This window comes from Rhopalosiphum padi, chromosome 2 (genome assembly GCF_020882245.1).
Source record: "Rhopalosiphum padi isolate XX-2018 chromosome 2, ASM2088224v1, whole genome shotgun sequence".
Classification (NCBI taxonomy): Eukaryota; Metazoa; Arthropoda; class Insecta; order Hemiptera; family Aphididae; genus Rhopalosiphum; species Rhopalosiphum padi.
The window spans coordinates 56,874,067-57,162,424 of record NC_083598.1 but is presented as its reverse complement, the minus strand read 5'-3'; the positions used below and the strand labels follow the sequence as shown (position 1 = coordinate 57,162,424).

General features: G+C 26.7%; 30 protein-coding genes, 3 long non-coding RNA genes and 1 pseudogene across 58 annotated transcripts; 16 read left to right on the top strand and 18 right to left on the bottom strand.

Moving 5' to 3' along the window:
- The window catches only part of LOC132922970 (histone H1A, sperm-like), a 1,383-nt pseudogene extending 176 nt beyond the window's left edge, over window positions 1-1,207 (bottom strand).
- Window positions 1,208-5,666: 4,459 nt separating this feature from the next.
- Window positions 5,667-6,174, bottom strand: LOC132922972 (histone H3). Its single transcript, XM_060986735.1, has one exon. It carries the CDS (start codon window positions 6,129-6,131, stop codon window positions 5,721-5,723), a length of 411 nt encoding a protein of 136 aa, XP_060842718.1. The 5' UTR covers window positions 6,132-6,174; the 3' UTR covers window positions 5,667-5,720.
- A 167-nt stretch (window positions 6,175-6,341) lies between these two features.
- Window positions 6,342-6,856, top strand: LOC132922981 (histone H4). The gene has a single exon (XM_060986743.1). It carries the CDS (start codon window positions 6,408-6,410, stop codon window positions 6,717-6,719), a length of 312 nt encoding a protein of 103 aa, XP_060842726.1. The 5' UTR covers window positions 6,342-6,407; the 3' UTR covers window positions 6,720-6,856.
- A 1,055-nt stretch (window positions 6,857-7,911) lies between these two features.
- Window positions 7,912-8,406, bottom strand: LOC132922977 (histone H2A). Its single transcript, XM_060986740.1, has one exon. It carries the CDS (start codon window positions 8,332-8,334, stop codon window positions 7,957-7,959), a length of 378 nt encoding a protein of 125 aa, XP_060842723.1. The 5' UTR covers window positions 8,335-8,406; the 3' UTR covers window positions 7,912-7,956.
- A 273-nt stretch (window positions 8,407-8,679) lies between these two features.
- Window positions 8,680-9,242, top strand: LOC132922974 (histone H2B-like). Its single transcript, XM_060986737.1, has one exon. The coding sequence runs from the start codon at window positions 8,748-8,750 to the stop codon at window positions 9,126-9,128; it is 381 nt and encodes a 126-aa protein (XP_060842720.1). The 5' UTR covers window positions 8,680-8,747; the 3' UTR covers window positions 9,129-9,242.
- A 98-nt stretch (window positions 9,243-9,340) lies between these two features.
- On the top strand, window positions 9,341-9,763 carry LOC132922983 (histone H4-like). Its single transcript, XM_060986746.1, has one exon. The coding sequence runs from the start codon at window positions 9,348-9,350 to the stop codon at window positions 9,636-9,638; it is 291 nt and encodes a 96-aa protein (XP_060842729.1). The 5' UTR covers window positions 9,341-9,347; the 3' UTR covers window positions 9,639-9,763.
- Window positions 9,764-11,130: 1,367 nt separating this feature from the next.
- Window positions 11,131-15,294, bottom strand: LOC132922969 (post-GPI attachment to proteins factor 2-like). Its single transcript, XM_060986732.1, has 5 exons — window positions 14,962-15,294; window positions 14,625-14,884; window positions 13,194-13,452; window positions 12,905-13,117; window positions 11,131-12,835 (listed from the first exon to the last, which is right to left on the bottom strand). The coding sequence occupies exons 2-5, from the start codon at window positions 14,817-14,819 to the stop codon at window positions 12,702-12,704; spliced, it is 801 nt and encodes a 266-aa protein (XP_060842715.1). The 5' UTR covers window positions 14,820-14,884; window positions 14,962-15,294; the 3' UTR covers window positions 11,131-12,701.
- Window positions 15,295-20,146: 4,852 nt separating this feature from the next.
- On the bottom strand, window positions 20,147-39,188 carry LOC132922968 (proton-coupled zinc antiporter SLC30A1). The gene is made up of 9 exons (XM_060986730.1): window positions 38,957-39,188; window positions 26,264-26,451; window positions 25,594-25,718; window positions 25,435-25,532; window positions 25,127-25,371; window positions 21,249-21,508; window positions 21,065-21,173; window positions 20,877-20,987; window positions 20,147-20,813 (listed from the first exon to the last, which is right to left on the bottom strand). The coding sequence occupies exons 2-9, from the start codon at window positions 26,438-26,440 to the stop codon at window positions 20,619-20,621; spliced, it is 1,320 nt and encodes a 439-aa protein (XP_060842713.1). The 5' UTR covers window positions 26,441-26,451; window positions 38,957-39,188; the 3' UTR covers window positions 20,147-20,618.
- A 4,976-nt stretch (window positions 39,189-44,164) lies between these two features.
- Window positions 44,165-72,509, bottom strand: LOC132922966 (phosphatidylinositol-binding clathrin assembly protein LAP). 8 transcript variants are annotated; one of them, XM_060986720.1, is made up of 17 exons: window positions 71,911-72,509; window positions 56,977-57,119; window positions 56,840-56,915; window positions 56,683-56,703; window positions 56,401-56,503; window positions 56,066-56,274; window positions 55,197-55,345; window positions 55,034-55,125; window positions 49,605-49,755; window positions 49,412-49,522; window positions 49,113-49,356; window positions 48,752-49,030; window positions 48,240-48,345; window positions 48,062-48,173; window positions 47,718-47,771; window positions 46,074-46,194; window positions 44,165-45,972 (listed from the first exon to the last, which is right to left on the bottom strand). In XM_060986720.1, exons 1-16 carry the CDS (start codon window positions 72,038-72,040, stop codon window positions 46,075-46,077), a joined length of 2,100 nt encoding a protein of 699 aa, XP_060842703.1. In that variant the 5' UTR covers window positions 72,041-72,509; the 3' UTR covers window positions 44,165-45,972; window position 46,074. The 8 variants fall into 8 exon arrangements, with proteins under 8 accessions (XP_060842703.1, XP_060842705.1, XP_060842707.1 ...); XM_060986722.1 differs by having other exon boundaries at window positions 49,605-49,704; XM_060986724.1 differs by having other exon boundaries at window positions 49,605-49,701.
- Window positions 72,510-72,815: 306 nt separating this feature from the next.
- Window positions 72,816-76,225, top strand: LOC132922967 (probable arginine--tRNA ligase, mitochondrial). Its single transcript, XM_060986729.1, has 6 exons — window positions 72,816-73,187; window positions 73,357-73,673; window positions 73,772-74,601; window positions 74,969-75,096; window positions 75,293-75,444; window positions 75,880-76,225. The coding sequence occupies exons 1-6, from the start codon at window positions 73,122-73,124 to the stop codon at window positions 76,103-76,105; spliced, it is 1,719 nt and encodes a 572-aa protein (XP_060842712.1). The 5' UTR covers window positions 72,816-73,121; the 3' UTR covers window positions 76,106-76,225.
- Window positions 76,226-81,913: 5,688 nt separating this feature from the next.
- LOC132922976 (histone H2B-like) lies at window positions 81,914-82,294 on the bottom strand. The gene has a single exon (XM_060986739.1). It carries the CDS (start codon window positions 82,292-82,294, stop codon window positions 81,914-81,916), a length of 381 nt encoding a protein of 126 aa, XP_060842722.1.
- Window positions 82,295-92,704: 10,410 nt separating this feature from the next.
- Window positions 92,705-93,278, bottom strand: LOC132922593 (histone H2A). The gene has a single exon (XM_060986174.1). The coding sequence runs from the start codon at window positions 93,220-93,222 to the stop codon at window positions 92,845-92,847; it is 378 nt and encodes a 125-aa protein (XP_060842157.1). The 5' UTR covers window positions 93,223-93,278; the 3' UTR covers window positions 92,705-92,844.
- Window positions 93,279-93,596: 318 nt separating this feature from the next.
- On the top strand, window positions 93,597-94,170 carry LOC132922592 (histone H2B-like). The gene has a single exon (XM_060986173.1). The coding sequence runs from the start codon at window positions 93,636-93,638 to the stop codon at window positions 94,017-94,019; it is 384 nt and encodes a 127-aa protein (XP_060842156.1). The 5' UTR covers window positions 93,597-93,635; the 3' UTR covers window positions 94,020-94,170.
- A 7,311-nt stretch (window positions 94,171-101,481) lies between these two features.
- Window positions 101,482-102,072, top strand: LOC132923140 (histone H2B-like). Its single transcript, XM_060986972.1, has one exon. It carries the CDS (start codon window positions 101,659-101,661, stop codon window positions 102,037-102,039), a length of 381 nt encoding a protein of 126 aa, XP_060842955.1. The 5' UTR covers window positions 101,482-101,658; the 3' UTR covers window positions 102,040-102,072.
- Window positions 102,073-106,102: 4,030 nt separating this feature from the next.
- LOC132922629 (uncharacterized) lies at window positions 106,103-108,902 on the bottom strand. 2 transcript variants are annotated; one of them, XM_060986240.1, is made up of 3 exons: window positions 108,816-108,902; window positions 107,498-107,920; window positions 106,103-107,260 (listed from the first exon to the last, which is right to left on the bottom strand). In XM_060986240.1, exons 2-3 carry the CDS (start codon window positions 107,878-107,880, stop codon window positions 106,375-106,377), a joined length of 1,269 nt encoding a protein of 422 aa, XP_060842223.1. In that variant the 5' UTR covers window positions 107,881-107,920; window positions 108,816-108,902; the 3' UTR covers window positions 106,103-106,374. The 2 variants fall into 2 exon arrangements, with proteins under 2 accessions (XP_060842223.1, XP_060842222.1); XM_060986239.1 differs by lacking the exon at window positions 108,816-108,902 and adding an exon at window positions 108,491-108,781.
- A 5,085-nt stretch (window positions 108,903-113,987) lies between these two features.
- Window positions 113,988-123,747, bottom strand: LOC132919353 (serine/threonine-protein phosphatase alpha-2 isoform). 2 transcript variants are annotated; one of them, XM_060980914.1, is made up of 7 exons: window positions 123,378-123,747; window positions 123,124-123,255; window positions 117,955-118,185; window positions 117,687-117,901; window positions 117,507-117,620; window positions 117,304-117,447; window positions 113,988-115,001 (listed from the first exon to the last, which is right to left on the bottom strand). In XM_060980914.1, the coding sequence occupies exons 1-7, from the start codon at window positions 123,430-123,432 to the stop codon at window positions 114,903-114,905; spliced, it is 990 nt and encodes a 329-aa protein (XP_060836897.1). In that variant the 5' UTR covers window positions 123,433-123,747; the 3' UTR covers window positions 113,988-114,902. The 2 variants fall into 2 exon arrangements, with proteins under 2 accessions (XP_060836897.1, XP_060836898.1); XM_060980915.1 differs by having other exon boundaries at window positions 114,903-116,842.
- A 684-nt stretch (window positions 123,748-124,431) lies between these two features.
- On the top strand, window positions 124,432-127,116 carry LOC132919354 (uncharacterized). The gene is made up of 4 exons (XR_009660623.1): window positions 124,432-125,213; window positions 125,293-125,326; window positions 125,895-125,967; window positions 126,054-127,116. It is a non-coding gene; the product is annotated as an uncharacterized LOC132919354 (long non-coding RNA).
- Window positions 127,117-127,272: 156 nt separating this feature from the next.
- On the bottom strand, window positions 127,273-133,768 carry LOC132919352 (probable ATP-dependent RNA helicase DDX55 homolog). Of its 2 annotated transcripts, XM_060980913.1 has the most exons (11): window positions 133,021-133,548; window positions 132,840-132,950; window positions 132,490-132,768; window positions 132,221-132,429; window positions 131,986-132,165; window positions 131,815-131,906; window positions 131,143-131,348; window positions 130,897-131,071; window positions 129,453-129,579; window positions 129,077-129,374; window positions 127,273-127,417 (listed from the first exon to the last, which is right to left on the bottom strand). In XM_060980913.1, exons 1-11 carry the CDS (start codon window positions 133,123-133,125, stop codon window positions 127,373-127,375), a joined length of 1,827 nt encoding a protein of 608 aa, XP_060836896.1. In that variant the 5' UTR covers window positions 133,126-133,548; the 3' UTR covers window positions 127,273-127,372. The 2 variants fall into 2 exon arrangements, 1 of the variants encoding a protein (XP_060836896.1); XR_009660622.1 differs by lacking the exons at window positions 127,273-127,417; window positions 129,077-129,374 and adding an exon at window positions 129,842-130,074 and having other exon boundaries at window positions 133,021-133,768.
- Window positions 133,769-134,997: 1,229 nt separating this feature from the next.
- Window positions 134,998-140,829, top strand: LOC132922436 (E3 ubiquitin ligase RNF121). Its single transcript, XM_060985951.1, has 9 exons — window positions 134,998-135,332; window positions 135,461-135,609; window positions 135,689-135,741; window positions 136,465-136,606; window positions 136,667-136,821; window positions 138,136-138,364; window positions 139,220-139,353; window positions 139,434-139,535; window positions 140,675-140,829. The coding sequence occupies exons 2-9, from the start codon at window positions 135,580-135,582 to the stop codon at window positions 140,793-140,795; spliced, it is 966 nt and encodes a 321-aa protein (XP_060841934.1). The 5' UTR covers window positions 134,998-135,332; window positions 135,461-135,579; the 3' UTR covers window positions 140,796-140,829.
- A 21,215-nt stretch (window positions 140,830-162,044) lies between these two features.
- On the bottom strand, window positions 162,045-176,930 carry LOC132922386 (T-box transcription factor TBX10-like). The gene is made up of 9 exons (XM_060985871.1): window positions 176,394-176,930; window positions 172,457-172,670; window positions 171,378-171,494; window positions 171,048-171,204; window positions 170,750-170,905; window positions 170,180-170,247; window positions 169,518-169,648; window positions 164,088-164,316; window positions 162,045-162,596 (listed from the first exon to the last, which is right to left on the bottom strand). Exons 1-9 carry the CDS (start codon window positions 176,497-176,499, stop codon window positions 162,452-162,454), a joined length of 1,323 nt encoding a protein of 440 aa, XP_060841854.1. The 5' UTR covers window positions 176,500-176,930; the 3' UTR covers window positions 162,045-162,451.
- A 178-nt stretch (window positions 176,931-177,108) lies between these two features.
- Window positions 177,109-201,134, top strand: LOC132922387 (uncharacterized). Of its 4 annotated transcripts, none has more exons than XR_009661013.1 (5): window positions 177,109-177,344; window positions 198,572-198,686; window positions 199,111-199,889; window positions 199,960-200,081; window positions 200,156-201,134. It is a non-coding gene; the product is annotated as an uncharacterized LOC132922387 (long non-coding RNA). The 4 variants fall into 4 exon arrangements; XR_009661010.1 differs by having other exon boundaries at window positions 177,113-177,344; window positions 199,111-199,885; XR_009661011.1 differs by having other exon boundaries at window positions 177,113-178,052; window positions 199,111-199,885.
- LOC132922286 (large ribosomal subunit protein mL44) lies at window positions 190,020-191,978 on the bottom strand. Its single transcript, XM_060985721.1, has 6 exons — window positions 191,808-191,978; window positions 191,310-191,421; window positions 190,967-191,224; window positions 190,802-190,886; window positions 190,413-190,722; window positions 190,020-190,328 (listed from the first exon to the last, which is right to left on the bottom strand). The coding sequence occupies exons 1-6, from the start codon at window positions 191,860-191,862 to the stop codon at window positions 190,102-190,104; spliced, it is 1,047 nt and encodes a 348-aa protein (XP_060841704.1). The 5' UTR covers window positions 191,863-191,978; the 3' UTR covers window positions 190,020-190,101.
- A 920-nt stretch (window positions 201,135-202,054) lies between the features above and the next one.
- Window positions 202,055-229,414, top strand: LOC132919994 (uncharacterized). Of its 3 annotated transcripts, none has more exons than XM_060981977.1 (8): window positions 202,055-202,207; window positions 202,283-202,449; window positions 202,579-202,746; window positions 202,819-203,083; window positions 203,251-203,559; window positions 203,637-203,787; window positions 204,562-204,698; window positions 228,516-229,414. In XM_060981977.1, exons 2-7 carry the CDS (start codon window positions 202,295-202,297, stop codon window positions 204,648-204,650), a joined length of 1,137 nt encoding a protein of 378 aa, XP_060837960.1. In that variant the 5' UTR covers window positions 202,055-202,207; window positions 202,283-202,294; the 3' UTR covers window positions 204,651-204,698; window positions 228,516-229,414. The 3 variants fall into 3 exon arrangements, with proteins under 3 accessions (XP_060837960.1, XP_060837958.1, XP_060837957.1); XM_060981975.1 differs by lacking the exon at window positions 228,516-229,414 and adding an exon at window positions 215,950-216,171; XM_060981974.1 differs by lacking the exon at window positions 228,516-229,414 and adding an exon at window positions 206,010-206,830.
- On the bottom strand, window positions 207,243-213,144 carry LOC132919998 (acidic phospholipase A2 PA4-like). 2 transcript variants are annotated; one of them, XM_060981983.1, is made up of 6 exons: window positions 212,968-213,144; window positions 211,520-211,659; window positions 208,237-208,376; window positions 208,006-208,165; window positions 207,512-207,643; window positions 207,243-207,436 (listed from the first exon to the last, which is right to left on the bottom strand). In XM_060981983.1, exons 2-6 carry the CDS (start codon window positions 211,621-211,623, stop codon window positions 207,301-207,303), a joined length of 672 nt encoding a protein of 223 aa, XP_060837966.1. In that variant the 5' UTR covers window positions 211,624-211,659; window positions 212,968-213,144; the 3' UTR covers window positions 207,243-207,300. The 2 variants fall into 2 exon arrangements, with proteins under 2 accessions (XP_060837966.1, XP_060837965.1); XM_060981982.1 differs by lacking the exon at window positions 212,968-213,144 and adding an exon at window positions 212,359-212,688.
- Window positions 219,560-225,553, bottom strand: LOC132919996 (apolipoprotein D-like). 2 transcript variants are annotated; one of them, XM_060981979.1, is made up of 5 exons: window positions 225,400-225,553; window positions 224,365-224,512; window positions 221,723-221,939; window positions 220,871-221,022; window positions 219,560-220,114 (listed from the first exon to the last, which is right to left on the bottom strand). In XM_060981979.1, the coding sequence occupies exons 2-5, from the start codon at window positions 224,491-224,493 to the stop codon at window positions 219,839-219,841; spliced, it is 774 nt and encodes a 257-aa protein (XP_060837962.1). In that variant the 5' UTR covers window positions 224,494-224,512; window positions 225,400-225,553; the 3' UTR covers window positions 219,560-219,838. The 2 variants fall into 2 exon arrangements, with proteins under 2 accessions (XP_060837962.1, XP_060837963.1); XM_060981980.1 differs by lacking the exon at window positions 225,400-225,553 and adding an exon at window positions 225,343-225,361.
- On the top strand, window positions 229,143-232,392 carry LOC132920000 (ubiquitin-conjugating enzyme E2 L3). Its single transcript, XM_060981987.1, has 4 exons — window positions 229,143-229,456; window positions 231,592-231,687; window positions 231,771-231,957; window positions 232,038-232,392. Exons 1-4 carry the CDS (start codon window positions 229,430-229,432, stop codon window positions 232,190-232,192), a joined length of 465 nt encoding a protein of 154 aa, XP_060837970.1. The 5' UTR covers window positions 229,143-229,429; the 3' UTR covers window positions 232,193-232,392.
- A 1,971-nt stretch (window positions 232,393-234,363) lies between these two features.
- On the bottom strand, window positions 234,364-236,372 carry LOC132919995 (POC1 centriolar protein homolog B-like). Its single transcript, XM_060981978.1, has 7 exons — window positions 235,782-236,372; window positions 235,542-235,719; window positions 235,371-235,479; window positions 235,020-235,314; window positions 234,762-234,958; window positions 234,573-234,695; window positions 234,364-234,516 (listed from the first exon to the last, which is right to left on the bottom strand). The coding sequence occupies exons 1-7, from the start codon at window positions 235,837-235,839 to the stop codon at window positions 234,481-234,483; spliced, it is 996 nt and encodes a 331-aa protein (XP_060837961.1). The 5' UTR covers window positions 235,840-236,372; the 3' UTR covers window positions 234,364-234,480.
- Window positions 236,373-236,522: 150 nt separating this feature from the next.
- LOC132919992 (vacuolar protein sorting-associated protein 53 homolog) lies at window positions 236,523-241,517 on the top strand. The gene is made up of 16 exons (XM_060981971.1): window positions 236,523-236,819; window positions 236,898-237,083; window positions 237,154-237,368; window positions 237,695-237,815; window positions 237,877-238,022; window positions 238,516-238,731; window positions 238,795-238,957; window positions 239,018-239,214; window positions 239,293-239,535; window positions 239,631-239,780; window positions 239,847-239,972; window positions 240,033-240,111; window positions 240,210-240,358; window positions 240,571-240,726; window positions 240,792-240,951; window positions 241,045-241,517. The coding sequence occupies exons 1-16, from the start codon at window positions 236,733-236,735 to the stop codon at window positions 241,198-241,200; spliced, it is 2,550 nt and encodes an 849-aa protein (XP_060837954.1). The 5' UTR covers window positions 236,523-236,732; the 3' UTR covers window positions 241,201-241,517.
- Window positions 241,518-242,200: 683 nt separating this feature from the next.
- LOC132919997 (electron transfer flavoprotein subunit beta) lies at window positions 242,201-243,492 on the bottom strand. Its single transcript, XM_060981981.1, has one exon. The coding sequence runs from the start codon at window positions 243,218-243,220 to the stop codon at window positions 242,459-242,461; it is 762 nt and encodes a 253-aa protein (XP_060837964.1). The 5' UTR covers window positions 243,221-243,492; the 3' UTR covers window positions 242,201-242,458.
- Window positions 243,493-243,606: 114 nt separating this feature from the next.
- LOC132919993 (vacuolar protein sorting-associated protein 33A) lies at window positions 243,607-250,876 on the top strand. 2 transcript variants are annotated; one of them, XM_060981973.1, is made up of 13 exons: window positions 243,607-243,742; window positions 245,800-245,910; window positions 245,979-246,178; window positions 246,388-246,472; window positions 246,667-246,771; window positions 247,557-247,857; window positions 247,919-248,030; window positions 248,483-248,643; window positions 248,741-248,895; window positions 248,962-249,114; window positions 249,174-249,399; window positions 250,428-250,541; window positions 250,606-250,876. In XM_060981973.1, exons 2-13 carry the CDS (start codon window positions 245,809-245,811, stop codon window positions 250,704-250,706), a joined length of 1,815 nt encoding a protein of 604 aa, XP_060837956.1. In that variant the 5' UTR covers window positions 243,607-243,742; window positions 245,800-245,808; the 3' UTR covers window positions 250,707-250,876. The 2 variants fall into 2 exon arrangements, with proteins under 2 accessions (XP_060837956.1, XP_060837955.1); XM_060981972.1 differs by lacking the exon at window positions 243,607-243,742 and adding an exon at window positions 245,551-245,703.
- Window positions 250,700-251,705, bottom strand: LOC132919999 (low molecular weight phosphotyrosine protein phosphatase-like). Of its 2 annotated transcripts, XM_060981986.1 has the most exons (2): window positions 251,449-251,705; window positions 250,700-251,302 (listed from the first exon to the last, which is right to left on the bottom strand). In XM_060981986.1, exon 2 carries the CDS (start codon window positions 251,293-251,295, stop codon window positions 250,870-250,872), a length of 426 nt encoding a protein of 141 aa, XP_060837969.1. In that variant the 5' UTR covers window positions 251,296-251,302; window positions 251,449-251,705; the 3' UTR covers window positions 250,700-250,869. The 2 variants fall into 2 exon arrangements, with proteins under 2 accessions (XP_060837969.1, XP_060837967.1); XM_060981984.1 differs by having other exon boundaries at window positions 250,700-251,703.
- Window positions 251,706-259,821: 8,116 nt separating this feature from the next.
- LOC132921709 (uncharacterized) lies at window positions 259,822-262,209 on the top strand. 2 transcript variants are annotated; one of them, XR_009660929.1, is made up of 5 exons: window positions 259,822-259,948; window positions 260,011-260,125; window positions 260,550-261,324; window positions 261,399-261,520; window positions 261,595-262,209. It is a non-coding gene; the product is annotated as an uncharacterized LOC132921709 (long non-coding RNA). The 2 variants fall into 2 exon arrangements; XR_009660930.1 differs by having other exon boundaries at window positions 260,550-261,328.
- A 993-nt stretch (window positions 262,210-263,202) lies between these two features.
- On the top strand, window positions 263,203-269,028 carry LOC132921061 (D-aminoacyl-tRNA deacylase). 3 transcript variants are annotated; one of them, XR_009660825.1, is made up of 6 exons: window positions 263,203-263,431; window positions 263,576-263,666; window positions 264,007-264,239; window positions 266,964-267,105; window positions 268,596-268,649; window positions 268,899-269,028. XR_009660825.1 is itself a non-coding variant. In XM_060983887.1 (5 exons), the coding sequence occupies exons 1-4, from the start codon at window positions 263,389-263,391 to the stop codon at window positions 267,095-267,097; spliced, it is 501 nt and encodes a 166-aa protein (XP_060839870.1). In that variant the 5' UTR covers window positions 263,203-263,388; the 3' UTR covers window positions 267,098-267,105; window positions 268,596-269,028. The 3 variants fall into 3 exon arrangements, 1 of the variants encoding a protein (XP_060839870.1); XR_009660824.1 differs by having other exon boundaries at window positions 268,596-268,677; XM_060983887.1 differs by having other exon boundaries at window positions 268,596-269,028.
- Window positions 269,029-270,049: 1,021 nt separating this feature from the next.
- LOC132921060 (cyclin-dependent kinase 8) lies at window positions 270,050-277,308 on the top strand. 4 transcript variants are annotated; one of them, XM_060983885.1, is made up of 13 exons: window positions 270,050-270,275; window positions 270,393-270,591; window positions 271,176-271,242; window positions 271,310-271,420; window positions 272,176-272,316; window positions 272,372-272,561; window positions 272,881-272,995; window positions 273,419-273,517; window positions 273,617-273,689; window positions 273,766-273,863; window positions 273,923-274,016; window positions 275,538-275,726; window positions 276,580-277,308. In XM_060983885.1, exons 2-13 carry the CDS (start codon window positions 270,464-270,466, stop codon window positions 277,090-277,092), a joined length of 1,818 nt encoding a protein of 605 aa, XP_060839868.1. In that variant the 5' UTR covers window positions 270,050-270,275; window positions 270,393-270,463; the 3' UTR covers window positions 277,093-277,308. The 4 variants fall into 4 exon arrangements, with proteins under 4 accessions (XP_060839868.1, XP_060839867.1, XP_060839866.1 ...); XM_060983884.1 differs by having other exon boundaries at window positions 270,050-270,331; window positions 271,167-271,242; XM_060983883.1 differs by having other exon boundaries at window positions 270,051-270,275; window positions 271,167-271,242.
- Window positions 277,309-288,358: the final 11,050 nt, after the last annotated feature.

Here is a 288,358-nt window from a genome sequence, read left to right as displayed (position 1 = left end):
TTATAATAATATAATATATTATATTATAGTATTATCTTAATATATTCCTTATTTTAATGTATTTTATAGTAATTTCAAGAGAAATCACGCTAAATTTAGGCTTTAAAAAAATAAACATGCAAAAGCAACAACTTCTGAGCACTAGTTGATATATAAGAATGTAGGTTAAAATAAATTACATTTTTATACACTTAGCATACTAAGTTTGGTACAAAATATAATTGGGACCTAATTTTATATTGCACAGCAAGTCGGCAACTACTGTCGATAAAAAATATGATAGGGCTACTAAGAAAGGTTTAAATTGATGTTATTATTCACAAATACTATCCTTGTATTGACCTGTAAGTAATTATTAATAATACGTTTAAAGTAAAACATTACCAACCACATTGTTGTTGAATATTATTATAATTATATCGTATTGACTAGAATCATAAATAAATAAATATTGGATTCAAAATTTCAAAGTAAGTTTAGAAAAAATTGGTGGTCCTGAAAAGGACCGTTTTAAGGGTTGAGGATGATTCAATCGATCAATTTACTTTTTTTTGGGAGCTGCTGTTTTCTTGGTTGGAGTCTTCTTAGCTTTGGGTTTGACAGCGACAGCAGGTTTTTTTTGCCTTGGCCGGAGATTTTTTTGGTTTGTCAGCCTTAGGCTTAGCGGTGACAGTCTTTTTGACCTTTTTAGCTGCCGGTTCACCGGACGCGGGCTTCACTTTCTTGGCAGACGTCGACTTCCTCTTTACGGCACCAGGGGCTTTGACTTTTTTGACGACTGGTTTCTTCTTCTTGACTACAGCTGCCTTTTTCGGTTTAACTTCGGCAACCGGTAATTTGAAGTGACCAGAAGCGCCAGTGCCCTTGGTCTGTACGACGGTTCCGTTGGCGACGGCGGCTTTTAAAAATTTCCTGATGAACGGCGCCATCTTGGCGGGATCGACTTTGTAGTTGGCAGCCAAGTATTTCTTGATAGCTGGCAAAGACGAACCTTTTTTCTCCTTGAGTTCTTTGATGGCTGATGTGACCATCACGGAAGTGGTCGGGTGAGACGCAGCTGGCTTCTTTGGCTTAGCAGCACCGGACTTCTTCTTGGCTGGAGACCTCTTCGCAGCAGGCGATGCGACGACTGGTGCCGGAGCGGCAAGAACGACGGTTTCTGTCATGGTAGAGTTGATGTCGAATGTAGTAGACTAACTCGAAGTAATGCAGTCGAATGTAATGCTGAGCAACGAAACGGTTGGTAAATATATACACCATACCGTACCGACTAGTAAACCGTCGTAATTCGCGTCATCGACACGGCTGCGGTTGTGCAAACATTTTCCGCGATTTCTCGACAATAAATAATCTTAAGAGCCTGGTTTTAAATTTAACAAAAAGCCAACTAAATTTCAAATGATCCCATATAGTTTTGCTGACGTTGTCTGGTAAGATAAAACCACCATGGATCGTTATTCTCACGCTTCCAACCTGGTTTTCGTAGACCACGTTTAATGGTCTACCGTATGATGGAAAATAATTTTAAAGTTACAAAAACTTCTCAAAAAACATTCTATACGAGTTTCCAAAGACCTGAATGTTTGCAGATTGCAAATCGAACGATATGGCGACGAACAGTGGCTTTTTAAAATTGACGATTTTAGGTTACTGTTATGGCACGGCGTCATTAACGTTTTTACCATTGAAATGTTTACACGACGGACTTTACCTCTAAATCTAATCTTAATCGTATTCACCTTAAATATTTTTTAAAAATAATCACATTATTACATCATTAAGGGATTTTGGTCATAATTCAAGTTTAAATAAACAAAATTTAACTTAGTTTTACATCATCGGTTGTCTCGTATCGGATATATATCATAAAGTTTGTACGCGTAGTAAACCGACGTCGCAGTTTACACTGTACACTATTATTTATTTCTACGATTTTTTAGCATTTAACGTGTTATTGCAGGTACCTTGATGATGTCATACTGTTTTTATATAAATAGAGTATTTTATTCTTCATTATCTAAGACACGAATTGACAGCACAGAACGTTGCCGAAACCATCGGGGAACCGGATTTTATTTTACTATTTTAATACTAATATAATCAATCATACGCTAAATTTTATTCTGCAATCAGGCCTCCGAATTTAAGAGTGTGAGCTTTACTAACTTATATTTATTTCAGATTCATGTACATAATTGTCGAGATAAAATCTCATTAATAAAAAAACCTAGGTCACCATCTAAAGCGGGCAAATATCAAATAACGTAACATTTGAATAGTTGTACCATTAATAATAATATAAGAACTAAAGGGTTTTCTACAACGACAGATTTTCGTATTCTCTTGATGCACCGCATAAAATCTCTACCGTGTATCAGTCCAGCCGAGACTGTATGTATTTATAATATAGGTCTAGATATGCTGTACGAGCAGAATATTAGGCTAATATCCCAAATTACATCATCAATCATCTTGTAGCTGATACATTATAATGGTTGTACACTTGTACGTAATTAATTTATAAAATATATTTCTTTCTGTTGTAGACAAATTAATTATAGCTTGATGAAATTCAGCTAAAGCCTATACTATTACGTTAATAAACAGTATTAATTAAAATGTTATATTAATTTTAGTCCACTATTTGGCAATGTAATTCGTGACTGTCCTAATTTAATGATTTTAAACACATTTTGGAAGTGTTCATACTTCATTGTTGTGGGATTGGACACGAATAATGATTATTAGGTATGGGGTTAGGGGTCTGATGCGCCTTGCTTTCTGGATCGTTTTGATGACTTCCTGGTTGAAGTGTAGCTTCGTTTTTGTACAATCAGCGTTGACAATGTTTAATAACAAACGTAAGTATTATGTAAATTCTAAAGACAATTCAACTCATAAAATTGTATTCTAATACTTTTGATATTATATTTATTATAATATCACAATGAAATAGGTAAATATACAAATATTTTTTGATACACTGCAATGCCACATAGAGCATTTTATTCAAACGGGACATTTTCGCGGAGAATAACTTATGTATACCAAACATTGTAAACGGAATAAAAACCTGTAAGAAAATAATCACCGAAATAAAATAATACGTGTTCTTAATATTTTGACGATAGGTAATTTAAGAACTACAAATGTTATTGATGTGAACGGTTTTAAATTTTAAATCGACCAATTGAAATATTATACTATATATTTGCATTTTTTCTAACTAATCGATGAAGTAGGTAGGTAATTAATCTTTTGTATAACGTAGGAACAAAGTAAATACTCTACAGGGTAAAACTTTTACAAATAGGTACATTTTAATAATTATATTTTTAACAGCCGATAAAAAATAACAAAAAGACTACCTTTATACTTATAAATTATAATGTATTTGTAATTAAATATTGTTAACGGTACTGTAAGCATTTTTATTTAAATACATTTTCACAATATGGTTGTGTACAAGTGTAATATTGTATTCTTTTTTTTTTTTTTTTACAAGAAAATATACAATCTATATCATGACGTGGACATAATAAGTATATGTGCTATAAGATAGAAAGAGAAAAAAAAAATAATAGAGCATGAAGTACCTACATAATTTGGGGAAAGAAGCCACCCATTGATGACACTTTCAGTTTGAATTAAATCCTAAGGGATTTATTTAGTTTAATAATTGTTTTATTTTTATTTTATTTTTAATTTTATTTTTTATTGTAATAAATCTCTGCACCAATTACGTTTAAGTCGCCTTGGAGAGCTACCTGTGATTGTGAGGGATGATAAATTCTTGATGAGAGGATTTGAATGAGTAGAAAGACGGTGATGAAATTTTCTATAGAAACGTTTGGCTTCGTCATGAATGGTTATTAGGTTACAGTCTTTGTGTAGAGTAAGGTTTGATATATATGCAGGAGCATTTACTATTTTTGTTAATGTCATGTTTTGAAAAGCTTGTATCTTATTTAGATTGGACTTTTTAGCATTTCCCCATAGCTGGAGCCCGTATGTCCATTATGGGTTTTATTAAAGATTTGTAGATTAGTAGTTTAATATTGACAGGAGTGACCTCATTACCAATTAAATGTTTAAGCATACGTAGCCTATTGTTTAGGGATAGTCTTTTTTCACGTATGTGTTGAGCCCAAGTTAAACGTTTATCAAGCGTTAGACCAAGTTATTTCACTGTGGGTAATGAAGGGATAGTATTGTATACTGTGGTTTTTTTCCAAAATTCATCAATAAGTTACATACCTACATTTTCATACTTTTTTTTATTATTATTATTATTATCATCGCCATGAACATTCTTATTAAAAAAAAAAAAAAGATGTAAATTATTTATTTATAAGAATTTATTGTTTAAAATAATGTTGACGATTTTTTAAATAGTAAATAATAATTTTTGAAATTATTTATTTTTGTTAATACATATATAATTATACAATACAAGATTTTTAAATTTAATTCAATTTAAGTTAGTACGCCTACCTATTAAAAAAAAAAAAAAAAAAAATAGAAATTGTGGTCTGGCGGGCGATTGATGTAAGCGAATAAAATTATTTTTACCTATATGTGAGGTAAAAACCTGATGACAGATGGGGGATGATATTGTTGCTAATCTCATTATTAATCACTATTATCGAAAATTTAAATATCTAATTAATTGTTGAGTGGAGTGTATGTTATACGCATTTTCATACCGACCAAACAGGCCATAATATTTTGGATCTACGCCCCTATGGATGTAACCACCAGAAAAGTTAACTTTTGAATACTTATGTCTACTGACTAATAAGATTATAAACAACTTTAAATTGATAATATTAAACGACAAAGGTCCTTATTTACTTGATAAAAACACATAGCATTAATAGCATATGTCATTTTCTATATAATATTCTTAACTTTAAATTTGATAATGTATAAATTTACTCTAATAATAATCCTAACATTACAAAATGTGTTCTGCTGAATGAACATTACTACATTAGCTATGATCTAAATTAGTCAGAAAGAGACAACAAATGCGGGTATACATGCGTACGTTTGCCGATGGTCCAATCAAGGGAAGAGTGTGTTGTAACTTGTAATCACGATTTAAGATATCTTTAATCGTGGTGTAATTGAATATTCGCGATCACCGAGCTGGGTAATTCCCGTATATTTTGTGTAAGCAACTAATTACTAAATATTAATAATAATAACAGCCTTGTTCCTAGAACGAGTCTAGAATCTAGATAATAATAATAAACGCTGATAAGTCATAAGTGTTATTTTGAGAAAAAATTATTATTAACATTACAGTACAATATACATAAATGTAATTGTTATGAATATTGAAGAAAAAAAGTCATAGGGGTGTCCTACATTTCCAACTAAATATCAACGTAAGATTGTAGCGTAACAAAAGTGTAACAGAAATTTTTTTCGATAAATTCTAATTATAATCCATACTGTTTCGATTTAATTTTTGAGAATTCAAACGAAAATATTCATAATCAGCAAGAATATAAAATATTATTCTATTTTACTTATCACTATTCCAAAAAATAAGTATCACTTTTAAGTTAACTGACGCAATAAACCACACACCTAGATATAAAGCAAATTGTCTTGAGATTCTACCTAATTGGTACAGGTCTTGAACACATTGTTGGCCCTGAAAAGGGCCTTTTTAAGGTAATAATAATAATAATAATAATCATGATAAACCGTTAGGCACGTTCTCCGCGGATACGACGAGCCAGTTGGATGTCCTTGGGCATGATTGTGACACGCTTGGCGTGGATGGCGCACAAATTGGTGTCTTCAAACAAACCGACTAAATACGCCTCGCTAGCCTCTTGCAATGCCATAACAGCAGAGCTCTGGAAACGCAAGTCGGTTTTGAAGTCTTGGGCGATTTCACGTACAAGACGTTGGAACGGCAATTTGCGGATCAATAGTTCCGTACTCTTTTGGTAACGACGGATCTCACGAAGAGCGACGGTTCCCGGACGGTAACGATGAGGTTTTTTCACTCCACCGGTGGCTGGTGCGCTCTTGCGGGCGGCTTTGGTTGCAAGCTGCTTCCTGGGAGCCTTTCCTCCGGTAGATTTACGTGCGGTCTGCTTGGTACGGGCCATTTTGGAATTAGTTGTGTATAAGACGAACTGTAAAATACTGATAGTTTACTGTAACGAAACACGCTAGTATTTATATACAAAACGGATTCGTATCTGTCGTCCCCATTGGTCGATGGCGTTGTTGATAATCGGTAAGTGGGAGAAATCAAATTGAGCATTTCGATTGGCCGCGCGTGCTCCGTGAAACGCATAAATACATTGGCATTTGTTACCCGTGACATCAGTTAACGTTCAGCGTTTGAAGCAGTAACCAGCTAGAAACTACATAAAATCAACATGACCGGACGCGGTAAAGGAGGTAAAGGTCTTGGAAAAGGAGGAGCCAAACGTCATCGTAAAGTACTGCGTGATAACATCCAGGGAATAACCAAGCCTGCCATTCGTCGGTTAGCTCGCCGTGGTGGAGTGAAACGTATCTCCGGTTTGATTTACGAAGAGACCCGCGGTGTGTTGAAAGTGTTCCTGGAGAATGTAATCCGTGATGCAGTCACCTACACCGAGCACGCCAAGAGGAAAACCGTTACCGCCATGGACGTCGTCTATGCCCTGAAACGTCAAGGACGCACCTTGTACGGTTTCGGAGGTTAATGTACATGAGTGCATACCCCCACATACATACATCTTTTAAAAAGGCCCTTTTCAGGGCCGCCAATTAATTGTGCTGTGTGTGTATAGTAGGTATATTGTATTTTATAATTAATTGTTTATACTAATAAATATGAATATCATCATCATCATTATTTGCGTAAACCATCGGATTTCACTTATTTTTTTCGACAGAAAATTATTTACGGAAAGGTGTATTTGACCCTCAGTCAAAGGAAGATACGATAAATAATGTTTGATAAAATCGAATTTTATTTCAACAAATAATATAATGTGGACATATTTTATACTAATTACACAAATTTTTCGATTGAATCCATAAACTTTTTTTTTATTTCTACTGACGGAACAACATATTATTTATTCTTGTGTAAAATATCGATTTTAAATTAATTAGCAAACAATTTGTGTACTTCTGTACTGTTCGTGTACGAAAAATTTCGTTGTTATACAACTCGTTAACAGCGTCGGATTGTCAAGGTAGATGTTACTGAGTTTTAGAACATCTAACATTTGAATACAGCTACATCAACTGTTTGGTTTATTAGATATTAATAATATCATTATGATTTAATTATTTATTAATTTTGTTTTTTATATAGTAATGATAAGTTAGTACAAATATTAGCAGACAATATAATTGTGTTGAATTATAAAACAGTACAGTTGCTGTAGCTGTAATCTCTAGTAATTCGCTACTAATGTTTGTACTAATATTTAATATTACTGATATAAATAATATTCTATATTATATAATAGTATTCTATTGTATAATAATATATATTCTATTATAAATTTTATAATAGGAAAAAATTACAACCAAACACTCAAAACCGGCCCAATCCGGTTTGCTCATATATGATTATTGATTATTATAATATGAAACAAAATATTATAACTAGCAGTACTTCATATATAATTACAAGTCATACTATGTACGATGTACAATCCGTTAAATGAACAATGGACGTTTACTGTGAATCAATACAATGTGTTATAGGAATGGTTATTAAAAATAAAATTTCATTCTGTTATAAATTTTGAAAATCACATTATTATAAAATATCAAATCATCGGTGTCAGGTTAAAAAATGAAAAAACCACAATGTACATGTTACAGAGCGCACGTTACTACTACTAATAAGGGACCCGTGTATGAATGAATGATAGTGGCCCTGAAAAGGGCCTTTTTAGTAGAACATTATGTTGAGTAGTTGAATTAGACTTTCTTTTCGGTTTTTTTGGGCAAAAGAACAGCCTGGATGTTGGGTAACACACCGCCTTGAGCGATTGTAACACCGGACAACAATTTGTTTAATTCTTCGTCGTTCCTGATTGCCAATTGCAAATGTCTGGGAATGATACGAGATTTCTTGTTGTCACGGGCAGCGTTACCAGCTAATTCTAAAACTTCAGCTGCCAAGTATTCCATGACAGCGGCCAGGTACACCGGTGCTCCGGCTCCGACACGTTCGGCGTAGTTTCCTTTCCTCAACAGACGATGAATACGACCGACCGGGAACTGGAGTCCGGCACGGGACGACCTGGTCTTGGATTTGCCTCCCTTCGATTTTCCTGCTTTGCCTCTTCCGCTCATGATTGTGATTTTAGTAGACGACTGCTTTGAACTATATCAAACACTGAATGGTCTGAGGTCTGTGAAATATGCACCTTTATAGTCAAAAACAGAGAGAGACAATCCTGTGATTGAACAGATTGAAACGTTATGACGATATTATATCACACCGTTGGCAATGTAACTGCTACTAAACGATGTCGTTTTCAATAAGCATAATAGCAATTTTTATTCATGAAGAAACTATTATTTTTATCAGACATGTACCGCTGGTAAATCCTTTTTGTTCCGTCATACCTAATAGAATTTAGCAAATAACCGTATGACGTGCCATCCTTGAGTTAGTAATATATACGGTCGTTTTATGTCATTGAACATCATTCGTGTTTGAAGTATTTCGACGTAAACAACTATCGTTTTAACAAATATCTACCATGGCTCCAGGAGGTAAATCTGCAGGAAAGGCGATGAAGAAATCGTCCGGCAAGGCCCAAAAGAACATCGCCAAGTCCGACAAGAAACGCAAGCCAAAGAGGAAGGAATCCTATGCCATCTACATCTACAAAGTACTGAAGCAAGTACATCCCGACACCGGTGTCTCCTCTAAGGCAATGAGCATTATGAACAGTTTCGTCAACGATTTATTCGAGCGTATCGCCGCCGAGTCCAGTCGTCTGGCACACTACAACAAGCGATCGACCATCACCAGTCGGGAGATCCAAACCGCCGTTCGACTTTTGTTGCCCGGTGAATTGGCCAAGCACGCTGTCAGTGAAGGAACCAAAGCCGTCACAAAGTACACCAGCTCTAAATAATTGAACTTGTTGTTGCTTCTGCACTTTTTAAAAAGGCCCTTTTTAGGGCCACTACAAATTTTAAATTTTATATTTTACAACAGATGAAAATTATTATATTTGAGCATATTCAGATTTAATCTACGAATTTTCACCGATTTTGAAAGTAGTTAATGACGATTTTTAATGATTTTTCACAAACTGTTCAAAGTTTTCAGCTAGAAACTACATAAAATCAACATGACCGGACGCGGTAAAGGAGGAGCCAAACGTCATCGTAAGGTACTCCGTGACAACATCCAGGGAATCACCAAGCCTGCCATTCGTCGGTTAGCTCGTCGTGGTGGAGTAAAACGTATCTCCGGTTTGATCTACGAAGATACCCGCGGTGTGTTGAAAGTATTTCTGGAAAATGTGATTCGTGATGCAGTCACTTATACCGAACACGCTAAACGAAAAACCGTTACCGCCATGGACGTTGTTTACGCTTTGAAAAGACAAGGCCGTACACTTTACGGATTTGGTGGATAAAACTAGTATATTAATTATGAAACATTAAATTCTTACCTAAAAGGCCCTTTTCAGGGCCACTAAATTTTCTATTTTAATGAAATAAGTAATAACAATTAAACTTCATTTTAAATAAATACTGCTATAACCAATATCGTTATGCCTTTAAAGTTATTTCTTTATTCATATTAAAATATGATGTGGTTCACAACAAAACTAACATTTATACAATTATACATACAAAAATAATAATATGATTTAACATAAAATAAATTTTATATCTATGATAAGCCTATCAAGTACATATGGTTGTAACCATTCTGTGGTTGTAATTTCCTGTCAAACTTAATGATAGAAACCTTTTTCTTTTCAAATTGTATTTTAATTGTCTTGATCGTTTGCAATGGAAAATCACTACTGCTGAAAAAAGTTTGGAAATAATATGTTTTACATAAAAACACATATTATAGTATTATCACATATAATATTTTTAAACAAACAATAGTATTTTATAAATTAGAGAATTATTAATATTATAAATCTTTTATACAAATCGTATACATAAAATATTAACTAATTTATCAAATAATTGTTGTAAGTATATACTGTATACTTCACATCATGTCATCATAATCTTGTTTTACCGACTAACCTTCGAAATATTTTGTAGTAGAATAACATAAAACAGTCTCAATTAATGTAATTTTTAAGGAGAGACAGAAGTCACTAGAAAGTTGGCATAATGAAATAACAGATGTTATACTTTTTAATAATTGCACAATGGGGTACATCAATATAGTTAGATAAATGCAAAATATACAGCATCAATTTGGGTTTTCTATATAACATAAATACACTTATGTTACAGTATTTTTTTGGTTTTAAATTGTAAATCTTAATTTATCATTCAAGTGATATTGTTCTAAATTATAAAAATATGTACACAATTTATTTTAGATACATAGGTATCAGCATCATTATCTACTACTTTTTAAACAATTAACTTTTTAGGCTTTGTTTTGAATTTTAATTTATAAACACAAATTTAGAATTTTATTTTAATATATTATTTATTAATATTATACAGTATACATTATTATTATTTATTTTTATTTTTAGTATATTCTAACTAAATATATACTAATAATTTTTACCTATTCATTATAATGATATTTTTCTAAATTAAAAAAATGTTAAAATTCTAAATACTTCTTAACTCAATAATCTGTTAATATATTTATTAGCATCACATGTGGAAGACATGTTATTATTTACTTTTTTCACAATTACAAATTATAATAATTAACATTTGTTAAGAAAATAAAAATGAAAATATATTTTTTTTTATCACGTTTTATTGAAATTATAACTTGTAGATACAATTAATTTCATAATTCACACAAATCATATTAAAATAAAGTATAAGTTATAACATTTATCCATTTCCACTAAAAAGTAGTGCAATAATTTATAACAAAATGTCCATGTTTATGACATAATAATTACCCTAATAGTTATATGTTAATGTATTTATTAAAATTTAAAACAACAAAACAAAAACAAATACCTTTTAAAATAAAAACATCAATAAAATTGTACATTTAAATAAATTAAGACTAGAAAACAAAGTGATTTACAAAACTAGCTAGTATGGGCCATAGGAGTACAATGGGTAGGATTCTTCTTAAAAACTATTATTATTATAGCTGGTTACGAGAAGTAACCAATTGACTAGAAACTGTGTGAATTATCTGACTAGGTAATATACTTGTAATAATAATAACACTGTTTTGTAATGTAAATGCATTGTTGAAAATCATAAAATTTGGTAAGTTCAATTCTGGAAGCAATAATGAATAAATAATGATATAGGAAGCTTAATTTATAAACCACTGGAAGAATCGTAATTATCATATTATAATGTGTTATAAAATTCCGAACAAATGAAGCAACTGAGCACCTCGAAAAACAAATAATTACTTCTAATAACAATATTTCTTTTAACGTCATAATTACCACAAACTTAAAGAAGTACTACTTAGTTCTACATGTGTCATATAGCTAAAAATTAATCTTATTTTTAGTAGAAACACTGGAAATACATACGTACAGTAAAATGACGCTCTTAGGATTCAGCAAATAATAATAAAAATAATTATTAACAAAATAGAGTTTTAAATAAATTTGACTTAATATAAACAAAAAAATATATTCAAGCTTTAAAGAAGTCTAATTCAGGTGCAGTATAAAAGAAGTCTTTTCCTTTACAAATAATATATCAATTAATCACGCACTTTGGCGTATATTACGATAGAAATAGTGGTTAAAAAACATTTAAGCAGCCATAATTGACTTTTAAATAATATGCCTTCTTAATTTTAAGCCTTTAAGGCATAAGAAACTTTCTTTAAATTCCGTTTACTAATTTTTTGAAATTATAATAATGATTGGTTTTTTATTTGAAAGTCCTGAAAAACACGCTGCCTATTTATATATTGGTCAAGAAAAATATTTTTTGTTGCACTCAGATATAATAAATTATAAGTCACATAATATAACATGTAGAATAACTAAATGTTCAGTTGATTGCAATAAAAACGCTTGCCAAAGGACAACGGTAAATATATGACCTAAATTTGTTTGCTATAAAATGTATAGATTACCTATATCGTAAACAAACTTAAAAACATATTATTATCCTTGGCAGTGAAATTACAACAATTTGAAACATTAGTTATTGTGCGTGTTTGTGTTGGAAACTATATTATACTTGCAAAATATATAATTATATGTGTATATAAAATAATTATATATTTGAACTTAATATTAGATAAAGACAAATTGCAATAACACAGGAAGTTAAATATGGAATCAAAAACTATTCAAACTTAAAATCAACAAGAATAAAAAATAATATAGTTTCCAGACTAAACACATATTACATGAGCATTTGCCTAAGAGCTGTCAAAGGTATATATATATATAAATATGTACTTTATATATACATAAAATGTAGATTAATTAGAAGGTGTATGGAAGTAAGATGTTTGAGTCATAAGTCTTCGATTTAATATTGAGAACACATCAGTCTGTTTTGAGTGTTGGAAAATTTTTAGCAACTATCAACTGTTCGTGTGGGAAGTCCAGTGTAATGGTAAAGTGGAAAGCCATGTTTGATACTGCAAGGACATACTCGCTGAGTGCAAACCATGTGAATGCTGAAACCAAGACGACAAATTTAAATAAACAAACACTAATGAGTATTTTGATATTATGTTGAACATTACCCAAATCATGGCAGTAGAACCGATGTTTGATAAAGTAAATTATCAATGTGAACGTCGATGTTATACAAATAGCGAATAGTATTTTCTTAATTGTATACGATAAACGCTGATGTTCCGTCATAGTTTTGTGCACCATATTGAACGTCTTAATCATGACAATCATGTACAACAATGAGCTGAGCATGAACAAAATGAAAATTTTCTCGTGCACGGCTAAAAACGATAAAACGTAATTGTAGATGGTTGTTAAAATGCAGTAGATAATAATATGATAAACTAGGAAACGCACGATAATTTTCTCTGTTGGATATGTAAGTTACGCCACAGATAGCGGCTATTTCGATGAGATTGAGCCAGTAACAAAGGTTGATAAGTATGTAACTGGTGGACTTGTCGGCAACTTTGGACATCTGGCTGATAAAATAGTTATAGTACACCTGGGCGATGACCATGCGTGGTCCAACGTGAAAAGCGACAGCTATCCGCCACATATACGTCTGGGGTGTCACACCAGTGATGGCGCTAATCGATGGTATTACATTGTAGACCTGACAGGATAAAAATAAATATTATATAAAATCAATCACATCACTGTAACAGTATAGTAAAGCCCAAAAACGCAGCATGCGACTAAGGAACATCCGTGAAACGGTGGAACATGATTGTGTGGTGAAGGGCAAGTTTTTCTATTTTAAAAGATATGTACATTCGAATATATAATACACTAATTTATAAAAATTATATTGTTTGCAATAGTATGTAATATTATTAAAATTCAAAACATGTTTTATAAACTTAAAATAATAAAACATAAATTCATTTAATTTATCAATATTTAAGGATTAATATTAAAATTAATACAATTTGACTATGTAAAAAAACTAGTTAGTAAAATTCATCACGTGCCTAATAAATCTAGATTAATTTTGTTTATTTGTATTAGTTATAAAATATTTTTTAAATTACTGGATTTAATGAAATTCATGAATATAAATCAATTAAGATATTATAATTGTTATTTGATATACTTATAAATGATACGATAAGTTGAAATCCAAAATTGCTGCCACCAGAAAGCAAAATAAGAATTCGGTTCGGAAACCCTTTTCAACATTAACAATGTAAAATTTATCAAAAATGTTCATATCACCAAAAATTGATTGATGATAAAAAGGTACATAGGTAATAAATTTATACTTGATAATTTGTTAATTATATATTTAAAATGATTTGTGAATAATGTAGTAAAATTAATACCTACTGGGTACTAACCTACTTGTTTGAATTAAAATCAATAATTAATTATTTTACACTAATAACGTATTATACCTATAACTAATAGATGTTCTTGACCTATTTGTGTGAAGTAACAATATGGTTCATCAGTGTAAAAATTTTAAAAATATTGTTTTACTGTTGTGATTGTAGCGACTATAATAATTGTTTAAATAGTATCTAATAAATTACTTATAATATATGAGTTCAATATAATATTAAACAATTATTTATTTATTATTTAAATGATATAGGTAAAAATTATAAAACTACGACCGTTATTTATAAGTAATTAAAATTGAAATGAAAAGGATTGAAAGAATCCGCCAACTAAAAACAGTATCTACAGATGGCGTGTCTCAGGGCAATTGATCTTAATTCGGGGTTGATCAATATCCTCTAATCATTTTGACCTACTGCAATATCTATAATAATATGCACTCACTCGACAGTGCGTTTCGTGTACGTCATCGTATTGGAAGACGTACGCGGTGGCCAAGCATGTCAGCAGAGTGATGAGCGGCAAAGACACGCCGACGAACGCCAGTTTGCGTATGCTCAGGTTGAAGAACAACAGCATGTGCTCAAGTGGGTCGTCCACCGGTTCGTTGGCGGACTTGACGACAGTCTTGGCTGTCATGTCGCGCGCGCGTGTGTACAACACCTATACCTATACCTATACCTAACCGAGGTCGAGCACAACACCTGTCGACAGAAACACACGTAATACAGTAACGAACGATAATAATTATGACGACGTTAGACAAACAAAAACGCGTTACTTTTTCAATGTCCACCGGGTAATTTTAAACGGTGCGCAGGCCGGCCGGTGTCACCTGCCGACAAGTCGGGACGTGGTCATCGCCATGTCTGTTACGGGGACTGGCACGATCGTCTTTTGCTATATTATAAAGTGTTGTTGTTGCGACGTCCCCGTTTAACGACAACGACACAGAGCTGCTCACCGCGTAACGACGATTACTGCTGACGAGCGATCGCGGCTACTTTACGGCGGCGATCGTGTCGAAAACGGAAGACTTTTGCGCGTTTTATCGCGTACCATCGATTTATGTGTAATATTATTTTATCAAGGCGGTCGGCGACGTGTGCGCGCGCGCGCGGCGACGTGAGACCGAGAGCGAGAGAGACGGTGACGGCGCGAACCGTTGGCGAGCGTGCCGCGCGCGCGCGGGAGACGGGAACGGTGCAAAAAGTTAGAGCGCGCGCGCACGCCACCGGCGAGCGAGCGTTTCGCCGTCGTACACGTTTTTAGCACACAGGTCGGTGGCCGCGTATTATTTTTATCCTTCGCCGCGCACATTAATAATTGTCGCATTTCCCGTTGTGCGTGGGGCGTGTGTCCACGATACGTGGGTACAGGGGACCGGGTGTAGGCAGGTACTGTAGTTGTACTATCGTATAACGATCGCGTGCGCTTGGTTTTGTTTTGGATTTTGTGAGCGAAACCGCAGGGAAATAGTTGCGCGCGCGGAGTATTGACGTAGTATTTTATACGTTGTTGTTATATTGTTATTGTTATTATTTATACAAAAACATAAATTGACAACGTCGTCGCAGCCGCCAACCTCGAGCGCTGCGCACACACGTACACCATATTATACTAATGTCTAATATAGCAGCTGGTGCTGGTGGTTTTGTTATTATTTCGTTTGTTATTGTAATAAACGCGATCTATAAACGTTTTTTTTTACGATACGACTGTGTGCCCCGGAATTCGACGAGTTTGTTTCGGTTTCACGGCGATACGGACAACACTGACATTCTATATATAGAATAGGACGAGGTTGGACGACCTCTTCCGCGTTCGGTTTCTACCGTTAATTTTTGTTTTAATTCTAGCCAAGCCTGTAGGCTCTACGTTGTTTCGACCGCAAGTTTGTAGCCAAGATTCGTTTTACGTTTATATCGGAAACCGACAAAAGAAAAAAATTTTAATTATATTTTTAGGGCCCCAAGTCGTACTATGCAGATGTGGATACACTCGGAAACGCTTTGCTCTGATTGGTCTAATTTGAATTGCTGCTTTTTAAATTTACATTCCACAGATATTAAATACATGGCTAAATATTATCGCTTTGACGTTATTATATACTTAATACCTACAGTTTTTCTTTCAAACGACGTTAATAAATTGTTGACACCGCTATGTATTGAGTGAAAATGAAAACTAAAAAACGCAAACCAATGAACGAATAATTAATAGTGAAATAATGATTAAAATTTTAACAATCTACTCGTCTATAAGGTTGATAGCATTGAAATTTGATACTGGTAAAATTGCGGGATTTAAGTCGCAACCAATATGCGACGCCGTATGGTATAAATGTATGGACATATAACAATACAAATATACAATACCAGTACGTATCGAAATGCCGATAGATATATTACAATATACCATAAAATACGATCATATCTTATTATATCGGCATTGTTGATACAATGATACCATAGTTATATCAGATACCTACTGAAATAAAATTAAAAAAATATACGTACAAATATCTATAATATAATTTTTTATAGGTTATAAAATATAAGAAATATGAAAATATCCTATTTAAATGTATCTTTTAAGTAATGTGCACGTGGTGCAAGACAAGTGCTCTTTTAAGAAACAAATATTTAACGTCTTTTAATTTATTTAAAACCAAAATCCATATGGTAATAATTAAAAATTATTTAAAACATACTATGTTTGGTACCTACTTCATTTTTATACTGTGGTACATTATTCAAGTAGTATTTTAGCAATCACCAATTATTACTAAACACCATTAACCCTACTGGCTATAGGTAGATACTTTTCTAATACCAAATTACACACGTCTTGTCTTACTTTATACTTTTTGATCTACTAAATTTTCTACTGAATTCATTTGGAAACGTATAAGCTTCTCCAGTCCTTCATTCTTGGAGCATATCTCTAAAATGTCTGTATATTAGCAGATGTCTGTTTCAGCTTACAGGCAACGAGTGATAAAAAAAATCCATGCCACTTCACACACTGCATTCGACGCTTTTAGATCCTATTTAAGTACTTTATTATTAATTTATAAAACTAAAAACCCGTCACGGTCTCGTTTAATACACCTTAATACCTTACACAAGGGCCCCAATTAGCTACTACTACAAGTTGCAACCCTTTGAACTGTTGAACTTGTAATAATTTTGGATCGCGGTGAATTGTTGGCGACTAATTCACCGGTTACTAATAATTTTATACCAAAATCGATGTCATCATATTATTCTCGGTTTTCTTTAATATGGTCCACTGTTCCAAGTTTTTATCTTACAAAGTAGTCAGTATAGATACCTATTGTATAACATCATACCAAAGATTTTATATAATAAGCTTATATTAATAAATTTTTATAAAAAAATTACATATTTACTAACTTGGTAACTTTTCTACTCAAAATATAAATATTACAAAAAAAAGGTGAGCAAGTGATGGGTATCGCTCTGCTGTATAGTAGAGATGGAGAGTAGGTCACTATATAATATGGATGTGTTAAATTTAAATGCAATGACAGGTATCATCATTGTATACGAAAAACGATTCTAAACGGAAATTATTAGTCAGTCTAGGACAATTAGTAGGATATATTATATTATTACCTATATTTAAATTGTAATATATCGTTATTTTACGCCATTCCGTAAAAATTAAATTTCATATGCTCATAAAATTTGTCCTATATTGACGCTTGAATTTTTTTTTACAGTTATTTGAAGAAAAAGTTATGGAGAATCTAATTGCATTTGGTTTTAACCTTAGGTATAAATAGCAGAAATGTTATGAATTGTCATTTGTCAACTACAAAATTCCTTGCAAATTTTCGTGATTTTGACATATTTTGTAACATTGTGACTAACGATTTTTTATTTTGTTTTACTACGATAAGTAGAACTCATAATAAACCTTGTGTTACATTTTAAAGATTTTTTTGGTAAGCCAACTTTTTTTTTAGTCATTTCAAAAAAAAAACTTAGAAAAATCGAAAATTTCAATTGTCTATAAATAGCTTAAAAAAGGTCAAAATATTTTGAAAATGTAATAGTAAATATATAACACTGATATAAACATTTAGGGAAAATTTAAAGTATTTACAATGATTCGTTTTTGAGTTAGAGCAAAATAAAAAAATCGATTTTGTCAAAAACTGGTTATGCGTAAAAATTCCCGTTTTTTCGTTACTTTTTTAGGGTTTATCTGGACGCTTTTGAAAACTACTGGATATTTTTTGAGTAAAAGTACCAATTAAATTAATTTTCCTTTACAAAGAGGGTCTGATGTCAAAAATCAAAGCACTATTACTACTCCAAAACGTGACACAAAAATAAAAAATTTAATTTAAAAAAAAAACCACATCATTGTAAAATCAATACATTTATCACTGTTCAGATTCTAAAATATATAATTGATTACCTATGGATATTTTATTTACACTATTTAAAATTAGTATAAAGCATGATTTTTAATCATAATGTACAGGCCATGAAATAGTTAATGTTAAATTTTCTTTTTAAATCAAATCATTAAGTACAATTGTACTTACCAAATTATATGTCTATTGAATACTTCATAAAAAAAATATACCAACAATCTTTGACAGATGATTTATTTTAACCAAATAAATAACAATATTGTCTCCTTTCTTTGTTATTGCCAAAACTGCAGACAGCATATTATTGTCTACCAAGAAATAACAAACTGTAAAAAACCATATAATTTTAATCAAATTTACAACACATTTATTGTATAAATAATATAATATAGGTAATCGATAATTATATGACTATACATGCAAATACTTTGATGTCAGACATCAACATTATAATTATAATTTATTAAGTTTTTATATCAAAAAGCTAAATATTTAATTGTTAGGCAAATATTATAATTTATAATTCTAAATATAGTACACTTGAAATTTGAATCTTATGGTCAAAAAATAAGACTATAAAAATTTAACCTAATTAATATAACATATGAACCTACACAATTGTATATAATATAATGTCCTTTGTTATCCTTCAGACAATTTTTAAAACCAGTAATAAAAATATATCAACGTAGATTTGATAAATGTATGTAATAAAATTATCAGTGGCGGATACAGTGGAGCCACCTAGGAGCCACAACCTCCTCCCAAAGATCTTCAACAGTATCTTTTTACTCACAAAAAAATAAGTGCAGATTAGATTTTATATTATAGGTACCTAACATAGACAATTTCTAATCCAACCATAATAAGATTAATAACATTCCTTTCATACTTTTAGGAACACATGCATTAGAACATTATAATGTATATATAGCTTAGAAGTAATTTTTTTAGGAGCCCCCCCCCCAAAAAAAAAAAAAATTCAACCATAGATCCTCCAATGAAAATTGTATAGACATAATATTATGTATATGTGTACCCATAATTATGCAGACAAGAAATTTAACTTTCCAGGATCTTATTGCTACAACACATCACTGTGAACAGGTACATTAAATAATTATTACAAAATTTGAATAAAAAAATAATGTGTATTTAAACATATTATAATACTCAATTATGTTTTACTACATTATGGAAATTATAATATGAACTTATTGTTTATTATTGTTATAATCAAAAACATACATACATACATACATATACATATATATATATATATTATTTATCCTATATTAATATTATATAAAACATCATATTAACTATTCCAAAAATTGTGTTTAAACTTAAAATTATAATTATTATTATATCTAATAGTATACATATCAATATACATTTATATATTTGATATTAAAAGTAGATAATTAAAACGGTCTTAATTGATAGGCAATAAAATAAAATATGGGTTACAAGCTAAAAAAATTATTTGTTTCAAATTACAACTAGTTGACAGTCAAAAATATTTTAAATAAATAATCAATTTAATTGAAAAAAATCAATTGTAAAATTTTTAATGTTTATAAAATTTTGGTTTTATTTACAACGCTCATCCAATATTACATCATCAAACAAATACAGATCTATAGTAAATGTCAACAATTGAGCATTAATAAGTCATTACAATTGTTTAAAAATATAATAAACTTAAAATTATTTTGTTGATGTTTACATAAACGTATGTGTAGAGCACATATAATTTTGATCTTCTAATTGCGCACTCCAAAGAGTGATACAAATCTCACTAAATATATTATTATTTTTTATTTTGTTTTGTTTTTGTTTTTTTTTTTTACATGGTAGGTCTTGTTGATGTAATAGGTACAATTGTAACCATGTGCTTAGTTATTTATCATCATCATAATAACAATGATAATGATAATAATAATAAGAATAATAATAATAATAATAATAATAAAATAATATATATATAAAAAAAAAAACAAAATTGTTATAGTTTAGAAAAAATACTATCCACCAGTAATAAATCCTCCTGCAGAAGTACGACAATTGTTAATTCTATCACCCAATAGTGCACCACTTTCCATTTCGCTCTCCTGAGTATTGGCAGTCTGTAAGTTGTTAGTAGCATCAATAGTAACAGAAGTAGTATTACGTTGTCGACATAAATATGGCGTATCAACTGGGGACGGTGTGTCGCGACCCTAAAACAATTAAAACATATAAGAATATTTATTTCATGATTTTACTACTTTAAATGCTTATACCTGTTTTGACGGGCCACAACATGTTTGCAATTGACACGGTATGTCAGTTTTTGGACAATCCAATACACAATCTTCAGTAGGAGTCTGGTTTTCGTTCCTATTTTCGGTTACCTATGTTTAGATATTGCATAAAACCAAAATCTATTAATACTAAATAAGAAAATGATTAATAATATGTTATAACATACCTCAACTTCCACAAATTCAGGTTGAATGGTAGTTGAATGAATACCTTCATTATGGAAAAATTCTTTAACTTTTTCTGCTAACTTCATATATTCTGGTAAATTTCTACACCTAGTAATAATTACATAATAATACAATTATATTAGGTATTTCTCTAATTAAAATTAAACTCAAAAATATTAATACCTTATATGTGCAGATGCTATAATTCTATCTCCAGCCAATTGCCACACATGGAATTCGTGTACAGCTAAAACTCCATCAACTCTGTCTAAAAGTCTTTTTTGTATGGCATCTACTTGAATATGAGTAGGAACAGTCTGAAGTAGAATAAGTGCAGACTCTTGCAACAATGGCCATACTGAGTGCAAAATGATTATAACCATCAACAAACTCAAAGCAGGATCAATGTAATCGCGGTATTTCCAATCAGTCAACCACACAATCTAAAAACAAGCACAATTTAATAATAATCTACATAAATGAATAAAAATCAGAAAGTCAATACTATTGTTTATTTAATGGATACCTAATATAAACAAAAATTGTCTAGCTTCTAAACTTCAATTAAACCAACAGTCCATATGAAAAATTATCAAATCAATTATAACAATAATTAATTACTAAGAACAACTTAATCTATTATCCTTGTTCTACTTGTTTCAAAAATTAAAATTTATAAGAAAATTATAGCTATGTATTGAAGAATTTCCCCAGCACTACTGGTAATCAATATTAGTATCAACTCATAATAACACTATCGGTTCATAGGACATCAAACATATCAATAAACAATATATTATTGTATGTACTATTTAGCAAAAAATAAGAGTAATGTAACTCCTTACATAATATCTGTTTTTACTACTTTTATGAACAAATAACAATGTAACAATATGCTTTTTAACAGTAGTTTGTATTATTTGTTTTATTTATTATTGGTTTATAGATTTAGAACTCAATACAGCAGGTTAGCAAGGTTGGGTATTAACGAGTTAAAAAGTTATTTTTAACTAAATTATTTAATAAATTGCATTTTAGTAATAATTACTAATTTAAAAAGTTAATTGTTTTTTGTAAATATGCATTAACTTCAGTAAATTATTTTTAGTGTCACATTAAGTTAATTTTTTCTTAATATAAATTATAAACCTTAAGAATTTAAAATATATTATTTTTTTTTATTTAAACAAAAAAAAAATGTCGGAAATATCAAATATTTGTAAATAATTATGTTATATGAATTATGAATAAAGCCCTACCAAATTGTACTATCAAAGAATATCACTATTAATGGATTCTATAATTGTGATCAAAATAACTTACATAAATACAAATGTACACAAAATATATGAAAATAAGTAAATAATTATTAAGTTTATAATAATATATACTGTATAGTATTATGTACCACATTTAAGTAATACATAACATATTATATAATAAAAAATTAATAATATAATTGTAATTCTATACAATTTAATATAAATAGATAATGGATATTTAACAGAAAAGAAGTTATATAGAGTAAGTGGGTAACCATTGTTGAGAAAATAAAAATAAAACTAATGTATCCAATATCCCATACATATTTTAAGGATTGTATACTTATTAGTCATTATTAATTAATAATTAATAGTTATTTTTATATCTATCTAATAATAAAAAATATTTAAAAAAAATTAATTAATTTTTGTGTAGGCAATAAGTATAACTATAAAATATTAACACTTAAGTTTTAACAACGTTGGGTAAATAATTATGAAGTAGGTGTTTAGCTGAAATTTAAGTATGGATGCAGAATACCTTAGTCCTTAGTTATAATAATGATTATATTACTTTAATTGTAATAATATCATATACAAACCCTATACCAGTGGTTCACAATATTTTTTTTTTTTTTGGGAGCTTTATAAAAATCACACACTATAATAATATAATATATGATGCTTTATATTTTTCACAGAACACTAGTGCCGCACAATACTAGTTGAGAATCATTAAAATTTACAATCAAATAATATGGTAAAATAAAATAATAGTTTAATTAAATATTTTATTTTTAATATTAATTATTACATATTGCATAATTAATTACATTCTAATAACAGATTTGATTATAATAATTAAAAATAGTTATAGATTATTAAATAGAGAAATACATTAATATAATTTAATTATTTTATGCAATTTCATCATTGATTTAAGTATTAAAATATCGAAGTACCTACAGCAATTAAATTAAATATAAATATTTTTAATAAACGAATGCAAGAAGGTATTTCTCTGCTGTACATTAGGTGTCAGTCGATAACTATTATGGCCTATGGGTGTATTACATTTGAATTCAATAATATATCATTATTATTTATACATGAAAAAAAAATTTGAAAAGAAACGATTTGACAGTCTATATTATTAAGGATATTTTGTGATTAACTTATTCAACTCAAAATATAAAAACATCTTTCTGTAAATACCATAAAACAGTGAAAATAGATTCATGGTATAAATAGATAATAAGATACCTAATATATGTAAAATATTTACCCACATATTTTTTTAAATTATAACAAAATATTTAACACTATTATTTATTGTGTAAATAAGTTATTTCGTCATCATTTAAATATAAAATGTTTATAAAAATAATTGTTTTAAAATATTTTTTAGACTATGGATCCAATATGAATTACTTATGGGAATAGCTCAACATGAGTTGAATGTGTTTTTACATTTCATCATATAATTAAAATGATATAATATAAGCATAAAAATTTCAAGTATCCACAGTTATTGGTTTTGAAATTAGACCAAAAAAACAAAAATTGTTTAGAAAGAAATAGTTATTATACGGGTAAATATCCAATGTTGTAAAATTCAGAACTTCAAATGCACATAAAAAAATGTATTTGGCTCTGGTAGAATTTTTTTTTTTTTCAAAACGGTTGAAAAACTTATAAAAATCTTGTATTTATTTTCAAATCTTAGGTCTAAACAGAAAATCATTTATGTATTTCTAATTACAAAATTGTACTTTTCAAAATTTGCAGGAATTTTATTAAAATTAAATATTGTGATTAAACATTTTTAAATAAAATTTTTAACTTTTCATACATTTTTATCAACACTTATAAAAAAAAACCTTAAGTTCAAAATATTTTGAAATTAATTATACCCTATACACAAAATGATAATATAAATACTTGTTGAAAATTTTCAGTTTCTGCGGCAATTTATTTTTGATTTATTACAAAAGTCAAAATCTGGTTAGGCATAAAAATTCAAGTTTTCTTTAATTTTTTATGTTTTCTGATTATAAAAAAGTACTGAGAATGTTTAATTTTAAGCTCCCAAAGTACAAACTAAACTTAATTGTCTATCCAAAACAACCCTCAAATTGTGATGAAAAATTTTATTCAATACTTATAAAAAGAATAAAAAACATCATTGTAAAATCAATACATTCATTGCTCTGCTTAGAATCTAAAAAGTAACTATTTTTTAATCAAGTTACTTTTGCTTTCTGATTGTGTTTAAAAGTTTAAAAAAAGAAAATTAACTTAAATTCATAAACTAAATAAATTTAATTAATTAAAAAATGAGTAGGCTTGCCCAGAACTGCAGATAAATTATTGGTGTTAAAATGGTTACAATTCGCAGCGTTTGTAAACTAATTAAGCAACTATCTTGATAATAATATATGAAAAAAAAACCTAGAAAATTTTTTTTTTAGTGGAGTTTACATAGGTCAATAAACAATGAATTTTTGAGTTGCTATTACAAAAAGGATGGGAAACACTGGTTTATAGTATTCTTCATTAAGTCATAATTATAAATTAGTTGCTTTTGAATAATTTTAAATGAAAAATGTACAAAAATATTTAATGAATATTCTTATGAACAATTTTCTCATAAAATATATGAAATAGTTGACCAACATATTATATTATAAACAATATCAATCAGAAAAATAAGCTTTTCTGTCTCATTTTTACACTATGAAAAAAAAAACAAATATGAAAAATTTGATTAAAATAAAAAAGCTAAATTTCTATACATACCAAAGCTGATACAATTACAATGACTGAACCTAATGCATCAGCTAGAAGATGTAAAAATACACCTCGCATATTCATATGACCAGCAGAAGATTCATGAGTGTGATTGAGTGGTACATTGAATCGATGATCGTTATCGTTGTCATCAGTAGCATTAGCACTTGCTCCAGCGCTTACTAATTGAGTTAATCGTGTGTGGCTACGTGATATACCACCATGTGAATGACCATGTCCTCCTCCACCATGAGCTAAAATATATTAAAATATAAAAATATAAACTGAAAATCTTAAGGAAAAAATGAATATATTACCATGGAACAAAAATAAACCCAAAATATTGACAAATAATCCCAAAACTCCAACCACGACAATGAATTTTGGATTGTGGATAGTCTCTACTTCAATAAATCTTAAACAAAATAAATTATAGATACAATTTTTACATATTATTTAGATAGATATATACACACCTCTTACAAGCTTCAACAGTAATTGAAAAACACAAAGCTACTAAAAACACAGCATTTACTAGTGCTCCAAGTACTTCAGCTCTGGCCCATCCAAATGTATTTTTTGACCATTTTTTTGGTGACATCTAAGAATAAATTATTTGTTAACTGTAATCGAAATATTCATAAATTTAAAAACATAGGAATCTAGAATGGTTTTTTTTTATAACCAGATACTTGTCAAATAGAACTTTAAGTTATCATTCTATCAATGAAAGAACGATTTAATATTATGTTAGCACTACGACGTTTGCATAACAAAATTATGTGTATTCAAGTCTCAAGAACGCGTATGATCATTGACTGGATCAAGTGTATTTAATTACATTTATATTAATTTTTAACGACTCTTAATGGACTGCGGTATAAAACTCGAACAAACTACAATAACGTGTATTTCGATTCTATTCACTAGTGAAATAGGTATGCGTGCTCATTAATATTAAAATAGCTAAAATTTATTTAAAAGTTAAAAAGATGCATATATGTATATATATGTATCTATATATATTATACATATATAATTATGGATAATATACGCCTATTTTTTAAGACCAGATTTTAAATACACGATTTCAATTTTCGACAATAATATTAGATATCATATTTCTACTACTATATTGATTCTTACTTTAACAGATAAATATGCGACCACCAACGCGGCGACGTCACTAAGCATATGAAAGCTATCCGCGACAAGGGCCATGGAGTTGGTAATATAGCCGACGATGATCTCTACTAAAAAGAAAAATGTCGTCAGCCAAAACATGGTGATGAGGCGGCATTTTTTTCCGCTGTATCGACCCATTATGAATTAATCTGTAAAAATATAAATAAATAACAATAATATCAAAAACAGTAAATGGCTGCAATATATAACATATAATTTATATAACACACTGACACTATATAATATTATAATATGTCCTTATTATTTCTATATTCTATTTATATACGTAAAACAGCGAAATCCTACAACAGAGCGTGAAATACACAACTATAAATATTATATAATACGTGCATGTCATTACAACTAAACAATAGAAACAGCTGCAGATATACTTTACATTACACGCATGAATCAAATTAATAAAATAATGATAATTTCCATTGCTTGATAGTTTGCAAAAGATAAAGAAAAAGGATATTCTTACAAAAGTATATTTAATCATCTCGAAATGTATTAATATTTTAAGTTATTTACAATTTTGATTAGAAAAATAAATAGTAACCAAGACTTTACGGGGTACCATCAACACCGATTACTAACGTTTACTACTAACGTTCATCTGAACTTCAAATACTTATTAGTTATAAGTACCTAATTAACCATTTGTTCGATAGTCATTCAGAATGTAAAAAAATTAAGATAACGATTAAAAATTGAAAAAATATAATTTTGTTTAGTTGCAATTTATATTCAAAAATATTTTCAAAAACTTTAAATTAATGCTGTTAAAGAATTTCAAATAATAAATGTTTACTGTTAAAATAATCATCCTGTATAATATGAGACTACATCAAGCTGCGCGCGCGCTGTTTAATTTAATTACAACTAGAGAAACGACGCGCGATGACGCTCGTATCATAGTTATAACAGCCAATTTTTAAAACTACTCAAAACAAAACAAGATATGGTAGTCGAACAAAGATGTTATTTAAATTAAGTACACGTTTTATTTCAAACACTCAAAATTGTAATTATTTTTCATTAGACGACAAGTGTTCTTCCTGACTTGTTTTTTTTTTTAAGATCACGAATATTTGTATTTTTTTAATTACTTTACTTTCAAAAAATTTTTTTTTATTAAAATCGATGCAATACCAATCTGAAACAACACTTATTTATAGAAGCACAAAATCGTACTGTACTCCTGTACAATAATTTAAGCTATACATATTATTATGTAGGTAACTGGTATTACATAAGTCATAATTGTTTAGCGTAAACCTCTAAAAATGAATAATGAAATCAACTTTAAAGGATGTGGGTATGTTATAGTAAAAATATAAATTGCAAAATAATGTTATTATTAAAACGATTTTTTTTTTGTTATTCGATTTAAACTATATTTTATTACCTAAATTAATATGGTTTTATTATTTGGCGACGTAATTATATTTCACGAAAATATTCTCATAATATAATTTATTATGAAACACCCGAACTAATAATAAAATCCATGTGGGTTTGACTGTTTGAGCATACCGATGTTACATAGTTTTGCAAATTTAACATCAGCAGAATAATATCTATTTCTAAAAGATAACAATTTGTTTAATTTACAGTTACCATTACTATAAACAAAATACTATGCTGCTTATAATGCTTTGAAAACAAAATGAATACATTCATCAGTTAATAAATATTTTACGAGTAGGTACCATAATATGTAATATGACTTAAACATATTAAAGCTTATTCTTCGAGTTTTGTATACCACAAACATATCAAAATACTTATTTTGAAATATTATATATTTTATAAAAAATACAAACAACTAAATTATCATCCAACTCCCACGTTATAAAAAAAAATCAATATACAATAATGGCATCATATAATATAAATGGAACGATTACAGTTACTGTTACCTATTTTAATGAATTACATTTGAGTGCCAAGAAGATTAGTGTACTTAAGTTTAATAAGTATAGTTAATTTATAAAGTAAACAGATAGACACTATAAATCAAATATAATAGTTTTAATATTATTAACAAAAGTATTTATATTAATTATTATTATGATTTATAATAAAGAATAATATTAATTTAATTAAACTATAACTCTTTAGGTGTCTTTATAATTTATAGAAAGATATTTCATGAAATGATATTCATTTTTTCTAAAAATTATGAAACCACGATTTAAATTGGTTTACTGGTTTAAAAAAAATTATCATTGAGTAAATTAATAGTATTAGTTTAATATCATAAAATATGTAAAATATTATTCACCATTATCGACAAAATAATAAAAACAATTGATAATTTAATCTTTAAGAATTGCAAATGTGTAATTAAGTCGAATATAGATATGTAAAAAGTATTAGAATATCTTTATTCTAACTAACGGGAAAACTTTTATCTTTGCAGACACTTCAATAAGTACTTAAAATTGATACCTAAGGAAGGTTACGGAGTAATAAAATTATTGAATTAAAAGAAATATTTTTATCATAGGTCAGTCAATGCAAGTACCTACTTTAGAGTTTAGTTTTACTTGTACTTAACTAAGTACTTTTCTTTTCTTCGAGACTAACAATTAAGTAGGTTAGGTCACCAAAAACTATTATTTACTCAATTATAATTTCAACGGTTTCGAGGAATTTTCACAACAAAAACTGAATATAAAATGTATTAAACAATCAGTATTAAAAAAATTAATAAATACTCGTCTTAATATGAATTTTATTAAATATAAATAAATGTATAATATAAAATATACAAACACGCACATCAAATATAATTATTTTTCTATACTACAAAAAAGTAAATGGGACTTATTTTTGTTAGAGCTATACAATATACTGCAGTGTTATCAGGATTATAAAGGTACCACTAAATATTACAGCTTGATGACTTTGTATTGAAGTGAATATTTTGGAAGACCTAGGGGGTACTTAAATACACATTTATTTATGATTTTCAAATTTTTAACCCTTTTGGCGTGCGCATGCGCAATACAATTTACATTTTTTAAATGGAAACACTATATTTGTATACATATATTCGAATAGGTTATTTTTTTAAACGTTTTTTCAGTTTTTTGTATAAAAAGTTTTTTCTATTTACAAAACTGACAAAGTTATTTAGTTAATGCATAATTCGTGTTTAACGAAATGCTCACTTATAACAACTGGAAATAATACAATAAAATAAGTGCCAAATAAATATTTCGTTTACCTTATCTGTTTACAAATAATAATTTAATAATAATTAAAGAATTATTATGAAATTGAATACATAATACATACCTATAATATTATACTACAACTAGTCCTATATATATAAAAATAAATTTAATTTCAATCAAATTTATAATTAGTAGTTCTATATATGGTTTTAATATAAATTTATAGATTCATATTTATACGCCATGGAAGTGATGCAAAAGCAGTTAGGTGTCCACGGCGTCGTCAAAAAAACAGTTACGTGGTTATTCCACGGGAATTTTGGTTAACTATTAACATCATTCAATGATAACTACAAAAACTTTATTTATAAAGGATTAACAATCAGGACACATATCGTGGATATCAATAAAACACGTAGAAATGTATAAGTAATTTGGACATTAATCATTTCATATTAAATTTTGTATTTTATACTTTAATAAATTATAGAAATATATCAAAAATCGTTAATTACTTTATAAAATATGGGTAGTTAAAAGGCGATTAACGATAAAAAACATTATTCAAATGTTCAAATAACATTTTTATTGTAGTTCCTATAAACTGTTGTCCTCGGTGGTGTATTTACGGGTAGAGGGGGGGGGGGGGGTCAACTGCCCCTTAGAGATTGATGATTTAGAAAATAAAAATAAAAAGCTTGATTTCATTTTATAATTTTATAATATTTATAGTTTTAGACATATAAACGTACCTATAATGTAATAAACTTTTCACTACTCCCTCCCCCCTAAATACATCAATAAATTGGAAATTATACACTACTGGTTGTCCTTAATTAATACCACTAGGCACTATTCAGTAATGATTGAAAAAAAACGTGGGTTATAACAATGGTTTTGCAAATTAATTTTACTTTAAATTTCACACGGAACAAACTGCATCGAGATAATCGTTAAGGGTTTAAAAGTGCAATTGGGAAATGTATTTCAATTTCTAACAAATAAAGTTTTTAGCAATATTTACTTAAGTTTGATACATTAGTATTAAATTAAATTAATATTAAAATAAATTTATTGTTACTAACAAGTAACAATTAATAAACATTCATTAGTCATTACTAATGTAAAACAAATACATAACTATATATACATATGAATTAATGATAAAAATTAAAAAACAATCAAAAATTAATAAAATAATTTAAGGTTTAATTCTCTAAATTGAATTATGATTTGTCTATAATAATAGCTGTATTTTTATAAATCATTAAATTACGAGAAATGATTGAGACTTATTATGTAAATATTTAATTCTTGATGATGACAATAGTCATTAAAATTCCCGTTCATACATACATTAGAATTTAGTTTTTTAAGAATACTCACTGAGTCACAGACCACAATATTTTGAATAAAAAAGGGACAATATTCGATTAATCGACATCACATTATCAGTTTAGGAAAAAAACAAGTAAAAACGGTTTAATCTTATCGAAATGTAATGTAATGGATAATTAGGGCACTTAAAAACCAGATAGGTACAATTATTTCGGTAAATTACAATTCAGTACCACCGTTATCTCAACTATGTTATAATATACATATTAAAATTGTTTTAGGTTTCTTAACTAAGTACAAATACAGGTAGGAATAGCATTATTATCATACCTTCTTATTGTATAACACAACTTAGGTATATATATTCATCATTAATTGAATAATATTTAACAATATTTACTTAGTGCAGGTTTTTTAATTTTTAATGTATAGTTTTTTTGACGTTAAGAAAATCGTTATTATTATTATATTATTATTTTTTAGTATATAATAAAATACAATTATTATAATTATTAATGTTATTATACACATAATAATTATTGATAGTATAATTATACTACCGGTTCCTGATGTTCCTATAGTAAAAATAGTATTATAGAGGTAAAAATTATGAAATTTACATTTATATTTTTATCCCACAAGTGCTATTTTATTATTATTAAAATGTATATCAAAATTTTAAAGTAGTAAGTAATTAGGTAACCTTTTTTATAATTAAAATACTATCATCCTAATTGATAAAATTTTAAATAATTTATAGGTTATATTATATAATGTACAAGTTGGTAAACACCATTGTTACCATAAATACCGAATAAAAACAGAATACAAATACACACACACCCAATCACTACCTGCAGAATAGCGGTAGGTAAATAAATTTCCATAAAACATTCCCAAAATGAGAAAAAATAATGAAATTAGAATGATTGTAATAAAGTAGAATACAATTATTAACAATTCTTATTGTTTGATGTGTAATAAGTAATAATTAATAATAATTATATTATAAACCTATTTAAAATATAACGGTTAACAAATATGTACAAAAAATACATAAATAGACACAATTATGAAAAGCAAGAGGGGAATATTTAATTTAGTCAAATAATAAAAATGCACAATTTATAATAATTATTATTAAACATAAACATCTTATATAATATACTATATAGTATATACTATTATTGACTTTTGTATAATTTAATCATCATCACGTCATGTTATTCTTATTATACCTATATACATTTTACATTAAAATTTTCTTTTATTATTTAAATTATTAACTTTTGGAAAGCATAAAAATAATTTGAGTTAATGGCACATTGAAACAGCCGTGCGCTTGACGTTGAAAAACGAGTTAAAGGTGTTTAAGATCGATATATTTTTATGCATATGGAGTTCTGGGTTAGATTTAACATATAAATATATAATCGTGGCGATTATATTTTAAAACCGGAAATAACAAACTCACATGACGAATCGGTTCGGAAGATATTCTGAAATTAATTTCCAAAAACAACCCAACACGATTGTGTGTCGTTGATCAATTACATTTTTAATTTAGGCGATTTAGCGACAATCGCCTCTAAATTGTACTCTGCCATGTGCCCACAATCTATAGTCTATAATACATTATTAATACAATAAAACATGGGTTCATCTATAGTTAAAGAGAATATTATTAGTTTTGAAAATTAAATTATAGATATTTAGATTCATGAATCAAGTAGATAAGTACACAGAAATCAAACAAAGATTTGTTTAAATTGTAATGTAATAAATAATAATAATAATTCTAAACCTTTATATTATGAGTGAGAAGTTTTAAAAAATAAAAACAGATATGTAGGTAGCCTGGTTGGACAAAATTCAGCGGAAATGCCTTGTGGCTTATGTGAAAATGTCTAAATAAATCGTCAAATAAATTGAATATCAAGTAAAAAATCATTTCTATACATTAAGACATTAAATATAATTTGTATATGTGTAAATTATAGTCAGTTTTCAGTACTCATAGTCATAAAGTTATAGTCATATAATCTATAATTAATTTTGTGGTCATCCCACCGACCACAAATATAATAATAATAACTAATACAATTTTTATTTTTTATTCATTATTCAATATAACACACAATTATACAGCCATATAGGTAAACATTTATAAAATTATAATATTATTTTAAGTTTTAAACATTAAATTCCTTTAAATGTTGTAAACATCCGGTAATTTTCGTGGTAGTTTCCGGTAATATTCTTGGAAGCATGTACCTTACGCATATTGCATATACCCATAAATATATTAATCATAAAATAAAGATTACTATGAAATATGATGACCTTGGTATAAAAGACTACTACCTTGATATTAATATACAAAATACAAATACTATCAATAATACATAATAATTCTTACATATGACGAAGAATTCCTACCCATTTTTACATGCTATATTAATAATTTTTCATAGTGTTATGATAATTTAAAAACACTTACCTAACCCGATGATAACGATAAATTTATAAATAAATAAAATAATTTTATTGAATTATCAGTTATATAAAATTACCTATACAAATTTCACAACTAAAAATAGGTATATTGTACATCACACTCAACATGATATATCTAAAATCCTGTAACACTAAAAATGTTAACCTTTAGGTCCAAATGCATTAACCTATATAACGACCAAGTTAAGGCCTATCTGGTGCATTATCTACATGGGACGAAAACTAGTTTATTAGTTATAACTTATAACTTATAAAGTTATAACACATGACTGATCATTATCTTAATAAATTTGTTGTACTATAAACTAATTTTGATATCCTCATAAAAAGTTATATTTGTGTAATGTGTATCCATGGATTGTTAGTTTTAAAATTAAAAAGTATAAAACAAAAATTTTCTTAACAAAAAGTTACCATCTTATATATTGATTTATAAACATAAATAATTAAAATAGGTAGGTAGTTCACAAAACATTTAATATTTATGTAAATTTTAAGTTATTTTTTAAATAATTGCATTTTATGAACCTACTTACATAAATTTAAACCATAATATTATCTAATGTGATAATGGCATCAATAATCACTAAATGAATGCTTACATAAAAAAATATTGAGCATTCAAGTCATTCAACAAACTTAACAGACATAAAAAAATATTAAGTTGAATCTTAATTTAAGAACCTTCTCCTTTTTTGAAATTGTTTAGAAAATTAATGAACAGTGATTAATTTGAAAATATATTTTAAATCAATGTGAAACGTATAATACATAATTATATAGCTATTACATTTATAAAACAAAAAGTTCATCATACTTTGTGTAGGTAGAAAATAAAAAAAATTACTCAGCCTGCATAAATATATTAACTACTGGTTTTTATATTTATAGAATACTTTATTGTTATTAAAATATGCATTATAATATGATTTTTTGTAAATTGTTCTAGAGAAACAACCAATTAAAAAATAGAATAGTAAACTAAAAAAGTTTTTATATGATAAATACTAGGAAAACGCTATAAGATCTGCTATAAAAAATTACAAACACTAGTTTTAAAATAGAATGGGTGGTTCAGCAAAAAAACTTTATGAATTAAACAATACATTTCCATATGCATGATATATTTTTAAAATAATATTAAATTAAAAGCTTTCGATCGATACTGGAACATGTAGTAAAGATTTAGTAATTACATATGTTTTTTTAAAATTTAAAACCATTTGTTGTTTTACTGTTTAATTACAATAATTACCCATAGACCATAACATAGTACAAAAAATACAGTCAAATAATTATTTAAGAGTACTATAATGAAAGAAAAATACTTGGAACAATTATAAGCACAAACTTAACAAAAAAGACTTAATAATTTTAATTTATTTGACAATCATAAACTAAGGTAAGTATCAGCTAAGTACATTTATCAAGATTACCAAGATAAATATTATAATTTTTTTTATTGTAAAACAGAACAAAATTCTGTTAAAACACGTAGTTACATATATTAATATAAGTAATAACTAACTACTTAAATTGTATATAGCCATTAATTAATCCAAAGTGACTACAAGAGCAAAATTACCTCGAAAATTAGTAAAAGATCATCTGAAATAAATATCTATGCACATTGCACGCGGCACACTTATGTGAATAAAATTGTATTTTTTTTTTTTTTTTTTTGGTACTTTTCCAAGTACAGTGAAACTAATAAAATCTATTGTGACAAAACAAGTTCACTTTTTATAATAGTTATATAAAGATAATTTTTAATAAAATAAAATGAATAGGTATAGGAATGATAATACTTAAGTGTACCTTAAGTGTTATTCATTATTGTACTAAATAGATATACTGAAGATATTACTGGGGATATTACAATGAGCAAAAAACATGAATACTGCAAATTTAGTGACAATTGTTGTAAAAATTGGAAAATTAAATTTATCAAAACATATATGACAATCTAATAATTTAAAAAACATTATTTTAATTCTTAAATTTAAATCATACATTATTAAAATATATTAACCAAGACATTAAAGATACTATTTATAACAATGAACAATATTACTGAAACATAGAATACTTTTTTGGACACATATTAAGCTTCATTTAATTTAAAAGGTAATAAAAAAACTTTAAATAATTATACTGGGTAATCTTTTTTTTTTTAATTTACACCTTTAACATTTTTTTTTAATAAATAATAGAACAATTTAACTATTACTATTTTGTACTTCATCAATAAATATTTTAATAATAATTGATTAAAATTGTACAATTTGATTTCAGTACAAACATTGACATACCACAGCACAAATGTAGCTAATTTATTTTGAGAGTACTTTAATTGACAGTTGTAAGTATAAAAATTATATAATATTTTTAGTGAATGAATGTTTACAAAACTATACTTCAGCATTATAAACAAAGAACTTTTTAAATATATACAACAAAAAAGATATAAATTATATAAGAACAATTTTATTTTTTTTATCTAATATAGTCTTAAACCGAATGCCTCCACTATATTTTCAAGGATCACATATCTCTAATTCAACGGAAGTCAAATATCTTAGAATTACTCTCGACAAGAGACTAACCTGGGATCCATATTTCTCATCCACGTGGGCACGGGCACATTGTAGTTTCGAATAAAATGTTTTAAATTATTTGGTGGCTAAATGGTAAACTTAGTTAATAACTAAGGTGCATTAGTATGCATGATAATGCATACAGTTATCCAATGGAATACTTGTATGATACAAACTTTGAATGGCTTTGCACAGCACAAAAATTGAATCCTGTATGCTCAAATACAAAATAGATCTAAAAGAGATTTGTGTATAATGCAAATTAGTTATAGGTTGGTAGCTTTGATTTTAAAATTGGACAAACAAAAAATTTTATTATCTATTGAAATTTTTTTTTAGATGAACACATATTCATTTTTAACATTATTTTGTTAAAAATCAAGATATTTGATTTACAAAGATATTAAGATTAGAATGCCTTAGCAATTAAAATATGAAGGGATCTCTTTAATATAAATGATACAAATACAAATTTGTCAGAATTTATGAATTTATGAATCACTTGAATTTATTTTAAATGAATTTGTAGTGTGCTACATTTTTCATACAGATCATTTCCCACAATAAGTATTGTAGTGTTGTTTATGTAAGTGGCGTAAATGCTAATGCTAGTGCTAGCTCTAATTGCTAATGCTATTAGTTATTCAGGTAGGTATAATAGAAGTATAAATATTAAATAATTTTGGAATAGGTTGCTTCTTGGGTTGCTGACTTACAGTAAATAGCAGCTTTCATGTCAGGCATTATAAGAACAGTTTTTAAGATATGGACTAACAGTATGGTGCTAAATACCAAAATAATTTAACTCGTAATTTAGTTTAAGTTTGAAAATCTAAATAATAATAATAATAATAATAATTTTTAAATAAACAATTTTTACAATTTTTATATATTTTATTTGTACAAATGTTTCTGTACATGATATAAAAAGTGGTGTTAATAGTTAGTATCATTTGAATAGGGTGGTATGAAATTTTTTATGAACAATGCATACAATTCTTATATAAGAAGTCGAGAAGTATTATTACTATATCATCATAATTAACCTATTATTCGTTGATAAAATTATAAAACACACCGGTAATATCGTAATCTAATATAGATAATGTTTACATAGGCAGTTTTCAATAGTAGTAGTGTTGATACAGAGTTGCCATGAATTTTATTGTCCCCACTCATCTATTAAACATTTAAACACAAATTTATACTAATGTATGTATAATGTATGATGTATACATAATAGTATATTTGTGAATAAATTATGTAGTGGCAATCACAAAACGTTTTTATCATAAACTTTGATTCATAATAAATTCATAACACAATAATATTGTTTATTAAGTAATTTAAGTATATATGAATAATTATGTTTATTGTTAAAATATTATAAGTAAATTTTATGAAGAAAATAAGTAGGACAGCCACGGTAGCTGTATCTAAGTAGATTATAAACAAATTGAAGTGAAGTTAGGTATGCCACAAAATGCATTATTTTAGTGAATATAGATAAGTAGATATATATTAAATATACCAACCAAATTATAATCCAACCAATATAATTAAATAATAATAAGTATATTCATATCTAACTGTCTATATCCAAAATGTACTATTTAGTAGTTTTCAAATTTTTTATGTTAAACACTGCCATTGTATTATAGTTTATAGAGGTACATAAGTAATTGATTAAAAGATATTTTAACAGGATGTGAAATAAGACATTATATTTTATGTATTGAAATAATTCTTTTGAAAGATTAAATGTGCATTTTATATGGCTTAGTAATGGTGGTCAATAGTTTGTCATAAAGTCGGCGGATACCTATACTATATTTTATCAATAAACTATAGACCTTGATAACCTAAAACTAAGAAAAACAATTAGGTATTTCAAGTAGGAAGGTATAAAATATGAGGCAAAATATGTTTTCAATTAGAATTGCAATCTGTATAGATCTGAAGTTTTAAAGTGTTTTAGACATAAGGAGGTACCTATCAAGTAGGAAGAAAAAAATGATCCAATTACAAGGGCAAACATCATATATTTAAAATGCTAAATTTCTAATAATAAATAAGTAGGCTGGTACATGGTAAAGAAGTATATAATCAAAACATTTGATGGCCCTAGCCGGTATAAAAAAAAAAACTGAACTGATATACATATTTGTTATGATAATGATTCGTATCCAAATAAATTTATACCAGTTAAAATAGAATTTTAAGATGATATAGATACCTTTAGGTATCTCTAAGCACAACAAAACAAAAAGTGGAGGTAAGATTAACAGTTACTTCTAAATTTTAGGAGATGTAGGAAAAGACGAGTGTCTGGTAAAGTAGACAATTATTTTTGTTCATGTAGACTTGCCACTTGGGGTGGTCAGCTCAAAAATACGATATCAACATCATAATATTATTGTTGTTGTTGTTAATGTACTATTGGTGATTAGAGTAGTCAAGATGGGAACACTACGATAACAACTAATTAAAATAATATTATAGGTAATTGGTGACGTTCTGAGCGTGTATGTAGAGTTATACGACCGTTATCAGTATTTTAATTGTCGTACGCAACGACGTCTCAACAAACATCCGAGATACAACACGGATTTCCGACTGCGGTACCTGCTGCAAAACCATCGTCACCCTTACAAGCGTCGTCGTCGTTCGAGGAGGCTCATGTTTCGGCAGTTGTCACAAATAGAATATTCCGTCAGAAGCGCGTTAAGGACCAGGAACGATAACACCGAGAGAGAACGTTACGGTGACGACAACTCAAAAACGCTCAGTGGTTTGCGGGTGTGTAGCCAGAAGGTGCGGCGCGCGGACACGGCTTTGACTGCGAATTGTGACAACCGCTTCAGTGTAATGACTAATGACTAATGACAACGGAAAACAAGACTTGTTCGGGACCACCGCGACGATCGGTACGCGATGTAGTATTACATCGCACACGCTGGTCGGGAAAAAGCTCGCGCAATCACAACAAGGCAAAATAACAATAATGTACTTACGTATTTTCAAGACGCAAAGAACCGTCTATCGTCGCGTCTAACGCCTTCAGTGTCCGTCTGTGGTCGTCGTCTGCAAGTTTTTCGCACGGATGTCGACGAGTGGTCTAATGATGGTGAGCACTGCACACACGGTCGCGACTGGAGCAAACGCGCACAGCGAACAATAGACGATGAGCACGATAATCACCACGAACGCTGCGCAACGCCGAACTGACAGAGTGCCAGGCGGCCGGCAGGCCTCGAGGTGTATCGTCGCATAGTGCGCACGCGTGCGTCGATCACCTTGCGGAGTAGGGAAACCGCATACCCAATACCTGGTAAAGTTTGATCGTTGTGCCGTTATCGAGTGATAACGGAACTATGAAAGGATCATAATATTATTCAACACGCCAGTGGCTGGCCCGCTGGCCACTGTTTACCACCCACAATAAAGTCAAGGGTTCGATTGGAACGAGTTGCAGATCGACTGGCGACTACAGTTTACATTTATACTTTTTTGCTTTTGTTCTATTCTTTTATATACATTAACTTGCAGTAATAACAAAGCTATACAAAACAAATAGTAACCTTGGCCCGAAACACGATTTTGTGACGTAATGACCGTTTATTATTATTATTATACGTATACCTATCTAAGTGTTCAAACACGGCTACAGCTGCGGCGCGCTTGCGCTACTACAAGTGCATTATAAATAAAATTGTCTATAATATAATGATTAATGAATAATAAAACTATAAATAATTATATCCTAAAGACCTAAACAATAGTATATTACCACGTAGGTGTAAATATAATTATTATTTATGATTGTCATTTTGCCACTTTTAATTTAAAAATCAAAGATGAAGATCAGCAACGCGTACACATATCATACATTTGTATGTAATATGTATACAAAAGAAGACAAAATTGTAAAATCAATACATCCATATCCATCTCAAAATCTAAAATGCAATGTTTCGGGAGCGTAGTGTATGGGTTCTTCGCATGTTAGCGTACTCCTATGAATTATGATGTACGTATAATCATTTAAGTATATAACCTATATTAAAGCAGCTGAAGGAGTCACTACTATATAGTATATATTGTTATAAGAATTCAAGAAATAAAGCTTTTTGAGTGAGTAAAAGTTTTTTTATTGACTTTAAAGACTTTTTCGCTAATACCCATCTTAAGTAATGTACCTACATTTTAAGATTCTGAGTAGAGCAATAAAGATTGACTTAATTAATTTTACAATAATGTGATTTTTATGAACACATGCAAGTGCACGATAATTAGTTGGAAAAATGTTTCAATCTTAAATTATAATTTCTAATAGCAAATTGGATCTAATTTGTAAAAATTCTTTATATTTTTTAAAATTAATCAGATAAAACAAACAAAAAATTATGCAAAACCAGTTTTCAACAAAATTTCCTTTGGTTTTTTGGTGTTACTTGAATTATTTTAACACAACCGTAGCTATAGCGGCTATAGCTATAGTATAGCCTATAGGGCGCAGATACTTGAAATTTGATCCAAATTTTCATATTATCGCTTTCAATCAGTCTTGTTAAGTATTCAAATACTTGTATTTAAATACTAATTGCGGCACTGGGTAAGAATATTATTATTACCTATATATGGTAAATATAAATATATAATATATTATTATATTGTATATTATACTATCATGGTCATTCACTAACAAACAATATTTATATAATTATACATTATATATGTATCTATCTATCTATCTAGTGGAACAAAGAATATGATTTGAATTGATTCAAAATTCACATTAAACACAATATGGAAGATCCACTCCAATATTCCATAAAGTCAAAACTTCTGTATAATAAATGCTACATCATTAGATGTATAAATAAAATAAATAATAATAAAATCATCAAATCTAGTTACCTTTTTTTTTTTTTACTAGTTCGTCTAAAACTTCTTTTGCTGTAATTAAATATTTCTATAAATTTGAAATTGCCATAACTGTTAGGCCATTTAGCCGTTCCTGTAACAAATACATTTTCAACAATCCCCCCCCTTCGAGTGTTTCTTATTTTAGATTTCAGATAAATGAATGGTAGGTATATACTGTAAACTATGTATACGTGGTAAACTAAACTCGTAGCGATAATGATCTCATTTCTCATAACTTAGGTAATAACAACGATAATATCCTATAACATTTTATACACACTCACAGTAGAAGCATAGCTCTCCTTTTAGTCGAACCTACGTACATATTACATCTATATAGTATTCTCTATGAAAATAAGATAAGCTATAATAAAGTATAATCATAGTCGTCACTCGTCATTGACCATTTCGACCAAATAAACAATATTTTGATTCAAATACAAATAAACGAAAATAAAATTATAATGGCGGTATTCAGTATTGACAAAATTGTTAAAATTCAATAGCTTGATAGATCATAATATTACAAAATATTACATTATAATTTATAGCGCATACTGCATAATGTAAGCAAAAACCAAAAATAATAAAAAAGCCAATAGGGGGGGGGGGGATTTGACCCCCACGTCCCGCCATTGTGTACGCCACAGTTATCGTAATATATTATGTCTGATGTTATCCAAATAGGAATTGATATTACACTATTCACTTTATTGTGCTTAAAAATAACCTACAATGATCAACTATCTATAAAAATTGTATCATGCACACATAATACTACACGCAGAGACGTATTTAGGGTGACAGGGGGGCTTGAGTCCCGGATGGTAAATTTTGGAGAGCATTTTGATATAATATGGAAAATATGGTACCTAGGTTTTTCTTACCCGGAGCAAAAAATTCCTAAATACGTCTCTTATTACTCGCAATATTATTATAATTAATAATATTATTATAATAATATATATAATACTTCAAACACTTTGAACATGTCAAAATAATTCATAATACAAATATTACACTATTGCTTAACTCAGTGGCATGCTGAACAATTTAAGATTCTGAGCGGAGCGATTAAATGTAAGAATTTTACAATAATGAATAATTGGAAAAACTATTTATAGTATAAAATTAGAACTAATTATTAGTACTAACTACAAAAGAGAATCAACACTCTCGGCTGGACAGTGGCTATAAGCCTATAACCAACACACATAGATATATACTCTTAAGACTTAAAGCAATGCTCATATTCGGAGCATAGGTAGTTCTTCTAAGTTTTAATTTTGAAAAAAATAAAAATGTATCTAAACAAACTTCAATCAGTTTATATTTTACTATTTTATTTTGAAGAAAAGTCTTTAACTGTAGGTAAGCATTCATTCATTAATGTACGTTTCATAAAATGTTCTTTAGCCCCTTTTTCTTTACCGTCTGAAACGAATTCTTTTTATCTAGCTTTATCTTTGTCAAGTTAATCACTTATAAGTAAACATTATTTTGATGATAGTAAAAATATACTGCGGTCATCTGACGATCTGAGCAATTTTGGAATTTAGCTGCTTGACGACCACCATAAAACTCTTTAATTAATCCATTAATTAAATCCGCAATTAAGTCAGAAATATTTATAAATTAACAAATAACAATCCATACATTTTATAGTTATCCTTATACACATAAAAAAGAAAATCAGGCGTTTTTTGTTACAATTTTTTTTTTCAAATAAGGGTCCAAATGATCCTACGAGTAAATCACTCATTATTTTTAATTTTATGATAAAAAATAAAGATAAAATTTTTATCTTATTTGTTATTTTAGTTATAAATATCATAAATTAAGTTAAATTATAAAAACTATTATATATTATATGCCTAGGCTTTAAAAAGTTTAATAAAAAAATCAATTTATATACAAATCGACTATTTAACACACGAGGGTTATTCAACTAGTTATATTATATAATGAACGCTGTTATTTGTTTTAGATAATTTTTGTTATATCGTTAAGTATAAATGTACAAGTATATATTATTACATTATAAATGTATAAAGAATATAAATACCTACATAATAAAGGTTATCGGTACAGACGGTACACATCATGTAGAGCATCTTACGTAAAGTCGAAAAAAGGACTTTTCAAAGTCTATTAAAAGAATATGGAAGATCCGAGGTCGTCTTTAACCTTTTTGAGGCCCTGGGCAGTGATATAATGGGGCCCATACAACAGAGTAATATTAATTATTTTTCTTTTCTTTTTTATTATAACTATTAGCAATTATCCTTTTTTATCGAATTTTTCTCGAAGTCAGTCTATTTATCGGTTGGTGATCTGGCAAGAGTTCATCGATCGCGGGGTTACGTGCACAAAATGCCCAAAATGTTAGTAATGGAAAGAGGTGTTTGCCGAAGAACTTACGAACACGGGATTGGAAAATTATAACATCACTGAATGTCTCGTCATTTTGTCAACATCAAGAAATCACTTGACGAAGTTCAATGTTCGAAGTTGTAGGCAAAAGTAAACTGCGTTTGTCCATAAAATTGACGATCTGAGCACCACATTAAATCAAGTAATAATTATTTCTCGAAAAGTAGAATGTTTTTTTGAGATACAAAGGCGATACATAAAAAATTATGTTGAACTATGATCAAAAGCTAACATATTGGAGGAGTTAGAAGAAATTACAACCCCGGACGAATTAAAACATTCTAAACAGGATGGAGAGGAAAAAGAAACTGTGAAGTCACATTTTTTCTCTAAAACAATCAATGAGGATTTTTCATTGGCTAACTAACTAACTATATGATTTCTTAAAATAGACCATACAAAGATGTTTGCAAAAACATGGAGAATAAAAAACATATATATATATCACAAGTTTTTTTAAACTTCCTAATATATGTATGTATAATTAATTAATTATGTAAATTAAATTAACAAAAATATTAACCTTAATGTTGTGTTTTAAAATATAAAAATAAAAACTAACCTTGATTTAAGGTCGCGGTTATGATAGGTACATAATTTTGCTGGAACACAACCTCGATAGATTACAGTATTAGTTAATAATAATTAATTATTACACAATAAATAAACCTAATATTGGTCACTCATAATTTACAGACATTAATCTAAATTTTAGAAGATTTGTTTTTCTCGCATTACTTGTTGGGTAGTGAATATTGATCCGTTTTTGTAGAAATATAATTAGGATTTCAAAATCATTTGTATTTTAAAGAGCTAAAGGTACAATAAATTATATATATTTTTTTAATTAAAGGCTCATATATAATAATAATAATAATATATTTTGTGTATCTACATGCCAATACACTAATTACAATAATAATTATAAAGATATAATGATAATATTATAGTTTATAAATTATATTATGTTATTAATTTTATTTTGGAATGTTTATTATAATTAACGCCAGAGTAAAAATTAATTTTAACTTTAACGAAACCAAAGCCATTTTACAATAAATAAGTAAAGTAACATAAATATACAAAATTCATAAATTATATATCACATGCAAATAAAAAAAAAATTAACTAAAGGTGATGCCAAAAATATAATATACTAACAAGATTTCTGTTAAATTAACATCACAATAAATCCGTAATAATAATAACATATATTTATAAAAATGGACTGAATTTCTAAATGGAAGGTAACATAAAATTGAAAGAATACAAACAAAAAAATGAAAATAAAACAAAATTATGCCTAATAAAATGTATATAATATACCCATAAACAATAATTGTTGATTCATATAATTTCACAATACTTAATTGTTTTCAATCAAAAAAAATTCACAGTAATGATTTTGATAGAACAATATTTATAATCAATATATATAATATATTATATAAGTAATTTAAAATTAAATAAATTATAAATAAAAAAAGTTATTGATAATTTTAAATAAATAAAAATTGAATATAACAATTATGTTTCTGCATAAAATATATAAGGGGTTATAATATGTTACTTGTGAAAAAAAAAATATAAATATATTTATATTCCACTATATTATTACAGAATTTCCAATACATCACTTTTGATGTTTGTCTAATACTTCTAAAATGTTCACTCAAAATCGTATCCAAATGTTGTATTTATTTTAAGTATTTAACTTACAAAACAATAAATTAGGTAACTGATGTATAATTACTTACATATTTTTGTAACAATTTAGATATGATTTTGTTTAAACCGAACACTGTACATCAGTACACTGTAAACATCATGTACCTATTTTTATTTGATACACGTTTTTCAATAATAATAATTTATATATAACATGTAATATACTATATTATATTGTATTTTATAGACATGGGAGAGTATTTATTTTAATTTGATTAAAATATAAATATATTACAATTATACCTTATTGTTACTAATGCACGGTACCTATCTTAATTATATTATCTAATAAGTATATCTGTTAGAGAGTGTCATAATATTAAATAATCATATAGCTATATAATTTTTAAATGGATTAACAATATAGTATTGTCTATTTAATATTTAATGTTATATTAATATTACATAAAATAATATTATATTTATTATAAAATACATAATATATAATTTTTTTTATTTGTAAATTAATGGATATTCATGAGGTAAACGAATAGGATATAATTTAAATCAAACTTTATTTTATATTGCACTTAATATTAAGTTAAAAAACTTAACAAGATCGTAAACTAAAATTGTTACTTTATTCCTAAAGGAACAATCTCTTTTTCATAGAACACACATTTTTTATCTCTAAGCTAGAGTTTGCCTATTTTTAAGTAATAATCTAAATATAATACTTTATGTTTAATTTAAAATAATTTAGGCTAAAATAGGCAGAAATTATTTTGGGCATTATTTTATTCTTATACTTTCACAATATAAGTATAAATAATAGATTTTTAACTAAATAACAGTAATACCTGAAATTATATTCATTTTGCCAATTAAGAGTTTGAAAGTATGGCACTAGGGTTGTTGCAATGATAGTTATTCTTAGAACCCTTTATAATGTGTATACAATAAAAACTATACATTTCGCTTTTCAGTCCCAGTTTATTTCCTAGAAAAAATAACAATTAATATAATATAGTAATACCTAATTTGTGTGTTAGATCAATTCACATAACTTTTTTTTAATATAGAACATAATAAGTAGATTACCTTATAAACCAAAAGGATCTAAGACAGGCTGTGGTTGAGAGGTCTGAGAACTGGAAGGAGTAGTCATTCCAAGATTACCACCACCTACTGCACTACCACCAATACAGCTGGGTTGTACACCCTTAAGATATAACACAAACTTACGTAAGAAAAAATGTACAAATATTGTTCAAATTATAACTTAATAGTTGTTGTTGTTGTTTTTTTTTTTTTAATAAATCATTATACTATTAACAAATTAATCGAGTTGAGGATATATACAAATATTAAAGTTTGAACAATGATGTTTCTATTTAGTAATATATTTATAAAAATATATGTTACTTTACTTATATTAATTAGTATAATAATATAAATTAATTTAAAAATGAGCCCATCTAGGCTACACATAGGTCACTGATACACAAGAAGTAAATTTATAGAATTAGACTCTAAAAATCATTAGAGCAATTCAACCATAGGCATAGGGAGCTTTAGAGGATACCCTCTCCCAGAATTATTGTAGTCTATTTTGTAAATAAATTATGCTTATTATATTGAATTTGTGGTGAATAATGTATTATATAATTATATAATTTATAAAGGAATTTCAGCCATCTCAATATATTTAATCACCCTATGCCTAATAATTAAATTTAGGCATATAAAAATGTATGAATTATTAAAATTAATGTAATGGGAATTGATAAATATAACCTTAATAGCAATAACAATATTATACAAAATAGCAAGTTTAAAAATATTAGTTAAAGTTTAAAATATTTATTATATCATGATGAGCTTATATAAATACCACATAGATGCTTATTTGCACGACAAATATACATGAAAAATTTCAAATAAACTATATCAGTGATGAAAAAAAAACCGCATCCTATGCAGAGTGTGAATGTGCAATGATAGCCAAAATAGCAAAGCTACTCAAATTACAAACAAACTTTTTCAAAAAAGAATATCTTATTATAGAAATACATTTAAATTTTAAATAAAAAATGTATAAAAACTAACCTATTATGAGTTCAATAAAACATGCAGATTGATATAAAAATAATTGTTTGAATAGTAGGTTATTTAGATAAATAATAAATGAAATGTTCAAGTTGCATGTATAAATTAAGATATTTAATTTTACTAACTCAAAAATAGTATAAGCAGCAGTGGAGCAAAAATATTTTATCGAGACTTTGTTATTTATACTGAACAAATAATTAAAATAGCATAACAAATAATAGTTCATGCTGTCACTGGCATAAAGCAGGGAAGGACAACTAAAATTCACTAAAGAGACAGTTTTATAACTTTTAATTCTTACAAGCCAGATTTTATTCTATTTTTTTTTTATTTTATTAAGTTATAAATAATCAAAAATAAAAATCTTAAAACAGGCTGAATAAAAATCATGTTAACCATCATTTAGTATAAAATATAATCATAATATGTTTAATTTTTAAGTTAAAGTATTTAACAATAAAAGAAAATAAGTAATTTAAAATATGTTGAATACACACAACCAACATTTAATTAGAACTGGACGATAATATCCAAAATTCTTGTTTAATGTTATATTCAAAAAAATTTAAATTATAGTAAGTATATTCAATGCAAGTTTATTTTAAAGCAGTTTTACAAGTGAATATGACTTACCATTGGACCATATGTTGATACAAATGGTGAAGGGTTGGACATCATTCCTTGACCCTATAATCCAATATACAGCAAGCAAAAAATAAAATAAAATAATAATAAAAAGGTATGTACATAAATAAAAACATGCAAAAAAAATGTATAAAAACAAAAATGAATAATTATTGGCAGTATTTTAATTTGAGAAGCAATTTACAAAAGAAAATACCAAAATACAAGCATAGGTATATTACATAGAAACAACTCAATCAACAAAATAGATTTTTTTAAGCTGTTCACAATAATTTAAAAATATTATTTTTAAATTGTATATTGAAAACAATTAATTAACATTTGCTACATACCATTGGTCGATAATTTGCACCAGTTGTAGCAGCCATAGGCTGAGGGCTCCAACCCATTCCTGGTTGACCATTACCAGGTTTTGGAGTATTTTTAGGAGAATTCCATTGAACTCTTAAAAAAAAAAAAAAAAACCAATAAAACCAATTTTTAAAAGATAAATATAAAATAATTACTCACGGTGGCGGTTGTGTGACTTTATTGATGGTAAGATTTTCTGCTAATGATGCTAAACTGCTATCTAAATCTCCAGTTAATACCTTCTTATTACCTGAATCAGGTGCACCTAAAATTAAATACCATAAAATAAAATTAATAATAAAATATTTGATCAAAAAACAAAACCATTAAAGCAAATAAAATATGATAATAATGGCAGCTGAATACTGAAAAATCATATTAATAGCTAAAAAATAATAATAATGCCCATGCTACTTACATAATATAGCATTGAATATAAATATTAAAAAAAAAAACCACTGATGTTTACTCAAGTACGACCTTACAACATGTTAAGCCTATAACTTGTATTCTTGCAAAAGCATTAAATAAATTAAAATAAAGTGCTACAGGCCAGTAATTGAGTGCCTGCTTCGAAATAAAAACTACCCGGAAATCAAGAAAATCATAATTCACACAAAAGAAGGCCGAAACATATATGTCTGAATACAATATCATATTATATTGTATACCTGAAGCAAGTGCGGCCAAATCGGTTTTGCCAGGAGATCCATAAATAGGTTGAGGGACACTTTGAGGAAGAAAAATATCTGCTGCCAAATCCAAAACAGGATTAGGATCAGGATTAGATGATGGAAGAGAAGTAGAAGGTGGAGGAGGTCTTGGTGGAGGTATTGATGCCCCACTAGATTTTCTGGACTGTGATTTTTCTATAGATGGAGGACTTGATTCAAAAATATTTGAATCAGAAAAAACATTTGAGGTGATAAAAGATGTCCCAGAACACGCAGCTTGAAAGATATATACACTCAGGGAATTTTTCATAAACATATTCTTCTATTTATTGTTTTATAGTTAGAATTATTAATTTACCTGTAGTAGTGGGAGCAGGACATGATTGGTTAGATTCAGGTTGACCAAAAACAGATGTAAATGATTTATCATCAACGAATGCATTGCTAGTATTTGTATTAAATCCATTGCTCATCCAGTTGTTAGCAAGAGGAGAAGACATATCATTTGAAGCATTTGTTTGTGATCCTGTCATAGGAGTTGAAAACATGTCAGCAAATGGATTACTTAATTGAAGTAAATCGTCAGAAGCTTTGGTTGACATCTAAAAAAGGTGAAAGTTAAATGAATTACCCACTAAAAAATATCTGATGTAATACCTGTGTAGCTGGAGCTGGACATGAAAACAAGTCTACAATAGGCTCAGATGAAACTAAAAACGGATTGTTGACTGAAGCGATTGTACCATTCACAGGGCTGTTGACTTTGGCCTGGGATGATAATTTTTATTATGAAATAGTTTTTTTTATATACTACTACTAAGGAAAAAATTATAAAATACCACTAAATTACCTTGTATTGATTTAAAACAGCTTCTTCTTCAGCCAAAACAGCTTGCTTCAATGACTCCTCAACTCCATCCGCTTGCTGAGCAATTGTTCCAAAAGAGCTGCTAGTGGAAGAAAGGGCAGATACACCAGTCTTTACATCTGTCCGATGAGTGCTATATGATTATGTCAGGGATAGGACAGGAAATGGAAAATAAAAACAAAACAAAATACAAAATTCAAATAAAAAAGACAAACATAAAATAAAAACAACTGCAAACACTACTATTACTTATTTCTAAAAATGTGACTATCTAAAGAAAACTTAGTTATAAGTAGATAACATAGGGTGACCATATTTATACAAAATAAATAGTAGAAACAATATTGCTAAAGACCTAGAAAAATGGTTTCACCCTTTTATATTCTTGGTGATGATGATCTGTTTATTCGTTAAACTAAATATATTGTTGAATAATCTAGTTGAGTGGTAGTCATACAAGTCTATAATATGAGCTTGAATTTTGAACAAAATGTTGTGCAAATTATACAATTCATTTTAATTGTGTGTTAAATTACATTAAAATCATTAAAGGTGTTAAACTGTTGATTTATATAAATAAATAAAATACAAAATGTCTTGGTATGATTATTGTTGATAATATTGTTTGACACTAGACGCCCATTCCACAAAAACTGATGTCTATAATATTGGTTTCAATATAAAACTGCAAATATTTGGCCCAGGTTGTATCCATTACTTACATTTAATTTTAAAGAGACAATGGAATTAAAACAGGACAAAAAGAGTCCTAAGTGATTGCAATATACTAATAGCTGACAGAATTGTTTTAAAAGGAATGGTCACCCTAGGATAACACAAAGTGTAATCTACAAACGAAAATATGGAATTTTAACAAATTATTTTTATAATTAATAATAAATTAATACTAAAAGTTATGTTACCCTATTAGTATTCAAAGGAAATAAATTATAATAAACAAAACATTTAATTTTTATTATTTTAATATTGTTTTACAAATTTTTATTAGAATTTTGTTGTTTAAATTATTTATCAAATGTATTTATACTATTATTTATTGAAATTACATGTATGTCAAACATATATGTATTAAGTAGCTATTGAGTAATAAATAGATTAAAAATTAATAATAAAATATAAGTATGTAAACTTGTGTATATAGTATAACATACGGTGGCGGCTTTTGGTGAGTCATGTTTGACACATTCTCTCTTTTATAATCAGAGATAAGGAAAACAATTATAAATATTTTTCATTTTCATTTTTCTTAACGTTCACACAATAATTTATATTGTATTAAATTCTTTATAATTATTAGTTATTTTTTTTTTTCAATTTTTGATAGTTAAAATTTATAAATAAATCCAGAAAATTAAAAATATGATAATTAATAAAACATTAACACAACAACTATCCAATGCGACTGTCGCAAATGTTTGTCTTAGTTGATTAGAAGGAACAACTTATCAAAGATGTAAGATAATGAAAGGAGGTTAAAAATATATCACGATAAAATGAGACAGAAAAATAGTGACTTTCAGTGTTTTTCAATCGATTAATAAATTGCAATATTTCACCAAAAGAGAAATTGGTATAATATTCTAATTTAAATGATTCTTATGAATCAATTTTGATCATTAATTTATCAAAATGAATTATGATTTTGTGTTTTGTAATTAATAGTTTAAAGAACATTTTTTTTCTCGAATCTAGAATTTTAGGAAATACATGTCTTACCAAGGATTAGGTACACGAGTGACCATAAGTAGCTAAAAACTAAAAATATATTATATTTTGACTGACAATTTGTAAATTTTTTAATGTAAACTTGTTTGATTTTAAACAGCAATAAATTAAACAATTTTTGCAACATTTAATAACATTTATTACTTTTTTTTATATTTAATTTAAAGTATATTCATCTGTTTTTACACATGCAAATTAAAAAAAACAATTAAAATCAAGTGTAAATTACTATTGCTATGTCATCCAAATAATATTTCAATAACTTTAGGTCATTATTTACTTCTCTAGAGAGAACACAAAAAATTAACGCAAAAACTGCAATAATTCTTTCAATTAGTATACAAAATCTAAAATGGATATATAGTAAGTTTAAATGGGTTAAATATAAATGGATATTTAAATTATAAAAAAATGATATACATTGTAGTAAAATATCAACAGGTGCATCAATATAAAACTAACTAATAGGTAGGAGGTACTAAGGGAAAGCAAAATATATAAATATACTATATAATAATTAATAACAATATATAATAGTCACAAGAAACCCATAAAATAAAATGTAAAATCATTTTCATAAATGATAAAGTTAAACAACTATGTATACATTTTATAATACCTGTTAAATTTAACTAAAATATATTACATAATTTAATATAATTTGATTTATCTAATATATGTCACCATAATTAACGAAACTCTGGCAATGTAATAACTAGAGCCTAGGCAACATCCATGATGCCAGATGTCTTGTGATCGGTATATATTTCTGTAGTTGACTAACATGTTTAATCAATGTGATTTATAAGTATTTCCTATGTTGATTATTTATCAATTAAAAAGTTAAATTACCACTTTTTAAGTAGTGGAGAAGAGTCATATGAAAATCATTATAATAATTATTCTTATGAACAAATGAATAATGATAATTTCAAAAAATATAAATTTCAGTCAACAGATTTTTTTTTTTTTTTTAATTTCAATGGGAAGTAATGTCTTTCACATGCTTAATTAAAGAGCTTAGCAGTTCTCCTTATGAAAATAAATAAAATAATATATTTTGATAATGATAGTACCTATTAACTAGTAATTATAAATTATAACAACATAATAGCCAATAGGTGCATACCGTTAGGTTAAACTAAAGTAGTATAGTATAGACAGTATAACATATACATAATGTAAGAAGAAAAAATAGAAAATATTAATTATTATTAATACAGAATTAACCTAATAATTAAGGGTTCAACTTCATGTAATGTATAACATATTTTAAATTATAAAATTATGGCCATTTAAGTGATATTGCATGAAAACAATTTCTATAATACTGAATAAAAGTTATTTACTGGAATTATTGAAATATTCGTGTTAAATAATATCATATTTCATTATAAAACATTGAATTTTAAAATGTGTTTATTCGTATCATATCCCATAAAACATTTTTTTGTTTTTTTAAATTAATTGGCAACATTTGAAATTTAAAATGTACCTATAATGTTTTTATTATTCATTTCTAGTGTATAATATTTTTGAAGTTCTACTAAAAATAGAACAAATTTGATTCAAAAATATGTAAATTAATGTTACAATGTGAATTATTTTTATACAATAATAGTTTCTAATAAACAGTCAATCATTAGGTGAAAACTACCTACTTAAATCACATTCAAACACAATTTTCTAAATAATATTTAACTATAGTACGTATAATTGGATATAATTCATATAATTAAGTCTAACTAAACAACAACAACACGCACATAAAATAATATAAGGATGATTTGAGGATTTTGAAAAATTGTAATAGAAAGGATCTTATATATTTTTATTTTTATTATTTATAATAATAAAAAGTTATATAAAAAATATATAGTAAGAGAAAATCTTCATCAAATATATCTCTATATTATGTACTTTATAGGATGATCCATTTGACATAAAACACTCATTATTTCAAAATAAACAAATGTTTTTAAAAATATTTCTTTTACATAATTTTAAGATGTTAAACCAAACAACATTTTTAATTTCATATTTAAAAATAAAATATTGATTGGAGTATTTCAATCCATAATATCAAATTATTATCAATTAGGTTATTAGTTATTAAGTATTCAAAGGTTTATGAGCAGAGTAGAAGATCTTATGGGGTACTTCTGTTCTGTACAATTCTACTCCATTCATCTAAACTTTAAATACATATCTCATAATTTAATTGATTTTTTAACAATGTAATATTTTAAAAAATATTCTTATTTGAAATAGGAATTAAAAATATATGTGCCATTAAACAATTATATCAATAAAAAATAATAAAATTAATTTTATTATTAAAAACTTTTTAAGTTTAAAAATTTTATTTTATATTTTTAAACTTGATACTTTTCCTAGCAAACATTGAATTATATAATATGATTTATTTAATTATGATTAAAAAAATATATCTTGAGGTTACTGTGGTAACGTAATTAATCATTAGTAAGTTGTTAGGTACAAATGAAAAATGTATCCAGATTCTGCGAGTTTATTATTTATTTGGTTACTATGATATCGCAACGCAAAATTAGTCTGATAACGTAATATATTGTGCATTAGTTGCTAAAGGCAATCAAATTACTATAATAATAAAACATAATTTCATATTTATTATTGTTTGGTTGTCACAATCAAAAAAAAAAATGTATCCAGTCGAAGAACATAATATTTAAAAAACATTTTTAAGATGTTAATCATTTTTTTGAAATAGCGTGTTTTACAATAAATGGGTCATTCCATATGATTCAAAAATCATATTATTTTTTTTATTAATAAAAATAAATTATTATAAAAACTTAAATTAAATAACTTATTTTATTATATCACATATTAATACTATCATAAAGTATGTTTTAATATATTAATTATGCATAAATGTAACATACTACATATTACTTTATGGTAGCATTAAATATGATTTACTATTATACCAAAATTAATAACTTTTATAAAAATATGATGTATTTGAAATTCTATAAACTCATTTATATAAGTTATTTATTATTAGTGAATTAAAATAAATATGATACAGAATAATATAGTAGTTAATGGTAAACAAAATAATTTAAAAATTTTTAACACATTTATTTTCATAGAGAATAAGAAATTATTCATAGAAAAATAAATAAATAGTAATGTTTGAACATATAATAATTTTATTAAGTAATTAAAGAATATGAAATTGAAATGTATTTTTAAAAAAAATATATTGAAAAACTAAGATCATAAGCTCATGTGTAGTCATTGTCACAGTTTTACAAACACACAACATTGCAAATCTAGCATTCAGAATAATCTATTAAACTTGTTATTTTTAATATTTTAAAAGTTTTTTTTGTTTTAAATTTTTAATAACTTTTTTTTAAATTCAAGTATCTAAAAAAAAACTACACAGATCAATAAACAATATTTTAGCATTTAAACTTGGGAATAGTTCAATTCATTCACATATTAAAAACAACATAGCAAAATGGATTACCTATTCTGAATGAAAAATTTGCTATACTATGAGTTAATAAGACAAAAAATAAATAAATGAAAGTATAATATCCTCATTATACTCTATATCACATTCATTAGTCACATAAAAAATAAAAAGTAAAATAAAACATTTCTTCACATACCTTGTTGCTTGTGTGGGAGTGTTTGCTGCAGATTTTTTGCCTTCGATAGAAGCTAAATGTTGTTCTAATGCATCCAATAAGCTACTCGGAGCCTTAAAATATACAAATAATTTAATTATGTAGATAATAATTATAACAATCATATTTATTGAATTTAACATACTTTAGTCAGATCCGGTATTTCACCCTTGTCGATTCCAACATTTTCTGCCACTTTGAGAAATTCGCCTACACGATCCATTCTAATGAGAAACTTTTTGTATAAATCTAAAGCATCCCGACATTGCTTTTTATTCATATCAAAATATTTTTCTGGGAAAAAAAAATAACAAATTTGTATTTAATGAATACAAAAATATGAATTATAAATAAATAACAATATTACATTAATCTAGCTATTTGTAACAGTGATGAGCACAAACTATGTTTGGGTTTATGTAATTACTGATTAATAAATATACTTAAATTTATCATGTTAATACAATTACATATGTACAAATCCTACCTAGAAAAGCAATCTAAGATACTAAGTTTAGTTGAATTCATTACATAGCAGTTTGGATTGGGATATTACTACAGTAGTATTAGCAGCTTGAAAGTTATACAAATTAATAATTAACAATGGTGAAAAGTAATTTGTATTATTACAGTTTTTAGAGCACTGCAAACAAAATTAATTTATTAAAAATAGACATTTGTGTAGGAATTCTTCCATTGATGGATGGTATACAAAACTGGTATTGAAATATAAAATACTGTCTGTTTCTATATGTTTTTGAGCTAAATAACATTTGTAATTATTAATTCAGTTAAATAATACTATTAAGAGTACCGAACCAACAACCAATTTTAATTCCCTTCCATTTTGCCACATCTAGCTGCATGATTTTGTTCCAAAAGACAGTCTTTTCAAATAGTTTGGCAAGAAATTTTATATTCATTTCTAAATTTTAAATTTAAATTTAAAATATTTAGACTTTTGAAGTTAAATGCCCAACACTGTTTTAAATTAATTTATCATCATATAAATACCTAAAAGATTAATGATACTATCATTATAACCAGCAAATAATCTGATAAGATCACGAAATAACAACATGAATGCCATGTTAATTACACCATTTGTGAGATCAGCAGCAGAACAATCAAACTCAAGTAATGCATCCAGTTGTGACTGTAAGACTGGTAAAGTCTTCAATAATTTTTCTGAATTCATGGTGCGCAGTACACCATCTTCTTTGCTAAAATTAAATGCATAATATTCAATAATAATAATTGAACAATCTAATTAAAATACAGAAGCATAATGTATAACATTTTATTTTGATAACTCATTAATTATAGGTTTATTTAATTTATAAAAATACCTTCTTTTAACTTTACAAAAATCAAAAGCCACGGTACGATAAGATAAAGCTTTTTCATTTAAGTATTTAGAATAACGTCTAATAAATGGTGACATATCATAACCTAAAAAAAAAAAATAATAATAAGCATTAACATTTTGAATTAATTACCTAAATAATAAAATATTTAGAAATATTTAGAAAATTATATGTACAATAAATACCTATATTCAATTATATTATTTTTTTAACAAGATATTTTTATTTTTAATTAACTTATTTTGTTTTAATTGTTATTCTTACCAGATCGTACTCCGACAGGTCCTAAATGTACCAAGCATAAAAATAAAAACAAGTGTACTTTTAATACTAATTTTTTCTTCAGTTTAGTTATTAGTATTTTCATATATCATATAATGACTTAAATTAAACTACAATAACATAATTTATAATTAATCACCTTGTAAACTGCTTTTATCCAAAAAATTGCTAAGTTGAAAGGAACTATTACTGGATGCCAAATATTGTGTAAATCTCTAAAAATATATAAAATATTTAAATACTTAGATTAAATAATACAAGATTATTTATACTAACCTCGTTCCCATAACACATTAAATGATGAACTGTGATTAATGATTTAAATACTACGACCCAACTGGCATTTTGTGACCGTTCAATTAATAGATTGGCAAGTTGAGGAATTGACACATTTGGTTCATTAGTACAGTGAATCAAGTCTAAAATAAAAATAAATAATCATGTTTTATACATTAGCAGATACAGAACTAAATGTAATGTTTAAAAAATCAAAATACAGATATGAATCAATAATAATAATATTATTTGTTATAATTATATGTATATTTCAAAGTTATTACTAATTATATAACACTCAGTACACATAACATAATGTTATAAATACCATAATATTCAGTTGCATATTCCACCTCCCATTAATCATTTTTTTTTTATAACTGGTACATATCACATTAGTGTATTAATTAGGAATAAGTTAATACTTGATGTAGGTGGTATTGATTTAAAAAAAATACCAAATCCACCAACATAATAATATAGCAAATGTAAAACATATACAATTTTAAGAACAAAAAATAAAGTTAAAATATTGATTATTTTATGATACTCCTTAATATCTATCTTAGCGGTTCTCAAACTTTTTTTTTTACGTACCACTTAGATTTAGGTATATTATCAATCAGTCGCGTACCACTAATAACTAAAAATAGAATGATCCAAAATCCTAATTGTACAGTTAAATATATTTTTTGTTTTAAATAATAAGGCAGTAAAATACTACAGCTACAGTTTAATTATTTTTTATTTATTAGTTTTTTAAAATAAGATATGAATTAAATAATTGAATGGGTTTATTATCCAAAAACAGCCCTTTGCGTACCACCATGTAGTCTTTTGCATACCACAGTCTGAGAACCGCTGATCTATCTTTTTCTCTTAAGAGGACATTATACCCACATGTGTTATCTCTGTCTTACTAATGTAGATCATAGCAAATTTTTGTTCAGCAAAACACATTTTGTGATGTAATCTTTAATATTAGAGTAAATTTACCTTTTTTATCAAACTTAAAGGTAATAATGTTATCTAGGGCATCTCATAGGCTTTTATTGGTATTTTAATTTTCAATCGAGTTACAAGCATTTTAAAGTTTTAATATTTTACATAACTATAACTCACTTAAAAATTAAGATATCAATAAAAGCCTATAATGAGATGCCCTAGATAATATTCTTATCTTTAAATTTGATAATAGGTAAATTGCTAGAATACCTACTTATATATCTATCACTTTATGACCCCTTTATTTATAAAGTGTATAATGTTTACTACACATCTATTTTTTTATAACTACAATTATGTTATAACAATTAATTTGGTGTATTTAACATAACAATATATTAAAATTAATATTAATGTAAACCATAAATTAATGTATTAATAATAATAAAATAATAAATTAAGTGTATTAATACCATTATATCAATATGTTGTAAATAAAAAATTTCATTTTTTGATTGAATATTGTTATTATTTAGTATTTACTAACAAGTATACGAGGTATACCTTTTAACTATTATCAAACATATTATATAAAACAAGCAACAGCTGATCTTAAACAAATAGGATAGTTAAAAATAAAAGGAGATTAGCAGTTAAACAAATTTAAATGATATACATATTACATAATAATCAAGCTATTGTGTTATGACAAAAATGGGATTCACTGACCACTTGTATTTCTTATCTGAAATCCGTGTTTATCATTACAATTTGACATTTATGAATACAAATTACAAATCATTTATCATACCTTGAATTATATTATATGAAAATGTATATTAATGATAAAGGTAACAATAAAGTTTTGTAAATGTATGTATGTATAAATGTAATGTATGTTTAAATGTATGTACAATAAACTACCAACCAAAAAAACTAAAAATTTCTGGTGGGGAATGGGGGCACTGGACTGTCTCTAGGTACAGGCATATGTCTATGATAACGCAGAACAGTTAATCACGATACAAATACAAAAATATGTTTTTTAGCGATATAATTGATAATATTCATTATAGTGGAATCATAAAATTTTAAAAAAATGCGATTTTTTATTATATTTCCTTTAACAGCAATATTCAGACAATGATTTCACATTTTTAGATTCTGTGCGAAATGATAGATGTATTGATTTTACAATAAAAAATTATTCGCTGGGTAAAAACATTTAAAAATGTCATATAAGATATATATTCTAGATTTATAGATTTATAAAAATATTTGAAATACAGTATAGGCCGGTATAGGCATAATTTATTTTTAAAAGCATTTCAAGTTCAAATGTTGACGAAATTACATATTTAAACTATAAATAACGTTATTCGTTGTTTTGTAATGGTTCAAAAATATTATTCACAACAACATAAAACTTTTATCTATTTTATTATATTTTATACATACAATGATATTTTTCAAATGCAATGTTTCAGGCCAAAATTATTTCAGCCTACTGTAAGTTTTACTAATTGTAAAATAAATTATTTTACCTAATAACAGTATCAAAAAAACAAAACAAAATATACTTTGTGAATTTGTGATATAAGTTTATACTTAGTCGATAGAACACCTCCCTCCATTCGGAATCGTTTTTTGCATACATCAATGAATAACAATTTAACACATCCATTACAATAGTGACCCACTCATTACCTACCGTACAGTAGAATAGTACCCACTCGCCCATTTTTTATTCTTATTCTATTGTATTTAAGTCTTAATAGCTTATTAAAACTATAAGAAAATTATTGATGCTGAAATTAAAAGAAGCCATAATCAGTAACTAGTGTTTATATTTGTATTCATAGTGAATGCTATCATTGCTATCTAATATAGCATTATCGTTTACGTGTTTTATACTTAACCTGTTACCAATATAACATACGGGGTATCGACTCCATCCTTAGCAAAATACAACTAGGTAGGTAATATCATAATGTATAGAAATAATAATACAAAAAAAAACCAGAACTTTGCAACCGAAATAATGAATTCAGGTATTGGTATCGGGTTGTTAGAAATAAATTAGATATTGAAAATCAGTTTGTATATTTCGGGTACTAATTATTTAAATTAAAACTCAGATATTGAGTATTTATGTGAAATATTATTTTATAGTAAAATGTGATATAATATGTAATAACTTATTACTAATAAGTGTATTGACTAATTTGATAGTTTTACCATAGTAGACTACATAAAAATAATATATAATATTATCTATGGCGTAAGTGTTACAGATTTTGCTGTAATTTTAAATGCATTTTTATTAAATGTTAGTAGGAGTATTAACATATCGCCTAATATTAAATAAAATAATACAATTTTTAAGATCATAATCTATATTAATTATAGTACCTATTGGGTACTTGACAATATTTTGATTTCCGGTGTTATTTTGAATCGGGATAAACCTTCACCCTTAAAATTTTTAGAAATAGTTAAATTCTTCAATTTATCTCAACCCTTATATCAGTTTAACCTAAAAATAATTAAGTCTATGATATACTATACACGCCAATGCCGAGTATATTGACAGTATTGGATACTACGTATTAATTAGGATACAAAATAAAACCAAATTCCTATGCTAGTTGATAGGTTATTAAAAAAAAAAAAACAAATAAAGTAATAAGTAAAAACCAAGGTAATGTGACTTTATAATATGGACTATTTTAGATACAAAAATAAAAATAACCAAGTGCATAGTGTTTAAATTTTGTAAATAATATTATACTGTAATGATATGCACTTATAAGTGTAGGAGAAAGGTTCCATAGATTTGACATTTATTAAAGGCTTGTATCCTTTATACTTGTCACTTTAAAATTAATATAATCTCACTATAGGCTTCTTAACTTATTTTTAATTTCTCTTATTTTTGCGTTATTACAATACCTTTATAAAATATAGATTATAGTAAACTACGGTATGCTATTATAACAATTAAAATATTAGTTCTTTATTTACAATACTAATATTAGTATTTTGTATTTCTTCATATTATCACGGTTGGTGTGATTGTATTATTTAATATTATGTAATTTTATAGTATTATTATAATATATATATATATATATATTACACATATAATTTGATGGTTGTGTTGAGAAGTAGTAAGTCTTGTTAGTTCAAAACATTTTTGTGAGTAATATTAATCTACAAAAATGCATCTCTTCTCCCCAGAACATTAACTTTCATCACTAACACAGCATTATATAACACGCATAAATGCATAATGTATACCACATAACATTATTCAATTTCAATATTTATCAAATAATAAGTTAAAATATTAAAATATGTGATTATATACTAAATAATATGTATTATTATTTATTAGAGAACAAATCAAACAGACAGGATACAGCAACTGAGTGTAGGACATTAGTCTCGGTTCATTAATTTCGACAGAAGATAATGATAAATAAATTAATATTATTAAATAAAGCAATGCTAAATTATAAAAATATAGTTTTAGGTAAAGCTAATATCGATACGAATATAAAAATAACAGTTTTAAAAGTTTCGTGTACATGTGTTGTTATTTTAAAAATTAAACGAATAAAATAAAGTTACTAACTCTTTAAAAAAATTATAACCTTTAAGCCGGAATATTTTTAATTATATCGAAAATTAAAAAAATTACATTTTTATAACATTATGATCTAGAAATTAGGAAGTAATAGATAATTCAAACATTAACGAAAAAATGTTTGAAATTGTAATTAAATAACAACAGTTAATGATCAATCATCGCATTTATTAGCAGTGATATATTTTAGACCGTTAGTCGTTAGGGTGACTACTGACTATACTAATATAAAAAAGTATACTAGTTATATACCTATATAGGAGTTTGTGTTATTATATACTTAATAGTTTTCGATTGTTTTTCATACAGAATATTACAAAAAATCATTTTTTTCGCGAAGTGTGTGCTCTCGTACTTAAATTAGGACGTTCGACCAATAATTTGTTTAAATACCCGGTATTATTTTAGTAGCGTCGGTCCAAAGTAGATTAAAGTAGTGATTAAACACTTAAAAACACGATTGTTGAATAATAAAGGATAGCATAATATGATCATTTATTAAGCGTGTATAATATATATATAAGTACATGTAATAGGTAATGTACATTTCAAAATATCAAATTAAATATTTAAAATTAAAATAAGTAGATATGTTATTTATTTATAACTTATAATTTTATAACCATTTACAATGTGGTGCCTATACTAAAACATTTAGCTTTAATGTTTAAATATAAATATACATAAAACGTTTACATAATATTTTAATTTTTCTATATATTAAATCTGCTAATGATTGTTTTAATCAGTATTTGGATAATCCTTCATATGTTAAACTTAATTTATATTCATTATTATTATTTTTTTTACTAGAAACAGCACATGATGAATGTTTTTCATCATGGGCGGATACCACGTTTATAATTGATAAATACATTAAATTAAAATTGGACAACAGTAAAAAATATATACATTATTTGGTGCCACATAATTGCATCAATTAAGCTGAGGTGAAAAGTCAAATTTCAAACAGTCAAAATTTAGGATCAATATTACTGGGGTCACAAAAACACATTTAGCTTAAATCGAAGGTTATATTCATCAAGGAAGTTCACGTTGGATTCAGGATTGATATTTATTAGTTTTTGGATAAAATAAGATTATACATATATTACATATCTGTAGCCAAATTGCATTTTTAAATTAATACATTTTCCTACTGAGAAATATAAATTCAATATTTCTAAGGTCGTATATATTTTATTTTCTCCCCTTCGCAATCGATGACCTAGTTAAAATTGACGTTAATACTAGAGTTGCTAGGAACGGCCAACAGGCACGATTATCCCTTATATTATTTAACAAATATAAAAACAATTGTTAAAATATAAATACTGCATACTACATAAATTGAAAAATATGTCCACGATACTAGCAAATACATGTTTATCTAATTATTATGAAAAATTATTTAAATTTAATAACTCCACTAATCACCTAGTCAGAGGCGTATTTTTGGTGATTTACGGTGGATGTCCAAAAAATTCCTTAATGACCCAGTGAATTTCGAATAATTCCTGGATAAACTGTAAACAATACAAAACTCTAAATATAAATAACCGTATTTTATAGGCACGAGTCAAATATTAATACATTAGGCAATTGCTTTTTGAAGTCAAAAGGTGTCCAGACATAGAAGAAAACCCCTGCCCCTCAAAAAAAAAAAAAAAAAATACACCGCTGCACCTAGTTAAAAATGTTAACATTTACAATTAATAATTTTAAATCAAATTAAGTATCTCTTAAGGTTATTTAAATAATATAATATAATATAAATAATAAAACACCATTTATCTTTTTTGCGCTGGACAAGATACAATTTTCGTTCACTTTCAAATATTCACGCATTAATTTAAAGGCCACGACGACATTGCGTTTTGATGTGTGTGAATTTCACCTTATACAGCGCAGGTAAAACGGACTCCCACTCGGCAATTGAGTCACATTTTATTTATCTGCTTTTTTTTAAACAATATGCCACAAATAAAATGAAATACTTTTAAAGAAATTGGGCTACAATTATATGAATATATAATATTTATTAACTATAGAATACGACTATATATATATAAATATTTTTGCCAGACATACTCAACAAATAATTAAATAATAATTTTTTTAACTCGTGAGCAAAAGAATATTGATAATTATTAAAAATTAGTAAGTTTTTGAAACATTATAAATTCTATTGTACTTATAATAAATTGCCTAATTTACTCGTATATTACCGTATTATATACAACAATTAATATGTATTGTTTAGTTTGCTAGTTGCTACCAACGAACACGATGTTTCATATATTGTGAATACACTTTTGGCTATTTTTATACATTTAATTTTATGACAACCTAAAACTATTGTCGAAGCTGATAATTATTTATCATTGGCTAATTTATTTCCTTTTAATAAGGTATGCGTTGCTACGAGTAAAGGGTTCGTGTACGCTATAGCGGTATACCAAATTATGTATACATTATATCATTGATTATATTATATTATTAGTATTTATAATCATTGGCAGGGCCTAAAATTGTGTGCAGTAGCTAATATTAAATGTGCAGTATCAAATTTAAAAGTGTGCAGTATTTTTTTAGATTTTATAAAATTTTGGTTAATTTTCAATATTGATTATTGAAAATGATTAATAAGTAGAGCACAGATGTTTTAGTACTAAAAATTAGTAAAATTGATTGCAGTATTACGCTAATAAATACCAAAAATTGCACTAAACAATAATGGCGTTTTGTTATAAATGTTTTAAATTTACTATTATCTAAAATTCTACCAAAAATATAAATATAAATAATATTTTATTCGAAGTAGCCGAAGAACAAATTTATAACATTATAACGCATAATTGTTAAATAGTCATAAATCATAATATTGCACAAATTATTTGTATGCTGTATTAATACCTATACCAACTTAAAATTATGTTTATTTTATAAGATAACATAGATGTAACGACGTTTCAGTGTCGACTATATTATAACTAAAATAGTTGTACAAAAATGAGTAAATTCAATAAAATTGCAAAAAATTGCTCTTGAATTTTTTAGATTTTAGTTCCTACTTACATGACACGTATTTAAAACGTACTTAGCAATATATTGAAATAGTAGAAAAAAGTTGTAAATGCAACAAAATCCGTGCCCTTATTATAACTAATTATTAAAAGTACCAACAATAATATTATGCAATGAAGTTATATATGTGGCATAAATGCAGTCCCTAAAATTGTGTGTATTCTAGTACGACACACTTTGTGTAGTACGAAAAGTGAAGTGTGTAGTACGAAACTACAGTTTTTAATGGTTTTTACTTTTTAGTCAAACTAAATTTTAATAACTATCTATATTCTATATAGTATATTCTACACAAAACACAGTACATAATAAACAATATTTTGCGTTACTTATTGGTTATTAATATTCATTGTTACTGAGAGTAGCTATTTTTATTTTTATCAGCTTGGTCGATAGTGAACCTCGAGAAGAAGTTCTTTATCACCAGAAACCATTAAAACTCATTTTATATTCGATTTAATATGGTTACTGTTAATAATTTCAATCCACAACCAGCTGCATCATTATGGTTAAATAAAAAAGATAGACATACCAAAAAACATACTAAGGCCACACAACAAGAGTACTATGAAGGTGTTTTTCCCGAAGATGAACGTCAAAGAAACCAAAATGTATCAGAAGTTAATACTGCTCGTATAATGTTTTAATAAAGTTAATACTTAAAAATATTTGTTTTGAAAATTCCCTTATTTTGGTAAAATTTTACTATACTATTTTAAGGCCATTATTTTAAAACTAAAAGGTTAATTATACATTTAAGTAAATTAAAATCAATTTTTTTTGAGTAAATTAATAATTATTTTATTTTATTCACAGCAATGAAATAATATATTTAATATTTATATATTATATTGTTATTTAAATTATATTAAGTGTTATTGGTTGAAGAAAGAATTCCATAAGCATTAGTGTTAGTTTTTTGAACATTGATTTTTTTTATTTAGATTAGGGACTATGTGTGTGTAGTACGAAAATTTGAATATTTTAGGGGCTGCGTGAATGCATGATGTGCATTGTGGCATTGTGCACTACTAGGTCTATGATTATTAATTTAAAATATTTTGGTGTGGAATTAGATGTGCAGTAGAAAAATACCCTAATTTTAGGCCCTGATCAATAGTAATATTAATTATTTTATTAAAATATTTAGTGGCCCAATTACCGTTACCTTTTTAATAAAAGGTTTATTGTGGACAATTCCCGGGCGCCGACTACACGTCGGGTCCGGTGGGACGTAAAATTGTTAGGAATCGGTTAATATGTTAAATACAATATTGTGACATCTACAATAATTATTAAAACTAATGACATTGGTTTTTAATGAGTTTTAAACGAACCACCCTCTTACCCACAAACAAAACAACAACGCATTGTATAGCAAGGTCTGTATCAGTGTTTCTCAACCAGTGTGTCATGAGTCATGACACTGAAAAAGTCTAAATGTGTAACAAAGTATATTAAATGAAACAAAATCTCCCAAATACTATTGGCATAATATACAAAAACTAATAAGTATTTGATATAATTTCTATGATGATAAATTAGTAATCTGTAATCGACATTTATCCAGTGGCGGATTAACCACTAGGCTTGTTGGCGGCAACTTATAGGAGGCGGTAAATTTGTTGCAGTTATTTTATTTTTATTCTCAAAAAAAGTTTTTTAAATGTTTTTAGAACATATAATTTACTGTTATGGGTTTATAAACCCATCCGTCTTATAAGACAGAGACAACTCATGCAAGTGTTTTGTCCTTTAAACTGTTGCTAGTTTTTATTGTAGTAAGTCATCTTTATTAAATGTCAATTGTTTGTATATTTGTAACAATAAGCCAAAATATTATTATTACTATCATTATACATTTATACACCTATCTGTGTCATTTAATATAAATATTCTGCGTAAATACAAATTTTCTAATTCAACAAAAAACATACCTATGACTGTTTAAGTCAAAACAAAACGAAGTATTTTGTTCTACGATGAAGTTGAAGGATGGCATTTTATATGTTATGTCATGTGTTATTTACGAGGTTATTTATGCTATTTCATTAAATCAATTATTTATTAATAAATATAATATATGATTATTGATTAATAGGTACTTAGATTATTATTTTATATAGGTAGTAGGTATTACATATTGTATACCTAAATAATTTATACACACAATATTTTTAATATTTTTATATTTTTTTTTTTTTATCTACAATTGTTTTAGTTTATCATCATGTATTTATAATTAAAATTTTTAATTATTACAACTTTAAGCCTGAAATTAATTGATGATAATGAAACAATTTTCAAAATAATATAACTATGATTATACTTGTATTCTAAATTTAATGAAACACTATTTAATAAATAAGTCTTACATGAATGTATGCTTCAGACTTTATGTGTTAACAAATTATAAAATATATCTGGTGCTAATGACCTTGATGTCAAGACGTAAATTATTTTAATTTAAAAATAATAATAGATGTTTATTTGATAGCTTATTAAGCTATTTAGTTTTACCCTATAGGGCATAGGCTATAGATATGTATTATATTATTATTTATTAAATGATTCATTATTTTCTTAATTTGCAGCTAAAAACTAAGTTGTAAAGCATTTGGTTTCTATATAATTATAAACCTATTGGAAAATAAGTACACTTTCTTAACATAAACTTAAATACAGTTCGTGGACTTTGAATAATCAAAACATTTTATTATTTAATACTTATATGTATAGTTACATATTATATAATGGTGGTGTTGGAATCAAAATGTCTAAAATGTACATGTATCATAGTTAACCAATAGTATCACCTCTATAGTGATAAAAAAATCTTGTATTAAATTATATTATATTTGTATATAAATCTATATTAAGACAAAAAGTTAAAATGAAAACAAAAATGTCATTATTAAGGTGTACTATTCTTAATCTTATACATAAAAATCAAAATTATTATAACTAACCTAACTAAAAAATGTGCCTAATAGCTATGTATATAATTGATATGATAAGAGTAATACCACAGAACTAAAAAGTCATTAGTAAAGAAATTAAGAAAATTAAGAATTTCACGCATAAGAATTATATATTCACAAGTTAGATACCATATAATTAAACTAGTAAAATACTCAATTTACAAATTATTTAAGCTAAGTCTATTATAAACAATAAACATAAATATAATTAATAAAACGAAACTCAGGGGCGGTGAACTATAGTTTAGAAAAATTTGATTGGATGGTAGCAAGTCCGACTACTGCCTGTTATAACTAATCATTTATATTAACTGATGTTTAATACAATTTTATTGTAAATAATTTATAAATAGGTAATATTCAAAATAACATTATTTAAAATTAATAATTATTAGATGTTAATATTTAACATTTTTTAAATAATTATGTATTGCTAAATAGTAAATGATATGCCATGTCTAAACAACAATTTTAAATAGATATACAAAATGTAAAAGCGATTAAGAAGTTGACAAATAAATGTGGATTTTCTAATAGCTATCAATATAAACATTCCCTAAAAACTTAAATTTTGATTATGTTGTTTATAAGAACTAAATGTTGGCTGCTAATGATATTAATTAAATAATAAATAAGAGCAAGTGGCCATGAAGATACCTATTATTATTTTCATATTATTATTGTGATTAACAATATCCGATTAAGTACTATAATAAAAAAACATGTTTGCAAATATGTTTTATAAATTAAAAATTTACCTAGATAGCACTTGGATTGGTTTTCTAACCAATTAATTAAATATTTCCGCAATTATTATACTACTACATAATATGGTATGATATGAATGATTTAAAAATATGATGCTGATTTAAATTTAAAACAAATCCAAAACCATAGTTTCAACATTGTAAGTAGTTTACTTATTCATCAAAAAAGCATGTTGGCTACAATATTATCATCTTCGACATGCACTATAAACTGAATATTTATTAATAACCTATTAAATTAGTAATATCATTATCAAAACATAAATTAGCTAAAAAAAGTATTATTTTTTTAAAACTTCTTATTATATTTTTATAACTTTAAGTAAGATGTAAGAAATATAAGAAAATATAAGTAGATACACTATATAAATATAGGTAGGTACTATATAATAAATAATACCATTCAATGCCTTGTACCCCAAAATACATACGACCCAGGTAAATATTTTTCAAAACACATAATAAAACATACTGGTTAACCTGAAACTTGAAAAATATATTATATTTCAATATCAATAAATTTTAATGTTTATTTTTATTAAATTTTGTTTTATTCATTTATTCAGTAGTATACTATTTTTACTCTGTTCACCAAGAGACCGGACCACTTTATGCATCCAACTGATGGAAATATGGACAAGCAGGTCGTAGCTATCAAGTGTTATGGTAGATGAGATTTTGTCTGTCACGCAGGTCTGGTCTCTCGATGAATTTAGTTTATCAGTACTATAATATAATGAGTTGAAATAAAATTCTATGGAATATCCTGAAATCTAAAATATTAGATTCATGTACAATACTTATACTTATATAATTTTCAAATTTAATTTTTCTTGAACTACCTAAACTTGATTTATAATTTTAATGATTTTAGTGTTAACATTTGAATAAATGATTTGGGTATGTCGCGGTATTTTTTTTGTACTTATTAAATCGATAGAATAAAAATATGAATATAAAACAACTTTTAAGATCAAACTTATAGGTAAACCAAACTTAAAATCATAATTTTACCAAAAAAATAAATATATAATTTATATAAAATTACAACTTTGGTTAAAAATGTAATAGTAAAAATAACAATGATTGCTAATATTTCTGATCATTACACAAACTATCTACCTATTATGAAGGTAGAAAAATACCTTAGTAATGATAATATTTGAACCATTCTAAATAATAAAAATAGGTATTTAATTTAATTCAAATTAGATCTTAAAAAAATTTAGATACAAATTTATTTATCATACTTTCTTAATTAAATTTGTTTATAATTTTTAAAAATGTTGAGAAAAACTACTACTAGGTACCTAGATAGGTAATATAAAACATAGTAAATATCAATTTTGGCACTTTTCCTTTTTATTTTTTTTTAACACCTATTTGTGATAACCAACATTAAAAAAAAAATAAAATAATCAATTCAGAACCAATAATAGTTGAATTACTATTATTATTAATATAGGTAGTCCAAGTAACTATGATCCATGAAACTTTGTTTTGCTCTATACATAAAAAAAAAATACAATAGAAGAAAAACTAAGTAAAATATAATATTATAATAATATAATTGTAAAAAAGTTATTATTCAATCAATTTTAAATACATTTTTTATTTTATTATAAATTAAACATCACTTTTAGCATAAATTGAATATGTTATTAGCACTTATCTTTTAATCGATTAGTTTTTTTACAACCAATATTATTTAATATGCATACAAATAATTTACTGTTTTAGTTTGTAAAAATAAACAGTTATCTACTATAGGTGTTGTAAATTGTGACACGATAAATATTATGTAATAAGTGCATTACAAATATAGATTCAAATTTTGACCAGCTACTTGTAGGTTGACTTTTTCATGAATAACCATAGTCATAATTGCAGTAATATAACATACCTACTCGGTGTTCTAACCGTGTGTATTTATTTTAAAACTAAGTTACCTAAGATCCTTATCAGATATTCTTTACCATGTCAATAAAGGTAATACCATTTGATAATATTTCTAAAAATTATATTGGATTTAGTAGTAATGTGGATATATGCCATATAGCAGTAAACAAAGTTATTATGAACAATATTATAAGTATACATATTTCAATTTTCAATATGTTAGTGTAAACATTTATTCGCTCATACAAATAAAAAAAGGTTATAATATAATAATTAATAGTTTATTATTTTACTATAGTTAACTAAATAATATTATGTAATTAACTATGTTTAATCTATGATTAAAATACACAATACAGACAAAAGACAATTTATAGTTATATCAAAATATTTTATATGTATTGGAGTCTCTAGGGCCTTTCAAAACAAACATAACTACCTAATGGCCCTGATCATTTTTATAGCCTAGCGATTATGGCTAACCCAATATAAACTATATAATAATAGATCAAGTTAACAATTTAAAACTGCTCTGATTAATATGTAAAATTTAATTAAACAACAAACGCATGTAAATATTACAAGTAAGTTATGCGATAAAATACAAAGTAAAATATATTAAACTTTTGTCATTGGAAAATGATTAACATTTAGGATTTTTAACAAAATATTAAATACCTAACCTATATAACAAGTATAGAATCAAATAGATACTTAATAAAAAATAAAGTAAAGAAATAATAATTTAATTAGTTTTTATTTAGATTAGAATAAGGTAGATTATTGTTATTGTAGAAAAACTAAAAGAAACATAAATTATGGATACTTACTAAGAGTGATATTATTTATTTAAATAGCTAAATTTAAATAAATTCTATATTATGTTCCTATACATTACCTATTGTTAAAAAGATAAGTATCTATTTGTTTAGTAAATAAAAGTTTAGTGTTTAGTATTTCTAACAAATAAAATATCTATAATATCCCTCCTTAACTACTTATATGTTGAAAAAGCTTATGATGCTTATTTATCTTTCACATAAACTATAGTTATTATCAAGATTAAAAATAGGGTACCTATTGAAATTTTACTCAAATATTAGTTTGGGTTAAATTATGGACAATTTAATTAATATTTTTCAGTAATATAATAAGTAGGTAAAATTATTTTAAATCAACATACATAAACTTAACTTATTCTGACAATTTAACCAAGTAATGCATACATACCTACATCATAAATAATAATAATAACCCAGTGTTTTTAAAAAATACATTTTAAACATTTTGTTACGTTCATATTATTTAACACCAATACCTTCAAATTTTAGAGTAAAATAATATAATATAAAATTAAAAATAATTAAAACAACATGAAGCTTGGAAGTTGAAATTATTACTATATACAACACCTACCTACTAGCTATTACCACACATGTATATCTTAATCTATCTTTCATAAAATTAAGCAACATTTAAGTTGTATTGCACATTTGCAGTCGATATCTCGAAAATCAATCATTTACTATTTCGAATTGTAGTTTACGTTGATAATGAATATTAATAAAAATACCGATAATAATATTAATAATAAATATGCACTCACAATCCAAATGTTTCTTTTTCGGCCCGATTAGCTCTTCAGTGGTGGCCTTGCATACGGACTTTGCCAGACCTTGTCCAGCCAAACTGTGACGAGCAGCCAATAGTCTATCTTGTATTGTTTGACCGGCCATTGCGAAGGATTCTTCAAGTTTAAGTGATCAGCGATTTTCGTTTTTCCTTCTCTCTCTGTGTTGTTTACCGTCAGATGGACTGCAGACTTAGGTGGGTTTTAAGGAGCGTGATCGAAACAAATCTGTCTGATCGATCACTTGGCAACGGATTCGCGAACGATTTTGCAAGAAGACGATTTTTTTTCTAAACCTTAACGCGTCGTTAAGGGGAGACTCAAATCCCAATTCCTATATATTATATAGCTAACGTCAAGTGTGGTGGACTGCCGTCTCAGTCTGCCAGCCAGTAGCCTGTCGCCGAAGTTCCTGATAATAATAATAATGACAGCGATGAAAAAAAACACACACGCACACGCACTACTTATCACGGTTCAATAAGACCGTCGTCAGATTTGTTTTGCCGGTAGATCGCAGCCGCCTCGTCATCTGTAGACGAGATTATATATTTGGTGGTGGTTACTGGTTAGGTTGTCTTTCTCGTACAGCGCGAATGGCCGAACTATTCGCCGTTTCCTAGTTTCCCTCTGGTAGACGTGCACATAAGGACGGAAAACGAAAAATTCTATTTGGGTCTTGGGGAGGTGCCGAGACGGGATTCTGTTCACGACTCACTGATCACTGGCCACTGCAAATATAGTAGTAGTACTACTAGTACTGTTCAGTGTTCAGTGTTCACCGTTCGGTGGCGCGGTGGGGTTTCGCACTTTCGCACCCGTTCGCAGGCGCGAAAATATTTCCAAGCCGTTTGCGCATGCGTTCTTGGGGTCATGGTCGAGTTTTTCCCATCCCTAAAACAACTTCACTTTTATCACTTATCTCTCGCACAACTGATAACAAAATGTCGCTTCTTCGAGTTATTCGCATTTCGCCGACTGTAGGTACCTATATCGCTTTAGTTTTTAAATTTCTAAAATAAGTTGCTGACTTTTGATTTTCGGACGAACATTATTGTGGCATAGTACTCATAATTATTAACAATTAATAAGCTCTCATAGTCACATAACGTATTAACGTGTCGGCACTCAGTGATAAACGAGTATAATATTTTATAAGACGCTCATAACTAGAAAAGTTTATAACGATGGTTCGAACCGCTGTTTTGTCCAGAACCAATTATAGATTGTGTAAGCAATATGTAGCGGAAAAGGTAACGATTATTTTTTTCTCTTGTACCTATCTGCTAGAAATCAATAATTTTTTAATTCCTTAAACTGTTAAAAACTTTTTTAAATGTCAATAACACAATGGAATTATGTATTAGTTATACGTTCTATTAAGTTTATATCTTAATGACTAAATGTTTTTAAATGTTTCAGGTTGCCTGTGCAATTAATAAAAATTCAACAGATGTAGTAAATGATTTTATAGCTAATCTGAAAATAGGCAAAGGAAATTCCATGAATGATATTGGTTTACGTATGCCTCTTAATATTCTTCAAAAACATTTTGGAACAAATTCATTTAAAGATTTTAAAATACCAAGTCATGAAATAACAACTTCTCAATTACATCCTCAACATGTAATAATACATTTAAATAAAAATGATTTTATAAATGATGTACTTAAAAACAATATTGATGTAACTCGTCGACATTGTATACAGAATTCTAAACCCTGCATTATTGAATTTAGGTAATTGGTAAGTTAAGTTACTCATATATATTTCAAATATAATTACATTTCAATTACTAAGTACTATGTCAAATTAAAATACATTTCAATTATTACAGTTCTCCAAACATTGCAAAACCATTTCATGTTGGTCATTTACGTTCAACTATTATTGGAAACTTTATTTCTAACTTAACAAATTTTATCAATGGTCGTGTTGTACGTATTAACTACTTGGGTGACTGGGGACCTCAATTTGGTTATACAATATTAGGATTGGAACAAATGAAATCAGATGTGTCTAATAAAAATATGACCATAGAATCTTTACACAATGCATATATACTTGCCAATAAAATGGCAAACAATGACTCAAGAATTCATAATAAAGCTAAATCTATATTTAATGATTTAGAATGTGGTAACTCTACCACAGATATCAAAAACCTATGGAATGAATTTAGATCAATTACTATTAATGAATTAGAAGTTATTTATAAAAGACTGGGAATAGTATTTGATGAATATGATTGGGAATCAAAATATTCAAAGGAAAATATTCAAGATGTTCTAAAAAGACTCAATGAAATTGGTTTATTAAAATTTAAAGAAGATGGATCTACTGTTGTGCATTCTAATAATCAAGAAATCACAATTTTAAAAAACGATAGTTCTACATTATACATTTCACGGGATATTGCTGCAGCACTTAGACGCCACGAATATTATGGTTCCGAAGATCTATTTTATGTTGTTGATAATACTCAAAGCAAACATTTTTACTTACTTAAATCCTTAATTGCACAAATTAATTCAAATATAAATGTGCATCACATTCCGTTTGGAAGGATACATGGTATGAGCTCCAGAAAAGGCCAAGGAATATTATTAGATCAACTTTTGAATCAGGCAAAATCGACAATGAACTTAAAAAGGAAATTTTCTGAAAGTTGGTATCTATAATTATTAGGGTTCAGAACTTTTCGCATATATTTATTTATTCAAATTTATGTTTTCCTTTTTTAGTTGTAAAATATTCTAGATAAAATATAGATTTTTTTTTTAAGGGGGACATTAATTAAAAAGTTGAACTTTGTATATTTTTGCATATTTTATTATATTTTACAAAAAAATTATGAATAACAAATTTAAGGATTTTAACAGTATTAAAATCTTATTAGGCCATTAGGGAATTTTTCATAATTTTAATTGCATTTAAAAATATATATATAATTGCTATAAGTCTTGAACCCTTATAAAATAATACTTTATTAATATCAATATTATCATCCTTTGTTTACTTAAATTAATTTCAGCTACCAAAATTAATTCGATGGACGATAATGATGTAGCAGATGTATTAGGAGTATCTGCTATAATAATAAATGATCTAAAACAAAAACGAAAAAAAGATTACAACTTTTCTTGGGAGTCAGCATTGCAGGTACCCGTGTTTAATTTTTCTTTGACTCAACAATCAAGTTTAGTTCAGTAATTAATTAATTTTTTTTCAATGTTTAAATAGTTATTATAAACATATATATTTGTTAAATGTTTAAATATTTTACAATTAATGTATTTATAACAATAATTACATCAAATTAAGCAGTACTGAATATATCTTATCTATTTTTCTTTAGGTAAATGGAGATACTGGTATAAAACTTCAATATACTCATTGCCGTTTAATAAGTCTAGAAAAAGTTAATTCCAATATAACTGTACCCGACGAAGTTGTTGCTGAATGCTTTACAGAAACTGTCGCATTGGATTTAATTTTAGAAATATGTCGGTAAGTTATTTTTAACAACATAAATTGTGTACTTATTATTATATTATAGTATTACACATTTATCTTTTTTAATGAGAAGTATTTGATATTGAATTTTTTTTTCTCAAAATTGAATACTTGAAATGTTTTCTAATATTTTAATTTGTTTATGTGAAACATTAACACATAAAAAGATAAAATCAAATATTATGTAGAACTCATGATAAACTAAAGTATATCTTAAGTTATCTCATAAATCAAAAAATATGATAATTAGTATATGAGTAAATTAGAATGTTACATTAGAAATAGACAAAAGAGATAACCAATCTCCCTTTCAGATCTCTTTAAACTGCATAATATTGAATATTAATATAAATTAATGTTTATAGAATCTTAAGTCGTCACTGTAATTCTAATTTTATAATAATAAAATATAATTTTTGTTTTTTTCAGTTTTGAAGATATATTGACTGAAACAAACAAGGAATTAGAAGCGTGTATTTTAGTTAATTATTTATTTCGATTATCCAATTGCATCAACAAAGCCTTAAAAGTTTTAAATGTTAAAAATTCTAGCAGTATTATTGCTCAGCAGAGGATTTTGTTGTTTCGCAGAGCTAGAGAAACTCTAAGTACTGGAATGAACATTTTAGGATTAGTACCATTAAAATGTATGTGATTTAAAACCTCGTTTATGTAATTTTAAATTACATACAATTTTATTTTACTTAGCAATTTATTTTCTACTTTATAAATCTGAAGAATAAAAAAAAAAAATAATAAAAATTGTTTTTTTAAATGTTTTTACTTATACTTTTATTTAACATTAAAACCTACTATAAATGTATTATTTTCAATTATAATAATATTAAAAATTATGTATAATAATCTAAGATATTTCAATTTTTATGAATTGTAGATAACTCTCAACCTCTCATCATAAGTTATCACAGTGATATCCAATAATTTATTACCATATTTTAATTAGAAAAATATCATTGTAATGTTCAGTTATTATGATAATTTGAGTTAAGTAGTTTTTTTTAAGCACAAATTGCAATTAAGTATTGATATAATGTCTGTTCACAATTTAAATATCTATTTAGCATTGCTAATTTATATAACTACTATACTTAAAAATAAATGTTCATGTTACCATAAAATACATATGTTACTGTGTTAACATATTTTTGACTTGATTAAACAATTCACTACTATTGAAATTCATCGTTCATCTATAATTTTAATAATTTTCATAAGCATGAAATAGTTAAAAATTGCACATGTGTGCATCAATATTGTCAGGTGCTATGTGTTTATACAATTACTAAAATTACAGCATACCTATTTACTGATGAATATTTTTATGGTCAAATAGAATCCACCTATATTTTAAGTAGAAATACTTTCTAAATTAGACATTAAATCTATATTAATAAAAAGCTATATCTATGTGTGTATGTGAACGATGCATATCTAAGTTTATTGCACTCGCAGTTCAAAAATTTGGTATAAAGTAAGATAGATATACCTTGGTACATAGGTAGCCCTGTTCTCGAGGATGAGCACCTCTAACATAATTTTTTAAATTTTAATTGGGGATCTCGAAAAACAAATAAGCTGTTCAGGATCAGCTATAATTAATAAATATATGATAATTATGTATCTATGTACATATTATATACACATAAGCAGCTTTGTCTTGACAGAATATCAACGTAAAGTCTAAACCAAAATAGGTAGAAACTTGGAATTTTGATCATACCTTAATTTCATAATGCAAGTGTGCATTAAAAAAGGACTATGCAACATTTTCATTTATAATGGTACCCGTACATGCAGTGATTTGTTGCCTTGTTGGAAAACAAAAAATCCAATTATTATTTTGTTCATTTAAGGTTGCTATTGGTTACAGAAAATAAAATAGTTGTTATAATTTATTGGAAACATTTTATAACTGTGTTTTAAATAAGTTCAAAAAACCCCAAATAACTGTTAAATCTTTGGCCTCAGCCGCTAGTAAAAAATACAATTTTTAAGCACCAAATAATTAAATAATATATATGTAATCTGTTGTTAAGCATTTAATTGTTAAAAACACTTATTATTGAAATATTTTTGAAATATATATCTATAAATATTATGTAACTGGTTAAGTTAATAAAACAGCAAATTGCAAATACAATTTAGACAATACTACTTAGACTGCTTGTGGCTTATTAAAGTATCGGACTAATTTTATCTTTTTTTACCCATACAGAAATGATTTATGTTAGGTATAAAATCAAGAAAAAGTTCACATACTTTCGTAGTGTGCTTATATACAAAGTCAGATAAATAGCAATAATTGCGTCACGTTATAATTTAATAATTATTAATGTCATATATGCTAAATATTTTTTAATATAATCCAATATAACGGAAATATGCTAAAATATTCTCTGAAGGCAAAATATGCACTAATATGCAAAAAAACTTTTTTCGACAGATTCTACAGGTTATGAAATACAAATATTTCTTACTCCCATCAAAAAGCATTTAGCATATGCTTGTTAAGAATATGTTTTTGCATAATAATCCGGGCTATAAATTATAATATATGATGATATATGAACGCATATTAGTACACCGATTTTGAAGAACCGACGACGTACGTAAAATTGTGGTTCTTGTCGGATAGTGCACGAAAGCGAGGCAGGACCGAGGGTACGAGAAAGAGGAGACACGGTGTCTGGCGAGTGGCGATAAGTCACTAACGCACGTTCTCGGTTCTCCGGCACCCCGTTGTAGACAACTTCGCGGGTGTCGTACGCTCGGTTGTAGACTGATCGCCTCTAGCGGCAAACCGAACGACACCCGGCTGTTATACAATCACATGGCCCGACGGCGACGAAATAAATTAATTTTTAGACATAATCTACCTAAACTACTTATGTAATATGTATACTTGAAACTAATTACATAATAATATTAAAATATATAATTTAAAAATAAATAATATTATTAAATTTAAACTACAGATTCTGAGATTATATGGAGTTTAATAAAATAATTTATATGTTATTAATTATTTTATAAAATAGGTATACGGATAGATTTCGTGAGAAAGTGGTTGTCAAATTTTAAAATTTTACTTTTTTAGGAAAATCAATTTTATTTAAAATGTTCTTAATTTAATGTTATTTTGATTAGCAAGAACGGTCGTCAAATTTTATTTAGGTATATGTTTTGTGGGAACAATAATTTATTATTATTGCTGTTTACTATGAAATATAGAAAATATAAAAGAGTTTATTAAGTACAATTGTAAAAGAAGAATTATCATTGGAATTGAATCGAAAGAAATTAAAAACCGCATACATATTATACCTAATATACGCATATAAATAGTATATATATATATTATACTATACTATGCTGCACATAATATTGAATCGTACAAGAACATTGGAACTACATATAATATATTCGGTGTAAGCAAGTATAGCCAGTATAGGTAATCAACTTCCGAAAAATAATCCATAATATATTATATATCCGGATACTGTGGCTGTGGTGACGATATATATATATATTTATTATATAACAAAATACCGTAGTGACGTCCACTGACGTCGTGTCACTAAATAGAACATAAATGAACTAAAAAGAACTCGATCACAAATGAACTTTTGATAATCAAATTTCCAATGCATAAGACACCATTCACGTATCTAGAAAAATCTGGTGTCAATCTTGGAAAAAGTCTAGAATTGGAATTGGTTGTAAATGTAGAAAATAAATTGTGTGAAGAAGTACGAGGTCTTGAATTTTCTAAAGTTAAACTATCGGAAGTATTATCAAAAAATCCCGGATTATCACAAATAAAAAAAATTTCTGAAATTATAAGCGGAGTAATAAGAAATGATGATGAAGACCTTGCAGATTTGTCACCAGAAGATATTTCTTGTTTCAAATACGCATCCACTGTGTCAGCAGACGTAGAAAGAAGTTTTTCGAAATACAAGGTGATGCTATGCGACAATCGTAGAAGTTTTTAATTTGTTAATTTAAAAGCACATTTTGTTACATCATGTTGGTACTCATTCAATAATTAATTCACATTTTTATGCTTTATACTAGAGAATATGTTCAGAGTACCCGGCAATGATTGTCGGAAAATTGGTACGGTTGTTTTGATCGTGGAATATTGATACGGTCGTTAAAAACCAGGGTTTCATAAACTATGAAAAAACAATCTTAAAGGATCTACACATTAGATAAGTACTGCATGAAATTGAAAGTATACGGCATGAACAACCTAATAATTTAACATCTCGAAAAACAAATAAAAAATATGCTTTACTTCAATATAAACTTCATGAAACTATTACCAGTTACGTAAATAAAGAAATTACAATGGACATTTTTTTAAATACCATAGGGAAACTATTGTGAATTTATATTTAATTTTGAACTATTATGAACTATTGTGAATTATTGTGAACTATTATGAACATATATTTAATTTAATTTTCGACATATTTTTTTACTATCTTATTACTATTAATTGTGAACATATATTTATTTTAATTTAATTTTCGACATATTTTTTTACTATCTTATTACTATTAATTGTGAACATATATTTATTTTAATTTAATTTTTTGAACCACTGAAAATAAAATATTTTATAGTACCAATATTCGGCCTATTTCATTTCTATAGTTCAAAACACAATAACCGTACCAATTTTCCGTTTACCCCCGGAAATTACTCGATGGCCGAGTACTCGATATCATATTTAAGACTCGGCTCTTACCCGGTATCCGGCGTAATACCTTCATTTTTACCCGGTCAATGCTCGGTACCGGCGTAATACCTACATTTTTACTCGGCTAAAAATATTTTTATTGTATTATAATAATATTATTAATTACTGCCGGGGTACCTAATAATACCTATTATAATTTTATTTGTTTTATTTTTTATATTTTATGTTAAGAGGACGTTATACCCGCATGTGCTGTCTCTGTCTAACTAATGTAGATCATAGCAAATTTTCGTTCAGCAGAACACATTTTGTGATGTTAGCTTTATAAGAGTCAATTTACCTATTATCAAACTTAAAGGTAATAATGTTATCTAGGGCATCTCATAGGCATTTTACATGCGGGTATAAAGTAATCTTAATATATTCAATACTCAATAGTGTTATTTCTTTCTATGTTTGGCTAAGTAGTATATTATTATAATTTATAATTATTAAATACCCAATAGTCAATACTAAGAGTTTAAAAAAAATGTTTACTCAGTCAGTACTCGGTAGTCGGTACCCAGTTAGTATTAAAAATTTTACTAGGCTAGTACTCGGTAATCGGTTTATAACAAATTATCTACGCGGAACATCTCTACTTTATACTCATTTAAAAAATGATATTTAAATTGTATTTTTTTTCACTTAATACTATATTTTTTAATTTTTTTTAAACTTTGATTTTGTAAACAATAAATTTTTTTTACATATTTTTTAATTTTTGAGTGCATATTTAACAAACATTTTTGCATAAAAATCCGGCCTCTAGTCATAATATTTATACATTTGTATCGACTATGAAAAAAATTGAATGTAAAATTCCTTACCGTAAAATATAATGATAAGGAAGTATTATGCCCTTCGACTATATAATAAACTAAGTTTATTTTTTACTTAGTTTTTATGGTTGAAGATTATGCCCACAGAAGTATTATATAAACATATATTTATGATTATGCTATAAATAATAGATATTTTATTATATTTAATGGATTATATTTTTATAAATCGTAATATAAATATTATAATGTCATACGATATAATAAATAAATAAGTGTTTCTTTATTTTAAAATATTTTTATATAATAAATGTAATGGTTTCTTAGGATGATGGGTGGCTGAAGGAGCGCGTGGCAGGCTTTATCCCCCCATCGCGGTAATGTGACATTAAATTTTGTGTGGAACGTTCGTTCATCCAACATCCACTGAGTCCCCCTTCTAGTTTTTTTCCAAATCAAGCACTGGGCTTAATAACTATAGTTGTCAAAGATATAAAAATAATAACAATAAAAAAAAACTTATCATTGCATACATTTTTATATAAAAATGTGAACAAATGGAAATGAAATATTATCATTGTACATTTGTATTTTTTTCAAATCCATTGTCAAATATTCTAATTTCTGATGCGTAAACGATACATATTTTGTTGTTGGATCCGCACAATACAACCATTTATTAAAAATATATTAGTTGTAGTTATATCGTTTAATATTGGCTACGTACTAAACAATGAATATAGTAATGTACATTTTCAAATATAGTAAAGTAAAGTGAAAAATAGGTTAGATCATTGATTAAAACATTACTTCAACGAAATAGTTAAATATATATATTATTATTAAACATTATAAACAAAATTTCGGTGGTCCTAAAAATGGCCTTTTTATAGAGTTTTAACAATAATACCAACTATTTTGAATTGGTGTATTTGGTGACAGCTTTGGTAGCCTCACTGACTGCGTGCTTAGCCAATTCACCGGGCAACAATAATCGGACAGCAGTTTGAATTTCCCGACTGGTGATTGTCAAACGTTCGTCGTAGTGAGTCAGTCGACTAGATTCGTCGGTAATTTGCTCGAAAAGATCGTTGACCAAACTATTCATGATATTCATGGCTTTAGATGAGATGCCGATGTTGGGGTGTACTTGTTTTAATACTTTGTAGATGTAGATGGCATATGATTCTTTCCTGTTTGGCTTGCGCTTCTTGTCATATTTGGCGATGTTCTTTTGGGCCTTGTCGGACGATTTTTTCATCACCTTTCCAGCACATTTACCTCCCGGAGCCATGATGGTTATTGTTTAAAGGGTGGTTGTTAACGACAAAAAACTCTAAATATAACTGTTATCGAATCACGATAAAACGATGGTATATTTAATTTACCCGAGAAAATACGTAATTTGATAATTTGCCGAAATGTAATAAGTTAAAGGGAATAAACAGGATTTGACAGAATTACGTGTTCAACAAAAATAGTAGTTTAATTACGAACAAACGTCATAACAATAATGTTGATTGAAAACAACGACGTTCGGTAGTGGTCGCATAGCAAAGCAAACAGTGTCACGTAATGTTTCCATGTGTTTAATTATATGAATTAACCCAAATCAAATCATCGTCATCATCATCAACTATCAATCAGCTGTACAATGTTATACAGTATAGTGTATAATATACACTATAATGGTATGGCCCGTTTCATATGGGCGCGTTATCATACGTGACATTGGTTAAATACATACGCGCGCCACTCCGACGATGGCGCGTTTTCTTCGCCGGTATGGCGCGTATGAACTCAATCAATGTAAACTAAAAACGCGCGTTTACGATACGTTGCGTATGATACGTGCCAATGTAAAACGGGCCACGGAAAAAGGGCCTATTATGAATTATATAATAATACGACAGTATTTTTTGCAGTACAAGTAAATTGTACTGTGCCCCTATAATAAATGTCCGACCGAGCCCTGTCGTGTGCATGTCTATGATTATACAGGTACATCTCGCGCATCGTTTATTTATATTCTATTACACTAAATATTGATTTATTATGATGATGGGACGACATTAGAATTTTCGTTATGACTGAGCGAACGATTGAACCTCGTATGAAACAGATTTGTAACTGCGGATAGAAAAACCAAATATTATACCATATTGGTATAGGCGATTACTATCGCTATCGTGGCGTGACGGACCATACTACGCCGCACTTACGACGACTTACGGTGGCTATTAGTACGCGGGTTGACCAAGACTCGGACCCCTTATTGATGCAAAGACGGTACGGGACGAGTTACTTGGAAAAAAAAATGTCAGCAGTGTCGACTAAGCTGCGGTTCCCGGGTACAGTGCGTCGGTGCAGGTGCGCAAGTTCGACGGCGACCGGATACAGACATTACTAATGGGGCGATGGTTACACAGTATCAGTACCTGTGCGGTGGCTGTCTGCAGAATACCTGCACCTCTTTTACGCCTTGGAACCCTGTCCGTAGTAATTTACTCGTGCATTCGTCGTCGTCGTCGTCGCAAAATATACAGTACATACGTCAGCTCGCCGTACCGGTACGTCAAGGTCAAAACGCACATATTAAACATGCTTGTGGCAATTTTCAGCCAGGGACAGTCAACGAGAATATATATCACGGTGACTATAGTGGCTGTATCCTGTATGATTTGAGCAAAATGTCATCGGTGTTCCACATTTTGTCAATGTACGATTATTTTTTTTCTCAATATTATATTTTTGTTATTCATTATTCTTTTAATTGTTAAGATAATAACATCCCCGAAGAGTAAACACAAAAATAAAAAATTAATAGTTGTGGTGGCATGCTATTATATAGATATTTTTCTTCTGTAAGGTTTGGTTAAAATATATTATACAAAATAAGTAGTAAGTACCTATAAAACTGAATACAAATTAAAAGTTGTCTATGTTGTTTTTTTTTAGTACAAACTTTTGAAAAGTTAAAACTGTTTTAAGAATAATGTCAAATATTTTTTATGTACCTTATGTAAGAAAATTTTTAATCACAGACTTTCAAAAAGTATATTAATAATGATGTAAAAAAATGACAATTTCATTATTACCTTAATATTACATACCTTTGTGTTTGTGAATGAATGATTATGTTTTTTTATTTGCATTTCATAAATATAAATTAAAGTAATTGTGTTGAGTAATGAAAAGATGAATTTGTTTGACTCAACTTTAATTCAATGATTTGTCGATTTGTGATACATTTGTTTGTTTATTTTCATCCAGTAATTAGTACTCAATAAAGGTAATAATAAAAAAAAAGATTTTTTCTCATTTTACAAATTTCAAAAAATATTTTATTGAAATTTTAGTAAATTGATTCCTTATTAGACAATACTAGTAGGTTAATCCTTAATAAAAAGACCAAAGATGTTATTTGTTCAAACTTCATTAATTAAATTATTATAATTTATAATAAATTCAATTTATTCCTCAATTTATAATGTTTTATGACTTTATTATATCGTACATATTATTCTGGGGGTGGGGGACTGACGAGAAGTTTTCAGTGGGAGTTAGATCCAAATCTTGCCACCATTGGTGCCGTGCCTGTATTTCCACGATTCCACTGTGTTTTTGTGATAATCCTGCCAACTGCCGAACGCTCCGTAAACTTGTATTGATTCGTATTATTGGCATAAAATATAAACCATTGCATAATTAGATAGACTTTAATATTTATACCTTTTTTTTACATAACCGTAGTACGCGGCCCACTAGCTGTGCTGTAAAATAGTAGCACAGTGGCCCAGTATGGCCCTGTATTTATGATATATTATACAATATATGTTTTAGATTTTAAATTATTATCATAAGAAGTGTCCGAGAAGCAAATTGTGGTGACGGTCATGCATCAGGAACGCCACCACGCGTGTACGACCAATAGATTATAATATATTATACGAACGCATATTAATAAATTGCAGATTTCGAAGAATTTAGAATAATATCTTTCGGTCATATTGTACCTATAAGCTATATAGTATCTGGCCTAATGGTGAAGCAACATCAAATTAATGTTATTTAACGCGTAAATGTGAAGAGTGTTTCGACATTGGCGTAAAATTCGATAGAAATATTTTATAGGTATGACGGCTGTGTACCGGGAGTGACTATACCACATGGTAGGTAAGAACACTACGAACCAATGTTTATAAATTATAATATATGATATGAGCGCATACACCGATTTTGAAAAACCAACGACGTACGTAAAATTGTGGTTCTTAACTGAAGCCGTCGGATAGGGCACGACAACAATGCTGCAGGATCAAGGGTACGATGAAGAGGAGACACGGTGTCTGGCGATAAGTCACCAACGCACGTTCTCCGGCACCCCGTGGCAGCGCCGGATAGGCAAGGTATCGGCCCACCGAGTTTTAGGATTTTAACCGGCCCTAAAAAAGTAAATGGCCCATTTTTCAATAAGACAGACATCAATTTCGACCCAAATTTTAAGTGGCCCACCGAGTTCAACATGGGTAACTCGCCAGCCCTATCCGGGCCTGCCCTGTGGTGTGACGAACTGACGATGATCGGTTGTAGACACGTTAAACTGCCTCTGGCGGCTAACCGAATGACACCCGCTTGTTATAGAATCACGTGACCCGCCGGCGACGGTGACACGGTGGCTAGCGGTACCGGGGTGGACAACGGTGTTGTATTAACGACACCAGGGTCTATTCTAATGATTTTTATGAAAAACGCATTAAATTTTCTCTACCCCTGTATCGCGGTTCGCAATAAATTATAACTTCTCTAAATGTAAAAATATTTATTAGTTAATATAGTTACTTTCAATTAATTGTATATCTAAAGTTTTTTGATAATATTAAAATAAATAAATTTGTACACATCATCTACCTAAACTACTTATGTATACTTAAAACTAATGGTTTGTGGTTGCTAGGACACTAAAAATATGTCTAATAACTTTAGATGTTTTTTTTTAATTTGTTTATCGTGAGACTACGATGTTATTATATATATTAAGTACATAATAATTTATATGCAATTAATTAGTTTATAAAATAGGATGGATTTCGTGAGAAAGTGATTGTCAGATTTCAAAATTTTAATTTCATTCAAATAAATTTTATTTAAAATGTTCTTAATTTAGTGTTTGATTAGCAAGAACGGTCGTCAAATTTTATTTAGGTATATGTTTTGTGGGAACAATAATTTATTATTATTGCTGTTTACTATGAAATAGAGAAAATATAAAAGAGTTTATGAACTACAATTGTAAAGGACGACAGAAAATTGAATTAATACATTATTTTGATTTTCAAGTACCTACAAGCTAATATTGTAATTTAAATATTCTAGTATAATGAATAGAAAGCCGATTATTTATAAAATAATTATCGGTGGAATTGAATCGAAAGAAACTATAAGGACCGCATACCTATTATAATATTATATTTATAACACATATAAATAGTATATATTATTATACTATGTTGCACATAATAATGAATGGTACAGGTACATTGGAATTAAGCAGTGTTGGCGTGGCTAAGGCCGCAGGGCCGCAAACACAAATGAGGCCCTGAGATTTTTTTTTTTTTTAGTTAGTTAATAATTAGTGGATTATTTAATTATTAACATAACTGCTATATCGAAATGAAGAAGTAAAGTAAGGACTACACTATTATATATATATATGTATAGACCGTATAGTATAGGTTATAGCCTTATAGGTACGTGTTGACTAAGGGCTTCTCAAAGATTGTCATTGGTTGGACTCTAATAACACTTTTTCATCAATTATTAATATGAACAACCTTGTTCATGAAATGAAGAAAAAAATATTGAGGTCCAAGAGGAAAATTGCAGCCGAGGCCTTTTATATGCCAGGCCGACATTAGAACTATGTATAGTATGTTCGGTGTATGCAAGTATAGGTATAATCGACTTCCGAAAAATAATCTTTAAAATAACACATATACCTAACTGGTATAATAATTTAATATGTAATATTTAAAATTTGAAAACAACACCAATAACATACACATAATTCGCAAATAATTATAAAATAGTAGGGGGTGTTTGAAAAATATAATTTTCGAACCATTTCACCAACCTCTTCACCTCGTAATATCATTATAAGATTAATAGCATAAAAATGTATTTCCAACGGCACAACAATTTTCTCAATATCACAAACAATGTTCAGAAACAGCGCCTTGCATTATACCATGAACGACAGTATGACACAAATAGCAGTTATAATAATCGTTACTAATTTTTAAAAGCTCGACAATTAATCATTACGTAACAATGCGACCGACTGCTTGATGGACACGAAACATCATGATAACGGTATATAGTTTGACTAGTTTGAGCGAGACAGTACTGCATTGCACGTACACTATACGTACAAAGGTAACGACAAACGGTAGAAAAGTTGGCGGGCGGCGATGGAACAGCCGACGAAGATGACGGAAATCAACGATACGAAAACATTAAAAACTTACTAAAGCGTTTAACGTCGAATAGGTCGCCATTAAGAGGTGGCACATTGATGCATGTCAAAATAAAAACGTGCCGGTGTACGAGTTTTACGCATTATTGCAGCAACACGGCGGAGGCTGACGAAGTGCTGAACGCAACCGGGGACGCATCATACAAATTCGGCGACCTGCAATAAAGCAGCCGATCTAAATCTCAAATGGTAATATTTGCGATCGTTCAAAAATGCAATGTTGGTGTCGAAGACGTCTCGACAATAATATATTGTAAAAGTAAAAAAATTAAACAAACAAATACCGCGTGATATGGGGTTACGGAAACACAAACAATGTTCAGCATGTCTTTGAATGCGGTGACCACGTTTAGTTGTGGTGAGTGGTGACACGGCGGTACTGAACGATATCCATATTATATATTATCCGGACTGTGGCTGTGGTGACGATATATATATTTATTATATAACAAATAAACAAAATACTGTAGTGACGTCCACTGATGCCGTGTCACTAAATAGAACACTGACACGGTACGCAGCGATCGCCGGTACAAAGTACAGGCACCGCAGCGACCGGTCTACGCCTTATCAACCGCCACCACGGGCAATTTTGACTCTCTCTCCCACACCGCAAAGGCACATGGTGGGACGGGAAGACAAGTCGGTCCGGACGAGTACCGTCCGCCGGCCGTCTCGCTCTCTTGTGTGAACACTGAACCGTCGTACCGACAACGGCGACAACGTCGCCTAGTCGTAAGACCGCGTAAAACATAATTGTGTATTTTCTTTTATGTCGTCAACACCTGACATAGTAACATTTGACAAATAGCTATTGTGTACCGTTAATTATTATCAATAATAATACATCGTAGTATCGTACAAATAGTGAATTTCGTGTTGTACTTTTATCCTGACCTGCTCACCGAGCACCTACTGCTGTAGCCGTGTCAACACATCAATTTGCATCGATATCGCCAGGTGCTCGGAATGCTGTATATACATTATACATGTTATCATGTAATCAGGCGCTTGCCTCATCGGCCGGTAATTTGCAGTAGCGGATCCAGGATTTAATTTTGGCGGGGAGGCTCATAGTCCAAAACGCAAATCTTAAATTTTTCAGTAATTAACAAATACTTACATACAAATATGTGTATTTAACTTATACCAATGGGGGGGGGGGCGAGGCCCTTCGTGCCCTTCTTAAATCCGCCACTAGTAATTTGATTGTGATTACCGGTGACCACTGCAACGCTGATCTGTGAAAAATTTCCACCCTCGTCGTAACGTGTCGCTATTACCGTAATATTTTCTATTTAGTATTATTTAGTACTGTAGTGGGAGCGGTGTCGTTAACCGCGCTTTTACAGCTAACCACCAAGCCGACAGTTTTCGGGTGTCCGAATAACGTGCGTAGTTGACTTATACCGACATGATATTAAGCAGTTTACTTATCCGTGTTTCGCAGTCATCCTGTTCGAGGACTTCGGCTAATGACAAAGGTTTTCGGCGTCGTGTACGATATTTTCGCAAACCTAATGCAATGCTGCGGGTTTGACACCATTTCGCTCGGAGGAAAATTGTGGTCAGTCTGCCAGGCACGTGGTCTGAAAATTGCTCCGGATTATAGATATATTCGAAATTATTACTATAATAGTTATAAATTATAACTTATTAGGGTATAATACATTTATTCCATACATTCACGACATTGCCGTCGGGCCCGTCCACCTCCACATTAATCAGTGCAATGACTTTTCGTGATTCGCCATTGATGAGTACCTACGATCGCTTCTATCTATGATATTATGATAAATATAACGATGATACCTACTTATCATCGATGACCTCGTTATACTAACAGTGAATTCGACGTCATCAATGTCGACTGATTGGTAGACTAAACATACAAACATACGCGTGTGCGTGTCTTGTTCCATCGATAACATTGTATCGACGATATCAGGCCATAGGCGGAAATCCATTGAAAAAGTTGGGGGGCTACGATTTTTATCATAAACCAAAGCCGTGTGGGGCTACGCCCCCCCCCCCCGAACCCCCTCATAAATAATTCTAAACAACTTAACATTGGAAAAAAATTTAACTGAACAACTGAACGAAAATATAAAATTACTGTCCAACTATTTTTTTTTATATCTGAAATTTAACAATATAATATAATTATATTATTATAATTTTTATAATTAATTCACTACAGAGCTTCAAAAAAAAAAAAATAAAACACATTTTGTTGAGCGTTTTTTATGTTTTTCAGCTTTATAACTTTGTAGTGAGTTAACGATTGAAGATAAAGTTCTGAAAATCTTCACAGCACTTCTCCTAGACAATGTGAATCTTACAAGATTCCCAATAACAAAATCTGTTCTCCAGTTTCGGTAATCTACCACGCTAAATGAAAATCTAACAAAAAATAACTATTTTTTAAATGTGAAAAATTATTAAATATTGTATTTCCAAATTAATATAATTTTATATATTTTGTTTTATTCGATAGACGATAAAACAAATCACTATAGGACAGTGTTCCGACTTAAAATTTTATATTAATTTTCGTATAAAATATTATGTAAAATATTAGGTATACAAACAAATACATAATATAAAAATTATTAGGTGTTATAAATTCTTGTTTTTTAAGAATATAAAATACACGCAAATGAAACTACAAAATTGTTATGTTTGCAAGAATGTTTGAGGGGGCTTGGTGGGCTTTTTTTGGGGGGGAAGCCCCCTCAAACCCCCTTCACCAATTTCCGACAATGTATCAGGCTTTTCGTAATGTGGCGTGTGCCACTATTCTAGCCGTCCCGGTGTGCAGCTAGCAGCATAGCTATCGCCGTTCTAGTATACAAAGTCGCCGAAATTGCGTATCCTTTACAGTGGTGCGAACGTTGGTTGCCGCCTCTGCAGCTGAAATTTCATCGATGTATGTACCTATTGTATATAATAGTATATAAACTAAGTCCAAATCTATGTGCACCAAATTATTACCAAAATATTATTGGGTAAAAACATAACAATTTATAAATTATACGGTAACTATGGTGACATAAATTACAATTTTTTTTGATAGTTTTTGTTTTTTCAAGATCTAAGATAATTTGTAAACTGTTTTTATTAGTGATATTGCTCAGATTATTAACATCATCATTCTAAAATTGGTTACAATGATTAGACATTTTAAACATTTGATTAACAAAAATAAAAATAAATACCAACTAAATTTTCATTTTTACTTGATTTTGCACTAGTTAGTTATCAATGATAACTTATACAAATCCATTATAATAGGATTAATTGTACTACTAATACTAGCACCAAAAGTTTACTTGAACATTATTCACATTACTTTAAAATATTATTTTGTAAATTTAAATTAATAAAAAATATTAAACAACCATTTTATAATTAATTTACTAACTACATTTTGAGTTAATTAAACTTACTAAATAGTTTTAATAGGTAATTTTAGTTTTGTTAAATATTAAATATAGTATGAGTATTTTACAAATACCTGTATGGATATATTGGTAAAAATAATTTAATTGTATTAAACATAATACTTAATCTTATCTAATGTTAAAATAATAAATATAAAATATTTTGACACTTATATTGTTATATATTATGACTAACAAAAACTCATTTTTCTCTTGGTAATGAATTATATTTATATGTACATGTAATGTTGTGGGTATATTAAGTACAAATAATTATTATAGGCGCACCTGCATGTTTAATGCTTAATAAATTGTGGTTGATTACAAAGGTTTTCTTGCATAACTAAAATACTAATTATTTAAATTACTGGTCATATTCATACATGTATAGGTCAAATAACAATATATGATTCTCTATATTTTTAATTTATATTATCGTGTTTAAAATGTTGAAATACATTTTTGTCTTGCAAACAAAAAAAAAAATGAAATGAAATGTCGTGACACAACTTTGACATAAAATATATTTAGCAGTCTAATATGAGAAATTTCTTGGTAATATGATTAACATTAACAACAAACGTATATCAATTTATCGAATATGATTGTGTTATGTTATATATTTTCTTGCGTCGGTATAGGAGAAATTTGATATAGTGATTGCTTTAGGTGATATATGTGAGAGTTTGGCGGCCTCGTCAGCTTTTTCGTTGCCTGCTATATTGCTATGTCCGGGGATCCACATGAAGAATATGTGTTTTCCGGCAGATCGTGCAATGTGACAGGAATTATGGATGTTTTTTGCTATATCAGTAGGGTTGGTTATATTTTTAAGGCTTGTTAATGCACTGAGTGAGTCACTAAGTATAATACATAGTTTGTCGTCGACTGATTGTGTAAAGTATCTGATGGCTTCTAGTATTGCTATGGCTTCAGCAGTGTATATTGAACATTTGTCAGATAGTTTAATTTGAATTTCGATGTCACCACATATGATTGCAGCTCCAACTCTATGATCAGCTGTTATAGATGCATCGGTGTATATCTGTGTGTGTGGTTCGGCTTTAGCTATGATTTCATTGAAGATGTGTTTATATATATAAGGGTTTGTGTCTTTTTTAGGGAGGTGATGGAGATCGAGATTGATGTCTAGAGAAATTAACCAAGGTGGCTGAAGACTGATAGTTGATGGTATGATCTGGTCTAGGTCAAATTTATCTTGTAGATTTTTAAATATCCTTGAAGGAGATGAGGATATTCCTTGTGGGGATCTATATACTCTGGCAGCAAGTAAAGTTTTCTGCTCTGCCCATCTAAGTGATAGGGAGGGTATTCCTGCTATGTTGGATATGCTGTCAATAGGACTTGAACGGAACGCCCCTATTGACAGTCGCATACCTGAGTTATGGAGTGTTTCAAGTTTTCTTTTAGGTGCTGGTGTTTCGTTGAAGAGAATAGGAATGATCCATAATCTAATTATTATTATTGGTATCGGTGATGATACATTGTAAGATCCATATAATTTAAAAAGTTGCTTTCATCACAATCAGTTTTGGTCAGTTTGTATCATCGATATCTCGGTAATGGTGTTTAATTTTTTTAGTTTTAATGCCGGAAAATAACAATACTAGTTCTGGTATTAATTAACCATATTTGTGTCATCCTGAGTTATATGTATTTTATTATTAATTGATAAAAAATATTGGTGGCCCTGAAAAGGGCCGTTTTATATCCACCAAGTTAATTTAAACCACAATGTACATGTTACAGAGCGCACGTTACTACTAATAAGGGACCCGTGTATGAATGAATGATAGTGGCCCTGAAAAGGGCCTTTTGAGTAGAACATTATGTTGAGTAGTTGAATTAGACTTTCTTTTCGGTTTTTTTGGGCAAAAGAACAGCCTGGATGTTGGGTAACACACCGCCTTGAGCGATTGTAACACCGGACAACAATTTGTTTAATTCTTCGTCGTTCCTGATTGCCAATTGCAAATGTCTGGGAATGATACGAGATTTCTTGTTGTCACGGGCAGCGTTACCAGCTAATTCTAAAACTTCAGCTGCCAAGTATTCCATGACAGCGGCCAGGTACACCGGTGCTCCGGCTCCGACACGTTCGGCGTAGTTTCCTTTCCTCAACAGACGATGAATACGACCGACCGGGAACTGGAGTCCGGCACGGGACGACCTGGTCTTAGATTTGCCTCCCTTCGATTTTCCTGCTTTGCCTCTTCCGCTCATGATTGTGATTTTAGTAGACGACTGCTTTGAACTATATCAAACACTGAATGGTCTGAGGTCTGTGAAATATGCACCTTTATAGTCAAAAACAGAGAGAGACAATCCTGTGATTGAACAGATTGAAACGTTATGACGATATTATATCACACCGTTGGCAATGTAACTGCTACTAAACGATGTCGTTTTCAATAAGCATAATAGCAATTTTTATTCATGAAGAAACTATTATTTTTATCAGACATGTACCGCTGGTAAATCCTTTTTGTTCCGTCATACCTAATAGAATTTAGCAAATAACCGTATGACGTGCCATCCTTGAGTTAGTAATATATACGGTCGTTTTATGTCATTGAACATCATTCGTGTTTGAAGTATTTTGACGTAAACAACTATCGTTTTAACAAATATCTACCATGGCTCCAGGAGGTGGTAAATCTGCAGGAAAGGCGATGAAGAAATCGTCCGGCAAGGCCCAAAAGAACATCGCCAAGTCCGACAAGAAACGCAAGCCAAAGAGGAAGGAATCCTATGCCATCTACATCTACAAAGTGCTGAAGCAAGTACATCCCGACACCGGTGTCTCCTCTAAGGCAATGAGCATTATGAACAGTTTCGTCAACGATTTATTCGAGCGTATCGCCGCCGAGTCCAGTCGTCTGGCACACTACAACAAGCGATCGACCATCACCAGTCGGGAGATCCAAACCGCCGTTCGACTTTTGTTGCCCGGTGAATTGGCGAAGCACGCAGTCAGTGAAGGAACCAAAGCCGTCACTAAGTATACCAGCTCTAAATAATTGAGCTTGTTGCTTCTACACTTTTTAAAAAGGCCCTTTTTAGGGCCACTACACATTTTTAAATTTATATTTACAACATATGAAAATTATTATATTTGAACATTTCAGATTTCAGATTTAACATTTAAATTATTAAATCAAATCTATTAATGATGATAATTTTCGTTACTTTCCTTTAATCATAGTGAGTAAGTAACGGATACAAATATCTCGTTCAGTACTTTTCATTGTATGTTAACCGTACGAACGATTTACGATTCATTATTTTATCACCTAATACCTACAATATTGATGGATCGGTTAGGTCAAAACCCTAACAACGTTATATAGTCCCATTTTCGTTTCTGAAATATGGCAATGAAACAAATGTAATATTGCAATACATATTATAGTCCAGTCAAATTAGACGAAAAAAGAGGTTTAGGTCGGAAAAATTCTCACCTAGCTGAATTTTTGTACACACCTTTATGACATCGTTGTAAACAACGTGTAAAAAGTTGACCTCGATATCATGTACGTGTTAAAGGTTATTCGAGGTCAATTGTCACGGAATTGGCCTTTTTTTTTTTAATATTTTGCTTTTTTTTAGTCTAACAATAAAAAGTTTAAGATACAAATTGTAGAGGAAGTCATTATCTACAAAATGGTTATATATATATATATCCAATTGCACTTGCGGTATACGAATTCTAACGTTTACCACACAAAATTGCAATAATATATAATATTATATAATTTAGTAAGTATATAATTAGAATATAGACGATATAGACCCACTTGACTTATTGTCAACAAAACATTTTTTTTTAATATCATCATTTTTTACGTTTTCCCTATTAGTGATCTCTCTTATCACAGTCCAAGTAATCTTATAGGACTATTTTTTTTTTTTTATAGAAGATACTTTATTATAGTAAAGCGCTAGAACCTTCTACATCTTCATATGAAACATTTTGTGCAATTATTTGTTCAATATAACTTTATATATATTCGTCAGTATGTCATCGATTTCTATATCTTTAGCAAGAACTATCGATAACGCAAAATATAGAAACTGAAATTTGTGGTGGCGGAAAAAGGAAATATATATTAATGTACTACTACTGGCGGTAAACGGAAAGGTCGATTTTGGCGGAAAACGATGACGCCCCTTTGTTTAATTTTTTTACTTTTACAATATATTGTCGAGACGTCTTCGACACCAACATTGCATTTTTGAACGATCGCAAATATTACCATTTGAGATTTAGATCGGCTGCTTTATTGCAGGTCGCCGAATTTGTATGATGCGTCCCCGGTTGCGTTCAGCACTTCGTCAGCCTCCGCCGTGTTGCTGCAATAATGCGTAAAACTCGTACACCGGCACGTTTTTATTTTGACATGCATCAATGTGCCACCTCTTAATGGCGACCTATTCGACGTTAAACGCTTTAGTAAGTTTTTAATGTTTTCGTATCGTTGATTTCCGTCATCTTCGTCGGCTGTTCCATCGCCGCCCGCCAACTTTTCTACCGTTTGTCGTTACCTTTATACGTAATGTACGTGCAATGTCTACAATGCAGTACTGTCTCGCGCAAACTAGTCAAACTATATATATAATTAGTTACCGTATCTATGACGTTTTGTGTCCAACACCAAACAGTCGGTCGCAATGTTAGGTAATAATTAATTGTCGAGATTTTATAAATTAGTAACGATTATTATAACTGATATTCAGGCGCGGATCCAGTGGTGGGTGATAGGGGCGCCCCCTCCCCCGTTGGCTGTATCAAAAATGTGTAATTTAAATTTAATATTTTGTGTTATCCTATGTAAACAGAAGATTAGACTTTGTTATATGATTTGTAACTACTACATGTTTTGATATTGAAATTTGTATATAATATTTTACTGCGAAATGTTAAAAAAGTATTTGATAATAAAAGGGTAATTTTAAGTTGTAAATAATTCAATAAAGACATTCAATTCAGCTTGTGAAAAAAAGTATTCATTATAATTTATAATTATTAATAAGAAATCATTGCATTAAGTAGTAATTACTGTTGCATGTATATATTATACATATATTATACTCGTATTTAACAGTATAGGTAAATAGTAAATATGTATATTGTATAGATATTTATAATCCGCCCCTCCCGTTTATGTAGGCTAAATCCGCGCCTGCTTCTATTTGTGTCGTTCAAGGTATAATGTAAGGCGCTGTTGCTGAACATTGTTTGCGATATTGAGAAAATTGTTGTGCTGTTGGAAATACATTTTTATGTTAATAATCTTATAATGATATTATTACGGGGTGAAGAGGTTGATGAAATGGTTCAAAAATTATATTTTTCAAACACCACCTACTAATTACTATTCCATAATTTTGTGCGAATTATGCGTATATTATTGGAGTAATTTTCAAATTTTAAATATTACATATTAAATTATTATACCAGTTATATGTGTTATTTTAAAGATTATTTTTCGGAAGTCGATTATACCTATACTTGCTTACACCGAACATATTATACATAGTTCCAGTATACCTGTACGATTCAATATTATGTGCAGCATTGTATAATAATATATACTATTTATATGCGTTATAAATATAATATTATAAATAGCCAATAGTTATGCGGTCCTTATAGTTTCTTTCGATTCAATTCCACTGATAATTATTTTATAAATAATCAGCTTTCTATTCATTATACTGGAATATTTAAGTACAATACTAGGTTGTACTTGAAAAATCAAAATTATGTATTAATTCAATTTTCTGTTGTCCTGTACAATTGTAGTTCATCAAATCTTTTATATTTTCTATATTTTATAGTAAACATGACATAGATAGTTTAGACACTGAGAAAGGACGTAGATTACTTTTTGATACTAAAAATGAACTGTAAGGGGTTGAAAAAGGGAATGGTATATTATATAATAACACATTAACACCGTAACCACACGGTAAAAAATCAAAAAAAAAAAAACATCTAAAGTAAATATACATATTTTTAGTATCCTAGCAACCACTTAAAAGAAATAACAAACAATTATTTAAACATTTAAAAATACATTTATCTATATACATATATAGCTATATAAAAAAAATCCCTTTTACCTCGTTAGAGGTCAAATTTTGAAAATTCATTTCTTAGTGCGCCCTTACATTGCTTAAGAAACCTTTGGAAAAAATTTCAAGTCTCTAGACCCACTGGTTCAGTCTAGGTGTTGATGAGTGAATTACTAAATAGATAAAAAAACAATAAATAAATAAATAGATAGATGAAAATTCGTTTTCCTTTGTGGTCATAAAAATAAATACAACTATTAGAGAAGAATACGTATAGAGGAGAGTGATAATTTTGAACCGTGAAACAGGGGTAGAGGAAATTTAATGCGTTGTTCACAAAAATCATTAGAATAGACCCTGGTGTCGTTAATGCAACATCGTTGTCGACTAGCTCGGGTACCACTTGCCACCATGTCACCGTCGCCGATGGGACACGTGATTGTATAACAAGTGGGTGTCGTTCGGTTAGCCGTCAGAGGCGGTTTAGCGTGTCTACAACCGACCGTGCGAGGGATCACTCGAGTTGCGTCCAGTCGTAAAAAAGGTATATACGAATTGCGTCCTAAAAATACACGACGCAATTCGTGTATTTTAATCAGGGGTTCTTAAATAACTAACAAAAATAAATAACAATTATAAATATAATATAAGTCAATCAAAACAGTGTTTATCAAACATAATAAAAAAGTAAATAAACGTTAAATTGCTTAAATCCAATCAAAATTAATGTAGTCCATAATATAATAAATAAGTTAATTAATAAATAAAACATTGCGAAACTAAATGCTATTTACACATACATATAATACAAATCTTTACCGATAATCGATATAGTATAGGTAGAATAGAAATCATGTTTTATTGTTCACAATGACGAATGACGATGAACGAACTTGCTTATTAGTTATAAATAACAACGTTTTGTTATAAATGTTTTAAGTTTACTATTATAAATTATAATCTCAAATTCTACCAAAAAAAGTATATACCTATAGGTAGTTGTATATATAGGTACAACTATATTATACATTTATACATCATATATTATATTAATATTCTACGTATACAGTCAAACAGTCACATTTCACAAATTATTTTGTATTGTATTGAATACCTACCGACTTGATATTATCTTTATTTCGATAAGATACCATTATTACTATATACTATACTAGTTATTGGATTTTATAGCTGGAGATATTATAGTAATAACTTATCTATACGACTGTCGAGTGTCGACTTTTGCTAAAATAGTTGTATAAATGAATAAATTCAACAAAATTGCAACAAAGTTAAAAAAATCCCAAAAATTGCACATAAAACTCTTAGATTTGAATTTATACTTACATAAAACGTATTTAAAACTTATTAAATATATTAATAACTATTAAAAATATACCTCGGAGAACCCCTGAAAACGAAATAAAAATTCTATTATCTAACCAATATAGTGGGATGCAATTCATATATACCTTTTTAACGGGACGCAACTAAGGTGCCACTGCGTGCGACACCTGCAAAGTCGTCATACCACGGGGTGCCGGAGAACGTGCGTTAGTGACTTATCGCCAGATACCGTGTCTCCTCTTTCTCGTACCCTCAATCCTGCATCGCCTTCGTGCCCTATCCATCTGAACCACAATTTCACGTACGTCGTCGGTTCTTCAAAATCGGTGTATTAAAAATTAGAATGCGTTCATGTCATCATAGGTATATTATAAACCTTGGTTCGTACCTATCATGTGGTAGTCATTCCCGCCTCCCGAATCCCGATGCACGGCCGTCATACTTATAAAACATTCCAACCGAATTCTACGCCAATGACGAAACACTCTTCACACTTACGCGTCATATTAATTTGATGTTGCTTCAGAACTATAGAGTATAGGCCAGATACTGGCTGCATCCGAGTTGGGTCCGAAAATAATACTATTTTTAAATTTTGTACGAATTGGGTCCGTGTGAATGAAATGTTTTGTCTGAATTGGGTCCGGGCGTATCAAATGATGCGTTTGAATTGGGTCCACGGGCTACGTATTTATACAATTATATAAAATAATTATATTATATAATTATTATAAAGTACGAATATGGATTAAGGACGTACTTTCTGGCAATAAAATGATATCTTATCGTAGTAATATACAGTACGAAAATAATATTTTAGATTAGGTATTTTCTGCCGTTGAAATAATAATCGATGAACTAATCACTGATTATACCACACTAGTCAAAATGTGTTCACATTCCATACCTACATAATGGATAAAACTCAAAATATTATGTTTAGTGAAAAAGGTAAGCGTATAAACGTTATTGATGGCTTTAAATTTTCATTTCATAAGTATCTAAAAAATGACATCGAACGATGGCGATGTATAAAAAGAACGTGCAAATCTTTTTATAAGTGTGAAAATGAAATAATTATTGAAAAAAACATTACACACAACCATGAACCTGACGAAGCAAATATTTTAACCAGGCAGACAGTGAGTAACTTTTTAAAAAGAAAAGAACAAGAAAATCCTTGTGATAGGCCATCTAAGTTATTGCATAATGAATTACAAAATGATATTGAAAATCTAATACATAATGATTGTACTTTAATTTAAAAAAATATGCACTATGCTAGAAGAAGTATTCAACCGAGTATTCCTAAAAGTTTAAGTGATATTCATAAAATACTAAACGATTTCAAAATAAAAACAATTCGTGAAGAAGACTTTATATTAATTAATGACAGTGTAAATAATATAATTATTTTTTCAACAACTGAAAATTTAAACTTTTTATGTAAATCTAATACAATTTTTGTGGATGGTACATTTAAAAGTTGTTGTAAAATGTTCACACAAATGTTCACTATTCATACTACTCACAACAATCACTTTATTCCTATTATATTTTGTTTGCTACCTTCTAAAAGTAAAGAGTGTTATTCACAAACTTTTACACATATTCTAAATGAATGCAATAAACGAAATTTCAATTTTATACCTGAAATTGTTTATGCTGATTTTGAAGTAGCGATTCACACAGCTCTATTAACAGTTTGGCCACAAATAAATATTAAAGGATGTAGATTTCATCTAGGCCAAAACTGGTGGCGAAAGATCCAGAATCTAGGATTAAGTAGCGATTATAAAAAAAATACAAAATTAGGTAAATACCTAAAAAAAATTTTTGGACTTCCATTCTTACCGCCAAACTAAGTTGAAAACTGTTTTACAAACGATTTATTAAGTATTCAACCAGATGACGAACGATTACAAATATTCACGGAATATTTATTAAACAATTATATACATCCTGACGCTAAGTTCCCTCCAAGATTATGGTCTGAATTTAAGCCTAGTACAATAAGAACTACAAACGCATGTGAATCCTTTCACTCACACTTCAATTCTATGTTTTATTCTGCTCACCCAAATATATATCAATTTATACACGTTTTAAAAAATATTCAAATAGATGTTTATATTAAAATGAGAAGTCCAGAGGGAAAAAGAAGAAATTGTATAATATCTAAAGAAGAATTCGTAAAAGAAAAAATGACAGAAAAATATTTAAAAAAATTAATTGCTACGAATTCATAAAAACTGTCTTATAAATTTCAACCCTTAAATTAAAATATTATTAATCATTAAAAATCAGATGGCCGATAAACGATTGTAAATCAGGAAAATATTTAAAAAAAAACATTTTTAACCATACCTGTAGTAACTATAGATGTTATTTATAGACAGTCTTAAGTCTGTAAAAATGGAAAGGAAAATGTTTTTTATGGCACCCAACTCGTACAGTAGGCTATTTTACACGGGACCCAATTAGTGAACAATCTGAATCATGGGACCCAACTAGTATGCGCCGCAGATACTATATACCCAGTGGGGAATTTAATATATATGCACCCCGGGGCAAAATAATTTTTCCACCATTCCCCCATTTTTTGCCATATTTATATAAATAAATTCAAAGTTAAGCAATAAAAAAATTAATTTTATTAAACAATGAAACAAATCATAAAGTTGTTTTGCGATATTGTATTAGACAATTTAATAGTAATACATATCCTAACGTTAATCTAATATTTTTTATTCAAAGTGAATATTCCTTTCTTAAAATATATATATAATATAATATATATTATACAGATAATATAGAAAACGGAATCAACACTTATTATATGCACAAAGATTAAAATGGCATAATATATTAGATTAAATAGATAATATTTATTATTAATTATATATAATAAAATGGTCGATAGATTATAATTTTTTTCTTGACTTGAGAATATTACGCGACACTGTTTGCTTTGCTATGCGACCACTACCGAACGTCGTTGTTTTCAATCAACATTATTGTTATGACGTTTGTTCGTAATTAAACTACTATTTTTGTTGAACACGTAATTCTGTCAAATCCTGTTTATTCCCTTTAACTTATTACATTTCGGCAAATTATCAAATTACGTATTTTCTCGGGTAAATTATATATACCATCGTTTTATCGTGATTCGATAACAGTTATATTTAGAGTTTTTTGTCGTTAACAACCACCCTTTAAACAATAACCATCATGGCTCCGGGAGGTAAATGTGCTGGAAAGGTGATGAAAAAATCGTCCGACAAGGCCCAAAAGAACATCGCCAAATATGACAAGAAGCGCAAGCCAAACAGGAAAGAATCATATGCCATCTACATCTACAAAGTATTAAAACAAGTACACCCCAACATCGGCATCTCATCTAAAGCCATGAATATCATGAATAGTTTGGTCAACGATCTTTTCGAGCAAATTACCGACGAATCTAGTCGACTGACTCACTACGACGAACGTTTGACAATCACCAGTCGGGAAATTCAAACTGCTGTCCGATTATTGTTGCCCGGTGAATTGGCTAAGCACGCAGTCAGTGAGGCTACCAAAGCTGTCACCAAATACACCAATTCAAAATAGTTGGTATTATTGTTAAAACTCTATAAAAAGGCCATTTTTAGGACCACCGAAATTTTGTTTATAATGTTTAATAATAATATATATATTTAACTATTTCGTTGAAGTAATGTTTTTAATCAATGATCTAACCTATTTTTCACTTTACTTTACTATATTTGAAAATGTACATTACTATATTCATTGTTTAGTACGTAGCCAATATTAAACGATATAACTACAACTAATATATTTTTAATAAATGGTTGTATTGTGCGGATCCAACAACAAAATATGTATCGTTTACGCATCAGAAATTAGAATATTTGACAATGGATTTGAAAAAAATACAAATGTACAATGATAATATTTCATTTCCATTTGTTCACATTTTTATATAAAAATGTATGCAATGATAAGTTTTTTTTTATTGTTATTATTTTTATATCTTTGACAACTATAGTTATTAAGCCCAGTGCTTGATTTGGAAAAAAACTAGAAGGGGGACTCAGTGGATGTTGGATGAACGAACGTTCCACACAAAATTTAATGTCACATTACCGCGATGGGGGGATAAAGCCTGCCACGCGCTCCTTCAGCCACCCATCATCCTAAGAAACCATTACATTTATTATATAAAAATATTTTAAAATAAAGAAACACTTATTTATTTATTATATCGTATGACATTATAATATTTATATTACGATTTATAAAAATATAATCCATTAAATATAATAAAATATCTATTATTTATAGCATAATCATAAATATATGTTTATATAATACTTCTGTGGGCATAATCTTCAACCATAAAAACTAAGTAAAAAATAAACTTAGTTTATTATATAGTCGAAGGGCATAATACTTCCTTATCATTATATTTTACGGTAAGGAATTTTACATTCAATTTTTTTCATAGTCGATACAAATGTATAAATATTATGACTAGAGGTAGGATTTTTATGATTTTACATATTTATTTCTGGTCTATGTAGTTAAATGGGAGTGAGAAATCTTTACGATTCATGAAACACAGAATTCACAAGAAAAAATTTATTTTGCATAAAAAAGCATATTTTAAGGGTTAGAGAATATTTGAGAATATTTTTGTAATATCGGCATATAATGAACATATTTCACGTATATCAGCACTTTGATAAATACAATGTTCACTAAATGATTTATTTCTGGGTTTCTGGGTTCTAATAAAAATTAATCTCCAGGTATTCCTTATCGATTACGATATATTTAATATAATACGTCATATCATTTTCTTCAAATTGTTACAACTATCAAAAGTTTGGAAAAATCAAATACTCCCTTAGTTGATATGATAAATATTATCGAAAACACTTTGACACAACTTGAACAAATACCAGGAGAAAAAGTAGTAAAAACAAATATATTGCAACTTCAACAAAAAAACAAAGGATACAAATTTTTGAAAAATATTGGACAAATTCTTAGTGGAAATAACACAGTACAACTTCTGGAAAATTATTCACCGACTATGGTAGCCGACTTGCAATATTCTCCAGTGACATCGGTTGATGTCGAACGGTCCTTCAGCATCTACAAAAGTATTTTTACAAACCAGCGTACTAAAATGACACCGGAACACATTAAACAATAAATAGTAATTAATTGTTGTTGTAAAATTAATTAAATTAAATATATTTAAAACCAAATTAATAAAAAATAAATTTAAACTGAATTTTTTTTAATATTAAATGAAGATTTTGCATATTTAAGAACATAAAACATCATATATTTGGTATTTTAAAAGAATATTAAGAGAATATATTGCCTATTTTATATGACATAAAAACATCATATTTTAAGAGAATATAAATCCGACCTTTAATTATGACTATAGGTTAGGTTGTAGATATATTTTGCATCAGAAAAACTAATGATTTGCAAATTCACAATAATAAATGTTGAGTTCCAAACGATTCGTTTTTAATAAATAGATGGGATATGCAAAAAATAAAATTAAAAAAGAAGATGGAACCCGTTCCCCCGCATCCACCTCAATTCAAGTACTGCATTAGCGATTAACCTATACACTGTATATCTAGTCAACTTAAAAATTATCTATTCATTTATTATAGATTATGATTTAATTTACGTAAGATTTTTTAGTTTTTAAAAGCATAGGTATGCATAAACGTATTTACATTTAGAATGTTAAAATATTAAATTACAATAGCTAGTTCATACTTCATTACATTGGTGGCAGATTGACTGTTCTTCATGTAAGTTGAATATATAATAATGGGTGAAATGTGTATCGCCAACTCTAGCTCTAATGGTATTATGGTAACAATGTCTACTAAACGGGCTGTATTACTCAGGGGTCGCGATTTTGGATAGTAATTTAAAATGTGTAGGTACTTCTATTTACAAATATATTTATATATATAATATATTCCATGATAACACGACGAGATAGATGCCAGATGGTAATGGTAATTGGTAATTAACTCAAAATAAAGCTGTGGACCTGTGGTTAAAACGATACGTAAATCGTAAATCATTAGGTATATATTTAAAAAAAGAAGAATAATAATTTTAATATATTGAATTTTTTAAGTACTTTTTAACCCAGTATAGAATATAATATTATATTATGTATATAAAATAAAAATAAGTAAATGTAAATGACACGTAGTGCTCCTAAGCAGTTCTACCTATCAAAGTACTTTTTTTCCATATTGACCACTAACACAGGTAGCAAGAATTAAGTTAGCATTACTCCTTCTCATATAAAATTGTTTGTTGAAAAACTTCAGACATCGTTGGCCGTATCAGTTTGGTAAAAATAAATAGGTAAGTATTTAATCTATTCTGTGTAAGTACCACTATATTTATTGATTGTGAATTGTGATATAATATAGCCCTCTCCCCCACGAGTCCCGACTAAGACAGTATCAGCATTTGCCAGCTGAAATTAACACTAAATTTTTTTTGTGTTTAAATTTTCCACTCGTTATACAATATAATATGATTAGGTACGATTTCAGACTGCAACATCAAGACACATCAGTTAGGAAAACAAGCAAAAAATGTGCTCAGGTGCGTATTTAGATATTTTTGGGAGGTGCTGAGCGCTGAGGTGTTTTCTTCAACCAAAATTCCCTAATTCAGCCTATTTAAAAACAAGTTAAAAATTTAGTATGTACTTGCACAATTTTAATTTTTAATGTTGTACTAATAATGAAATAAAATATATAATAATATAACAAATTATATTAAATTTAAATATCTTTCTTTGCCTCTGTTGGCAAATTTGTCTAATAAAATGTCATCCAGTCCCTATTTTTTTGTAAAGACATGGGTATGTCAATGTTTCTATGAAATATTAATAGCTAAAAGTGCAAGTCCCACTAGCCTGGATTTTAAAGTTCTATTTTTTAAATACATTTTGAGTTTTCTCGTTCTCAACTTCGAAAAGCTGCGTTCAGCTGAAGCGGTGGATGTCGGATGATGGATGACTGGTATTAGTGGTATTATAGCTAGTAATTTTAGTAATTCATACATGTTTATGTACACTAAATTATCACAGACACTTTAAGCCTCTATAGCAGTTGTGAGTCATTATTTGTATTCAATTTTCTCCCATTTAGCTGATTTAGCCGACCGTCGTATTATCGGAAATATTTTTAGCTCATACGGGCTCGTATAATTATTAATTATTATGCAGCGATTGAGACGCGACAGACGCGTGTATTTCAGTAAATTGGCAGTAATAGATTCTACGGATTGAAGCCCCCCCCCCCCCCATAAATACACCCCTAAATGTGCTTATAAATTAAGAATACTGGACTAAATCAGCTGATGAAGTACCTAGACACCGAGTTCCTTCATCTTCATACATTTCTTCTGTAAGAAAGATAATCATCTAAATCTCTTTTGAGGCTGTCTCTTCAAATATTTATTCTGTTGTAAGCTGTTGTGAACCTAGTTGATAGGCATTAATAAATAACTAATGATTATATTTTGAAAAATTATTAATTTGTATACAATATCAATATAGAATGAAATATAGTTGCAATAATCAAATAAAAATTATAAATCCAAATAATAATATCACTTGAATATAATTCTAATCAAATTATCCTGTCCTAGATGTTTTAAGTGACAATAATAGATATCAATAGATAATAGTTACATAGAAAAAATTCAATAGGTTGTATAACTAATAATTAAAAAATATATCCTCCACATTAATTAATTAAGAGAATAAAGTTAATTATAAACTTCAAAAATATTGTTTCACAATACTTAACCCAATGGCTAATAACTTAGTAATAATAAATGCTTTACATAACATACTTAGTATAAATTATTAATCTAAATCTTAGCTTTTTGTAAAGCAAAAGGGGCCCGTCTATTGTGAACATCCACTGCTCTCAGAGCAAAATGATAAATATATCCTAAATCAAACACTTCTAGTTCACAAGCCATAGGCAACTTATCTGCTTCTATATTACCCTTATTTTTCCACATTGAGATGTCAGGATGTGCATCTGTTTCTTGGCATACAAATAATTCATACATCTTGATTTCTGCTGTATCAGATTTCAAATTCAAATCCCAAATTAATGTCACTTTATTTCCAGAAGTTTTGATTGTCATATTAGGTATTGGTGGTACATTTTTCCACAATGGTTGTGTGTTATGTGGCGGTATTAAGGGATAAGGTGGTGGATACTTTGAACTTAAAAACTTGAAGCGTAAATTATGCTGTTTAGCAACTTCTAATTTTTTTGCTGAATCGCAATTCGACAAATTTGTTTTTGATTTTTCATCAGTAATAACTTTGTTATGACAAATTTTTTTTTCAACAGGTTCCTTATTTTTAGAATTAGAAGAAACCATATCACCGACAAACATTGTCTTTGATTTTGGCCCAGGTTTCCGTTTACGCATAGTTGTAGATAAGCATTTTACATTACTTAACTTTTTTTGGCCTAATTCAGTATTTAGTGGGATTATTTTATTGGTACTATTAATTTTTACATCACACACAGAAACATTTCTTTTTGATAGCGGACCTGGCTTATATTTGACATTCAACATTTTGGAATTATTATCTGATACTGAATCAATATTATCATTTTTTGTTAGAATTAGTTTGGTTTTTGATGTATCAGTTGTAATGATAGGTTCATCCTCACTATCTGATGATATTGTAAATATTTCATGTTCCTTATTAGAATTCCCACGGAGCATGGCCCTAAACAATAGTTAAATAATATTAATATTTAGTAACCATGATATATTTTGATTTTTGGGTATTAAATGATTTGTTTTTGTATAATAAAATTAATTAACAGACCATGTTAATTTTACGTTAATAATTATATGAATATTAGATAAAAAAAATATCAAAATATAATTAATTACAATTTTAAAAATGGCTTAAAGCTATCAAATTGTTTAAAAATAAATTATTATTTTTTATACGTCTTACATGTTCGATTTGTTGCTAGTCCAAATTTTAACATCTTGACTAACTGAAGCAGCCATACACCTCTGTGGTTGAGCAAACATATCTTTTTTTAAATCTCTTTCAAAATTTTTTACTATTATATGAAACGCTTTGGCTTGAATCTCCAAATCTTTATATCTTTTTTTCCAAACCTCAACATTTACCAACTCTTTTGGGTCAATAATATTATCTTCATCAGTTTCATCATTCAAGATATAGTCAGTAATTTCTCTGTCTAATATATCATTAAAGGTTGATAAAGGGAGTTGAATTATTTCATTGTCTAATTCAATAGCAATTTGAGGTTCTTGTTCTTGGTCGTTGATTTCTTGAAACTCATCATTATTCATTTTGTTTTCATTCATAATTTTATACTGTGTTATTTTTCTATGCTTGTATTTTTTACTATAAATTAAAAATGCAAAATTAAATTAATCAATAACAATAAACACATAGAAAATGATTAGGTATTACTCTGTATAATGATTAATAATAATGTTAACATAAAAAATATACCTATAATATATACTTTGTACAATTATGATAAAAATATGAAATGTTACCAAAACATTGAACAGTAAGCAAATAAATAGATAGTAAATATTATATAGTACAATTTTTTAATTTGTAATATTTATGCATGTGTGAGAGATGTAAGGATTTAACTCCTATAAATTGAATTACTGCACCACTGTGATACATTAAATTGACTGAATTATATATTGTTATTGAAATGATATATTAGCACCAAACAAGTCATTTCCATAGGGTCAAAATTAAGTTAAAATTATTACAATTCAATGGAAAGTGGAAACTATGTTTCAAATGAAAAAATATATATAATATATATAAATATATCAGGATAAACGATTAAAGCCCATTTTGAAAAAAATCCGAGCTCATTTTCTAATTATGACAAAAACTTCAAAAATACAAATTACTATTTCTTAAAATAAAAAATAATTGAACACTAACCGATAGATATGTAGCGTAGAATAAGCAATACAAACAATACAGAAAAGTTCCTATTGTCTACATTGTCTACAAACGATTCCGATTATACCACATAATAATAATATATCATCAAAAATTATCGTAGCTGCTCGATAATTACAATTTGTAAAAATCGTATATTTATATAAACATCACAGAATATAATAAATTTAAACAACGAACAACGAACGCCGGGAGGTTAGAGCAACGCAGAAGATACGCATTCATGAGTGTCCAGTGTCCACAGACTGCTCAGTGCTCATACCTTTAAACACGTTCTTAGAAGATATAGTCAGTGTTTCCAAACCTTTTTGTAATGGCGACCCTCAAATTTACCGCTTGTTGGTAATGCGACCCACCTACCCTAGAAAAAAATGTGATCGTATAATATGATTATATATTATTTACTTATGAGTAAGATTAGCCAGTCGCGACCAGTTAAAAAAATTTCGCGGGATCCATAGGTTGGGAAACACTGGCTTAGATATCTTGACCGTGCCTGAAAATATGGTTTTCTGATATAATTCCCGTGAGTAGCACGCAAGCGCTTGCGTCGTATTAATATTTTGTTCCATGGAAAGTTTAATTTAATTTAAATCCCAAACATGGTCAAGTTAGTTTAGGTTTATATTTGTATTTTCGTTTCAAAAATTCAAATTAATAATTTTTATTATAATTTACCGCACTCCCGAAAACCTGAATTCCGTACGTTGATTTTCTGTGTTTTTACTTGATATGTAATTTTAACCGTACGATACCGGATACTGGATAGTGTGTGCTGTACTACTGTACACAGTACACTATATTTTATTACATTATATTTATTGGTATTATACTGGTTTCATCTATTACCACCAAGTAAGCATCTACCGATTTAATTGTATAAAATATAAAAACGTTCGACCAGCTCTATGCTCTATTTACTAATTTACTATTGCATTAAATTTTGGGTGCAGTACTGCAGTGAATGTGTTTATCAAAGTGTAATAACTAATAAGGGTTATGATTCATGGCATACAGTGAAAATCTAGTTCACTACACTGTATTTTTGGAAAAATGAACCCCTACTGAATTTTTACATAGATTACACCATAATTTTCGAATACAAATGTCTGAAAAAATAATAATACAAATGAACATATTATCATTCATAATTAGACATATACATTTTTAAATCTCAAACTATTAAATTTGAAGGTCTGATTAAAGTATAAAATTAACGTATGCATAATAATACTTATATTATTAGTTGAAATAGCATTTGCGGGGAAAAAATTTAAACCTTCATATCTTAGAAATGAACCTTTAGGTAATACTCTATCTTATTTTATAACATTATTTACTATTTCTAAACATACCACATTGTCGGAATAATCCAGTAGATTGTATGGATGCGGTTAACTAATGTTCATTATTATAATTTAATATATGTTATGCACTAATTTAAATTTCAGCATAGTATCTAATAATTGTGTGGTTATTGGATGTGAAAGTATACATTTTCAATTATTGATCTTGACTACAACATTTGGGTAAATAACCGGAAATGTTAAGCTTCTAAATTTGACTAAAGATCAAGTTAGAAAGTCCTTTCAAATTTATGGATACCATTTTGATTTAGACTGATAGTCTAATTTACATAACGATAAAATTGCAATTGTATTATCAACAGGACAATAGATCACAGGTTAGAATATTTACAGTTTACTTAATATCCATATTCCATGGTCATGAGACATTAGTCATCGCCAGGGTCTTGGATCTTAGAATATTATAGACCGGGGGTGGCCAACCCAAATTAATTTGAGGGCCACTTAGGAAATAAACTACAATCCTGCGGGCCACATATAAAATTATATTAGTATTTTGCCCATAGGCGTAAATTAGGGGGCTTAGCCCCCTCGAAAATAATATAAGTAAAATATTAACTTTCAATTCAATTATTGTTGGAACGCAAATAAAAAAAAAAAACGTTACAAAAAATATCTATTGTGTTAGTATTTCTGATTCCATTACCTCAGTCCATAGCGTAATAAATTTTAAAGTAGGTTGAATCTAGTATTCTGGATTCACCACAATATTATTATTGTTCTATGACATTATGTGTTATTCTGTGGTTTCACTGCGCCGAAATCGATATCTTGTTGTTTAAAGATCATTGTTTATTGTCTAGGACTCTAGGAGCTATTGGATATAAAAAGTATAAGTATTTAATCAACAATGTGTGTTGTGAAAAACAACATACATTTTTCAACTGGCAAAAGCAGTATTAGTTTAGAAGTTATAGATTTGACTTCAGTAACTTCTAAAGATATATATCCAAACATATATAAAGCTTATGCAAGTTGCACTGACTCTCCCATAAGTTCGTCTACATGTAAACGTAGTTTTTCAGCAACGAGAAGAATAAAAACATGGTTAAGGACTTAAGGTCATCTATGTTGCAAAATAGATTTAACAATTTAGCTATCATAATTATAGAAAATGATATTTCCAAAACAATTGATAGAGAAGTCATTCATTTGCAAAAATAAATAGATATATTGTTTTAAAATAAATATTTTAATATACATAACAATATAGATAACAAGGTTGTTACTGTAAATTAATATTAAATAATTTTGTTATTCTTTATAATTTGTGTAACCATTATTATCTTTCTTTTTTTAATTTTCTTTCTTCTAATATATGTACGAGTAAATTTATAACACCTATAGTATGTTTAAATTAATCATGCTTAGCTTTTCATGGTGTTTAGGGTAATATTATATTTGCAAGTGCAGAGAGCGGCTTTGATATGCCATAAAGTATTTTTAAATATTTAGCCTCCTCTAAAACTATGACAAATTTTCATCTATGATTTTGCCCCAATACAAAAAAAATTGGAGTAAAATTGTTAAACAGAATTAATTATTATTATAAAATAAGTTAGGTTAGGTACGTTGTTAATAATAAGGATATTGCGTTTGTGTGGGTATTCTAGAATATTTTATTGGCACAAAATTAATTTTTTTTGCAAATGTTTGATAGATCTCGAGGGCCGTGGGTTGGCAATCCCTGTTATAAACTAATCAAATGTCAAGTCGCGTATGAAACGACGTTTTTTTTTTTTATCATAGAAAAATTAGGATCAAAGTTAATATTATATTTCCACATTAATTGTTAGAGTAAAATTATTTAAATAAATATATATTAATTTAATAGACCATCGAACCAGTAAATTGTTTAAGAGTCGATTGGTTTCAGTGGCGGCTCGTAGTGTTAAAAATAGGCGGTGGCGCACAAAATAATAATTAATAATTAACAAGCATTGACCATCACAAAACAAAAACCAACGTTAATTTTGAAAATCGGTTCGCAGTAGTAACTGCGCAACAAGTTGCATTGTATTTCGCTATCCCCAACTCATCAACAGTACGTATTTTGTACGGCCGTGCACACCTCACCTGACAGTGTTGCACACAAATATTGGTGTGTACAATTGCATAGCTCTTTTTACTTTAATAATATGGTCACACGACGAATCGCGGACAAAGCCCGTTTTAAAAAAGTTATAAACGTGTTTATAAAATCGAAAAAAAATGTAATAATATAATGAGTATAATATATAATGTTTACAAACATTATTAAATTTTTAAAATAAATATTAATTATATAAAATATTTTGTACTTTCAGACTTTTTGTCGGACTATAAAATTGAATCCGGACTTTTAGTCCAACTTTTTTTAAAACGGACTTTTTGACCGATTATTGGTCAAGACATACCTAGAAGTTCTTTTACCTAAAAATATTTTATTTAGCACCCCGATATTCTTAATGAACAGTTTACAATAATAAAGTTCTAAAAAAAATGATACTATTTTAATAAAATAGCATGTGTGCATTTTCTTATTTTCATTTATAATTATATAATTTATTATTAATTTTAATAGGTATGTAGATACATATTACATGTATTTAAAAATATTAACATATAATCACGCGATATCTTAGGAACAACAGTATAAACATTTATTTGAACTAAATACATTTCAACAAACCATGAATTGTATTTTATTTATAAACACATCAACTAAACTAAACAAAAAAAAAAAAAAAAATAGTATATATATATAATATAAAATGCCATGTGATGCATTTGCACCTGCACACATGCCGCCACTGATTGGTTTACTGTTTATTACTAAGTGTTGGTTCATTAAATATTTAGTTTTTAAAAACATAATATTTAGTTATGTGATGTTTGACAGTCAATAAATAACGTCACACCAATGTCCAGCTCGCCGATTAGTATTTTTATTACTAAATTTAAATTGTTGCATGCCAGTACCACTATCAGCTCGGCCTCGACTTCTGTATTAACTTCCATATATATACTTAATACAACCTAGACATTATATTAAAGAAAAGAAATAATAATACAATCGTTATAACTTAAAAGTTATACTACTTATTATCATATTATGATTTATATATGATTTGTTTTTGGAAAAATTAATTAAACTTACCATATTAATAATAGAAAAATAAATGTCTTATAAAATCATTTAAAAATATATACTAACTGAATAGTTTTGTGTAAACAATGCAATGAACAAAATATTTGTCATTGAATTAAGAATTTAATTGTAAATGTTACAGGCCAGTAGATGACATACTCGAATCTTTTTTGTATTCAAAACCTATTAGAACAGTGACTTACGATTTTCTTTGGCTTTATATCAATCTATTTTTTCCCGACAACCGTATTTACTATAAGAGTATTTTGACCGAAAATAAATGGGAGCTAAACTTACAGTCCACCTTTTTATTGTTTACCAGTGAGCAGTGGCCTATTATTATATTTATATATATTAGTGATATATTTTACATTTGGTAAACGATCAAGATTCTGCGATATTATCAACCGCCATGTACAAAATGTGAATATCTCTTTTCGACCATAACTGAACATAAATAATGTCTTAATAACAATACGGGCAGACAATTTAAAATACAAGCTCATTTGTAAAAAAAAAAATAATTTCGTTTCTTTCATAGAAACTTATTAAATTGTTTTAAATTTAATATTCATAGAAACATTAATAAACACTAATTTTAATATATAAGCTGTATTTAATTTTATTTTATACAAAATAAATGTAACTTTTTTTTCTTTATTTTTGGCAAAGCTATATACTGCATACATAGCTTGTGTCCTAACCACACACACCACTGCAGTTTAACATTACCATACAAGGGTTAGGTCAAGTTTACAATCTGATTTATTATACTAATAATATTTTTGTTATACATAGCTACAAAAAAATAATTATTAATTATTCCAACTGGTAGCAAATATATAGTTTAATCTTTACAATCACCCAAAAACTCACTACTTTTGTTTTATATACAAGGGCAGCAAACAAAAACACAGTATTTTTTCCATTTGGTATATAATAAAATAATACATTTGCTATCAACAAATTACAATAAGTGTTATATAGGCAAGGTATTTGTTTATTGCCAAAAAAAGTAATACAAGACGTTCATTAAATAAATTACATTTTACTACTCATAATGTACCTGCATTAAATATTTAATGCATAACATGTACATTATAATAATTAATATATCGATATTTACATTGCATGTGATTTGTTTTAATATACCAATTGGGATCGTATTCAACACTTTCGTATATGTTATATGTTCTGATTTACGTATTTCTACTAAAAATGTACAATATTATGTTATAATAGTTTTACAACGAAAGTGTAATCTAAATACACAAAACAATAAATAACAATAATTATTAATTTTAATGTTGTACTTAACTTTGGGATTTTGATTTTTGAAATTTGTATAAAACAATAGTTTTATAAATATATCATAGTTACAATAAAATATATGAGCTAATAATGTCCGATAAAATAACAAATATAGTTGGTTTCATTATTATGTTGCAATTTAATTAGAATTATACTGAATAAATTGCAACTTCTTATTTTTTAGTAATTGTATGCAGTTTTAAATACGTGGACAAAACTAAGTTAGCAAAAATAAAATATAATTTAAGACTTAAACTAAAAACAAAAAAAGGAAAGGAAAAAAAAAGACCGAGTATGAAAAATAAAATAAGTGCAAATACAATATATCAATAATATTAAATAATTAAAAATACTCCAAATTAAAGTTAATAAAAATGATCTTGAGATTTTATGTTAACGTTATGATGGAGTTTAAAAGTACTTAATGATATAAATACATAATTATTTAAACTAGTTACTCGGTATAATTTTTTTCTATATAAAAAAATTTCATTTGTTTTCATATTATATAACATTTAATTTTTAAAATTATACTTTGTTGTTGCGTACCTAGATATAGAAATATATATTGCATCAAGATGAGTTATTTTTTGTTTTTTCCTTGTTTACCAGATCCTCTGGGTGGTGTAACTGGTCTGCCTGATGATAATCCTCCATACATGTACTTTCGTTTGTCGGCCGGCTAGAAAAATATTTATTTTAAACAATCAATAGGACTATAATGCTAATAACTAGTTGGTTGTTATTTCAATACTTTTTTGTATGTTAAATTAACACTTAATACTATACAAAATATTTAAAAAAGAATAATTTAGTTTAGTTAGCAAGTTCAAAAATGGGTGGAATAAGTTATCATAACTGTGTCAAGATCCCGAGATTGGTTACCTTGAAGGTACAAGCGCTGCAAATTTGGTTAATATCACTTTGTTTATGGACTGACTCTCATTATAAGTAACCAAATGGACTCATCATACTTATAAGTTTAATGATTAAGACTATACCTTATATTAATTAGTAATTATATTACGAAGGGTACCTACTTTAATGAATAAAATAATATAAATTTATTTACTCAGAATTAAAAAATACCAATTTTCAATTGCTCCCAAAATGTATATAAAAATAAATTTTAAATTAAATTAAAATACAACAGTTAATATCTGTAATTATTAAAACATCTGAAGAATTAGATGTTTTAACAATATACAGTTTAAATTTTTTACCTGGAAACATTATATGTTACCATAGTACATAATAATACAATATTTATACAAATTAAAGAAAACAATCATTTGATCAAATAACAGTTAATACTGAGATTTGAGAAGTCTGGATATACCCTTTAATGATAAGTGATAATAAGACTGGGCAAGTCCATATCAATGTAACTAAATGAAAAAAATTTAATTTTCTAGTGGCTAAAAAATAAATACTTAATTTTATTTATACCATGAAAGAATTCTGAGGGCAACTATGGTATCTTTATGATATAATAAAAATAAATAAGGGCCCCGCTAAAGGATATGATGTTTTTGAAATGACTGCTATCAATACTTAGAGGTTACATTATTTTCAAAATGGTTGATATCTACTTGTCAATGGATACCATATCAACACCACACATAAAGAAAACAATGGCTTTTTAAATACAGCATTTTCTAGGACACCTGATTTCATTGCATCTTCACATTGACCTATCACTTACCTAGTAACCACTTTTTAAGAATACATATTGGCTATTACCTCAAGATTACATTAGCAAACCATATACTCTTAAAAATCTTGCCAAAAATAAAACACAAGAAATTGAAAAGATTTCACTTATCATGCTTGAAAGGAGTATAGACACTTTTTTTATTCGTCTACAAGAATGACTCGACAAAAATGAAATAACAGAAATATACTAGTTAATGTTATAAATAAAAACAATTAATATAAAATGGTTCTAAATTACATGTGTGATAATTTTTTTCAAAAACATACCTCTTGCTAGATCATTTATGATATAATTCTTTTTTAATAAACTAGTAAGTAATCATACACATACACCATACACAGTACACCCTAATTTTATTTTTTTTATACATATTTACAACTGAATTATACATTTTTTTTTTTTTGTGAACGGGCCAATTTCCAACATTATGCAAATAGTGAATTTAACAAGCAAATATTTCTTAACACTTCAATAACCACATACCAAATAAACAACAATTAACACTAATCATGCTAATTTTATAGATAACTTTATTAATTAATACCAGGTTTTAAACAGAACTATGTATGAATATGTTAATTAAACATTTAAATTAATAATAAAAGGTAGGATTTGGCATACTCAGATGACTCGGGACTGCTCTTATCATTCGTGCAGTTAAAAAATTAGGTCAATAAGAAAAAAAATATGAACAACTAAAGGAAAAGGATTAAAAGATTGCCCATTGAGACTTACTAATTAGACAACGGAAAAGATGCATTAGCATCATAGAATTTTATGCGTCTCCAGTATTTGAATCTATCAGTCTTTAAAACAAATAAAATATGTTTAAGTATTATTTTTAATTTAAACTAAAATAATTTTTCATTATAAAAAACTGAAAGTTTACATTTTTTTAAGTTGGAAATAAAAGTTGCATAAGATTGTATTAAAAAACAAATAATATTCATGTATTGAAATACAAGTTATTTCAATTAAAACCAAATACAAAATTCCCATAATATGTAACATAATTTCTTGAATTATATATTTTATATTTATATAATACTTGGTATAATATAAGTAAATAAAATTAAGTTTTTTTAACTAGATAGAATCATATTTTTATGCATTATTCTAATGAATTGAAAAATACATAATATTCTAACCAAGCTCACCCTAACACAGCTATGTCCCTTACTAAAGCTAATAATACTTAATTTCAGTACAAAAAATAATACTTATAATAAGTTCCAATTATATGAAATCAATTTAACATCCATCATACCTTTAAGATCTGGAATGAGCACATTAGAGTTTCATCAACAGACATCATTGCTCCAGCATTGTCAAACTCTCCACAATAATTTGGTGCTGAAAATAAAGTGACCAACTGACGCTTTGCAAAGAACTCATAACCATCCTCTACAACCTAAAAATAAAATTATAAAATTAATTAACAATATTAATTTTATTTAAATATTTACAAACCTGGTGAGCTCTACATATAAGATCGAAATCATGTTTATGCAAAAATTTAGTCACAACCTCAGCACCAAATGTAAACGAAACACCTCTGTCATTTTCTCCCCAGCCCATTGTATCCTTTAAAAAAATGTATTTAGTTAAAATTATAAAAACTCAAAAATATAAATAATAAAATATTATTACTTTGTCAGGATCAGACCAGAGCAAGTCGCATAATAGTCCCTGATCAGGAACATCTGTTGGCCTCATAATTCGCCTAATTTGTTCCATTGATTGCAAATCAGGACTAAGACCACCATGACAACAAAAAATTTTTTCGTCAACAATTGCTGCCACAGGCAAACAATTAAAACAATCCGTAAATATTTTCCAGAGCTTTATATTATACCGCCGTTTACCTATTAATAAATTATTACATTAAAGGTTTATAACATTTTTAATTATTACTTACATTCATCATAAAATCCATATATTCTGTTTATACTAGCGCATTCATGATTGCCACGTAAAAGGAAGAAATTTTCGGGGTATTTTATTTTATATGCCAACAACAGACAAATCGTTTCCAGAGACTGTTTACCACGGTCGACATAATCACCCAAAAATAAGTAATTTGACTCTGGGGGAAAACTGCCATACTCAAATAAACGCAGTAGATCATAATATTGACCGTGAATATCCCCTAGAAAAAAAAACAAAAACATTTTACTTTAAATCAAGAATATTTAAAAAATTTAAAATACATATATATTATAAATACTAATACCATACAAATCTAGTTGCAAGATTAACATATTAAATATTAAGGAATTTCCACCTAGAAAAAATATTTAAATAATCTAGAATTGTAAGCTTTTAAATTTACATATTATTAGTTTTAAGCAATTTAAGTATTTTCTTTCACTTGGGTCCTGTATAGTAACAAAGAATTTTTAAAACACATTACAACTACAAATTTAAACATTAACAAAACAAATTATTCAATTAAACGACAGGACAGTTGTTTATACATATTAATACATTCGATTATTTTTTTTTTATATTCCTTGATAGTAGTTTCAAACAAAAAACAAAATTTAATTATTTTTGAATTTCGCAAATTCTTTTTTTCTTTGGTAATATTTAAAAATCTTATATACATAAAATATCATTAGTTTAATGATTAATTGATACAAGACTTATTTTCTCAAACTTGCTACACTTAAATTTTATGTAAAATCTTAACCTAAAGAATATTTATGATCTCATATTTCTAACAAATTTTTAATTAAAAATAATAAGTGAAGAAATAAGCTGAAGTATCATTGCAGACACTCTTTTATTTAAGATGTCAAATTATGTATCCCATAGTATTATACCTTATTGTATAATACAACGTGTCCCAAAATTCCCATATTACCCTTAAGATCTCTGTAGAGATTTTTTTTTTATTTAAATGTGAATTTTATGTGGACATAATACACGAGGGATATCAAGAAAGTAAGAGTACTGAGGTTCTCACGACCGTAAGAAATATTTTTTTATTATGTTTTCTACACTGCTGTATAGCTTTCCTCCTCTCCTTTATAACAAGACCATAACAAATTCAGTATGTTGAAAACTGTGGTCACAAGAATTTTTCTCGTGAAAAAGTCGATCAAGTCTGCCGCCAAGTGCGAAATCTGCACCGTCATTCATTACCTCTTTGGGACGCTATAAACTGGAGGGTGATAATTTTCTCAAGTCTATTGTTACTGGAGATGAAACTTGGGTTGCACACTATACGCCTGAAACCAAGAGACAGTCCAAACACTAGCGTCATACCAGTTCACCCTCAACCAAAAAGTTCAAAACCACCATTTCCGTAAAAAAATCAGTGTTTTTGGACTACATGATTGAATATTTACCTCATGGAGAGAACCATCAAAGCAGCAAGGTATTGTGAAACACTAAAAAAATTGAGAAGAGCAATTCAAAATAAAAGGAGGGGTCTGTTAACAAGAGGAGTCTGCCTGCTGCACGAAAACACCAGACCCCACACAGCCAATGTCGTGAAGCAATTTTTGAACTCATTTGGATAGGATGTTTTGAACCGCACTCCGTATTCCTTGACCTGGCACCTTCAGATTACCATTTGTTCACTTCCCTGAAGAAGCACATAGGTGAAAAAAAATTTTCTACTGACGAAGAGGTGAAGGGGCAGTCGAAAAGTGGACAAAGGATGTGACGGCAGACTCGATCGACATTTTTCACGAGAAAAATTCTTGTGACCACAGTTTTCACAAACTGAACTTGTTAAAGTTTTGTTATAAAGAATGGGAGTAAAGCTATACGGAAGTGTATTGAACATAGTAAAAAAATATTTCTTACGGTCGTGAGAGCCTCAGTACTCTTACTTTTTGGATATCCCTCGTACACACCTAATTAAAGTTTTGATTAGAATGGAAATAACAATATCAGTGTCTTATCGTTAGGTTAGCTCAGTGATTCCCAACGTGGGTGCTACCGCCCCCTTGTGAGCATTTTTTATTTTGAAGGGGGCTCATCTATCATTTAAATTTTTTTTGTTTATAACTGATTGTAATGAAATATATAACTGCGTAGAATAAAAACTAATTTAAAATACCAAATGTAATCCACAGAATTACGTAGGTATAATATGTATAGAGTATAGACTCGTAAATAACATCAAAATAATAATCTTATCGGACTATAGATTCTAGATACTAGGCAGGTACTTGACGTTATTATTGTCTTATCGAAATTATCGTATGGATTCCGATAAGTGGAACATACTCGTAATGGATACGAGTTGTTTTGACTCAAACAAAAAACTATGTACCCTCAACTTTGGAAAGAAGTGGAATTACTAATTATGGCTTTTCCGTCGACATACCTAGTCAAAAAAGGCTTTATTGCAGTTCAACTACTTTTGACCAAATCAAGAAACAAATTAGAAATATGTGAAAGAGGAGATTTAAGACTAATACTGACATCTATTGAGCCAGATATTTCGTTATCAGAAAACCATCAACCTCAGGACAGTCATTAGTCACATAAGTATTTTTTATGTTATAATTTTATATTAGCAAATTCAAAATCAAATTATATAATACATATTATTAGTAGGTATTTAAATATAAAATTAACTAAATTGTACTGTTAAAATGCTAAATGATATTTTGTCTTAAATTAATAGCTTATTAAAAAATAAAACGTTTATCATTTTAAAAAATTTATGCGGCTGGGGGGGGGGGATTTTTAAAATATAAAAGAGGCATTGAGTAAAAAAAGGTTGGGAAACACTGGGTTAGCTGAACAGCAAAACTGGTTACATATTTTTAAGTACTATTATTATCATGAATTGAACCTAAAATTAATAAATCGAAGTAAAAACTTTAATTAGGTATGTATAAGTATTGTCAGGCCAAAACAAATATTTAATTATTGAAATGTGAAACAAGTAATTTTTCTTAAATTATATGAATTGACATACACAAATACCAATTATCAAAAATTGAAATTTTAATTCTTAAGAGGACGTCGCATACGAATGTGTTATCTCCGTCTTAAACACACACGACATAGTAAATTTTTGTTTACCAGTTTCAATAGTGTGCTTTTAGATTTGATATTAGAGTGAATTGACCTATAATAAAATTTTTAGGTAAGAACATTATCTGTGTTCTCTCGTTGGTTTTTTATGATATTTTAATTTTTAGGTGTGTTATGAGTATGAAAAATATAAATATTTGAAAATGCATTTAAAAATTAAAATATTGTAAAAAACTAACAAGAGAACACAGATTATGTTCTTACATAAAAACTTTAATAATAATTAATATTTACAAATTGTCATAAAAAAAAACCAGAGTTTCATCAATCAAAATTGATGAAATATCATGCGTTTTGTGTTTTGCTAGGTAACAACAAAATTGGTGTTCTTGGAAATTCAAAAACATTATTGGCTTATTATTTGGTCAATTTTTATTCAATTTAATATTTTTTTTGTTTTGAACTGTTTTAAAAGTATGATCAACAAAATATCTTGAAAATTTAAAAAACTTAATGGCATTAACATTTTTTACTTTCTTGATTTTTAATAGTAGTAATAAGCTAGCTTTAACATAAAATATTAATGAAAGATCTGATATCACACTCAAGCGGTATAACAATTTGAATCCACAAAAACGTCGACGTGAACAATCCCAAAATTTCTATTTTTTTTTAAACTTTTTTCAAAACTATAATAGCTAAAAAGTTGGTTGATAGCTCATTAAAAAGGGATTATTAAGTAGATACAAAATGAGAGATTAAAAATTTTCAAAAAAAATTATTTAATTTTTCAGTTAAAAAAAATAGTTATTCTTAGCTAGATTTTCATTTAGTGTGGTAGATTACCAAAACTGGAGAGCAGATTTTGTTAGATTCACATTGGCTAGGAGAAGTGCTGTAAAGATTTTCAGAACTTTTAACTATAAAATATAAAGTTTTGAAAATCTTCACTAGCCAATGTGAATCTAACAAGACTCCAAATAACCAAATCCGCTCTCAGATATCTATCTCACTAAATGAAAATAAAATACATTATACATACATATTGCATACGATTAATAAATTTCTAAAAATTGATAATCAAGAAAGTTTACATGTCGATTTCTGACTTGGCAAGCGGTTTTTAAATAATTCTTGAATTATTGAAAAAAAAAAATTAAATCTTATGCTATTCAATCAGAATTTCTATATTAATAACTGTAAAAAAAAAACCAGCATTTAAATATTTGATTTTCTATGGAGATATTAAGGGTGATACGTGACTTTTGGGACATACTGTATATATTACTTATTGTATTGCATTATATAGATAATAAATAACAATAAATGTTAAACACTTAATATTGAACAATAAAACCTTTAAAGTATATAATTTATTAAAGTAATAACAATTTTTTTAAACTAATAATTCAATATCAAGTTCTCTTATATTAACGAATATGTATCAAATATTGATGGAAAGCATATTCTAAAGTACTACCTATTATTTAAACTAACTAAAATTTCAAAAAGAATGCTGATCTATAAATACTCAACATATAATTACATTTTAAGAATTTTATCAAGTATAAAGGATACTTTTTGATCAAAATATAAGGTAAGATATTTATTCCAATTTAATACCTAACTATAAATTTTATGTTTGAACACAAACATTCTGAAGAAAACAATGAAGGACAATCACTCAACAATATTTATATGAAATAATGGATTAAAAATCTGAATTATGTTTATATAGCCTGTAATTAATTAGCAATTCAATTTATTAAATGTAAATAGATAATCTTAAATTGCAGCATTTTAGATCAACTACAAGATTAATTTTTAAATGTTTAAGATACAAATTTATTTAAATTGAGTTTAATAAGTAACATGATATAATTTGGAGTAGGTACCTAAACTTAAACAAGAAACTACTACAGCATTTTATGTATTTGACAGCATACAATAACATATTACATTACATATATAGTGCGGCCAAGATATCCAAATAACACGCATAGTACAATAACCAATTTATAGTAACAATTAGTAACAGTGTATGGCTAACAACCACGTAAACTCGACATTCAAGGTAGGTACTCACCACATATTTTCAACGGTGCCTCGAGTTCCAATAGTATAGGTTGCGATAGGAAAATCTCCCTGGACTTGAGGCACAGGCCCCGAATTTCACCTTCAGAGAGCTGAACGTTCTTGCCTGGTCTCGCACCGCGCACTGTTGAACAGTTACAACAATCGTTACAAATGAATCGTCGTCGGTCCTCAGGACCGACCAAAATAGGTACCCAAAGACGGACGGCAGCGCCGCATTCGCGTTATGGCCCGCCGGCGGCTTACCTTCCAAGAGTCTCGAAATTATGTTGTCGATGTTCAATTTATCACTGTCTGTCATTGTTTCGGCGTGCGCGGTGTGTGTGTCGTGATTATTGTCGTGCCGGAGTCCGTGGTCGTGGTGATAGTTGTAGCCGCCGCCGCCGCACGATGCTTGATGTGATGATCGAGTGTGATGTTAAGCCGGCGTGCGAGATGCAGGTACGTGCAAATGACAGAGACGCTGCGAGTTGATGGTACTCGGTTTTGTTTTACAGGAAGCCGGATAAAAATAATAAAATAAAATATTTTGTTTACGTTATCGCGACCGACGAAAAGGGAACGCCGTCGTACTCGTCCCGACTATGTAAAGTGAAATGACTGAAATGGCGTAGTTCGGACGTTACGTCATCAACCATTTTTTACACTCACTACCCCCACCCCGCACCTGGGATTGTTTATTCTTCCACGACGTGTACCGAATACCGACCGTTTTTCAAAATCACACAACATTATTATGGTGGGGTTGTCGTCTGGGTCGGCGACGGCGTCTTGTTAGTAAAGTTGTTCCTACTTCTTCTAACGAATTTTTTGATTTTCTGTTCCAAAGAAAATAATAAATAATAAATAATATAACAAATTAAATAAAACAAAAGTTGATGTATTGTAAACTAAACTAATATGGTTATTGGTTATTAGTTATTCTATTGTATTTGTATATATACTAGTATTTATAATCAATGATATAATTTATCGGCTATTGATTAATGTATTACTATTTAAAAAAAATCCTATTTCGTCAATAGCGACTGTTTAAATTTTGAACTATGAAAATATGAAATATGAATGCCAGAATGCTTGCCCAATGAACATTTAAATACTTTGATAAGGCAACAAGTAACAATCCGTGTAACTGCTCCGGAAGTCTGAAACTGAATATTATTTACCAATACTTACCCGCAAAAAATGTGTTCTTAGATTTTTTAGCACAGCACCGATTTTAGTTTAGTTCAAAATAATAAGTATATACACTGAGATAGTGAGATATAACTCACGAATGCATGAATCTAATCAGTTGACAGTTACAGTTTCGCTTTAACATGCGTATTATACAATATATTATACGTCGTAATTAGGCACCGAGGTCGCAACAAGACTGTATTGTAGTCTAGATTATTTTCGATAAAATTGGGAGAGTAGGTAAACGTACTGTTCGAGACGGGAAATCATGAAATGATCAAATGAATGAATGACCGAAAACCATTTTTTGGTACTCGTCTAATATGCTACCTACTGTAAAATGGTATCTACCAAAAAACTGTATACGTGTAGTATGCTACCTACCGACGGTAGGTTACCGTAGTTATTTTTATTTTATTTAATTTTATTGTGAAAGTACATTTGATTCATTACGATAAAATATGTAGATGAAATTGTGTCAAGTGATGTTGACGATATTGATGATGGTTATTCAACTCAAAAAAATTACGGTACTCGCATTCGAAGTCCGTGTATGTGGTAAAAATATTAATGGGAGTGTAGAACGAAGATTTTTTAAATTGGAAAAAATAGATAAGGGAACTTTATTACCAATAATACAAAATGAAATAGAACTAAGATCAATGGCGAGCATATAGTACCTTAATTCTTAAAAGATATAGGTTATCATCATGAAACCGTCAATCATTCCTAGTTTTTTGTTATAAAGTTGTTGTAAAATAATTTAAAATTTATTGTAATAATAATGGTGTATAGAAATATTATAAAGTACTTTACAACAGTAAATTAATAAATTATTATTTTTTTTTTTTTTTGGTAGGTATCATTTTACGGTAGTTAGCATACTACACCAACGAAGTAGCGGTAGGTAGCATATTAGATTAGTACTAGCTTTTTTAATAATTGATCTATGACTTTTATTTACATGTCCAAAACTCCAAAGATGACTTGGGCCATGATTATACTCGCTACTCTTGGTAATGATCATAATAAACATTTAATACATTTTCCTAAGCTTAAAAATCTGGTGGTTCAACCCTACTTTTACTTTAATAAAATTGTTATAAAGAGTTATTAATCCTAGAAGTTAATTTATGCATAGCATAGGGCGCAACCAGTGGCGGATTTAAGGGGGGCCCAAAGGGCCTCGCCCCCCCCCCCAAATTGGCATAAGTTAAATACACATATTTGTATGTATTTGATAATAACTGAAAAATTTAAGATTTGCGTTTTGGACTATGCCCCCCCCCCCCAAAAAAAAAAAAAATTAAATCCTGGATCCGCCACTGGGCGCAACACTACAATAAATAATTGTTTGGCAATAAATTTTGTTGACGTACTAGGATATTTTTAAAAAACATAGACGGCATGTATAAATAAATTAAAAATAATATTTAACTGTAATACGACTATTCAAATAATATTATTTATTTACTGTAAATTGTAATATTTATTATTCATATTAATCATATTATTTATTTACTGTAAATTGTAATATTTATTATTCATATTAATCATATTATTGTTATTGTTACATATATGTAGCGTCAAGCAATCGTAATGAGTAACGAACTACGAGCGGGCACCGTGACAACTACAGAAATATTATTCACATTAGGTAAGCAGCTATTGTTTTTGTCAAGAAAAAAATTATCGCACAAAAACCTAGGTTTTAAAGTATAGCTTGTTTACGAATTGTTTTAGATTTTTAGAATAATTTTTATTCTATAAGCCTTCCAAATTTGGATAATTTAACTTAAACACCCAAGATTTTTCAATGTTTCAGCGGAAATCTACAATATTTTTTTCTGGTACACAATATTGAAGTTAATTTTTGCTAGGTACTTAAACTTCGAGATGTCGAAATGACATTTTTACGAATTTGAACTTATAAAAAATCACTCTTACACTTACCAAAAAAAAATAAATTTAAAAATCTAATGTCATATTCAAAAATTATAAACTCGATTATGCTCGAAATTAATTTTTATTAATTATAAAGTGTTAAAATTTTTAATAGAACGAGGCGCTAAAATCGAAAACTTACTGTGTAGCAAAATAAATCTAAAATTGTTATTCTATCACTCCAACTTCAGCCATTTAAATCTCACATAAAAATACATATAATTTTATTTGTTAAAATTATTTTAATTGTGTATTTACACAACTACACCTCATATTAATTTTTTATATTAGAAATTATATTTATAAGACAATAGTAAAAGTTTAAAGTAGTTAATTAGCATTATAATTTCTCTTATGTATATAACATAAAGTACACTTATTATATGTAATGTTTTAAAATATATGTTATGCTTATAATAACTAAAAAGAAGAACATGACATGCAGTGTGGAATGTGAACTTCTATGTATAGTGAACCTTATTTAATTATATTTTATTAACCAATAAACCCCTAGTCCTAACCTACACCCACCACCTATTTAAGAAGTGGAGCTATCGTTTTACATGATATAATATGAGTTTGATGCCATTGAAGTTCTAGGGTTCAAACACAGTATTATCTAGTGATTTAATGTCTTGGTCACTATTTTAATCTTGTCATTTAAATATACTTATTTAAAACTAATTAGATATGTAAGAATTATAATCTAGTACCTACTTATAGTATCATACCCATTCCATTATTCCAATATAAAATAATTATTCCTGGACATTGAAATAATATCAATTAAAATATTATGAACTATTGAAGAACAAATAATATTAATAATAATGTAACCTTGACTCAATAATACATTATTTGATTGAATTTAACTACACACTTCCTTGTTTATTTAAGAACGTTTCAAGTATAAACAAACTTCCAATAAAATTATATATACTTTTTTTTTAAAGACATGTTCAATTGGTTAAAAACTAATACATTAGTAATTTTTTTGATATTAAAAAATACTATACAATAAAATAAGTATTATATATATATTTATAAAAAAAAAATGGTGTCAACACTAATTATAATATTGTTTTATTTATAATCATTTCATTAAATACAATACTTTCTTAGACATTTTCTCCAAATTCAATATCAAATTGTTCTTTAGATATCTGAAAAAAAAATTCAAGCATTTAATAAGTAATTATAATATTTTATTAATAAGACACACAGAGGATGTTGTCTTCATCTTTCTAAAGCATAACATACCAACAATTATGTTCAACAGTTCCAATGAGCATTTTTAAATATTAATATTATACTACTACAGGCTCGTTTAAAAATAAATATATCGCTAAGAAACAACAATAGAACTCATACAGCTAATACAAAATTGGAACTTCTGAATATAAATTTTGGTAATTAATAGGATGGAGGAAACACATGCAGGTACAATATCCTCTTAAATGATATACATCAAGTATTACAATTTATAATACTGCTTACTTCATCATAAATAATATAAATAATAGTAAAACAGTTAAATATATAAAATGTACATCTAGGTAAGAAAATGAATATATTATATTTCCCTGTATTAACTGACCCGGGTTGTAATCTATTACATTTACTAATGATAATACAAATATCAGTAATAACTCCCATGTTAATAATATTACTGTTGAATGTTGTATTCTGAGACACTGAATAATGCCAACATTTTAATACATACTGTACATTAATTTTAGTATTCATAATAAATCATATTTATATCATAAGCTATATTCAAGACAAAATTGTAAATACATAGGCACTAGTCAGAATGATGTTTTGATGACCCAATTAATAACAATTGTTTTAAAAAGTATTATTTCCCTCCTTAAATGTATTTTATATTTATTAATTTAATTTATTTTAAAATATGTACGATTTCCATTTACAAATTTCTATACAAAACTTTTATGCCTTTTTATTTATGAGTTTATGACCTTTTAAACTGTATTTTAATAAATTGATTACAACATTCAAAGTTTGTTGTTAACCTGCCAATTGGCATTCGTTTTCCTATTTCAAACATATAAATAGACCATTTTGTATTAAAAATTCTCAACAAATTATTACAGAAGTTTATTAAATTAAAAAAATACATAATTATTGTTTTTTGTATAATAAACCTGTGTTGTTACAATACCTGCTGAAATAAAAATTTGCTACAAATGGATATGACTAAAAAACAGGATCATATTTATTAAAATGTCAATGCCATCATCACATGCTGAACAGCAGGTATCAACGATGATAGAAGCATAATAAATAAAAATATTTGATAACAACTTATGCGAATTAGTAGATTTTTGAACATCTTGAATCTGTGTTGGATATTTTGTGTATCAATGAGTAACAATTTATTTTAATTTCATAAAAATATTACTAAATTTCATTATTAATTTAATAAGCTTAAAATAATTACCTGTTTATATAACAATACATAATCCAATTAATTATAACAATGATATACTATTTAAAAACAATTTTAAAATTAAATATTTATTATATTTTTATGAGATGAATGTATCCTCATATCATTATTTTTAATTTTAGTAGAAAAGAGTACTTATATAGCTATATTCAATACCATACAATAGTTATATCTATTACAGATTAGATTACGAATTATTAATAATATTCACTTGAATATATTTTCCCATTAGTTTTTATACCTTTTTTTTTTATAGTTTCATAACTAACAAACTATGATTTACTCTGTTATACATTTCTTGTTTTTACTAGTCACAAAATGTTATTTACAGATTAGAATTTTTAAAATTTACCTTTTTATTTTTTAATTTTTTCATTAAGGCAATATCTTTAGCTAAATCGTTCAATTCTTCTTGACTGAAAGCCTGTTCTCGTTTCTTTTTTGCCTTGGCTTTTCCTTCTAACTCCATTTGTTTTCGTAATTCTTTTTTCTTTTTACGTTTTTCTCTTCTTTCAAGCTTTTTCTGCTTGGCATCAGCCCATGCAACAGTTTGTTTTAACCCTTTTTTATGTTTTACTTGACCAAGCCAAATTCCTGTTTCCATGTAATTTTGTAACTTCTTTTGCCGCGACTCTTCTCTCTCATTATTTCTAATTTAAATTATATAAAATAAATATATTTTCATAATAAAAATAGTCAAAATATTTAGTTATCTGTAAAAAACTTACTGATATTTAATAGAATTGAAGTCAATATCAACAGGAATAAAATCACTAGTATCCTTGTTTTTTAATTCTGGCATTTTTGGAAGTCTTAACAGACCAAAGCCAGTTGCAAGTTTACCAAATTCCAAATCTGTAAATAACAAATTTATAAAAACAAGAATTCTGTTTGAATAGAGAAATTAATTTTAAATGATGTACATATTATAAATGAAAACATTAGGGACATAAGATTTTTACAGTAAACAATTATTAATATTTATTTTACTTAATTTAAATAAATAATGACTTAAATTACAAATATACAAAACACGGCTAAATATAAATCAGTCATAAAAGATATACTAGTTTAAATAAAATTTAAAAATAAGCATAGTATTTTAACACAAACATACTATACATAATTAAAATCACAGCCCACAGGGATATTAGGCATTATAATATATCTATTCAGGTCTCAGATGCATTCCTATCTAGATGTATTGCCATATTCATGTTTGAGAATATAATTAACATGACCATATGTCTCGCTTTGGGCAGAGCAGTCGTCCCACTTTTGAGCAGTGTCCCACTGTTTCCAAATAACAAAAAACATTCTGCTTTGAAAAAATGGCATCTGCATTATATCCTATCAAAAATTAGTATGTATTTAATAATCGTAACAGAAAATAACTGCTATACATATACGATTATACATTTATACCATTATACCATGTACGTTTCCTCGTGGTTAGGATACAAATAATGTAATAATAACAAAAGACCGCACTGTCAATGAAGAAAACTTAAAACTCCAACAGTATAGAGTTTTATAAGACAAGTAAAGAATACTTGGAGCAGTGGTGTTAAATGTAACAGAAATTTATAAGTAGCAGTCAAGACACAGGAGTGTTTGATGAGTTTTCATTATATCTAATTATATAATAAATCAAAAAATAATAAACTGGAACATCAATAATAAAGCTACTGAAAATTGTTGAGTAGATGTTCTTACACATTTCCATCCTTAAGATCTCTGTTGTGCACATTTTGGTATAATTGTAGAAAACATTATATTATGTCTGTAAGGCAGTAAAGATATAGTCGATAGTGTTTGAACAAAATATGAATTTGTGAAAAAAACCAATTGGGAGTCTCAGTATTGAAAGCTATTCTGATCATCAAGCGTAACATAAACAAACCATATCAACAGGTCCACTCTTATTTAAAACCAAGGTAAATGTTTAACTACAATTATTATACTGTTGCGATTTTACACAGAAATGATAAAATTATGTTTTTCCTATTCAAATTTAGACAAGGAAAAAATATAATCCCATTAAGTATCATACTACTCTATTATGTTTACATTACATGTAGTTTACTGTAGCCAGTAGTAAGTAAAAGTATTAATAGTAGTTTTAGTCATTAACTTATTTCTAATAAAGCATCAGTCACAAAGATAAATTACCTTTTATACGTAATAGTAAATGACATTCATGTTTTGAATAAGCTTGTATGTAAGATACAAATGCTTTATTAGCTTTATCAAATATTGTTCTATCTTTGAGTTGACGCTTTCTTACTTTTTCAACAATAAGATCCACATTTTCAACTTCTAATTCAGGCATTAATTCCAATATTACCTAAGAACATTTATAAATGTGATAATGTAACACATATTGTATAAAATTAGTTTAATCATTAATATATCTACCTTTTGATTTGAATAAATGAAATGTATGTAAGCATCCTCATTTGGCATCAACATAACTAATGAAGATCCACTTTTACCTACTCGAGCTGTTCGACCAGCACGATGTACAAAAGAAGATGCATTATTAGGAGGATCGTATTGAATTACCCAATTTACTTCCGGTATATCAACACCACGTGCCATTACATCCGTACATATCAAAATACCTAAAATATATGAATTTTATAGGTAAATACTTAAATGTAGTTACAAGTTATGTAAAAGTAAGTAATTAATAAAAACAACAAAAAAATAATTATTAGATTTAACTTATTTTTAAATTTTATTTTAGAAGATTTCAACAATAAAGTTTTATGACTTTAAATACTATTAAATAGTTCTTAATGAGATGCAAAGTTTTTGTTTTATTTCTGAGATCACTATGAACAAATAATTTGCAAAATACTAAATTTGTGTATTTAATTAAATGTATTACATGCCCATTTAAAATTATAGATATACAATCAACAGTTAAAATATTGTATAAATTATTTAAGTAATGAAACAAATGTAAAATGCACCAATAGATTATTAATCAATAAAAATAACTGCCACTGGTTTAAATGTATATTATTGTAAATGAACTTTGGTATCTACTTCAGTGAAAATTATGTGAATAATTTTAGTATTTACCTCTATCAGCTTTCCAAAATAATTCAAATATTCTATAACGTTTATTATTCATTTTTCCGTGTAAGCTGAATAAGTTTATTTCAGGTATCAGACTGTAAATTACAAAAATAAAAAAATGTATATAATGATAAAAATACACAATATTAATAATCATTACAAATTAATATTTACCTTTTTAAAATTATTGAAAAGTATTCAACACAAGCACATGTTGATAAAAACAACATATATTTTGAATTTAATCCATTTTTTTTTAAAAACGTCACTAAGAATGCTAATTTTTTATCAGCATCACATATTGTGTAATAATTTTGTAATGCAGAAGGTGTAGATATGGATTCAATTTGATTACTAAAAATAAATAACTTATAAAAATAGTAGACAATTAAAAAATATAACAAAATACCTTTTTGGGTTTAAACAATGTTTTTCCTTGACAATAACCATAATAGGATTTCTGAGTCCTGCCTTAACAAGCATTGCTACCTGTTTAGTTTGAGTAGCTGAAAATAACCCAGTTCTTCTTTGTGTAGGCAAATATTGTAAAACAGTATTTATAGGCTTTTCAAAACCTAATTCTAAAAGCTTATCAGCTTCATCTAACACCAGCATTTCCTATTAATAAATTCAAAATAATTCAATAGTTCTAATAAAAGCATAAATTCAACTTTTTACCAATGATTTAAGTGATTTGTGTAAATGAAAATTAGGTATTTTTCTAGTTAATAAATCTTCTAGTCGTCCAGGAGTAGCCACAAGAATGTTTGCTCCATTTTTATTAAATGCTTTAACATCAGTTTCTATTGGATTGCCACCTAAAGTTAGCATTTGTGTAACTCCTTCAATATTGTTCAAAAATTCGGCCAAGACATGACTGGTTTGAGTAGCTAATTCTCTAGTAGGAGATATTATAAGACCTCCAACTTCATGTTTTTTCAAAGGATCACTGCGTTTCTAATCACACATATTTATATAAGTATCATAGACTATTTAATTGTAATTAAAACATAAGAAGAAAAACTTACTAAAATCAATTCTAGCATTGGAACTAAAAATGCTAATGTTTTCCCGCTACCAGTGACTGCTTCTGCAGCGACATCTTTCTTTTTCTCTAAAAAATTCTTTATAGATTCGACCTAAAATATTAGAATTAATTTATTAACTTTGTACATAGTTATTAATTCTTATTATGTTGCAAACTATTACTTGAATTGGCGTCATGCATTGAAATTTGAAGTGTTCTTTGATTGTTTTTAGAACAGGTTCAGATAGATTTAAAGATTCCCATTTCAAAGATGGTGCTAAAGACATACTTACATGTCTTTTATAAATAAGTATTTGTAGAAAATATATTTTTTAATATTACAAAATGTAATTATTACTAATAACTAATTAGTAAATATTAAAATATCCTATTATTTAATATGTATAACAGAAATGTAAAATAATTATTAATTTATAATATTGCCAATTTAATATCTCGTTAGGCGTCACACGTGTTGTTGAAATACATTTTTATCACACATATAATCATCCGTAATTCTTATCATATTTTTCATGTTTAAATCACAATCATAGATAAAACTGTGGTTTTTATCACGGACTACTACATTGGACCACGATTTAAGATGTATGATATAGTATATACTATATCCTTAATCGTACAATGGACTTACAGACTAAAAGAGCTTTGTCCTTGACCGGAGTACTGGAGAACTGGACTGGAAACTAAACGTTTACCACCGGGCCCCTTAGTGCATAGATAATAAAGATTCTTAGAAATAATAGTTCATGGAAATAATATAGATTCTTTATTATCCATGCCCTTAGTGTCCTCGAGAGCCCCATAGATTATATTATTCTTTAATATCTATGGAGAGCTGCCCTCGCTTGCGTTTGTGCCTCAAACATCACCAGCAACTGAAAAAGCTCTCTTCCCGTACTTACCAGTTGCCAATGGCCACATAATGTAGTCAAATATGGCCTTATGGGTAGGTATTATACCTTATTTAGTTCAGGAAAAGTGATTGGTTATATTATAATAAGCTAATAGGTATACATTTCAACATATGTATACGTTTTCAAACAACCATTAAATTACTTCTGATTTTTTTGAATTTTCATTGATTTATAAAATTAAGTTTTTATTGGATTTAGATAACGTATCAAAATAGATTATAATCTTCAGCTACACTAGCTACAGTGTCGGCCTATTTCATGACGATTAAGCCACTGGTCCAGTAATTTTCAATACCTAAGCTCCAATACGCCCCATAATTTTTTAGTGAAGTTATTTAAAACAAAAATACAGTAGATAAACAATTTGTTTACAGTTGCACACATAAAATGTAAAATATTATTAGGTAGTATTTTAATGGGTTTTCACAGAAAAGTTAATAGTTATACAGGGGTAACTTGATAACTTTTATATACGTAATAACTAATAACCATGGTATATAAAATATTAATATACTGTGAAAAACTTATTAGTTATTACTTATTAGTTTATTACTAATAAAGCAGCTACATAAACAAGATGGATCTGTATATCCACCTTATACATATAAATATATAATATCTATATTACATAAAAATGTATGTATATACAAAAGGCCAATAGGCCATCAGAATTTGCACTTTTCTCACGTTTATATTATAATAACAAAATAGTAATGATATTATTAGATACCAAGGACGCCCATTAGTGGTGCAAAGGGTGGTGACATGTCACCCCCCCCTAGAATAGTAAAATTATTGTTATTTTTTTTAGTTATGATTTTATGAATAATATAAATTAATTTTTCTAATGATAATATTACGAAAATTGTCTTATGATTATGATTGTCACCCCCCTAGGTTTTGACATATGGGCGCCCTTGTTAGATACCTTATTAAGTAAATTCTTTTAAGCATGATTAAAGATATATCTTTAATCGTACTTTTAAGTACTATAATACTTATAATAATTTATTATACATAATATCTGTGGCCTGTGGGTATAGTACTATAGCATAGCAGAGTTTTATAAATTACGTTTTTATTATAAAATCAATGATATTACAAAAATATAATGTGTAGGACAACTTGTTTATAGAAGAATGTGATTGAACCCCATTACTATAGATAATAATATATTGATTAATGATTAGAAACTGAAATGATTAAACATGAAATATTAAAAATATAAGAATAAATATAAAATAATATTATCATGCTCTAATAAATTATTTTACTTATTATTAACTTACTACTGTCGGTGATTGTACTCTGTAGACGTATTAATTTATCTTTTATCATTGTATAATAACTATAACAAATAGTTATTATTTACGAAAAGTAAATATTGATATTTGATAGACTACCTAAAAAAATATGCTACAGTATCCTCGTTATGTTTTCTACCAAGTTGTACAAATAAATTCACTAATTGCAACAGTTTAGTCGTACCTACTTTCAGCTTATCCATTATAATTTTTAAGACTATTTTTATTGAATTAAATCAATATTTTCTTTTGAAGGTAAGTGTCATAGGATGTTATATTATCCGTTATACAGTCTGTGTTCTTATTAAGTAGTTTAGTACAAAACTATTTACGTAATATTATAAAATTAATGTTGTGTTATTTACTATACTATTTTCTATTAGATACAGTAAATTGATATTCAATAATTTAAAATATACATTCAACAATGTATTAAAAAATTTAATAGAAATTTCAAAAAATATTATACAAGTGATTAGTCAGTATTAGTCGAAATCAAGAAATGGATGATATAAACATCACGGGTCTGGCTGTGAGTTTTATTTAAGCAATAATAATGAGCATATTATAACTGTATAAATATGAACTGTTGATAAATATTTTTATTATAGATTGAACCAGTAGAAAATGTCACAAGGATTATGACCCGAGAAGAACAAATGAGGTATGCACTTATTAATGTACAAATCATTAAAAATACAATTTTAAGTGATGTATTTTAGTAATACAAATCATTACATTTAACAGGTATTTACTTAGATGTAGTATTGACTACTTAATTATGGTTAACTAAAAGTATAAAACAATGGTATAAACTATGTATCATATTATTTAATAACAAAATATAAAAGCATTAATCAGTCAGTATATTATAATTATTGAACTTGTTATCAGTATAACTTTAAATTTAAATTATATTGTACGTGTAATTATCTGTAGATATGCAACTTAGGTACTTCTTTTAGAGTTGACAAGAGTTTAAATCACTCAAAACATAAATTATTAATTTAATTATATAATACACGCTCATATTAACAATTAAAGGGTTATTGACTATTATTATAATAAAAGATTTATTGTAATTTTTTTTTTCTAATATCATTATATATGAAGATATTTAGTTACAGAAATATTATGAAAATTCCAAATTTAATAGCAGTTTTAATTAATTATACAATTAAAAAATAGTATTATTAAATAAATGCATCTATATACTTAAATAGATATCTACAGAAATGAACATTATAAGTTAGAGTTTCTAGGAATTAATAATTACATAAAATGTATTCGTATTTTTGTTTTTAGTAAATAAAGCATTCACGTGTTCATTAAATATTGGTTATGTAAAATTATCAGTAAATTTATTATTTAATATTTTAATTTTTAGAGAAGAGCATCGGAAATTACATGAAGCACATAAAGGCCATGAGTCAATGCACGCTGAGATGTTAGTAATTTTAATGATTACTATGATCGTTGCACAGATAGTTTTATTGGAATGGAAAAGAAGACATTTTAAATCATTTCAAGTAAATTATATTTTTAACGTTTATGTTATATTCCCTTGTGCAAACTGATTAATTTTTTAGGTTGTGACATCTTTAGCCTTATGGTTAATACCATTTATAATGTCAATTCGTTTATCATACTGGAGGTTTATTGTGTTTTGGACATTGTTTTCATTAGTCACAGGGCTTGTGGTACGAAAAGCTTTGGAAAAACCTTTACAAGGATCAACACCTAGGTATGCTTTTTATGCCTGTCAGAAGGGCGCCCTTGGTAAATAGTGTAGCTTATGTTAGAACCAACATTAATCTCTCTTCCTAAACTACTAATTTCCCTCGAATAAAACAAAATAACAAAAAGGGTGGGCAAGTGGGTATCGTTCTGCTGCATAGTAGAGATGTAGAGTAGGTCACTATAATGAATGTGTTAAATTTGAATGTAATGACAGGTATCATTGTATAAAAAACGATTCTGAACAGAGATGATTTGTCAGTCTAGTAAGATATATTATATTATTACTTATATTTAAATTGTAATATATCGTTATTTTACGTGATTTCATAAAAATTAAAATTTTATATGCTCACAAAATGTTTTCTATATTGATGCTGGAATTTTTTTTTACAGTTACTTGAAGTAAAACTTATGTATAACCTTGTATTGGATTTTTAACCTTAAATATAAATGACAACAATTTTATGAATTTTCAACTTTAAAATTCCTTGCAAATTTTCGCGATTTTGATATATTTCGTAAACATTTGAACTCTAAATGCTTATAAACAAAAATTGTGACTAACGATTTTTGATTTTTTTTTTTTTACTGCGATAAGTACAACTTATAATTAATTGTATTAAATGGATTGCCAAATTTTTTTGTAGACGTTCATTATTGTGTATAAATAGCTTATAAAAAGAGTCAAAATATATTGAAAATTTAATCGTAAATAGATAACACTAATATAAAAATTTAGTGAAAAATTCCGAGTATTTACAATGATTGGTTTTTGAGTTACAGCAAAATAAAAAAAATCGATTTTGTCAAAAACGTGTTATGTGCAAAAATTCCTGTTTTTCCGTTATTTTTTTAGGGTTTTTCCTGACACTTGAAAACTACTGTACATTTTTTACTTTTGACCCCCCTAAGTACCAACTAGATCCAATTTCCTTTTTAAAGAGGGGCTGAAGTAAAAAATCAGAGCTCTATTACTACTCCAAAACGTTATAACAGACACAAAAAAAAAAAAACGCATCATTGTAAAATCAATACATTCATCACTCCGTTCAGAAACTAAAACTAGTTTAATGAATATTTTTATTTTACTTTTATTTTTGAAAACATAGTAAAAAGAATAATTTTATTACCTAGATACTATTTATTATACTTTGATACCAAAATTTGAGTTTTAAAATCATCCTACTGATTTTTCATCTACATTTCCATTACAACTTTTGTGGGCGCTCTTGGCTTGTCATAATAATCGCTAAGGCGAACACTTATATAAAATAATATATCATGTTGTATATAGTGTGATGGCATAAATGTTATCCAGATTGGTGTACAAATGGTTCTATTTCATCTACAAACTAACTTACGTACTTGGTATTGTTGGATACTTTATCATGGTTGCTGCATTCTTTGGCATCAGTGTTATATTCAATATTAACCCAGCTATATGGATGGATTATGGATTGATAATTATGTACTATGGGTTGTATTTTGGTGTCTTAGGACAAGATATTGCTGAGATATGTGCATCTAAAATGGCTGCACACTTGGGAGTAAGAATTTTAAATTTATAAAAAAAATTGCTAAATACAGTGAGTTCTGCTTAATGTCATCACATTGGTTCAGTTCATTTTGATTCTATTAACCGGTTGATTCCATGAAACATTTTTTTTTTTTTTTTATCGATGAATTTATATTTATATGTATGTTTAAAATAAAATTAAAAATAAAGTAAAGATACTATCTATTTTTAATTGTACTTGAGAATCTACTAATTTAATTTTCATATTAGCCTGAAATTAAAATCCATATTCAGTTAATATAATATATACATGATTTTTAATTATTTAAAATTAAATAAATAATAATGTATGTACATTGTACCTATAACTTTTGGAACAACTGAAAAGTGTCATTTTTGAATAGCTCCTTTTAACTTTTTCAAAATAATTCTTGTTTCTTTTTAGTGAATGTTTGAAATACCATTAAAAGATAAGAATGTTCTTAAAAATGATTCAATTATCCAGTACTCAGTGATTCTAATAAAAGGTTACTTTTACATTAGTAACATAAAATCTGGTTTGGGATTTTTAATTTTGATTCTATAAACCAGTGATCACATTAAATGGAACTCACTGTAATACAATTATACTTTATACTAAATAATTAATTTTTTAAAGCACTTTGTAAAAAAAATATTTTGCAAGGAAAAGCACATATTTAATAAACACAAAAATTCCTCATTCATGCTCAGATTTTAAAACATTAATAATTAATGAGAATAATTATCACAGTATTATTTTTTAAATAAAAATTAAAGTAGTAAGAAATTAGACTATTGATAATTTGTCTAACCATATAAAAATATAAAAATAATTAATTATTTATTGTTGTATTAACATTATTAGTATTATACACCTCAAGGAATGCCAACTAGAAGTTTAGATAAAAATATTTGTGCTGTTTGTGGTAACAAATTATTAGTGAATGCTGGTGAAGAAGGAATAATTGAATCTACTTTTCAATTAACATGTGATCATACGTAAGATTTTTAAAAATTATTTATTAAATTTATATTTAAAATAAAATAATTATCAAAACATTATATTTTTACATTTATAGATTTCATGAATTTTGTATTAGAGGATGGTGTATTGTTGGTAAAAAACAAACATGCCCATATTGTAAGGAGAAAGTTGATTTAAAAAGAATGTTCCGTAATCCGTATCCTTTTTATTATAAAATATTTTTTTTAAATTAAGATGAAATAATTCAAGAAGATAAAATATATTTATAGTAATTGTATAAAATAGTTTTATTAAAAGTGAATATGCAAATATATTGATAAAATGATCATTGATCATTTACGGAAACATAGGCATATTCATTTTGTATAAAATCCAATTGTTTCTGAAATTACATCATTAAATAGTATATTATATAATATATTTAATAAAATGATAACATTTTATGAATAATGTATCATTAATAGAGGAAAACAAATTGTGATTTAGCATTTATAGTTTTTAAATAATTAATCTATAATGATTTATTTATTTTCAATTTCAGGTACAAAATTTCAAAACCAGTAGTTGTATTGTATATTTTACTCATAAGAAAAATATTATTAGGGCTTTGAACCACAATAATCAAATTCAGGTTTTTAGTTTGGGCTTTTATTTTCTTATTATTAATTTGACTAATTTGAGTATTAAAAACCTTATTGATACATAATGTTTGAGACATAGTTTATAATAATTTAAATAATTTATTATTCAATTCATTGATATTTTAGTATATAAAATGTAGATAACATTTTTTTATTTTTATTTTTTGAATTTTACCTTGGATTTTAGTCTTAACAAATTGCATGGATCAAAAATTATACTTTTCATTATCAAAATAATTTTTGGTACCTGTATTATCTTATTGAATATTTTAATTTGTGTTTTTTTCAAATACCTCCATTAAATGATTTATTTCAAATACCTATTTGGTTATGTTATTAATTATTATAGTAAATTGTTAGGGTATCAACTTTATTCTGGGTAAAAGCCCTGATGTTTACTAAATGTAATTAACTAAGTAATAACAATTATATGAAATTATTGTTAAATCATAAATGTATTATTACATTTATGAAATTTTAAAAATATTGAGTAAAATATTCAATTATTTTAAGATTATGTTTATTTGAAATATTTGTTACCTATTAAAATTTAAATCAGTAATATTTTGATAGTACCTATATCTATAATTATTATGAAAAATTATGATTTACTTATGTAAATATTTAAATGTAATATGTATGATACCTACATTTTAATATAGTATGTACTTATCCTTAACTATTAACTGCACAGATGGGAAAAACCTCATGTTTTGTATGGTCAACTATTGGATTGGTTACGTTGGTTTGTAGCTTGGGGACCAATTATAATGAGCATTATACAATTTTTAAATTATATTCTTGGATTAAAATAGTTTCATTTTTTACAATAAACATGAATTTTAAATATTTTTGATTACATGATATATTTATGTTATACCTATTTATAGATGTGTCTGTGTGCTTTGATTGCTGCAATGTTATTGATGGAGATTTTTTCATTTTGAAAATATGTATATAAAGATAAACAACATTATTATAGGTATATAAAAATAATACATATACGAAATAATACGACTATACAGTTATGTAAAAAAAAAAAATGTAAATTAAAAGTTATGAGTGCATGAGTGGTCATAATAGTTTGCCTCAATTCTAAAATTTTTCAGGTGTTTCTTTAATCATTAAACACTCATTATTTCGTCTAGTATATTGACTTTTTTTCAAAATATTTTGTTTCATGCTTTTCTCAAGCTGTATGAAGTTTTTATTTTTTCATTCTTTTATTTAATAGTAAAACTACTATTAACTTTTGATTTTTAAATGTCAACCTGTATTTAAAATATACTAAGTTAAAAAGGGCAATTTTTTTATAAATTTTAATGTTCAAATTATTATTTTTCTTTACCCAATTTTTTAGCGAGTTATAGCTTTTCAAAGTTGGGTGGTTTTCGGTTTTTAAAATACTTCACGTTTCATAATATAGGTAATCATATGTAATAAACTCGTTATCGGTTATTGACACAGTGATGAACTTTATAATTACTAACGCCTCACAGCCGTAATAACCTGTAAAACAAACACCTTAAAAGTAAAAATCACCCTGTGTATATAAAATATATATATGTACTTATTTATTAGAGATATATATAATAATTTATATTTATATTATATTTTATTTATTTATTTATTTGAACAAATTTAATAAATATAATTAATCAAGATATGAGATAAAAAGGAATATGTATATTATTTTAACAATTGGAATTTGAATGTGACTACCTATCTAGTACCTACCTTCAAATTCAATGTAGATTGTGGATACCTATGTGTACCGGTTATTATAGTTAATTTAATTTATTTGAATAGAACTAGAGATTCATTACAAGGTGTAGGTGCTAACATTTATCTGGACGAATACAATAAACGTAAATAACCAATAAATAAAATGTCTAAATCAATATAAAATTATATTAGGTACCTATTTAACATACATAAAAGGTAACAACAGCATACACAGCACATGAAGAATTTCGCGGCACATTTGTCAGGAGTCCCTGGATAAGTAGGTAAATCTAATCTGTAATTATATACTGACATGAAATAAATTGTACTCCCTTTCCTCATACAAATTTCCTAAGTTACGTACACTTATGTCTACACGACTACACAGTACACCTATTTCTATAACATCATATTATCAGACATCAATATGTACTCCAGTGATGTCAACATACTTACTACGTTCAATATATTTTTCAAATTTATAAAATAATTAAAACCTAATTAATAATTATTCATTTATACATAATTATCTGTTTGTGTTTACTCAGTTTACTGAATTAATGGGTGTCTTACGTAGACACGTTAAACGGATCATCCCTTACTTATTTACATTTTTAAATTATTTTTAATATGAGCTGAACGTCATACAAACATCGCGGTCTAGAGTATTGCCTATTTTACATAAAACTGTCAATTGTGGGGACAATACGATAACTTTATGAGAAAAAAATGTGTTTGGTTCGTAAAACAACTCGATATAATATGACGGATGTATGTTTCCACGAGACACACGCTGGCACGCTGCATGCTTGCATGTGGGCCGTATACGTCCGATGCACGTGTAGGTAGGATAACTCCGTAAACGTTAATACATATACATTAATATTATTTTGTATAAATTTAAACATTATGCCATATAAGTATAATCTGTATATATATATATATATATATATATATATATGTATACTAGGTATACGTGCAAGATGATAGATATGGTAATAATATATGAGCTTGCACGGACCTAAAATAATTAACGTTTCCGCGAACCACCGCTGTATTTATATGCTCGAGTGACACACGAGTTTCGACACGACACCTCTAGAGGGAATTTTTTTTTGACAAATTACCTAACACCAAGGGTGGTCAACTGGGTCACACTCACACGTCCGTCCACACTCGCCTTCCGGGCAACACACCCTCGCTACAGAGTTCTCGATAAAAACAACAACGTTTACGCTCATATTAACATTTTATGTATACGCACTATTATATTAGGTATATAGGTTTGTTATTTATTGTTATTTACGATATATATATATATATATATATAAAATATAGTATGTTGATATTACACATTTACACTTAATGCGTTCCAGCACCATACTGGTGTCCGTGTCCATGTGTACATTCGCAATATATCACCGGTCCTACCCAGTATACGACGTACGTACAAACACGGAGATATAAATGAGTTATATATCGTATAGGTATTGTGTTTGTATAATAAGTAACTCATACATAGATGGGTAGACCAGTGGCGCGGTGAAGACTATTTTTATGCAGGATTAGGCGGGGAGGATGGGTCCAGATTAACTGAATTTGTAAGATTGTGTTATACCTAATAAACTAATAACTTATAAGAATATTTTAATACATAAATACCTTAATAACTACATAGTATTACATTTAACTTACCGTACGATGTAAAAAAAATATGATACACAACTGACAAACAGTAACTACTTATAAATTATTTATTTAAATGCAATAATAAGGGTAGAAAAAAGATTAAAATTAATTACTTATGGATATATTATATGGGTAAATAATAGTGTCGGAATATATAATATATTTAGATTGCCGGAATGTGATATCCAAATAATTCAAATTGCAAAATCCTAATATTCTCGATTATGCGAATATTACGGATATCTAGGTACCTACTCGAATATTCGAATATTTATAGTACCTATTCAGATTTCTGTATTTTCAATGTTTTTTTAAGTAGGTAGATATTTATTTTTACTGTGACTCTTGAGATAAATTTTATAAGATTCCCGGACTTACGCATTACATTATTAAATGATAAATAATAAATATAATATAATATGTAGCCGTATATGTGTAAGCTGCCACTGATAGTAGGTAGGTACCTATAATATATGAATATATCCAAATAGTATAATAGTATAATTCCGAATATATCCAAATAGCATGGTTATCCGAATATTTGAATATATTCGGATTACGGATATCCTAATTAATTTTTATTATTAGTATTGAACTATTTTTACTGTAGGAGACACAATTTTAACATGATTATGAACCAATTAACCAAACCATAATTTATATAAATGTACCTATACCAACCAAAACCATTATCTCCATTCACATTGTAGGTACCATTCGCGAATTCACAAATATATAATTAGAGAATAATGGAGCATGTTTACATCATTTTATGTGTTATAGTAGTTATATATTTTAAACTAATATAAATTATTATGATGTATTCGAATTTCTTTTTTCATTAAACTTTTAAGTAAAATAATTTATGATATTATGAAAATATTACAATATTGAAATTATAAATTATAATACTATATCTGAATATCTCTGATCACTTTAGTCTTATTGAAATGGTACATACATAATAATTAGGGCAAGGGCTTGGATATGAATGCCCTTAAAAATACCGATAAATGCCTTTTAAAAAAATTCATTATTTATTAAAAAAATTCAAATTATTATGTAAAATAAATATAATATAAAAAAAGTGGGCAAGTGGGTACCGCTCTGCTGTATAGTAGTAATGGAGAGTAGGTCACTATAATGGATGTGTTAAATTTGAATGCAACGACTGATATCATTGTATACGAAAAACGATTCTGAACGGAGATGATTTGTCAGTAAATGGTAATTAGCAGGATATATCATATTATTACCTATATTTAAATTGTAATATATCGTTATTTTACGCGATTTCGTAAAAAATTAAATTTCTTAAGCTCATAAAATTTTTTCTTTATTGACGCTAGAATTTTTTTTTACAGCAATTACTTAAAGGAAAACTTATGGATAACTTTGTATTGGATTTTTGAACCTTAAGTATAAATCACAAAAATTTTATGAATTTTCAACTTCAAAATTCCTTGCAAATTTTCGCAATTTTGATATATTTCGTAAATATTTGAACTTTAAATGCTTATAAACAAAAATTGTGACTAACGATTTTTGATTTTTTTTACTTCAATAAGTTCAACTTATAATAAACATTGTATTAAATTTTAAAGATTTTTTGGATAGCCAAATTTTTTTATCGGCATTTTAAGAAAAAAAAGTCAAAAATTTCAATTGTCTATAAGTAGCTTAAAAAAATTCTAAATATTTTGAAAATTTAATCGTAAATAGATAACGCTAATATAAACATTTGGTGAAATTTTCAAGTATTTACAATGATGATTCGTTTTTGAGTTACAGCAAAATCAAAAAATCAATTTTGTCAAAAAGTGGTTATGCGTAAAAATTCCCGTTTTTCCGTAATTTTTTAAGGGTTTTTCCCGACGCTTTTGAAAACTATTGGAAATTTTTTATTTTTGACCCCCCCCCCCCCCTCAAATTACCAACTAGATGAATTTTCCTTTTCAAAGAGGGGCTGAAGTCAAAAATCGAAGCATTATTACTATTCCAAAAAGTAATAAGAGACACAAAAATAAAAAAAAATAAAAAAAAAAACACATCATTGTAAAATCAATACATTCATCACTCCGTTCAGAATCTAAAATGAGTACAAAATTAAATTACATTTGCATTAAACTGTACAATAAGAGCTATTTACAATTTCAGCCTTGTCTATTTTAAAACTGGATTACTTGATGTTAAGTGCAAACTGAAAATAATTTATATTACGTATAATACTATATGTAGTACTTAAATTAATTCAATGAAGTCATTTTTTTTTAGTCAGAATACAAAAAATAGGTCAAAAATGTCCTAAAAAATTCCCCTAAATTAAATATTTAAAATAACTTTTAAATATGCATAAATATGCAAAACCAATTTCACCATTAGCTTCAAATTATGATGATTCGTGGAGATAACTGACAAAAATCCAAAACTATTAAAAGGAAAAAATATGCAATTGCATAGAAATCCGCACTCTAATTATAAAATAATGTTTAGATACGGACAATGGCGTAGTTACGGGGGGCAAAAAATATTAAATAACACAAATTCAAGAAATTTGATCGATCAGCACATTTAATAATGATTAATAAGAAATTTATTCGATACGTAACTTTTGGAATAGTTACAGTAATAATTGGTTTAGCAGTTTAACTATATATGTACGATTGTACAATATATACATATAGGTACCTAATAAATACACAATAAATTACATATTATTATATTTGTAACGTTAATTTTTCGGTTCAGAATATTATTTTTCAAAATTTCTTATAGGTAGGTAACTAATATTTCTAACATATTTTTATATTAAAATAATTTATATTTTATAAGTGCACACTGCACTTGTGTAGCTATAACTTAGTTTATTGAAAAAATGTGTTTCTTATAATTTATTATCGACATACATTTTTGTTCAATGTTTATGTTAGATCTATCGATCTATGTTTTATCAAGTTGGTACCAGCTGTATATTAATACATAGAAGAATAAACAATTATGTTTTTAATTTTTAAGTGGTTAAAATTTAATTATTTTACTATACAGTAGCTATAACGCCCATAACACACATACATATACGAGTGTAATAGTTAAACAATATAAATTATTTATAAAGCTTCTTAGAAAACCTTCAAATTTAATTTTTTTTATTAAGTATTTAAGTATCTACGATCTACCTACTCAATATATAAAATTTCGTCACTAATAGTTAATTGTTCGTTGTTATTTCAGTTATTTATTCCATGTATTATAAAGATAATTTTTCACAATAATATTCAAATATTTAATTTAATTGATGACAAACTTTTGAGTTGAAAAGATTAGCTTAAAAATAAGACTTAAATTTATTAAAGTATTTAAGAACATTTTTATATTATCACTTATTAATTGATAAATGACAACTGAATTTCCCCATAGCCCACAAAAATGTGTTATTAATTTACATACAATATGTGTTTTTTTTTAAATCAAGTAAGTATTCAACTTTAATTTTTTTTAAATACTTATAGGTAATACCTGCGTAATATTTTTTGCATGAATGTGTGATTTTCGTTTCTGTTTATCATTGGTTTTGTTAATTTTAAATTTTAATGCAAAAATAATTAACACTAGTTTCATCCATAAATGTATTTCTCTGCTTTAATTGTATAATATTTTTAGTAAAAAATAACCTTTCATATATGTGTGTTGACGCAATTCTTTAGAGTATGGAATGAGTTATATTTTTTTAAATACAAAATATGTATGAAAGTGAGTTCTAAACTTTAAAAATTTTAAATGTAGGTATATAATTCATTTATTTTTTGATTTATCACAAAAAAAATCGAAGAAATAAAGAATAATAAAATTTAAAAAAAAATCAACAATCGTTCTAAAAGGTGACCTATTAATAAAAACCAATAGTCCAACGAACATTATTGTAATAATTTTTAGGTTTCTTTATGAAAAAAATGTACTTCTTTTAATGAAGAAGACATGTATTATCTCTTTTATATATAATACATGTTTTTACAACAGTTTTTATTATAATATTTTTAAAATATCTTTAAATGCCAATACTCGATAGGTAGGTACCTATATTTCATATTTTTCGTTTTTTTTTTAATACAATGGCACATAATGCTTCTTCGCTTCTGGTGAATAGTATGATGGATACCAATCAATGCGTTATCAATTTTAGATTCTACATAATTAGGTACTAATAGGTACATATGTCACGTCAGGATTTAGTATTATGTAACCTATGAATCTATACATGACTACATGTCTAACCAATTGGTAACATAACCTAACCTATTTGTAACTACTGTTACCACCAAGGAAGGTAAATACGGTTCACGCAAATAAACGCTATATAAATTTCACGAAAAGGCGGCCAAATATATATGCCACGGACGTGAATTAAATTTTTTTTAACTAATAAATTGTTCGATCCATGTGACCATTAGGTACCAACTGAATTGGATATTTGCCACATACGTGCGACCGTTTTTGACGTTCCACTAAGTTGTAATATATGGCTCAGGAATGCGAATTGAAAGGTATCCGCGCTATTCCTACTTGGCCGTTGTTCTATTTGGCCGGGCGTATCCAAATCGTGTCACAACGGTTAAAGTACAAGAAATATGTTTAATTTTTTTATTTTTTTAAATTGTACCCACAAGTTAAAATTCGGTAATATTCTCCATTACATATGATAGGGACACTCGCCGGAAGACTTGAATTAGTTTTATTTTGAAAATTAAGGACTTCAGATAACTTTGAAAGGTCGTGCGTATACATTATAATACGTATTAATTATTTACGTACAAAATACACAACTTAAACGTCTTAAACAAGAGTAGACGGTCTACTGTAGACCAATAATATTATGAATTACACTACTATTATGAAAACAAGGTTGTGCAAAGGAAGGAAATTACATACTTTTTATGATAAATAACAATTATTTTCAATATTTCCTCATATTATATAACAAATTATTACATTATGTATTATATATGTATTATTATAGCGCATCAACTGTCTATAATAATTGACCGCAGACCGCAGTGTATATAATATATGACTGTATGTTAAGGCTCACCCACGTTGATGATGACCGGCCAAACTACGTATGTATAGTGTATACAATTATAAATATATATAATATTATAAATCACACAAAGTTAATAAAATATCATATAAACACAAATATACACTGTATGAACAAAATGGGAATCAAACATACTATAGTAAGAATGAATAACTATATATATATATATATATATTGTAAGAGTATACTATAAATATAATAAATATATATTTAACCTAACCTTTTAATATTATATGCATGTAGTCCGACTGTAAACTATACAGTCTGTAGTAGCTATATAAAACTTAGCAGTAGAATGCATGCTATAATAAGTAACTGATAAAAATTTTAAATGAATTTCAAAGATAGAATTTTATTGCATTTGACGTGTATTGGATAGATATGTCTAAACTGCAAATGCGTATACCTAATGATAATAATTTATGATTATTTCAATACATCATACAGGAACAACAATAATAATATATATTATAGTAATTTTATATTACTAATTACCTATTATCTGTATTATACATATATAATAGAACACGAACTGGCTCAAGCCCCCAACAAAATTTCTCTGTCAATAAAAATAGAAGATAACTCAGTAATATTGCAGTTAATAAATTATTTCGTTTAAATGGGTTACGAAAATTATATTTCAGTTATTTCTATACTTTATTAAACTTCAATAATTGTCCATATAATATCCATAATATGACTACCTATATATATATTACACAGAAATATATTGTAATATTAATCGTGTATTATACACGAGAGATCGTAAGGTTTACATACTAATTATAATTTACAATAGTATAAAAAAAAATATATTGTTTTAATAAACCTATTTCTATATAATAATAATTTTATAGGATAGTGATTTTTCGGTATTTGAATAGCACATGATCCACGACCCGTATGCTCATCGCGGAGAGGACAGACAATATTATTATTATTATTATTATTATTATTATATGGACGTGTTCAAGTGGCGTGCAAATAACAGACGAAAAAACGCACGTTGCGGCTAACGAGGAGGTTATACGCATAAGATATACAGCAATCTCTATCTACGCTCGCACATTTGTTTACAACTCAAAAATGTAATGTATGTGTATATTATATTTATATGTACAATATATCTACCGCAGCGTGTGTGTGTTATACAGTGTATATACGATGGGTGTTGTGTTACGCGGTAGGTAAAAGAAAAAAAAAACGAGAAAAGAAAAAACCATCCCCCGGACCAGACGTCGGACTTTTTACGATTATTAATAAGGGATAGGGTACGAAAATAAGCAATCTGTCTGCAGAACGTATATATACGCGTTACGTCGCGTATAATATACGCACACGGTGCGTAGTATATGAGGTGCACGCGTATACACATATCGGGAAGTCGTTAAAAGAAAAAACGGGATCGAAACAGTCGGCCAGATGATTTACCGCCGGCGATGATATATACATTTTTATTTTATTTATTTATTTATTTTTTTTTTTGTTATCCCTTTGCACGACCCGAATGAACCTAACCCGTCACGTCCATCGCGCGATTTAAACTTATACGGCTGCTGCTGTACCACAAATCGATGATGATCATATATTGTATAACTCTACGATTGTGTCTCGTGTGGTATATGTTTAGAATTTTAGACGACTCATTGACGCTACAAAATATAATAGGTAGGTTGAAAATATAAAAAATGTATAACACCTAATAATAATGAACTATATATAGCCGTATAGGTTACAGTTCACATTTCGGTATATTTTTGATGTTAAGCGTTTTTTTTTTAACTAAAAGAGGAACACAGATCCTATACTACCTATACACAAGACGTATACCTACCTAATACTTATATACGCATAGTTATTGCTACGTCTCTTTTATACATTTTATTTACTTATAACTAGGTTATCGATGAACGGATTGTAAATTATATAGCAAACAAAATATATAGTATATAACAACTATAACACGAAATACTTATAAGATATAAGTTATATATTCATACATACTTATTATGCCGCTTTATACAGATTGTGTATCTTTTGAAAATAAAAATAAATAATACTTTTATTTACCACAATGTTATTGTTGTCTGAAATATATTAATTCGATATGTAAGAAAGGAAATCCAAAATTTCCATTTAAGTTTAATAAATAACTAAATTAATGAAGATTTGAAATCAATTAGAATACCATCTTAATATCTTATTCATATATAGTCCATAATGAATGGATGATAATGTCTAAGAGTTCTACTTTACCTAACGTCTAGGCGTCACCCACTGTTTTAATACTGTATAAAATAAGTACAATAAATTATAGACATTTATTTATAATGTTTACTCAGGTATAATATGAATAACATGATAATAAGACGAATTGGTTGACTCAAAATAAAATTCTAAATTCTAAGACGTGATAAGTTATTATTATTTTATACCTGTATCGATGGGTGAAGTAAACACAGATGTCAGGCAAACGAATTTGAAATGTCCAGATATGAATGTGCTGTATAATGTATATAGTATTATATAATATATACAAACCCGTGAGCTTTGAGGTGACTATAATAGTATAATATTACCGTCACTGAGTGCATGTATACTCGTGTGTTCGGGGTGGTCCTGCACTCCTGCCATATCCATAAATCATAATAATAGGTATATTATGTATAATTTATATGTGCGTGTGTTTTAAAATCAATTATGAAATGACTTATTATTATAATATAATTATTATATTTATACGACTGCTTTACTATATTAGATCGAGATACAAATATTGGTATGGTATTTGTTATATTAGATACTAGTATATCATTATCATTAATAGTTAATAATTTAGATGTACTATATAACTTTATTAAGTACTAAATTTGTTAAGTATATTATATGACGAGTAGCTCATTTGTTTATTTAATATTTACATGCACTATTTTTGGTTCATGTTATTATTTATTTTATTACTTTAGATTTGTATTGTTATTACATAAAAACTTGTAACTTGAACGCTTATAAATTTTTGATATATTTTAATTGTGATAAGAGTAACTTATGAGGAACCTTGTGTTACATTTTGAAGCTTTTTTAGTCACATACACAAATTATACGAATAATAAATAATTTAAAAATAACTAAATAGTTTAAACATTTTTAAATCTATATAATAGTACAATAAGAACAAAGATATTTTGAAAACTATTCCATGCTTAGTAAGTATAGTTATAAATATTTTATAAATATAACAAATTTTATCTATGATAATTTGTTTTGGAATTGTGACAGAAAACAAACTCGATTTAAACGAAAGCAGACAAAAAAAAAACTAATAACATCCAAGAGGAAAATATTAAGGAGGATTTTCCGCCAAAAAGAGAATACTGAAAATATTAAATACAAATGAAAGACGAAAGTAGAACTAAGGAAATTGTTGAATGAAATCGATATAGTAGGTGTTCTATTGTTCTAAAAAGTAAAAGATTTAGCTGGGCAGGACATGTGTGAAGAACACAGGATAAAATAGTAAACAAGGTTGTACCGTGAAAGTCAGATCTTCGAAGACTAAGAGAACGGCCAAGACAGTGATGGAGAGAAAATCTGAAGCCTAGGTTCCTAGGAACCAGAAATGGAAATAAGTTAATATTGGATAAAAAGGAGTAGCGAGGAATACCTCAGTCGATGCGGTGATGGGTCTATATAGCCTCAAATAAGCCATAGAAAAAACAGGTATTTTTATACCCACAAAGTGTATTTTATTCATAAAGATACATATTTTTTAAATAGGTAATTACCAATTTAAATTAAAATATTATAGCTTAAATGTTTTATATACTGGAGGAAGGGGGAAATATAATAAATATTTTTTACCTATAGTATGCGTACACAAATATTGTGATGTAATATGTCATAGACGATACCTTCTCCCCCCCCAGATAATTTGAGTAATAATTAAAATAATTAAAAATACATCAAGTTAATACTGTCCATATTATATAGACAAAACAAGAAGTGTACCAACTCCAATTAAATATTTTAATAACAAATTAGTTATTACATAAAGTACCTACCCTAGAAATAATATAAAAGTTCCAAGCATAATGATTTTAAAAAAATATATGAGAATGTGTGAAAATATGTGTGAATTAGAGTTTAAAACAACGAGTAAAGTCAATATTTTTGCTTGACTTATATCATTTAGGGAAGGGGGCATTGCATTATATTTAGATTATACATATATGTATATATACATATATATACATATATCATCAATATAGTTATTATATTGGTCTATATTTTAACATTTGTCGGAATTGTTGATGCCAATTAATGTTTTTCGACTCCGGTGTGAATTATTTATCAGTCATATAATTATATAAGATTTTTTATGAGTAAAACGTGGAAAAACGAATTATATATAATATTGTATATTTCAATATTTGTCTAAAATTTAGACTCTAAATATTATATGGCTGACTGTGAGAGCAATTTATGTGTTTTGTCCTATAACTCATCATAATACAGTTATATAAGACATACATTTTTAGCTATATATTTCAGTGTAATTTACGTATATTATGCTTCATATTATATACAATTATATTACCTATATTAATACAATGTATATAATATAAATAAATGTTTTATTCGTGAACTTCGTGAGTCCAATGGCGTGTCATCAAAGTATTTGAAAGACGGTCGCTTCTTCAAAAGTTTGATAAAAAGCCTTCATGTTGTATAATATACGACTTACATGCAGCCCATCAATCTATAGGTGGTAATGTTGATAAATAATAAGGATTTATAATAATAATCCTTGGGATCTTTATCTATGGCAGAGAGACTCATTGATGAAGGGAGAGTGGGTGCTGTATTATTTTTTTTTACATATATAATGTTATAAATAATATATATATATATAGCTATATTTAGCTATAATGTTACTAATACATAGATTAAAAGCTCAAATTTGCAGAAAAATATTATTATGTGTGTTAGGTACGTCGCTGAAGAATATTTATCGTGATAATTACTCGAATATATGTATAATTATAACATCAAGTATTATATATTCTGCAGAGTGCAGGGTGATCAATTATTTAACAGTAATAATTCGTTATTTTAAAAAGTAAAAACATATAATTAGTAATTAAAATTTGAAGTCTTCATTATAAATCAAATAAATTTTTTTAAGTTCTGTTTTTAAATCATTATTTTATTTTAAGTAAGTACCTGTTTACTTTTTTGAATGACAATGTGAAGCGACGGGTGTATCATATTTTAACAATGAGATACGTGTTTTACTTTTTTGATTGAATGTAAAGCGTAGGGCACTTATTTATAGCAAAAAAAAAAAATGCTTTAATATTGTGGCTGTTTTTTGCTTTCTTGTAACAAAGTAGTTCTTGTTTATACTTTATTGAGGAATGAAATAAAAAATGTCTCAATTATTTTAATGATAAAATGGGAAAATCTAACAAAAACGGTTTGAGTGTCTTCCTTTAATTGTTATTTCACATACTTAAGAAGAATGCAATAACTTTAACTTAAAACAAATATTTTCTAAAACGATATTCCTTTTAAAGATAATAATAAGTGTTTAGTGTTAAAGAATCATCCCGCAGTTAATAATTACTATTAATACATACATTATAAAATTATAATCAACTGAAATAAAATGTTAAAACTGTGTATGGATGTATAATAGAAAAATATCTCTTGAATTTGGTAGAATTGTCATCGTATATAATGTATATTTATGTTGTATAATAAATTATATAGGTATATTCTTTGTGTAACACTGCTGCATCTATTGTTTGTCGGTTACACGCACTTGAAATCGTTTATACATAGACTTGCTGGTTTAATATATATGATCATGCTGCCTCCTCGTATTCAAGAGGCTGTAACAGTAGCTAAATCGAACATATAATACATGTACATTGTACATATTATATTGAAACATTTTTGAATTGTTCCTTATATTATATTTCATTGGCTGTTGTTTGTAACACTTAATATTATATAATGCAGATTAATATATTATGATTAAAACGGAAACAAGACAATATTTTGAAAGAAAGACTTCATACCCGACGGCTATCCATAATCCACGGAATTGTGCTTATAATACTCGTAAGAACAATGTTTTATTCGTAATTAAAAGTGTAACAATTTTTATTTGCTAAACATTAATTATTATATGCAGTGCATAGTACAAAAATCACCTCCAAAAACACACACAAAAAAGTTATTAAAATAATAATAATAATAATAATAATCTTAACTGAAACAAGTAAAATAATACGATTAGATGATCGTTATACCTTTAAGTATACCAATATATCCAGCTTATTCCTTTTATATTTAACACGGGATTCATCCATTTTTATTAAAATTAGATTTAATTAAGTATTTAGTTATACTTTTGATTTGTAAGACCAAATGTTCTGATTTTATATCTATATCAATATACTATTCATTTGCAACTTCTATTATGAGCTCCGCGTATAAATAAAGTACCAACTGTAAGATGTGTGTGCTAAAAAATTTAAAATTTTGAATATCTATTAATATTAAAAGATTACTTATTTGTTATGAAAATATACAAAATTATGTTAAACCATAAAGTTATGACTATAACTATATAGATAAACTCAAATTGATTGTTGCTATTTATTAATGATAAAATGTTTTCAATATTCATGATATTAATGCTGATATAAGTAATAAATAAACTAATATACGCTATAACGTGTTATGTTAAATATTTAGATACTTCAATAACATTTATTTGTAATGATTTAAAAGTAATACATAGTACGTACACTAGTGAGTGGGACTTTTCTTTAAGCTCGCTCAAATTAAAATAAACCATCTCAAGCAATATTCAACTAATAATAACGATTTTTTTTTTAATATAAATCTAAAATATTAATTTAAATATTAATTTTCTATTTCAGTCACATGAATAATATTGAAAATATTCTAATTTTATCAGATATCTAAACACAGTAGCCTAATCAGAATTTCAAGGTGGGCGTTGCTGGGGGATGGGGGGTTATATTTTATTTGATGTGCCAAACGTTACGAAACGTTCTTCATAGTTGTGTTATCATAACTTTCACAATATTATTATTAGGTGCCTAATAATTAATAATTTATATCCATATAAATTATAAAATGAATACAATTAGGTTAGGTTAATATAATTAATATATTTAATAAATTATTTTATATGGCTCGAGAGGAAAAGGTAGTTACACTCGTATTATAGATCCACAAAATCTTTTAAGTAATATGCAGATTAGTTATCAACACTTAAAAAATAAATAATTAAAAACAAATTTACTAACTCATTAATTTTAATATTTATTCTAAAAAATGTACATACCTATAACTATTAACTGTAACGTAGTTGGCTTTTTGTCATTCATACAGTAGTCTTTTAAAATATAGAACATTTCGCCGATCAAAGTTATTGCTTTAATAAATAGCCACGGATATACCAGTTGATGATAATTCTGAAATTTCGATTTAAAAATATAATAATTAGAATTTTGTATCCACGTATGTTATACGTAACAATATTATTGCAGAACCAATAAATAATTAGGTAACATTAATTATACATGAGAATAAGATATGTATAAAAAGGTCAAATATGAATATTGTTTATTATGCAGTTTTTTCGTATAACACCAATATTTTAGTAAATAAGAAATACTTATAATACTTATTACTTATATTACATAAATTATACTTATTCTTATAAGAAGTATACTGTTAATTGGTAGATTAGTACCTACTGAAAGCACGTGCCACGTAGGTATAATATGGTTTGATGCAAATACATATATTTATTAATTAATTATAACCATGATTAGAAACGCAATATGTATATTTTTACATGTTAAACCTAGTGATAAAGAATTATATACTTCCTTGTATTACCTACCTTGGTTACCTCTAATATAATCTAACTATAATATACCTATTAATTATATTATTATTTATTGTTATATTCTTTATTTCCGATAATAAAGATAACTATTATCATAAATGTGTTGTGAATTTTTATTATCTTACTCGGATAAGAGCAGCAATAATCACCAAAATATCGCAAATCGTTGTTGTTGTTGTGTAAGCGTATCCCCAAAACTCTTTGAAATGGCACATGACTGCAAACGAGTACATAATTTATCCAAGTATAGAATAAAAACAAATACTGCATTTACACATACTATAGGAATATAATACATTAATACCTATTCAGTAAATAATTTGGATGATATTTTATATACAAATTGAAAATATAATAATAACAATAATAATAATAATAATCAAACGCATTTATCAACATTTTTTCATAAAAACATCTTATCCAACTCCTATAAAATAGGTAGGTACCCGCGAAGGTCAAACTGGGGGGGGGGGTGAGCGGGATAGACCCCTCAAGACTTTTATCGTTAATATTTATAACAATTAAATTTATGTATATTGTACTATAATCTTAATGTATTAAATTTTGTTTTATATTTTATGCCACAAAATAATTTTACCGCCACTGGTTAGGTACATATTATTATTCATCTTTTCTTCGAATATTTTTTCCTATTTATTGTATTTATTACTTGTATTATATTACCTATCGGCTATCTCGTTAATCTTGTTAATATACTTTTGTTCAATAAAAATCAAAAATAACGTTTTGATAATTTATTTTTTATTTTTAGTGAAATATAATGCGTTTAATTTGTTGGCCCTTGAATTGATAATTCATAATATGTGAATATCGTTTATTTACATTTTACAATATACATATACTATAATAGTTATATTAGTTTGAATGCTTATTATTTTAGTTTTATTATTTTTATAAACTTTTTTCATGCAATATATTATACTATTATGTCTATAGTTCATTATAGTACTTTTAGTATTAATTCGATACTATAGTGATAATTTTTACAATGAAGTATAATATTATACATGGAAACATGAAATACGAAATACGTAACTATGTATGCACATAATTACTACAAACACATTGTTTAATAATAATTTTGAATACTATACACAGTATACACGTAATTTTATTATATTGATTATTATTGTAATCGGAATAATTTGTTTATTGGACAGTTGGCATATTATTAGTAATAGTTTCTATGATGGTTTGAAATATTTTTGTAGACAAAATTATATTTTTTGGTCTAAAACAATTTCTTGTTCACACAATTTCGTGTACATAATATATGTTTTCACTTACGAAATTCCTTAAACCGATCTTCTAAATTTGATACATGTATAAAATCTGTGACAACAGGACAACTATAATAATCGTTACACAAACACCATTTTTCAAAACCACTAACAGCCTTCATCATCTAAAATAAGTGAAAACATTTAAAATATTATTTAAATGATTTTGAGATAATATTATTATGTTTATGTTAATATAATAATGGTCCCTACTTAGAAGGTAATGCTTAATTTTAATATAAGAAACGATCGTACTATCGTAGTACGAAATTATAATATTACATTTTAAATATTAGAAGATATTACAAAATATTATGACTAATAAACTGGTCAGTTAAAAATGTATAGAAAGAATGTGATAATATACTAACATCAGATAATATATAGCATTATCTTAATTATCCTTACGACCTTACCAGTGACGATACAACGAAGACTATGATGTACCAGCTTATAGACGAACACGCAAACTTTGAGTTTGTTATACTTCTTTTAATCTAATCAAAAGTAATATATTTACAAAAATTTTTTTTTTAAATTTATTTTAGAGTTTTAAAAAATTACTTGATATATTTTTAATTGTAAAAACATATTTTCACCATAATTTACCAAAAGTTTGATTAAGTTTGAAATATATGACATAATTTCAAATTTCATCTTTCTGAACACTGACCGTATTATTTAAAATGAGCCCATTAAAACAAAAAATATAAAAAACTTGTTTTTAAGATTGTGATTTTAACTATAGTAGTTTCGATAATACGTATAGAAATATGTATTAAAGAGCTTGTTATGCTAGTCTTCATCTTACACGAGTCTTGTTACTCTGGTCACCATTATATTATTGATTTGTAAATATGATACTATCATAAGTAACTATACTATTTATAAATCTATTTTTTTAGTAAATATTATGTTAATTTAAATTGATATTATTAAATTTACGAAGATTTTATTATTTTGTATCAAAAAATATATACCTATGGATATATCTATCGTAAATTAAAAATATTTTCGTATAGTAAAGTTGTATTACTACATGGTTTATTACATATTAAGTAAAAACTAAAAAGGTGAACGAGACTAACACAGGGTAACACATTCACACATACTACGGCCAACAGTGTAATTTTGGGTGGTACTGGTTTGTGCACAAATCCCAAAAAGACAACTTGTTTGGGCACAAAACTACCACTCGTTTGGGAATAGTTGAGTCGTAACCATATACATGGTTTACTCACAGTTAAATTTTAGACTTTAATAGTTTAATAGTTTGTTTATTAATAAATAAATTATTACATACATTTTTCTTCCCCCTTAACGGCCTTAACAGACTTAGGACTGTCTATGAATGTATTCATAGGTCCATAGGTGTGGTTAAAAATGCATCACCACTTTTTAAAACACGATATTTGGTGAATTTAAAATTATTTGTACTAATACAAATATTTCCACGTCGTGATTCAAAAACTTCACTAATTTCTAAATCCATATTCAGTAAATATAGGTTAAAGTCACAAATTCTATGTACGCACACTATAAGTTTTCGAAACGTATACTGTTTGTAAGAAATTTAATAACATTTCCGAACTCTTTGTCGATGCTTATCAGTGCCCATCTGTTACCGAGATAAAATATAATTATTTTCGTGTGCGTAAACCATAATATAACCGTAACCGTGTGCGTAAACGAGTTCCGATTTTACAGGTAAAAATTATAGATTGTGAGCAAACAAGTTGCAGCCGTGATTTTCACTTTGAATGTTCCACGCATTTGCGTACGGAAACATTTCTTTAAAATCATTCAACTAATAATTATTATTGTTTTTACTTTTTCAAATATTCAATAACGATTGTGTTTTAAAATGTTTGTATATCGTACGCATATGTATAATATATACATATTATGTTTAAATATATTAAATATATTTACTGCACCGATGTTGCACCCGCCAAAAACGACCGCGCAAAGCGCACACGCGGCATTCCTCTTGGCGGCGGCTCGTCTATTTGTAGATACAAATCGTTGTAAATTACAATCAGACTCTGAGACGAAATAGAGCTTTGTGTCTCACTAAATAACATTAACTACTTTATCTGCCGCCGCGCGCATTGCGCCACCACCGAAGCAGCAGCCACCGCCACTGTTTCCGCCGCCTCAACGGCACATGTTTGTTATTAACCCCAATATTTTCGTTGGCATGGACCATAATAATACGTCGGTGTGCGCGTCTGAAAAGAGAATAATATTATGATTATTTTGAATAATAGATATTATTACACTTATAGTATGGATATGTGCAAAAACAGCTTTTAGGAAATATATATACAAATGCAAGTATGTTGTACCATGTACCTATAACTTAACATATCAGTATGGCTATGGCATATTAAATATTTTTACAATACACAATGTTTACATGTTATTTTCATCCAAGTATACGTACCAGGGGGTGTTTTAGATGTCCAAACACCTGAAACATTAACTAATTTTTTTAGTTATTATAGTTTATTACAATTACTCATACTAATGGTCTGGTAATATTTTTCCAGTTTTTCTGTACATTTACACAGTCGTCAGTCATACACGTCGGTTGAAGTATCTATTTTATATTACGGTAACATTGTAGAAGTTTAGAGCTATCAAACACAATGGCTTATCAGATGTCCCTATATTATCTAATGTAAACTTATATAGGTAATTATTATTATTTACTTTATCCATATGCGGTAATTAGAATTAGGATAATAATTAATAATATCACATCAGAATAATATTATTTGTAGCTTTTCAGGTGATATAAATTATAAATAATTGTTGTTGTTATAATTATAGGTTCATAATTTTATAAAGTTATATTGTGTATTTTTTTATTAACAAATAAACTACGTATAATTTGCTAGAATTTGATTATTAGAAAACTACTTAATAATCGAAACAGTTGGTCGAAATAGCATATACAATATATATTATATGACCATATAATAGAATAAATACTGAACCTATAAAACAAGTTCTTTTGAAGTTTTTTTATGTTGACATGGTTGGTAGTACGACTTCAATACTCGCGGATGTAAACTTAATGTAGTATATCGTCATGCCCTTTGTAAGTCGTATAAGTATTTTAACGGCTATTACACATTATCATTGTGCCGTTTATTAACACTAATCTTAGCACCTAATATATTTAATATTCTAGAAGAACTTAGTCGTGCAGTTGTGAGTAGTGACATTAAAAATTTACATGCGGTGTCCTCAAAAATAAATAAAATCTGTGGATTGCGGATCTTGATGATGTCTCAATGTGGTTAAGCCGTTAAAATAAAAACGAAGAATATACTAACGACTAATTATACTTTAGAATTTTCATTATCCCATTAAGACATTAAACAAAAAAAATATGATTTACTAAATTATTTTTAATATACCTAATACAATCTTAATAATTTATAACAATTATAATAAATAATATATTTTTTAAATATAATTTTGTAAAAAAACGAAATAAAATACTGTAACTGAATATTATACTTATGATTTTAATAGAAAAATTTAAGTAGGTTTTTGGTATGGTATTTGAGTTTGAAGTAAATGATATTCTTCCTAGAATTTTTGAACCAAATGTTTATGTGAAAATAAATCTTTGAAATTAAAATAAAATAATAGTCATGGGACGATGTTATGTTTTGAGTCCTTGACGACCTCGATAATGATTAAACGTTAGTGCACGGAAACTAAAACCGTCGTTTTGTTAAAATCGTTTAGACTCCAACGGCTGTGGGATAGAAGTAGAGTGATTTCTACCCCTTAATGGGCTGCGGGAAACACACGGGTGGTATCGGGAACAGGCACACGCGACCTCTGCACCTACCCGCCATCAGTCATTGCAACACATATTATACGTGGAAGATGTTATAAGGGTGTTCAAGACTTGACATGTTTCTTGTATTTTGTATTTCAAAGATAATCTAACATTTTAACCAGAAATAAAACTATTGAGACCAAGCTGTAATGTTTTTGTTTCAATAATAATATGTAGCTTATACTTTAACGAAGATATTTAATTTATTGTATTTTAAGTTTATTATCGTTGTTAATGTATAAAATGAAGTAAATTCAACAGAAGGAGAAATATAATTTTCAATATTGTGACAATTTCATTGTTTTATAAAACGAATAAATTACAAAAAATGAAATATTATATTATTACAATATTACCATTTGACAATAACATTCGTATTATATAATATTATATATATACACCACTAATTTAATTATAATAATAACACGATAGAAAATATATAGTTTGAAATTTGGAACGTATATTTACTCTTATAGTTATTAATTTATAACTTATAGTAAGTTGTAAGTAACACTAAAACTAATAACTATTAATATTAATAATTCAAATATTCAAACTATTTAAACTTCTGTCATTCGCGTCTTTCTGTTTAATTTACAGTTCTAAACAAATTTTAAAACAAAGTTTAATTTTAGTACTTAAATAAAATGTATTAGATGTTATATTTTTTTATATCCTATTTACATAAGTATACAATCCCGTTTTAATTTATGAATAATACAAATTTTAATTCTACCTACATTTATATTATGCTACTTAATAATTACAAATATTTATTTATATATAATATACATTAATAAAGATAGCATTAAACTAATTAGTTACTGTCTCGATGAGGACGCGTTCTACCTAGGCACATAATCATTTTGCAAATATGTATTGGATGTTTTTTGAGCTCCATGAAACGTGGAAGGTCTATGGTGGTAATGATGCTGGTAAGACATATGGTATCCGGTTGCTATCTCAGTGTTAGAATTCTTTTGATGTAATCTATATAGGTATAGAAATCAAAAAAACAATTTTTAAAATTTTTTCTTTTCTAAAATTAAAATTGTAAATATATAATTATTATATCATATTTTAAATTATAAATTTATTAGACTTTAAGATGATTTTTATAAAAAAACCAATAACAATTAAATTGTATCGAATTATCTTAAGGAGAGTCAGTACCGATCGATAATGCTTACAAGAACATACTTTCTTTCGTCTTTCTCCCGTTACACGTTTAAAAATATTTAAATAATAATAAATCTGAAAACATTATTAAATTTGTTACAAAGTTTACTTGAGATTAATCATCCTATTTTATCAAATTTTGATTCTTGTTTTTTTCTTAAATTTAATTATGAAATTGAAGATTTATTAAACAAAAGTAATATAGAATTTAAAAATAAAAAAAAGATCCATTTCAAGTAAATTTCTTGGAAAATTAAAATATGTTAAATTAGTACTCTCGCTTTATTTTTATATTGTACAGCCATGCACACAATAATAATTACGCAGTATGCACACACGAAGAAACTTCAAAAATTGTTTGTATTAAACTTCTTAAAAAACGGTTGGTTTTATCCCTTGGTAAGTTATAGATATGTAGTATAAATTATATTTAAATAATAAATATTGATTAGTTTATATTTCAATAAAAAAATGACTGAAATATTTTAGTAATTACATTTTTTTTGTAGCAAAATTTCAACATGTAACAAATTTATTTCAATATCCATTACACTATTTTATTCATGAATTTTATTTTCGTTAAATTAAAAAAAAAGTATCTATAGTTAAATTAACTACAGGTCCTTAGATATTACTTAGAATTCTAAGTCTTAAATGATAGAGACGTATACCCACTCTATACTGTTTTCTGTATACTAATTGACGCAATTATTTTGTTTACACGGTACATTTGACTTTTAACGTATAATTTGAGTTCATATGTCCGTCTGACAGCGGCAACACTATACTATATTATGTATATATATAATTATATTATGTATATATAGACAATCGGCGGGCGCCACCGTAACGCTCTTCACCACTACAGTGATTCCAGCTTTGATTTTGACCTCTCGATATTGTTGTTGTCACATCAACTAAATTTATTCCCATTAGCTTTTCCAATTCAGTTTAAAATTATTTTACTATCACAAAAGTTAGCTAATGCTTACACTATAAATTTTAGCTATATAGCTGTCATATATACATCATACAAGCTATTATGGATCTGTGACAGAGACACAACATATAATGCACCTTTGAGAACCAGTCATTGGTCACGGGACTCGGTGGTTGTGCTATATAGTTATCTCAGTTTTCTTGGTTTTTTTATAAATATTGTATAAATATAGGTACATCACGACTACTGGTATTACTTATATATTATAATATGTATAGATTATAGTGTATATAGACATATAGTATATACGCTATATTAGGTATACACTAAAACTGTAAGTATAGTATTTCATAAATGTTTACCTATCGTATCCATGAAACGGCGAATAATTATGATGTGCATATGGAGACGAAGCGAATATTGGTCCATAATTGCACACTTGACTCAAGTAAGGCGTGACCGGTACATTTGCGGTAGTAGCCACTGCCGTCGAATTTAGAGGCACTTGGTGTTGGCTGTGCGTCGTAGCAAGCATATGTGGTGGCGATGCCGATGACGAACTGTCGCTGTTGTACATGCTCTCCATCACACCTGTTTATATCAAGACACACACACGCATATTAATATATATTGTCATAATATGGGAATGGGACTTTTCGGCGCTGCCGTTTCGACGCTGCCGTATCGGCAATAGATATTTTCGACGCTGCCGTTTCGGCGACGCCGATTCGACGATAATGACAAAATACATGTTATAATGAAAATAAAGTATAAGAATAAAAAAATAAAAAAATACACTATAAAATTGCATTTAAATTATATTTATTATAATAACTAAAAAATTGGAAAAAATTTTTTATATTTTATATTTTATTTTTATAGTATTGTTACTTTTGTATTTATTAGTTGTTTAGTTCTGAACGTACTAATTGGCTACTATTACTACTAGCTATGATAAAATTATTTTCGAAGATAACTTGTACCTATGTATGTATGGTGTAATAATAATATAAATAATAATAAAGGATAGTAAATAGGTATATAACGGCAATAATTTACTACTTCCGCTACTTCCAAGCAAAAAGGCTAGTGTTTATGAAAAATTATTAAATATGTTAAAAACGCTTGAACCAAATTTAAATCCAGACTCAATTTCTTGTGATTTCGAACTTGCTGCTTTTACAGCTATAAAAGATGCATTCCCAAATGTACAAATATTTGGATGTTATTTTCACTTATGTCAAAACTTTCGATTAAAATTAGGTGAGCTACATTTAATATCTCGTTATAAAAATGAACCAGAATTTTGCATACACGTAAAAAGTATTATCGCATTAGCTTTCGTTCCTATATCAGATCTTGATGATGCGCTTTTTTTTACAAATGTATATAGTTTTTTAATCTATATTATTTTATATCTAAATAACTGACTATAAGTTATATGTGTATTATTTTGTACTAAAATCCCAATTCTAATTATTACTATATACTATTATTATACTATTTTTATAGTCATGAATGTCGTTGAACTTGAATTTTATAAATTTAGTACTTAATAAAAGTACTTATTAAAATAACTTAATATTTTTTTTAATCACACATAATATTGTACTAAAAGAAATGTTCACTATAACATGTATTTTGTCATTTTCGCCGAATCGGCGTCGCCGAAACGGTAGCGCCGAAAATATCTATCGCCGATACGGCAGCGTCAAAACGGCAGCGCCGAAATGGCAGCGCCGAAAAGTCCTAGACCCTCATAATATGTATGTCTGTATAATCATGCTACTATATGTGCCATGGCACCTGCAGGTATACCTTAATTTAATTAATTTGTAACCATTATAACTATAATAATTATTATTGTTCTTTTTTAAATAATAAAACCCTAATTTCGTGTTATTATGTTACAGCTCCGATTTATATATATGATTTTATAACATTAAAAATATATGGAAAAAAATATCTAATACATCTCCGGAATATATTGATATTTTATAGATTGAAAATAAAACTTGTTTAGGCTGACCAAATTTAAAATATAAACCCATAATTTGTTAAACTCATATGCATAATGCATAATACTGCACATTGTTTAACTCAGAATCTAAAATATTTATATATATATATATACATAAATATATTATTCAAATCTCCTCGAAATAAAAAATGCAATAAAATAAGAACAATTTAAAATATGAAATATGAACTAAAGATATTTAATTTTATATGATATTTGATATGTCAAAATATTATGGTAGACACATAAATAAAATTATTTATATCTAGTAAAAATTATAATAGGTACATTGTAAATTTGTAATAAGATGTACATTCTACAAAATCTGTTAACGACTATTAAAAATAAACAGACAGTGTAACTTATAATTTATATAATCGAAGCATTTACATATTTAACCTAATTTATTCCATGTGCACGCATATAACAGTAATTAGCTGAAGTTACGTGAGATAACTGAAAATAAGGTGTTGAAATCAGTTGTTTTGTATTTTATAATACTTACATGGGCTACATGCATTTACCCACTTTACAATATTATATTTTAGTGGATGAAAAATGTATAGAAGTAGCGCATTCCGTTGACATGTTTAGTGATACAAAATCGGTACCCACGGTTAGGATATTGAAAACCACTCGAAACCGTTTTAATCCCATGGGAAAAAATAGGTTAGTGTGGTATCCAAGTTTTATATAAGTTCATTGAAAAATGTTTACTATTATTTCGAGTTATTCAGATGTATAAATCTCATGTCTAATCTGTCTATCAAAATATTTTAAATATTTTTGTACTTAAATTAAGCTGCAAGATAATTTAGAATATAAAATAAAATTTTAATCTAAAAATATTGGATATTTATTAATTATTTTTATTGTCAATTTAATTTAGTATAAAAGAAAATTGTAATTGAAATTTTAGAAATTATTAACTTTTAAAATTATAATATGATTACAAACTGTAGATCCCGATAACTTTACAAAGTGACTTAATAGTTAATCAATTTCATAAATATACTGTATTTGAATGATAAATTGAAAATACTATTAAAATGAAATTATTTATAAACATAAATCTTTAATTTATAAATATTAAGGGTATATTCATTTTATTTTTAGGTTAACGATATATAATTAGTATGTCTAGATGTTTTATGGGTAGATTTTTTTTTCGTAAACGTTAACTGATCCGGCAGGATTTTTGTCTACGTGACCTCGATGATTTGTGAGGCAGTATGATGCACATTTATCATTCTAATGGGGACGAATAGTCAGTCGTTTGAATGAATACAAAATTGTTGTATACACATATAATTCTATTAAATGCAAAGGATTACTGCTGAATTTCAGATAAAAAGTATTATATTTTGAATTATTTAAATAATTTCTTAAAAATTAAAGAATTAAAAAATTAATTACGCATACTATAGTCCACAATTATTTGATATAATAATTTTTTATAATCATGAAATAAATTATTATTAAATATAATATTACATATTATTATTCTGTTGTGATAAATATCATCATTGTAAAAAAGAATTATGCCATTACGTATTTTTTTCATACAAATAATTGATATTCTGTTATGTGATTTTTTTTTGTTTTTATATGTAAGTTCTGCTAATTAGACAAATAACATTTTAAGTCTTTTGACAGTCAGTTGGTTTCAATACAAATTACTTTATAGTCGAGATCCAAAGTGGTGTAGGATTAAGAAAAGAGATTGATAGGATTTTTTTTCAAATCGAGAAAAAAATCGTTATTTTTAACCGGTATATTTGTATATATTTTATTGGCATAAATTTAGGCTGTAAAAAAATGAACTGAGGGATGTGGTGAGGACTGCTGTCGGAAACGGTACGAGCGTCACACTTATTTTGACATAGACGTCGCTACTCAGTTTACAAAGATATTTTTATTTATACACATTATATATGATATTTAATTTATTTTGTTATTTAGTTCAGATAAACGTTTGGGCGGTACAGTAATAAATTGACTAAGATACCCACAACAGTGACAACTGTTTTCAAATTTAAATTAATTTGTCGTGTATAATTTTGGCACCTGATATCGGCAGCCATAAAACAGAATTGAATTAATGTAACTTATAAAAATATGATACACTCCTATTATTAAAAAAAAGTTATATTAAATTAATAATTTTTTTCGATTTTTATTTCATTATACTATAAATATATTAATTTATTATCTACGAACATAGATTTTACATGGATTTAATTTTATTTGTTGTATCTATTTTTAATAGGTATAGCATAGAATATTACCTATATGTTTATATGATTTTATTTTTGAGAATTTCATAAGATAAAATACTATTATAAATTATGATAACATTTATTTAACCAAGCCACCAAGGTCAGCGTTAAGGGCGGGTGACAAGATCGCCTGCTATAAGGGGGGTGACTTGGCGATATTTAAATACATACATATACGATATATATATATATATATATATATTATATATATATATATACCGTGTGTTCAATTTTAAAGATAATAGGAAATATTTCGAACGCATTATATTAATATAATACTATTAATTAGGTACTTTATTAGAATATAGAAATAGATAGTAACAGTGAATCTACTATCTATCTTCCATAAATAATTAATAATAAATATAAAAATTGCTATTAATAAAATTATTTTTATTTTATTTTAGTTGATTATTAAAATTTTCCATTTAGTACTTAAATAATCAGAGCCAGCTTACACGGGCACGAGATTTTTAATTGTCTCATTTAGAAACAGACGAGAGACTGCTAATGCGACGGAACGTCAGCAGTGGTATGCCTATTTAACGTTTCCCGAAAATATTATGATAAATGACTACCGCATAGACAACTCTGATAATTAATGACAGTTTTTGGGTACAAGCAACATAATTTTGTGTACAACGCTCCGCATAATATAGGTTTTTTGTCATTTAAAATTTTATTTTTTATGTTTTTAAGCGATGGACATGATTTAAATAGCATCCAAGAATAAAAAACTAAAACATTAGTTTCGACGTGAAGGCGTTGAGCTTGAAACGTTTAAAGAATATACCTAAAGTAAGTTGGGTATAGGTAGGTATACATATGTTGGTTATATTACATTAACTTAACCTACAGTAGGTAATTACATATTTCTATTTTTAAAATGTCTTAAATAAATAAAAAACAACAGTAAAAACATTATGAAACTGCTAATATATTATTTATTTGCTCTGACCAATATTAATTGTTGGTGATTTATCAATTATATCATGACTTTATTTTGGGAATTTTATTTTAGATTTTAAAATTTTTACATAATTTTTTTTTGATATTATAGAGATCTGTAATATTTCATTTTTCATAAATAGATACTTATCAAAGTGGTAAAAATAAATTTAAAAATACGAGATACATAAAAATAAATAATACATAATTTACTTTAACAGGATCATTTTTAGATTCAAAAACTTTGTTGTTTTAAAAGCGCATTTGCAAAACTACAAAGTAAAATTTGTTTGTAGGTATGCATTAGTAACTATATCACTTCACCTTCTATAATATTTACATATTTTCAACTAATATTTTATTTTAGTAATACAATTATTTAATTTAGAGATATTATAGGATTTGTTTTATTACGTTAAAAAAATACATATGTTATCTATAAAAACGTCGTTTAAAATATAAACATTTTAATTTTGTCGGTAGAACATTAATCTATGTATAAAATTCCTTAATAATAATATACGAAATATTTAAAAAAAACATACCCAAACTTCCTGTTGATTCTTTATTTGGGAACTGAACGCAATTATTATTGTTATGGATTCCAGTGACATTTTTTTTGCATTGCGATTTATTATTGGCGGCTTGTGGTTCACTATCAATAGACATAGGGCCACTGCATGAAAAAAAAAAAATAATTTTAACTCCCTTCATAAAAAAATACAATTAAACACACATACACACACCCACACGCACATGTTTCACACTTTCACATATTTAAAGCAATATGTCGAGTATAAAATAAGAACGAATTTTTTTTCTAAAAATCATATAAACCGACATTTATTACTATTTATGTGCCAATTTACATGAGCACACCTACAATGATTGCCAGCTACAGGGATTTTTTAATTAACTTGTGTTATATTATACACCTTTTTCTGAAATGTACTACTAATTTACTGGTGCATGTATAATATGTATATTTAAGATCGGTATAGTAAACCGGTGTCAATTAGTAACGCTTGGGTTTATTCCAAGAGGGTGGAATGAAGAATGGAAAGAATCTGTCAAGATTTATAATCTGGTAGCTTCTTTAGTCTAATAAATATATCAAATGTATATTACACATAAAGCTTTTATAATAGACCATTTAATTTAGATATTAGAATAAATGTAAGCGTATATAATATTAATATGATATTACCATTCTTCAGTCTCGCAGTCTCTGAATCCTTTTGCGAATGGATTACTAGCGATTTTTAACTGCGTTATCTAAAAACAGTATGATAAAATAATTTGTTTTATATATATAGAACAGCCATCAAATTTTATATATTTAAAATTGGACATTAAAATATATATTTTTAATGGATATTTGAACTTGATTAATTAACACCATATTTAATATTTCTCAATTTAATTCGGCAACTGTACTTTAGTTGATTAAAGGCAAAAGTTAAACAATTAAGTGTATTAAAAAAATTAATTTTTTTAGCTAGGTACAAATAAAGGTATAATTAGAATTAATATCATCATAATTGCAGATAATATGAAGTGCAGGAAAAGTATATAAAATAAAATTTGTATTTAAACTTTCTGATACACTAATAAGATACTATTATAAAGAATAAGTAGTTGTCGTGTTGTCAACGTACGAGTATACTAATTAAAAGGTTGTTCCAAAGAATGTAACCCATCATTAGTAAATTTGAATTATTTCGCGAATGGTTCTAATTTATTTATTATTATTATTATTATTTTAAATTGATCTTACCCTGTGATTTTGGTAAGCAGTGACAGCTGTAAATTTAGTCTCTGGAAACATAAACGTTTTAAAATTGTTTGTAGAATTTGAAGAGCCTTCGTCTCTTCCTGGAATGTAGAGTACATGGAATCTGGGTTGATATCGATGCATTGAATTAAGAATAATCTAAGTAAAAACAATTTTCAGATAATCAAAATTAATTTTATCTAAAACGGTATGAAATATAGGCAATTCTTATGCTTATGGGTAGAATTGATTTTATTATAGTCAATTACCTATTTATTCAACATTTATATTTTATACATACATGCCCATTATCATCCATCTGATTGTTGGTCAACTTAAGTTTATCAAACGACACAACTTGTTTCAACCACTGTCCTCCAGACGCCGGAGAATCTGGATGAATATGTACTCTAGGAGGTGATATAGGATCCGATTTACCAGCAACCACCCAGCTTGAACTGTATAATGTATATTGTATAAATACCACATAAATTATCAAATAAACTTAAAGCATTATTTGGAAATTTAACTTTAATATATTTTCCTTCATATTTTTAATATGTTTCTTAATGTTTAAAAATATAACTATGGATTTTAAGACACAAACATTAAGTAAAATTTATATATTTACCTGTGAAATGCGTATCTATATCTTTTATCATCTACAGGAACAAAATCCATCATAAGCATATATTCTGCTGCTGGATCCAAACCATACAATCGAACTTGAAATGTAGGGAACATTCTTCTGTAATATATACATTTATAATTGGTACCTAGTCTTGTTTATACATTTTATTTATAAATGTAAATTATTGTATAAAAATTTTAAATATTTTGAATTATTGTGAAATATTTAATGATAAAATGGTAAAACCGTAAAACTATGATACACTCGTTCATGTCTCCAAATTTCATATGAGTTGTCAATTAAAAAAATGAATAAAATATCTAATATATCAAGAAAAATAATACATATATATATATATATATATATATTATTATATATTATACATCTACAAAAATTTAATTTTAATTTGTTCTATAGTATGCAAAAATATTTTTTTATACATTTATTTTAAGCAAAGATTTATACATAATAATATAATAATCGAATGAATATAAGCTCTATCGTATACTGCTAGATGATTTCTATTAAAGAAAGATATGTACACATTTTTACATCGGGATAATATATAAACATTATAGTTTAAGCGTCAATAGTTCGAGTGTTTGGCACTCGTCACTGCGGTCTTTGGCGCCGATGTGATGCTTCAAAAATATACATAGATTTTTTTTATGAAAAACAACTCTGAATAGTTATAGGTAAATAAGTCAAAGTGCCTATGTAATAATAATATGCATATTCACCTTTTATATAGAAACGTATACATATATCACACATTAAGAAAAATATACCTATATTATTTAATACTTTATATCTAAAGTAGACTAAGATAATGAAGATTAAAGTTATAATTCGTGTAGGAACTCTAATTATGAACTTATTTATCTAATTATCTAGGATATAAAGGTATATCGGTATTTTGAACATGTAATTTTAGTATCATATATAGTTTATTAAAATATAAAATATCACTAATTATTTATAGTAATAAAATATATTTATAATGTATATAATGTATATTGTATATGTAAATTAATAAAAATTAGCTTATAGCTATTTATTCTAGCATGGTCTTATTTTACCTGCCAGCTTTGGTGACGATCATTTCTGTACCAAGCTCATTAAACTCTTCCCATAAGTGTTTCATTTCTAATGCAGCACCAACTCCAGAAAGTTTTGGATGTTCTTGATTATTGGCCACTACATCCGATCTTTTTCTGTCAGGCGATAAATACGATTGATGAGAAGTTGATTTAATAGCTTGTATATTCGTACTCGATACAGTTTCTAAACATGCTGCCGATAAATAAATTATTTTTTTATTGTTTACAATTATTAATATGATTTTACTTTGAATTTTTATTACTTTAAATCGTTGATAATAATATATATATTACATAATGTTTATAATTAACTGCATTTAAATAATTTTGTATTGCACAGTAGGTTTATTAATAGAATAGGTGTATATAATCTCAATTTAAATATTTAAATGGTATAAACAGTAGTTTAAGTCAGTTTAACCAAAATAAAAAAACTACGAAGACTATCTGCAGTCTACCTATTCAAATATATTTTAAACTAAAACAACATTTCCTTTCTTTATACGCAGATAAAAATAACCAAATACATATATTTTTCAATTCTGATAACTGAGTTTTAAAATTATTGTGAATAGTCTTCATTTTCAAGCGATATCTTTTGGCAACTATTTTTTTATTATAGGAAAATATGTTAAATATATTTTGAAATTTATTGATAATACTCAAATAATTAATCAAATATATAGATATTAAAAATTTAAGAAAATTTAATTTAAAATTGGCAAGTTTATGTTAAAAAAAATATTAGGAGTAAAGTAAAATAATACAACAGACGGTATTTGGTGAAGATATTAAGAATAATTAAGTTTTATACTATAAAATAATGACTAATTCTATTTTTAGTTACGAATAATAATTTTCCAACATTATTAATATAATATGTACAATAAAATAATTAGCATGGTTAGATATAAAGTTTAAATCAAATTAAGGTTAGGTTAACTTCAAACTTCTCACTCAATTAAACGCATCACTGTCTTTACGATTACGAAATAATAAGAACAGTTTGGTGCTCTTTAATTAAATATGTGAATGACTACGAAATATGTCTTTAAAAAGGAAAATATAATGAATAAAATAATACATTAAAATTAAATGACATAAAAATTTTAAAAAATATGTATGAAACTGAAGCTTTTAGTTTTATCTATATCTTAATTTTAAATAATAGTTAGGTATTTTAATTATTGGGTTGTATATTTCCTTAAGTATCTAAATATTGTACGTCTCAGACTTTGATACAAGAGTAATAATTATATAATGCTTCTTTTTAATATTGTTTAGAAACTACTCTTTGGAATGGATATTATTATTATTATTAATAATAATATATTTTTTGTATGAATAAAATGGATCGTTGTAATTTTATTAAAATATATATATTTGGTTTGGTTTGATAAAATAATTTGTACTAAATTAAAATTGACTGAAATCATTAGAACGCAAAAAATGAAAATGGTATGAAATTTTAATAAAAAAAATTATACATTTCGAACGAGAAAAATTGCCTTTAGTTGTTATATTTTATTGAGTCTCACAAATATATTACTAACCTAACTCTAACAATACAACATATTGGTATAATACAAACTATTAAAATATTATTTTATTATTATACAGTTTAGTTACTAGATGGCAGATGTTTGAAACGCATTTTAAAAGAAAAAAACAATTTAAATATAAGTATAATTACCGCAAGTTCAGTAGTTCCCAAGCCCTATACAAACATATATATATATATACGTTTATTTTAAATATTACATAAATTATATTAATTATATGCACTTATATATGATATATAATAATTAATAACAATATAATTGTGATTGTGTCACTATTATGATCTAAAATAACATTTTTTTTTTTATCAATAGAAACATTGGAAACCTTTTATAAACACAAAAAAAAAACATTAGATCTTCCTAAACCGAAACAAAATACATGCGAGAACCAGTATTATAGGTGGTTGAATTCCGGAATGTTAAATAGCCCACAGTCCGTCTAAGAACCCAAATAATATGTATACACAATTTGGTGTCAATTGCTTAAAACTATATATTTGTGTATTAAAGGACATAAAATAAGCTTTTTATTTTATGAAATAAATGTAGTTATTAGTATTATTATATTATTAGGAATATATGTTATATGTATATTTTTAACTACAATTTAATTGTATTATTGTACATGCGGTAAATGGCAATTCTTTCCTGCACATTAGATTATTATAATATTTTTTTAAATTGACCGTGGTTGAAAATATAATAATTTAAGTTTTAATAGATTTACATTATTATGCATTTATATTTGTATGAATATTTCTCTTAATATATCGATTGAACTTGAATCAAAAATACGTACCTATTGGCAAAACAACCAATTATCCAAAATATAATATGCAATATAAAATAATAATTATAAATAATAATTCAATATTAGTACATTTGTATTTTAAATTATGTATTAAACAAAATTATGTCATTTATAATTTTATTAAATTGGAAAAAAATTGTGTGTTATATTTGAATTCTTTATTATTTTTATAAATTATTAATATTTAATATTATATAATTATAGAAATATAGAAATGAAAAAAACAAAATTAATTTTAAAATACACTTGATGAAATAGTAGTTATACCTATTAGTTATATTATGGCAGTATAATAATTTAAAAGTTGTTACATATAATATATTTAAAAAAAAACATAATATAAAGTATTTGTTTATATATTATATTATTATTTATAGGAATATGTGTACTGTGTAGTAAATGTAATCAATAGTATACAATATACGTACATACATTGAGATGATTAAAATTTGAAATGTAAAATTTTCTAATTATTATAAAGTAAAATTAAGTATTGTTTTAAAATAAGCCAGCATATTATAAATTATAATACAAATACATAATGACTATTATATGCTATAGCCATAGGTACATAAAAAATGAATTAAGTCCTAAAATGTATATCGATAATTATACTAGGTATATATTATAACTAATAATACGTGAACCTATATACTTAAATAAAATAAAAATATTATAGATAATAGATAAATATCATTATAATATATACATAGGTATATACTTAATAGCTCATAGACACTTAGTTTAACTGACATCTTTTAGTTATGGGTTGCATATAAGTATATAACTAATTTATATGGTAGCTCATCATATCTATACTAATTTATTGATGTTATTTCATAGTAATTTATTATTAGTAATAATTAGTAGTGTATATTAAATAGATATATATAATCTAACTATTATTTATGTTTTATTGTAATAGAAATTATTATAATAATATTATTGTTTTAAATTATTAAGTTTTTACGAGCACCATTGTCTACTTTTTAAATTATATAAAAAATGTATTAGATATTTCATATATGTTTATCTTCCGACTTAAAACTCATCTAGGTATTTTAGATATTTAATTGTTGAATCAATATTATGATTATTATTAATTATTATGAATTTATATTATTAAAATATTCTACATAAAAACGTAGTTGAAATAAATATATCTATATTAATTTTATTCAAATTAATAAATTTGAAAATTTATTTTATATGTAGAATTCATATTTTTGAATAAATACAGAAATTAAACAAAAATTTTTTTGTATTTATTATATGCAGTAACTGAAGTTGTTAATTTGGATGTTAATTATTTTATGTAATTCTAGTAAATTATATATGTACATGTATAGTTGTAATCGCGATATCGTAAAATAAAAATTAATTAAATATAATATTAATATACGCATTGTTTGGTCAAACCAAAAGTAATTTAGTATATTTTCAGAAACCAAACAATAATTAATGTGATATTCTTAAGTACCACAATAAATATTTGTACGATCTAAAAAACAAAAAACATAATAATATATACTTTGGCACCTACCTTCAATATCCTTCATTGGTGTATTGGATGGTGGCGCTACCCAGTTGTCATCATACAGGTGTTCAACGTTCCCACCATTGCCATACGTGTTATAAAACGGGTGCATGCTGACCACCCCTTAAACACTTATTTTGTCAACACCAATGTTTTTTCACTTTTTTGAAAAGTTGATTACCGTTTATTCGGTGGGAAAAATATTTAAAAAAATGATATTCATCACTATAGGAAAACAAGTATATACAAAAGTGTAAAACGCCCGTGACTGATTTACACGACAATTATTGTACATTTGCCATCGTGAAATGCGGACGATGATTTTTTTATTGCCGAAAAAAAAAATTAAACAGATAACTCAAAGTAAAACAAACGAATATCACCCTGTCAACACGCGTGTGGCTATAGGGTATTTAACCAGGACAGATTTTTAAAGGTGGCGAAAAAACAACACCGAATCTCGCGAACCTTTCACCAATACTGGTCTATTTCTCTGTCATCCCGTTTCTCCGTCACTAAAATCGTTTTATTTTTAACGTCGTCGTAGTACTATTTTTTCATCATTCACACATTTCACAACCCATCGGTGAAGGGATTGGCTTTCGCTTTGGATTGGCCAAGTGGGCTGGGCGTGCGCATAATTCCCCTTCTGTTTTGTTCGTTCCAGCCTCTCGTTCCCCCTTTTGAACACACCCTCTCATGCATTTGTGTTTAAATGTTTTTACACTGTACCTAATATATACCTATACGATTTTTATTCATTTTCAGTAGTTGCAGTTAACTATATTGAGTGGTAAATATTTTTCAGAATATTTATTAAATAGTTTTATTTTTACTTACTCGTACTCATTTACACATCTTTCTTTTTAAATATTTTATAAACCAAGTTATACAGTGTTATTATAATAATTTGAAATGCCTATACGTTTATAAATGTTTTTTCTTAAAACATTATAGGTAGGTATATCTTATATATTTAATGACCCATGTTGCTTATACTAGTTATACTCACCTATTACAAACACAAAATAGTTTTTTAAGGTCTTATCAATGACTTATTCAGTATTTGTTCATAATAATATTAATATGTTATACATTTATAAATTATAAATCAAGTAATTACATTATATATATAATATATTTTTAAAATGTCAAAATAATTCATATTAATATGAAACTAACTTGGTATAATGTTTATGCCACTGTGTAAAAATATTATTTTTTAATATAAAAATTTAAACTTTTTATAATTATATCGATAAATGTATTAAAGTTGTGTATTTACAGTAGCGTTACGAATATATTTTTTTTATCAATTTTATATGTAATAGTAATTTTGTTAGTGTAAAATATAAAAATATTTTAACTATCATTATTAAATAAGTAATATGTCTATTTAATTCAGTGTAATAAATTAATAAATAATATTACACCAATTTACTCTCAGAGTACATTATATCTACCAAACGCGTTCTACATTGTTTTGTGTAATAGGGCAACTGTAGGGAAGATAATATTATTAATATTATACTGTACGCGTTAAATACTTTTAATTGGAACTATATAGGTTACATACTTACATTAATGTTAATTTATATTAGTATATAATAATATAATATAATATAAACAGGTTTTGATTATGTGTGAAATATGGACTGGTCGCGGGTAAGTAGTTTCAATATTTGCTCTTATCATGGATAAAATGTTCGTTATATCACTGTATCCTATTATATAAGTAAACAAAAACGTAAAAAAATACATTAAAATTAACAAAACTGAAAACAAATATTTTTTGTAACTATTTACGTACTTTCCAAAATACAAATTATTAATAAAGCTAAATTACAAATAACAATAATAACATATTTATATAGTATTGTAGAATATATTAATACTTGATATAATAATATGTATGATTACGATTTAAATGTTTAAATCATCAAAATTGTTTTTTAGTTATAGACTTATAGTCTTTTATACACAATTATATTTATATAATAGTATAGATACACTGTTATTATTTACTAGATTGCTCTATAAATGTGCAGTAGATTTTTGATTACTAAAGTATCTGCCTATTCAATTAAAATATGTATACGACTTTATATAATATGCATAAAAAGTAAAATAAAGATGATACCAAAAATCAACATATATGTACGTATTAAACATTTATATACCTACCGGCTACCAACCTACTATTATTATATTTTTGTATTAAATATATATATCTTAAGCTAAAATATATAGCAACAAGTTTTGTAGTATAAGTATTTAATTATTTTATATTCAAACTGTTTAATATGTTTATTATTAACAATAATATTTATATTTTAATAACTTCTATATTGCAATATAAACTCTTGTCTCTCAAATATTATAATAACGCATTAACGCGTACTGCAGGGACACGGCTTGCGTAAAGCGTAATACTTCTCCTATTTTTATACCAAAACATATCGATTATTATTATTTTTTTTTTTTTGTCAAAATGTTTCTGTTGTTAGAGATAAAATGGCAAATTGTCAAATTCTACATTAATACTGTTATATTACTTACTCAGTTACTTAATAATGTATATGAATTATGAGTTAGGTAGGTACTATAAGGTACATAAGAGAGTTACCAGAATACTTTTAATTAAACGTTACTATTTATTAATGATGCTGCATTGCTGCTAAATTTTAATGTTACAGTTAATCACCAGAGATTAGACAATTTTTAGAGTAGAAATGTTAAATATTTTTAAGCTATTAAAAAAAATATTTATAAATTTTATCGATACCTTCCAGTAGGTAACCTACTCTCTAGTAGATACCTATTTAATAAATATGCTTTACTGTTTATACATTGTAACTTGTAAGTTATTACTATTTACCCGTTTAACTGCATAAATATTATACATTTTATTTAAAATTTATATTTATTATTGTATTGAATTAAATAGACAAATAGTAGTGAGTATAAAAGTAAATTCTATTTAATCGTATTGTTATTTGAATTTTGAATATACCTATTACCTATAGTTATAACCTATTGGTTATTTTTATACTATTTTTATTATACCAAGTATAAATACCCATAAAAAAAATATATTCACGTTATTTAATTATTATTGTATATTATCCTATATTAATTTTAAATATACCATTTATATCTTCAAGAAATATTCTATTTTAAAATTACAAAAATACTAAAAAAACTGGTGTCTGTTGTGGATTATATATATGTGCATGACCACGAAGTTTTTTTTTTATATTTATTTTATGCACCTAATTTTTATTACACTGTTGAAATATCTACGATGGCTTCTACATCGAACAGGCGTACTTATATTATAAACTTAACATATTTCTCTCTATTCTTCCTCTCTCCCTCGATCTTTACATTACATTTTTACTAGCCATACAGGAAATAGGGCCAATGTAAGTTGTCATCACCTCGCCTTCGTGGTGTATATACATACAAGAATTAATAGCTCGAAGTGAATGTATACGCAATAGGCAGACGGAGCTTACTTTTCATTATACGATTCATAATAATGCTTATAATAACAATAACGAATATCATCGTTATTTCTAAGAGCGATATTGAAAGATTCAGCCCAAGTGTAATTAATAATTATGTATACGTAATATATATATATATAATTAATATTATTACTTAGTTTCAAGTATAACTTTTATCAAATTTAATCTTAACATATTTCCATTTTTGTTAAATCATTAATTCTCTCAATAAAATTAAATATTTTGTTTAACATTAAAATAGTAATAAATTAAGAATTATTATTTATTATAACTAATTTAATATATATTTTGCTATAGGTATGATCACGTTTAAGCGATTGACATTTTCATAAATCGTATATTATTATCCGGATAAAATATTATTAAATTAATAAGTGGTTATTAGTATACTGTAAAATATCATTAAATATCAACAAAACTAATTATACTATTAAGTATTAAGTATAGGTTTTTACCAATCTTTTTAAAAATTTTTAATAATTAAACATTAATATAAGCACAATCCATAGGTATATCAATGGAATGTATATAGGAAGTGCTGTAATTAGGTACCTAACTATATTACAGAGTTAATACTGGTTTCTACTTTTTTTTGGTAATAAAAATAAAAAATGTATGTATAATGTATATATGACTCTGATTTTTATAATTATAGTTAAGTGCTTATACTTGTAAACTAGGTTCAATTTTTTTTTGTTTTTAAGAACCATTTACAATTTTTATTCAAAATACGTGGTGTCAAAGGGATCATATAACTTATCTAAAAATCTCAAATTTAAGTCTTTTATTTCATTATTAATTTATGTAAATTCTTAGTTGTATTTCAGGTTAAGGGAATACAAACAAAAAATGTGTATCCTATTTTAACATAATAATTATGTAATTAAAAAAACATTATATAGTACCTATAATCATGTGTGTTTTACACAAATATTCATTCGATAATTAATTTTATTCCATGTTATTTGATTTTTCTGAATTGTTTAAAACTTAATATATTTATATATTCTTGCAATTTTTGCAGTATCATTGAATAAATTGTTTGCAGGTACATATATTTATATCGAGAAAAATGATCTGCAAAACTGAATCGATTTTATTATGGGCTGTTATATTTTTGATCCCTTTTTATAAGAATAACGTACCTTAATATGTGTTAGATATTAAAAAAATATTATAAACTAAACTTAATTTGTTACGCCATTTAATATGTTATTTATTATTAATGCTTGATTATTCAAATGTGTAACAGTTTCATATCATAAATAGATATTCAGTATACTTCACGAGTCACGACTCATAAATCATGATACATACGAAATTTTTATCTAGTATAATCTTTAGAACAAATAAAATGAAGAGTAAAGACTGAATAACTTGCAGTAGATAGACAACGGTTTATAAATTTAAATATTAAAAAAAGTAAAGCAAATTAAATCAAATAATTTTAATACGTAGATATTTTTCATAATATATATATTTTTAAAATTAAGCATAATTTTGTGTTATGTTTAATATTTGATAATTTTTTTAGGATGAAGGTGGGTGATACATCTAGTTTATATATAATTTGAATACTATACAAACCTTGTATTATTACGTTTCCTTCATTCTCATCTCCCAGAAATTCGTCTGGTTTGCCACTAATAAATGGCGAATGTTGCATTTTTACTGATTAAGTTCTTACATCTATATTTCTGTTCGATCCTTTAATTTACATTTGCCATTAATAGGTACATAATAAACAATGACTTTTAAACAAGTACTTAAATTATAATTTTATAATAACTCATGATTAATAGTAGGCCATAGGTTCTTAAATGAATTCAATATGTTCATAACAGTAAGTCAGTAAACACTAATGTTGTCAGATATTTTATAATGTCGATTGTTTGATTATGTCAACATATATTTAAGTTAGTTACTTACAAAAGTTACAACTTTATTTGAAAAAATTGAGTAAATGATAGTTTCTTTTCACAACTGATTTTGTCTCATAATAGACATAATATATTATTGTTTAAAATAAAGTGTAAATATTATTTATATGTATCATTTAATAAATTATCAAAAGAAATTTTTGCAAACTTTCCTATATACTATAATTTCAATATAAATAAAATTAATCAAAAATAGTTCGCAACATATTATTGAGAATGTTTAGTATACATTTATAAAACTATTATGTTTTAAACTAAATATACGATATATTACGATATATCCATTTAAACTTTAAAGAAATTCGTACAACTTGCAAATTACCCAATATTAAGGGGTTTTTTTATGACCCGTTTATTTATTTAAAATTAAAATAAATAAATAATATAAGCAGGCGCGTAGCTAGAAATTTCTAAGGGGGGGGGGGGGGTGTTATTCAAAATTAATTGAAAAAATTACACACACAAAATTGATAACATGATGCATCTTTATCTTGATAAAAAAATATTAAGTATACCACGGCTGAGGGGGGGGGGGTGTTATTACACTTGTAACACCCCCCCTGGCTACGCGCCTGAATATAAGTATAAAGTATACTTATTAACAGCATTGGGGCGTTGCAATCGATTACACTGGTTACAATATTTTACTTAAGTGACTATAGAGTATAGATAATACCGCTGTCGCTGTACGCTGAACGTTGATGATTTATATTGTTATGCACAACAGCCAGTATAGGCGTACTAATACTGTACTATATAGGTACATGCCTATACAAAATATGTACAAATGTACATATGTATAGCCAGTGTCTGTATAAATAAAATTAAGCGTTCTATATTTCTATAATGCAAAATAATTATACATCATATTATATTTATAAACATGTTATAGTTACACACTTGTACGGTTGTACCTGCATGGGGCTATATAATCTAATACACTCAGTAGGTAGAGGTAACTCATATATTTGCACTTAGTAAAAGTAAAAACATCAATATTATTCAATATATTTTTCTTTTTAGCCATAAAACGAGAATGCTATTTATTTGTATAAATAATTTACTACCAGCCACGGCCCATTGGAAAAGTCCCCATTTCTCGTAGGCATAGTCCGGCAACCACGACTATTTATACTGAAAATTAAAATCGTCATGCTCAATAATACGCGACCATATTATCGAGGTTTTAGTCAGATATTACAACTTTTCTGATCTGCTAGGTTTAATACATGATTTAATACAGTAATCCCTCGTTATCCGCGGTTTCGATTATCTGTGGTTGGGTCCACGATAACATATTATTGCGTATAACCTAACCTTGTGATTGCAATAACGTTTTGCCGTTATTACACGAACACTGTAGAAATTTATTTTTGACAATTCTAGATAATTGTTGTTATATTGCTATAGGTATAACACATATGAATTATACATAGTACATACTTACAAGTTACAACTTACTGTCACATAAGGATGGAAAAATTATAACATCGCTGAACGTCTTGTCAACATCAAAGAATCACTTGACAAAATTCTACCCTCCACTATAAATGCTTTAGTTGTATAAATTAAAAAATTATTAATTGATTAATAATTGATTTTTAAAATTAAAAAAAATTAAACCTAACCTCCCTTTTTACATTGATTTATGGTCTCGTTATCCGCGGTTTTGTTATCCGCGCAGGTTTGCTGGAACGTAACCTTCGCGGATAACGAGGGATTACTGTATATTAATAGTACAATGTAAATTGTAAATGACTGGTATATGTTGGTCAAATACTTGTGTAACTGCAACTCATTCATCCATTTTATCCTATCTACTAGGAATTTCTCGCCTATGTATAATTATGATGTTAAAATTAACATTATTTTTTTTACCTTTATATAATTATATGTATGTAAAAATGTCGATTATTATCCCGATTAATGACCTCAATGTTACCTCTCTCTTTATTAAGGTTAGGACTGTGCAATTTTTTTTAATGAATTATACATAATCAGTTAATCAATTATTGAAAAAATGCTACACTGGGCGGGACAGTTATGTAAAGTTGATATGTTAGAAATATCATCTATACCTGAACCAAATCAGAAAACCAAAAATAAATAGTATTTATCCTCATGCTAAATCAGTGTTTCCAAACTTATTGGTCGTGACTCACGGTGTTTGTAAACTAATTGGGTTGGGTAGCTATATTCATAATAATACATAAAAAATATAGAACATTTTTTTTTTTATTATTGGTGGGGGTGGCGTACTCAACAAGCAGAACATTTGTGGGTCACCATTATAAAAAAGTTGGGAAATACTGCGCTAAACCAGGAAGTCAAATTTAACACGAATGTATTTTGTACAGGCAACAAAGTGCACGGAGTTTTGCTAGTATATAATTTATAATATATACATTAATACATTATATATATTATACAATATAGATAAATTATTATCTGAAGTGAAGGCGTCTTACCTGAGCTCAATCTTCCGTCTTTCGCTGTATCGGAATTCGGAGGTCACGACTAGGTACGAAGCCAGGATTATATTTTTTCTGGTGGGAGGGGGATTCTAAATAATTTCTAATAATATAATTATTTTTATATTTATTTTTTTACAATGTGATAATTGATATAAAAAACCTTTTATTTTTAATTTTTAAAAATTTCAGGAAGGGTCCAGGCCCTATAGGTCCCCTGTATATGTAACTGGTCACAAAAAGACTTGTAAAGTTGCAAGTATTTAATAAAATATTAACGTACAAAACTCCTATTATAGTCGTTTCGCAGGAGCCGGAAAGTGGTGATCAATATACTACTTATCACTTTTGTGTAACATACAATATTAAAAAGGCACTCTAATAACACTCGCGACTAAAATTTAATCGAAAACTTTATAGGTTATACACTAATACGTGATCACGCTTCACGCGTGAATGTGAATGAGGATTTCAACTCCCAAGACGACCACGGTTGTTTGCTCATGAGGTACTCGTCACTGGATACATAGCAGAATATGGATGGGGATCGCTTCTGCAAAGCTAGGTATTACCGCGGTTGCCTAACTGCAGCGTTTAGAACTTCACTGGATTTCAATCTTTCCGAGAAATGTCCGCCGAAATGAGATTTAGAAATTAGTTCGCGATTCGACAACAGGCACGGTAATTTTTGTCCGATTAATCGCTATAAAATAATATCAAACAGAGTTTGCTCATCACTCACTACCCTATATAGGTATAATTTAGCTTATAAGTAAGTACCTAACTACGTCAATGCACTATACAGTCTATACCTAGCTACTGCGTGTTAACCCAATGACGTAAAATGTGTTACTATAATTTTACACTGATATTATATAGCAGTATAACATTAAAGTCACACGGATATTTCTGCCGTCGCCATATCGAATAACATTTTATTACTTATATTGCGGAGGTGTTGAGGTACAGTATATAATATATTGTACTATGTTCATATAGATGTTTTTAAACGACTAGGTAGTCAACAACGTGTGCACCCGACTATAGTTTATATACCTATTTCGCCGTTTTTGTTACAGGAAGTGGAATACAGGATATTGTATATTATAAAATTAATGTGCGTGTGGTTTTTTTGAATAATTGCACCCACATAACCGAATGCGCTTATAGAATAGGCTCGTGACGACCGCTGATGACAAACGCAGAGTAAACATTGACTTGATTTGTTGACACAGGCTGTATAGAACGTATAATAATAATACAAATAAATATAATGAAAACCTACAATGCATTATCGCGTGTGAAATGATATTATTGCCGACTGATGACAGACCCAAGATCGCTTACGACACTACCACTTGGCACTTACATAGGCTGTCCATTGGCCATAGAAGAAATATTGGAATAAAATGTGTATAATTTTTTACGATTATATAAATAGATAGGATATAATATTATTGCGCGACGGTTTGTACAGCTATAACTGCTATATTTTATAGGTTATTTTTCTTACACCTCCTAAAAACGGATTTACATAATACCTAAAAGTTATATTAATTGTATGTGATTTAAATTTCTGAAGCGGTGTTGAGGAAAAAATTTAGCTGATTTATAAATAATTTGGATATTTTAAATCAATTTAAAAAAGTTTAAAAACTATATCTATTATATCATTATATATAGTATGTATTCCCCGAGCAGATTCATATTTCTTAATAGACTTCCGGTAATAACTATAGGTACTGAATATTTTATTTTATTTTTGAAATTTTTACTATATTTATACATATCTATATTATATTTGTATGCACTCGGATTTATAATACCATTTTAAAAGTATTTTATTGATTCCTGTAGCAACATGGACTTCCTAATCAAACGATGTTCAACCGTTGTTCTTATTTGGTCTTATTACTCTTATATTTCTCTTATGAACCATTAACATATGGGAGAGGGTAATTGCCTTAAAAATATTTCCCCAGCCATGCAGCATAATAAGAACCACCCTTATTGTTTGTTATATATTAATAATCACATGATTGTATTGAAAATATTGAAAATGTTAATACATCTAAAGTTTAGACTAATAGTGTGTGTTATTATTACTAGAGATAAAATGTTATTGATAACTTTTGCATTTTTTTCCTTTGATCCTATAAAATACTATAATAATATTAGCTAATTACAAGTTTCATACTTCCTTGATTCAGAATATAATAATTTTATTTTGCATTTTTTTTTATTTTTTACGTACATTTTTCATTTTTGGTCATTTTAAGTAATTTTTGTACAATTTGGGGCATTTTTCTCGAATCTTAAATTTTAAAGGAAATATATAGAACATTTATTTTTATTCAGAAATTATTTAAATTATTGTTTCATTCATGTTCAGTGATTTCCATTCAGACCAATTTTTATTATTTTTATTTTACTTTTAAATAATTTTACATATATTTTTTAAACTTATAATTAAATGTTTACTAGATTTTGTTTACGAACATTTTTAGGCCATTTTCTATGTTTTTTAAGGCATAAAGCAATTTTGATACTTTTTTAACTTTAAGGTTATTAACATCCTATCTCTAGTTATTACCTACCTACATTTTATGTAACATGTAGTATGTACCTACTAAGGATAACATTTTTCCTTGATGGTTTTACTTAAAATATAAAACATATGTTATTTAAATACTATTTTCAGACAATTTTGAAAAATTTAAATTTAATTATTAGGTTTACTTTTCAAATCATCATAGCAACAATACACTTAAATCAATTATCATGGACTTTTATTCTTAACAAGTAATTTAAAAACTACCTGATAAAATTTCGATGTACATAAAATATAAAAATTAAATAATAATAATAATCTGCTTAAGAAGATACCACTCGCATGTGATGTTTTCATTTTAGAAACGAACGATTTGTAACAATTTGAGTTTAGCAGAACTTTTTGGGTTGCTAGCTAAGTAAATCCTACTGTTTAACTTTAAAGTTATAATAATCACTATGTTTACTAATCGCAAGTTTTTTTATGATAATTAAATTTTTAAGTTAATGTTAAATCCTTAAAAATTAAAATATCGAAAAAACTGATGTTCATACTCAGATAGTGTGTTAACTTTAATTTTGATAATATTCAATAGGTTAATTAGTTCGCTCTGATATTAAACTGAAGACACTACATTTATTATACTGGATGCAAATTTGCTGTAGCATATCATTACTTACATGAGTTAGGTATAAAAATATTTTGTATTAATAATGTATAATCTCCTTATAAAAAACCCAATGTATTTGGAAATATGGTGTTATTTTACTTATGAGTTCTAAGTATCAGAATTCGGGTAAATTAATAATTTAAAGAAAAATAAGGTATATGGTTGATGAATCAATCTATGGGATGCAACACAATTTTGTGTTGTACTTTTAATTATTTAAAAAAAAAATCATAGTCTAAATGTATTTTAATCCATTGCATAATATGCAACAAATAAAATTAATAAAAATAAACAAAAAAAGTGGGCAAGTGAATATCGCTCTGCTGTATAGTAGAGATGGAGAGTATGTCACTATAGTGGATGTGTTAAATTTGAATGCAATGACAGATTATAATTGTATACGAAAAACGATTCTGAACGGAGATAATTTGTCAGTCAAGGATAATTATTGGGATATATTATATTATTACCTATTTTTAAATTGTAATAATATTATATCGTTATTTTACTCGATTTCGTAAAAAAAAAATATCATACGCTCATAAAATTTTTTCTATATTGACGTTGGAATTTTTTTTTACAGTCATTTGAAGAAAAAATTATGGAGAACCTTGAAGTGTTGGGTTTTTTACCCTTAGATATAAATTGTTTTCTTATTCCTTGCAAATTTTCGTGATTTTGTAAATTGTTGAACTTTTAATGCTTATAAACAAAAATTGTGACTAACGATTTTTGATTTTTTTTTTTACTAAAACAAGAACAACTTATAATAAATCTTGTATTAAATTTTAAAGATTTTTTGGAAAGCCAAATTTTATTTATCGTCATTTCAAGAAAAATCGAAAAATTCAATAGTCTATAAATAGCTTAAAAAAATTCTAAATATTTTGAAAATTTAATCGTAAATAGATAACGTTAATATAAATATTTGGTGAAAATTTCAAGTATTTACAATGATTCGTTTTTGAGTTACAGCAAAATCAAAAAATCAATTTTGTCGAAAAGTGGTTATGCGTAAAAATTCCCGTTTTTCCGTTATTTTTTCAGGGTTTTTCCTGACGCTTTTGAAAACTACTGGAATTTTTTACTTTTGACCCACCAAAGTACGAACTAGATTCATTTTTCATTTTCAAAGAGAGACTGAAGTCAAAAATCAAAGCATTATTACTCAGTGCCGGCGCAAGCTTTTGCGGGGCACGAGACAAATAAAAAATGTGGGGCTCTCATTCCCATCTTATAAATTACATACCCATTCTCAATCAATAGGTAATTTTGTTCATCGATTTTAAAACAAACAATTATTGTACATTAGGTATGTAAATAAAATCAAAACAATCAATGATAAATGTATTATCATATTATTTAATTTTAATATTTGCATAGAAAATAAACTTATCATATTAATCATTATTATAAAATATCAAAATACATATTATATTATTAATAGGTAGTTACTTTTACTTATTAAATGTATATTAACTAATATAGGTAAATAATAACTTTAATTTATAAATCAAGTTTAAAAAAATTGAGTGTGCTGAACAGGCAAACAATTTATAATATTTTAAATACATAATACATTGTTAAAGTAAATTATGTCAGTTATAATTCTTTAATTTTTCTAGCTTTTTTAGATGCAAAATTATTTATTATATCTTCATAACTTAGTTATTCTTTTTCTATACAAATTGTAGCAAGTCCAGTAAGTCTTTGTTGTGACATAGTATCTACATGGTAAATATATTTTAATAAGTTTTAATTTTGAGAATGTTCTCACTGCTCCAGCTGACCATAAGCGGAATTGTCAACATAATTCGTTAAGCAATATTCAAGTTGTGAAATGCGTTCGTTTTTATTTTATTTTAGATAGTGCTTGAAGTGGTGTAGTATTTTTATCAATTTAATGGCGGAAAATTAATATTTCCTCATATAAATCATAACCATTTAAATATTTTTTGTCATTTTCTGACAAACATATTTCCAAATCTGTACATTAATTTATATCTTTTGTAGAAAGTAGGTGTTTATTAGTATTACTATATACATATACATATTAATGGTTACATCAAATGCGATAAGCCGATAATGACGATAAAAACGTTTTAGTTAGTATCTTAGTTTTAACAAACGTTATATTTTCAACGTACCTAATAAAAATAATCTGGTATAGAAATCAACTTAAATTTACTGTGATACTTGGATATTTTGGGTATTATGTTGTTGGTATATGTAGGGTAATACTAAGACTCAAGATCATGATTTTTACACAAACAGAAATATTTTATTCATTTTTTTTAAAACTAAGTATTTAATTAAAATTTTAATCAACGAACAGTGAATGTTATAGTAGGAAATATAAAATAAAAACTCTATGACAATGAGCAATATGTATTGGCAATAACCCATGTCACATATTACATTTTATGCAATATTTGTTACTATATTTTTTGTAATAATAAAAATTTAACTATTTAATTTTTGAAATTTTATATATTTTTATTATGAAACTTAAATTACAAATTTAATTATAAACTAACTTGATGTTAAAACATTTAATTACTACTTATTTCTTTGGCTTTACGAAGTTCATAATGTATTGGATGAGTTGGTAAATTTTTTTGTGACCATTCATTCACAAATAAATTCTTAACAGTACTTGCACACAACTGATTTAATTCAAGATTAAATGGAAGTAAAATATTATCTGGAGTGCCAAATAATTGTCGCAAACTATCTCTTGCTGCCATTTCATGTGCAATATCTACCGTTTCTCCAAAACCTATTTCCAAGAATACATTTAAGATTAAAAAACAATTTTTGAGTAACTTAATATAATAATGTTCAATGAAAAGTGAAAATTTACCTAGTCCAATCATTTGTTTATTGTGTGGAGTATATAGTCCCACTCTAAAGCAAGCCAATATAGTATTTTTTCCAGAGCATCCAATAAGTCTAGGTTCAGGAGACTGAATATCATCTCTTGCTAAGATTTCTGATAATAATTTGATAGGTTCTTCAGGTTCCCAAAACTGATGCATGTCTTTATCAGCTATCTGTGTTATAATAAAATCACGCACAAATAATGCAGCTCTACTATCACCAGAGCTTTCAACCAATGCAGCTGTTATTGATTTTAATACATTAGATAAAGTAAGTTTTTCCACAGGAAATTCCTGTATATAAAATAATAATCAATTATATATTTAAAATATTGTGGTTCACAAATTGATATTCATAATATATTATACTAACAGCACAAAGAATCAATTCAGATGTACCAATATGGAATGAAACATGAGACAGTGTTTCAATACTTGTTAAGTACTTGTGAATTCCTCTGAAATAGCAAAGAAACAATATCGATAAGGCAGTTTAATATCAACAGAATGACAATAATACTTTTTGAAATATACATACATGATTCCTTCTTCTGGTAATCTAGGTAAAACTGTGCGTAAATAACGTTTTACCACATCATCGATAAAATCTGAACCTTTGGAAACTAATTCTTTATTATCAAATAAATTTAAAGTGGGCTGCTCTATACCGACATTTTTTTGTCTTTCTTCTTCACGAATAATATATGAACGTTCAGTTAATGCCTGTTGTAGCAAATCATTATTAAACTCTTCACCTAAACGCTTACTGAATGCATATATCTCAGTATCATAATTCCTTGGTAAAAAAAAAAAATACAAACAACAAATTATTGGAAATACTTATCATTATTAATGTTAATAACTAAAATATTTATTCTTACCACTCAAGGAATGTTTTACGGTGAACTGGTTTTTCAGGATCTAGACTATCTTTTCTGCGTTTCAATTCTCTCAATGTTGGAGCTAACCACCTATGAAATGGTTGTTCGCATACTAGAAAAAAAAATTAACAAATATATATTAATTTTATTGTAAAACAAATTATTAAGTATAGTTAAACCATATAATATAATTGATTAATTGTAATTTTTAAAAATATTCATTTTTATAAAATAGAATAAAGACATGTTAAAGATAGAAGATAGAACATGAATAAAGAAAACGTTAAAGAAAAATATACTGATACATAATATGTGGAATGCTAGGGTTCAAATATAAATCCTGATAGTTGATAATTGGGTAAAATACATAACATATAACAACAAATTCTCATTTAAAATGATTGAAATATAAATAAAATTACTGAATAATTTGATGATACTCCAAGATTTAAATATACTCAAAGGTGCAATTTATTTGTTAATATTAAATTAACTTACTTTGGGTGGTTTTCAAAACTTTTAGAACACGGCTAGCTGTACGTAAAGTTAGCATGTTTATAATTTACTACTATATCGGAAATATTTGTTTTAAAAAAAAACACTCATTGTAAAAAGTTAATAAGATTGCACATTGTCTCTAAAAATTGTATTTAGTTTTAAAAAACTGATAAGACAGCACTATGCTTTCGCTTATCAGATATTATCTAATAATCATGGTTTAAGGTATATGTCTTAAACAGTGCTAATAATGATATAATATTTAATAATCTCTTTGAATTTATTTTTATATATAACGGTTACGTACCACCTAGATCCCGCGACAAGTAGATCCACATACGTCAACTGGATCCCTTTGGACATTTAGAACCTCAAAGATATATTAGATTCCATATTAACTATAATCTCCCACGTCATTTAGATACTCAAATATCGGCGGTAATTTTAAAAACTTGTTTAAAAAAATACCTAAATAACAACTTAAATTTTAAAAATATTATGAAGTATAAGTAAGTTACATGGCGTTAGTAAAATCTCTAATTCTATTAATTATGATATTAGATTCGATGTTTTAAATAAGTAGTAACGTTTCATTATAATATTATATTCTAATATACACGATATATGAATTATCGATTATGTTAATGTAAAATTTATATATAATTTTTAAAAGAACTTACTCAAATACCTATTTATTATAATAGGTAAGTACATTAAAACCTGGTGAACGGTCACATAGATCCCTCGACAGCTAGATCCCGGTGACTAACTGACGCAAGAGGATCCAATTGACGCGAGATTAAAATGACGCATTAGGATCTAATTGACGGGGGATTAAAATAATCATAAGGATTTTACAAATTAATTAATTTTGTAATTAGTATTATTAATTTTTAATTATCAATGTATTTAAATGATTTACGTTATTACATCGTAGTAACACTAGTATAACAGTTATTAACTAGCGTAATCCATATAATTTTTTTTTAATAGACAATTAAAAAATAATTTCTATTATAACCTAATGTTTTAATAATACACGCATAAATTATTTCATAAATAAAGCTTTCATAATGTTAGGTTTCGTTTATACATCTAATAAAAAATTAAAATGTAGTAACTGAAGTTACTGAAAATGTTACTTCTCAGTTAAAATAGCCATAACTCATGTCTGGTCACCATCTTATGTTTTTTTTATATTAATCAGAATAGTACCTATATAACTATTAGAACAACTATATAACTATAGGTACTATTATATAATTATTATTGCTTAAAAGTTTTAACTTAATTTATATTCTCACTCCCAGTCTCAGAGGTTAGTCGTAAGTCCAGTGGCGCCGATCTATATTTCATGTTAGCGGAAAAAAATGCTGGTGTTAGACCCACCTACTAAAAAAATGTTTAGTTAGTTACGTTCGAATGGTACTATATTTATTTCTAACTATATACATACAAGATACTGAATAACAAACTATTTTTGATTATCACCCACCCACCCATAAATATTTCTGGGGAATTTTCCCCAGTCCATACCCGTGTTCGGCGCTACTGTTAGTACATATACCAAATTTGAATATTGACAAAACTGTATATTTTAACGAAAAATAACAATTATATAGGTATAATTATCTATTTTGTTTTAAGTTATAACAAAAATATTATTTAAAGACACATTGTATGTATTACATCTTGTATTATTATTACCACTAACAGAGAAGTATTCAAAATATTATGTAGATTAGTTTTAAGCTGTTTATGCCATAAATGTATTAACACCTGCAGTGGCGGCTCGTCAGGGGTCTTTGAGATGGTGAACTCACCATAAAAAAAGGTAGTAAAGCAATAAAAAAGTTTGAAGAAAATTGTAGTACCTATAATTTAATATTTTTGTCTATTTGGAAAATAATTATGATGGTTTTCGATATTAATATTGATTATTGATAATATTATAATATTTTTACATTAATAATGAGAAGACGGGTGTCATTCAATAATAATACGGGCGAAAAATGTCTAACTAGTTTACTAGTACCTAATTACTAATTTATGCGATGCCAATGGCAGAAATTTTGAAAGAGTCTAGTCTCAATGTCCTGAACAACATCTATACAATCTACCCCGCCATCTGCCTTGCATATAAAATTTGTATAAGTACACAATTGAGTCTCTCGAACGGCAGACTCCCGAATAAATTTAAATGTCTGGCTAATAATAATATTACAACATAATAATACAGTATATAATCTATGGATATCTATGGATCTATCATATTAATCTATCATCTATGGTAATCATCAATCTTCGCTATTCGTCAGAGACGATTGACGGTTGTAATAATTTTAACGGAGAAAAAAATTGACGTACAAATCGTTAAACCGTACTTTAATATATATAATATTTTACACGCATATGCCGTTCTGTTCAGCTTATTTTTATGAAATATCTCAATATCTTCAATTCGAAACGTGGTAAAGACGGACGAGGAAAGGTGTTCCTGGGTCGGCGATGTGGTTACTGAACGTATGGACATTAAATATGACACAACTAAGTTTCACAAAAAAAAAATCGATGTTTATGTGAGTTTGATTTTCTATAATTTTGGAGTTTTAATTTACTTTTTTAGACCTAAAATAAATACATACTTATTGCACCGGACAATCTGCTACACGCCGGGTGACGTATACGTATGCATATTTTATTCCCGAACGCGCGATGCATAAAATACGTGATACCAAAAATACATAATCGTCATATTAGTATATTACCAGACCCATTTTATATAATAATTTATATTTATATTAATTGTATAAATAGCATTTTTCATTTTTAACTGACCGAGTACTTGACTAATATAAGTTTTTTTATCCCTAACAAAAATAAAAAGTTTTCTGAAAAGACACATTAATATTTTTTTATAATTGTCTGAATTTTGAATTTTGATGACATTATTAGATATTCATTTCTGTGAAAACTATTTCTGCACAGCCGATTTTTGTTTTTTTTTTAGTAATTTAAAAACGAATAACTGTAGTTATTTGAAAATTTCAACAAATGTTAATGTTTGCATTTCTTATACATATAATAATTTTCAAAATATTTTGACTATACACTTATAGGTTAAAATAACAATAACATAATACCATAAATAGATGCATTTATTATATATATATTAATATCGCAAATTATCTGAACATATTAACATTATAGAACCTATATAAATAGTATGAGTAGGTATGTATTATTCCTAAACAAGACGGTACCGAAACGGGAATGATATAGTCACATGTGTATATAACGAGTCGAATGTGAATAACTACTTGTATTTAGAAATTAATTTTATTGATTTTGTAAATCCTTCTTTATTATACGTAGATCATAATCTATTAATTATTTAGTATGTTATATTTATTGAATGAGCCAACCCGTAAACTGCTGTATAGCTACTATAGACTAGGTTAAGTATGTCACTATAACGAATTTGTACAATTTGAATTCAATTTTCAATGTATAATGCATTAATACATTGTGTACAATGTAAAATTATGCTGGTCGAAGATGGTCTTATTTGTTGGTGAGAAATTTTACCAAACAACTATTGAAATAATAAAATTATAATTTAAAAAAAAATTCAGGATGTACAATTATTATGGTTTTACGTATGGAATTAATTAGATATCAAAAGTTTCGTATGCAAGACAGCTGAAATATAAAAATGAATCCTATAATATCACAAAGAGTTCTATAAAAAAAACATATGATCTATCATAATTCATATTATTATAATATTTGTCATCCATGGCAAACATCAATCGTCGTCATTTGTAGGAGACGATTAACCATTTTAATATTTTATTGAACAGTCGTCAAACAACAGCCTTCAGTACATGACAAGTGCTCTCATTTTCATAAAAAATTTCAATAATTTCATTCTGAAGCGCAAAGAAGACGAATGAAGAAATAAACTAGATATTTCTTAGGTGGCTGTGCACATTGAACTTTAATATGACACAGCTTGATTTCGCCGAAAAGCGTCGAAGGATATTTACGTAGGTTAATTTTCCTATAATTTTAGGGTAGTAATAAATTTAATTTTTATACTTTAAATAAATATTTATTGACTTGTACAAGCTGCCACCCCGATTACTTAGAACTATATTTTATTTCCGATAGCCGGCAACCGGCGGGTTATTTTATACGACCCGTTTTAAATTCTTAAACGATGAAAATTTTTTTTGAATATTTTATTATTTTAAAGTTTTAGATAATATTTTTTTTCATAGTAAATAATTTAAGAATATAAAATCTTGGAATAAGTCTAGTATAGCGGCCACTCGAATTTTTCGATTTTTTTTTTTCGGAAACCTATGTATTTTAATGAGTTTTAAATGATGGTATAAAAATAAATTTGCGGAAACCATTAGTTTTGATGTTATTGACTTACGAAGTTCACGATTTTCGGTTTTTTACCCATACGCGTGACACAATTTTTTTACATTTTTACCGCTTTTATATAATGAATTTTTTGGGGAAACCTTTGTATTTCAACGAGTTTAAAACGATAGTGTAAAAATAAATTTGCGGAAATTATTAATTTTGAAATTATATACTAGTTTAATCTAGTTTAGTGGCCAAACGAAATTTTTACTGGCGTCATGCTAAAGCATCCATGAGCCAATACTGCCGTAAAGAATATTTCTATACAGGGTACTTGGCAAAGTACATGTTTTTAAAATCGAGTCGGTTAAAAAATGTTGACCTCTAGCAGAGTTTTTCGGGTTATGTTCCGTAGTATACGACCCTGTCGATGGAGTTAGAGACGACACTTCTGTTGAGTCTGCAGAGCCGGAATATGGAACCGGCTCTGAGGTTTCCGCAAATTTATTTTTACACCATCGTTTAAGACTCGTTAAAATACATAGGTTTCCGAAAAAAAAATCAAAATATTCGAGTGGCCGCTAAACTAGATTTATGCCAAAATCTTTATTTTTGTCTGGTCCACAAACTGTTTTTAATTTGTGAATATGGCATGAGAGTTCTAGAAGGTTAAAGTTAAAAAATATTCAAGAATAAAATAAATTCGTCAATTATACCTTGGATCCTGGACGTAGCAATAAAACTATATTGATTTTAAATTTATTTTTTTTTTAAGCCGATAAAAATTTTTGATAACAAATTTAAATTAAAATTTAATACAGTGTTCCTCATCAGTTACTAAATTACTGCAATAAAAAATGTATAGTCACGATATTATATTTTTATAAACGTTTAAAATCAAAATTTTGTCTAAATCTGTACAATTTTCAAATTATTTTTTCATCAGATATTTATATAATATTGTCTTTTTATATACAAATTAAATGTACTAATTCTCATTAGTTTTTTTTTACCTAAAACAAAAATAATATGTTTTATTGGAAAGTCACATTATTTTTTATGACTATTTGAAGTTCAGTATTATACCTATAACTTATTAAATGTTTATTATACACCCACCCTAAAAATAAATATTTTTTCTCAAATAATTTTTATATTTTGTTATAGTTCAAAAACGAATAATCTTAGATACTTAAAACTTTAATTAAATTCTTGTAGAGTATTTCTTACAAATAGTAATTTTTCAAAATATTTTCAAAATATTTTGAAATTATGTATATTTACGATATTTTGTTATTATTTAAAACATGATTTGTAGTGACATAAAAGTTTTTTGTACATAATGACATTTTTGACATACGTAGATTAATCTTAAGATATTATTTATTCAAATTATTTTACGAAAGGGTTGTACCTATTAACTCAAAAGTATATAACAAGAACACAATACGGTATAAATTATATTATAATAATAATTATGATAAATGCATTGTATTCGGAAAAAATCTAGCTTGTCAAACTTTACACAAAAAAAAAAAATAAAATACTTAGCAATATCAATCAAAATTATACTTATTAATGAAGGTTAGTCAACCTGACTGTCTCTTTCAAATTCAAATTTCACACACTAATTACAGTAATAAACTTAATCACTAATGTATAAAGCAACACTGTAATAATTACTTCTTTATCTTTAATTTAATGTAATTTTTGATTATTTTGTAAAATGGTACTGAAAATTGAATTTCTCAAAGCATTGACTAGGTACTATTTGTTACATGAAACCATAATAAAGGAAATTTATGAATTACATATATATAATATATCAGATATATCAGATATATCAGATATATATATGTATGTTTACATGTAAAAATATGTAAGATTAAGTTAAAGCACTGCGCGATTAAAACCAAAAGTATGCAGAAATAATAACTCAGAAACATAACGATATTAATCATAAATCATAATTCTTTTTTTTTTAATATATACAATAATATAATTATTTTTGTTTAGTTCACTATTTTTATAGATTAAATTAAATAATTTGTAATCATTTTCATTAGAATAAAATATTAATACTTTGCAATATCTATAAAGATTTGGTCTATAGTTTAAATGTTTCAATTTTACGTTCATATGTCAAACAGCTAAAATATAAAATAGATCGTATAATATCACAAAGAGTTCTATAAAAAAAAAAAACCATAAATTTATCATATTATAATATTTGTCATCTGTAGTATACGACAATCGACGACATTCGTCGAAGACGATTAACAATTCTATAATAGTCTTAATGAACAGTACTGAAGTACATGACAAGTATTCTCATTTTCATTTCGTGCTGTTTATTTTCATAAAAATGAATTTTTATTCTCATTTAGAATCACGATGAAGATCGATATGAAGAAAATTTGCAGTTTCTTCGGCGGCGGTGCACTACTACGTATAGTCTGAAGATTGACACAACTCGGTTTCACTGGAACAGTCGACGCTTAAGTAAGTTTTTTTTTTATTATTCTTTTTTGGGATTAAAATTATTTTTTAAACTTAAAATAAAATATATAAATTTATATGAACAATCCACGCTAGTCGGACGATGTAGTTGATGTAGACGCATATTTTATTCTCCAGGGTCCAATGAAAAAATAGTACACAATGCCTACTTATTTTACTCATTAGTTATAGTAGACAAAAATTGTGAGAAATAACAACCATGTATTATTTGTATTATTCGCGATTATATTATATTAGAATAGTAGTAAAATAGTACACCTTAGATCCTGGACGTGGACGTAGCGAAAAATGTATAATGATCTTACAATTATGTAGTTTATTTTTTGTTTGTCATGAATTCTTGTAGCAAATATGGATCAATTTGGTACTTTTGGTGTAAATAGTAAAATAAAACAAAAAATTTCAGATCTTGCCATAATATCGGAAAAACAAAAATACTGAAATAATTACGCTATATCCTTATATAATGTCAACCCGGAGGACGATTGGCAGTATCATTAGGAAGCTGATGAATAACGAAAAAAAGTGTCGCAGGGCTGTGTTTGTTTAATACTATAATTTTTTGAACAGTAGTACAGTATATTATGAATATTTACTTAAATTATATTTTATTTTTATGGTTTTTTTTTCAGATAATATACTGTACTACGGTTTTAGGTGTTCTTTTTATTTTAATAATACGTTGATAAATTATCAATTTTTTCAATTTTTTTTCTTATCACAAAGCTAGTTCGTCTTTGTGTATGTTTAAATTTATATTTTTTATAGTTATTGTGCTGTTTAACTTTCTTATAAAAGAGAGAGAGGAATTAAAAAGGTGGCCACCGAACAGAAAGTTAAACTACAATATACTATAATCTTTTTAGTTCTTGTTTACATTTTTAACTGATAAATTATGAATATAAAATTTCAAATTAATTTAAATTCAAAAATAAAAGAACACCAACATAGATTTCTTAAACATTAAAATTTTACTATAAATTTAAATTACATTTTAATCAGCACATTAGTTGAAGTTTTATAGGAACCGAACATTTGGCTGGATCATGGACTACCCACCGACGGAGAATTTGTCATTGAGCTGAAGGAAAATGTGTCAGCACTCGGCTTCGTTTCAACTCGGAGGAAGATTGGCAGCATCAATAAGAAGCTCATCTTAATGTCAACTGTCCAAAGGATTTGTCTGTATTATATTATAATTTTTAGAATCGTAAAAGGTACAGTATACTATATGTAATTATATAATATTTATTAGTGAAGAAGAATTCGTCACAAAGCTGATGGAAAATGTGTCAGCACTCGGCTGTATTTCAACACGGAGGACGTCTAGCAGCAGCAAAAAGAAATTCAACTGATAATCAACTGTCCAAAGGATTTGTTTGTATTATATTATAACTTTTAGAATCGTAGTAGGTACAGTATACTATATATAATTATATAATATTTATTAGTGAAGAAGAATTTGTCACAAAGCTGATGGGAAATGTGTCGGCACTCGGCTTCGTTTCAACCCGGAGGAAGATTGACAGCATCAATAAGAAGCTCATCTTAATTTAGTTGTCCCCCCTTTACGCATAAGCGCTCATCTCTCATCCACTCATCCAACACATTGACTATCGCCGGCCGGCAACACACATATATTATACACATTACCCGTTTTATATTATATAGTATTATTAATATCCACATAATTTAAGTTATTGTATATTTTTTTTTTATTATTTGAATGCATTCATATGATCAGTAGCGTATTTAGGAATTTTAGGATAAGGGCAACACATATTTTTCCGCCTCCCCCCCCCCCATTAAAAAAAATTAAAAAACTTCTACGCCGCGCAATAGTGGCCAAACTGTTAATACCATAGAATACCATGTTATATAAATATTATAGTATTTTATACCTCTATGGCACACATTTGTTGTGAAAATTATTAATGATTGACGTCACTGCGCCAGTACTCATAAAGTACGAAATAAAAATTTTCCGTCCCTCTAAATCTTTAAAAAATTGCCGTTCTGGACAACTGGACCCAAATCCCCTACCTAAATACGCCCCTGCATATAATGCGTTCTCGCTTACGATGTGGATTAGGCCTACTGGGGACACCACAATAAAAAAACGCGCCTCGTGTAATACCTCATAAATTTATTAAATAATACGGACAATGTCATTGTACGTCGTTTAATAATAAAGGTGGTGTGGAAAATTACCTAACACTGTTATTCTGCGAGTGAATCTGCCCCCTAAAACATCATAAGACATCAGTACATCATTATTAAAAGATCTTTTTTATTGACCAAATTGTTGTGGGATTTATTTAGGTACTTAACATTTAATTCGTAAAAACCAAATTGTAAAATAAAATTACCTGTAAATTAAATATTGACAAGCCGATAGCTTATGATGTTGTTAAGGTCTCGTTTCCAAAATCCAAATGCGTTATAATTATAAATAGGTAAAATACTATAATATCGCAAACCCATATACCCAATATTGTACCTACATATTATATAATATGTAAATTATATATAAATAAAGTATGTCTATCGTCTGGTATTTGTGCATCACCAATACAATAATACAAACTTATTAAACTTATTTTTATAAACGTAAAATTATACTTTTAACAATATTTTTAGCTCAAAATAAGCTGGGGGTGCTAAGCACCCTCTGGCACCTCCGTGAACTGCATGTGCGACAATGGTGATGTTATTGTTTTAAAACGTACTTTTGAATTTAATACATTTATAATTTATATAGTATGTATAGACGTATGTAGGTAGGTTGTATCTCAATAATTTAATGTAATGTATAGGTACGTATATTGTATATAATCGATGAATTGTTGCATTGAACATAAGTTAGGTTAGTTGTTAGAATACAATAAGTGGAATGCTCACTACAAGGATTAAAGATATCTTAAAGTATATCTTTAATCGTGGTTTTGAGATAGGTATTTTGGTATTTAACACTTTTAACATATAAATATATTTTTTTTTTATTAACATTTCCCCCCCCCCTCTATGTAGAACTTTTCTAGAACATTTTTTTGTCTCGAGAGCCCCAAAAAAAAATTGTGCACTTGGCAATAATTTTATTAAATCAGGCCCTGAGTGTTACTACGATATAATAACGTAAAAGCATTTAAATACATTGATAATTAAAAATTAATAATACTAATTACAAAATTAATTAATTTGTAAAATCCTTATGATTATTTTAATCCCCCGTCAATTAGATTCTCTTGCGTCAGTTAGTCACCGGGATCTAGCTGTCGAGTGATCTATGTGACCGTTCACCATTTTTAACCACAGAATTTTATTTTATTACTATCTATTTCATATTTATCACTTTATCAGTTAGACTCATTAAAATATAAATATTGTTAAATTATTAAACATTAAAAATTATTTATTTAGAACTTGTCATTTGAGTCATTTGAGACTATTTTTAAATCTACTGTTTAAGACGTTTAAGTGTCACATAACAATATATTGTAATTGTAAGTAAAAGTATTACTTACCTATATATTCGTATATCTAATACCTAAAAAATATATATTTATTTTAACTTTTAGTTGAAAATCAATATGGCTGCAGTAAAAAAAAATAGAGAAAAACATTCTACAAAATACTTGAATCTAACTGATTTTGAACGTCTTGAAAGCCATGTTGAGTCTGAAGGCGATTTGTTGATCAAAAAATTATCCTTAAAACAAACTGATAAACATTTAACTCTAGAAAAGTAATATACGTTTATAATTTGAAATAATTACAATAATTTATGCTTTTCTTTTTCCTAATGATAATAAATAATATAAAATTAGTTTGGTAGAATTGAAATTAGGTTTTTAAATACAATTTTTATTTCCAGGCACTTGACTCAAGAGCGTGATTTTATTACCAGTCATGAATACATTTCCATTACCGAAATTACTAAAGGAGAAATTACATTGCCAGAGTTTTGCACTAAAGTCAACAAAGCATCTTCTAATACATTAAATTATAATGCTAATCAAAAACCTTCGTTAAAAATTTCAGAGTAATAAGAATTATTTTTATAATATTTTAATTTTAAACTAGTTTTTAAATTTCTTTTTAACTTATTTTGAAGTTGTTTGAGTCGTCATGAACGGGAATTAGCATTATGTGTGAAACCAAATAGTACTGAAACTAAACTTTTAGAATTTGCTTTATCGTGTGAAGCAAATGAAATTCCTAAACTAAATAATATATGTCCTATTGATCATCCAATCAATCATCTTAGTCAAATACATGATGAACAATTTTATCATCTCAATGCTTCACCAATCAAAACATCAAAAATGATTAGACGAAAACGAAGACAACTACTGCAATCGTTTAAAAAACCAATTGAGGTGACTTATCTCAATAATTAAAACTTACTTTTTATTAAAATCAGATATTTTTAATTTTTTATCGTTTATAATTAACATATATTTTTATTATAAATTTAAATAATAATCGCAAAACAATTACAAATAATTTATTTTTGTGTTGTGTTAACATTATATTTTTGTTTTAGATACCTGAAAAACCAATAAAACATTATTCTAATCCTAAATCTCTTTGGGATTTAAAAGAAGATTGTAAAGCAAACTCTGGTTTAAAATTATATACATGTGAAGCTTCTAAACGTACAGAGCAGTGCATTGGTGTATTAGAAATGGCAAATGAAAAAAATAAAATTAATGATTTTTCTAGCTCTATCAATGGTCAGCGTTTTGTTGCTAATTGCACTCAAATTCCAATAATTAATTATACTAAAATGAATGAAGATCAATTGAAAACTTTACCTTATTTTCAAAACTATCAAAAAGGAATCCCATCAAAAGTGAATAATAAAATTGTTTTATTAAATTATTTATAGTATGCTTAAGATAATTTTTATATTTAAATTTCTTTATTTAGATATTGTATGTAAAAAATATTTCCAAAAGTGTCAGTGAAAAACATTTGATATCTGTATTTGGAAAATACAACAATTTACAAAATTCAGATATAATTTATAGATATATGAAAAAAGGAAAAATGAAAGGACAAGCTTTTATTGAATTTGAAAGTAATTTTTATTTTTATAATTATTAAATATTTACTTATAAGTTTACTTCTAATTATAAATTTAATTAGAAGAATTAATTTTTTATTCATAGAGTTGAATATTTAGATTGTGGAATTTGAAATACAGTATATACTCTATTGAAATAAAAAATTATTGAGGGACCTCGCTACGGCTATTATTTAAGGAGCATCATTTAGACAATTTATAATCTCGTCTTAGCCGCCCTGCCCTGGATCTAAGTGTTAATTATAATGATTATTAGTGTTAGTGAAATTCAATGTGGGTACCTGCTGTAAATGCCGACGGATGCCATTTTTGTACGCGCATGCACATATCAATAACTCAATAACAATAAAAATTCACTATAAAAATGTTACCACAACTTACTTATTGATTTGTCAAAATTAAAGTTAGTTTACTTTGTCTAATCTTAATTCTGAAGAAATCTTTAAATTTAGCAAAAACATGTCTGTAGATTGTATGAAAAGTTCCGTTATTAATTTTAATTATGGTTTGAAAAAATTCATATTTTCAAGTTTTTATTAACACTTCATTATAATATAAGATTTAATTTTTACAAAGTATTCCATACAATCTATAGACTATTTTCTGCAGAGTTCAAATTTTTTTTCACAATCATAATAATCGGACACTTTAAACTAACTTTAATTTTGTCAAAACTTAAGATCTTTTAAGCTAAAACTGACGGCAGTGGGGAGGCCCCTTAATAACCATTTGTGCAAAATAAACTTTTGATTGAACAAAAATATTTAGAAATTGAAGTGGCAGAAAAAGCATTAGAGGAAAATCTTGGACTTATACTTGAAGAAAAGCCATTAATTATTCAATTTGGAAAGAAATGATTATTGTTGATAATTTAAGTTGCAAGCTCAAGTTCATTTTGAAAATATGTAAGTATAAATTGTAATAAATAACAATTTAAGAAAATTATACGTTTTTTGTTATTATTGTTTGTTTAAAGTTTAAAATATAGAACCATAAAAATTATAAAATTTTAAGTATAAACTTAATACTTGATAAATGCATCAAAGATGTTCCAGAGTGTACACTGCCTACAATATATCTGAGCGAATAGTCTTCTGACCGTTAAGTGATTTTACCCCTATAATAACTAAAATTTTAATATTTTCTACATAATTATCTTTAGTTTTCATACATTTTGTTAGAACTTGTTAATTTTTATATTGTTCAAATTACATACATATGTGATGTCTTTACCATATCACCACCAGACATAAGTTCAATTAATGATAAATAGAAACTAGAAAGTCTTAAATCTTAAGTACTTGTTATAGAATTCAACTTGAAATAAGTACCTATTCAAAATTAGCTGCCATAGTCCTGCATAATTTTTATAATTTTCTGATATCTCAGAATCATGATTAATATACATAATTAATTTTAAAAAATGTGAGTGTGTGTATTATTTATTTATGTATAATAAACAGGTTAAAAACCCTTTAACATTAAGTAATAATTACAAGTACAGTAAGAATAATTATTTAATAAAGTAAAAATCATAAATTAACAATAAATAGTTACAAAAAAAACCGAGTGGTGCATAATAGTAAAAAAAACAATAATTTAAACAAGTAAATTTAAATTAATAGCCCTAAAAAATATGTAGTATAACTTAGTTTTTAGTGTTGAAGAATTACTCTGATCGCAAATATATATGATTTTCATTTACTTTAAACACAAGCTTGGTCTTTGGAAAGATAAAATCATATTAACCACATTTAAAATTTTTTTTTTTTATTTTAGTCATTATATGGTGAAAGAAATAAATTATTATTATTTAGCATAAAATTTTATTTATTGTTATTATTGAAAATAAAAACTTTCTAAGTTCTGACATATCTTTTTTGCAAGATATCTAATTATTGAAGAGGTTATTTATGTTTGTTTATTTATAAAAATAATGGAAATCTTAAACTTTTACTGTTGAAAAAATGTAAAATTAAAAATTGATTTTATTTTTATTTACAATTACTGTAATAGGTGTTTTTGCTTTAAAACCATTCTAGACCAATATTTGATCAAGTATGTTTTACCAATCTCTTATTTGGCTTAATAATTACGCAACAACCAATATTCTTACAGATATAGGAACTCTTTAATTTTTAAATAGGATTTATATTTAAATTTTTCTTAAATGTCATTAAAATTGCCTATATTGAATTCCTTAAATTTGCTTGCAGTTTTTTTGATGTATATCAATCGTAAAATGATTATCCCGCGTTGTGAATAATGGATATGCAACCAAAGGTGCAACGCTGTCGTCAATAGCGTTCGTGTTCATCAATGTATTGATTTATACATATTTTGTATCTACGGTCTGCGGGTCATGATAATAATTAATAAGCATGACATAAAAATAATACGCTATGTTTAAAACAAATGTTGCTCTTGAACACATATAGATAATATTAACTATATATGTGCTCGTGAATCATGATATACAGGCATACAGCGAACTCACCTGGTACTTACCAAGATCGGTTAACGAAATAAAAAATAAACGATTATACGATTATACGATTTTTTTATTTTCCTAGTATTTCCTGACGTATTATTTCCGCGGTGCTAACTTATTGATTTTGCACAGTCGCACAAACCGAATATGCATAATAGTTTAAAATACGAAAAATTGGACCTAAAACCTAATTTTTAAATGTTTAAAATTCTTACATTATGATGTTCTACAATCCTATACTAATTCGTTAAAAATCCGTACGTTGATAGAACTGGTATAGTAAATTTCATGTACAATAAGTACCTTAAAAATTAAATCACATTTTCTGATTTTCATAATTTTATTTTTTTAAACCAACAACTAAATTTTTTAGTTTTTTTCGAATGGAAATTACAAAAGATTGAGTTTTTTTAATTAATTTAAAAAAATGAAACACTACTTAACATCTATCCACCCGGAATTAGATAGGGACAGATGCATCTTCTATGATTTTCAAAAGTATTCAGCTGAGTTGTAAATTATAATAAATGCGAAGAAAGTCAAAAATATATTAAATTATTTGTCATTTATTTGTATAGGTAGTACAAACTACGAGTATAGTTTCTTAACAATAATAGATATTTTTATTATTTAAAAATACTATCATGTTTTAATGACGTGTATATTGTATAATGTAATAAAAAAATTGTTTATTATTTTTATATGAAATCTACAATCTATACAACTTGGCACAATAAGTATATGTGAAACAGATTTTATATACAAATTATTAAAAAAAAAATACATCCTATCCTCTTAATAACATTTATATATAGTGTGACATTTTTGAGGAAAGCAGCCACCCATTAGAACCACTTTCATTTGCTATTTTTTTTAATTTTTAATTTTTTTTATTTTCAGTTCTTTTTTTTTTAGTATTTTACCTATTTTAATATTTATGTAATAAAATAAATGATAATAATGATATAGTCAATGACCAGCGTATTAAATCGTTTAAAAATTAAATAAGTATACATTCATTTTAATGCATAACGCACAAAATCCGTTACAATTTTTGTAAAAATATTGAATAGATGATCTGTGGTCAGGATATCCATACTTCTACCTTGTTGATGATAATTTGGTATTATTTCAAACTTTTGGATACATCCCCTTAGAATATAATTTAAACAAATTAAATATTATAAAGTTTGAATTATAATATTCGTGTTTTGTTTTTTTACTTACCCAAACAGACATTCTTCTTTAAAGCACATCACTTTTACTATATTAAAAAATATGACACCCAATGTGTGAGCAGTGGATGTATTGACTTTGTTTAAACATTGCTGAAATTTTCCATCGCATTCACAATGAGATCTGAAACGTAAACAAATTATTTTTTTAATTTAATCTATAAAATCTATTGAATCTACCAAACAATTATTTTAATTAATATTAAGATCTTAACAAAAATTTTTTAGTATTTTTAAAATTATTTTAAAAAATACTGAGAATTTTAAATTTTAACCTTCCAAAAGTAATAACTAGATCCAGTTTGATGTGAGAAACCTCCATCAAAGTTGATCATTTTTGTTACTAGAAAAAGTTTCTTTGGACACAAAAATAAAAATAATAAATATTTGTTACTCTTATAATCTTAAATAAATCAGTTATTTTTATTGTAAATTTATTATAGTATAGTAATAAGACACTAAAATAAATAAAATAAACTAATTTACCTAGTATAAGGAGAAGTATTACAAAGATTAAAATAACATTGACCAGTTTCTAAAGTTCTGGTACAATGATCATGTTCTCGACAACAAATATCTTCATCACGATAAACTCCCAGATCTGAATAATTTTTAGCAATATTACCTGGCCCACACCATTTTGTTCCTGTTAAATAAAGTATTATTTATCTGATTTCCTCGACATTAATGTCACTATATATTTTTCATTATTTTTACCTGGATATATGAACTCAATATTTTGACACGGGCCTCGTTGTGTACCTTTGCATATTTTATAGAACAACTCTACTGATTCAACATACATTGATTCATAAACAAATAAAGGATTTGTTTTCAAAAGTACTTGTATGTCATTCCTATAATAAATAAAATACAAATTACCTACTCATTACATACACTACTGCAGTGTAAATCACATAATACTATATCTTAAAATGTGACAAGCGATACCCACTCGATTACCTACCCGCTTTGCTGTACATTAGATGTCGAGTGGAACTCGTTATTGAGTAAATCATTATAATGAATTCTGTAAAGTTTTAATTCAATGATAATCCACTGTATATAATGAAAAAAATACTTTAGTGATTAATCGTTCCGCTCAGAATCTAATAGATAGGAAGTGCATATTTATTATTTATTTATTGTGAGGATTTATCCCAATTATTACAAAATGTAATAAGTTCTATATTAAGATACAAAAATTAAAAGCCTTAACTGATTTAGATGACTAAAACATATTATCTTAAAACTCTAATTTTAATAAATCTTCTAAGTGCTTATAAAGCTACAATGTTCCTTATTTTTGCAAGCACATAGAATATAATAGTAGTATATTATAATATAGGTATGTTTATTATCATCGTGATATATATTTTAGATTCTGAGCAGAGTAATGAATCTATTGATTTTAAAATTATGTATTTTTTTTTACTAGTGAAATAATGTATTGAATTTCAATATTGTCTATCAAAAGTGTTTTTTTTGGAAGTAAATTGGATTAATCAAAATAATCAAAAAATGGGTAGTAATTACACAGCACCAATTACATTTAAATTTAATCAAATTCGAATAGATTATGAACGGTGATGTTTCGATTTTCAAAAAGGGGTGGTTTCTATTACAAAATTGGATATTAAATTGGTACTTCAGGGGATAAAATGTAAAAAGTTCCTAAAAGTAGATTTTATAATCCAAGAAAAAAAATTAAAAATAAGGTTAACGGAAATTTTACACAAATCCAATTTCCGACAAAATTGATTTTGTTTTTTTAGTGTAACGCATTGAAGTTAGAATTTTGACAACATTCGTCAAGATCGAAAAAAAATATATAAACTATTTTGTATCTGGAAATTTATAATATCGTAATGAAATACACTTATAGTGATATATTATTTTATAATAATTAATAAAAACACACCAATATTAATATTGTTTTGAAAAAAATTACGTATAGTTTAACCATAATATTAAATATCTTTAGAAGTATGGGCTGACACATCGTCTCTTCCTCAGAATCGTATTTCACATAGGTTATAATATGCATAGCGTGATTTCCGCGATTCATTAATCATTATTGAATTCAAATTTAAAACATGCATTACTGTGTTCTACTCAACTACCTATTTATGAGTACATCAACCTAATATACAGTACAGACGTACAGCTGATCGAGTTTTCTGGTTTTTTTCCTTTTATGTGAATTTTTGAAATAAACTTGAACAAAATTAGTAAAATATGTTCTACATTTTTATAGTTTAAAACTAATGAATTTTGTTAATCTCAACTACCATGCATGAAATGTTAAGAATTTGACTATTGTACGGTAATTATATTTTACACATGATTGTGTTTTCCATGACAGATATGTCTTCTTTAAGGTTAGTCTTTGTTAAAATACTTATACAAAAATGTTTAACTTTTGTTTGTAAACAAACAATTTTTTCATTAATTAAATTAAAACTAATATTTTGGTAAATATAATTATGTATACAATTAAATAGCATAGTTAATTAAAGTTATTAATTCATTTAAATATTTATTATTAATTCATTGTTACTAAAAATTATTTAAATATAAATTGCTTATTTTAGTTTCCTAATAATAAAATATATCTAAACTATTGTACGTTATATCAATATATCTAACATGAATACCTAATTATCTTAATGATTTATTTTTCTTGCTGATTTATAAAAACCACGTCTGAAAAATATAAAAAGAAACCTATTAAATAATAATTAGTCTGATATGTATACAAATTATGCGGTGAAAAAATATAATAATTTATAATATTTTTTTACTAATTTTAATTTAGTTATTGATACGTTTTTACTATGTTTAAAATGATATACTACAAATATATAAACTCGGAATAAAAAGATAGAACCAATGGTATCAATTAGACTTTTTCTAACTTAGCGACTTCGTAGTTATATTTATAAAATTATTAATTACATTTTTTTTTCAATTAATGTAAGTTTTTAAGTAATTATTTTCAAAAAGTATTAAATAAATAGGTACTTGTTTGTAAAAACATATATTAATAAATAAACATTATGTATATTCCTATATTTGAAGCAATAAATAAGAGTTACCTAACAATATTTAGATTTGATGATTGTAGGTGTTGCTAGTTTACTAGTAACAAATTTTGCATAGTTTATTAATTTGTCAATTGTTTTATACACATGTAATTATTTTACAATTGTTAATTAGTCTGTTAAAACTTAACCGTGGTGATATATATATATATATATAAGATGTAAGTACCATAGTAGTACTGGCATATTGTATATGATGAGACAAAAACATAGGAAGTGTTTTTAACATTCAAAATATTAAAATAAAATAAGATGTCATACAGTACAAGAAATGATATAATACATAACAAACAAATATTTGTAATTTTACATTTTGAAATTAAGAGCAGTTCACCTAAAGATAAATTGTTAATTATTATACTTGTTGTTATACAGTATTACTGTATACATGTAAACATCCTTGGGTCAAATTATTGTTTTTACATTTTTTGTACATTTATTTATATTTTACTCCCTCTTAAATAGAGAAACACATTGTTCTTGTTCATCACGATCAAATCTAATGAAAATGCATATCTTGTCCTCGTAAAATAGTTTCACCTGATGAGGTATTATACTCTTGGTCAACAACCATTAATATTAATTAGTAATTGCTCATTCGTACAATTACCGGATATAGGATTAGTATCTTTTTGAGTGTATAACAGTGTTACATATATTTTAATTTAATGTAATATTGTGATGAATATTGTATTTTTTGCTAATTACAAAATATTTATTTTTAAAAACAACATTTTTTTTCTTTCTTAGTGACATTTCTATTGAGTAACAATAATGAGGCATTCGCTAAACTTATTACAATTAAAATTATTTTTAAATCGATGTTTGTTATGAATTTAAGATTTTTAATATTATTATAGTATTATCACTACTCTCTAATAATTATATTATTATACCTGTTATTATAAATACGGCAAATTGGACTTTTGAGTGTAATTTCCAATGCTTTTTTTCGTAATTTATCAACTATAATCAATGTCCCACTGCAGTTTGCCGACATTGCAGCAAAAAATAACAGTATGAGAATTAATTTAATCTAAAACATTAAACAATGAATTATATTAAACAATATTCTAAAAAAATGAAATACAAAAAACCTTATACATTATAACTAATATATGTACGGATTTAATTTATAAATTATTTTATTATTTGTATTATTTATGCTATATGCCTAAATCAAATTTGTATTTCATTTTTTGTATAATTAATATACCCTTAGGTACTATTATTATAATAAAATAAAATTTTATAATATAAACCTTTTGTTTCTTTTTTAAAAACTTATGATTTAATTTATTTTCAATTGATTTATTTGTTTAAAAATAATAGTTTGATACATTTTACAACTGTTTACATATTTATATAGATTGTGAGAATGCATTTATTCGTACTATCAAATTTATTCATGTACTTAGATGTATGTACCTATATATTTATGCTTGCAATATTTATAGATTTAAAAAAATTATATTAATAATTTTAAAAAAGAATTCTTAGAAACATAATAATATATATGCGTTTATAAAAAAATGTATATAAAATAGGACTTAATTTACCTAAGATATAGTAATATTTTTATAAATATATCAATATATTAATTGTTATATATATGTAGTGTTGTTTAAACATTAAATATATATAAGCCTATTAACATTTACTTGAAAATTTATTTTAACCGTTAAAATAACTAAAAAATTAATGTTAAAACACGTTTACAGTATTATTATCTTACCTTCATTACTCTAAGAAATGCATTTGTACTATTTTCATTTTTTTACAATTAAATTTATTTTGAATTATCAAAACACTTGAGCTATAATTTAATCGTATGTTGAACACGAAAAAAATACACACACACTATTTATTAAAATCTCTTTAATTTAATATAAAGTTTTAACAGAAAAAAATTTTTATAAACCTTCTAGTATAGCGTATTAAGCTATTATAGTTTGGTATATCTTAAATAAAATTGGCCCTCTTTGAATTGTGATGAGTTTATATGCACCTCATCGAAATTTCTGTACACGATGCTTTCGGACACCTAAACTAAACTGCTTATTGCTTATAGAGTGTCTGTTGACCTCTTGCTGTTGCAGTTTGTTTTGTATAAAACTCAAGGATATTAAGAAGCAAGCACCTCCCTCCGGTTTTTGGCCTTAGCTAGCTGCAGATATAGTTAGCATAAAGTCCTGCCGTGGTGGTCGCAACGTGTTTTATAGATAATATTTATTATTAGTAGTTCTATTCAAATATATACATGATATTAACACTTATTAGAAATAATGTCTTATTACATTCGTAACTATGACTAATCGATATTATTATTTCGTTTTATACTTACAGAAGATAACTAATTCAACTTGTTTGGAATACGAATTTTCCCAGTTTAATTTCTTGTCATAACTACCTCGGGTTGGCCCACAGGGTTTCAAAGTTGTGACCATCATGATGTCTATTTAGCTAGCCATTCGTACATTAATTTTATTCTGAATATCCAATTGCCGGCGTTCGTTGACCTTCATTCGGCACGTGTCAATCTAAAACTTCTATTCGATTTTTAACTGCCTAAATAGTTTTAAAGTTCGATTATAAGTTATAAATATATCGTACATTAAAAATAATTAAAATTAGAACCACGTTTTAGAGTAACCACGTAAATTTAAGTATGAATATATAGCACTGGTTTTTATTACTCACAATTTGTGTAGTATACGGTGAGTTACGTAGAGAAGCCGATCGTATTTATTTCATTAGAAGATTATATTATTGATTATATAACATAATATTAATGATTTAATTGATTGTCGTTCTCTAAAGAGAATAATCGTGGTGATGTACACCCATTAGTTAACTTGAGCAATGTTAAATAATCTAACATTTAGATATAATATTGCTGTCAGTAGTATTGCACAGGTGAAACTATACATGATTGATAATTTTGTCCATCTGAAATCCAATCAAGAAAGTATATTATATTATATTATATTGGGATGTCGGTCAATGGTAATTAGCATATGGGATTGGACAGCTACACTTCTTATTATATACACAAGGCGCAGAGATCTCCACGTCTATAATGATTTTAAAATAAACCGAAAAGGACTAATAAAAAAATATAAAATGACTTTTTCCTAAGCTACATTTTAGTAGGTTATAAGTAATATTAATTATAAATATACTGTTAAGTTTTATGTATTTTTTTAACATTAAAAGGTATAACTTTGCATTACATAAAATGTCACACGATGATGTTTCATTAAATTCGTTTAACTTGATTAAGATAATTTGTTATTCGAAGCCTAATGTTTAATTACAATCATTTATTCACCTAAAATAAAAAAAATAATAAATGTTTAATTTTCACCCCGAGGAAGCTATTTGTGATTTTGAACGCATTCTCTTTCATCAAAAATCTTTTCTTCTTGTAGATACACCCTTTTTTCTCATTCTTTTTCTTTTGATAATACATCTCCTGACTCCTGAGTTATGAATTATGATCTAAGCGAAATTCAACTTATCCTAAATTCTTGCTCTTACCTTCATCGCTAATTTTATTTTCTTCATTAAATTATCTAAATCTATTCAAACACTTTTATAATTTGTAGTACCTATTCAATTTTTTTCTTTGCTTTAAGTTATATTATACAATAATTATGTTTAACTAATAAAATATAAAAGCAATTAAAAAAGTGTAATATTATTTATGAACACAAAATAATCAAAATACAAAAACTGTAGTACCTAGTACAATTTAAAGTATATTAGATACATAGGTAAATAATAACTACTAGATAACTTTTAACTATCTAATAAATGTATTATATGTATGATATAATTCATATTTTGTGTATTTGACTATAGCTAAACGGAAAAATTGTTGAATTGTTGTCAAATTATATTATAATAATTTAAATTAACCAAAATTTATCAATACATTAAAATAATTTGATTAATTTAGTCATGGCTTAATGTCAAGTTACACCACCGATGTTAGGTACCTACATAAATTCATAATTAATTGTTGTTAACACGATTAAATCTATTTTTCTGATAAATTGTTATATCAATAAATCCATTACCTATTTACCTACAATATTAAATGATTAGCGATTTCTTCTCAAATGAGTCGACAAACCAATAAACTATCATTATTCATTGTTTACGTAATCAACTATATATACATTATAATAATATACACGCTACATACATACTTAATGTAATATGTTTAAATGGGAGGTAAATAAAATTAATCTAAACAGGTTTACTAACATTAATTACGTTTCCATAGTAAAATTATTCTATTTTGTATATATTACCATGTAGGACGTAGGTATTTATGAATATCGGAACTAAGCATTATAGATTATATAAATTATATTTATATTGGTGTATAAATTATATAGATATTATAATAAAAGGAATACTACACAATTACTTATATATGGCGTAGGTAGATAAGAATTGCAACAATACGTATTGCATATAGATTATCCTTATTAACTATACTTCTTGATTAACTTGGGAGTTTTAGATTCTTTCAAAATATTTTATGTATATTAGGTATATATTACGTCGTCAGTGAAAATCCACGAGGATAATAATAACATATTTATGTTGTACGACGAGTACCGCCTGACGATTAGATTGTACCGAATGACGTATAAATCCACATCATTGTTGTAAAAATGATTTTCGTTTTAGTCTTTTCGAGTAAGTACCTAACAATCGGTGGATTTTTTTAATTATCGCAAAATAGATTCACTATTTTTATGCAGTTTGCTGCTACAAGCGTACGTACGTATACTATCCATTCGATTCTACAAAGTAATCTATTAAACTTTGTACACTGATTAATTCGAAAAGTTTTAAGTTTTTGTGTTAAATCATTTTTTTTTTTTTTAAGTTTTTACTATTTTAAATAAATAATATTTTTAATTTTATATTCCTAAGTAAAATATTTTTTTGGAGTTATTCAATCTTCGATACAGAAATGTATAAAAATCGAATTTTTAACGATGTTATGAGTTTATGGCTTATAAAATTATAAATATTTAAATTTTAAAATTTAAATGAAAAGTATAGTAAACCAATATTTCGCGAGGTACACTTATACCAATCAACTCCGTTCATCTAAATTTTAAATTATTATGATAAATAATTAACTACTTTATTATATGTATCGAAATATTGCGATAAATATTCTACTATATTTTCAAGATATTAGTGCATGCAACCATATTGTATATAGGACCTACATCTATAACTGTTTTATTTGTATATCAGCATATTGCTTATAATTAAATAATAAAAATGTTGTTGACAGGAGCAATCTTGCAGTGGATATCACTTGTATTTCAGAATCTCAAATAATTCCATTCAAATAGTCAAGCTTAGTCAAAAACCTAATTTATACAGATTACAGGCAGTATTTTTTTATTTAATTAAATAAAAATTGTATTTAATAATTTTGTTTAACCTGGCTATATATTTATACTCCATCCATTTCCTGACTTAATAAAGTTTAAATCTCATATTAATATAACGTAGCTACTAACCTTAAAAGTATTTACATATCCATTTTGCAATATATTATATATTCTTATTTCTTATACTTAGGTACATTGACTATTCCTGGTAATTATGTATACCAAGAAAACAAACATTTAAAAATAAAAATTACTTCAATGCTTATAAACAATTGACTAATTGATACATTAATAATTTTCGAAAATATTATGTAGATAAATAGTTGTTAGAGGAGGTAATCCTGGGACACTTAACTATACATAATAATATGCACCTATGATAACTTCAGTGGCGAATTTAACAGAAATTATCGAATACCTATGCCTAAATTAAGTGACCTATTACTTATCTATTGTTTTTAACTCAAAACATTATAAATATATTTACATAAGCTGCAGTCGGTATGCTCAAAGACAGTTAGGACTCACCTTAAATCCACCACTGTCGAATTGGGTAAATCAATAAAATATTTTTGAAAATGAGTAAGTGTGCTCTGCTGCACGATTGATATCGAGTGTACCTTATTGTAATCACTGTAATTGATGTGTTCAATGTAGATACAATGGTAAATCGTTATTCATTAGTTCAATACACATAAAAAAAAACTATTTTGATTGAAGACGCTCATCCTATATTACTAAGCATATTTTATGATATGTTCAAATTGTTATTATTATTATTTATTTTATTAATTGTAATATGGTAGATTAAATACATTTTCGCTGAAAACATCACATAGGTATATTACATATTTTTAGATATTATATTACTATATATTTACATCGCATATTATTTTTTATTATATGTTATTAACTTTTGATTCAGTAGGCATCGCACTAAATTTTCGTAAAACGTGTGAATAGATTCGTTGTATAAATAGGCAATAGCGAAAAATTAATCAAAATAGTTTGAACATATAATTTTGTATATAAAATATAATAATATACGTTCACGTTTTAAATATTCTAATATCCTATTTAACAAAAAAATATTATTAAAAATAATTTTCTACAGTTATTTACTATTCATGGTTTCTTAAGAATCAAAATTATTTACCATTAGGTTTTGCTTTACTTCCTGACAAACTAGCCATATTTATTTTTATTATTATAATAGTTTATAAGAGTTAACACTATCTTTTTTAGGAAATTAACTTAATTTGTAGAAGTTTACCATTCCTCGTCCACGGGTAATATTTTTGATTTAAAACAAAATAACTAAACCCGTTATTTTTCGTTTAAATATCCAATTTTATCGAAATTTGAACTTGAAATATCTAATAATGCCCTTGATAGCGTTACTCTTCAAGGACTGTTGATGACATAATGCATCATGATAAAGTATACTGTATTAACTCTGATCAACAATCAATAGCCTGAAGACTGCAAGAAATTTTAATACGGTTTAGTCAACTGGCCGTTTAGTACACGTACCTACTATATATACTTACTTCGTTTAGATCCATAAAATAAATATAGACATTTTCTTGATTTTTTTATACAAACAGATTCCATAATAAGTAATTACCTATATTATATTTTATTGTTTGTATAAGTTTTAGACTTTTAGTATAATTTGATGTGTATTGTACAAATAATAATATTACAAATAATATTTTCAGATTCTAACTTACCTATAATATATTTTGTAGATTGGTATAAATTTTACAATACTTCAAATCAATAAAATACCTATATTGAAAACTTTTAGATTCTGAGCGGAATCATCACCTGTTGGATTATGGAACAGTAAAAATGCTTCAATTTTCAAATTAGACCTAGTTTGTACTTTGAGTAAAAAGAAAGAAATTTGGGGAAATGGTAATCTTTAAGGAAAACAAGATTTTGACAAAATATTAATTTATAAGTATCCCTAATCGATGTCCTGCATCTTTGTCTAATACCCTAACCTATGTTTCTAATTTATACCAAACTAACCTAATTTTGTGCACGAAATGTGTATTCTATAGAGTTGATAAAACGATAGAAGTATGTTACACTGTTCAAGGGTTAAATTTTTGTTGAGTCATTTAAAACCTTTGTTGTTCATTCTATGTCTCATAGTATTTTGTCTACCGCATTTTTCTAAAAAAAATACCCATAATGGATTATAGACTTGAAAACTATATTATATCACGCGGTTGTATCTTATAATTTAAAAGTATTATAATCTATTATAAAACACTTACCACAATTTCTGTCCGAAATTCCGTCAAAAAATGTGTTTTTAAGCACACAATATTAATGATGAATTTTTATTTTGACTTAAGTATTTATAATGGTGTTTTAATAGAAAATAAAAAAAAACCTAGTAGATATATAGCTTATATTACAGTTTTAAATACCTTTATTGAAATTGATATGTTGTCACATTCGTTCTGCAGTAAAATGAGTCTATAGAATTTAGTGAATTTACATTAACGATCGCATTTGTCGCGTCGGTCTGGCGTCTTCAACTTTTATTGCCAGCATATTATCAAAATGAAGAATTTATATGACAATATATTGTTTAAGTATAATACTCTTACGTTTAATCGTGTTAGTCTGGTTTCTGAATGTTAGGAAGCAAAATATTTCAAGAAAACATTTTTAATTTGGTATAGAATCCAAAATTTAAATACTATATGGGCGATGAAAAAGTTTACCTATTTATCGCATTTAGTAGAAAACTACCCTACTGTATGGACTATGGAAATTTATTGACGGAATAAAGAAAATTCAAAATTTAGAAGAATTAATACGAGAACAGTATAATGCTGGAGAACAACCACAGAAAAAAAAAGTACAAAGACTTTAGCACACTAAAAGACTTCATTTGTTAATGACAAATTATAATACTAATAATAATAATAACTTTGTAAATGGTGTAGCATATAATTTGTCACTAACCTAATTGTTTTTTTAAAAATTATTTTCACTAACTAAATGCCTAATCGTATATTTTCGCTCTTTTTTAAAATTCGTTGTTTTTATTTTCGCCATTATTATTTCGCGATTTTACATTCGCGGTTATTGTTTCGCTATTTTGGCCGAATACCGGGGTTTACTGGTGTATAACTGTATTGATCTAATTAACTGTTATACATAATATATAAACAATTACTTTTTAATTTTTATACATAAATAAATATAATGTAACTACACATAAGTATGTTGATTTTCGTTTTGTCGATATAGACAAATATTTAATGGAAAAAATAGTAGGTATATTGTATGTATATATTATAATATATACAATATACATGTGAGGGAAGGAAAATCTGAAGTTTAAACTTTAAACGCTTTGGTCAGACCTATTTATAGGTAGGTATTTTAAGCTTATAAAGATCCAACCAAATGAATTGCCTATATAATATGCAAAGAACATACACAACTTTAAAATTTAAAAATTAATAAATTAAATAACAATTTATTTTACTTTTCAGTTTCTGTTTATTTAATGTCGATACACAAATGTATAGTTAAATAATTAAAATCTTATTTATAACTAGTGTACAAACTACAATTATTATAAAGTAAAGTAATAAAACTATACTAAATTAACATTTTCTGATTATCAGTCGTAGAGAAATTTGTTGTAACTTAGGTGTAGGTATAAATATAATATATATTCCTGATTATTAACTACAACAAAAATAAGTTTACGTAGTATGCAACTTTATGTAATATCGCTATTACAATATTGATCTACGGCATCCACTCAACATCACTGTTAGGATCACCTTTGGTCTCATCTGATTTACTCACAGATTTTATTATTTTTTTACCACCTTCGATCACGTACTCTACACCATCGCCAATTTTCGATCCTACTTTACGTACCGCCTGACCAATGTTCTGTGAACTAAATGTTTGGTCATTGATTTCCACACGCATCGTTGTGTTCAGATGCGAACAATTGTTCTGATCAACAATGGTTAAGTCAAATGGATTTACGTTGCTTGAAGCAATGCGATTGCGCACCTGAAAGAAAGTTTAAACATTGTTACACTTAGGTACATTTGTATAGACGTTCGTAATTGTTATATGGATATGGAGCCTAGTAGTCAGAATGTATGCATTTTTTGGAACAAATTTAAAAAACTCTCAATTTTTTGTCACAAAAACAGACTTCTTATAATGAATAGTTGTTATTGATTTAGATAGGGACATGTATATACCTACGATAAAGTAAAAAAATTCTCTATCACAAAAAACTAAATAATCTACATCATAAAGAATAAACTTTAAACAAGAACCAGTGCTCGAATTGGGAAGGAGCTCCTCTACTATTTATTTTTGTTTACGTACCCCAAATATATTTTTTCACTATAATGGGGGATAGCACAAACTAATATCCAAAATAATTTTTATTAAAATGTGGATTTGAATTTACATCAATTATATAACGATTTTTACGATTTTTAATATCAGAAACAATGATTATTAATTTTGTCATCTATCTAGTTTATTGAATAAATTATGTAAGTATGTTGATTCTTATTTTTTTTCTACCATATAATATGTAGGACATAAGTATCACTATCAAAATATATTATACTTGGAATTTAAATATCTGTGTAGCTGAAAAGTGGCATTTAAAATATAAGTAAGGTTGGTGAGGGAGGATGTGGGAGCAAAGCCCCCCATGGGTCTGAGTTAGGTAATTGTGCATTTGAGATGCAGCTCTTAAATCATTGGATTGAGCTCCTCTACTTAATTTTTCACATTTTAACTAACCTTATCTACATACTGTTTATCCAAAGTTTTTGATCTAGATAAAATCGTCACTGTATGTCTATTACCAAGAGGTATTTTTTGACAAGAAAATATTCCTGCGTAATTGGTGTAGTCCGTTGAAAATACCACAAACGACGCTTTACCCGCAACACCTATGAGTAAAAATATATATTAATTAATATATTCCAACTTTAAGAAGGTTTTCAATCTAGTTTGAATAAGTTCAAATAAAAATGATATAATTTTGACATTTTTTTTACGATGTAAAAACGATTGATTTTAAATAATAATTCTTATTTAATATATAGCTGGTAATTCAAATAATAGATTATTTAATATTGTACTAATATTAAATTATTTTTTTGTAATTAAAGTACAAACTATAACAAATATTGAAACAAGAAGAAAACATATAATGTGATTTATATGATAAGTGAATAAAAAGCATAATATGAAATAATTCATTAAAAAGTAATAAAAAAAACCATTACGTTTTCTATTATTTATAGATATGTAATTATTATTTAAAATAACACGACTTTATTTACGCTTCAGATGTCTATTAGGGTCAAATATTATTAGGTGTTGCCATGTTCGTAAAGAGGATACGTTTTTAATTAGTAGATATCTTTATCTATTTATATATATGATCATAAACGATATCTAATAAAAACTTTAATAGAAACATTTGGCTTCATACCTTATACGTAGTTTAAGGTTCTGAGTGGAGGGAAATTGCATAAATCAATGAAATATTCTAAATATATTTGAAAAATAAAATGATTTAATTTTTCTTATTTGTTTTCGATTGAAATATCATATTACTTCAAAAAATGTCAAACAGTTACTTACTTAATGGAAAATTAGCTATCATTCTCGAAGGTAAGTTAGGATCCGCTTTTAGATTTCCAATATAATGGTAATTATTAGATTTTGCAACATTTATTATTGAATTTTCGCTCATTTGATCTAATTTGAATGAGTTAGGTTCGCCTGTTTTTTCAAAGTTATATTCAAGACACCGACTTGACGTTGATGTTTTTTGGATTGCATACCATTTTCCTAAAAGCTAAACAAATATAATACAGTTAAAACTAAATGAGTAAAATAATAAAGGTATAACATAGTATAACCATTGGGTATAACATTGTAACAATATAATTAATTTTTAATATTGTTTAATAAACTCATACAAGGTGTATCAGAAAGGTATAATAACGATTACCTATGACAATTTTAATTTTAAATTATATTTGAATGTATCAAATAATTAACATGTATATTATACATTGTACAGTGTACTCACCACCAGTCACACCATTACCTATTATATACAAATGTGCATTAGCATTATATGTATTACGTCTATAATAATTAAATAATAGCTTTATTGTATTGTCAAAAATGCAACTAACTTTATATCAATCTATAACATTAGACCTGTTAGGGTTGGAATTTTATATCATATTTTTCAAATTGTTGGTACAATAGTTCCGTATGGGGTCTGAAAGACTAAACAGCAAAACAGCTTACACACATAATCACATTTAAAATAAACTCATTCAAATTAAAAAAATTGTAAATTTATCAAAAACTGAGCTTTTCGTAGATTATTACGAGTACGAATTCAGAGGTGGATTGGCACACCAAGAATTCAGTAGTTTTAATGGTTTTATTTATGGACAATTAGTGGTTTTAATTTTTTAAATTCTAATTATTATTATTGTATTTATTAAAACACTCATAAATATTTTTTTTATAAACAAAACATTAATAAACGAATTATATACCATTTATACCTATAAATTATTCAGGCTCACCCAGGGGCATGCCTAGAATTTTTTTTGGAGAGGGAATTAAAATACCGCCCCCCCCAGGCACGTCCCTGGGGTCACTTAATTACTTTAATTGTATTACAGAAAAATGCCGTTGGCGTTTAATAATTAAATAAATAAGCGACTGTTTTAAGTGCAAGATCAAAATAATCTTCGGGTACAAGTTACCTATGATCTATTTATAATTTCGGACACAAGTAGTATAGCATCGTATAGGTAGGTACTGTAGTATCGTAATACAAATCGTGTAACTGATAAACAAATGTAGTTATATATTTTGTAAATAGGTAATATTAAAGATTATTTTTTTTTATACAATACACTTCGGTGGATATAGTTAATATAGTAGATAAATAGATTATATAATATAATATATTATAGTTCATATTATATTCTAAATATATTTACTAATTTACTATGTTTGGTTATAAGTAGCTACTAAATAGCTTAACGATTACCAATTAAAAATTTAAGTAAATAATGTTTTAAAAAAAATATGTAATTTAAATATTTTCATTGACGAATTACAAAATTACAGAATTACAAATGCCTTAAACTGAGGCAATGCTGTTTATTATTTAATAAAATATACACTTAAACGAAAAAATAACAGATATATTATATTTAATTAAATATTTTAAATTAATATGATTTTGTATTAATAGAATGCTGGTTCCCTAAATTACTTTTAACACGTTTTCAAATATGCACATTGTATATTTACTATATACGTACCACGCACGTTAATACAATTATATTATATGGCTTACAAGTAGTCACAACAATGATACCTAATCTAATTTTATTAATTCAATAAAGATAGTTAAAATTTATAAATTATAATTAAATATAATACTATTATATCAGCCTATAACTTGAGTACCTACCATTGACCATCGTATCGTTGTCCATTGATGAAAGTATGTACAAAAAATATTTTAGTATTAATACAATTAATAAAAATAAAAATGTAAATTTATACAAATCTAAGCGCTAAGACATATTTTATAACCATAAATTAAAATATACCTATATAAGTATAATATATTAATATATTATGTGTCATAGTTTCTTAAATTTTACTTTCGTTAAATATTTCTACTTAGCCACTTAGGTATATAACTACTTATATCAGTAGACGAACATTCAAGATTTTCAAATAAAAGTTGAGACTTTATAGTATTACCTATCACCTATATCATTGATATAATTTAAGTTGAAATAATGAAATTTAAAACAAAGAACAGAACCAGTTTACATAATATATTATTATTTTATTATTTTATATTTATACATACATGCGTGATACGTACACTGAGCATCTATAGTACCTACTATTTACCATTTAGACATTATTGTATTTACTTTATATTATTATATAAAAGTCTACATTTTCTCAATATTCCCAATAATAATTATTATATAAATATCACTAATATCAGTATTACTTAATACTAAAAATATATTGAAACGTACGTCGATTGCGAGAGTGGTGCAGGGGGGGTACAGTGCCCACCCCTTGCATTTTAAACTAAATTATATTTCCTACGCCTTATAAATTGAGTTTTAATGATTTAAAATTGGCTATGTCACTGCCCCCCCCCTGATTGAAATTCTAGCTACGCCCATGGGTATATTATATTATGATTTATGAATTACCTTATCCATTGAAAAATCAGCCATTGGTTCAAGAGTTGGACATTGGCCGAAATGATATGAATGACACTTCACAGAGTACATGGATGAACAGCTAATCATCAATACAAGAGCAATTTTCAAAAGCCCCATTATTAAAAAATGTAAATATCTATAACATATTAACATATTTTAGCTATATAATATTAAATATCAACTCCAGTAATTATAAACTAAATTAACAAAAATTACTTTTTATAAATGTAATATATTAAATTATAATACTATTAGCGAATTCTACTGTATACCCCTGTGTAATATAATATGTATTATGCAGGTATAGATTTCTACCTATATGTGATAACATATACATTCTAGTCATCCTATCTACTATTTGCATTCTTTCAAGTTTCGTTATATTTATATAGTAAGTATCTACATATTTTATTGTAATTTTAAGAATAATTTAATAATTATGTAATGTTTTTAGTGTTTGTTTAACCTTTATACCTGGGTATTTCAATATTAATATAGATAATTAGGTTTGTGTAAAATAAATAGGTAGTAAACTAATAAAAACAAAGAGTTTGACTCCCGCCATAATTTAATCTTTACGTAGGTAATTATTGCATTGATATTAAAACAAAAAAGTGCAATTCAAACTAACTATGATCCATAAGCCTGAATAGTATAACGCTGTTCTAAAAATTTAGAATTTTCATTTTTACTGTGTTCAATCAAAATATATTTTAATAAAAATAGTTCTCGTAATATTATTTAGAATATTAAGTAATGACGTAATTGTTATTGTTTTTAAAACATTTTACATATATTCAACTAATATTTTCTATTCGTTATTATAGTTACTAGGTATATTCAAAAATCAAAATATATATTTATTTATTATCTCTAACCTGCATTATGTCTATATAATATTACTATATAAATATAAATATAATATTTTAAATATTAAAAATTGTTTCAATTACAAATTTAACTTACTAGTAATATTATAAAGTACAATATGGTGTGAAAATTAATTATTTTTGATGTACTTACAAAATATATGTGTACAATGGTAATAAGTTTAAGAAATGACTTCCTGAAACGTAATATTATGGTGCACTGGAACGTTCACAAACTAAATATTTAGTTGTATAACTACGTGTTATATACAGTTGATACGTCTTATTACGTTATAATATTTTCTTCCCACTCCGTTTCTGATCTGTAGATTAGCTACTGTAGTAACTACATCCGATGAGTCATATAGTCCATAGGTAGAACGAATTCTGATAATTCGAACGAATCAACACCATTTCAACAATATACGTATACCATAAATAACTGGACAGTTTTTTTAAACCATGTATGACTCAAAACTTAAATGTACGTGCATAATAATTCGAACTAAATACGTAGAAGTTAATTTAAATTATATATGGGTACCAGATAACGGTAATCTGTTTAACATAACACTCATATTAGATTATTACTCATTATTTTAAAAACAGTTTTTGAAAATATTTTTTATACATAAATTTAACTCAATATAATTGTTTAATTGTTTAGTTCTTTTTAGTGATATAGTATATACTATATAGGTACTTTTAAATCTTTTTTTCAAAACAAAATATTACTTATATTAGAGTTCGTTGATGTATAAATTTCTAACGAGTAATTTAAAAGCAATAAGTTTTTTAAAGTTTAGACGAGTAGTGTAGTAAAGTGGTGTAGGGACATGGACACACCGCCAAATTTTGATATATTGCATATTTTGATCAGCTAAACTTCGTTCATCAAAATTTTAAATATTTAGAAGTTAGAACTCATAATAATACTTTCCCAATATTTTATTTTTATTTATATTTTTGTGTTTGTCATCACGGTTTGGAGTAGTAATGGAGCTTTGATTTTTGACTTCAGCCCCTCTTTAAATAGGAAATTGAATCTAGTTGGTATTTTTTTTTTGGTGGGGGGTCAAAAGTAAAAAATGTCCAGTAGTTTTCAAATGCGACAGGTAAAAAAGTAACGGAAAAACGGGAATATTTACGCATAACCAGTTTTCAACCAAATCAATTTTTTTATTTTGCTGTCATTCAAAAACGAATCCTTGAAATACTTCAAATTTTAACCAGATGTTTATATTCGCGTTATCTATTTACGATTAAATTTTCAAAATATTTTGACTTTAATTAAGCAATTTTCAGACAATTGAAATTTTCGATTTTTCTAAATTTTTTTTCATGAAATGCTGATAATAAAAATTTGGCTTTTCAAATAATCTTTAAAATATAATACAAGGTTTATTATAAATTGTGCTTATCGTGGTAAAAAAATCAAAAATCGTTAGTGACAGATTTTGTTATAAGCATTTAAAGTACAAATGTTTATGAAATATGTCAAAAATGCGAAAATTTGCAAGGAATTTTGAAGTTGAAAATTCATAAAATGTTTATAATTTATATCTAAGGTTAAAAAACCCCAAAAACCAAAAAATTTGGTAAAAACCATCAAGGAAAAATGTTATCCTATTAGTAGGTACATACTACATACTACATAAAATGTAGGTAGGTAATAAGTTATTACTAATAACTAACATTCAAATTTAACACATCCATTATAGTGACGTACTCTCCGTCTCTACTATACAACAGAGCGATATCCACTTGCCCACTTTTTTGTTTCTTGAACTATAGTTGTATTTTATCTAGTATTTAAATATTTTAATATGGTTTAAAATCATAATTTTAAGTTTTGTTTTAGTTTTAATACAATTTTTATTTATTTTTGTTATATAAACTTACTTGTGTATTAAATAGGAGTTTAAATATTTTAAATATTGCAGCATTTAAAGTTAATCTTTCTCATTTTTTTTTTAGTTTTTAAGATTATATTGTATACTATCAACTCATCTACCTCGCTACAAGCACTGCTTAATGAAAAATAATAATACATTGTTACATTTCTAGTTTTTAATTTGTAATTTTTTATGTAAGTATAATGTAATAAATTCTATTTTTCTTCAAAAAAAAAAAAAATTAATTTGTCTAAAAATCAATTAAACAAAAATATATGTCACAAATATTGAAATATTCATTACTTTATAGCTATTCATCATTCATTTATTTATTTTATTATAGCCTATAGCAGGGGTGGTCAACTTTAATAGACTTGCGATCAACCTCCGAGATTTTCTAGGTTGACGCGATCGATCGACCAAAAAAAAAAAAAGATTGTCAATAAAAAAAAATATGTATATTATATAATATGTACATGCGTGTTACACTTCTTTTATTCGATATCTGTGTATAATCTCGTTTTTCATAGTTATTTATTGCATTTTCTAAGTATAATTTTTATATTCGTTGATATAAAGATATATAAATTTACAGAAAAAATTCAAAAATTCAAGAAAATACGAAAGGGAGTCGCGATTGACACAAATTCATCTCGCGATCGACCGGTCGATCGCAATCGACTAGTTGGCCACCCCTAGCCTATAGGTATACAATACTATATTGAAACATACTATATATTATGTACCTATATATTTTATCTTTTTTTATTTTAGGTACCTAGATAAGTACCTATAGTTTTAGTAGTTTTTTTGTGTAAAAAGTTATGTCAAGTAAAAGACAGGAAGGTACTTAATTTTTTCAAGAATTATAAATTATTATATAATAGTATATTATTTCTTAACTTTTGTTTTAATAGTTATATATTTTTATGTGCCAATATTTCTGTTCAAAATATCAAGCTAAATTTTGCTAATGGGTGGCTTCTTAAAAAGTTAATTTATGCCTATTTTATACTTATAACCTTTGTATGCATTTTATTGTATCCATAGATTACGTAATTCAAGAATAAATCATCAGGCCTATATCTATTGTACCGATCAATAGTCGGATGTTGTATGTCAATTACACCGATCGATTCCTATATATTATACATGATATTATTATTTATTAATGTTTTAAGAACTTCCGAAACTGTTTTAACCTGTTGGATTCCCTAGTTTTATCTACTCTTTTAATTACAAATTACAAGTACAAAAACCAAAAACCCTACTACCCTAATTGAAAAAAATATGTCCAAGTATGGAAATCGGTAAATGAAAATCTATAAAATCTAGATACCTATACATTTTTCTTATTTACATTTATTTTTTTTAGAAAATTAAAAATTGACACTACAATTTATACAAGACACAAGTTGCATCGGCCGTACAACTGAATCATTTTGTAACGTATCAACTCTATAAATTATAAAAATTTTACTAAATAAGATAATTTTTATTATTTTATATATATTATTATGATATTATGCTTTAGTCAGATAAATATAAAAAAAAATATATATAATACCATTGATTCTAGAATAGACTAGGTATTCTGTATAATCAATAATAATACTTAGTAGGTACCCATATATCTTAGTCTATATGGTAGAAAGTACCTAATTATTTATACTTTTATTTTTAACAAAGAAAAATACCTAAAAATACCCTACAGGTCTAAAATGCATATCACGTACGCGTAAATTATATAGTTCAGTAAAGAATGTTGAAATACAACGTTAAAAGTTAAAAGAGTTCAAAGTTTGAAAAGTTGTCGTACGGCAGATGGTTGTATAGCTGATTCACAGTGGTGATTTATTTTATTGCTGTCAAAGAAATTTAGTGCCGCCAGACGTGTCTGCACTGGCGCTGAGTGCGTATTTTCTGATTATATAAAAAAAAAACAAAAAGAGTGAGAGAAATAGAGGAGAAACTAAAATCGTGAAGAGTCGTGAAGTCATCGAGATCAGGACATTCTGGTGCCCACCAGATTATTATCAAAGGTGGAAATTATTTTCATTCATTTTAATTTTAATAATAAATCTGCTGTTGACGTTGCTTATGCAGTGCCCGCCGTGGGTTTATTAATTATTTTAAAACATCCGAACAATTAAAAATTGTATTGATATGCATGTGTTGTGATTATATGATATACGTGCGAAACTACGAACACGGCCTTCGTTTTTAGATTTTACAGTGCACACAATTTGTCTCGTTTCGTTCTTCGTCTGAAAACATAGTACATAGACTATGGCCGCCACGAGAAGACTTCAAAAAGTAAGTACAATAAATAACAATCTTTATTGTATGTGTAGATTTGTATATATGTATAACTGATTAAATACCTAAATGTTATTTATGTGACATGATGATCATTGCAAAACTAATAACTATAGTATTGCCTGTGCCATGTTGCTATAAATTTATAATAATACTATATAATATACTAAGTATAGCATAGTATAAATATTATTCTGTATTTACTGCACTTGGCGTTTACTTAACATTTATCCATTTTTGTTGGTCATCAATTTTATCATTGTCATGATCGGAAAAATTATTATTTTGTGAAAATCTAGGTACCTAATAGTTGAATAACTAAATAAAATTGACTAAATTAATATAGGATACAACGCTTACTCGCCACAGTTAGTTTTTTCTGCACAAACAATTTAATTATTTAATTAAACTGATAATTTTATATTTCATGTAGATTTTGTATTGCAAATAATTGATCATTAGTTATTTTTTTGCCTCATGTACAAAACTGCATCACAAAAATTGTAAATCAGAAAATATAATTCATTAATTTCATTAATTATCTGTTATTTTCATTAATAGATTATTAGCGTCTTAAATAGAAATTGTCTATCTTATTTATCTTCTTGGTTTCAGTTTTTAATTCTAAATACTATATTGAAGTTGTAATTATTCAACTAATAATTATGTATTTCGTATGAGTTTTAATTTTATTGTTCAAAATACATTAAATTAGACTTAAAAAAGTATTTAAATAATATATTAAATGTTTATGCTACATCTAAGTAATTTGAACGTAAATTTAAGTACTTTAAAGGTATTGCATATGAAGTAATTTACAGGGCTGGTGCTACAAATATTGGCACACTTGGCAAAACCGTGTATTTGTGTATTTTAATTAATTTTTGATCAGTAACTTGTCTGGATTTTTAGCATAAAAATTATCAGTTCTTATCGATTTAGATTCTAAATTAGAAATGAATGAAATTAATATTCTTCATCAGAATTTACCTATAATCTATATTATAATATTTAAGTTACTTTTTTAATATGTATGTTTAAGATATTAAAAAAAAAATTGATTTACCTAAACTATAAGTTCTAGGAAAACAATTATAATTTATTTACCTAGTACCTACGTAACAAGGTATATTTATACCTAATTAATTATTTGATTAAATGAATATTAATTTAAGTTAATTGCTGTCATAAAAAACTAATATATAAGTTATATATTTCTTAAATAACCAAGGTTGGTGTTAGGGGCTGGTTACCAGGACGTTTGCTATAAAGAGGGGTGCCTCAACATATTTAAATTTATATATATAGGTACCTAATAATTTTAAACTGAGAATTGAAAAATAAATCTTTTTTTGATATGCTTATTTATTTAAAATATAATTTTTAATTGTTAATAATTTATTACCTCTATGGTCTTGTTTTTTTTAAAAAAAAAATTGATTGATTATTGTGAAAGGAGGGAGGTGCATATACACAGTTTTGCCAAGTATGTCAATATTTGTAGCACCAGCCCTGTAAATGACTTAATATGCAATACCTTTAAAATATTAATTAAATAAATTTAAAGGTATTTTACATTTTAGTCAACTTCATCTTGGTTTACCCATTGTTTATAATATTTAGTTATATCAAATAAAACATACTATTTTTTGAAAAAAAAATGCCTTAGAAAATTATGAATTAAAATTTAGAAAAATGGTCTTTTTATAATCATTGATTTTCAAAGTATGAAACATGAGTTGATATATTATATTAATATGTATCATTTATCTTTGCACTTAATGTTTAGTGTTTTCATTTTATATTAACATTTATACAATTTAAAATCATTAGCTTACTCCTAAAATACTCCTCATAGACTTTTTGTACTAATTAATACAGATTGTGTGTGTAGTTTATAAACCTATATGAAATAAAACAAAAGTACCTTAATACGTACCTTAATACCTATTAGATTAATTTACCACTTAACTATCTACATAAAATATTATCCACTTATCTAAGTAATATATATTAAGTCATAAAAACTATCTTATAGGATTATAATTTTAAATTTTATTTTTATTACTTAAAAAAAATGTTTCTAAGTTTCATAATTGATCATTTATAACCAGCTTAGTTTCTTGTCTTAGGAACTTGCAGATATCCGTGATTCTGGACTAAAGTCATTCCGTGATATTCAAGTTGATGAAACAAACATATTAGCTTGGCAAGGCCTGATTCTACCTGTAAGTATATAAAAAATAAATATTGTGAACAATGGTTTACAAACATAATTAATTAAATTATCTTGTACTATTTTTTTTTTCAGGAAAATCCCCCATATAATAAAGGAGCATTTAGAATAGAAATTAATTTCCCTGCAGAGTATCCATTTAAACCGCCTAAGATCAATTTCAAAACTAAAATCTATCATCCTAATATTGACGAAAAGGGTCAGGTTTGTCTGCCAATCATTAGTGCTGAAAATTGGAAACCAGCTACTAAAGCTGATCAAGGTATTTGATTTTTTAAAACTGTTTTTTATTGTATAACAACGTAATCAATACATTTTATTTTAATGTTATGACATTTTCAGTTATTCAAGCATTAATAGCCCTAGTCAATGATCCTGAACCAGAACATCCCCTACGTGCAGAATTAGCTGAAGAATATTTGAAAGATCGTAAGAAGTTTTTTAAAAATGCTGAAGATTATGCCAAAAAGTTTGGTGAAAAAAGACCATCTGATTAGAATGTACACCATGATATTTTATACACATGAGTGTCGTTGAACTATGATCAACACCAATTGCATTACACACAATAAACAACGACAAACAGCAACAACTTATCACCAATACGTGTAATCACACAATATCGAGCAATTAGTTGAGATTACAAGATTGTAACCAATATTTCTATCACTACAATAAACACTATAATTTGAATAAAGGTTTTATTTTTATGGTTAGAGAAAACATAAGCGTTAATGTTTTAATTATGCTTTTTCTTATTTAACGTATTTATTAAATGTTAATTTTTTTCTCAACTAAAAATGTACTTTCAAGTATAAATAATTAATATGATATAAATAATATGTAAAAAGTATTAATAATTAAAGAAATAAATTTTTTTTGAAAATATTTTGTATATATTATAATAATATATATTACTAGCTGTCCCCGTGCACTTCGTTACTTGTACAAAAAGGTAATCGTCAAAAAATCTGTTTTAAAAGAAGTTGGACAAGAAGTCCGGATTCATTTTTTATAGAAAGTCGGACAAAAAGTCTGAAAATATAAAATATTTTCTATAATTTATATTTATTTTCAAAATTTAAAAATGTTTATAGACATTATATATATTATTATACACATTATATTATTATATATATTTCTATTATCTTATTTCCATTTATAATTATATAATTTATTAGTTTATTACAACATATTAGAACAATATCAAAATGTATTTGTAACTAAATACATTTTAACAAACAATGAATTTTATTTTGTTTATAAACATGTCAATCTAAACAAAACAAAAAAAAAATAGTATATCATAATTATTATAATAAAAAAATATAAATTTGTCATTATTATAGGTACCTAACTATACTACTATAGTGGATTTCCTTTAAATTTTTGTTAGTTATACGAAAATATAATAATATATGTACAGCATTTTTAAATTTTTAAAATAATTCAATTAGGTACATAAAATATTTTGTAATTTCGGAGTTTTTGTCCCTGGACATTTCGTCCGCGATTTGTACAAAAGGCACCTGTGTTAAGTTTGGTTGCTTATAATGCTAACATTTAGCGTAGTTAAGGATAAAAACTATTTTTGGATTTTTAATTTGGTGTATATATAATATCTCTGATATGAATTTTACATAACTGTTAAGCTTAAAGTTGCATTTTTTCAATCGATTAACCAACCGATTATGTATCATTCGTTAAAAACACGATTAAAGATATCTTTCATCATGGTTAAAAATAATCTATTATTTGAATAATTGATTAAATAATCGCACAGTCCTAAGCATAATAAAGAGGTTATTAACCGAGATAAAAACTATCCTATCTTATGACGGAGATAAAATTACACACATTGATCATAATTTCATCAAAATTGTTTAAGTAGTTTCGGAATGCATCGAGAACATCATACTCATCGTCAAACACCAAATTTTTATATACAAGATAAATGATAATAATATATTAGTTAGGTATTTTCGTATTAGTAGGTACTAGGTATCTATTTTATTGAATATTACTTAAACTTAATGTGACAAACGATGCATTTGGGATTTTATAATAAAATATAAATAGGTAGGTATATATCACTTTAATTCATAAATTATCAATAAATCGCCATCTACATATATAGGTGTTCAATTTAGACGTTAAATATTAAAAATTATATGTAGAGAGTCATCCTTTACACCTAAGGGTATGAAAAATAGTTTACATCACTCTCCCAGACCTACAGAATATACACACAATATTTCATGAAAATCGGTCAAGCCGTTTCGAAGGAGTTTGGTGACATATATTTTCCGTTGTGACATGACATTTTTATATATTATAATAGATATATGAGTAGATACCTATTGTAAGTTTTAGCACAGTTTAGTTTTTCTTAACATTTTTAGAAACCACAGGAATCTACATTCAACAATGTTTTCACAGCAAATATTTTTATAAATAGACTATTCATCTACCCTTTATAGTTCATCACTACTCACTACAAGTTTAAAATATTAGAATATTTGTATCTACTTCTCATTTATTTTAGATTGACATGAGGTAAAATTGATGACTTGATAGAAAAAGTACTCATTATTTTTGAAGCTATAAAAAATTAATGTCAACAGATTTTTAAAAATAAAAAATAAAATTTTACTTGAGATTTTGCATATAAGTGGAATTTTAAGTAACTATAATTTATTAATGAATAAATAAAATATATAAATGTACAGAACAATTTTTTTATATAGTACCACATAAATATTGGAATGTAAAATGTATAAAATCTTTAAATTTTCAGTGTCTCTGTTTTCCATAAAGAAATCTGAAAAATAGAATGTCATATAATTATTATTATTTGAGTAAACTAATGTTTATTACCTCATTCTCAAAATGAAACGATGTTGTTGCAAGTAATTTATCGTCTGAGGAAATATTCATTGATTTTATTTCACTAGAGTGATCAATTGAATACAAAAATCTTCCTTCATCAGTATCGTAAACCTGACATTGAAAAGCAATAGAAACTAATTATTATATGTTTTGTGTTTAATTTATATTAGTAATTACATTTAATTTTTTATCTTTTGAAACCGAGACCAAACACGGTGTCCTATATTGATATTGAACACAATTTACTTGACTAGTGTGTTCATTGTATTTTTGTAAAACTTTTAAGGCTCTCAAATCAAAAATTTGAATAGACCCTAGTTTTGTACCCACCGCTATTGAGAATTCTTCTTTTAATGAAAGTGATTCTGCAAAATCTAGTAAATGTATAGAAATATTTTAATCTTAAGTTTTGATTAAAATTGTTTTTATTATTACCTGGACTCAAGTTATATTTTATAACACATTTTCCTGAACAACAATCAAAAACTTGTATATACGAATCTCTTGAACAGGAAATGACAAGTTTATCTTGTTTGAAAAACTTTGCTACGTTAACCCAATTACGATGAAACATATTACTGGCAACAAACTTATTAGATTGACAATCCCATATTTTAAATGTTTTATCATTGGAACAAGATATTAAATAATTATTGTCGACAGAATACTCGACATTACGTACACATTGATAATGACCTCTGAATTCAGTTAACATCTTCAAACATGAAAACTAAAATACATCATTAAGAAAAAAAGAAATACTCTGCAAATATGTATAAATAATACTTTAATGTTCCACAGTTGGATTTTTCCGTTATCTGAACATGTAACTATTTGATTTCCTGAACAATTGCTTGCCAAACTTGTAAGTCTACTATTATATTCATATCTTGATCTGCAATAAGTACACAAAAGATTAAAAGACTACTTAACAATTAAATACTTTTTTTATACTACTTTATAGTTTTTAAATCAGCTTTGGACCAATCATACACGTATAAATTATTAAGATTGTCTAAAGATGCTAATCTCTGTGTTAGACCTAAATATGACAGTCTTGTTGTATGGCCTTTTGTCTTCAGGTTTAGCCAATGAGACGGTTTCAATGCTAAAGTGTATTCTGTGTAATCCAAAACTAAAAAAAAAAAATACTAAGTAAAATATATTATAAATAACTTTCAACTATAGAACCATTACCGTTGGACGGTTTGAAACTTGTTGTATTCCATTTCAAACATTCAATATCAGCAGCCATAATTTATATAATTATTAAACATTTACAAAAATATGTATGTAATAATGTAACTAATAAGACATGTTATTTTACTACATAATTCAATAAACAGGAAAACAATACAAAATTAATTATTCATACATACTGTGATTTATTGGTATTTAATAATGTTGATACTTTGATAGTATTAAAAGAAGACAATTTTAATAAGTATCTAAAAATTCTAAAACAATTCAAAATAATATTTTAAATTATTTACTATTTAACAGTAAAAAAAAAAGAGTGATAAGAAATGAATATCCAATCAGGAAGTTGTATTAGTCGTAACCACGGCTAAATAAAAAAATTATATTCTGTGATGGCACTCATTGATAATTTGATATCAGCTATGTTTAATTGTTTAGTATATTTTGTTCCACTGAATAGTTGTTCCAAAGTTAAATACATAGTACGATTTGAATTAGTTTTTTTTAAACTTAATATGCATGTAAAAAACAATTGTTCTTATGCGTCATTAATAATTTTTTACAGATATTACTGATATTAGAAAAATTATTGCGCACGATTTAAGATAGTACTATCACAGAATTCTGAGAATTCTGTGGTACTATATGATAATAGATAATAATTTGATATGATTTTCAATTTTTATCATAGAATAAGTTATAATATTTATTTAGTGGCATTGACTATTTGAACCCATTGGTTATTAGTTATTACTTATTAGTTATTACTTATTAACCATTGGCCATTTGTCATTTTGGCATGTTCTGAGATTTGTATATGAGAAATTAAGCTTAGTCGTTTGACTTTTCTGTTGCACTGTGTTGTGTGGTATTGCTTAATACAAAAATATTAAATATATATTTTTTGAAAATATAAATTATAATAAATAGGTGATTTACATTTTAATTATGTCAACCATCAACGATGAAAAAATCGATTTAGGTAAAACTGAAACATTGGTGTATTCGGTAGAAGTACAAAAAGCAATAGATGAGGTAGACTTTGATAATATAATATACACATTAATTATACCATATTGTGTTCAATATTTAAAATAATATTGTTACTTATAGATACTGCCGAGTGATGATCCTCTAGATAAACCAGATTTTGACACAATAGACTACATCAACAATCTGTTTCCTACAGAACAGTCGCTTACCAATATCGACGATGTTATTAATTCATTAGAATGTAAAGTAGACTCCATAGATAATGATATTCGATCAGTTATTAGAGGACAAATTGAAGTCAACAAGGTATAGTTCATCATAAACATATTTGAACAAATATTAGTATTGTCAGTATTGATAATAATTATTCATACAGGATGGTAAGGCTGAACTTGAAGAAGCCCAACGTTATATCAAACACCTTTTCAGTCAGATTAGAGAGATTAAACAGAAAGCTGAACATAGCGAGGAAATTGTTAAAGAAATAACGTTAGATATTAAACAATTAGATTGTGCCAAAAAGAATCTCACTACTTCTATTACAACACTAAATAATCTGCATATGCTTGTTTCTGGTATTGAGTCACTGAGGTATGTTAATTTTCTACTCATATTTGGTGTCTTTAGTGTTTGTTCATCTAATTATGTATTTCTCTACCTAATCTTACCTATACCATAATATTTTCCTAAGTATTTGAATATTTATGGACTAATTCAACTTAAACAAGTTGTACTTGAATTGGCTATCTTAAGTTTATTTATGTAACACATACTTTACTTGTTTTATAAATGTATAGTTGTTTTATATAGTAGGGAATAATTTTGAAAAATGTTAATAAGATACTATTATTGAAGCGACAAAAATATTAAGACACACTCAGTATATATATGTATATATGTTTTAAAATTGTGTATAGAGGTTTGACTACAAAACGTAAATATGGAGAAATTGTGATGCCTTTACAAGGTGTAACTGATGTTATGAAACATTTCAAGAATTACACAGATATACCACATATTGCTCAGTTATCTACTGAAGTAACTATTTTATTATTTTATTTTAAACTAATTTTTGTAATTTATTTACTTACTGTAATAGGTAAAACAACTACAAACGTCATTAGCAACACAAATAATGGCTGATTTTCGTGAGGCATTTTCAGGACCAAATGCAAAGAATTTTATACCTAACAGACAAATGACTGAAGCATGTTTAGTTGTTTCAATCCTAGAGCCAAAAGTCAAGTATGAAATTTATATATTGAGAGGACGTCTCACCCGCATGTGTTGCCTCCGTCTTACAAGCATACTACATAGTAAATTTTCATTCAACAGTTTCAATAGTGTGCTTTTAGTTTTAATATTAGAGTTAATTGACCTATTATAAAACTTTTAGGTAAGAACATTATCTGTGTTCTCTCGTTGGCTTTTTACGATATTTTAATTTTTAAGCAAATTATGAACATTTTCAAATATTTAATAATTTCATATTCATAACTCACCTAAAAATTTAAAAATCGTAAAAAGCCAACGAGAGAACACAGATAATGTTCTTACCTAAAAGTTTTATAATAGGTCAATTAACTCTAATATTAAAACTAAAAGCACACTATTGAAACTGTTGAACGAAAATTTACTATGTAGTACGTTTGTAAGACGGAGGCAACACATGCGGGTGAGACGTCCTCTTAAACATGACAAATATTTTTTATAAAATGTATATATTTTTATTTTTCAGAGATGAATTGTTAGAATGGTTTATAGATCTACAACTCTCTGAGTATACACATTTATTTGATAGTACAGAAGATGTAGCCTGGTTAGACAAGCTCAACCAACGATATGCTTGGTTTAAACGACAACTCTTACAATGTGAAGAAAAATTTAGGGCTATGTTTCCTGTTCAGTGGGAGTTGTCTGAAAGAATTGCAGTTGAATTTTGTAAAATCACTAAGTATGTAAAATATGTTATTTATAATCTTTCTTAGTAACTTGAAACCAAAAATGGTATTTTTAGAAATGAACTGTCTAAACTGATGGTTAAACGAAAAAACGAGATTGATGTCAAGCTTTTACTATACGCAATTCAAAAAACTGTTGCATTTGAAAATTTGATGGCAAAAACTTTTAATGGCAATACTATTGTTCAAAATTATGAAAAATCGTTGAACAATACAACTGTTGGTGTTTATATTTTATTGATAGATGAACTTATAATCTATACAATTGTTTTGTTTTAGAAACAACCGTTAATTAACGCTGAAACTGAAGATATCCTTCAACCATTTTCAGAAGAATTACAAATATCTGATGTATTGGAAAATATGCCATCGCTAACAGAAAAAAATGAACCAAAACAAAATTCATCTCCATTTTATGGTTTGATAAGTGATTGTTTTCAACCATTTCTCTATATTTATATTGATAGTGTAGATAAGTAAGTATTGAATTTAAGTCTATAAACACTATTAAAAAATAAATATTTGAAGTTTTAATTAAATTTATTTGTTTAAAGAAATCTGTCTGAACTGATTGAGCGTTTTGTGAGTGACAATAAGATAACATTAGCAAAAGAAAATATTGATGATCAAACAGCTAGTGTTCTACCAAATTGTGCTGACTTATTTTTATTTTATAAGAAGTCACTAGTACAATGTACTGAACTCAGTAATCATAACCCAATGCTTGCATTAGCAACTGTATTTCAAAAATATCTAAAAGAATATGCAACTAAAATACTAGAAGTCAACCTTCCAAAGTATAAATATTTATAATTTTAATTTGTTTTAAATTTTACATAACGTCTAGTATCATAAATCTGATTGTTATACTACATTAAAAACTAATTTATAGAATAAGTCATCCCGCTACTTCTCTAACTACAAATGTCTCAAATATGACCAAAGACCTAATTAAGGATTTACAACTTCTTCCAAGTGGGATGACTGAAACTAATGTTAAAAATATAAATTGTACACCACAAGAATTAGCTAAAATATGCTGGTAAGTAAACTGCTAAAAATTAAAACCATAAACATATTACACATATGATATTTAATTTGTTTTAAGTATACTAACAACTGCCGATTATTGTATGGAAACGACACAACAGTTAGAAGAAAAATTAAAAGAAAAAATTGACTCTTCCTTAGTCGGAAAAATTAGCATGATCAATGAAAATGATTTATTTCAAAAGTAATAAAGTCATCTATAGTTTATAAATATATATTTCATCCTATTTTATTTTTGTTTCAGCATTATTTTTATGTCTATTAATCTTTTGGTTCAACATCTAGAAGCTGATTTGGAACCTGCATTAAATAATATGACCAAAGTAAATAATATACATGATTGATTGGCTTGTATAGTTCAATAGTTCAACGTGTATACTGTTATTTTCCTAATTTTTATTAAAATACATATTTCTTTAAGGTTCCTTGGCAAAATATTACAGCAGTTGGTGATCAAAGTGAATATGTTTCAATTATGACCACACATTTGAGAGCCGTTGTTCCTATTGTTCGAAAATATTTATCAACATCCAGAAAATATTTCACAAAGTTTTGTATTACTTTTGCCAAGTAAGTTAATAACATAAATGTCTATTCTAGCCGTTGCTTTAAAATTATGAACTAATTACATTTTATTAGTTTATAACCTTATAAATTATACTTAATTAAACTTCATTATAATTTATACTTTTCTGTGGACTATTACAGTGTGCACAGTGCATGTAGTAATATAAAAAAAGTAAACCAATACAATTTTTAACAATATACATTTTAACTTTTAGTTCATTCATACCTAAATTTATACAACATTTGTATAAGTGCAAACCGTTATCTAATATTGGTGCTGAACAATTATTGTTGGATACACATTCACTAAAAACAATTTTATTAGATTTGCCATCAATGAACCTTGATGATAACCGTAAAGCTCCTGCTAGGTAATAAAAATCAAGAAAAATGTTTACGTTAATAATTTTATTGTTGTGTTGTAATTTTATTTCAGTTATACAAAGGTTGTAGTAAAAGGAATGACAAAAGCAGAAATGATATTGAAATTAGTAATGGCTCCAACTATAAAACATTATACATCATTTGTTGATCAATATTTAAAACTATTACCAGAATCTGACATGACAGAATTTCAGAAAATATTAGAGATGAAGGTCTGTGATTTTTTCATTTTTTTTTTTTTTTTTGGATCACATTATGTATGTATTATGATGTATATAAAATTAAATGATTCAATTGTGTTACAGGGTTTAAAAGCAGCTGAACGAAATGAGCTTTTAAATATTTTTAGACCTAGGAATCCAACTGGTAGTTTTGTTACAAGTACAGCTGCATTGTCTAGTTTGAAACAATATACTAGTCGCATAAAAAAAAATTTGATATCTAATTCTAGCAATAATTAGTCTTTTGTATATTGGTTGGAGAAATATTTTTGTACATTCCATATTATATATTTATTTAAATTCCTTTTTACAGTATTTATAAAATATATTATACATAATCTCATTTGGATTTATAAAAATCATACAGATCTTTAATATATTATAGATGTAATTAAATCATGTTTGTATAAAGTATAAGTATAAGAGATTTAAATTTTTTATTTTCAACATTAAATATTTAATGCAGTTATTGTTTAATGAAAGAAGACTAATTATTCTTATACCTAATAAATATTTATTTAAGTGCAAAATATAAAATTATAAGTACTAATTACAAATATTAATAGATTGATAAACTCATCCATATTATAATTGACTATCAGTCTAGGACTAGGTAATTGAATCTTAATAATAATCAGTAACTAAAATTATATTTTAAGATCTATCCAATTATAAATGCCAAAATGAAAACATACAATTACTTTATAACAAATTATTTACTTGACAGTGGTGTACCTATAATTGTATAATATATTTTATAAATCTCAATAAGTAAAGAAATAAACTTATTAATCTGCTATGTTGATATGCAAGTATGTTACATTGATACATATATATTACATATTATTTCTGATTGATAACTTTTTTTATTCAATGAAGAAATCAATATTAATAAACATTTTGTGAAACAATTTATTTTCTTAACTTATATCAGTAATGTCAAGTGTTATTTTTTCTGCGTGTATGAGTTTCTGGTAAACCACTATTATTTAGTTATTTTTTGAAATTTCGAATTCTGTTAAGTTTTATTTCTGACATTTATTCAATGCTTTATAGTATACTTGCAATAGCCTTAAAAAAGTAGTTTATAGGTCAATACATTACTACCATTTTAAAAATCTGCTTTAGATAATATTTTAAAAGTGAGAATCAAAATTAAAATGTTTATAATATGGTTCTATATTTCTAATAGGTAACATATATTTTATACTATTGACTGAAGAAAAAGTGAACAAGAAAATATTTTGAGTAAATATATTATATATATATTATATTACTAACAAATAACAATAAATTGATAAAAAATAATTATAACATTATGTCGATGAATTCTCCAAAATATAAAAAAAGACGGCCATTACAATGTTCATGGTATTAAAATTTTATCTTTTGAATTAGAAGAAAAATATGTTTTTGAAAAAAAATATAATTTGTAACAGCTGAAAACCACATAAAGAATTTTTTTTATAACTAAAACAATAGTGTTGTCGACATCACATTACAAATGACCCTTTTCTTTCAACTTGGTAATAAGAGTGTCAACATCAGGCACAATAGAACCTGCCTGTCTGGTAGGCGGATCTTCTACGCTCAACACCTGTTGACGTGGTGCCAAGTCTACACCAACATCCGTGGCTGAAAGCTTCTTGATGGGCTTTTTCTTAGCCTTCATGATGTTGGGTAGAGTGGCATACCGCGGTTCATTGAGCCGCAAGTCGGCGCTAATGACGGCTGGCAACTTGACCCTGACTGTCTCCATGCCACCGTCCACCTCACGTTTTACCAGCACGCTGCCGTCAGATACGGTTACCTCGGACGCAAACGTGGCCTGCGGCCAACCCAATAGGGCCGCCGTCATCTGGGCCGTCTGGTTGGAATCGTCGTCTATGGCCTGTTTGCCGACAACGACGATGTCCACTTTCTCGTCCACCGCCACCTTGGCCAGAATCTTGGACACGTGCAGCGGCAACAGACTGTCGTACTGGGCCTGTGGCACCTCAACGTGGACGGCACGGTCTGCACCCATTGCGAGAGCGGTGCGCAGCGATTCCTGGGCCTGCGGCAGGCCACACGACACTGCAATCACCTCTGACGCAATTTTCTTCTCCTTGAGGCGGACGGCCTCCTCGACGGCGATCTCATCGAACGGATTTAGGCCGTGCTTGACGCCGTCGGTGACGACACCTGACTTGTCGGGCTTGACGCGAATCTTTACCGCATAATCGATTACGCGCTTAACGCCGACCAAAACGCGAGCCATGATATGCGACGACTATAAACGAATTAATACGAACTAAGTGAAGATATTATTATAACAATCGGTTGACGTTTAGCTTGAGAATTAAGTAGGTATTTACTGTTTGACCACTAATTTCGGAATCCAGAAGTTGAAGACTTACGACGAGGAGGAAACGCGCGTTTGGACCAATAGTATACCTTGAAACCGTTCGCTATCAGACGATCTTATCGTACGAAAGGACCTTAGCGGACGAGCAGCTGCTGCAGCGTACAATCCATTAATAGACAATACTTTTGTACTTCGCGGTTTACTTCCTGAAAAACGACCTATTGACCGTCAGTCATCACGTAAATAGTAAATAGGTGCATTATCGATTACAATAATACAGTTTACAGCCGTTGCCCATGCTAAATTATTATATCACTGTTATGATAATTTGATATTACGAGACGATGTCTACTCTATAAAATCATTTTTTAATCAATCTCCAAGACTTATACTCTTGTTAATTGTTATCCATAATCACTGCGGCTTAGCTGGAAGGTAATACGAAAAAAAAATAGCTATGATAAAAAATACAATTTCATTTTATTTTAGCAGCAACGCCATAGTATATAATTATATTACGATTCAAAATTTGTCTTATATGTTTAGTGTTAAGAAGTTACTCGATTTACAATTATTTATTCTTGGAATTAATAAATAATAATTCCATTATTAACATTAAAAAGGTTTTAAGAGTAAAGAGACTCAGATTAGTTTAATTCCCCAAAAACTGCTTTAATGCAAATAAAAATAAATGTTATTTAATATTTTGTATATAACATACAATAAATAATTTGCAATGTTACCTAGTATTATACTTATTAGGTATCTCGAAAGTTGAAAATTTAAAACTAATTGAATTCATGATTCGGTGCCTATACTTAGATTTCATGTATAATTAAATAGGTACAGGAAGTTATTATTTAAGTAAAATAATTGAATACTTTTTTTATAAGTGATATTATTGATGTAGTATCAATATATGTGAACATACGAGAAATATATTATTATAGTATGTTATTGTCAATAACAGTTAACACCATTGTTATAAGTTTATAACACCAAACCATTGAGTAGTGTAGTTTTTTAATAACGCTTTGCCTATTCTACAATAAACAAAATGTAGTGAGAATAAGATTTTCATGTACTCATTATGAAATAATTTTATACTATATTATTTGAAGTTTTTAAATCATTTTCATTCTATTTATTAAAAACAGTGTTTTAAGTGTCTGTATATTGATTCAATAAATGAATACAAAAATAAAGATGTTTCACTTACCTATTAATCTGAAATTATTTTAACTGAATAACTTTAAAATAAAATTATTTTTATTACTATATTATTTAAAATACCAAAAACATAAATAAAAATTAAAGGTAATATTAATAATCAAAACTACATAATGTTATACAGTTGGTAGTATTTTAACTACAATATCATTTTATTTCGATAGAAAAAAATGTTTACATAGTACATATCTAATTTTATAATAATGCAACAAAAACATGAAGTATAGTGGTTATGCCCGTGGAAGGCTCTTTAAATCATATAGAACCCAAATAGGTATGATCAAGATTGATCCAGATGCAGTACCTCCAATAAGCAATTGTTGCTAGAAAAAGACAAAAAAAAATTATTGCAATTATTTGTTAACAAAAATCAATAAAATTATATCAATAAATAATTTTTTTAGTATTTAATATACATTATTTAGGTTGAATAAATGTATCTTAAATTAAAAATATTGCTATATTTGTTGTTTTTTAAGTTTTAATCATAAAATAGCACATTGCACACACATACTACAAATTACATTTAATACAAAATCTAAGTTAAATAAATTTAATACAAGGAAAAATTAAAAAGACAAAATATATTATATAAGTATAAAACAATTACAATAGAAAAAAAAGTTTGTAATGTATTACCCATTTTGGCATTTTGACTTGAGGTGGACCGTTAACAGTAATATTTGTTCTCTTGGATATTACTTGTAGGGATTGCTTGGCCAAAGGCTGAGCTAATTTCGATAAGCCAAACATGGTAAAAAAGTTAATTTAAATACTAAGATGTTTAATGTTTGAAAGATTTATAGTTTAGGGAAAATCACAAAATTTTAATTCTTAGTTACTTCGCAATCGCAAACAAATTTGTAACCTTTACCTTTTATTACATTTTATCTTTAAGAAAATAAAATCGACTTAAACATACGGTTAACAGTGTAACCAACTACATTATTATCAAAACTGTTGATAGATATTTTTATTTTTTTGATAGTGCCGACCGTATACATGTTTTGATTGATGTGCTTAAAAAAAATAAAATAATTTAATTATTTTTATGTTTTTTTTACAAAATACAAAATAGTAAATACAAACCAGAAATCATAATATTAATATTTAATTATTAATACACTTGCAAATTGAAAATTAGAATAAAATTTTTAGTAAATAATGTCTGTTTATTTTCACTTTTAATACAAATCTTTTATAATTAATTTTGAACTTAATTTATTATTTCAAAATTTATGTTCATCATAATAATTTTTTAGTTTTGTACTATGTCCAACTATTTAACCAGTAGTCGAGTAAATATTAGTCTACTTCAAGAGAGCGCAGCTAAAGATTTAATTTACTTGTTGGACAAATGTGATGGTCCTAAGGTAAAACACTAATTAAGAATTGCTTAGATATAATTATTATGATAAAATAATTAATAAATAATATGCAGGTTATAATTTTGGATGAAGGACTAACAAGACCTATTGGTTTGATAGCTACTTATAGTCTGTTACGTGAACATGATGTTAAAGAAGTATTTATTCTAAACACTGGCAAGTTAAGTAATTTTCGTGAAAAGGTCAAAAATGTTATATTTATTACAAGACCATTTTTAACGCATATGGATATGATATGTGATAATATTCATAAGTATGTGTGTTTTATTACCATTAACTTATTATTCTGTGTTTATTAAGTTACTTGTTCAAATAATTTTAAGAAGATATATTTAACAAATGTTTCATGCATTTCAATGTTCAATGATTGAATAATATTATGCTAACAACAATTCTAATCACGCTTACCTATTCATGGTAGATTATTTAAATCATTTAACTAAAATAAATTTATTGTTTTAGGGAAAATCAAGATGATCTTAAACAAAGGGAATATCATTTATTTTTTGTTCCTACTCGCAGTTTATTATGTGAAAAACGTTTAGAAGTGAGTTCTGATTACTAGGTATCATTGATAAACAATTTATATTGTATTGTATGTTTATATTTTTAACATAAATTTATAAAAAAATAGTTGTTCAATTAATGTTATAGTTAGCTCTATGTGGCCTATTATACATTATATTATATTCTCTATATATATTTGTAAATAAATAAATAATAATAATTATAACTTTTCAGAGAAAAGGAGTTCTAGGAAATTTTGTTCTCATTGAAGAGTTTTGTTGTTTTTTATTTCCTTTGGAAAATGATCTTATGTCAATGGAAATGAATGATTGTTACAAGGTATTTATGTAACTAAACCATTACTTATTAGCTTTAGTATGTATATGCATACAGGGCCCTCACAAGTGTGGAAAGTGATTGGACTGGTAATAGAAGGGTTTGTTAAAATTAATTTGTAATTTTTGAAATTTTGGTTTACTTATTTTAAATTATCTAATATTGTATGATAAATATAATCTGATATGTTAATCTGTGGGTTAATCATTGAATATGATTTATCTAGAAATTATTGTGTATGGGCATTGGACATCCATATTACTTCTAATGGGTTATAACTATTTTTGATTAGAATGCAAGTCCTTGGCTAGATTTGATAAGTATTTGTACAATACTCTGTAAGTTACACACTTGATTTGTCCAAAACTGAATTTAATTCATTTAAATAATATTGTAATAAAAAACACATTATTGTTCTCAAAATGATTATTATTCTTGACTTATAATGATTTATAGTAAATACAAAATTTTGTTATAAGGGCCCGCAAAAATATTTAATACAAGTGTCTAAAATTTGATGTGGGAAACCTGTGTGCACTTGTACTTGTACATTATTTACTTTTGCAAAGTTTATTAGATATTCAATTTGTATACAAAAGTTGATAAATATGTGTATATAACTGTTGATATTCAAAAATGATGAGAAAAAAATGTGCATCAATTAATAAATTGAAATTTTTTACAGATATTTTGCAGTATATTTAATATTTATTTTTGCTCTTACCAATAATAATATACTAGATTTTGTATTATAATTTGCTGACTATAATTATTTTATTTATATTTAGGAGTTATCGTTAGAAAATGATCCAACATGTTTATACCGTGTAGCACAAGCAATTGTTAACCTAGAAGATCTTTATGGGCGCATTGGTCGCATAACTGGCAAGGGTCCTGTTGTTAAACAAGTTTGGGAATTAGTATCTAAAATATCTTTAGAACCTCGCAAACCTAATTCTAAAGCAAATAGAAATTATAAAACAATTGATCATCTTGTTTTAATTGACCGTTCTGTTGACTTAATGACACCAATGGCTACTCAGTTAACATTTGAAGGACTTATTGATGAGCTTTTTGGAATTGATTGTTGTAAGTTTATTTTAAATAATGGCTTTATTTGATTTAATTGTATTATTAAATTTTGTTTTAGGTACTGTAGAATTACCGGCTGACAAATTTGTTTCTGAAGAAGATAATGTTAATACATTAACACGTAAAAAACTTGTATTAAATTCAAACGATGAGATATTTGCTGAAACGAGGTATATTTTTAATTGATTTACAATAAGTCTTTATAAATCAGTGTTTTCTACCTTTTTTATACTATGGACCACATTAAGAAGTATTAATAGTTCACAAATCAGTTTAATTTTACAGATATTTTCTTTTCTCATAACAAAGATTACTTTTTTTCACTGATTTTTATAAAAATTGTTAGTCTTACATTGTTCAGAGGCAGTAATAATGATAAACAGTTGTTATTAATCACCAGTAATAGTAATTACTACTCACTGTCTTTAATGAATTTTCAAAATGCAAAAAAAATTATGCACATAAAGACAATGATTACTATTTTTTTTAAACTGAATTTTTTTTTTATTAAAAAAATGATAAAAAATACCACTGTCCATCGTTAGAGAAATACTATTAAAAGTTTAGATTATAGTTTGTTGAATAAATAACATTAATATTTATATTGATTGTATTTAAATAGAAATAAACACTTTAATGCAGTATTAATGAATTTAAGTAAAAGAGCCAAACACATTACTTCAGAATATGATGAAAATCGAAGTGGTAAAACTGTTCAAGAAATGAAACAGTTAGTGTCTAGACTTCCTTATATGCTGGCACTAAAAAAACAACTTTCTACATGTAATCATCCTGTAATTAATTTTGCTTGGTAGTTATTTATTTATTTATGAATATTTATATTGACTAAAAATGATTGTTTAATTTATGTGTTAATTAGATACCACAGTTGCTGGACTAATTAAAGAACTAACTGACAAAACTAGTTTTCGTGATTTAATAAATGTACAACAAGAACTAATTTTGGGTATTGAGTCAGACAAAGTATTACCTCAGATTGAAGATTTGATTTCAAACAAATTTGATCTCATAACAGTAATTATAAGATCATTTTAACACACATAGTTAAATATTTTATTAAATATTTCATACATGTTGTAGGTATTGCGATTAATATGCATGCAATCTGCTGTAAATTCAGGATTAAAGCAAAAAACTTTGGAATATTATAAGAGAGAAATTATTCAAGTTTATGGTTTCAAACATCTTATAACAATGACCCATTTAGAAAATGCTGGTCTAATTAAAATACAAGTAAATGTATTTCTTTAAATTTATATTATAGAATGTTATTTAACGAGTATTTATTACAGGCAAATTCAAGAAGTTATGCTGTTTGCCGTCGTCTATTAAACTTGGATGTTTATGAAATGAGTGAAGTTGATCCAGATGATATTAACTATGTTTATGGGATTTATGCTCCGCTGAGTGTTAGATTAATTCAACATATTTCCAAATCAGACAGTAAAATATTGTCTGACGTTCTGCCATTATTACCTGGACCTATTGTAGAACATGTTAATTCTGATGTTGATCAAGGTATTTTATTTATTTATTATTATTTAGATGAGCTGAAACTTACAGCAGTATGCAATAATAAATTTATAACAATTTAATATAACGGTTTAAAATAATAAATGTTAATAAGATAAAATAAAATACAAAAATGTATATTTCAATAATATGAGACGACTGAGATGCACAGAACACAATATATAAACAATAAAAAAGATGAATTTTCATTAGATAACTGTATTATCCTGCAAGTGAATAATGTGATAGGTGCATAAAAAGGAACAAAAAAAAATACAAGTATCACATTGTCTGGCATGTAAAATTAATTTTATTTATTAAACTTATAATTATTGCATCAACTTGTTCTGAAATTAATTTATTTAAAAAAACAAGTTGGCCACACCCCTGCGATCCATTAACACACTAAGTGTAAGAAGTTCAAGAACAAGATTATAGCCATACGTAAAGTATAATAAATATGCAGTACATTTGCATTAAAATTCAAAAAATCAATTATGATTCATGTGTTCAAGTTAAAGACTACCATAACTGTAAGAAGATATCAGATTATATGATTATATTCAAGAATAGAGCAAACAAACAAGTAATATAGCACTTTGAGAGAAGAAGTTGTGGTAAACTTAAAGTTTGTGCCTATATACTTCAAAAATCCTAATTTTCCATGCTTTGCAAGTTGTTATCAATGTGAGTATTGAACTTATGAAGGTGAACTTTGAATTCTAGATTATGCTGAGATCATTAACCTATAGTAACATGATCATTAACCTATCAATAACATATAGTAAGCCTTCATCATCAACAATATATAAAGTAGAGTAACTTATTAGCCTTTGAGAAACAATTTAAAAATCGAGGAATAAAGGAAATAGTCACAGACTTAGAATGTTTTTGGAAGAGCAGCCTGTGCTTAATAGAATTAATTTCTAGAAATAATTTAATGTTATTATCTACAAAAATAAACAACATAACATCTATTGTAATAATTTTAGTAGTTACTATATATTAATAAATTTCAATTATTATTTTTACAGCAACTAATATCAGTTTATTAGCAGACTCTCCAAAAGTCGTGCTCGTATTCTTTATTGGAGGATGTACGTTTGCAGAAATATCTGCTCTCAGATTCTTATCATCACTTGAAGATTGTAAGTTGCCAAATCTTATTTTGTATTTGTATGAATACAAATTAATTTTTAATTTTTTTTATAGCTACAATTGAATATGTAATTGCCACCACCAATATTACAAATGGCAATAGTTTTCTCAAGTCATTATTAATCCCCGAAATAAACAAAAATTTAAATAAGTAAACTATTCAATTTTATTTCATATGTATACATTTTATTATTGTATTAATATATTCATGCATATTATTATATTCAGTAATTATCAATAAGCTTAAAAAAAATCATTCTGTTTCAATGTTTATTATTTATAATTGTTATTATTTAATAAAAGTTATAATATTTTTTTTTATTGATATTGGTCTAGAAATGCTTGACATGACCTCATACATTGTTGAAAACATTTTTCAAATCCTCGAAGATCAGAATCAAAATATGGGTCTTCTATATTGGTTTTTCCAGTGATTTCTGCTTCTGGATCAAATGACCCTAAAATTAATATTTGTGCTTTTGTATTGTCTGATGGTTTCTTTCGATTAATAAAGTCCACGTTACTCTTATCCATTCCAAAAACAAAATCAAACTTGTTCAAGTCATCCAAGTTAAACTGTTGTGCCGAATGCTTGTACTTTATACCATTATTTCTTAGTACGGTCATTGTTCGTTGATCTGGCGAACACCCTACATGCCATCCACCGGTACCAGAACTTTCGGCATACCACTTGTCGGCTACACCTTTTTGCATAGCCACCTCGTTAAACACTGCTTCAGCCATTGGAGATCTACAAATGTTACCCAAACACACAAACATGACACTACGCTTTTCACTCATTGCTGTTTCGTATTTGGTTGGAAAAAATTTTATATTGATTATAATATTTTACAAACGATTCTCTTGGTTTAAAAAAAAAAAAATCACAATCTGTACCGTGGTCCGTGTGTTTCCGTCGAAGAAAGTCTGAAAGTGATGCCACAAAGTACAGCAACACAGCACGATATCAGATAAATAACTTTTTTAACGGTTGAGGTTGTAACTACTTACTATTCATACGAACAATTAATAAAAAATGGTTATTGATTACTGAATACTGATGTAGATTCGCTATTATATACATAAATATATGAATATACAAAAAATAGAAGTTGTTCTCATATTAACTTTTAGTTGATTACCTCCGTTATCATATCGACAATCGAAATTATGATAATGATAAATATTAAATGAGCTGATGGTACTGCGGGTGAACGGTCACATAGATCCCTCGACAGCTAGATCCCGGTGACTAACTGACGCAAGAGGATCCAATTGACGCGAGATTAAAATGACGCATTAGGATCTAATTGACGGGGGATTAAAATAATCATAAGGATTTTACAAATTAATTAATTTTGTAATTAGTATTATTAATTTTTAATTATCAATGTATTTAAATGATTTACGTTATTACATCGTAGTAACACTAGTATAACAGTTATTAACTAGCGTAATCCATATAATTTTTTTTTAATAGACAATTAAAAAATAATTTCTATTATAACCTAATGTTTTAATAATACACGCATAAATTATTTCATAAATAAAGCTTTCATAATGTTAGGTTTCGTTTATACATCTAATAAAAAATTAAAATGTAGTAACTGAAGTTACTGAAAATGTTACTTCTCAGTTAAAATAGCCATAACTCATGTCTGGTCACCATCTTATGTTTTTTTTATATTAATCAGAATAGTACCTATATAACTATTAGAACAACTATATAACTATAGGTACTATTATATAATTATTATTGCTTAAAAGTTTTAACTTAATTTATATTCTCACTCCCAGTCTCAGAGGTTAGTCGTAAGTCCAGTGGCGCCGATCTATATTTCATGTTAGCGGAAAAAAATGCTGGTGTTAGACCCACCTACTAAAAAAATGTTTAGTTAGTTACGTTCGAATGGTACTATATTTATTTCTAACTATATACATACAAGATACTGAATAACAAACTATTTTTGATTATCACCCACCCACCCATAAATATTTCTGGGGAATTTTCCCCAGTCCATACCCGTGTTCGGCGCTACTGTTAGTACATATACCAAATTTGAATATTGACAAAACTGTATATTTTAACGAAAAATAACAATTATATAGGTATAATTATCTATTTTGTTTTAAGTTATAACAAAAATATTATTTAAAGACACCTTGTATGTATTACATCTTGTATTATTATTACCACTAACAGAGAAGTATTCAAAATATTATGTAGATTAGTTTTAAGCTGTTTATGCCATAAATGTATTAACACCTGCAGTGGCGGCTCGTCAGGGGTCTTTGAGATGGCGAACTCACCATAAAAAAGGTAGTAAAGCAATAAAAAAGTTTGAAGAAAATTGTAGTACCTATAATTTAATATTTTTGTCTATTTGGAAAATAATTATGATGGTTTTCGATATTAATATTGATTATTGATAATATTATAATATTTTTACATTAATAATGAGAAGACGGGTGTCATTCAATAATAATACGGGCGAAAAATGTCTAACTAGTAACTAATTACTAATTTATGCGATGCCAATGGCAGAAACTTTGAAAGAGTCTAGTCTCAATGTCCTGAACAACATCTATACAATCTACCCCGCCCTCTGCCTTGCATATAAAATTTGTATAAGTACACAATTGAGTCTCTCGAACGGCAGACTCCCGAATAAATTTAAATGTCTGGCTAATAATAATATTACAACATAATAATACAGTATATAATCTATGGATATCTATGGATCTATCATATTAATCTATCATCTATGGTAATCATCAATCTTCGCTATTCGTCGGAGACGATTGACGGTTGTAATAATTTTAACGGAGAAAAAAATTGACGTACAAATCGTTAAACCGTACTTTAATATATATAATATTTTACACGCATATGCCGTTTTGTTCAGCTTATTTTTATGAAATATCTCAATATCTTCAATTCGAAACGTGGTAAAGACGGACGAGGAAAGGTGTTCCTGGGTCGGCGATGTGGTTACTGAACGTATGGACATTAAATATGGCACAACTAAGTTTCACAAAAAAAAAATCGATGTTTACGTGAGTTTGATTTTCTATAATTTTGGAGTTTTAATTTACTTTTTTAGACCTAAAATAAATACATACTTATTGCACCGGAAAATCTGCTACACGCCGGGTGACGTATACGTATGCATATTTTATTCCCGAACGCGCGATGCATAAAATACGTGAAACCAAAAATACATAATCGTCATATTACTCATATTAGTATATTACCAGACCCATTTTATATAATAATTTATATTTATATTAATTGTATAAATATCATTTTTCATTTTTAACTGACCGAGTACTTGACAAAAATAAAAAGTTTTCTGAAAAGACGCATTAATATTTTTTTATAATTGTCTGAATTTTGAATTTTGATGACATTATTAGATATTCATTTCTGTGAAAACTATTTCTGCTCAACCGATTTTTGTTTTTTTTTTAGTAATTTAAAAACGAATAACTGTAGTTATTTGAAAATTTCGAAAATGTTAATGTTTGCATTTCTTATACATATAATAATTTTCAAAATATTTTGACTATACACTTATAGGTTAAAATAACAATAACATAATACCATAAATAGATGCATTTATTATATATATTATATATATATATATATATTAAGATCGCAAATTATCTGAACATATTAACATTATAGAACCTATATAAATAGTATGAGTAGGTATGTATTATTCCTAAACAGGACGGTACCGAAACTGGAATGATATAGTCACATGTGTATATAACGAGTCGAATGTGAATAACTACTTGTACTTAGAAATTAATTTTATTGATTTTGTAAGTCCTTCTTTATTATACGTAGATCATAATCTATTAACTATTTAGTATGTAATATTTTTTGAATGATTCAACTTTTAAATATTTTTAAAATTATTAATCATTTAGTACAGCCAACCCGTAAACTGCTGTATAGCTACTATAGACTAGGTTAAGTATGTCACTATAACGAATTTGTACAATTTGAATTCAATTTTCAATGTATAATGCATTAATACATTGTGTATAATGTAAAATTATGCTGGTCGAAGATGGTCTTATTTGTTGGTGAGAAATTTTACCAAACAACTATTGAAATAATAAAATTATAATTTAAAAAAAAATTCAGGATATACAATTATTATGGTTTTACGTATGAAATTAATTAGATACCAAAAGTTTCGTATGCAAGACAGCTGAAATATAAAAATGAATCCTATAATATCACAAAGAGTTCTATAAAAAAAAACATATGATCTATCATATTATTATAATATTTGTCATCCATGGCAAACATCAATCGTCGTCATTTGTAGGAGACGATTAACCATTCTAATATTTTATTGAACAGTCGTCAAACAACAGCCTTCAGTACATGACAAGTGCTCTCATTTTCATAAAAAATTTCAATAATTTCATTCAGAAGCGCAAAGAAGACGAATGAAGAAATAAGAGCTAGCTGTTTCTTTGGTGGCTGATGTGCACGTTTGAACTTTAATATGGCACAGCTTGATTTCGTCGAAAAGCGTCGAAGGATACTTAGGTAGGTAAATTTCCTATAATTTTAGGGTAGTAATAAATTTAGTTTTTATACTTTAAATAAATATTTATTGACTTGTACAAGCTGCCACCCCGATTACTTAGACCTATATTTTATTTCCGATAGCCGGCAACCGGCGGGTTATTTTATACGACCCGTTTTAAATTCTTAAACGATGAAATCTTTTTTTTAATATTTTATTATTTTAAAGTTCTAGATAATATTTTTTTTCGTAGTAAATTATCTAAGAATATAAAATTTTTATTTTTGTCTGGTCCGCAAACTGTTTTTAATTTGTGAATATGGCATGCGAGTCCTAAAAGGTTAAAGTTAATATATTTAGTGCTTTGGGTGGTTAAGAGTAAAATAAAATAAAAAATTTCAGATCTTGTCATAATATCGGAAAAACTGGAATCATTACGCTATAATATACTTGTAAAATTTCAACAAAATTAATTCATTTACTAAGTTTTAATTCAAAAATGCTAATCATAGAATGTTGAAAATTTTACCAACTGTCTACATTATGATTTCCTATACATTGTATAATTATAAAAACATTTTAACAATTTTAAATAATTAAATTTTTTTTTTTTAAGCCGATAAAAATTATTGATAGCAAATATGATTTAAAATTGAATACGGTGTTCCTCATCAGTCACTAAATTACTGCAATAAAAAATGTATAGTCACGATATTATATTTTTATAAACGTTTAAAATCAAAATTTTGTCTAAATCTATGCAATTTTCAAAGTATTTTTTCATCAGATATTTATATAATATTGTCTTTTTAGATACAAATTTGATATAATAATTCTCATTAGTTCTTTTAAATATAACAAATATAAAAGGTTTACTGGAAAGTCACATTATTTTTTACGACTGAAGTTCAATATTTTATGACTTATTGAGTATTAATTTTTCATCCCCAAAAAAAACTATTTCTTGTTAAACGATTTTTATATTGTGTTATAGACTATAATACTATACATAGTTTAAAAACAAATAATCTTATACACCGATAACTTAAAGTCTTAACTAATTTTTTATGAGATTATTTCTTATTTATGTTATTATTTTAAAAATATTTTCAAACTATATATATTTAAACAATGTTCTTTATTTTTTTATTATTACAAATTTTTAAAAATTTAAAAATGTTCATATTATTTTTTTCATTAGTATTCATATAAATATTTTCTTTTTATATCTACAATTTTAAAATGTTTTATAGGAATTCTCATTAGTTTTTTTAATGCAAAAACAAAAATAAAATGGTCACTGGAAACTTATATTAGGTATGACTGTTTGAAGTTCAATATTATTTAATTTATATATAAATTAATAAAATATGCGTCTACATCGATTACATCATCCGGGTAGCGGATTTTTCATAAAAATGAATATATTTTATTTTAAGTTTAAAAAGTAAATTGATTACCTAAAGCATTGGCTATAGTGACTATGTACTATTTGTTACAAGAAACCACAATAAACGAAATGTATGATTTTTTTTTTCTATTATGATAGGTGTCTTCAGACACAATATCTACAGACAGAGGTAATTGCATCTAATGTAATAAATAAGTAAGATTAAGTTAAAACACTGCGCGTGATTAGAATCAAAATAATGCAGAAATAATAACTTAGAAACATAACGATATTAATCATAATTCTTTTTTTTAAATACTCAAAAGTATAATTATTTTTATTTAGTTCACTATTTTCATAGATTAAATTAAATAATTTGTAATCATCTTCATTAGAATAAAATATTAATACTTTGCAATATCTATAAAGATTTGGTCTAGTTTATATGTTTCAATTTTACGTATGTCAAAGAGCTAAAATATAATAATAAATCCTATAAAATCACAAAGAGTTCTATAAAAAAAAAAAATTATAATATTTATCATCCGACATCCATGGCAAACGACAATCGTTGTCGTTTGTAGAAGACGATTAACAATTCTAATAATTTTATTGAACAGTCGTCAAACAACACCCTTCAGTACATGACAAGTGCTCTCATTTTCATAAAAAATTTCAATGATTTCATTCAGAAGCGCAAAGAAGACGAATGAAGAAATAAGAGCTAGCTGTTTCTTAGGTGGCTGTGCACTTTGAACTTTAATATGACACAACTTGATTTCGCCGAAAAGCGTCGAAGGATATTTACGTAGGTTAATTTTCCTATAATTTTAGGGTAGTAATAAATTTAATTTTTATACTTTAAATAAATATTTATTGACTTGTACAAGCTGCCACCCCGATTACTTAGACCTATTTTTGATTTCCGATAGCCGGCAACCGGTGGGTTATTTTATACGACCCGTTTTAAATTCTTAAACGATGAAATCTTTTTTTTAATATTTTATTATTTTAAAGTTCTAGATAATATTTTTTTTCATAGTAAATAATTTAAGAATATAAAATTTTGGAACAAGTCTAGTTTAGCGGCCACTCGAATTTTTCGATATTTTTTTCGGAAACTTATGTATTTTAACGAGTCTTAAATGGTGGTGTAAAAATAAATTTGCGGAAACCATTAGTTTTGATGTTATTGACTTACGAAGTTCACGATTTTCGGTTTTTTACCCATACGCGTGACACAATTTTTTTACATTTTTACCGCTTTTATATAATGAATTTTTTGGGGAAACCTTTGTATTTCAACGAGTTTAAAACGATAGTGTAAAAATAAATTTGCGGAAATTATTAATTTTGAAATTATATACTAGTTTAATCTAGTTTAGTGGCCAAACGAAATTTTTACTGGCGTCATGCTAAAGCATCCATGAGCCAATACTGTCGTAAAAAACGTTTCTACACAGGGTACTTGGCAAAGTACATGTTTTTAAAATCGAGTCGGTTAAAAAATGTTGACCTCTAGCAGAGTTTTTCGGGTTATGTTCCGTAGTATACGACCCTGTCGATGGAGTTAGAGACGACACTTCTGTTGAGTCTGCAGAGCCGGAATATGGAACCGGCTCTGAGGTTTCCGCAAATTTATTTTTACACCATCGTTTAAGACTCGTTAAAATACATAGGTTTCCGAAAAAAAAATCAAAAAATTCGAGTGGCCGCTAAACTAGATTTATGCCAAAATCTTTATTTTTGTCTGGTCCACAAACTGTTTTTAATTTGTGAATATGGCATGAGAGTTCTAGAAGGTTAAAGTTAAAAAATATTCAAGAATAAAATAAATTCGTCAATTATACCTTGGATCCTGGACGTAGCAATAAAACTATATTGATTTTAAATTTATTTTTTTTTTAAGCCGATAAAAATTTTTGATAACAAATTTAAATTAAAATTTAATACAGTGTTCCTCATCAGTTACTAAATTACTGCAATAAAAAATGTATAGTCACGATATTATATTTTTATAAACGTTTAAAATCAAAATTTTGTCTAAATCTGTACAATTTTCAAATTATTTTTTCATCAGATATTTATATAATATTGTCTTTTTATATACAAATTAAATGTACTAATTCTCATTAGTTTTTTTTTACCTAAAACAAAAATAATATGTTTTATTGGAAAGTCACATTATTTTTTATGACTATTTGAAGTTCAGTATTATACCTATAACTTATTAAATGTTTATTATACACCCACCCTAAAAATAAATATTTTTTCTCAAATAATTTTTATATTTTGTTATAGTTCAAAAACGAATAATCTTAGATACTTAAAACTTTAATTAAATTCTTGTAGAGTATTTCTTACAAATAGTAATTTTTCAAAATATTTTCAAAATATTTTGAAATTATGTATATTTACGATATTTTGTTATTATTTAAAACATGATTTGTAGTGACATAAAAGTTTTTTGTACATAATGACATTTTTGACATACGTAGATTAATCTTAAGATATTATTTATTCAAATTATTTTACGAAAGGGTTGTACCTATTAACTCAAAAGTATATAACAAGAACACAATACGGTATAAATTATATTATAATAATAATTATGATAAATGCATTGTTTTCGGAAAAAATCTAGCTTGTCAAACTTTACACAAAAAAAAAAATAAAATACTTAGCAATATCAATCAAAATTATACTTATTAATGAAGGTTAGTCAACCTGACTGTCTCTTTCAAATTCAAATTTCACACACTAATTACAGTAATAAACTTAATCACTAATGTATAAAGCAACACTGTAATAATTACTTCTTTATCTTTAATTTAATGTAATTTTTGATTATTTTGTAAAATGGTACTGAAAATTGAATTTCTCAAAGCATTGACTAGGTACTATTTGTTACATGAAACCATAATAAAGGAAATTTATGAATTACATATATATAATATATCAGATATATCAGATATATCAGATATATATATGTATGTTTACATGTAAAAATATGTAAGATTAAGTTAAAGCACTGCGCGATTAAAACCAAAAGTATGCAGAAATAATAACTCAGAAACATAACGATATTAATCATAAATCATAATTCTTTTTTTTTTAATATATACAATAATATAATTATTTTTGTTTAGTTCACTATTTTTATAGATTAAATTAAATAATTTGTAATCATTTTCATTAGAATAAAATATTAATACTTTGCAATATCTATAAAGATTTGGTCTATAGTTTAAATGTTTCAATTTTACGTTCATATGTCAAACAGCTAAAATATAAAATAGATCGTATAATATCACAAAGAGTTCTATAAAAAAAAAAACCATAAATTTATCATATTATAATATTTGTCATCTGTAGTATACGACAATCGACGACATTCGTCGAAGACGATTAACAATTCTATAATAGTCTTAATGAACAGTACTGAAGTACATGACAAGTATTCTCATTTTCATTTCGTGCTGTTTATTTTCATAAAAATGAATTTTTATTCTCATTTAGAATCACGATGAAGATCGATATGAAGAAAATTTGCAGTTTCTTCGGCGGCGGTGCACTACTACGTATAGTCTGAAGATTGACACAACTCGGTTTCACTGGAACAGTCGACGCTTAAGTAAGTTTTTTTTTTATTATTCTTTTTTGGGATTAAAATTATTTTTTAAACTTAAAATAAAATATATAAATTTATATGAACAATCCACGCTAGTCGGACGATGTAGTTGATGTAGACGCATATTTTATTCTCCAGGGTCCAATGAAAAAATAGTACACAATGCCTACTTATTTTACTCATTAGTTATAGTAGACAAAAATTGTGAGAAATAACAACCATGTATTATTTGTATTATTCGCGATTATATTATATTAGAATAGTAGTAAAATAGTACACCTTAGATCCTGGACGTGGACGTAGCGAAAAATGTATAATGATCTTACAATTATGTAGTTTATTTTTTGTTTGTCATGAATTCTTGTAGCAAATATGGATCAATTTGGTACTTTTGGTGTAAATAGTAAAATAAAACAAAAAATTTCAGATCTTGCCATAATATCGGAAAAACAAAAATACTGAAATAATTACGCTATATCCTTATATAATGTCAACCCGGAGGACGATTGGCAGTATCATTAGGAAGCTGATGAATAACGAAAAAAAGTGTCGCAGGGCTGTGTTTGTTTAATACTATAATTTTTTGAACAGTAGTACAGTATATTATGAATATTTACTTAAATTATATTTTATTTTTATGGTTTTTTTTTCAGATAATATACTGTACTACGGTTTTAGGTGTTCTTTTTATTTTAATAATACGTTGATAAATTATCAATTTTTTCAATTTTTTTTCTTATCACAAAGCTAGTTCGTCTTTGTGTATGTTTAAATTTATATTTTTTATAGTTATTGTGCTGTTTAACTTTCTTATAAAAGAGAGAGAGGAATTAAAAAGGTGGCCACCGAACAGAAAGTTAAACTACAATATACTATAATCTTTTTAGTTCTTGTTTACATTTTTAACTGATAAATTATGAATATAAAATTTCAAATTAATTTAAATTCAAAAATAAAAGAACACCAACATAGATTTCTTAAACATTAAAATTTTACTATAAATTTAAATTACATTTTAATCAGCACATTAGTTGAAGTTTTATAGGAACCGAACATTTGGCTGGATCATGGACTACCCACCGACGGAGAATTTGTCATTGAGCTGAAGGAAAATGTGTCAGCACTCGGCTTCGTTTCAACTCGGAGGAAGATTGGCAGCATCAATAAGAAGCTCATCTTAATGTCAACTGTCCAAAGGATTTGTCTGTATTATATTATAATTTTTAGAATCGTAAAAGGTACAGTATACTATATGTAATTATATAATATTTATTAGTGAAGAAGAATTCGTCACAAAGCTGATGGAAAATGTGTCAGCACTCGGCTGTATTTCAACACGGAGGACGTCTAGCAGCAGCAAAAAGAAATTCAACTGATAATCAACTGTCCAAAGGATTTGTTTGTATTATATTATAACTTTTAGAATCGTAGTAGGTACAGTATACTATATATAATTATATAATATTTATTAGTGAAGAAGAATTTGTCACAAAGCTGATGGGAAATGTGTCGGCACTCGGCTTCGTTTCAACCCGGAGGAAGATTGACAGCATCAATAAGAAGCTCATCTTAATTTAGTTGTCCCCCCTTTACGCATAAGCGCTCATCTCTCATCCACTCATCCAACACATTGACTATCGCCGGCCGGCAACACACATATATTATACACATTACCCGTTTTATATTATATAGTATTATTAATATCCACATAATTTAAGTTATTGTATATTTTTTTTTTATTATTTGAATGCATTCATATGATCAGTAGCGTATTTAGGAATTTTAGGATAAGGGCAACACATATTTTTCCGCCTCCCCCCCCATTAAAAAAAATTAAAAAACTTCTACGCCGCGCAATAGTGGCCAAACTGTTAATACCATAGAATACCATGTTATATAAATATTATAGTATTTTATACCTCTATGTCACACATTTGTTGTGAAAATTATTAATGATTGACGTCACTGCGCCAGTACTCATAAAGTATGAAATAAAAATTTTCCGTCCCTCTAAATCTTTAAAAAATTGCCGTTCTGGACAACTGGACCCAAATCCCCTACCTAAATACGCCCCTGCATATAATGCGTTCTCGCTTACGATGTGGATTAGGCCTACTGGGGACACCACAATAAAAAAACGCGCCTCGTGTAATACCTCATAAATTTATTAAATAATACGGACAATGTCATTGTACGTCGTTTAATAATAAAGGTGGTGTGGAAAATTACCTAACACTGTTATTCTTATCTTATAGTTACCTTGCATACATTTTTTTTTATTAAATACCAATTAAATAATTATTTATATCAAGAAATGAGAAATATTATAAACTTATAAATAAGTTCAATATAAATTTAACATTAAAGGAATAAGTGGCCATACAATGCTTGTAAATAAGTATAGTCACCCTGTTAGGTTAATGGTTAGGTTTTAATGTACTTACCTATTATAATAAATAGGTATTTGAGCAAGTTCTTTTTAAAATTATATATAAATTCTACATTAACATAATCGATAATTCATAGGTCGTGTATATTAGAATATAATGAAACGTTACTACCTACTTATTTAAAACATCGAATCTAATATTATAATTAGAAATTAAGAATTAGAATTAGAGATTTTACTATCGTCATGTAACTTACTTATACTTCATACTATTTTCATAAGATTTTTAAAATTTAAATTGTTATTTAAGTATTTTTTTTAGACAAGTTTTTTAAATGACCGTCGATTTCTGAATGACGTGGGAGATTAATGTTAATATGGAATTTAAATTTTCTTTGAGGTTCTAAATGTCAAATGGGATCCAGTTGACGTACGTGGATCTACTTGTCGCGGGATCTAGGTGATACGTAACCGGTACTGCGACTGCGTCAATACTCAATGTTATACACAGACTTCTATACTATAGTATACTTTAAGCCTGTGATGCCATATTCAAAGTGGGTATAAATATATATATATCTCTACCATGGCCATATTGTTATTCTGTGATAATTTTCCAATTGATAATAGGTCCATGGTAGAAGTGGTTTGTGATAATAATATTATTTTTTATCTGCTATCATTTGGTTATCGTACAAGGTTTATGATTTCAATTTTTACTATATAATTCAAAATTCAAAATTCATATATCAAACGATTTCTCTGCCAAATGTGATGTTTCTTCCGTAATACTATAGTATTACTCTAGGGTTTGTTCCAAATTTAAACTTCTGTAGTGGCTGTTAATTCTATTAATATTATTTTGCATGTTTACATTATGAAGGTAGTAGTTCAACGTGTTTTAAGAGCTAAAGTTTCAGGTAAATGTTTATAATATTTTTGTTATAATATTTAATATCACTATTCAAATTTTAACATAAAATATTTTAATTTTATTGAATGAATAATTATTAACAATATTTATATATTAGATACATAATGTATAGTTGTGTTTTTTTTTTTAGTTGATGGACATGAAGTCAATTCAATAACTAAAGGCTTATGTTTGTTGGTCGGTTTGCAAAAAACTGATCAAAAAAATGATATTGATGATATGTAAGATAATATTGAATTTATATTTTTAATCTACAAACTAATTAACTTACTAACGTAATATATTACCTATATATATATTTTTTTTTTATTAAATATAGGGTTGTTTTTAACAACAATGTCGAAAAACAAATTTTTATTGAGATTATTAACTTTATTATATAATAAATTGTGAATAACATTTGTCTGTTTTTTAATTGCTAGAGATTTTATTAACTTGTAATACTTTTATTCTTATATCATGATAATTCTTTTAATAGTAAGATACGACTAATATTAATAATGTTTTTAATTATTGACCTAACCTAATATTATGTTATGCATATATTATTTATTATTATAGGGTGCAGAAGATATTAAAGCTACGTCTTTTCAATCAAAATGAAAAAAAATGGCATTGTAATGTAATGGACATGAGTTATGAAATATTGTCAATTAGTCAATTTACTCTATGCTATAAGCTTAAAGGAAACAAATTAGATTTTCATATGGCAATGCCTGGAGGCCTTGCGTTACAAAATTATCAATATTTTTTAGAGACTTTGCGTAAACATTACAATCCAAGTAAAATTAAAGGTAAACAAGACAAATTTATTAAATTAAAAAATTAAAATATTGATATTGAGTATTTTAGGTTGTACCAGAGTGTTATAATTTAATGTCTTTTAACATTAAAGATATAAAGTGACAGGGCCTAAAATAAATGAAATTTTGTACTACACTCTTAGGTTTCCATAAAAATATTACATAAAAATTGTTTATTTTTATATTTGATATCCCAGCAGCTTCTTTATAAGATTTAAGTATGTAATAAAATCATTTATTGTTTAAAATCAAAACAGATTATTTGGTGTACTTTTTGAAGTTCTATGTCACTTATTATAAAACATTCATTAGAAACTATTTAGATAAATAAAGAAAAGGTATAAGGTAATTAATAATAATTAATAATATGTTCTATTACATAATTTTGTATTGCAAGAAATTAACGTTCATCATGTATATGTATAGTTTTTCTTTTCTTGTATGTTGACTTTTATCAAATAATTTAAAATTTGCAGTTTTAAAATATTTTATTTATTCAAGTTCTGGATTATAAGTTGCAATTAAACACATAATCCTATCCTCCCTATAACAGACTCACTTATAAATTGTTATTAATGAAGCATTTAAAATGCTTGGTTTTATATTAAGAAATACTAGAGAATTTAAAAGTATTCAAGTACTTAAAATGCTCTATCGTTCCCTTGTTAGATCTAACTTAGAATTTGGATCATTAATATGGAGTCAGAATTCGACCGATCAACTGGTTGACAATGTTCAATATAAATTTCTATAATCAATTGCTTTCCGCTTAAATTTACCGATCTTCAGAAACTCAATGTCATTAGTAGGACATTCTATTTGTATTCAGCCATGCGAGGTTTGACATAAGATATCTGACATATTATTAATTTATGATCTCATCCTAAATAACAATATTGATTGTCCTGAATTGTTAAGTAAGATTGGTATTGTAACTCATAACTAGGGTCCAGATTTCAATGCAAAGTGCATATTTTTTTGGTTGATCTTACACAATGCTTTCTAAGTACATAATTCATTTCATGTAACGAGGGTTTCAAAGCTACAAATTGTATTTTGCATTTTTTTTTATTTCTACAGAATAATATTTCCCTAAAACGGCCAAAAAGTAAGCGTGTCAGCATCAAGTCATCATTTCAAATTTTCAGTTTTTTTTTTTTTAATTAAATAATAAATAATGATTATAGCTTATTTATAAATTAAAAATTGAATAAAAAAATATATGGTATTTTAAGGTCATTTTTGGCTATTTTTTTTTGAGCATATTTGTATGGTTTTAAGTGTATTTAAATCAGGGCCCTACTCATAACTATTCAATTATAAGCTCATTTATTTTTTGTCTTTTTTTAAAAAAAATTTGTCCGATTCTTTTTGCCTGAGAGCACTTATGTTATGTAACCTAATTTGTAATGATGTCATTTTTTTTTTTATGTCTCGTAATTGTATCAGAATGAAAGCTTTGTCTTTATTTTAAAGTTAAAACCATTATTATTATATTTTTCACAATGTGTGTATTTTACCATTTAATTTAACCCACAACTTAAATTGTGCCTATTACCTATATATTATTATTTTTCTTTGTTTTCAGTTGTCTAGATTATTATTATATCTTCTTTGTTAAAGGCTTGTCCCGTGAAAATGTTTATAGAATAAAAATAAAATAAAAAATATTAATCCATTTGAATTTGCTTTTGGAATCTACTATTAAGATAACTTAGGTCTGTTAAAATAAAATTATCACTGATATAAAACACATATATATTTATTTTTATTTATAAAAGTTAATCATATAAAAACAAATTAAAATTAAAATTTGATACATACAAAAATAAAATAAAAACAATAAATGAAGTGTTTAACTATGTAAGCTGATAGCTTAACTAAAGTCTAGATGTTAACATAACACTAATATAATTGACAAACTTTTTCATTTTACACTGCACTATTGAGATTTCATACTACATTGACATATGTAGTATAGTTAAAATAAGTTAATTTCAAATCTTTATCCTCTCTTATATTTTTTTTTTTCAATTTGTTCTTTTCTAAAATAAAAGGAACTAACCATTCTCCAACTGGATAATTATTAGAATGATTTAATTGTTATAATATTTAACAATCATGTTTTATAATTGTAATCAGGGCTCATAACTTATAGCTCTAAAAAAGGTTGTTATATAAGCGTAATAATATTCTCTAAAAAATATTCATATAAGCGCTTAAATATGCATTAAAAATACTAAATGATGCGAAAAAAAACCGTAGTATAAAGAAAATTATCAAGCTTTTATTATAAAAAAAAAAAAAACAATCGAATTACCAAGTTTCGGGAGTACACTCTCGCTATGTTGCGCATTGCCTGAACCCGTATAGTTATACATAATTTCTTCTAATAATATTATATAATATATATAATAAGAAAAATAATTAACATGAATTAATTACTAATATAAATAATTAATACAACTATAATTACGACAATTGAATGAATCATACATGTTGTTATTAAGAAAAAATGTTTTAAGACTACGGAATTGAAAAAAAAAAATAATAAATATGCAAAAATAATGTTAGCAAAATAGCACTTATACTTTGAAATATGTAAAAATATGCAACATACAATTTGTATTTAGCTTCTTAATTATCTGAAAAAAATTTATACCTCACTAAGGTTTGTTCTAGAGCCCTGATTATAATAATATTAATACATTTTAGATGGAGCATTCGGGGAAATGATGGAAGTTGAAATAGTGAATGATGGACCAGTGACTGTTCAATTAGAATTTCCCAATCCTGAAAAATGTTTTGATGGAAAATCTGAAAAATTAGGAGATATGGATAAAGAATAGATTAAAAAGTAATATTTTACTTAATTAATTATTATAAATATCTACCTTTACACATTTACATAGTATTTGAGTGTAATAAAATAAATAGTACTAACTTAATACTTATAGTAGTTATCTGTATTTCAGTATTAGTTATTTATTTATTGTATTTATTAATACCAGAATAGGGTGAATGCATAATATAATGTTTGTTATTTTTATTCATATATAGTTTATCACTTGTATATATAATTCATCATATATATATCACCAAATTTAATAATATACCACCACTTGTTACATATGATCACCACTAGATCAGGGAGAGTGAAGTTGTAGGGATTCAGCAGATGGTCAATGTCAGCAACGGATTAAAATGCCAATTGCCAGAGGAAAAATAAATTTTCTAAATAATGGTTATTGGTACTAAAAATAGTTGACACCGTTCTTAACATATGAAAATTATGACGCCAGGGGCAGTTGCCCCCTTACCCCCTATTACACACGGCTCTGGTCAATGGTTATGGTCCTAGTGGATAGTACAGTTTTATTTTGTGTTAAGGATATAACATTATTATTTACAGATGACTATTATAATGTGTGAATGTGTATTATATACATTATACACAGTGTATACAATAAGACTAATGATGACACCCTTCCAAGCTATTGACTTATTACAATCAGCTAAATTAATTTAATTAATTTAAAATTTAAAATTTAACTAGCAATAGCTAAATTCAAGCTATTGATCATTACAATTGTTTTGCTTATACAATATGTAGGTATATTACACTATTTATAGATTTAGAATTCTCAGAAATAATATTACATTATTAGTTGTTGCAACAATTCACAAACATTATAATATTGAATATTATACTATATAATTATGGTGACCAGAGGTACTATTTTTCGTATGACAGTACTCTTTTTTGATAAATGTCCCAGTGTCCTTAACAATAGTGTTTAGTACAAAAGATTGTACTTTTTTTTTAAATATTATGGGCTAATACATGTTTATGATTTTTATAATTTGGTATAAATTTATATTTTATGGTTTGAGCTAATGTAATCTAATATGGTTGGTAGCATAGTTAATTTAATTTGTTATCTGTTAATATGTTTCCTAAATATTGACAAAGTTTTGTACTTATTATTTATTCAAATTTTACACATGATATTTTTACCAAAAAAAAGGTACTTTTAAAAAAAATTTTATATCTGGTCACCATATATATATATATAATATTCTAGCACTAGCTAATCTTGTATCAAAAAATTTACGGGGAGGAAAATGTCCTACTATACTGAAAATAGCCAGGGGGAAAATGTCCACTTACCACCAGGGGTCACCAATTAATATTTTTGAAGGGCCACATTAGGAATTTGAAAATTTTTCACGGGCCATAAAAATTCTAAGTACATATTTACATTATTTAAAAGCCAATAATATTTAACAAAAATATTAATTTACAATAATAACACATATAATGCTGTTGTAATATGTGTTATTTAGGTATTCTTTGTCTGTGGGCTGGATAAAATGTGTTCCGGGGCCACTGGGCCATAGGTAAATTTACCTATTATCAAATTTAAAGGTAAGAATATTATCTAGACAATGACATATGCTTTTAATGATATTATTATTTTAAAGTGAGTTACAGCTATGTGAAATATTACAACTTTAAAATGTTCATAACTCACCTTAAAATGATAATATCAATAAAATCATATGTTAATGTCTAGATAATATTCTTACCTTTAAATTTGATAATCGGTAAATTTACTCTATTATTAAAGCTAACATCTCAAAATATAGGTAATTCTGCTGAACGAAAATTTGTTATGATGTATGTTAGTAAGACAGAGACAACACATGCGGGTCCTCTTAAGCTCAAACTTGTATTTTTTTTTATTTAATAAATAACTATTTTATTTCAACTGATAAACATTGTCTAAATTATTCAAAATACTCTACCTACTATAAGTATATAACTTAATATTAGGATCACTAGCAGAGCATCACACATCAATAAAATTTTTTAACAGTTTTTAACAAAATGCAATGGTAATGAAATTATTTATATTTTTTAAGCTTTATTTCGATTTTTATCTATTTAAATGTCAATTAAGAAATGTATGCTTGCAGGTCAAAAAGCTTGAAAATATAATATTAGGTATCTATATGATCCCTCATAAAATGTTATCATTATTTACTTGAATTAAAAATATGTTTGTATCTAAATCCACAATAATTTTTTATGAGCATTTGAATTTTATATTGTGATGACATCGTAATTCACCTATACAATATATTTAGCATTCACACGTAATAAAGATTTTTAATATTTTTTAGTAATTTAAAACATTAAAATCATATTTTAATTAGATAATTACAAAATAATTAACAAAAGGTTTAATTTTATACAAGCTTATTCTTCTCTAATACAATCTAAAATTATTAAATAATATTTTTTTTTTATAGACATTTCATAGAACAGATAAATAAATAAATACATTAATAATAATAATAGTAAATATTAATAATAATAATAATTTATTAAATAAATTTAATATATGTTGTGGACATTTCATATTCAAATGTTGACGAAATCTGATATTTAAATTAAAAGAGTAGGTAGCCAGGTAGGTAATTACAATTTTAGTTATTCTCTGAAATCTGAATATTATTAGTACGACGACTACAACAATAGACTATATGAAAATATATAAATGTTATATTATATAGTCTCAAACTCTCATACACGAATAAATTTAGATATATTATCTAATATATTTGTGGACTTATATATTTTTCTATTTCTTTCATAAACCCACTGTTTAAATAATATATTAAACTATATTTAAGCATTTATGTATAGATGAGATACATGTTGTCTTTACCCTATGATATTATTATTATCTCCTAACGTTGGCTATACCGATCCGGCCTCTGTTATCAGTATACAGTTTGTTTACGTTTCAGTGTTGTTAAAAGTGGTCAAATTTAAAAGAGAAAATTCATCATTTATAATTTATCTATCTATTGGGTTATTTATATTGTGATCATTTTTAATTGAAAACTGTCTTAAAAATACATTGTTGTCTGACCTATTGTTTATTGAATTGAAACTCGATAGTGCGTTCTTTCCGCCGATTAGTTAATCATTGCCACAACTATGGGCGTTCTGTATAGGTGTGTATGGTTTAATAACTATTGAAAAAAAAATTATAAAAACAAAAAAATGAACTGTATGTCTTGAATATAATATTAATATGTAGTTAAAAGCACTACTTAATGTTTATGTTATAGGTCAACAGCTAAATAATTCATGTGTCTTATCATAAACATTGTGTTTTGGTTCATTGTAAGATTTTAATTCAATGGATTACGAGTTCAAAATTAAGACGGGCAATGAAAGAGCTAAAGTGGAAGAGCTGTTTGACTATGAAGGGTGTAAAGTTGGAAGAGGTACATATGGTCATGTATATAAGGCCAGAAGAAAAGATGGGTACGTAACATAATGTAAATTTTGAATAAACAATAATATGATTGGAACATAATTTTATAATTATGAAAGGTACTATCATCACAGAACCTTGATAAATATTTTTTGTTTTGATTATTAATATTAAACACCTAATTAAAGCTTACCAAATACTTATATGATTATTGATTTGGTTTGTATTTGTTTATTTATTTTAAACCACTATTGACATTTATTAAGTTTTAGGTTATAACTTATAACATTTTGATTTATTATTTTAATACTAAATGATCACAAAATAACAGAAATAACAATACATATATTTCAGTAATAAATTGTTTGTGAATTTAGTGTTAACATTTGTCTTGCCTTGATAACAAATAGTAATTACATTATTGACTATTCATATTAAAATATTAAAGAATAATGGTGTGGTATAGTATATACATTTTATTTGTTTAATAATAAATAACATTTGATTGGTGGTCTACTCAATATATGATAAATATTTGTATTTTGTAGCTCTGAAAATTTTAATTGCCCATTAATTTTTTAATCAGATTATCTTAAAAAGTTATTGTATATGCTAACTTTTTTAGGGACAACAGTAAAGACTTTGCTTTGAAACAAATTGAAGGCACTGGATTATCAATGTCAGCATGTCGTGAAATTGCTGTTTGTATTTAAATTTTATTTACTGATTTGTTGTAATTTAAATAATCAATTATAGTTTTTATTTTAGTTGTTACGTGAATTGAAGCATCCAAATGTGATAAATCTAATAAGAGTATTTTTGTCACATAATGATAGAAAGGTTTGGCTGCTCTTTGATTATGCAGAACACGATCTTTGGGTAAGAATTATTACAATAATAGAATAGTATGAAAAAGTTATAAGCTATATTATTATTATTATTTGTTAAGTATATTTCACACAAATTATTATAAAATTAATTTGTGTTTAAATTTTTATTGTTTCTAATTGTATATGATAAGTGGCTAATAATAGCAGTGATTGATAAATAGTAAATATAAAATATATAATTTATATTCCTTAAAATCAATTATAATAGTATAAAAGGTCTAATATATTTTGTTATTTTTTTTTAAGCATAAATTTACATTTTTTTGAGTACTTGAGCAACATGGTTATGTTTTAAACTGAATAAATGATAATTATAAAAAACTAAATAAATTAAGTAATATGGTTAGTTTATGAACTAACACTAAATAACAAAGTCAATAAAACATGTAAAACATTACATTTTTTATAGTTAAATTTTTATTAAAAAAAAAAAATCATAATTAATGTAACTATTTTTTATACAACCATTATCCTCAATATATAAGAAAACATTTTACAAATAACTCAATAAAATAAAACATAACTGTAAAATATTATAAATTAATAGAAATTTAATATTTATATTCTTTTAATACAAACATTAAACATACATATTATATATAGCATTTTTTTAAAAACATTTATTTTTACAGATATTAATGATTATAAATTATATATATTTTTAAATATATAAATATTATTTTGTAATTTTTAATAGTTTCAATTAATTAAAAGTTAATAAAATAACATTCTATTTTTTTTTAGCATATTATTAAGTTTCATAGAGCAGCAAAAGCAAATAAAAAACCGGTAATGGTTCCCAAAGGAATGGTTAAATCTTTACTGTTTCAAATCCTTGACGGAATACACTATTTACATTCTAATTGGGTTTTACATAGAGATTTGGTAAATATATTTATAACTATTTTAATAACTTAATAATAATTTTTTCAATTTTTAGAAACCAGCTAATATTTTAGTAATGGGCGAAGGCCCCGAAAGAGGACGTGTAAAAATAGCTGACATGGGGTTTGCTCGACTTTTTAATGCTCCATTAAAACCACTTGCTGATCTTGATCCAGTTGTAGTTACTTTTTGGTATCGAGCTCCTGAACTTTTATTAGGTGCAAGACATTACACTAAAGCTATTGGTAACTATATTATAAACAATATAAACCATAAAATAAGCAACTAGCATGTTATATATTTATTTTAAATTAACATATTTCTGCAAAAAATCTTTTTTTTTATTATTACAAGTTTGAAGGCTTTTTTTTTACAAAGATTATTAAACAAATAAGCCAATAATCATTATTTTTAAAATCATTTTATATTAATTAAATATTTGAAATAATTATTTGTTATTGACATTAAAATCAAGAAGTTTACTATCAATATTAAAATACAATCTTTGTTTTATTAATCATAGTGTATTACTACTAATAATTTTATATATTAAATTAAATTTAGATATTTGGGCGATTGGCTGTATATTTGCTGAATTATTAACATCTGAGCCCATTTTTCATTGTCGCCAAGAAGATATTAAAACAAGTAATCCTTACCACCATGATCAATTAGATAGGTAAGTTAAAGTTAAATCACGCTTATTTATAAAGTCAAGTTCAGTAATGTGATTGAACACATTATACGTAATACAAATGAATATTTGTAAAGAAATTTGTATATTTCAATTTTAAAGAAATTAACATTAATTAAGTACTTATTTTTAATACATTTGAACATATTGGTTCATTTACTGATTTTTAAACATTCATAATTACATTTTTATAATTTATTATTTATATTTTATATTTACTGTTAGTTATTGATATTGGGGTGGAAAATGCCATCTGAAATTTACAGCATTTAATTAATAAAATAATAAAAAATATATAATTATTAATAAATTATTTTTGAAAGTTTTTAATGATGTCTTAATTATTAGAATCAATCATATTATAGAATTTCTGTATATTACTATAATAGTAGTATATCTATGTTTTAGAATATTTAATGTAATGGGCTTTCCTCAAGAGAAAGATTGGGAAGACATAAAAAAGATGCCCGAACATCAAACTTTAATGAAAGATTTCAAACGATCAAAGTAAGTATAGAGATTATTAATTTCAAATAAAATATTGTGATATTTAAATACAATAATTCTAAGTTATATAAATTAATTTATTATTTTCAATTATTTTAGCTATTCAAATTGTTCTCTGGTGAAATATATGGACCGGCATAAAATCAAACCAGATAGCAAAGCATTTCATTTAGTAATAAAATAAAATACATTAAAAGCTTCATCATTACCAATTAAAATAATGTTTCAATATATCTATTTTGTTTTAGTTACAAAAATTATTACTGATGGATCCTAACAAAAGAATTACTTCAGAACAGGCTAAACAAGATTCATATTTTCAAGAAGATCCTACACCTACCTCAGAGTAAGTATTTATTTTTATGAAAATTAATTAAAATTGTAATACAATTCCACATTTTTTAGTGTCTTTGCTGGGTGTCCAATACCATATCCCAAAAGAGAGTTTTTGACTGATGATGATCAAGATGATAAAGACAAAAGGCAACAAGCTACAAATGTATGTTTTATTTTTATTTTTTAACGAATAGTACAGTTTTGTTTGATGTTTTTGTAACAAACTGTAGTAACACTAAGTATTAAACTATTTTAGTAGTATTTTATTGATTATAATTTCATGTTTTAAAAATCATACCAATATTTAATTAATTTACCTCTCACATATGACATTTTTAAAATAACAACAATTTTTATTCTAAAACCAAAGTACAACATAATGATTAATATTTGGATGTGTTAGTATAATATAAAGTAATTAGAACTGGAAAATATTTTCTATGGATAAGTTTTTTAATTACTTATTATAAATTTAGAAACAGTACTTTGCTATTATAACTTATAATGTTTTACATGTCATATTTGTTGTTTCTAATTTACATTTGTATGATTATAGCATTGTCATATTTATTTAAAGTAATATTATTCTTAACATTAGAGTAAAGTGATCTACTAAAAAAATATAGAAAATGTCAATATCTTTTAATGTATTAATATTTTTGAGAAAACAGAAGTTTTTACTCCAAAATTAAAAATAACAATATTGTAGGTATCTATTATTTCATACATAATTTTGACTGTGTTATGCATATGTAAAATGTTAACAACAAGTATGAGTGTTACATAATTTTAAGAGATTGAAGATGCAATAGTGAAAGTGATTGTTACTATCTTACATGCATGTTTTTGTAGCATAGTAAAACTGCTTTCTGTACTCCACTAATTTTTATTACATTATAATTGTGCTATTATAGAAACAATATTAGTCTATTAATATGACCTGGTTTTGTTGACAGAATATTTTTATATTTAAGTAGTTAAATTATTTTTTTTTAAATTGTAGTCATAATTGTTTTGAAAATTTATAACACTTAAGCTTTGTTTCATAACAGATTTATATATTATACCACAATAAGTATTCTTAACCATGTAGTTACAACAAGTGAAGTACCGAGAGCAGTTATATTTATGACTTAAAGATTAAAAAAGACTACTGATGCTCTTTCTCATATTTTTAGTTCAATATGTGCACTATGGTCTATGTTATTTGTGTGAAAGTAAAAAATAATTATAAATGTGTGATTTCCTATTAATGCACGACTAAATTTAAAAGACCATGAAGTAGCTAAAAAAAAAAAAAAATATTCTATATTATTAATTATTGCAAGCATTTAATAACTTTATAGAGGCGCCTTTATAATATTACTGATATATTACCACAACAATTATCAAAATAACACAACTTTTAAGAAAATAATTAAATTTAAATTTTAAAAAAGTGATACTTGAGCATTACCTTAATTTTGAGATAGCTGTCATTGATATTTACTTATTAATACAAAACATGTTTCATTTTTATTTAATTTCATGGTTTTTAAAATTTAAAATTTGCTCTTTGATTTTTCTATTGCTTTAAAAACTATACTTCTTTTAAGAAATACATTTTTATAAACCATCATATCATATTAATACATTTAATTGCATGCTCTTCAATACTTTTATGACTTAAATATTATTTTGCTAGATTTTTGCATATGATCGTGGACGTTACTTAATCGATAGTTCTAACACTCGCATTTATAATAAGAACAATAGTATCACATCTAGATTTGACAGTATCAGTATTACCCAGGACCATCGTAATAGCTTAACCAACAATGCTTATGTTAATAGTTTGCATGATTGGCATGGCTTAAATCACACTACGCTAGAGGTAATACACATTAAGTTTTTTTATTATTGATTGGTCTTAAAGTTGTTACATTTATTACAAGTAAGTACTGTACTCACTATATTTACAATTAATGCTTATAAATTTAATTTTGGTAACACGGTTGTGCACTATTTATTGATTTTTTTCTTACTTATAGGCATGCGGTGGATAATTATTTCTTTATTTTTTTAAACAAAAAAACATTTTTCAAATATTCTATTGTCTTGATAGATCATATTTTTAACTTTTATAAAAAAATACATTTAAATAATATTATGTTATTAAGTAAACATTTTTTGTTCTTGACTACTTTTTATATAGCATTATTGATTTTACATACATTTTAACAAATCATAATAGTGTTTTTTAGTTAAAGTATTTAATATATGTATACAAGTAGATAGGTATTAATAAAAACAATTGTTTGAGTATAAATTTATTATTACTAAAATCAGATCAGACAACATTAATAAAAACGTTTTCAAACTAAGTTTCTGATACAATGTCATAAATTTAATTCATAGTTAAACATAACATTTTGATTATATAATTAATCAGATAAGAAGTGTTATTATAATCTAAATTGTATATCATAAATTATATATTTAATGTTAGTAATTATTAGAAGTTATTTATAAATATTATTTGTAATATAAAAAATAATTTCAATAATTTCAAACTGTTGGGATCGTAAACATATTTAATTTTCTTATGAATGATTAGGATACTGAAGTGTATAGAAGTATCATTTTGAGGCATGGGGCTGTTTTTTAAAATGTTTAGCTGATTTTCTTAATCATCAAAATTCAATTGTTTACATCATTTTACTATATTATTAAATTTTATTAATTAGGGTGCACATTCTGATCAGTCGGGCAGTCATCATAGTCATCAGCAACAACATGCAGCTAATCAAAAACGTATGCGCATGAATGGTCTTGGTCAACATCCGAGTGTCAACCCAGGAACAGTAATGCCACCTAATGTTCAACAACAACAACAGCAGCAGCAACAACAGCAGCAGCAGCAGCAAGTGCAACAGCAGCAGCAGCAGCAGCAGCAGCAGCAGCAGCAGCAACAACAACAACAGCAACAACAACAAGTGCAGCAACAACAACAACAAGTGCAGCAACAACAACAAGTACAACAGCAACAAGTGCAGCAACAACAATCTCAACACCCACAGCAGCAACAACAACAACCCCAACATCCACAACAGCAGCAACAACAACCACAACACCCACAACAACAACAACCACAACAACAGCACCAACAAGACTTCCATCATGTGCCTCAACACCAGCAAATGATGTATTCTCAGGTCAATCCCAATGGGCCTGGTCCTAATTATTCACAAAGGTTTTGAATTATTTGAAATAATTTTTTTACCTATTTGACTGATAAATTGTATTATTTATTAATCTTTATCAAGTATATAAAAAACTAAATAAAAAGCTTATTTTAATATGTCTTGACTAATGAATTAATTTAAATCATCAGGTTAAATGTGTACATTTGTTGAAGTTCAGATTATATCATATATATATATTTTTTAAATATAATTACCTAACATTAAAATTCATTTGAATTGTTTTATTATGGAATATTAATGAATTATTTTATCATTAAATTGCTGATATTTGTGCTCTTTTAGCCTCAAAGGTGGTACTTAAAACTGTTGTCATAATGAATTAATATATATTATGTTAGATATTATATGTGTAAAATTCAAAAGGTGGTATTAGAGTCAATTATTTCTTGTATGGTAATTTATTAATAATCTAACTGTAAATAACTATACCCTCTTCTGACCTTTGATTTAACCTTTTAATTAAATCACTTGAAAAAATCTTTTATTTATCATTGTCGTGAAAAATTAAATTAGTATTACATATTAATAATGTGTATACTTAAGGTATATTGTTCTTGTACTAAACTTCTAAGTTCTACTATCTATTTACTGAGAGTACATAGCTCTAAATACTGAATCTCGGTAAGTTACTATATAATAATATCAAAAATAAAGTGATTAAAGTATGATATGATGTATTGTAATAGATTATTATCCATTTTTAAACTTTAGTAACAGTAAAACTATTTAAATAGTAGTTTATGCCTACTGGGTGCCAGGTTTTTGGTAGACAACATCAATAATCAAGGGCAGCACCCTACTAGAATTTTAGTTCATTGTTTATATGGTGACCAAAATACGTCTAAATTGTTGACACTAGGCTCAGAGTATACATTTTACGGAACCTGGTACGGATTCTTTAAATTTATTAAGTATAAACGAATATTAGTCATTAGCATTTGAAATGGGTGTATAATATTTTCTGACGAATAAAGTAATATTAATAAAATTTACATTTGATTAAAAAATTGTAACGGTAACACGGCGTTCTGGATAGGCATTTTAGGTACACCAATGCCATGCTTTCAGATAACATGATTAAATTTTTTATAGTTTTATAGATAAAGTATATTTTTATTAAATGAGGAATACTATTTATTATAATATTATTATATTATTATTCTGTTCTATAATCAATGGTATTCTAATTTTCCAATTTTTAGCCGTGTAATTTATATATATATTATATTCTTTTATTTTTTTGTAACAGATTTTATGTAACCGAGACTAGAAATAATAACAAGCAATGTAGATTTTATGTTCAGTGGCGACAACAGTTTTATTTATATTATGTTAATGGCAAATTATATTCATACGATTATAAATGTTTACTGTCGTACAAGTATTTATATTTATAAATAGGCGTTTCGTCAAACATAATGCTCAGACCTTTTCTGTTTTTCAAATCACAATTATTCTCTTTTTATACGGTAAATTATTTTCTGAAAATGGACGTGACAAAATCAATATTTGAACAAGTATTTAAACGTTTTTAAGTTTATAATTTTGTAGTTATTATATTATAAACACAATATCAAATTCTATATCTATTTTATATTTTCGTGAACCATTTTGAAGGACAGTTATTTTTATTATAAATATTTAAGTAGGTAGGTACATCTAATTGTTTATAAAAAATAACTATTAAATAATTCACAATAAAAAAGTAACAATTTAAAAATCCCGAGTTTAATAATTTGAATAAATTAATTATTAAATGAAAAAATGGGGCGGGCGAGTATACACTTGATGAATCGCCCTGTATAGTCTGTATAGTATAGTTATAAATTATATATGGATGATATGTATCCCATAAAATTCAGATAAAACTACAACGGTCGAGTTTTCCAGGAACGTTATTGAAACGCGCGTTTAATTTTACAGTTAGGTATTTTAGTTTGGACATTGGTGAGTGTAAAATGGCATATTTAATAAGTTTTTAGCATATAATTATATCCAATAATTATTATACTTTAAAAACTGTATTATTGTTATTTGTGATTTGTGGTCTATACACATACGCTTTGGGATTTTATTATATTATAGTTGATAAATTCTGTATTTTGATTGTGCTCGGTCTGTGAAAAATGATGAAGTATAGCCGACGTATTTTTTTATTGCATTACCCATTATACCGTTAGCTGGTAAAATCCAATCACCATCATACGATAAAATGCCGGAAATAGAACCGGACGAAGACAGTGGCGGAGACGACGACGACTATTGTTTAAATTATTGAAATAAGGTGGATACTAATGTTATTTATCATTGTTATTATTATCCGAATGGTGAATATTATTATATGATTATATGTTATAATATACATGATGCACATTTTATTTGTCGGAATTAGACGATTGACCACTTCGTGTAATGCATCCTCGCGCGACGATCGCACGCCCCGCCCCCCACGCCTGGCAGACGCCTCGGGGTCGTCTGGTCTAAAATGAATGCCTGGCTGGAAAAGGGGGTCACACCAGCCACAAACGTCCTTGAGTCAATTGATCGAATCCCTTTTTTCCTCACCTTAGCGACGGTGCTTTTTTTCTACCCTCACTGCACCCACACCCTTTCTACCACATCCCTCGCCATGGCTGTTATACCGCTCTTTTTCTCTTGCTCTTTTTCACCTCGTGGTGCTACCGCACACGCAGAAGACAATGAACAACAACAACGATGTCCAATCATATTTTCAACTGTTATTATAATTAATGATATTACTTCCATCAGCTTGATTTGTTATAAAGCGCTACAAATAGTCATGCCGGAATGCGGTACCTACGACCTACGTGGAAATCGTGGAGTGTTTTTCGACCAAAATATTTAACGGTTTTATTCATCAAATATGCCAAGTAATCTTTTACGGATTACCTTATCCTCTATGAACCGGGAGAATAGTAATTGTATGGAATTTATTATACAATCTATAGGTATGTAAACACTTATAGTAATAATTTACCTATAGTATAATATATTCTGAATTATTTGCTCGAATCACAGAATTACATTATTGTTATTATTTATTATTGTATTGCATTATAGTACGGTCACAGTAGGTACTATGTGATTTTATGATCGTTATAGTTTCATAAAATGATATAAGTAAACAACATATATTATATTCTGTGTGAAGTATACGTCATGATAATATGATATCGTAGTCGTTTATACAAACATAAAGCATAAGATCTTCGCTTCGTCTTATTGGCTAATCTCGGTTACGATTTTCCGGTGTTTTTTCGGATAGCTTTAGGTACATGAGAAATTGAGGAAATCTTATAGCATAATATTATATTATACAGTTGAAATGTGGCAATGATCTCACAGTCTCGTTGCTTGGACCAAAGTGCGCTGCTAACCCACTAAAAAGAAAATTACACCCTTCGGACAGTCCTCATATTTATATTTTATTTTGCATCCAAACACGTCAATTTTTTTAAAATGTGTACACCTAGACAGTTGCTATAGAACATGACTTAATATTATGTGGGCATTGTAAATATGATTAGGTATTGTATGCACGACTACCGTTTAGGCGATGTTTGTGAGTAACATTAAATTAATAATAATATGGACCACGACATTGATACAATACGAATTTTGTTTACACACGTAATTATTATTATCTACCGACCTGCTATATATAACTGCCTGTAAAATATTGTGCACTGTACACGCGTTGTAGTATTATAATGTTTGAACGATAATATAATATTAATATAATAAATAATAATCGTGTAAATGTATATTAATAATAGATCATCTTTTCACATGTGACGCCGCGTAATAATACAAATCGCGATAGGTATTGCTAAACCAGCTAGCTACGACGACCACACGTGCGCAATTCGCTGAAACAAGGAAGTTGAAATTTTCGGTGGCTTTGGTGCCGTATAAAACGAATATAATTCATTGCGAATTAGCGGTCATAGCGACGGTTATAGAATGCCCACAAAATTTGATAATAGTTTATACGCACAATATAATATATAGGTATCTATAAAACAATATGCATTTAAAAATGAACATTTCGAAGTACTATATCGATTTGACGATAGTGTTTGAAATTGAAATCGTTAAAATGAATGTGGACCTGCCCGCAATCGTCATAAATACGTCTTCATGGTGTGCGTTTGTGTTTTTGTCAAAAAATAAGTTATTTTTACTTTAGATAACATAATATATACAATATACATATTACATAGTATATACATTAGTATAAATGTATTTATATGGTAACTAATGACGTGCAATGATTAAAAGTCGTTTATTTTGAGGTTGGTCCTTTTTTCAAAATAATTATAATTTATTATAAAATAAAAAAATGTCAACGACGCACGTTATTATATTTACTTACAATCGTAACAGTTCATATGGTCTTAAGTGGGGCTGTGAATAATTAATGCGCTAATGAATGTTCAATATGTGCTCACTACATTATGCATTATAATATACGAGATATAAAAATTAGAAAATTAAGCGAAATTATTTTATTTAAACTTTAAAATAAATAAGATTTTAAAATACAAAAATGAATAATAATAAAAATAATATTTTAGATAGAAATTATTGTATAGGCTGTGTTTATATTTTATTATTCTTATATTAATTAAAATTATTTAAAGACGTATTGTTCTACGAAAAATAGATAATGGAAAACCTTTAAAATGTTTTATTTTTATTTGGTATTTTTATTCATCAACAAACGTTATTGACAATATTCCAAGAATAATTTTTCTTCAGAAACAAAATATATTATTAAAGACATTAACTTCCACAGCATAAAAAAAACCCAGATAGTTCTCTAATCACGATATTCTACGGATTATTCGACAAAACTGTAAAGAATAAATAAAACTGTTCCCCCGCTAACTATTTCAAAGTCTCGTATACAGAGTGTGTTAAATGAACTTCTGTTTCGAAAACTAAGTTTTATAATATTTGCTGTGACGAAAAAACTTTTTAGTAATTTAAAAATTAATAATTTACTGCAGTAGTCTTGAAATGTTCACATATTAGAATTTACTAGATACGATATAATAATATAATATTAAAAACATTTTGGCTCTTTTTGTTCTATTTATAGATATTTCAATATTTGCAATGTTTGATTTTTTTTCCGGTTTAAGAATAATATAATTTTTATATTGATATTGATTTTGGAGCGAATGGAGTTTATTAGAGGTACTCATTACTGATCTTTATTTATACATGATTTTTTTTAAAATATTTGATTTAAGTTATCAAAAAAATTATTGTGTATTTTATATTTATATGCAAAATAATATGATAATTACAGCTTAGATTACAATTTAGATAAGTAGGTAGCTAATAATTTACTAATACATATAATAATAAGCGTATCAATATTATAAAGAAAATGCGAGAGGTGGTTATATTTGATAAATACGTATATATTTATAAAAAACATAAATAAATAATAAACTACAAGTTTAAAAATGCTATAGGCTTATTTACATAAGTAAAGCTGGTTTTTGCGACACGTTTTGTTATCGGACTACGCGAGTGCTTGCACTATTAGAGCCGCGTGCATAGATAGAACTGTAATATTTTTATTAAAACTGTACAATAATATTATAACTACAATAAACTGAATAAACTACATTTTTATGAATTTGACTTTAAGGCTTTGTAAAATGGGATGTTCGATATTTGATAGTCGAATACGTGATCGTTATACGAGAATATGCTATACACCAAAGTCGTACTAACCGAATGGCAGCATCCAAATTGTTACATATTTAATATAATTGTTAAACATACAAAAATTGATGTTCAAATTGGTTTAAGATATTTTACGTAATGCATATCCTACTTAGTTTTTACTAAGATTTTTCAAATAAATTGCAAATTTCAAACGGTTGTAAATTTGATTTTTCTAAAAAAAATCTATGCAAAATGAAACGCTACACTTCGGTTATTATCACTATTATCTAATAATATTTCTTATAATTTATAGGCGTATAAATTATTAAAAAATTAACTAATAATAACAATTAAAATTAGAACAAAAATGTATGAATATTTTTGACTTATACCTACTAAACGCATGAGACCTTATTACTTTGTAATCTGTATAAAATAGAAAAAAAAATTGAAATTGCTTTTATAATCCAAAAACTTTTTAAGATATATGTTTTTTGATAACTCATTGCTCAAGAACTAGTTCGGATATACCCTTTGTAATAACAAGGGATCCAACTGGGACGTTTTGGAACCAATTTGTAAATAATTTTCATTATTATCATCATAAATAATTATTATTGAGAAAAAAATACCGTTGCCGGTACAATTACAATAATAATACTAAGCAATAGCTAATTAGTAATTATACATGGTGGCGACAATATAATAATATATACGTAATACATATACCTAGTGAAGGTCGTTAGGCAATTTATTTGCACATATACTATATAGTATATACAATATACACATAAGTACTTGCGTATTAATATTGTATAGAAAATACTACGGAGAAGTCAAACTAACGCAATCGTATAAATAATAAAGTATACACATCGTGTATTCATGTACATACTTTACAGATACATGTATATATACCGGGTGATCCATTAACAGTAAGACACTCTTTATTTTAAAAACTATTAAGTTTTATACAGTGGTGGAGAGTGCTACCAATTACATATATTTGATATTACCTAAAGGTACGTTGTTTATGTGTATTTTACTTTACGCTATTTGAATAGTTTCGCGAAATCAAAAATCATTAAAAAAAACTTCAACGCGCGCGCCGTCGTATTATGTACGTCTAATATTAATTACATGATATAATAATATAGTAGTAAAGTGTTATCGACACGTGAGTACTTCTGTGCAATATATATATTAATATGCAGTAGAAATCGATAACAAAAGTAGTTTTTAACAACATTTCGCTTATATTAATTAAAAATTGAAGTCCAGGCTATACATTTTTTATGTTATAATTTATTATTATTATGACGAAATAGATCAGGATTGATTATTGCTTGGTATAATGTACAAATGAGGCCTTCTGAATAAGGTTCAGTCATTAATCGTCTATTGGTTAAAACGATTAACAATAAATTGTATTTAAACAATTAAAATTTACAGATTATATATAAAAAAAAGAATTAATAATATTAATATTAATAGGTTTTGTTAGTAAAAATAAATGTTATGTAGTTTTGTTTAAGTCTTCAATGTTTTAACTTATAGTGTTTTTGAACGGTACATACTACATATTAATTTTTTTTAAATGTTTTTGAGGCACTAATCAATGTCAATAATAATATAATTTTAACCTCTTCTAACAATATTACTATACTTTAGGATGATTCACCAAACATAATAACCCTATTTTTGCTTCAAAAACCAGAATTTGAGTATAATAATTGTTAAAGGAAAAAATTTGGGTGAAAAAATGCACGGTGAATCACCTCGTATATTATAAGAACATATTAAATTTTCATAGCAGTTTGGTCATATATATATATTTTATACGTGTAGTTGGCGTATAATATGTTAACGTATACGTTTACAATCACAAACACACACATCATATATTATATCTATTTTGCAGATAGCTCCTTATAAATATATATATATTAAATTAAAGTCATATTAATGGTTTTGTAGTGCAACGATGTTCGATTTTAATCGGGTTTCCTACGTGAGGTAAATTATTTATCTTTTGATGTGTGTTTGGTAGTTAATTTTTAAGTAAAATGAATAATTTATAACCTACTCTAACATATTATAAGATAATTCGATCCAATTATTTTTTAATTTTGACACAATATAGAATTTTTGAATATAAATCGAAATTGTATAACATTTACATTTTTCTGCTGTATAATATCTTGTTATTACCTATAACAGAATTTTTCGTTTAAAATATCATCACATTTTATAGTATTATTATTAATATATTATTCATATGTATTATAATATGACATACACTAAAGCAGTAAAGCATACGATTGTTGTAATATCGATATATCAATAGATTTACGATAATTAAACAACCGTGAATGGGGACATCACAACTAGTACAAATAAGTATTGAGCCGACAATATTATGAAGACATGAATTATCATGGTTGTCAAAGCGATGCGCTACTTATAGGCATGCGAGTAACACACAGGGCTCCCTTCTTCTTGCATCTGAGTGACTAATGTAAACTAAGTCCAGGAGAAGGCCGTATGGTGTGAAGTGTTGTTCCTGTCACGGCCGTATTTACGTAAGCATTACTTCTTTATTTATTTATTCGCTATCATCTATTACCTATTTAGATCTTATAAGGGATAGATTGTTATTTCAAATTATAACAATATTTCTACCAAATATAAATTTCTTAAAGTTCAAAAATGAGATTGAAAATTCAAATTTAAAGATAGTTGAATAAAAATGATGAAGAACTCTAAATCAAGTGTTTAAATAATCCAGCAACATGTTTGACGAATTTTTATTAGCATTTTTATTCTTTTCAATTGTTTGGCAACTAAAGCATTAATAATAGTACTACAGTGGTAATAACTAGTAATAATAGAATGAGTATTTAGTAGTAATCATAATAATATTATACTAGTATTTATTGATGATGGTAGAGGTAGTCGTTGAATTTATATAAATATAATATATATATTATACAGTTAAACCTTGTAGACTGTAGTATACAGTGACTCGCAATTACGTTCAGCTTCGTCCTCTTCCCCACGCACTATGGTCTTCCCGCAACAGCTCATTCGACCACCTGTCGTGAAAAATCATAAACTACGCCCGAGGGATGCTCTTAAAATTACTTTTTGACTTCACCTTGCGTGTAATATATATATAAATAGGTAGGTAAACGTATAAAGTGGACTGAATTGTATTACACTCACGCACACTTGTGTTCCTTAACATGAGTGTTATTCCTAACATGCCGCTTCGTAATAAAAACCCAGCGCAGTCGTCGTATACGCCATCTGAACGAATAATACCATCATTAATAAACGAGGTATTTGGATTTTTTTCGTGTTTTTTTTTTGTGAGAAGTTTCTGTTATAATTTATAAAAATGTAATCTGGAGACTGCTGACAACAAAAATTAATAAAGGAAAAAAAGTAAATTAAAATTTTTAAAATGTATTAGGTAATGTACTAAAATTAATTAACCCATAGTAAGGACTTACAATACAATTCATGACAACGATAAAACAATATTAGGAGTTATTTTATTTTGAAAAATTTAAAACGGCTGTCCTGTAATATGCTGAGTACCTATTATGCGACATGCAAAATAAATAGTATCTTAGGCATTGATATAATATTATTTTAATTTATATATGCATTCTGCTGTGCGTAAAATGTGTAAATACAACGAGTCTAACGTAAATGATATATATACACACATTACACCTATAATGTGCTCTTTGTAATACATTTTTCAAGTGAAAAAAAGATAGTGGAAGGCAACAAAGGTCGTTTGACCCCATTGCGCGTCTTATTTCGTATGTATAATTAAACCGTATTCAATATGCACATATATCTATAAATGTGGATCAATGTGTATATAGGTAATAAATTATAATATTTGACGTTGATTTGAATTGATTCGAAGCTTGGAAATTAAATTAAAACGGCAACGGAGTTTCAATAAGCACGAGTGTTGTGTCACATAACTTGTAATTTATCATGTATCTGAATTGCTAGCGATTCACAGGGTTCAATTTTTTCGGACAGTTAATATTACCACCATCCACCATCGTATATACATACTCGTACTAGTCGTACAAATACATAATAATAATTAAGTAGTATGAGTGCATTTAATATATTCTATACATTATAATGTATACGTGTATAATGTTAACATACCTAATTAAATATTTTTTAAATTTATTTATTGTCCTAAACAGGTTAGGTAAAAAAATTAGTAATAAAAACTGTTTACTATTACGATTTATATAATAATTATTATATATCTATATATATCTAAATTATAAGTAATGTGCATCATTGATTGTATTATATAACGTAGTTCAGAAGAATCGTCCACAAGATATGTTTAAAGTATAAACATTGTAGCCTGCAGGTATAATTTTTATGTTATGACTTACATCGAGAAATATATAATATGAACAATTTGTCAATATATTGTTGAAAATCGATATCCGATCATTGTTCTTTACACTTATAATAGTTATAATATACAACATAAGATGGGGTTTTGTAGTGTATGATTGAAAACTACTAGAACATTTGATTTCTGTATTATTTTTTTGTCTTTGTATAAACGCCCGTACAAAAACACATCATCGTGAAATATGCCACGATTTTCAATCCTGCAGAATGTGAAAAAAACCATTTCATTAAATTGTCATGAACTTTCATAGTAGAAAGTCAAATCAGATGACCATCGGCTGTGGTGAGTCGTTTACCCCACCATACCCCACCCGTTTACCCACTATTGGCTAGGACCATAAGTCCGCCACTGTACCACAATGTGTTTTGGGTGGATTATATTATTATTGTATCATTGTGTACATCAGCATGTATTACATAATAACCATTATACGTTTATACTACAAGTATTCATGATACATAGTACATACGTATGTATATTGTACATAGTATAAGTATATACTAGGTACGTATAATATCACATATAATAATATAATATGATTTGGAAAACACGTGCAACATATTATAATATAACTTTTTTTTACAACGTACAAGAGGATACGATATAATACTATACTACAATACACGTAATAATACAACCTAATAATAATTTATTGATTCAGCTAATTTATTGTGAACTAGACATAATTTTTTATCTATCTATATATATATATATATATAGATATAGATATGTATCGTACATTTTCAAGGGGGTATGGAAGTAAATAGTTAAGGGAAGTAAAAATATCGTTTTAAGCTCAATTTATTGGTTTTAGATTGATACCTACGAATATATAATTTAAAAAAAAAAAATTTAACAGACATTTACTATACATACATTACTTATACATTTTATATTATTAATAATACTCCATTATGAGTTAAAGTCATATATGTTTTATTATTTATTATGTATATTAAATTAAATCAAACGAATCCGGCGCTGTTTTTGACGTACGTACAAATCAATTACCTCATTCACAGTATCTTCATCGAATTTTTAGGGTCCTCTGTGCTAATTCTCATGCAGGATTGCAAAGTTTCTTGT

Excerpts from the sequence above, each read along its gene's own strand:
- LOC132922966 (XM_060986720.1), bottom strand. The coding sequence starts at position 72,040 with ATGGCCGGTCAAACAATACAAGATAGACTATTGGCTGCTCGTCACAGT. Across the intron at positions 49,357-49,411 it reads GTCCAGCTCCAGCTACACAG|ATGTCAACCAAAGCTTCTGA; the intron begins GTATTACATCAG and ends CACCTTTTTTAG. Across the intron at positions 48,346-48,751 it reads TTTGGCCGCACTTGCTTCAG|GTGCACCTGATTCAGGTAAT; the intron begins GTATACAATATA and ends ATTTAATTTTAG.
- LOC132919994 (XM_060981977.1), top strand. The coding sequence starts at position 202,295 with ATGGCTGCAGTAAAAAAAAATAGAGAAAAACATTCTACAAAATACTTG. Across the intron at positions 202,747-202,818 it reads CCTTCGTTAAAAATTTCAGA|TTGTTTGAGTCGTCATGAAC; the intron begins GTAATAAGAATT and ends CTTATTTTGAAG. Across the intron at positions 203,788-204,561 it reads AGCTTTTATTGAATTTGAAA|AAATTGAAGTGGCAGAAAAA; the intron begins GTAATTTTTATT and ends AAAAATATTTAG.
- LOC132922436 (XM_060985951.1), top strand. The coding sequence starts at position 135,580 with ATGGATGATATAAACATCACGGGTCTGGCT. Across the intron at positions 136,607-136,666 it reads GACATTTTAAATCATTTCAA|GTTGTGACATCTTTAGCCTT; the intron begins GTAAATTATATT and ends TTAATTTTTTAG. Across the intron at positions 136,822-138,135 it reads TTACAAGGATCAACACCTAG|ATTGGTGTACAAATGGTTCT; the intron begins GTATGCTTTTTA and ends AATGTTATCCAG.
- LOC132923140 (XM_060986972.1), top strand. The coding sequence starts at position 101,659 with ATGGCTCCGGGAGGTAAATGTGCTGGAAAGGTGATGAAAAAATCGTCC.
- LOC132922592 (XM_060986173.1), top strand. The coding sequence starts at position 93,636 with ATGGCTCCAGGAGGTGGTAAATCTGCAGGAAAGGCGATGAAGAAATCG.
- LOC132919352 (XM_060980913.1), bottom strand. The coding sequence starts at position 133,125 with ATGTCTTTAGCACCATCTTTGAAATGGGAATCTTTAAATCTATCTGAA. Across the intron at positions 131,907-131,985 it reads TTTTCAATAATTTTAAAAAG|TCTGATACCTGAAATAAACT; the intron begins GTAAATATTAAT and ends TGTAATTTACAG. Across the intron at positions 127,418-129,076 it reads AAAAATTAAAAAATAAAAAG|ATATCTAAAGAACAATTTGA; the intron begins GTAAATTTTAAA and ends TTTTTTTTTCAG.
- LOC132919999 (XM_060981984.1), bottom strand. The coding sequence starts at position 251,352 with ATGAGTGAAAAGCGTAGTGTCATGTTTGTGTGTTTGGGTAACATTTGT.
- LOC132922286 (XM_060985721.1), bottom strand. The coding sequence starts at position 191,862 with ATGCTAACTTTACGTACAGCTAGCCGTGTTCTAAAAGTTTTGAAAACC. Across the intron at positions 190,723-190,801 it reads CTGAATTGATTCTTTGTGCT|GAATTTCCTGTGGAAAAACT; the intron begins GTTAGTATAATA and ends TTTTATATACAG. Across the intron at positions 190,329-190,412 it reads TAAACAAATGATTGGACTAG|GTTTTGGAGAAACGGTAGAT; the intron begins GTAAATTTTCAC and ends TCTTGGAAATAG.
- LOC132921060 (XM_060983884.1), top strand. The coding sequence starts at position 270,464 with ATGGATTACGAGTTCAAAATTAAGACGGGCAATGAAAGAGCTAAAGTG. Across the intron at positions 271,243-271,309 it reads CAGCATGTCGTGAAATTGCT|TTGTTACGTGAATTGAAGCA; the intron begins GTTTGTATTTAA and ends TTTTTATTTTAG. Across the intron at positions 272,996-273,418 it reads CACCATGATCAATTAGATAG|AATATTTAATGTAATGGGCT; the intron begins GTAAGTTAAAGT and ends TCTATGTTTTAG.
- LOC132922967 (XM_060986729.1), top strand. The coding sequence starts at position 73,122 with ATGGTTCGAACCGCTGTTTTGTCCAGAACCAATTATAGATTGTGTAAG. Across the intron at positions 73,188-73,356 it reads AGCAATATGTAGCGGAAAAG|GTTGCCTGTGCAATTAATAA; the intron begins GTAACGATTATT and ends TAAATGTTTCAG. Across the intron at positions 74,602-74,968 it reads AAAAAGGAAATTTTCTGAAA|CTACCAAAATTAATTCGATG; the intron begins GTTGGTATCTAT and ends AATTAATTTCAG.
- LOC132919995 (XM_060981978.1), bottom strand. The coding sequence starts at position 235,839 with ATGGCTGCTGATATTGAATGTTTGAAATGGAATACAACAAGTTTCAAA. Across the intron at positions 235,315-235,370 it reads TCCAACTGTGGAACATTAAA|TTTTCATGTTTGAAGATGTT; the intron begins GTATTATTTATA and ends GATGTATTTTAG. Across the intron at positions 234,517-234,572 it reads CGTTTCATTTTGAGAATGAG|ATTTCTTTATGGAAAACAGA; the intron begins GTAATAAACATT and ends TCTATTTTTCAG.
- LOC132919992 (XM_060981971.1), top strand. The coding sequence starts at position 236,733 with ATGTCAACCATCAACGATGAAAAAATCGATTTAGGTAAAACTGAAACA. Across the intron at positions 238,023-238,515 it reads ATCCTAGAGCCAAAAGTCAA|AGATGAATTGTTAGAATGGT; the intron begins GTATGAAATTTA and ends TTTATTTTTCAG. Across the intron at positions 240,727-240,791 it reads AACCGTAAAGCTCCTGCTAG|TTATACAAAGGTTGTAGTAA; the intron begins GTAATAAAAATC and ends ATTTTATTTCAG.
- LOC132922629 (XM_060986240.1), bottom strand. The coding sequence starts at position 107,880 with ATGAATGAAAACAAAATGAATAATGATGAGTTTCAAGAAATCAACGAC. Across the intron at positions 107,261-107,497 it reads ACTAGCAACAAATCGAACAT|GGCCATGCTCCGTGGGAATT; the intron begins GTAAGACGTATA and ends ACTATTGTTTAG.
- LOC132922972 (XM_060986735.1), bottom strand. The coding sequence starts at position 6,131 with ATGGCCCGTACCAAGCAGACCGCACGTAAATCTACCGGAGGAAAGGCT.
- LOC132920000 (XM_060981987.1), top strand. The coding sequence starts at position 229,430 with ATGGCCGCCACGAGAAGACTTCAAAAA. Across the intron at positions 229,457-231,591 it reads CCACGAGAAGACTTCAAAAA|GAACTTGCAGATATCCGTGA; the intron begins GTAAGTACAATA and ends TTCTTGTCTTAG. Across the intron at positions 231,688-231,770 it reads GGCAAGGCCTGATTCTACCT|GAAAATCCCCCATATAATAA; the intron begins GTAAGTATATAA and ends TTTTTTTTTCAG.
- LOC132922968 (XM_060986730.1), bottom strand. The coding sequence starts at position 26,440 with ATGGGTCGATACAGCGGAAAAAAATGCCGCCTCATCACCATGTTTTGG. Across the intron at positions 21,509-25,126 it reads TTGTAATTGTATCAGCTTTG|ATTGTGTGGTTGACTGATTG; the intron begins GTATGTATAGAA and ends GCTTGTTTTTAG. Across the intron at positions 20,814-20,876 it reads GTTGTGGCCCGTCAAAACAG|GGTCGCGACACACCGTCCCC; the intron begins GTATAAGCATTT and ends TAATTGTTTTAG.
- LOC132919997 (XM_060981981.1), bottom strand. The coding sequence starts at position 243,220 with ATGGCTCGCGTTTTGGTCGGCGTTAAGCGCGTAATCGATTATGCGGTA.
- LOC132922981 (XM_060986743.1), top strand. The coding sequence starts at position 6,408 with ATGACCGGACGCGGTAAAGGAGGTAAAGGTCTTGGAAAAGGAGGAGCC.
- LOC132922969 (XM_060986732.1), bottom strand. The coding sequence starts at position 14,819 with ATGACAGCCAAGACTGTCGTCAAGTCCGCCAACGAACCGGTGGACGAC. Across the intron at positions 13,453-14,624 it reads TACACGAAACGCACTGTCGA|GTCTACAATGTAATACCATC; the intron begins GTGAGTGCATAT and ends TTATCCTGTCAG. Across the intron at positions 12,836-12,904 it reads GTTCTACTGCCATGATTTGG|CATTCACATGGTTTGCACTC; the intron begins GTAATGTTCAAC and ends TCTTGGTTTCAG.
- LOC132919993 (XM_060981973.1), top strand. The coding sequence starts at position 245,809 with ATGTCCAACTATTTAACCAGTAGTCGAGTAAATATTAGTCTACTTCAA. Across the intron at positions 247,858-247,918 it reads GCTTTTTGGAATTGATTGTT|GTACTGTAGAATTACCGGCT; the intron begins GTAAGTTTATTT and ends ATTTTGTTTTAG. Across the intron at positions 248,644-248,740 it reads AAAAAAACAACTTTCTACAT|ATACCACAGTTGCTGGACTA; the intron begins GTAATCATCCTG and ends TGTGTTAATTAG.
- LOC132919353 (XM_060980914.1), bottom strand. The coding sequence starts at position 123,432 with ATGACAGACAGTGATAAATTGAACATCGACAACATAATTTCGAGACTC. Across the intron at positions 117,902-117,954 it reads ATATGGATTTTATGATGAAT|GTAAACGGCGGTATAATATA; the intron begins GTAAGTAATAAT and ends ATTTATTAATAG. Across the intron at positions 117,448-117,506 it reads TTATATGTAGAGCTCACCAG|GTTGTAGAGGATGGTTATGA; the intron begins GTTTGTAAATAT and ends TTTTATTTTTAG.
- LOC132921061 (XM_060983887.1), top strand. The coding sequence starts at position 263,389 with ATGAAGGTAGTAGTTCAACGTGTTTTAAGAGCTAAAGTTTCAG. Across the intron at positions 263,667-264,006 it reads AAAAATGATATTGATGATAT|GGTGCAGAAGATATTAAAGC; the intron begins GTAAGATAATAT and ends TTATTATTATAG. Across the intron at positions 264,240-266,963 it reads CAATCCAAGTAAAATTAAAG|ATGGAGCATTCGGGGAAATG; the intron begins GTAAACAAGACA and ends AATACATTTTAG.
- LOC132919998 (XM_060981982.1), bottom strand. Across the intron at positions 208,377-211,519 it reads TGCCGTATTTATAATAACAG|GAATGACATACAAGTACTTT; the intron begins GTATAATAATAT and ends TATTTATTATAG. Across the intron at positions 208,166-208,236 it reads TATTGAGTTCATATATCCAG|GAACAAAATGGTGTGGGCCA; the intron begins GTAAAAATAATG and ends TTTATTTAACAG.
- LOC132922976 (XM_060986739.1), bottom strand. The coding sequence starts at position 82,294 with ATGGCTCCGGGAGGTAAATGTGCTGGAAAGGTGATGAAAAAATCGTCC.
- LOC132922386 (XM_060985871.1), bottom strand. The coding sequence starts at position 176,499 with ATGCACCCGTTTTATAACACGTATGGCAATGGTGGGAACGTTGAACAC. Across the intron at positions 172,671-176,393 it reads ACCAATGAAGGATATTGAAG|CATGTTTAGAAACTGTATCG; the intron begins GTAGGTGCCAAA and ends ATTTATCGGCAG. Across the intron at positions 169,649-170,179 it reads GACTGCGAGACTGAAGAATG|TGGCCCTATGTCTATTGATA; the intron begins GTAATATCATAT and ends TTTTTCATGCAG.
- LOC132922974 (XM_060986737.1), top strand. The coding sequence starts at position 8,748 with ATGGCTCCAGGAGGTAAATCTGCAGGAAAGGCGATGAAGAAATCGTCC.
- LOC132922593 (XM_060986174.1), bottom strand. The coding sequence starts at position 93,222 with ATGAGCGGAAGAGGCAAAGCAGGAAAATCGAAGGGAGGCAAATCTAAG.
- LOC132922983 (XM_060986746.1), top strand. The coding sequence starts at position 9,348 with ATGACCGGACGCGGTAAAGGAGGAGCCAAACGTCATCGTAAGGTACTC.
- LOC132919996 (XM_060981979.1), bottom strand. The coding sequence starts at position 224,493 with ATGGGGCTTTTGAAAATTGCTCTTGTATTGATGATTAGCTGTTCATCC. Across the intron at positions 221,940-224,364 it reads CTGATTTTTCAATGGATAAG|CTTTTAGGAAAATGGTATGC; the intron begins GTAATTCATAAA and ends ATATTTGTTTAG. Across the intron at positions 221,023-221,722 it reads GATAGCTAATTTTCCATTAA|GTGTTGCGGGTAAAGCGTCG; the intron begins GTAAGTAACTGT and ends TTTTACTCATAG.
- LOC132922977 (XM_060986740.1), bottom strand. The coding sequence starts at position 8,334 with ATGAGCGGAAGAGGCAAAGCAGGAAAATCGAAGGGAGGCAAATCCAAG.